At 36.2% G+C, this 288,358-nt stretch overlaps 8 protein-coding genes and 2 long non-coding RNA genes across 29 annotated transcripts in view; 4 read left to right on the top strand and 6 right to left on the bottom strand.

Annotated features, from left to right (window-relative positions):
• LOC101746722 (acetyl-coenzyme A synthetase) overlaps window positions 1-10,183 on the bottom strand; it is an 18,253-nt gene extending 8,070 nt beyond the window's left edge. Inside the window, exons 1-5 of one of the 2 annotated variants that reach the window (XM_004929860.5) lie at window positions 9,741-10,183; window positions 3,684-3,879; window positions 3,083-3,322; window positions 2,778-2,893; window positions 1,934-2,126 (exon numbers count right to left, since the gene is read on the bottom strand). In XM_004929860.5, coding sequence (XP_004929917.2) covers window positions 1,934-2,126; window positions 2,778-2,893; window positions 3,083-3,322; window positions 3,684-3,879; window positions 9,741-10,045 — 1,050 coding nt within the window. In that variant the 5' untranslated portion in view covers window positions 10,046-10,183. The remainder of the gene's footprint in view (window positions 1-1,933; window positions 2,127-2,777; window positions 2,894-3,082; window positions 3,323-3,683; window positions 3,880-9,740) is intronic. The other variant, XM_012693548.4, reaches the window with a different exon arrangement.
• A 2,851-nt stretch (window positions 10,184-13,034) lies between these two features.
• LOC101735340 (membrane-bound transcription factor site-1 protease) lies at window positions 13,035-45,385 on the bottom strand. Its single transcript, XM_038011048.2, has 20 exons — window positions 44,996-45,385; window positions 42,824-43,003; window positions 40,084-40,170; window positions 36,924-37,017; window positions 35,047-35,267; window positions 34,349-34,489; window positions 33,259-33,417; window positions 32,251-32,338; window positions 30,943-31,124; window positions 30,294-30,458; window positions 28,954-29,103; window positions 28,424-28,506; window positions 27,413-27,618; window positions 25,897-26,095; window positions 25,612-25,675; window positions 25,114-25,254; window positions 24,427-24,567; window positions 22,833-23,013; window positions 19,898-20,086; window positions 13,035-18,758 (listed from the first exon to the last, which is right to left on the bottom strand). Exons 1-20 carry the CDS (start codon window positions 45,227-45,229, stop codon window positions 18,535-18,537), a joined length of 3,129 nt encoding a protein of 1,042 aa, XP_037866976.1. The 5' UTR covers window positions 45,230-45,385; the 3' UTR covers window positions 13,035-18,534.
• Window positions 45,386-47,782: 2,397 nt separating this feature from the next.
• On the top strand, window positions 47,783-55,877 carry LOC101746581 (lysophospholipase-like protein 1). 3 transcript variants are annotated; one of them, XM_038011077.2, is made up of 5 exons: window positions 51,959-52,168; window positions 52,591-52,717; window positions 53,893-54,159; window positions 55,286-55,429; window positions 55,568-55,877. In XM_038011077.2, exons 2-5 carry the CDS (start codon window positions 52,708-52,710, stop codon window positions 55,762-55,764), a joined length of 618 nt encoding a protein of 205 aa, XP_037867005.1. In that variant the 5' UTR covers window positions 51,959-52,168; window positions 52,591-52,707; the 3' UTR covers window positions 55,765-55,877. The 3 variants fall into 3 exon arrangements, with proteins under 3 accessions (XP_037866984.1, XP_037866993.1, XP_037867005.1); XM_038011056.2 differs by lacking the exons at window positions 51,959-52,168; window positions 52,591-52,717 and adding an exon at window positions 47,783-48,719; XM_038011065.2 differs by lacking the exons at window positions 51,959-52,168; window positions 52,591-52,717 and adding an exon at window positions 50,904-51,407.
• LOC110386625 (uncharacterized) lies at window positions 49,663-50,761 on the bottom strand. Its single transcript, XR_002431734.3, has 2 exons — window positions 50,432-50,761; window positions 49,663-50,311 (listed from the first exon to the last, which is right to left on the bottom strand). It is a non-coding gene; the product is annotated as an uncharacterized LOC110386625 (long non-coding RNA).
• A 230-nt stretch (window positions 55,878-56,107) lies between the features above and the next one.
• Window positions 56,108-78,623, top strand: LOC101747134 (sperm-associated antigen 17). 2 transcript variants are annotated; one of them, XM_038013131.2, is made up of 7 exons: window positions 56,108-63,535; window positions 63,720-63,879; window positions 64,556-64,734; window positions 65,506-65,697; window positions 69,187-69,320; window positions 76,935-77,085; window positions 78,392-78,623. In XM_038013131.2, exons 1-7 carry the CDS (start codon window positions 59,178-59,180, stop codon window positions 78,564-78,566), a joined length of 5,349 nt encoding a protein of 1,782 aa, XP_037869059.1. In that variant the 5' UTR covers window positions 56,108-59,177; the 3' UTR covers window positions 78,567-78,623. The 2 variants fall into 2 exon arrangements, with proteins under 2 accessions (XP_037869059.1, XP_062525363.1); XM_062669379.1 differs by lacking the exons at window positions 76,935-77,085; window positions 78,392-78,623 and adding an exon at window positions 72,463-72,710.
• Window positions 78,624-81,999: 3,376 nt separating this feature from the next.
• LOC134199146 (uncharacterized) lies at window positions 82,000-82,657 on the bottom strand. Its single transcript, XR_009973504.1, has 2 exons — window positions 82,540-82,657; window positions 82,000-82,315 (listed from the first exon to the last, which is right to left on the bottom strand). It is a non-coding gene; the product is annotated as an uncharacterized LOC134199146 (long non-coding RNA).
• Window positions 82,658-108,286: 25,629 nt separating this feature from the next.
• Window positions 108,287-168,382, top strand: PH (polyhomeotic). 9 transcript variants are annotated; one of them, XM_062669796.1, is made up of 29 exons: window positions 108,311-108,584; window positions 108,821-108,857; window positions 116,701-117,373; window positions 117,547-117,801; window positions 123,000-123,092; window positions 131,267-131,407; window positions 134,184-134,309; window positions 136,219-136,331; window positions 138,943-139,072; window positions 140,763-140,853; window positions 142,746-142,891; window positions 144,085-144,234; window positions 146,096-146,297; window positions 146,710-146,873; window positions 147,294-147,403; window positions 148,303-148,414; window positions 149,646-149,730; window positions 150,451-150,539; window positions 151,473-151,580; window positions 153,036-153,125; window positions 155,431-155,550; window positions 156,346-156,547; window positions 157,650-157,804; window positions 158,223-158,355; window positions 158,949-159,040; window positions 159,560-159,635; window positions 160,785-160,978; window positions 161,775-161,994; window positions 162,734-168,382. In XM_062669796.1, exons 1-28 carry the CDS (start codon window positions 108,566-108,568, stop codon window positions 161,991-161,993), a joined length of 4,125 nt encoding a protein of 1,374 aa, XP_062525780.1. In that variant the 5' UTR covers window positions 108,311-108,565; the 3' UTR covers window position 161,994; window positions 162,734-168,382.
• On the bottom strand, window positions 167,518-175,945 carry LOC101746998 (fibrinogen C domain-containing protein 1). The gene is made up of 8 exons (XM_021350478.3): window positions 175,198-175,945; window positions 174,733-174,883; window positions 174,269-174,367; window positions 173,854-174,010; window positions 172,748-173,012; window positions 171,916-172,042; window positions 171,395-171,554; window positions 167,518-171,112 (listed from the first exon to the last, which is right to left on the bottom strand). Exons 1-8 carry the CDS (start codon window positions 175,682-175,684, stop codon window positions 170,960-170,962), a joined length of 1,599 nt encoding a protein of 532 aa, XP_021206153.2. The 5' UTR covers window positions 175,685-175,945; the 3' UTR covers window positions 167,518-170,959.
• Window positions 175,946-188,172: 12,227 nt separating this feature from the next.
• LOC732961 (3-hydroxyacyl-CoA dehydrogenase) lies at window positions 188,173-194,701 on the top strand (the record flags this gene model as incomplete). Its single annotated transcript, NM_001046959.1, is given in 6 exon segments — window positions 188,173-188,504; window positions 189,062-189,226; window positions 191,020-191,184; window positions 192,081-192,209; window positions 193,739-193,847; window positions 194,418-194,701. Coding segments are annotated over 6 exon segments (768 nt in total). The 5' UTR covers window positions 188,173-188,495.
• A 277-nt stretch (window positions 194,702-194,978) lies between these two features.
• Window positions 194,979-285,073, bottom strand: Ftz-f1 (nuclear hormone receptor FTZ-F1). Of its 8 annotated transcripts, XM_021350324.3 has the most exons (9): window positions 284,674-285,073; window positions 215,672-215,965; window positions 207,819-208,441; window positions 203,668-203,926; window positions 203,355-203,455; window positions 203,094-203,236; window positions 202,730-202,789; window positions 200,978-201,027; window positions 194,979-199,851 (listed from the first exon to the last, which is right to left on the bottom strand). In XM_021350324.3, the coding sequence occupies exons 1-8, from the start codon at window positions 284,849-284,851 to the stop codon at window positions 200,979-200,981; spliced, it is 1,707 nt and encodes a 568-aa protein (XP_021205999.1). In that variant the 5' UTR covers window positions 284,852-285,073; the 3' UTR covers window positions 194,979-199,851; window position 200,978.
• Window positions 285,074-288,358: the final 3,285 nt, after the last annotated feature.

Raw genomic sequence — 288,358 nt, 5'->3', positions numbered from 1 at the left:
CACGTTTTGTAATCTATACAGTCTAGGAGCCACTCCGAACCTGATATTTTTCAGAATTTTCAAACATCACATCAATCACCTTAAGCCTGATAACATCTCCACGAAACCTATTATGAGATTTAATGACGCGATAACACGAAAATGACATTCACTGCCATAATAAGAACGAAAACATTTGATACATGACCTGTTTTAGTTATGAATGAAAAGATAATGAATTATATGTTACATTTGCATATTCAATCCGTGATAATGGGCTGCCGCACATGTTATCTGTAATATAGATATGATGCACATTATTTTTACCGTGATATACACAGTCAAATATTGCCATATATGCATATTAAATTCATTCACACTCGACATTGCAAACGCGTTTTACCTAAATATTTTAAAAACGTTAGTAACATTTTTATTATCACAATATTTGTTTACGTTTACACATCTCTATAATAGTTCATAATCGAATATATCGTTATGGTTTGCAATTATACTGAGCTCGGTCCAGATATTTACGCAATTTAGCCCAGTATACATATGTGACTCGTCTATTATCAAAGGTAATAGACGAAGGTAAAGGCAATCTGTGCATTTGGACAAAAAAATGTTATTGATATGTCAATACAGATTGATTTGAATATAATCGTCTCCTTCAAAGAATACGGTTCAAAACCTGCGTTAAATAAAGGTTAATACTTAACCTGTTATTTATCTAAGATGTCGTTCAGAAGAGTTTTGTGACTGCCAATGGAATACAAAGTCAATAATTCGTTTTTCTGATTTACCAATAATTGTCCAAAAGTCACATTGCCGCCTTTGATAATAGTCGACTCATGTACACGTTTCGTGTGATACGACTATATGTGCCTTATGATTTTTCTAACAAATGTTCACAAATGGTTTCCTCTTCTGCCCATAATCTTAGTACCTACTTTTCCATGCACAAATTATATATATATATATATTGGTAAAACTAAAGATCTGTTATTTCCCTAATATGTAGAAAGCCATTGTTTTATTTGTGTCGATGCATTATCTGTTAATGATGTCAATGTTCGATCTATATATAACACCTAAACGAGAACATGGCGCACCTTTATCAGCTGCGACGATGCTATTTTAAGCTATTGCTTTGGTGTGTGGCTGCGGTTTTTTTTTTCTATTTATTACAAATCGATAACGATTTCATAAGTCATGAATAGGATTCCCAGACGGATCGCCCGGATTGCTCCCAGAATGTGAGGTCTCATACTCCAGATCCCTTAGCTTGCTTTATGATAGTATTTGAATTGAAAGTGAAATTCATTATTTTTTTATTAAAATATTTTTAAGCCGATCTAGACATCACCTGATATAGATCTAGTATAGATTTGAAATAAATAAATAATTAAACTCAATAGGATTTTGTTTCTAATCTATTAATTTCAGGCTACTGTAGATAAACATTGGAAAAAATGTTAATTTCACTTTTTGAAATTTAGCACCAGTATTTTGAAACTTAAAGATGACTTTCCCAATATTGATTTTATCCCTACCTATTCGCTGGTAGGCTAAGAGGTGATTCCAGTTACGCGCGGTCGTGTAGGTGAGCTCACGGGCTCAACCTGAGATAATTTACTAACACTAGCCCAAGCAAGAGCAGTGCTTCACAGAATCTACCACCGGTTCGGAATCGCGACCCACTGAGAAGATCCGGCGAAAACTCAGTGGGCCTGTGTCTATGGTTTAGTTCGCGTGTCGAACTCTTCTCGACGAGTTCGACGAGGACGGTGGCCGATGCCGGACCCTCAATTCTAAAAACACCGAGAGTGAATCCGGGGGATTCGTCAATACATGTTTCTTACTCCGTCGCGGTCGGAAAAGGTTTTTTTTTCTCAATAATCATCATCCGATGTTAGAACGTGTCATTAAATCCATTCGTTTCATTACTCACCATAACCGAGGTGGCAGCGTTGGCCAGCGGCGCGTACACAACGTATGTGTGTCCGGTGATCCAGCCGACGTCAGCGGTGCACCAATACACATCGCGCCTGTGGTAGTCGAACACGTATCGGAACGTGGCGGCTGCGTACATCAGGTACCCGGCGGTAGTGTGCACAACCCCTTTCGGCTTACCAGTGGAACCGCTTCACCGAAAGAATATTATATTTATTAACACGCTTTTATTAGCTTCAGACGTATGTATGTAACGGAATCTTTGAACATGATTTTGACCCCCTTCAAGACGTCGGATTAACTCAAAATTTGGTATACTTATTAAGGACCGATGACAATTCAATATTTAAAAAAAAGTTGAAAAAAAATATTGAAAAAATTGAAATTCAACTAAAAAATGAAAAATAAATAATAGTTTTAAAAAAACTAACAAAATACGCTTTTATACAAAATGCAACTAGAAAATTTAAAATAAATTAGATTAAAAATAGTGTAATAAAAAATGATTTTATTGTAAAAAAGGCGTGGGGTGCATGGTATCAGTAGTTATAAGCATTTTATGAACAGATAAGAGTAGAAGGGTTATTTTGATAATATCCTGAAAAGCACCCCACGATTTTTGCAATAAAATTATTTTTTCTTACACTATTTTTAATTCAAATTTTTTGGTTGGATTTTCTGTAAAAGCGTATTTTGTTAGTTTTTTTAAACTATTATTTATTTTATTACGAACATTTTCACACGTTCAATATTAATTTTCAATCCTTCACTAATAAAACTACGTTTAAGACCTCGTAGAAAATAATATAATAAGATTAAAATGATATATTAAAGATAAAAACCTTGTGTAGAGCACGAACAATGGATCCTCGGCGGCAACCCATTCCGGAGGGCAAATGTTAGATTCCCCCTCTAACACTTCGTGCCACCAGATATCTGTCTCCTCATTCCAATTATACTAAAAATAAAATGTTTTCTAGGATTACAGCAAAAAAAAGCATATCAATATATATTGCCAGTCGCAACCGCCATTCGAGAAGCTGAGGACCGGACGAGATGGAAACAGCTCACGAGACAGGCCACGGTCAAGTTTCAGGGACACGACCTTCAGCAATGAAGAAAGCGACGTAGAAGAAAGTGTACTCACGAGATCTTTGATTTCGCTTTTCAAACTACCACCAGGTGTAACTCTATCGAGGTGGTTTACGACCATACACATATCCACTCTGTGCTTGAAGAATGTTCTAGCCTTCTCTATGGCATCGTCGCAGGTTCTCTTGTACACGTACATGCGTTCGCCGCGCCAAGCACCGTCAGCGGTGACCAAAAGTTTAGCTTTAGCGTCGGAAAGGCGCTCCGCTAAAGCGTCCGATGAAAATCCTGCGAACTAAAATACCATTATGAGATTTTTTAATAGCTAAAAACGAATATTCATTTGTTAGTGTTGTATCAAAATGGGTATCGTATTTTTTTTTTCCCCTATAATTCGAAACTTTGTACAACTATTGTTGGTACTGTTGGCATTTAAGGCGTGGTCTTTGTAATGGTTATTGCTTCTTGTGTTGTGTATTTCATATAATTGACGATAGTAATAGCGAAGCGTGGTCGGGTTATATTAGTATCAAATGATAATCAAAATAATTACATAATATCTTAAGGAACAATACAACAAAAGAATCTACTTTTTTTTTTGCCAAAATAGTTATTATTAAATATGAATGTATTCTTAAATGCTGAATGATAAATACCACGACTGTGTGTACAGCACCAATTCTAGCGCAGGCTAACATGCAGATTACTGCCTCCAAGATCATGGGCATGTAGACTGCAACGCGATCTCCTTTACGGATTCCTTTGGCCAGCAAACCATTGGCAAACTGGCACACCAAGTCCAGCAGTTTCCGGTATGTAATGCGCGTATAATCATCCGGACTGTTCCCTTCCCTAAAATTGAAAAAGGCGCAAAAGAAAAAACAAAAGAAAAACGTTAGTTATTTATTTTATTTATCTAGGAAACTAAGAGTTTAATACATCCGCACAGCAAAACAGATTGAAAATAGGCAAGCAACCAAGCTCGCACTATTAAATACAAAAAAAAATTAAATAACTGACGTTAATGACATAAATATTCAAAGAAAATAAAAATACTACTCTTATAAATAGGAACTAAACCACATTACAAACAATTCCAAATTATGCAATTGATTAATAAAACATATCCATATTGAAGAAGTTCGTGTCATATACTCTACAATACTCTACATGATCTACGGATCAAAAATATACGATACGAATGTATTAAATTATAAGCATGATTTGTTCTATATAATATACATAATCTCAATATTCAAATACCGAAACGACTAGATTTTGGTATAGAATTAGTGAGTCATTTCACTATCAAACCCTATTCGAAAATTCTTAACTCTATACTAAACGTATGTATAAGTTTCATTTAAACACCCTTTACTGCCAGTATAAAATCACTGTACCTATGAGGAGAATCGGGACGTTAGCTTAGACCTAATCTTTGAACACAAGTTTAAAAAATAGAATTAAAGCAGTGATGATTGTTATGGCCTCAAGCGAATACAATCTCAGTCAACTCACTCTAAGTTTTTTTTATTTTATTGCTTAGATGTGTGGACGAACTCACAGCCCACCTGATGTTAAGTGGTTACTGGAGCCCATAGACATCTACAACGTAAATGCGCCACACACCTTGAGATATAGTTCTAAGGTCTCAGTATAGTCACAACGGCTGCCCCATCCTTCAAACCGAAACGCATTACTGCTTCACGGCAGAAATAGGCGGGGCGGTGATACCTACCCGTGCGGACTCACAAGAGGTCCTACCACCAGTAATTACGCAAATTATAATTTTGCGGGTTTCATTTTTATTACACGATGTTATTCCTTCACCGTGGAAGTCAATCGTGAACATTTGTTGAGTACGTATTTCATTAGAAAAATTGGTACCCGCCTGCGGGATTCGAACACCGGTGCATCGCTTCAACACGAATGCACCGGACGTCTTATCCGTTAGGCCACGACGACCTCAAAATGTCCTTACAGTTTAATTACAATTTATCAAGTGGGTTAGCTCTTTAAGTTAGCTATAAGCATACAATAATGAACTGTTTACTAAATAACAAAACAAAAAATCGGAAACTAGGTTTTAATTCAATCCAAATCCAAGATATAAATTTTTTCGCATTAGTTATCAAACATAAAATAAGATTTCAAAATGATAAAAACAAAAAATATATTAGCTTAGTAACTGGCTTAGCACAATACGTACGTAAGTAATACCTTGAAACAAACAGTTTAGGAAGGTCAACAATTACTTGAATATACTAGTCAGTTTGAAGTTTAATTTGTTGTACCGCTAGTTATTACATTTACCAATGACTGCACTATTCGTTATAATCATTATTTAAAAAAAACTCAATTATTTTTAGAATGTATTTTATGTTTTCTTAGCCGTAGATGGACAAGCTCACAGCCTACTTGGAGTTGTGTGATATTGTCGCTGTGAACCTTCAAACAGGAGTTTGAAATTAAATTGTCATAATATATATGATAGTTACACCTAAATCTACTAATCGGGTATTTTTTATAGGGTTGATTGATTATTCGTTCGTGTTGTATGCGTTCGCGCGTTTATATAATTGATTTGAAACTTAGCAGAGCTATTAGTGACTCTACAGAGCAGGTTTCGATATAGCACCATCAACGTATGATAAGTGACGCGTGAGTTGTTTGTGCAAGTGTTTGTCCATCAAATTATGAGCAATAATCATAGCCAGAATTTACTAGTATTTTATTCGGAAAGTATTTATGAAGATTAATAAATGATATAACTGAAAGAAATGATTCTAAAAAAATGTTTGCAATCCTTGTATTGTTTGGATTTATTTGAGTAAACGCCAAAAATATAATGAAATAATTGTAATTTTTCAGTTTCAATCTTGATACCTTAAGGCTTAAATTGATTTATAAATCTTATCTTATATTTTTAAACGAGCAATTCTTGTATATAAATATATATAATATAATCTGAATCTCGGAAACGGCTCCAACGATTTTCATAAAATTTTGTATACAGGGGATTTCGGGGGCGATAAATCAATCTAGCTACGATTTATTTTCAGAAAATGTTGTTTTATTCGTGTTTTGAATAATCAACTTTATCTATAATTTTGATTTTTTCTTTAAATAACCAGTTCAGTTTTTTTTATTCTGTCGGTAAGAGCGAAAAATATTATTCATATTTCATCATTTTATCAATATGTAATTCGTATTTAAATATGATTTCTAAAAAACAAAATCTATATAAAAATAAGAATACCATTATCTACTACATGTTTATAAGCCGCTCAAAGTTCTAAATTCATTTTCTTAAGATTTTTAGTTACGACACTTTAATTCTCAAGGTGCGGCGATATTCTTTTTTAAGTAGGAACTTATTATAATAGCATATTCCCCGAGAGTTCAAACTGAGACAAGACATAAGTCTTGTATCATTTTTTTAAAAGTTCTGGGCCTTAAATTTATGGCATATTTTAACATTAGCATTCTTTACAATGCTCCAGATACCTATGTGATTTCCTTTTGAGATCGCTGGTCACAAAGACATAAAATATCTTTGTGTTTTAACTTTGGCGTCTATCCATGTTTGTACTTCGCAGTACATTGTATAGCCTTTGTAATCTTTAAATTTTGTCGGTAAAATAGGTCCGGCGTACGTCTGGTGCAGTTGATACGGAATTTAATTTTGGTGGAAGGTTGGATCGCCTGATCATCACCCTATATGTCGGGCTGTGGGGTGAAATAAGGAATTCACACCCACGAAACAAACCTTCCGTTGCTTTTACACCCGAGCGCCCGATCTCTACGCCAAACAGAACTCGGAAATTGTTCAGAACTGAGTCGCGTAAAGCTATCTCGCGCAGATTAACCCTCTCCTCCACAGAAAGCCGTCGGCTACACGACTAATGAGCCAGGAATGCGAACTGAATACAGATCTATTAGAAAACCAGACCCGTGTACCGCACATCGATAGCATAAATTAAAGTAACCGACAATTTTAGTAAATGAAATTTGGCGTTGTTAAATATACGGTCACAGGTGTACAGATAGGTGAAGTTGTAAACTTTTAATACTTACAACTTAAGTAGTGTGGTTCTAAAATTTATTTGTGAATCTGAGACCTATGAGAATTTGGGAGTAACGCTAAAGGGAAGATCTTACACCGCGCAGATCAAATTGATCTGTAAGCCGGCTCCAGTGTTCTTTTTCGGAACTTGCTTTGTCTCAAACTTATCTTGAAAATGTCGTTAGCAAGATTCAGGCAGCTGTCAAATATTTTATGTTCTGTTATAGCTACCCGTTACAAGTACCATGGTTGTTTTTTCTTCCTACCTATGCTCAATATACCAGCCTTACCCTAGTGTGTAGGTGAGGTCTCGGGGCTCAAACCGGAGGTGTTGCTAACACTGGCTCTAGCAAGAGTAGTGCTTCGCAGAATCTACCACCAGATCGAAAACGCGACCTACTGAGAAGATCTGGCGAGAAGCTCAGTGGGCTGTTTCTATGGGTTCATTTACTCTCCGAGCCTTTCGTCGCAAGCGACGGGTTCGACGGGGACGCTGACCGGTGCTTGAGGTACCTAAAAGCACCGTTAATGGATCGGGAGGATCCGTGTTTAGGGCTACGTTGACTGTTTACAATCTTGGTGCGTTTAAAGCTTTTAATATTGTAGACACGTATGTTATACGGTTATTAAGATCGATCGAGAGAAACCACATTTATCGGGCGAAATCAAGATCTGAGTATTTTACATTTGAGTTGTGCCCGTGCTGAATGTGGACATGCATCGGGATGTCGTTGCAACTGATAAACAGCAGGAATTAGCACAAACCGACGATGTTAAGTATTTATGAAGTATTTCATGGCGCTCGGGCAGTTGTTAAAAACGTCTTTCCTTCTGGCTGAGCCCTCGACACGTTAAAAAAGAATTCTGTTGAGCGAATCGCTATCATATTATCAAAAAAAGGGTGCGTTCACAAGCTCCTCTACTGAGAGGAGGGAAAAGCCAACAAGATGCGGCAAATATTACATCTGTTAATTTGAGATGATGTGCAAGAGACGTAATAAAAAATAATTGTGACCTCTCTGAATCAAAAAATAATCATTCGTTGTAACTATTTGTAAATTAGGTTAGGCAGAATGAGCTGAATTCTCTCACGAAACCAGATCAGACTGTACTAAGTCCGTAGCTAAAGTATAATTCTAAAAATATATGGTTCCTAAGCGCATTTCTTGCAAATAAATTGAATCTATATCAGGTCATATTGATTTAAATATTCAATGAATACGTTACCCGTTACATTGATCTTTAACCCCTTTTTTTCGATTCAATGAACTTAAATTACCAAGAAATAAAAAGGATGCACTGTGTTTTTATCTCAAATGCAAAACATCTCTTAGATGGTTGCTTATAAGTTGTTTTCGTGATAAGATAAATATTCGTTTTGATGTAATAACTCTAGTCATTTGTATCATCATTTTTGTTTCATTTACGTCTAAGCAAACAGCATAATATTATGAGTTAGTAGCCAATTCACAATGTTTGTTTTAATTCAATACAAATGAAAATTTCAAGAGAATAATTTAAAAAATATGCCGCAAATACTTTCATAAACTAAGATTTCAATAAATTAAACCAAACACATTTATGTTTGCTTAATTAACAATCTAAAAGTTTAACTTGTTGTTGATTTAAATCAACCAAATTGCGAAAGTCTAATGTGACCGTGTAGTCAATGTTGTTATCGTACTTTCCATATGTTAATTTGAAATTCATTACTGCGAAATTTTATATTTCATTTAGCGTACATATTATTATGTTTGATGTTCGTTAATTTTTTTTAAATTATTAAATTTCCTTAATTTAACGTTCTGAATTGGTACCTACCTAATATCTTTGTGAGATAATTTCTTATTATTTAATTTTTTTTTAAATCCCTTTTAGGTACAATATAACATTGTGACAAAAATATAAATTCAAGTATTGTTTACAATATAGAATAAGAAAGTAAAATTTGAAAAATTTCTTACCTACATTTAGAACTGTGACATTTATTGTCAAGTATTAAGGTTTTTTTTTGCCAATGTTTGTAATTAATTTTTTTCTTTAAGGTATACGGTAAAGATTTTTTCTTACCATAAATAATATAATATGTTAGGTAACTGTTACTCAATATAAAAGTCCCGATACTTGAGATCTTTTATCGATCAATCGACTTATATCATAAAGCAAAATAATTTCCAATGTAAACCTTCTAATGAAACCAACGAAAGCTTCTTCAATACAATTTAAATATTAAAGTAGTAAATTATTTATGAGTGTGATTCTAATTTCTATTCAAATATTCCGATTAAAATATAAAAAAACAGCGGTGGTTGCATATTTTTCAGCAATACGTGTAAAGTACACATTACATACAAATAAAAATGGCAGACTGTGAGCTTTAAGCGTCAATTCGTACTGCGTATACGAATTGATCACTCGAAAAAGCTCCACGACGAAGACCTGCAACTAAAAACCTATAAAAGTTATTAAAGCTTTTGCAAACTCGCTGTGCGCAAACAATGACGGGAGCTGCATCGGTGCACATTATGTAATAATAGATACTGTTTGTATCAAAATCAATAGACCTGCGCATCTTGTCGTTGCATTCGCACAGCATACATACACATACACAATATATGTATAGATGAGTATTTTATTTAACACTTACCAGAAAAAGGCAATTTTATCCCCGAAACCATTCTTGACATTGCGATCGAGCAAATTGTAACACACATTCAGCTCGGCTTCCTCCATAAATTTTACAAAGACCCTTCCTTTGGTAATGTCAAAGTTGTATTTCATGAAGCCACCCGGCTTCGGTGCTACATGCCACTGAAATTCTTGGGCGACCTCGGTCCAGAACAGTTCCGATTCAGTGAGTGATCTTTCATACATTTCTTTGTATTTTTGGATCGATGGTAAATACGATTTCTTGATGACATGATCAGTGGGCTTGTACATGCGCGACGACATCGCGAACGCTGATTTTTAACGAATAGTGCTACCTCGACGATTCACGCGCGCTAACTGAGCGATAAAGCCGGCTAACTGACGGCTGTGGCAGTGAGTGAACGCTGGGCAACGATCGCTTGGGCGATGGCTTACGCATGTAGAGCGCGTGCGCGCCGACCTGGCCACCGTAGTACCGGACGCGATGCAGCAGGACTGCACCGACGCACCGCCATTGATTTTCATCCCCTTATGTAACATCACAGTATATTATGTGTCTGGATCTATTCCCTCAAGTCTCTTATAAATACATATGTGGGTAAATTACGTACTGCCTGCGTTCTTTCTATCAAAATGTATAGTTACTCTTTATTATTCTACATAATAATAATTATAAATCTAACAGCCTGTCAGTCCGGGAAATTTGGGACGTTTTTTAATAAGATGATTTTTTTTTTAATGTCTCACAATCTGAACGTAGCGTAGTGTAAAGGGTATGACAGGTTTAAGTCTTAAACGAATATTTATTTAATTCATAATCTGTATCGGTACTCTAAAGAAGCTACACATTGACTGGGTTATGTACACGATATTCTGCAACAGAATTCCTTGCCCGAACCGAAAGTTCGTTAGAGACATGTTTTTTTAACTATTACTCTGTTTGCGAAGTCAAGATTTTGTATAAATTGTATCACTTGTACGTCAAATACAATGGTACTAAATAGTACAACTCTCTTTTTCTTATATTGTTTTTTGGTGGGTGTAAGCATTTCGTCATTCATTCACTGAAGGTTTCCTGAATTTGTTTGTGTAGCGTAAATACTTGAGAACAGACAGTAAATTTATTTGAGAAGTACAAACAAATATTACAATCGCTTTTTATTATAATATAATGGACATGTTATTATTAGATTTTATTGCGATTGCAACAAATGTGCAACTTGAAAATGACCTCGTCGCCTTAGCGAGGCCTTTCGAAGCGTTTTGTAGTTCAAAGACGTCTACTCAAATGAGACATTAGCCATTACGCTGTTGAACAATATGAAAAAGATTATTAAAATAAAATTCGTCATTGCATTAATAATATATGGGCTTGAAGTTTTATTAAAGAGACAGTTTTTCACCGCCCGCCACCGGAGTAGAGTTCATCCATACTACCTGGAGCCCACTGCGTTCATCCACAGTGCGTTTCCAGAGGTATTTTTTGCCACGTACCATCTGGCTTTGGAATGAGCTCCCCTCTACGGTGTTTCCCGAGCGCTATGACTTGTCCTTCTTCAAACGAGGCTTGTGGAGAGTACTCAACGGGAGGCAGTGGCTTGGCTCGGCCCCTGGCATTGCTGAAGTCCATGGGCGACGGTAACCACTCACCATCAGGTGGGCCGTATTCTCGTCTGCCTACAAGGGCAATAAAAAAAAGAATCTATTTTGTCGAAAGGCTATGAAAACAAAGCGCGCTCTAACTGTTACTGAATAAAAAATCACTAAGTATCGCAATAGCCTCGACTGAAAACGAGGTCATTGGCAACTATTGACCTTAATACATTTCTCTTAATTAACAATGCGAAAATTAAAATTGAATTTTACAAATATACATTATTTTATACATGTCTTATGCGTTGTGGGAAATTTTAATAACAAAAGACGCCGCCCATAAACCATGTTCATTAAAATATTATTGTAAAATTTTGTAGCGCTGCAGGAAGCGATCTTGAAAGAAAATTGAATTTGCCGCTCGTGATTTGTGCGTTTTGATATGCGTTATGATAAAATATTAGCAGTTTCCATTGCACGCGCATGATCCAAAATACAAAATAAATTGGACACTATGAAGTTGCGCAAGTTTTAAACACGAATTATTACGGTAGCGCTAAATGCAAAAATGGTCGTTCAAAAACGAAGTTTTTGTTACCTAATAATCATTAATTACTATTAATATAATAATCAACATTACTAGTATAGACAAACCGATGATTGTTAAAAATGTTTATATTTTTTTACTAAATGATTGTTGATTTAAAAATTAAACTACATTTTAATGAAATTTCTATGTAACCAATCTGAAAGTATATTACTTTCCTAACTCTTAAAAGTTTCAACAAAAAGAATTTCTAAATCGATTTTGAAACTTTAATATGCTAAGTCAAGAAACATCAAAATACGAAATCAAAATGACAACGACGACGACATCAAAAACGAATTGAGAACCTCATCCTTTTTTGAAGTCTGTTAATAAACCGTACAAAGTCTAATATTCGCACAGTTGATATGCAATTGCATCGTTGCATACTTTATATTTATACGCGTAAGACTGCTTTTCGACTTTCACAGCTCTCGATTATTTGAGCACATTTGAATTGAGTCAATAAAGCGTAATAACGCCCCAAGCGAACACAATTGTTAGGGCTCGATTGAAGTCTGAATCTGTCGCATAGGAACCGTCTCGTTATTACGAAGCATTATTGTGTTCCACTTAAAATTCATACCAGCTTTATTGCGATATCCTTTTGAGATGCAATTTTAGTTCACATCGACATAAATCATTACAAAAAACGCAGTATGATAAACATTAGACGTTTTCAGTAATAGTAAAGAAACGTTTGTGGACGAATGGCTCCTACCGATAGCTCCAACTGTGCTGAAGTATAAATACAACAGTCAGATATTTATTTTTATTAACTTGGAAAAATTAATAGTTGTAGGTCACGTGGAAGGAAAGAGAAGTCGAGGAAGATTGCCAACCAGGTGGACGGACGTTGTCAAGGAGGCCACAAACACCAGCGTCTCGGGCGCCATTAAGCAGGCCGAATGCAGGCAACATTGGAGGAAGCTGGTGTAAAAACTGGACCAAGGCGGTCACGACCCTCAGTAATGAGGAAACGAGAAAGAAGAAGAAGAACATACTTAACACGTGTTTGCGAACGAATTCCACGATGAAGGAACATTAAGGAAAAACTTGATCAACCTATTATTGGCGATCTAAAAAGTAATAATTAATAAATAAATAAAAAACTTTAAGAATTTAAAAAAGACACGTAGACATAACTTTATTAATTTAATACATTAATTAAACAAAATTATATTGCACAATTCTAGTGATGACAATGTTAAAATTTATTTATTACGCGAGAAATAGTGATGTGTATGTTTTTTGATACATAAATTATTTAAAAAAAAATGAAAAAAAATTTTTTTTATTACAATATCTGTTTTTTGAAACAGTTCAGATGGAAGTGTTGACGAACCCTGATACAATAAGATTGTGCTACGAAAGTTTTTACAAATATTTTCGTTGGCGACGCGCGGTTTCCATAGTCACATCTTATGAAGAAGCACTTTTCTAAACGATTACATATTAATTTATGCTTAATTTGAAAACAAATAAGTGTTGTTGTTCGCTTAAGTTAGTAATTTATTAATATTTTCAATACGGAAGCGACCTCCTTATTTTGTCTTCAAATAATAGATTCAAAACTATTTTTGTGATATAAGTATGTATATGTGTGTTTTTTTTATATGTCCCAGTTTCATTCTAAAGGTGCGAATGTATTAAGCAATGTAATACTAAGTGTTTGATTTCGGAACGTCAAAATGTGAACGAGCGACGCCGCTATGACACTTTTTTAATACGCTTTTATTAGCTTCAGACGTATGTACGTATGTTTGTAACGGAATCTTTGAACATGATTTTGACCCCCTTCAAAACGTCAGATTAACTCGAAATTTGGTATACTTATTAAGGACTGATGACAATTCAACAGTAAAAAAAAAGTTAAAAAACAAATAATAGTTTAAGTAGATTTTTTAGTTGATTTATAAAAGCGTATTTTGTTAGTTTTTTTAAACTATTATCATTTCCTTTCAATTCTAGCCGCCAAGAGCAACGCATCGGTTTCATATTTCTGTTATATTCAATCTTTAAATTTTCATAAATATCTCAAAAGCAATAAATACAGTCCAAGCTTATTTACCACAACGCAACATGTGGTCCTTCTCCGGTGAAACAATCGGATCGACGACCTGCGAAAAATACAATTTGAAAACCGACGCTTGGCCGCCATCTTCAAATCGACGGCGCTTCATCGGCTGGTATTGATAGGGAATAAATAATAGTATAAAAAACTAACAAAATGCGCTTTTATAGATAATCAAAGTAAAAAAATAAAAAATAAATTTTAATAAATTTGAATTAAAAATAGTCGTGGAGTGCTTTTCAGGGTATTATCAAAATAACCCTTCCACTCATATCTGTTCATAAAATATTTATAACTAGTGATACCGTGCACCCCACGCTTTTTTTTTTACAACCAAATCATTTTTTCTTGCATTATTTTTAATTCAAATTTATTTTCTATTTTTTTATTGGATTTTTTATAAATGTGTATATTGTTAGTTTTTTTAATCTATTATTTATTTTTTAGTTCAATTTAAATTTTTTTCAATATTTTTACTATTGAATTGTCATCAGTCCTTAATAAGTATACCAAATTTCGAGTTAATCCGACGTTTTGAAGGGGGTCAAAATCATGTTCAAAGATTCCGTTACAAACATACATACATATTAGTTATGCCTGAAGCTAATAAAAGCGTATTAAAAAGTGTCATAGCGGACGTCGCTCGTTGACACTTTGATGTTCCGAAATCAAACACTAGGTACATATACCATTTCCTCACAGCTAAGTAGTATCGTCTTTAACATATTCTCAAAGCATTATAATTAATTAATTATAATTACATTTACAGCTTTTACACTAAGCATTTGAAAGCTTCAGACGCCTCTTTCTTTAAGTCACTAAATTATTACCGTTATCAATAAATACTACTAAACGTAAAGATGAAATGAGTCGACTATTATCAAAGCCGGCAATGTGACTTTTGGACAATTATTGGTAAATCAGAAAAACGAATTATTGACTTTGTATTCCATTGGCAGTCACAAAACTCTTCTGAACGACATCTTAGATAAATAACAGGTTAAGTATTAACCTTTATTTAATGCAGGTTTTGAACCGTATTCTTTGAAGGAGACGATTATATTCAAATCAATCTGTATTGACATATCAATAACATTTTTTTCTTCAAATGCACAGATTGCCACCTTTGATAATAGACGACTCAAATATAATAACGCTATTTGTTTATAAGTACATGTGATTACGTAACGTACAATGGCCGAAAATCTCTACAAGAACTTACGTGACAGCGTCATTTAAAAATTTTGATCGAGAATTTCATAAACATAATTTACCTAAATCAAACAACTTCAAAATAAGTTGTTGGATATGTTTACTTGTTACGTTACGTGAAAATGTTTATATCTTATTTATAACAAACTGGATCGGGGATAGGTTGAAAGAATTTTATGAATTAAATACTATCGAGTTATAAATATTGCATTAAAATTATATCTACTTATGTATATACTAGATTAATATGTAAGGTTATTTATTTTGTATGTAATTAATGACTAACACATTTAAGAATTTTTAATTAATGGAATGTTAAATTTATTTATGACATATGTATACCTATATTTTTGAATATATTTGAAATAATATTGTTCACTACACCTTAATAATATTATGCTCTCGATATCATGACCTTATAATAATCATTTATAAAACTAATAATATTCAAATAATAACTATCGCAATTAAATTACGTATTATTATTACACATTAAGTACTTACGAAGTATAGCATTTTAGGCAATATTTTATACAGTGAAAAACACGTAAGACCCTCCTACGAAAGCTCTTCGAAATAATACAACAATATAAGATGTATATGCCGCATCTTCCTGACGAGTTTTAATATATCGAGTGAAATTCAGTCCTTCCTTGATACGATTTTATTGTATTCATATCGCCTGCCAGCGCTCGAGTCCACACGGGTAGGTACCACCACCCTACCTATTTCTGCCGTGAAGCAGTAATGCGTTTCGGTTTGAAGGGTGGTGCAGCCGTTGTAACTATACTGAGACCTTAGAACTTATATCTCAAGATGGGTGTCGCATTTACGTTGCATATGTCTATGGGCACCAGTAACCACTTAACACCAGGTGGGCTGTGAGATCGTCCGCCCATTTAAGTAATAAAAAAGAAACCGAGCCGACAAATTGCAAATGAAACGTAAATATTTTCATCTAAAAGTGCACCTAAAATATTTTAATTACTATACTGTACATTATTATTAATTTATATTATGTTAAATAATTTAGTGTTATTTAAATATAATAATAAATACTAAATTTAAATATATAGTATAATGCCACTAACAAGGAACTCGAAGTAAATGAATGAGTTTTGTTCTGACAACGAACATTATTATATATTCTTATTGCGAATTCATACATCAATGCAGTTACTACCACTGTATTAACTTCTACGTAATTAACAGTAAAACCAAGATTACGATATTCCTTTCGATTTCTTAACTTCTGTTTCCAAAGTTTCTACAGCTTAAGGTGCATGGATAAACAAAAAAGTTGCCATGGTAACCGTTACTATGGTAACCTGTTAAAAACGTTTTTTCATTCGATACGTAGGTGAAAAATCCATTCCGCATTACTTCTCGATAAATGGTATTTCCATTATAATTTCATATTAATTATTATCGTAATAATCGTATTTCCTTTATATAATGCTCGGTGCGTGACTTAAATTATATTTTCCTAGACAGAATTCCATAGATAATTTATTTATTTATTACACTTCATGTAAAATTTACATTGGCGGACTTAATGCCTAAGGCATTCTCTACCAGTCAACCAAAGGTAGTGCAGAGTAAATAGTGGTAGGTAATAATACTAGACATAATAAAAATTTTTGGTCTATACTTTTTCGTATCATCCGATAGTGTGTTGTTGATCGCGATTTCGATTCGGTAGTAGATGCTAAGATAGATAGAGGCGCTAGGGGCAGCTGTTAGCAAATCCCACCCCTAAAGGCCTTACCCCCTCTGCCCCGGTGAAACTGGAAACTGGAACCAAAATATGAATACACATTCCCTTTCATTCGACGAGGTGTACTTTCTAATAGGCCAAGACGTACACTGACTTGAATAAAAAAGGGATATTCTTCATTCGAAACGTATTGTTTTAAGTACAGAGCGTTTGGTCTGATCACGATACTTTTTAAAACTTATGATTCCTTATCTCGCCTCGTTGTAAAATAGATGGTGTAAAATTATAAAATAAATATTTTATTCTTATTTGTCTTTGATACGTGGTTGAAATTTTCAAATTAGTCATGCATCTTGAAGTTGATCAAAGTTGCAATGAAATATTCCATTACACGTAGATGGATAAAGATGAAGCTAATAATTAAAAAAAAATGTTAAGAATACAGAGATGATTCGGATGAATCTGACCATGTTAATGTGGACTATATGAGTCGACTATTATCAAAGCCGGCAATGTGACTTTTGGACAATTATTGGTAAATCAGAAAAACGAATTATTGACTTTGTATTCCATTGACAGTCACAAAACTCTTCTGAACGACATCTTAGACAAATAACAGGTTAAGCATTAACCTTTATTTAATGCAGTTTTTGAACCGTATTCTTTGAAGGAGACGATTATATTCAAATCAATCTGTATTGACATATCAATAACATTTTTTTGTCCAAATGCACAGATTGCCCTTTGTTAATAGACGACTCATATATAGATAGCCCATTTGGACACGACAAAGATAAAAATATGATACACAGTGTGAAGATCTAGTGGACCCGTTACCTTGGATATATTAATTTGTATTTCTATAGTACAATTGAGATAATTATAATAGCTCAAGTAAATGGTCAAGGTTAGTTGTTTTGAAGTCGTGAGATAACATAGTCTAGATAAGAAATATGTAGTTTTTATTTTGTTTTCATTACCTGATATTGTTAGTTGTTTACTAAACTGATAAATATATAAAGATACAATATAGAGAATGGTTCGCTTAAGGAAAGCCTCAGCGCCCCTTTCAATTTCAATTTAATTTTTAACATGTCAAATTTAAACGTATTTTTCTCCACTAAAATGAATTTCATATCTTGGTCGGTCATTAATGCAAATAATATTAAAATATAACGTGATTACACACTAACTAAACAAAAAACACACACTCATTAATTATTTCAAAAAATAATAATTATTCATTTTAAGTAAATTTAAATAAATTATTTTAATATGAACACCGCATATTCCGTTACAATAAATATTGTAAAAGTATGTAAAAAAAGGCCATTTAATATTAATTAGGTAAATGTAAATATACAATTCGATTTTGGCATTTGCTACATTAATCACTGTTACAAGTACGTGGATACGTAACTCTATCTATATCATTATACAATAACACTTACTATCACATATCAATATGGGAATCGTGATGTGTTCGGCACCAGATTGTCACTGTGGCGAATAATGACGTCACTATACATTTATTTTGGCCCCGGTGATAGTCTCTGACGACTTCGTCAGGCGTGATTTCTCTGTTTGCCTTCAGCAGGCTTGGCCTTGTGCTAGGTGGCTAGAGAGATGATTCTGCGTCTCCGGATCCTGCGGCCCCACCGCTTCCACAGCTGAGCGACAGTGTATATAGCAGTTACGATCGCTAGTAGTGTGATAGCTCGGTTCGTTAGACTAGTGGGTGTCGTTTCCGACTGCGGGTGAACTCTGGAAGGCGCGGCGCCTGCTCCTCGCCACGCTCTGGGCGCTGGTTCGGTGCCTTCTATTTCTGGAGGACCTGCAAGTATTAGACTCCTGGGTAGTAGGTTACCTACAATCTCACGAATCTTACTGGTGGTAGGACCACTTGTGAGTCCGCGCGGATAGGTACCACCACCCCGTCTATTTCTGCCGTAAAGCAGTAATGCGTTTCGGTTTGAAGGGTGGGGCAGCCGTTGTAACTATAGTTGAGACCTTAGAACTTGTATCTCAAGGTGGGTGGCGCGTTTACGTTGTAGATGTCTATGGGCTCCAGTAACCACTTAACACCAGGTGGGCTGTGAGCTCGTCCATCCATCTAAGTAATAAAAAAAAATCTATTGCTATTTCAAAATTATTTCAAAATGAAAATATAAAGATATAATATGATCAAAGCAAAAAAAAAATCCGGACTAGTGACAAGTAACGCTTGTCAGAAGCATCTGGTTTCATACATCTTACGTTCATAATGATTTCAATATTGGCCCAACAAACACCATGGAACTTTTAATTCATTTCAAAATAGAACACTCAACGGTGACTTTAATTATTAAAAGTTTGACAAGCAGCGTTTTGGCGCGCAATTTCAAACTTTGTTGTATTGCATTGGCAGAATTTCAAAGAATAATATTATATATTTAAGAAGTGATGTCATGTTAACTTTGTGGTATACCATCTCTTTGACAACACAGTCATTGTGCGTAGACTAAAGCTTTATGAGTTAGTGTAGTGTGTGACAGTTGGAAATACTTAACTGAGTGCTTTTGTAACACACATATATAAACTATGTTACCTTCGAATTGTCAGAGAATAAACGAATACTGTTCTTGAAAGCCTTTTTAAAACGAAATACTTTCCTTTCAAGTTTACTAATAATAAGTCGTGACCTAGTGTTTTGTCTAACTAGAATAGATTGTTAGAAATATACCAATATCTATATTCGTTAAATTCAAACAAATCAAATAATATTATAATAATATGTAATGTTTACAAATATTATATGTAATGTTTACTGTATGCACTAGGTTTGTGTTCCTAATTCTTCTTTCATTTTGCGGGCCTACTGGAAGAGATTTCAACATGAAATAAGAAGTGCCCTTGTATTCTGTATCTTTATTGTCGTGTTTCTTCTAACAGCTGTGTGTACAAAATATATTAAATAATAAATAAAATACTCACCGATACTCTTAGGATCTGTAGGCTGATGTCTAGGAGCCAATGTCCTGGCAGATGGAGCAGCGTGTACTGGCTGGGACGGTAGCGGGGTGGGACTGAAGCATTCTGGTATTGGACGTGGTCCACTTCCATCGGGCGATAGGACGCGAGAGTAGACATGGAGACGTCCCCCTTCGGCACGTCGAGGCAGTTCTATGGATTTACGTTCATGCAACAATTACAGCGGGTACTCATTGCGTGCTTTGGACGCTTTTGGATTTAATCTATAAATAAATCTGTATCGAAGTGTTCGATCTTCATTATACACGTGCACCGTAAACGATAGCACGCGATCAAATGTACAGCAAAATGGCGGCGTATGTATCTACAAGCACGCAGCTGACGCCCGCGCAACGTGCGTTCTAATCAATTTCACAGAAGCGCGCGTTTCCATGTGTACACGTCAATAAATACTTTTGGATATTAAAACGCGCGTTAGTAAATCGCGCATTTTGAGATCCAAAAGTTCTTTCGCGTTCTCAGAAATTGGTTGGAACGTACGTTGCGCGGGCACCAGCTGCGCGCTTTTAGATACATGCGCCCCCATTTTGTTGTACATGTGATCGCGCGCTTTCGTATAGGTGCACGTGTATAATGGAGATCGAACACTTCAATACAGATTTATTTTTAGACTAGCCGTACGCGCCCGCTTCGCTGCGCATTTAAAATTGTATTATTTATTGTCATTATTATTAGAGAGTCCAACACTCATATAGATATTATTCTATCCATTATGTACATGTATTTTCTATGTGGATATCAAGTTTCAAGTCAATCGGATGCATGGTTCAGTAGTTATAACGGAACATCCGTAAAAACCACTGTAGATTTATATATTAGTATAGATGAAATCCTAAAGCGTCCGGCTATATGGGACATGCAAAGTCCAGATTATAAAAATAAAATATTAGTTAGTAGTATGAACACTTAGTAGTATGAACGCTCGTTTTAATGAGCGTTACCAAAGTATATGCATACATACAGCGCGCTTAGCACGTGCTAAGCACGTTCTTCAAGCGCGCGCCAAAACCAACTCCGAGCGCCTAATGTGTATGTACTCGGTCTTATTTATCCAATTTTATCGCTTTGATATACAAACGCCACGGCCTACTTGATGTGAAATGGTCAAAACATACACCGCGAATACAGACTTTAAAGCAAGAGTTCGAAATCACAATTTTCTTGTATGACTGTTATCTCAAATACCCAAATTAGGACACGTAGCTGATTCGCGACAGAAATGAATAAAATTATCTTGGTTTTTTTTAACTGACCGCTTTCACGCAGTTTACTGTTTAATTTAATTCACTATCCATTTACTTTATTGTCGAATAGATATGTGCGCGTTTCTATTAAAAAAACTTATCGAAACGAAATCTTCGCGATTAATATTAAGCTGGAGAAAGTTGATCTTTTGGTGTTCTTTTGGTTCCGATGCCAACACCAAAATGAAAGTCCTAGCTTAACGAGCTATATTGACTACTACACTTAGAATATTATAAGAGTACAATGATAGCAAGAGAAGACCTGGTCGCCCTGTACACACTTGGCATGCACTGCGGAGAGCGACATCTGCCGGTCTGATCTAGAGTAACGTAATGGAGCAAGCGCAAGACAGGGTGAAGTTGAGACAACTTGTGAGGGCCATATGTACCAGCGGGGTACTCTAGAAATACAACAACGACAGCAACAACAATGACGTCAGAGACGACGCAATCAATGCCACTATTAAGGCTTCGTCAAACAGAACGCGTACTTAGCGCCGCGTTTTAACGTCGCGCTCTTTTCATGTCACACCAATTGACTAGATGAGCCCAACGCTCCTTGATGCAACGTAACATCCGCCAAATCATAGTGCCTTTCTAGAGCAGTCTGAAAATGTAAAAGTACTAAGATGTCGAGTGATTCAGATGTGGCATTGTATAAGCATGGATATTTTTGAAGTGAAACTTCTTTAGGCGCATGAGGGTAAAATTTTTACAAATGTAACGTCACGCAGGTATGCAATGGAATTGTCGAAAAAGAGAAAGAGAGCGATCGAGACCGATTAAGAGAGAGTAAGACAGGGCGAACGTAGCATGAAGCAACTAGCCATGGAGTGAGAGTAGGGAGCAAGCAAGTGAGAAAGATCGAGAGAAAAAATAAGACACAATGCTCAGTTCCTATATACTTTAAAACATACGTATAAAGTATTTTATTTTTAATACAGCGTCATCTGTGAGATGTTTTAATACTAACGTGTGTATGAAACCTCTTGTAGTGAATTTTAATTTAGGATACACGTGAAGTTAAAATATCAATCCACAGAGGGCGCTACCTCATACTATAAAAGGTGATGTACAATTATTTACTAATGACAAAATTTTACTAATAATATACTTAGACATTTAGGATAATTGTATTTTAACTTTTGAAGGTTTCACTTCTAACATTTGTGAATTGCACACATGTAATTTTTTTTAACTAGTTCTATCAATTTTTCGGTCATTATCCAGTGTTCTAATACACATTCACTCGGACGAAAAAATAAAATTTGTAAAAAATTACAACGCCTGACGTCGAAGCGTCCTAACGCCGCGACAGAGCGTTGCGTATCGCTAGCGCTAGCACTCTGTTTGACAGTATATTAACATAGTAGTACAACACATTTCGGCGTCATAGCGCGCCGTCAGTTTAGCGCTCTGACGGGCTCTGAGTACGCGTTTTGTTTGACGAAGCCTTTACGTACAGATGCGATCTACCCATCGTAGACCGAATGATTGTTAAGGCGTCATTGGTTTCATGGCTACTAGGAGTACAAATCTGACAGTATTTTGTTACACAAGAAAGGTTTTTTCTTCTTGATCTCGTAGGATAATTAAACTTGGGTAAATAATGTGTCGAGTTTGAAGTTATGCACCTGAAGGGATTATATGCACATCTCTGACGCGTTTCTCTTGCGGCGTTGCGGCTTCTTTGAGAGCTGGAGGCACGTGACCCACTATTGCGTATTGTAAAGCGGCCAAAAGCAACCAGTGACAGTTCCGGGCAGTTCCACCTTCCAGACAAGATGAATCTCCGTAAACGACCAGACGGCCAGACTGCAATTTAAAAAATGAAACATTTCGTATAGATAAACCATCACTTCCGCCTAACGATAAATTTTTGAAATCCACTCTTCTATTAAATTAGTTTTTTTTTTGTCTATGGACATGATAAAAACTTTTTCAAACCCAAGCTCTCATGCGTTTAAAGCTCATCAATATTTATTTATTTATTTAAAAGAGTACAGCCACATCACAAACATTTAACATAGGAAAATAACCTAAACTATTTAATTCATGGCCTGATGCATGTGACAATAATGGCGTACATAACATTGGCAATTCATCAGCTCGAAGATGGAATACAATAATTAAAGAAATGAAGCATACCTAATGAAAATATAAATATATATGTCGACGCAAGTCCATGATAATTAACAAATGTAATTGTTCTGATTATGAAATCAATCATTGTGTCGAATAAATTGGTTGTCTTATGTGTTTTGCGTTAGAATAAAACCGAAAATGAATTGATGAAATTATTATGAGTTGTTTAACAGTTGAAACATTCGTCGCCATTTGTAGACCGGATGTTTCAACTTTGATTAAGATTTAAAAATTAATTCAATTGTTCATAATTACTTTCAAAATGTTTAATTAAGTTACGAATTATTTTTGTAATTAAAATTAATCATTTAGAGAAGTTGCAATTTAAATAGTGCGTTGACGTTTTGCCGCCCGACGCCATCTTTTAGTGTTTAATTTCGCTGGCGCACGAAACTACGATAGACGAATGTTAAAACACTTTTTTTTTTCGAGCGCCGGGCGGTGAAGACGTGGTCAGCTGGTGTATTATATCTTGTGAGTACCTACCTATTGTTTTATTATAATTGTGATTATAAAACTATTACTTTGAGAACCCTCTGGTGTCTTGTAAAATAAATTGTTTAGTGTGTTTCTGGTTGTTTTATTGTTTGCGATGAGTGCGCTGAATAGTGAAGGCAGTGACGTTAGCAATGCTGACGTCACTCCTTTTAAAAGTTCCTCTGGACCAAACCCCACGTCATATAAATATCTACTAAGCAAAGAGAAAATCGGTTAAAGAGGACGAAACGATAGTTAACTATTTTTGTCTGTGCCTAATTTTATATAGATATGTCAAGTCTTTTTCTATGGCCTTAAAGGCAGAAGACGGTCATGCCGGCTCATTGATTGGGAGGAGGCATCGTTCCCATAGGAGTAGCTGCGCTTTAATTCTGCCTGGCGCTTGATAGAACGTTCAGAGAACACACGGTTCAAAATCGATAACTGATAGTGACGGGAAATTAACTCCGAAATGTAAAGATGAAAATATTATAGAATTCTTTTTTATTTAAATACTATATTATTTTAGAGATTTAGGTTGTAAGTCGAACAGACTATAGTATCCCAAATTTTATGTTTAACCGTATTAGAATCAAATGTGTTTACCTTAGGTACTTTATCCACGGTATCGTTTGAATAGTCATGAATATCTCCATCAGTTTGTAGGAGACCTAGGATCGGGACTTGCAACGGTTGTGTGACTTCCGTTTTGCCGTTCGCGGCCCCCGGCTTTTCACCTGATATTATCTGAGAGAACAAAAAGTTTAATTTAAAAAAACACTGTACAGTGCCAGGCAATAAATATTGCACATCGATACTTAGAAAGAGACAGTCGTCTAATTTTGTTTTTGTTGTAGATCGTTACCTGTGTGCGACGAAACACTAACGATCCGGTATCTATAGAGACTAAATGTCAATTAAGTAATGTGCGACAGATATAATGCTCTACGAAGCAAAAATTAACCGTCTCTTTCCCATGGTCGATGTGCAATATTTATCGCCGGGTACTGTAACACGTTATGAAGTGATTTTTTTTATTGCCCTTGTAGGCAGACTAGCATACGGCCCACCTGATGGTGAGTGGTTACCATCGCCCATGGACTTCAGTAATGCCAGGGGCAGAGCCAAGCCGCTGCCTACCAATAATAAACTAGTCGGTATTAAGATATTCAAAACTGTCAAATCATCGATAAAATTGGTGAGGTTCAGCATATTATTATGTTATTGACCTACACGAGTTGCTCATTTATTATATATATCATCGTCCTATGTGACTGTATGTACTGCTCTTACCTGTTGCCCTTGATCGTTGAGAGGGGCCGTGATCAGTACACCGTGTTCAGGGAAGCTGTGTATGTGAGTTCCGCTCGCGTAATACATCGGGTGTCCGCCCAGTTTGAATGAACCTTCAAATACTCTATCGCCTAGCGCCACCTATTAGGTAAAAATACAAATTAACACAATTACTATACTGAGACCTTAGAACTCATATCTCAAAGTGGGTGGCGTCATTTACGTTGTATATGCCTATAGGCTCCAGTGAATACTTAACACCAGGTGGGCTGTGAGCTCGTCCACCCATCTATGCAATAAGAATAAATGTGGCGTGTGATGACCTAGACCGGCACCATCTATTCCCGTGGGTGTCACACAGGACACGGAATTCAACACTGATATCCTTCTCCAGAGCAGTAAGTATTATAATACTATGCATTCTGCCAAAGTACAGTGCCAACAGAACATTTTCTGTTTTATTGTTTTTATTGAAGATTTAGTTAATAGTTACCACACCTGATACATGCTGAGTAAATCGTTCAGAGCGGGAACGTTTGATCCTCCCGTCTCAGGAATCCACCTGAAAATAAATACAATAAAAATATATTACAAATCCTTAAAATGTTTGTGTTAGCTATCCTTAATAAAACCTCAATACATAATTATATATATCCTAAATCATTTTTTCAGGTCATAGTTTAACATTTGAAAGTAAATCATGATGATTTCTTGTAATAACTGTATTATAAACACATTAGATAGTTGTTTTTTGTCATGCTCAAATACATAGTAGGTACTGACCATTGCCTTGTGTTTTCGTCGTAAAACTTCACGTGCCGCAGAAGGGAAGCGTTGTACCAATCGGCGAAAACAATTAACGATAGTCCAGCGTCAACGGCTTTCTTCAATGTTGCCATCTCTTCGGGGAAATATTCATCTTCGGGGTCAACGAGTAACAGGGCGCCGTAGAGCGACGTGTCGATACATGTTAAGGGTGTACCTATTAAATCACAATTAAGGTCATGGCACACTGGAAGGGCACAGCTGCAGTACGGCTCTGTATTTGAATTTTGGCTACCGCTAGCTACCGTTGTTGGCTTTAAATATTGACTTTATGAACATATTTTAAGAGTAACGCCATCTATCGCCGAATAGTCGAACGAATATCGAAGGATCTAGTAGCACCTAGAACGCTCGAGAAGTACAACGCCATCTATTGTCAGATAGCGGAAACACAACACTAGAGATGTGTGGAATATTCTCGATAATTCTAGGGATGTGGTACCGACTATAAAAACGTTGCAGGGATGGCACGCACGCAGTCAGTAATCGGAACTACTCGAAGCAAAACAGCGAACGGATCACTTGAAGCGAAGCAGAAGAAGCGAATTGAGAATTTTAAAGTGTAGTGAAGTGTTTTAAATGTTCAGTGTTAACTTGTAATTCGGTAGAATTTTATTTATCCCGAACCCCAGCGCGTAACAATATTATACGACATACGATTTTAGGGTCAAATTCAAATGACAAGCTAATCGCTGGGTTGGAGCGGTGACGTGCTTGCATAACGTACCACGACCCTTAATCTTAAGTCGTCGTGGCTTAAAGGATAAGACGCTCGGTATACTCGTATCAGGCGATGCCACTGTGCCAGCGTTCGGATCCTACAGGCAGGTACCAATTTTTCTAATGAATTATGCACTAAGCACATTGTCTACGAATGATTTCCACGGTGAAAGAATATAAAATCGTATCGACAAAATTTTTAATTTGTTTAATAAGCATAGTAGGTACTAGCACTCTTTCTGGTGCTACCCATGCGTTTGAAGGGTGAGATAACCGTTATACTAAACAATTGAGATTTAGACCTCATGTTTTGAGGAGGGCGGTGGCATCCACTTTATTATGTCTATGGGCTAATCTACATATTAATACGTGAAGCAAAAACTTTGTATCCCTTTTTACGCAAATTGCGCGGACGGAGGAGTATAAAATTTCCCACACTTATAGAGAATATAGAGAAGGAGCGCATGTATATTATTTGTTTATTGTCAAACTTTTCTTATTGCCTACAGTCTGTAGTCAAATTGAGAATAGATTAAATATTGTTTGTTTGTGTTATTGTGTATTGCAATTAATATTTGTCTAAGTGTAGTCTTGGAGAAATCTGTCAATAAAAAAGTATAATAATAATCTTTGACAATAGAACCTTAATAATGTTCAAACTTATAATTTTAGTTAATTATAGTCGAATTTCGACCACCGCGGGATCGCTAGTACTCACTAATACTCCTTATTTATATCGCGGCCCAGTACTCACCCATGACTTCAACGTAGAATCCGTGTTCGCGCAATCTCCTGTACATGTCCCTAAAATTGGTGTGTATATGATCGGCGTGCCAGTCGAGGGGATCGTGTTTGGCTCGTAGATCGTCCCTAGGGAAGTAGCCGCCGGGGTAACGTAGACTGTGGAACTGGTCCCAGAGGAGACGCCGGGATCGCACCGGAACTGGGATCACTCGAGCTCTATGATGTAAACAAACATTGGCATTATGGTTTTTATTATTCCTTTTTTTTTATTATTTAAACTGAGAAATTTTCTACAGTGTCATTATCTTTAGCTAAGCGTTTAGAGTTCAATATCGGTATTCGAAGCATGTTCATTTGGCAGTTACGTCTTTTTCAATAAAATCGATTTTCTATTTACTACAATTAATTAATCTTATTTTAAAATAATGACATTTGATACCGTGTCGTCTATACATACTAGAAGAAGAAAGAAACGCTTTATCTGCAGTATTGACCACATCGATTGTCAGCGTCGAGTTTAAAATGTAATAAATTGGTACTTTATATTTTTTTGAAAATTATAAGTGCGTATAGACTCGAGTTCTATGATGAAAACAAACATGGTGGTTTTCTTAATTCATTTTTTTTTTAATATTATACCGAGAAATTTTCGATAGTGTAATTAATTATCTTCCACTAAGCGTTTAGAGTTCAATATCGCTAATCGAAGCGTGTTCATTTGGCAGTTACGTCATTTTCAACAAAACCAATTTTCTATTTACTACTTGACATTGATTGATTGTATGACATTTGAAACCGTGTCGTATAATATACTAGAAGAAAAAAGAAAGGCATCTACAGTACTGAACACATCGATTGCTACTTTTATTATTTTATTTTTAGGACGTATTGAAACAAACAAAGCATATATAGTTTAGTTCAAACACACGTAAATGTAGATAATTTTCAAGGCAAACATTTTTGAGATGTAATTAATTATATTAACTTATTATAATTATTAGAACACAGAGTGTGAACTCACCGTATCGGCAATGTGAGTGTGGCGTTCTTTATTGTTCTATCACCTGTATCGTCGTGACTTTCAATCGTTACGTTCACGTGACCCTGTTCGAACACAGTTACGATGATGATAAACAGATTTTGAAGACAACTAACTATACATGTACATTTTCGACACTAACACAAGACGATTAATAGATAATTTTGATACTTTAAGATTTAATCGAGAACAGACATTTCATCTATGGTTTTGCAGTCTGTTTTTTTAAAAATATGTAATGTTCTTTTGTACACTTTTTTTTATTGCCCTTGTGGGCAGACGAGCATACGGCCCACCTGATGGTGAGTGGTTACCGTCGCCCATGGACTTCAGCAATGCCAGGGGCAAAGCCAAGCCGCTGCGTACCAAATCACTGCCTACCACGTATCAAAGACCTATAACAACACAATATATTTATTACTTTAGCCTAATATCCTGACCGGGAGCGGTACGATATAAAGGCGGGTAGGCTTAATATTGGTTTTTTATATTATAGTTTTATATGTACATACCTCGATGATACCATCAAAGTTAGCCCCTTCTTCCCGGACTGTGAAGCTGAGGGCCAGCCAGCCAGACCAAGGCCAGAGGACATCGCTGTAATCTGAAGACACCGAGAGTAGAACGCCATGGGGCAGATGTGGATGCCACGAGACTTCTTTCTGATATACAAATGTACATTTTTTTTATTGTTTAGATGGGTGGACGAACGACGATAGACATCTACAACGTGAATTCCACCACCCACCTTGAGATATCAGTTCTAAGGTCTCAGTATACTTTCGTCTAAGGCAGGGTCTCCCAAACTTATTTTGTCTACTGCCCACTTTGAAAATAAACAATTTTTTAGCGCCCCCATTTTTTCAGCTACTCAAAAACCACTATAGCGAGAGCTCAGTCGGTGTCTAAGAGTCCTTCTAGATGAAATAACAAATCGCCGCCCAAGCCTCTACAAAACGCCCCCCTTTTTTTGGCTCTCTTACCGCCCCCCTTTAGGCCTACAGCGCCCACAAGGGGGCGTTATCGCCCACTTTGGGAAAGACTGGTCTAAGGTGAACTTCCTCGAGGATCTGGAGTGGCGAAAATGAAATCCGATCTCATGCAAAAAAAAATCGCAATGTCGGATTGCAATAAACTACCCGCCTTTCTATATTCGATATTCAGTCCAAACTTCAAAACAGAACCAAGCGGTTTTTTTCCCCTTCCTATGCTGATAGCCTTGAGAGGCTATTTCAGCTTCACCCTAACGTGTGTAGGTGAGCTCACGGGGCTCAAACCGGAGTGTTGCTAACACTGACCCTAGCAAGAGCAGTGCTTCGCAGAATCTACCACCGGATCGGAAACGCGACCCACTAAGAAGATTCGGCGAGAAACTCAGTGGGCTGTGTCTATGGGTTTTTTTTTTTTTTTTTTTTTTTTTTTTTTTTAAATAATAATAAATATTTACTAACAATCACGCCACGTTAACTGGTCCCGTGATAAGTTCGTAAAGAACTTGTGTTACAGGTACCAGATAACGGAAATAAATGTAAGATTTTTATTATACACATACATATATTTAATATACATCCATAACCCTGGAAAAGACATTCATATTTATCATACAAATATCTTCCCTTGGCGGGATTCGAACCCGCGACCCCCTTGTGTAGTGACCATGTCACTTACCACTACACCAGACGGCCGTTAAATCGCTCGTTAATTCGCTCATCGAGCCCTTCGTCGCAAGCGACGGGTTCGACGAGGACGGTGACCGGTGCTTGTGGTGCCTAAAAGCACCGTTAATGGATGCAAGCGGATAGTAATTTATCAGTCATTATACGGTTTTAAACGTAACATATTATAGGCTTACCACATTCCCAACGACGCTCAGTCCATTAATGACGGTCACGTTCGCGATCGTTGGCTGCGAGCTGTAATACAGCGGCTGAGTGCAGTACGGCCACATGTACTGACATTCAGTGAGGTCAATGTAATTCGGGCTTAATGTAGCTTGCGGCTCGTACTTCCTGAGGAACTGACCGAGAACAAAGGATAATTTTAATAAATAACACTCTGACATTTTGTTATGGTAACAAGTGTTCGCTGAACGATCGAAATTCGATCTTATTCATTGAAGCTTCAAGATTTAGATTCATTTATGTATTTTTTGCTTCACTGAAGTTACATTTTTATTAATAAAACGACCTAAGCGACCGGCTGGCTTGGCCAGTAAGCCCAAAAAAACTGGGTAGAATACAGATAAGAAAATAGTACGTTGCCGGAATTATCATATAATTAATGTCACTTATAGTATCAAGAAAAGTAAGTGAAGTAATAATATGTAGTATTTCACCTTCACCATCCACCGAATTAAGTAGGAAGGAGATAATGACGATGAACAGCGCCAAAATTTATATTCCCGGTCCAAAACTGACCAAGTCGACATTCTGGTTATTCTTATTGCAAGCCTTAAGGCAAAGGAGTTTGTTAAGGAACCCTATTAAGGAACCAGTTCATACCTGATAAGCGCTGATAAGGTCCAATTTCCCGTGTCCCTGTTCGAACATGTTAGGCCCTTGTAGTCTTAGCGCTGTGCTGCATAAGGCTTGTTTAACAGATGCCGGAGTTAAATTCTGACGTGGAACACCGCTCGCTAGTAACGCTATGGCGCCAGCTACAACCGGCGACGCTACCGATGTACCTGTTTTTTGGAAAGACTCTTTTTTTAACATAATTAAGCCGACAGATTTATTTACATATATCTATTAGTGGTATATATAGTAAAAGCTCTTTATTCTCGGGGTATATGTTCTGTAAATATGCCGCGTATGTAGAAATGAATATGGAAAAACGCGTTTACACAGGATATTCCAGCCCACTGAGTTTCTCGCCGGATCTTCTCAGTGGGTCGCGTTTCCGATCCGGTGGTAGATTCTGCGAAGCACTGCTCTTGCTAGGGTCAGTGTTAGCAACTCTCCGGTTGAGCCCCGCGAGCTCACCTACTAACGTTAGGGCGAAGCTGAAATAGCCTCTCAAGGCTATCAACATAGGTAGGAAAAAAAAAAAAAAAAAACAGGATATTCCGTTGGAGACTTTAGGAGACTCCAGTGTAAAAATGGATTGGGTGACATATAAATCGTGATGTATATGGTCTTTGGTAACTTCTTAACATCATGTGAGCCGCTAGTTTAATCTTTAACCTAGCATTATCTTGTTACATTATGTTCGAGTGACAATTTTTTCAGATATAGCGGTTTTTCCTTCTACGACGTTTATCATAATCATCTCAACCTGCCATTTTTTTATTTTATATTACATAAATGGATGGACGAGCTCACAGCTCACCTGGTGTTAAGTGGTTACCAGAGTCCATAGACATCTATAACGGAAATGCCATCACCCACCTTGGAATATGAGTTCTGAGGTCTCCGTATAATTACAATGGCTACCCCACCCTTCAAACAGAAACGCATTACCGCTTCGCGACAGGTGCCGGTGGTGGTACCTACCCTTGCGGATTCCCTCTTGTGAATCCCTATCACCACTGCTGAACATAGCCTCTCCAATTGAAGTCCAGTGCGGTAGGTCCGATGTCACCTGGATCTAACGTGACCCAGCGAATTTCACTGGATCTTCGGTCCATCTGGTACGTGGCCGTGCCATACTACGTTAATATTAATATATAAATCATTCTTAGGTACGCAGCGGCTTGGCTCTGCCCCTGGCATTCCTGAGGTCCATGTGCGACGGTAACCACTCACCATCAGGTGGGCCGTATGCTCTCGTCTGCCTACAAGAGCTATAAAAAAAATATATTAGGGTCATACCGCTAAGTGATTTACATCCACCATTCACGCTCGATCCACGGACTCCACTGCCGTACGTTACAATGTCGGGCTTCATACGACCGTAACCCTAAGACAAACAAAAAAACCTATGTTTTTAATTTATGTATATTTTAGAAAAGACTTCCCGCGCATATAGACGTGTGACTGACTCGCTCGTACAGTAATTAGTGCCCGACTGCTGGACCGATTCGATTGTCGTGAGTTCGATTCCCGCATTGCTTTTTCGTCTTAGCGATTATTATCTATATATATTTAGACGTATACAAGTGTGTTTATCAATCTCAGATTTCCATAGTATAGGGGATCCTAGTTTGAGGTCGGATGACCGTGCATGAGTTACCCCTCTATTATTATTATTATTATCCACTGACTTCAAGACTGTGGTTAATCAAACTTCGCCGTACATTAAGGGGGCTCCTGTAGACGATACACCTACGTTTATTTATGAATGTTTTTTAATTATTGCTTAGATGGGTGGGCGAGCTCACAGCCCAACTGCTGTTAAGTGGTTACTGAAGCTCATAGACATCTACAACGTTAATGCGCCACCTACCTTGAGATATAAGTTCTAAGGTTTCAAATATAGTTACAACGGCTGCCCCACCCTTCAAACCGAAACCCATTACTGCTTCACGGCAGAAATAGGCGGGGCGGTGGCACCTACCCGTGCGGACTCACAAGAGGTCCTACCGCCAGTAAGCACCAGTGGTGCAAGCATTACTGCCCCGAAAGCTGCAGAATGAGATTGGATGACCTGGAGAGATTTTATGTGCATGCAGTCAATGCGAGCGAATACTAACTAGTTATATAGGTAAAGACAAAACGTATGCAAGTTTTGTAGAGCATCACCCTGTTACAATGAGACAATTTGCATACTCGGAAATGTTGCACGGTAATCTACACTAGCTCTAAAGTGCTACAAAACGTTAACTATAAATTATTTATTTTTTCAAATCTTTTTTTTTTCTTTAATGACATTAAACTCACTTGTGGTAACTCCCATGTTGTCATTCCTCTCGACGAAAATTTCGCGATGCGGTCATCGAACCCTATACCGCCGACACCTATGACGTCCATCTGATCAGCGGGGTTGTTCAGTGTGCCGTACAGAGGACCGTCGTTACCGATCGCCGATACCATAATTACCTGGTATAAACAAATAAATAAGTCATTTACTTTTATTTTTTTCCTACCTAAGCTGAGAGCATTGAGAGGCTATTTCAGCGTAACCGTAACTAGTAGGTGAGCTCACGGAGCTCAAACCTGACGACGTTGCTAACACGAACCCTAGCAAGAGCAGTGCTTCGCAGAATCTACCACCGGATCGGAAACGCGACCCACTGAGAAGATCCGGCGAGAAACTCAGTGGGCTGTGTCTGTGGGTTTATTCGCTAGTCGAGCCCTTCGTCGCAAGCGACGGGTTCGACGAGAACGATGACCGGTGCTTGAGGTACCTAAAAGCACCAATCAATAACATAAAGCGTAGTAAACTTTATAAAAACGTTAACAAATTTTTGTTAACAGCATTTAGACAAAGACGAACATGGTGCGTCTTTGTCTTAACTAGCCCGTTCGATATCTGTTTGTGTTACTTGCATCTTGGTCACAATTTGCTTTGTGAGCGTCCGTTTCTCGGCCCCATATACCATCACAGGGAGAACTGGTGATAGGACCTCTTGTGAATCCGCACGGGTAGGTACCACCACCTTGCCTATTTCTGCCGTGTAGCAGTAATGCGTTTCGGTTTGAAAGGTGGGGTCTTTGTAACTATACTGACGGGTGGACGAGCTTACAGCCCACCTGGTGTTAAGTGGTTACTGGAACCCATAGACATCTACGACGTAAATGCGCAACCTACCTCGAGATATAAGTTCTAAGGTTTCAGTATAGTTACAACGGCTGCCCCACCCTTCAAACCGAAACGCAACACTGCTTCACGGCAGAAATAGGCAGGGTAGTGGTACCTACCCATGCGGACTCACAAGAGGTCCTACCACCTCTCATTACTATGATTTAACAACGTATGATAAATATGAATACGATTAAAAATTTTGAAGTATTCTTTGCTTCGAAATACCTTATTAGCACTGAGTTCCCAGACTTTGTCGACAAACGGATGATCCATAAAATCCGGTCCCCCGATGCTGAGATTGAGAACGTCTATTTTGCGCATTATTGCGTAGTTGAACGCGTCCAGGAACCACGAAGTGTATGAAACCTGTTGAGATTTATAAATAGCGATCTTTACGAAACAAAATTTAGGAAATCGATTTCGATTGTGGAATTCTCTGCTGGAAGCGGTGAGAAGTGCTCCAACTTTAAACTGTTTTAAAAGAATGGTGAAGGAACACTACTTATCTGTTTAGTGCTGTTTGTTTGCATCACCATTTATTATTTCCATACTGTTGATGCATTATGTGTATGTAAGTATATTAGTATGTATTGTATGTATGTATATTGGTATATATTTCACATTATATGTTAAGGATATATATTTTGTTTATTGTATGTATATATTTTCTATATTAATGTATTATCTATAGTACACCGCAACATACCTGCTACATATATTTTTATATTTTCCAGAATTTCTGAAATTAAGCGGTTGTCTGTAAGGGATCGCTTTTAGCGATAAGACCGCCTATTGTACAAATGTATCTGCTTTTTTGATTGTTTTTTAAATGTAAATTGTGTTTTTGTGTGCAATAAAGTGTATTCTCTCTCTCTCTCTCTAAAGCGTGCGCGTAAAAAAATAAATATTTCGTATTTAAATACCTGATTATCAGTGAATACTCGGAATATGTGCAAATCGGCGTCGGGAGCGAATCCCAAACAGTCGGCCTTCGAAGCTATTACTCCGGCAACGAACGTTCCGTGGCCTAAGGCGTCGTCCAATGTGTCTTCTCCCGTCCAGTCGGTACGTTCACGGATCCGCCCAAAGTGAGGATGGTTACGAGCTAAGCCGGTATCAAACACGGCGACCTTTATACCTTCACCTGTAATGGACATGTGGCGGAAAACAGAGTCAATATATTGCTAATAGTTGAAGCAAAAGTTACTCTGTAAAGTAGCATCTTCGTTTAAGTCAACACTCTACCTAAAAAAATATAATACGCGGGCCAATAGCAGTGTTTTTGGTGGTAGGACCTCTTGTGGTTCCGCGCGGATAGGTATCACCGCCCTGCCTATTTCTGCCGTGAAGCAGTAATGCGTTTCGGTTTGAAGGGTGGGGCAGCCGTTGTAACTATACTGAGATCTTAGAACTTATACCTCAAGGTGTGTGGCGCATTTGCGTTGTAGATGTCCATGGACTCCAGTAACAACTTAACACCAGGTGGGCTGTGAGCTCGTCCAGTCAGCTAAGCAATAAAAAAAAAGAGTAAATCATTCAATTTAAAAACATCTTTTAAGATCGAATCTCACAGTTGATTCCAATACTTGGCAGGCGGCCGTTCATAGTATCATCATTCATATAATTCATGTTATCGTGTAGTTGCAGGGTGCTAATGTAAGATGAAGGCAAAATGAGGTCTTCAAATTCGAACGCAAGCCGACAGTTTTGAACTGTCGGGACTTCAGGCTTATTGTTAGAACAAATAGATACTTTAAATTCAATTGTTATCTTTCTTTTAAAATATCATAATCTTCAAAAAAAATGATAAATAATATCGGAGCATAATTTTATAATCAAACCATTTTACATTTCCACGATGTGATTTAGTTGGTTGATATTTTAATTAGGGAAAGATTATTTTGTTTTAGCAAGTTTTTTAAATTATTTTTCTCGCAAACATCGCCTTGTGGCGAGAATACGAATATCACAACCGGAATTAGAAATTCAATAAATAAACATCTGAAAGGATCATGTATAAGAAACAATGTGTGAAATACTACACCTATTTATACGCAAAGGCGTTATTTAAAAAAAAATCATACCACGAAATCGATGGTGCAGATGCAATTTTTTTTTCGCAAGATGAAGATTATATTGGTCATTATGTAGAATTTCATCAATTATTTGAGTTTAATAAAGTTTTAAAGTTCTAGTGATACCTTTACATCATGCCTACTTTAACTGTTTGCTACATTAAATGCAGTACCTACTTAAGGTGATTAAATAAAAGTAGGTCGTGTGGTCGGTTGGTTTTAAAACCTGCTGAATAATGTGACCACGCTGCATAAATGAATATGAAATTTCTAAATATATATTGTATATATATTTCCGAAAACTTTTTTTTAATTTTTTAATGCGGATTAGTAGTACGCCTGACAAGTTTCTTACTAACCCATAGGGCCATGCGCTTGCACGCATCCCATTCCGCGTTGCGTCTGACCAAGTTTTGGTGTGTTTGTTGCCTTAAGATATAATTATACACAGTTCATATTTTATCTATACTAATATATAAATCTACAGTGGTTTTTACGGATTTTCCGTTATAACTACTGAACCATGCATCCGATTGACTTGAAACTTGGTATTCATGTAGAAACTACATGTACTTAATGGATAGGCTAATATTTATATGAGTGTTGGACTTCCTACTAATAATGACAATAAATAATAAGGTTAATTTTAAATGCCCAACGAAGCGGGCGATTATATACGGCTAGTTTCTAAATAAAATTAACTTAATACTAATAAACAATAGTACCTGTGACACCAAGAGACCAAAGAACGTCTGCTTTCAACACAGAGGTGATCTGGCGCGGGACAGTCCGTAATAGTTTGCGTGACGTGTATCCATTCTACAACAATATCAATTGACGTAAATTAACTGTAATCGTAGGCAATTGTACGAATACATCTGTAATGAAACCCAATCAATGATACATTTTAAAAGACTGCTATTCTGAAATTTTTAAAATCGATTGTAGACTTACTGGTGGTAGGACGTCTTGTAAGTCCGCACGGGTAGGTACTACCACCCTGCCTATTTCTGCCGTGAAGCAGTAATGCGTTTCGGTTTGAAGGGTAGGGCAGCCGTTGTAACTATACTGACACCTTAGAACTCATACCTCAAGGTGGGTGGCGGCGTTTACGTTGTAGATATTTTTATTGGTTAGATGGATGGACGAGATCACAGCCCACCTGGTGCTAAGCGGTTACTGGAGCCCGTAAACATATATAAAGTAGATACCGCTACCCACCTTGAGATATGAGTTCTAAGGTCTCGAATTAGTTACAACGGCTGCCCCACCCTTCAAACCGAAACGAATTACTGCTTCACGGTAGAAATAGGCATGGTGGTGGTACCTACCCGGGCGGACTCACGAGAGGTCCTATGGGCTCCGGTTTACCGGAGGCGTTACTCTGTATTTAGTCAAAAATTTTCAGAACATAGCCGCTCGCTGGAGAGATCACGAAGTTGAAAATGACTTTAGAATAACCTTCGATATCGTTTTGTGAAAGAAACGCGAAGTTCTCAGGAGGATGCTAAAATAAACAATAAGTCAATGGTCAGCCTACTGAGTGTCTGTCTCGTTGGATCTGCTCAGTGCATCGAGACTCCGATCCGGCGGTAGGTTCTGCGAAGAACTGCTCTTGCTAGGGCTAGTGTCAGCAATTTTGTCAGGTTGAGCCCGAAAGCTAACCTACCCGTCCGGACGTAGCTGGAAAAGCCCATTCGGCTACAAGATTGGGGATAACGTCAATGCTGGTGAGTTATTGATATCAAACGCGGCCCTAATGTAGCGTTGGCGATAAATGAATGACAAAAGCTTAGAATTAGCGGCGGGCCTTGAACGAAGTTTAATCATGGTAAAGCGTTCATAAGCCCCAATTATATTATTATGCGTGTACCAAACTTCGGAATGACGTAATTCATGAAACGTAAACGAATTTACAACTTCTCGGTATCATCGACCAGCGCGTATGGCGTATAAACCAAGAGTATAATAGCTATTATTTTTTTAACACATCTTTATTGGTCTGGTCTTATCAACGTAGCTATGTAAAGGAATACTTCATACGTAATTGATACAAATTTCAAGACGTTCGATTATGTTGAAAGTTTGCCACGTATCAAGGACCGTGGATAATAGAATAGGATAAAAAAAGTAATATATATCACTATATATTAGGAGTGGGTGATATAAATCGTATATAGATTCAATATCTATATATCGCAGCAATATCGTTGAATCCGATATCGCCCCGCACGAAATCTATATATCGATATCAGCCGATACACGATATTGCTCGATGTGATGCGCATCGCCATATCGGACCGATTCGTGAATCGAAATCTATATTTCGATATCAGCCGATACACGATATTGCTCGATGTGATGCGCATCGGCATATCGTACCGATTTGTTAATATCAGCAATATTCGTTTGGTTCGTATCGAATCGGCCAGAGTGAGTGAGCGCACGATAGGGATATCATGTGATGAATGAAACAGAAACAGGCATTATCCATACAATTGTAAACCTTATATTTAAGTCCATATGTCTGTAGATTATTCTTAGCGTATCAGCAGGATACAATTAAGGAAAGAAGTTTCAACTTTCGACCCTAACTTGAATGCAGTATAGCCTATTTGCATCGTTGAATTTAATTTCACGCGCTTTGACCTTGAACTAGAATTTTTGGACAAGTGTTTATAAATACTTAAAAGTTTTTTGTGTTTGATTTTTAAAGTACACATTTTTCTATTTTTAGTTGAATCCAAATAATTGAGTTTATTTCTTGTGTTTGTATTAAACTTTTGAAATCTACACTCTTTTGGTATATTTTGTAATTTTAAATTAAGACACAAAATACTAAAAACTGAAAATAATGTAGCCATTCCTAAGCCTGGTAAAAGCATGAAGGAAAGTTTTTTTGATATTTTTATTTTCATGTTCTTTTTATTACTTTAAGATGATATTATAAATTGATATCAGAAAACCAACCGTATAACGTTGACTTAAATCTATATCTACTACGATATTATATCAGCGTATCGTTTCAAATCTCAAATATCATGAATCGAGAAAATCTACTAGCATCCATCAATGTATAGATTCAGAAAATATATAGATTCAATATCCGATATTGATCCTCGATATATAGATACGATTCGATACGCGGCAAAACCGATATTACCCACTCCTACTATATATTACGATCATACTATGTGTGCCATGAAATCGATAAAATAAAATTTAGAATAGAATAGAATGGAAATAATAAGATTTGGATGGTCCTGGGTACAATAATAATGATGCCCTATATATTAATAACGTTGAAGTTATCTTGGCCTAAAGGATAAGACGCTTCGAGTAATCGTATCGAAGCAACTTGCCCGTGTTCGAATTCCACAGGCAGGTACATATTTTTATAGGCGAATAGGATATACAAATTTTAGCACGTGTCCACTAGAAAGAAATAACATCTTTTAAGAAAATTATAATCAGCATAGTTCATAAACTTGCGTAATCTCTCGAAGTAGCGCGCGTCAGCCCGCACGGGTAGGTACCACCCACCAGCCTATTTCTGTCACGAAGCAGACATGCGTTCCAGTTTGAACAGCCATTATACAATACAATTGAAACTACGATCTCATTTTAAAATGGATTAGTGGTAGGACCTCTTGTGAGTCCGCGCGGGTGAGTACCACCACCCTGCCTATTTCTGCCGTGAAGCAGTAATGCGTTTCGGTTTGAAGGGTGGGGCAGCCGTTGTAACTATACTTGAGACCCTTAGAACTTATATCTCAAGGTGGGTGGCGCATTTACGTTTTGTATGTCTATGGGCTCCAGTAACCAATTAACACCAGGTGGGCTGTGAGCTAGCCACTATAAGCAATAAATAAAGAAATTACTTACGTCACGAGTTTTTCGAAGAGAGTGCAGTCCTCTTCCGCGATAATTCCGCCACCCAGAATACAAACAGCCCCCTGATCCACACTCATCCTAAACAAAGAGAACATACAGTGTCATAGAAAGATTCCCAATCTGAGATGTCCTCGTGTATTTGCTGTGGAGAATTTTGTTAAATTGGTTAATAAATAATACTAAATCCCGCCAAAAGCTTTTTTCAACTTTTCAATTTGTATTTTATTACGAAATCAGATCTGTTATTCTAGTTTTTGTTATATATAATTCTATTTTTGAATTATATCGTCGACAGAAACAATGATATATTATGATGACTACTAAGATACTAAACAATGTTAGAAAACTTGTACTGTAATTGTAATATTTTTGGTGCAATGAAGTAGTTCTATTTGTAAGCCATGTATTAAAATTGAGATGCTTTCTTAAGAATAAACGTAATTTCCGTAATAAAGTAAGTGTCTTCGGATGAAATTCAAATTATTTATTTCAAATTTTTTTATCGCTTAAATGGATGGTCGAGCTCACGGCTCACCTGGTGTTAAATGGTTACCGGAGCCCATAGACGTTTACAACGTAAATGCCGCCACTCACCTTGCGACATGAGTTCTATAGTCGCAGTTTTTACAATATAACTTCTTCCCCGCTCTACAAATCGAAACGCATCACTTCACGGCAGAAATAGGCAGGATACGGTACCTACCCGTGCGGACTCAAAAGACGTTAATCAGTCTTTACCATCAGCAATTACGCAAATCACAATTTTGCGGTTTTAATTTTTATTACACGATGTTATTCCTTTCATCGTGGAAGTTAATCTTGAACATTTGTTAAGTACGCATTTTATTAGAAAAATTAGCACCTGTTTGAGTGATTCAAACATGATGCATACACCGAGCGTCTGATTCTTTAGGCCACGATGACTTCTCGGAAAAATATATTTGTTGAATTTCGAAACAAATAATCAGTTGAGTTTTTAATGTTACATGAAATTGTTTGTTTAATGCTGTTGATAAGTCATAATACTATTTACTGCTAGAGGCCAAACTGTATTGCTACTACAAAACAAATTTCAGTCATCTTCATTTTTAACACAACCTGCTATCGGAGCATAGTTTATCAATCTCTCCTGCCTGCAATCACTCTGCGTAAATCTAGTGTATTCGCAGATATAAATTTTAACCATGTACATGGTTTTCAAATGAACTTTCCACCGATTTTACTCTAGTACTCTGACATTTATGTACAAAAGTGACTCAAAAGGGTATTTGGTGGTTTGACGATGCCAACTGCATGGCACTGGTGATGTTCATAAGACATCAAATTACTATCCAGTGGCCTGTGTATTTGTCGTCTTCTTTAGCAATAGAAAATTTTGAATGAATCAAATGTAATTATAATTCATATCGTATAAACAATAAAGTAAATATTTGGATCTGGTTTGGGAAAAACATATCTAATAACAAATACTTAATGATAGATATTGCACAATTTTTTTTACAAATTAGCAAACTGTGACCAGAATGGACCAGGATTTTTCATTCATTCATTTATCACAGCCTGTCCACTGTCCACTTCTGAACATAAGCTGGAATTTGGTGAAGTCCATGGGCGACGGTAACCATCACCATCAGGAGGGCCGTATGCTCTTATGCCTACAAGGGCAATAAAAAAAAAATGCCTGTCCAAGTGATCTCGAGTGCCACAGTGTGGACAGTCCAATGCCAGTTGCATCCAACGTGATCCAGTAATTCTCACTATGTCATCGATTCATCTGGTACATTTAAAATCAATGCTATAAATAATATAAAGTCAACAAAATACTTTCATCTTGAAATTTAGTTTTATAAATTTTAAAGATGTTCATTGGAAATACATCGCACTAGCTTTTGCCCGCAACTTGGGCCGCGTGGAAGTTACTTTGGCATAACACTCAATTTTATCCGTCTCTGCAAATTACGTAGAAATTGAAAATATTTTGATGAATAATAGAATGTTAAAGAGCTCTATTCAAGGTACCAAATCACGCTTATTAACCAACTTCAAAAGAGGAAGTTATCAATTCGACCATAATTTTTTTATCTATGAATGTTCACCGATTTGTCGAAAATGCTTGAACCGATTGGGATAATTCTTTTTTTGTTCGAAAGGATAGACTTCCCAAATGGTCCTGTAATCATCAAGATCTGATGAACAGATCCTGGAGAAATCCAGAAAAATCTATAATGGCGTTCCTCAATAAATGGTTACCTAACAGTCCTAACACTGAAATAATTGTTCAAATTGGACAAGTAGTTCCTGAGATTAGCGCGTTCAAATAAACAACCTCTTCAGATTTATAATATTAGTATAGAGGTTGTGAGGTAAAATGTAGTGTGTCACACGAAGATACAATGTTGTTGTTGTTCATTGGTTGGATTCCAAGGTTTCATTCTATTTATAATACGTACTTTGCGTATATGCTGATAAAATTGTAAGAATTGTAAGGAAGTTAATTGAAGTAAGATTAAAATCAGCATACAGATATTTTTCAAACTATGTCCTGTGGCCATGGTTTTTTTCTCTAGAAATTTTGTATAAACAGTCTTACAAATGAAACTCACAACTCATGCACTATGAATCTAAATTTGGATAGTGATAAGCCAGTACAATCACTTTAACATATAAATTGCCCATGCAATAATAAATTAGTAAGTAAATATTTGCTTTATTTAGTCTATATTTGTCTTACCTCTTTAACATACTTTATGGACCGTGTGACTTGACGTTGGGCTGTGACCCGTCGAACTGCTGGGTGATCTTGCAGGGCTTCCAATGCTTTTCTTCCTGCATTTTCTAGGACAACAACATCAAAGTCACTAGGATATTCTTTGGCTGGATTGTTGCGTTTAATAATCTTCCAGTCTGTTATCTGTGAACAAAATATTGGGTAGTAAAATTAATGTATTTTTTTACAACAAACATTATTTTTGTTACAGCTCAGACCTGATACTTCTAGATTAAATCATCTGTTTTACATAATGCTTTATAAAATTTGTGTGATGTACATATAAAGCCAGCCCTAAGTTTCTCGCATATTCTGAATCGATGATGAAGCCACAATGATTTAAAAGCACAAGTTTAGAGCAATTAGAAAAGCCATAGTTTAGGATTATCAAAAATTTTAATAGGACTCCTTCTGTTTAGAGCATAATGGAAGTGTACTGTGGAGCTGGTACAGCTGATGGTTGAATTAAATTAAATTCAATATAGTTCATTTGGAGAGCCACTTCTCGACTATAGACACAGGTCTTGACCACTACATATGCTATTGCTCGACTATGAACATAGGATTCCTCTTTATATTATAAAATTTTATAAATCTAAAATAACTAAAACTACAATTTGGCATGGGTATTTAACAAATAAAAACATAATTTAAATGCGGAAGTTGATAGTGTCATATTACTATCTGTTCTTTGTATACACTGTAGTTTTTATTATTAATTACACTAAGACTGGCTGAATTAAATGATAAGAAATTGATAATAACAACACATAGATTCACACTAAATGTCAATAACACAATATCTCACTGCGAGATAAGCAGTCATATATTTTTTATTCATATTAATGATTTAAATTTGGAATACTGTTAGTTGGGTGGGATAGCAATAACATGTACTTATTATTTAAAAAATAATAATGACAGGTTAGACATTGAATATTTCTGACCTGGTTTCCTATCCCTCAAGCACTAACCACTGATTGAGAGCCACCAAGCTTCCCAAGCCTTTTTTAATATGATTGCAGTTAGGATTGTTAATTGTTTTTTAAATAGGTGTCCAATAGATCCGCCTCTACTATATATTAACCTTAGGACTTGTATAAATGCAATAGCTGTTTCATTTTAGTTCTGCTTTTATAGTGGCTATTTATTTATTTATGAAATATATTTGGCTATCTGTGTGTAGTTTTATACCATTTTCTCAATGAGTGTCGGTTCAGATTATAAAAAAATAAAATGGAACAAGAAAATCCTTATTTGTACATTTAAGGACATCAATTTAGGGCTCTACACAAATAATATCATTGTCATCCTAATGGGGTATAATTTTATCTTGATGTTACTATTGAGAGATTTAATTCTAAGAGATTTTATGGATGAGGCCGAAATTGCACTCAAATTACTCATAAAGTTATTGCATTAAGTCAAATGTGCAACTAATGCTCTTGGTTTTAGTAAGCAATTGATATATAAAACTGAATTAGATCATCCACCTTAAAAAGAATAAAGGGCCAAAGTCTGCTTAGTCCTACTCCTAGTCCTAGTTCTATAATTACAACATCAATAGTTGAAGATGTCTTTTAACTTCAGATCCTCTTGATCCACTATTGGTGCTTTAAGGTATTCCAACCAGCAGTTATAGTTCTTGTCGAACAAATCAAATGTGACGAATGGTTTACCCACTGAATTTACCGCCTGATCTTCTTAGTGAGTAGCGTTTTTGATAGTAGATTCAGCAAAGCACTGTCCTAGGCAAAGTTGCTAGGGTAAGCCTTGTACATGTCGGGTGAATATAGTGTAACCTCTCCAGGTTAGTAGCATAGGCAGGCAAAGAGAAGCAAAAAAGACTTTAGTTTTTGAGTAACTAAAATCTTTTCCAGGAGTAAGTTACTTGTTTTTTAAATATTAACTTTAGCTACAATACAATGCGTTTACTACAAGATGAAAGTAAAAAATGAAGTAAGTATTTAAAAATATTATTTCATGACGCAAGTAAAGTTTCATAAGAAGGCATATGTACAACAGAAGGATTGAAGTAATATAATTCTGAAAATTAAACGTATATTTAGATTTATTAAAATTTATAGCATTGTATTTTTATATTTTAAAAATTCATAATAATATTTGGATACTTACACCTGCACTGGTTAGAGCGGCATTTACATAATTTTCTCTTGTGCTCCTGGGATAGTATCCTTTAAATGTTATTATGTGCTGACTTTTAACAACATCGGTAGTGAACTCGTATTGAACACGTTCAGACTCAGTGGTATTGCAATTTTCATTTTTTTCACGCACTTCTTTAGAAGAAATTAATAAGATAGGGAGATAAAGCATTACACTTAGAAGAATTGTATGGGTGAACCCCATTTTATGTACTTATTTTAATCACATTGTTGCATGCTATGTTTAATTTACTTATTATATAAAAATATCTACATTGAAACATCTAGCATTGAAAAACTATTAAAATATTTTTTGTCAAATGTATCGTGTGGCGTAAACTGTGATAATCTGTGATTTGATGTGTGTTGCTGTGTATTTTTTTTAAATGATTTTGACCTGGTAACTAACATTTTTAGGTCAAATCTTATATTAATTTTAATGAAAACTTTTATGATAAATGATAATTATTATGAAATGAAATGAAGTTGATTAATATGAAACATGGCATGAAATGAAATGAAAATGAAATGAAAGGAAATGAGATGATATGAGATGAAATATAATCTCAGCAAAATGGTGATCATTTACTGCCACTTTTTAGTAGACTTTTTGGAGGATCCAGAGAAGTTATGTTCAGCGACTTTGTTTCGTTTTCCCACATTTACATGTACTTTCACAGATACTAAGCAGTTAATAAACCACCGTTAATACTCATTTAAATCTGAAAAAACATTACTCAGACAAAATAAAACAAATCCCACAACTTCACTTTTCGCGCTTCCGCCAAAAAGTAAACAGATTAAAATGAAAGATGTGGTGTCGTGGGACACCAGGTAGGAACAAAGTTCCTTCGGCTAATGTAGAATCGACACAATTTGCAAAAAAAAAATCGTGCTCAATTTTATGTAGGTTTTCTTGATTTTTCTCTTAAATTTTGCTGATTAGTTTTTATTTAAGTGCAGGAAAGTATGTAAAAGTAAAAGAAAAAGGGAGAAAGAGAAAGGTATTATACACTACTCGCTTGTGTATGCGACTGTCGCGCCTGCGCACGTCTCATTTAACGGTTTTATTCCACGCACTTTTTTCGACGGATTTTTTCTTACGGTTTTACTATCACATTTTTTTCAGTTCGGCCGCGCAGCAAAATCCCTATCCCCTCCAAGCCTGCCGTAAGGAACTAAGGAGGCCTACAAAATGTCGTCGTGTCTTCTTGTTGACCATCCCGCGATGCTTCAAAACAAAAGTTTTTAGCCAGTACAAAAACAAGATCCGTAAGAGAAGACCTATAAACCAAGTTCAGGTTTTACATATGTCCTGGTTGTGATACCTATGTCCAACAGTATAATAGATAATTGTGGGCTGTTCGTATTGATAGTACTGTTTGAAGATGGATGGATTAATAGTGTCTCGAAGGCCTTTACGAGTTTCTACAGGACAGATAGACGAGGTTACGGTCACCTCGAAGTGGTGGGATTTGTCAACAACCGCCCAATCGCCTCCGAAGGAAACCCGACATCTTGGGGCCAGCTACTTCGTGAATGCATCAAGTACCAGATCGGAATCGCAACCCATGAGGAGATCTGAGCGAACTGATGTTATATGCTAGTAGTATTGATAGTAGTATTATGTCGAATGCTTTAACGAGTTCGACGAGTACGGTTACCAAGAAGTCATTTTAGATTCTTCAGATCCACTATCGGTGCTTTTAGATCTCTCAAGCACTGGTCACCGTCCTCGTCGAACTCGTCGATTACGACGAGCGAACTAACCCATAGATACAGCCCGCTGAGTTTCTCGCCGAATCTTCTCAAGGGGTAGCGATTCCGTTCCGTTGGTAGATTCTGTGAAGCGCTGCTCTTGCTAGGGCTAGTGTTAGCAAATTCTCTCAGGTTGAACCCGTGAGCTCACCTCGCCGTCCGGGCGTAGCTGGAATAGCCCTTTAGGCTATCCAGCGAATAGGTAGGGAAAAGAAAAAGAAAAAAAAGAGATACTACATAAGTGCTAGGTACTACCATTTCTTTTTACATTAACCACTAACGCAGCAAAAATATGCTATTATTAGAATCATTTTGAAAAGAGAATTAAGAGTACAATCGATGACAATAGAAGTCAAATGTCCATTTATTGATTATAGTAAAATAGCTCCTAGGATATCTCAAAATAAACCAACACTGTTAGCGATCAAGAAGAGCGGGTCAATAGCCTGTGTTTTTTCATTTCAGCATATTTCTTGATTTTTTTATTTTTTTTTCTAATATATCATTATTACGGCAATCAAAAACCTTTATGTACAGCTACTGTGCCGACGTACAAATTAACTATGTAGTTATGAATCGCATTAACTTGGTTAGGGTAGTTTTCCAAATAAGTTCACATACTCGTATAGACAACAATCCAATAATCGTTCTACCACCGGCACACCGGCTCGGTAGCTCTTCCTTTTGTTGCTTACTCCATATCGAGGGGTGAAATACTATTTGGCATAAGCAACATTTTTGCAACATTACAAGAGCCATTTAAAGTTTGAAATCTGAATAAATATCATGACAATAAACTTCTTCAACTATTTGAATGGGGTTTCAATTCAAAACATCGAATTGCTGATGCTAATACCAAATATGACCCTTAATTACAAAATTAAATGTCGCGTATTAAACGAAATATCGCTTATAACAAATAGGCTTTCAGCCTACTTTCAGCCCTCGATCTAGTAAAAAGGTAACAGTCTCTCTCCTGCTAAAGTAAAACGCAACTTACAAAAATGACAGAGTCAAAATTACTGTTATTGATGTTGATTTACACTATTTACGTTTATTTATTTTTTATATTTTAGAATACTATGTATCTGCGAAAACTCTTTGATCATATCGAATTTCTTCATTCTGTTTAAATATTTAATTTCCTTGGTTGTCACCTAGACTACTTTTTCCACAAATGGCCTTCAACTTGGAAAGCCGGTTTCCTAAGGCCCCAAAATACGTTACACTTCTGGATCCTGGAGCTTATCAAATAAGTGATACTGATACTAAAAAATGGAACAAAATTGCATTTAATTCATCTACTCCGCGAAATATTCGCAATGAAAAGAAATTATGGACGCACGCCATTTATAATCCTGAATACAGGAAAAAAATACCAAATTGCCCAAGTATGATGTCACGACAGCCACGTTTTCCATATGAAAGCTATACCAAATTTGATTTGGTAGAAGAGTTTCTTTGCAACTGCGGAGTAGATAATGTCTGTACTTGTTCAATGAAAACAGAATTGGTCGACAGTGTAAAATGCCAAGGGAAAATTCCAAAACGTATATTTAAAGGCCTCACACTACAATCCGCAGTAAGTGCTGATTATCAATCAGAACCACCAGTATCAAAAAGTATCAATATTAATACTACTGGCTTCAATGGTTTTTCAACTGATTTTTATAGAGGATGGAAATGGAGTAAATGGACTTCTCCACGCTTAAAATACTCAATTGACCAGAGCCCTGGACCTGGATACTATGATATCGAAAAAGAACCAGATAAAACGAAACTTTGTGCTGAGCAGTGTAGATTTCACAAACGTAAAAAATCAAAACAACTTCGTTTTATCGAAATGATTCAGGAAAGAAATATAATTGAAGGGAGGCCAGGACCAACTGATTATGATCCAAAAGAAATTAAAGCGGGAGAACAAAATATAACATTTGGTAAGTGTGTTAGGTTTTGTAAATCAAGCACTGAAATAAGGCCTGGACCAGCAGATCACTCTTTGCGTAGAGATTTTGACTTGATTGAAAATAATGTTGTTTGTCATGCAAAACTTCCAAACCCAGCTCCTTTCAATGTTAGGGCTGATAGATTTAAGTCCCGAAAAGATGATGGCCCTTGTGCAGCCACTTATTCTCCAAAACCAATTTCGTGTAATTTTACAAAATGCACAGCTGTGCCATTTGGTTCCTCTGCAAGCAGATTCAAAGATCAATTTGAAAGTGATCAAGAAGACCAGTCAGCTATTGACGATGAAACAAATGAATTAAAGTCAAACGTCCCACAGCTCTCATCAAATTTCAAATCAAAGACTGTTCGATTTAAGCCATTGGTAAAAAAAAAGGATGAGCCCAGCCCAGCAGATTTAGGACCAGTAGTTAATAAAATGTTATATAGATCGTTGCCGCTGCAGCAAATGGCACCATTTTTTTCTTCAGAAGGCCGTTTTATGCCGTGGAGAAATTGGATATCGATATTTGGGAATGTTAAAACCCCAGGACCTGGATATTATGATGTAACAAATTATTCAAAAAAAAACATAGCAGTCCATCATGGTCCACTTTCTCGTAGCTTACGTTTCAAAGTACCTGTAGATCGAACACCTGCCCCTAATGCTTACATCGTTGGTGGTGGTATTGAAACTATATTAAGAAGCCATAATCATAGATTAAAAGAAAATACGACGTCACATCAGGCTTTATTTTCAAAAGAGCCTGCACCATTTCAGCTTTCATTAGAAGAACGTGAAACACTTCTAATAAATAAATCAATAAATTTACTTAGTGTTGACGATAATTTCCAAAACTGATGATAATCAGTATTACTATTCGGTTACCTTTCAAAAGCAATGAAAATGTATTGCAACAGTAAAAAGAGGGTGGCTTGTGGAATATAAGCTATTTATTGACTTCATTTTTTTGAATCTTATACAAATAAATTATATTCTTTGTATTAAGTGTGTGATATCAAATTACTTCATGCATACCATCTAAATACATAGTTTTAACATTGTTTTTAATTGGGTCGAGAACAACTACAGTATAAATAAACAGAGAGGACTAAGTAGAGATTCATCATATTATACGTAATCGAAATGCTCTCCTTATATTAATTAATCCGCCTTTACATTGAGACAGTTTAAGTTTAAGTTACATCCATTTATTTATCCCTAATACACTATTAGAAATAAAAATATAACGAGGTATTAGTAATAAACCGTATCTACTTGTATAAGAATTTAAGTTTTGAATTCGATCTCTGTTATTCCTCATTATGATGATACACATTTCTTGAAGTTTGAAAAAAATTACCGAAAAGTGACTCCCTTATTAAATATGACATGGAACAATTTACCGATAATAGGCATGTTACCGTTTACAGGTATTTGAACTGAACTACTTGTCCACGTAGGGTTCTAAAGGATTGTTTGAGTTGGTATCGTTTTATTCTTTTTAGCATTGCTCGTCCATAGTAAGTTTTCACGTTACTTTTTGCTCCACTCCATTTACCACCCATAATATATCTAACACACCTCCCTTTTTTTTTTTTTTTTATTTTTTTTATGATTGAAGGATTACTGGTGGCCCGGAGGCCTTTCCAGCTTCACCAGGACAGGTGGGCGAGCAAATGCTCAGCCAGGAGGGGAACACACCTCCCTGTTTTCTCCACAGCTGTATGAAATTTACTTTTTGAAAGAAAAGTTCTGGGCGGTATTCAGTAGTTTGACTGTGCCATCTCTATGCTGGTACCATAGAGTTAGTACTTTAACTTGTTAACTCCATGGCTGGGATCCACAAACGTAGAAGACAAAAGTAGTGTATTATTTTGACTATCGTTTCAATAGATATTTGCGATCACATTATTGCGTCGACAGCTTACCGTAAAGAGTGGTGCTTAGTTCGATCTCTGTAGCCAGCATAAAAACGTTTCTTACATTGCCATTTTTGTAAACAAGCGCATTGGAAAGCTTGCATATTGTCTGTAATCTATATTAGAAAATAATATTAATATTTTTGAAAATATGTACAACGTTCTCAGTATCCGCGTCTGTCTTACTCAACACATCACTACTGCTAATGAGTTGGGTAGACATAGAATTGGGTATAAATGACAATAATTGTCTAGGCGTAGGTATAGTAACTTTACTAAACTAGTCTGTGGTCTAAGCTTTCCTTAATCTATGCAATGTTTTTTAATCTAATATATTAAGTGTATAATCTATGTTTTTAATTTTAACTCTAAATAAATTAAGGCCTTATTATTTTTTAGTTTAAAAATATTTTAATAGACTAATCTTACTTTTTAAGTTTTATAGTGTATCAAACAATCAAAGTTCGGCGATTTAGCAGGAATTTAAGTTTTTATATCGTGATAAACTTTGATGAAATTGGATAGGTTATAGGAAGCCACTATACTCGTTTTATTTATTTATCCTACTTACAATTTAATCAAATACGACCAAAAAAAAGAACTATCTATTCCAAATTACATTTGATAAATACGTACATATTTACCTGAAACTTCAATAACCATCAATTTTAATAAAATGTCTAAGCTAGGAGCTCTTCACATAACCAAGCACAGTGGTGCCAAACAGACCGCTACAGTTATATTTTTTCACGGATCTGGTACGTTTCAAGTTTCTAAATTGCCTTTTAATCAGATATTTCTTAATAAAACATTTAAGAATGAAATGATTTGAACCTTTGGATGCAAATTTTTGTTTACTGTCAATTAAAAGTAATAATTTGCCTTTTCTACTGGCTCTTAAGATCATAATAATATACCTCAATTTGGTCAATTTGCTACAATGTCTTGAGTAACAAGTTAAACATCTCAGTGCCTAGACATAGTATCTTTATGAAATTTCTGAAAGTAGGTACCAAAAAATTTTGTGTTTATGAATCAATAAAAGTAAAATAATCATATAAATTTTTAACATTAAAAACAATCGTTACCAGAAAATATTTTTATTTTCTCCTACCTACGCCGAAAGTTAGGTTTTCATCCCGCTCTACCGGGAAGAAAGTGTAACTTTTCCTCCCGTTGTACAGGGAAGAAAGTGTAACTTTTTTGGGTACAAGTGCGCATGCGCGTTAGTTCTACGTTTGCTCTTACGCACCTAAAATTCTCCGCCATTGTTGTGCTCGGGTAATTTGCAATATTGTGTTTAGCGTAAAAGTGAAATAAACAAAAGGCAATAAAATTTTATAGTGAAGTATTAAACAAAGATGAGTTCAACAGACAGTTCTTATTCAATTAGTAGTATTTAAAAATTAAAAAACAGTTAAATTGCTTTTTTTATGAGTACGGGGGCTCCGCCCCCCCTACCCCCAGCCAGGGCATCGCCCCTAGACCCCGGCTCGGTACTCCACGAATGTTCGGCATGGTAGGAGAAAAAATAGTATGTGCACTGCGGGCGAAAATTTGGATTTTTCTCCAGCATGTTAGCCATTTACATGCGGAAGGAAATGTCCAACTTTTCTCCCTTAGTGCACAATATACTATTATAAGATTTGAAATTAATTTTGCAACTTTTTAATAAAAATTTAACTTAATTCCAAAAAAATGCTTACAAACTAACTATTCAAAGTATTGGCCATTACTAGCCACATCTTTTCCATCATCCTGGCAGAGATTGAATACTTTGAAATACAGTAATTCCCATATAACACGGTAGATTGGTTCCGCATCATAAGAGTATTTTCACATATCGCATAATTATATAGGGTCATACAAGCGTATGACCGTACTTATGACCGTATGACCGTAATTATATGGGGTCATACGCTTGTATGACTACTATGACAGATTACTATGAATGTGCTATGTACAAATATAATACAATATAACCAATGTTTTCACAATTCAACAACTAGGAACAAAAATTTTATAAATTAACTATTTTTTAACAACACAATTGACACAATGTGCAAAGGTATGTGAAATTGATTATAAATTTCACAATATAAAATTATGTATAACTTAAAATCCCTGTGTTATATTATGATGGAATACCCATGTTCGATGAGGGACTGAAATTGCATATTAATATGTGTTATAAAAGTACCGTGTTGTAAGTCTGATTTTTTTTTTGTTGCTTAGTTGGGTGGACGAGCTCACGGCCCACCTGGTGTTAAGTGGTTACTGAAACCCATAGACATCTTTTTTTAAATAAATAATAAATGAATAAATATTTACTAACAATCACGCCACGTTAACTGGTCCCGTGATAAGTTCGTAAAGAACTTGTGTTACAGGTACCAGATAACCGAAATAAATGTAAGATTTTTATTATACACATACATATATTTAATATACATCCATAACCCTGGAAAAGACATTTATATTTATCATACAATTATCTTTCCTTGACGGGATTCGAACCCGCGACCCCCCTGTGTAGTGACCATGTCACTTACCACTACACCAGACGGTCGTCTACGACGTAAATGCGCCACCCACCTTGAGATATAAGTTCTAAGGTCTCAGTATAGTTACAACGGCTGCTCCACCCTTCAAACAGCCTTACTGCTTCACGGAAGAAATAGGCAGGGTGGTGATACCTACCCTCGCGGACTCACAAGAGATCCTACCACCAGTAAACCGCTTACTGTAGTATTGTTTTTTTGAGGCTATCCATGAATTAAGCCATTATTCAATGTCTGCATTTGAGTGAAACTACTAGCCAAGCCCATGTGCCATCAAGTATAATAAATAAAAATTCATGCATGTGCAAGCATCATGCATGTGATCAATGCAGTGTATAAAGTTCAAACATGTGTTATGTCGTAGTTTTCTACGATTTCTATAATCTAATAATTGGACGGGTGACATTGATAGAAAGATGAAAGTAGTACCATGTCTTAAGTTAAAATTTCTTGAGGCAATAGTTCTGCTGTTATTGTGCTACTGATGTCAAAATCTTGAAAAGCGTTAAAATGTCAATTAATTACTAAAACTACACTGAGTATTTTAAAAATATTTAAATCGGTTATAGACCAATATAAATATTACCAAGAAACATTTTAAATAGTAACTGTTTTCAATTAATGCCATAAGGGTCAACATAAAACAAAATATAAATCTAAACAATGAATTTTCCTATTTCAGGATCCACAGGGGCTGATATCAAAGAATGGGTTAGATTAATGGTTGAACAGTTTTCTTTTCCACATGTGAAAGTTTTGTTTCCGACTGCACCCTTGCAGCCATACACGCCTGCCGGTGGTATGATGAGCAATGTTTGGTTTGATAGAGCTAATATTACACCAGATGTTCCTGAAAAACTGGACTCATTAGCCAGAATTGAAACTGAAGTAAAGAATCTTATAAAAACTGAAAATGATGCTGGAATACCCAGTGATAGGATTATAGTTGGTAAGTTTTTAGTATTAATACAACCCAATTGCTGATGTCCATGACTGACAGTACTTACCATCAGATGGGCTGTACGCTCATCTTCCTTCTGGGGCCAAGAAAGAGATAAACAAAACCTGCTTTGATTTTTATTTTATCCTAATATCATACAAAAATCCAATAAGGATACATATTTATACCACCAAAGGTAGGATTTTTTTTGTGTGATAGACATATAAAATGGTTTCATTAAAGCCATTCAAGCATGCTCACATGATCTACTCTAGTCATGTAAAATTATTACAATCTTGATTTTATTCAAATAATAATATTATTTTGTTTCTTTTTCATGAACGCAAGAGAAGTTTACTCTATAATTTGAGTTTAAAATAAAAATTAAAAGTACCTTAATAGTGAAGGCTTATTATATAGTTATGTGACAAACAAAACTGTAAGCTTAGAATATTGCTCCATACAACAACAATACTGAACAGATCCTTTGTCAATGTTTAAAGATAGACTTGTACTAGTTCCATTTATGCATAAAATAATGCAATTTGGAAACTTTTGGAAAAGAGCAAGAACTCAATTTCTTGTCTATTCTTCTTATTAGTGACACTTCATTGCCAATCGGTAGTAATATCATGAAAATCTGAAATTGCCCTTGATGGCCTTCTTGAATGAAAAACTTTTATTGAAACCCTTCAGGACAAATTTATGTAGTTCAGTCTCTGTGTTTCATATTTTGAGTCATCTTATTGAAATGTTTCCTTTTTTAAGTTCTCCATTACATTTTTACTTTCCAAAGTATTGTATAGTATGTTCTATCTTACATTTTAAATGCTAGGCAAGATATTGCCCAATATTATTGAAAGTTTTGTAAATTACAATCAAATTGTTTAGATGGTTTTCCAAAACACCACACACAAAATTATTTTTACTGTGTAACTGCATGATTCGAATACAGATCTAAAACCTCAGAAGCACATATTTAAAAAGACACAGAACATGAGCAGAGGCCCTTTACCATGCTATTTCTGCTGCAAGGCAGTAATGTAGTGGAGAAGAGTCAGTAATATATATAATTGGGATTTGACATATTTCAAAGTTTTTCCAGCTAGTTGTCATTTTATAATTTATGTTTCAGGTGGATTTTCCATGGGAGGTGCACTGGCTTTTCACACTGGCTACAGATGGGATAGAAAACTGGCTGGGGTGTTTGCATTCAGCTCCTTCTTAAATTATAATTCAGCCGTTTATGATGAATTGAAAAATAACACAGGTGTAACATGTAAGTAAAATTAAATTGAAAAGATCGAATAATTTTGTGTAGATAGCTGGAGGAACGGATTTGTTGCGACCTTTCGTCAATGACCCAGTGGGTGGTGCTGGTCCAAAATGTTTTAGTTGAAAAATTGTAAAATTTCAGATCCACCCTTGCTGCAAATTCATGGTAACCAGGACGATTTAGTACCCCTGAAATGGGGAGAGGAAACATATCAGAAGTTGAAAAGTCTTGGAATTCAGGGAAGTTTTTTCGTTCAAGAAAGATTGGGGCACTCGTTGAATAGACGAGGCATTAAGATTATTAAAGATTGGATCGATGAAAAGTTGCCTAATTCATAACATACTAATGTTCATAAAATTTTATGGTTGCCGTAGTGATTTTTAATATTATAATGTTGTTATTGAATAATTTGTAATTTCTCTATGTATAAATGTTTTATCAGTTCCTTAAAGGACTTTTTATCATTTATATTCCAGCACAAACTCACTCGCACCGTTACTGATGGCCTACAACGTACCGTTAGGATCCTATTGTGATAGCTGAAACTATTCAAAGACGAGCGTGCTAATTTGGCGATAGAGGTTACCGAAGCTAATTAACACCGAGAAAACCAGAGAGAGTTAGAATAGGGACAAATCAAGGATGTATTAATTTTTTGTTGAGTTGTTAGATTACCATGTACCACCACGCTGCCTATTTCAGCCGTGAAGCAGTAATTCATTTCGGTTTGAAGGGCGGAGCAGCCTTTTTACAATACTGAAATACCCTAGAACTCGTATCTCAAGGTAGGTGGCCGCATTTACGTTGTAGATGTCTATGGTTTCCGGTAACCACTTAACGCCAGGTGGGATGTGAGCTCGTCCAACCATCTATTCAATAAAATATAAATAAATAAAAATTGTTTATATCCCATAAAAGTGCGTTTTAAGTGGGTGATGGATGTACGAACTTAAAGTACGCGGTTCTTAAAATCGCGAACTTACCATTTTTTTGGTCCTACCTAAGCTGAGAGCTTTGAGAGGCTATTTCAGCGTAACCTCAACTAGTAGGCGAGCTCGCGGGGTTCAAACCTGACGACGTTGCTAACACGAGCCCTAGCAAGAGCCGTGCTTCGCAGAATCTACCACCGGATCGGAAACGCGACCCACTGAGAAGATCCGGCGAGAAACTCAGTGGGTTATGTCTGAGGGTTAATTTACTCGTCGAGCCCTTCGTCGCAAGCGACGGGTTCGACGAGAACGATTGCCGGAAACTTACCAAGCTCGACGTCGATGACACACGTGAAGCTTACTCTGTATTGCGATGACGTCGATAGAAGAAGCTTTGTGTTATTTAGGAATTATATCAGATTACATTTTAAAAACTAAAAAGAAAAGGCGAAGTCGAAAAGTGTAGGTGAACGGTCGGTTCGTTCTTTGTCGTCTATTTAGATATTTTAAGAAGTCATTGTAAAATGAATGAGCAGTACTGCCACGCGTACGAGCGATGGATTACGAGCAAATTTTCAAACTTGTGGATCGCCAACGAACTTACTCAGCGGTTTTAAAGTATGCGTACTTAAGGTGATACACAAGCGAAAAAGATCGTCGTCAAACGGAAAAGTTCGCGAACTTACTCGCACGTCTAACAACACTTTACTGGTGGTAGGACCTCTTTACTGGTGGTAGGACCTCTTGTGAGTCCGCACGGGTAGGTACCACCGCCCCGCCTATTTCTGCCGTGAAGCAGTAATGCGTTTCGGTTTGAAGGGTGGGGCAGCCGTTGTGACTATACTGAGACCTTAGAACTATATCTCAAGGTGTATGGCGCATTTACGTCGTAGATGTCTATGGGCTCCAGTAACCACTTTACACCAGGTGGGCTGTGAGCTCATCCACACATCTAAGCAATAAATAAAACCCACTTGAGATGATATAAACCACAGCACAAACTTCATCTAGATTATTGATTTCATAGGTGATTAAATTTCATATTTCTTGAAGAAGTAAGTAGTAGGTACAAAAAAAACCCGAGAATTGAAAATTTGCACGTGCTTTGCTGGATATTGTGCTGGACCTGTTAAGCTGATAGAAGGAAACATGAATCAATTCCAATACAAAAATATAGTGGAAGAAACAATGCTGAAGATTATTTGGTAAAAAACATCCACAATGGTTATTTGAACATTCCAGAAGTACAATGATCTAAAGTATCTACATGCGCTTTTAAGGAAGTTTTCACCTCTCAATCAGTTTCGGTTTGAGATTGGCCAGCTAAAATTGCAAATACAGAGAGACACCCAGGCATATAGAGCATCTTTGGTACAAAGGACAAAAAAAGTCAGTTTCAGGAACAACAAAATCCTATATTTTGCGAAATGTCAAAAATTTATAGTCATTTCCTCGCCGGTGTAAAACAGTAATTAAAAGCAGTGAACATGCTGCGATCTATTAATTTTAATATAAAATGAAGTTGTTTTTTTCTTTACGTACTTCACATAAGTGTGATCTTAGAATTTAAATTTATTTAATTTTCATACCAAAAACTCTACAGCAGCTTAATAAATCGTTTTTAATCATTTGTTCAGCTTTATTACTATCTGAATTTGTTACCTACTTTGGGTAGGTAACGAATAAAACATGCAAAAAAGTTTGCCATTTTATTCTATGATCTGGTTTGCGCTATTGATGTGGCTATTTCAAAACATAGCTGGTCACTTCTAAGAAATAAAATTAAAAATCTGGAACTTGAATCGTTATTAATTAAAATAATAATAATATAATTATACGAACACAAATGTACACGTACCTACGACACTGTTGTTTCAGGTAGTACCTAATTAAGCGCCTGTCTGCCTTGTTTTCTACGAACTGATTATACTTAGTGGTAATAATTAATCCTCTATAGTCGGATTTTTAATTAGACGAAGCCAGCTGACAGTAGCTAATGTCACTTTGTGAAATAATGTTGCTATATTTAAAGTAATAGTGATGCGTTCAGTTCTCGTTCAATCACATAAATGAACAATGAGTGTGAAGAGTTAATCATTAATTTCAAACTATAAAAGAATATTATTTATATTTTACAATAAAATTGTATTAAAGTGATCCAATATAATAATATGTTACTAGTAGTATGTAACTACAATCAGTTTTTTTTATTTTCATTACCTATGTACCTATAATTGTTATATTTTATACATCTATAGTTTCAACTATATGATGCATTGGAAATAGGACAGTCTTACAAGCTTCCTCGCAATGTTTTTCTTAATGTTTAAAACAGTCGGTATTCAGTACAGGTAGATACCATAGGAACATAATGTTTCGTCGAAAACTCGTTGGTATGTACAAAGCACGGCTAAAATTCGAACCCCGTGCCCGATATCGGCAGTTCGGCACACTAACTATTCACTAGACAATCGAGGCAATTTCAATAATTCAGGAGTTTTTTCAATCGTTCACATTGTCACAACACTATTTTTATTTCATCAAAAACTGACAACACAGTAAACGTCAGTTTACTTCGTCTAATAAAAAATCCGACTATATGTTCATTTCATAAATCAGTATACGAACGCTATGCTGTTACACATTAATTACATCCTGTTTACTAGTCTCTTAAAATAAATTGTCATTTTTACTGTATTAGCCAGTGTCTGACACACTGACAAACAATTTGAACCATATGTCTTAACTATGATATGAACAGTTTGAAACTGTATGTACCTTTTGCATATGCTCTGCTTTATCAAAAAAATTAGACCAATTCAATGGCACCTAAAAAATCGAAAGACGTTGCTGATGAAAACTATTGGCGTAGAAATATTGAGGACGCCAAATTAGATGAAGAAAACTGGAAAGTAAAAGTTACTATCCTTGAAGCTGCTGACAGTGATAACGCCAGAAACTATCTTAACAAGTTCGAAATTTTCGCTACGGAAGAAAAACGATTTGTAATAAAGAGCATATCCAAGACTGAAACAACATTTATGGTCAATCAACTTGGAGGTGAGAAAAAGAATAAAGAAGATGATAGTTGTCGTGTTTTTGAAGAAGGTCAACTTTACTTAAAAGAAAAGAAAGAGATGCCGGCTCACGTTCAAGCTCTTATCATAAAGCATCTTATTTTAAAAATGAAGGAAGAATATCTTCTTATAAAAAGAAGGAGACTAGAAGTAAAAGAAGGTATGCGCAGAGAATCTATTACGATGGTTGACCGAAGCGAGATAAGAGGAATCGTATCAGTCAAACCCCAAGAGCTACCTCCATCACCCCCGCCCGTCAAAAAAGGGAAAAAAAATGATGTCGATGCATCATTTTTGTTACCCGAACCGGCTGAAGACAAAAAATACAATACACAACTCAGGGTCAGAGGTGAGGAATGGCGTGACAAAGTATATGTTGACGATTTTCCAACGGATGGTCCTAATCTTTATGTAGCGATAACAGGTTTTGTTGAACCACTTTTGCCAGGTTGCCTTATTTCAATCGGCGTACCTATTACAGCGATAGTTCAAATAAGAATTAATCCAAGTCCAACAGCCGAAACTTCAGGACAATTTAAAGCTGCTAAAAGAGGTCAAAGTCAAACAGAACTACTTAAAGAAAAATCTTTTAAATTTTGGGACGATTTACAAAATTTACGGGTGCAAAAAGACACTGCGGATGTTTTTACTGATACCGCTTTTGTAGTTTTCTCTCCTCCGTATTGGGATAACGAAAAAATGTCCGGATCCCCTGATAAAATATATGACGAGGTTTGTTTTCTTCTTTATGATATTCAAGATTTAACTAGGCAACACGATCATTACCTAGATAGCATGGAAATTATAAATATTCCGTCTTATACAAATTATGAGAAGTACAAAAGAGAATACAATCAATTAATGAATGATTATCCAATGGAATGTATTACTTTATACACTTTATTAGATAACGTCCTTCAAATTGTGTGTAATCATGAAGAATTAGACAGCAAGAGTAGTAGATCTTCATTATCAACAGCTTTAACTATAATTCAATCGCCAAATAAAAATGAGAGCGACAAATTACAACGAGCAGAAAATTTAGTGAAAGATGTATTCAAATCTTTATGTAAAACTGAAGATACAAAAAAAACGTACCGGACTACACAAGGATATGAATATGAACATCAGAAAGATGCGATTATAATTAACTATGGCGATATTGCTCAGTACAGTACTTTCCAATTAGGAAATATAAATTTGGACAATATCGTTCGATCATCTTTACTTGGAATGCCCATTAACAGATTGTGGCATAATGTAAAAATACCCAATAATGAAATGGAAGCCAAAGCTAATTTTCATAAAAATGTTTTGCTGTCATGCTTTGAGAGAGATGATGTAGAGACATCGGAGTTACATAGATTGATCCATATATTAGCTTTCCGAAAGCTATACAATAATAGAAGTTCTTTAAAAAAAAGTGATGTAGTTTCAAAAACGATTTTTGACTTTAAAAAGAAGTATTTAAAGCGTAGCATACTCGCGGAACCTTTGTCAAATTCACCATCTTTAAAAAACTACAATTTTTCGGCACATTCTTTTCCTTCTATAAACAAAAGTGAAAATGGATCTGAGATGTCCTACAGCGGTGGATCAGAATCGAGAAGTATAAAATTTGTATTTGACTGTCCTGATATAAGTGAATTGGTCTCTGAAACTGAAATCGTTAACGAAAAACCATCTAGTCATTTAATCGATGATTTTGATTATTTTGAAGACTTCACTGGTATAAGTGCCTTCCAGATCATTCTAGAAGCGTTTAATACATTCAATTGCGTTGATTATAAATATTGCGAAGTCACAGATACATTTGTACTTATGTTTTTCAATAGTCATAACAAAGATGGTATAGCGTGTGAAGAATGGAGAAGCCATATACCAACACCATTATGCTTGCAAGACTTCTTTGATTATACTCTAGAAGAACACTACGAGTGGATACAAAAAGAAGAAAAAGCATATGATGAACATGTTATATTTAAAGTTCAATCACAGTTCACTGATCTGAATCAATATGATCCAAATTCATGCTTAGATAATGTAATTGGCGATGAACTACTGATTGAAGGTTCTCTTAAACATCGAGAAATTAAACAGAATGAAGTAATCAGTCCAGAGATAACAGAAGTGAAAACCAATTCTAAAAAAACGATAACATCGCCAACAACTGATACTGATTCCAAAACCACTAAAAAAACAAAATCCTCGACACCTAACACGCCAAAAAAGGTAAGAAGATCATTTATATTACCAGGAAACGATTCTGAGATTGTCATTATAAAAAAACCTTTTTTGGGATATGACTTAGGAAATAGACGGGTCGAAGTATTCGGGAGGGATGCTTCATTCTTTTCAAAGGATGGGACGAAATTGAAAAGTACATACACATTGTTTCTACCCACAAATTTAGAATATTTGACACTAAGTGTTACACCAGGAAACAGAGAAAATGTCTTCTGGTTTCATAGAGCACTGAGTGAGATGGTTTCAAATGATATATCGGATGTGTGCAATTCATTCAGAATTTCAACCAAAGATCAAGTGATGATAAATATAAAATGTCAATCACAACCAGGAGCAATACCTATTGCAATGTTTGGTTGCAATGAAGAGTCGAACTATAAGGAAGATAATTTAAAAACGAACATTCCAATAAGCTCTAGCACTCCTGTAGAACAAATGCTACTTTGCTTTTCCCTATATGTTACTTGGCCTAATGGACTTGTTACAGAAACAGTGCACGAAAAAGATTCCTCAAAAATATCTTATATTAAGCAATACTATGTTTGCTCTCTGAATACTGACGAAAGATTGCGCTGCGTAAACGTAAACGGTGAAGTTATCATATTTAAAAAATCTGGTCAAGTCGAAACGTTACGCCCTGATGGTTCTATTATAAAAATAATAAATTGTCAAAAAAGAAGTTATATCCATTTACCAGACGATTCCATAAGTGAAAATAGTTCTGAAAAAAGTAAAAAGGGTAAAGGAAAAGATAAAAGTAAAGACGCCAAAGATAAATCCAACAAAACCTCAGCAAAATCTTCTAAAAATTTGATATTAGAAGACGAGAACATTACAAACCCACAACAAATGGAACCAGAGTTAGTTATAGAAGAGTTTGATACGATTGATACAAATGGACTTCACGAAAAATATATTAAAGGCAATGTTTACAAAATGAAAAATATACTTATCCGAACAGCTACTGATTTTTGTCTAGGTGAGATTTTTTCTAGACGAACTGATGGAACTAACATATTGCTGAACAAAGATGGAGTACAAGTCGTAAGTTTTCCTGATGGCACCAGAATAATCACAAAATACGTTGAGGAAGCGGAAGAAATTTATCCTGAATGGTCCGAAGAAGAAATTATCTATTATGGATTATTTAATTCCAATAATATTGATTCAGAATCAACGAAATCTAAGGTATCCGCGTCTCAAAAAAGCGGCAGAAGCTCTTACCTTGAAACTAACAACACAGTTGATACTCTAAATATCTCTTACATTAAAAACAATGAGGAAATAGAAACGGACATAGAAAGAAATGATGGATACGTTTCCGTTAAAAACATATATACAATTGAACATAAAAATTTCACCACCATCACTGTTAATACCTTAAATGAAACGGTCTCTGTTGAATCACCAAATAAAACTAAAATTACTCTTGACAAATATAATCATTTTGAATTTGATCTAGACTCTGTGACTAAAGCTAGTTTTAATGGGGACACAGTCAACATAGATTATACTGCTTGTGTCGATTGCGAATCGAAAACTAAATGTGAAATTGAAATTAGAGCCGAAAAAGAGAAAATCGATCCAAAATCCCTACAAAATTGGTTAAAAATGAGGGATTCTTTTAATAAAAAAATTGTTGTTAATGAAGAAGGTGCTATCAATATAGAAGACCATCATTGTTCTTCAGAAAATATCAATTCTGGTATTTCTAAAAATGATATCGGAGCGGATGTTGTAAGCGACTATAACTTAGAAGGAGTTGAAGATGAAAAGTTTGAGGGCCCTAGTTTATCTCACGGAAAGTGCAGGGATGTTTATTTAGCAAAGACACTGCGTTTCTTTGTTTTAAAAAGGTGGGCTAACTTAGAACTTTTTTTATTTTACCTTAGTTCGTCCAAATTCCCACTATATTAACCCAATATTAAAAGAAACCCATCGGAATAGAGTAAAATCTAGCAGTTAGATAATGCGTCATAAACTAAATGGATAATACTCATTTGCATCTTCCGTGGCATTATAAAATGTATTACTCTACAGAACGTTAACCTGTTCGGAATTGGTGCATCGGGATTTGTTGGAGCAATACAAAGAAGCTTGTCGTTGGCAGCCATGGTGCTCAATCAACACATACGACGTATTTGGAGATCGGCGAACTCTACTCTCAATACTCACTCCAGTGCACCTCACAGAATCTGAGGTTGTTTATATTGAGCTTAAATAGACAATTAGTATTATAATATATCATATAAACTTAGAGCGATAAACTTAGAGCGGTTTATTTAAGGGTATGTTAGAATTGCACTTTGCTGGCAATACAGAAACCTGGATCACGTGAAACGTTCAATAAATTAAACAGCAGAAGTAGGTAGTAAATTAGTAAGTAGGGCTTTGCTTTTTGAACAAGAAGCTTCATATTAAATATTTCCATTCCCGATCCTGCGGACAGAATGGAAAGCAGTCGACGTCGCCCAAAACACGTCATCTCGGATCCTCCCGATCCACTAACGGTGCTTCTAGGTACTTCAAGCACCGGTCACCGTCCTCGTCGAACCCGTTGCTTGCGACGAAGGGCTCGACGAGTAAATTAACTCTCAGACACAGCCCACTGAGTTTCTCGCCCGATTTTCTCAGTGGGTCGCGATTCCGATCCGGTGGTAGATTCTGCGAAGCACGACTCTTGCCAGGGTTCGTGTTAGCATCGACGTCAGGTTTGAGCCCCGTGAACTCACCTACTTTTTACGGTTCCGCTTCCTACCAGCTTAGGTAGGAAAAAAAAAATTTAGTTTTTTTTTAAAATTAGTTGTATTAATTAACATCGTGTTTTTATGTGTTTACTTATCTATGTATTTTTAAATAATTTCTTGTCTTGTTAGAAATGGCTCATGGATTCTACGTTAGCGGACAAACCTAAGTATCTCACGTACAAAGATTTAAAGAAAGACAGCGGTAAAGGTTTCTACCACTGGATGCGACCTTACAATCGTTTTACTCCGAGACCGGCCAAACCTGAGAATGTTCTGCCACCCAGATTACCTAGAGCCTATATCTTGAGGTTAAAATGTTTAATAAGTTCAATATTTTCTTTGTCTTGTTACGCGTTGGGGTTCGGGAGAAATAAAATTCTACCGAAATACAAATTAAAAGCTGTATTGAACACTTAGAACACTTAAAACACTCACAAACACTTTAAAATTCTCTTCTACCGCTTCGCTTCGGGTGATCCATTCGCTGCTTCGCTTCGAGTAGTACCGATTACTAACTGACTGCGTGCCATCTCTGCAACGCTTTTATAGCCGATACCACATCCCTAGAATTATCGAGAATATTCTTCACATTTCGAGTACTGGTTTCCGCTATCTGACAATAGATGGCGTTGTACTTCTCGAGCGTTCTAGGTGCTGCTAGACCTTTCGATATTCGTTCGACTATTCGGCGATAGATGGCGTTACTCTTACCGGCGTAACACGATGTTAATTTCGTAGCTAGTAGACGTTTATTACATAGTAGAAAAGTCTCAAGTTAATTACAAGTCTCAAGAAGTTAAATGCGGTAAAAGCTTAGCGCTAGATTGGCGACTAGATCGGTTTCAAATCAACTAAAAACAGCATAGTTTGCCTAGGGTTACCTATACACAATTTTACATATTTCGCCTTATACACATATTCATGTTCATGTGTGCGCTGCCTATAAAGGGTACACGGTATTTTATAACTTTTATTCTCCTACCAGACCTCGTATTGTTTACTGGAAACATTAAAAAGCATTGTGTCGATAAATGAAAACCTCGTACTCGTTTTTAACCTAATTTAACGTTAATAAACAGGACATTAGAACAACAATGGTCCGATAAGGAACGTGAAACACTAAAAGGTGCTAAGGAGCTTTTGTTTGCTGTCCTTCGATATCGACAAGTGTTGGAAGATGACAGGCAAAGACTACTTGATATGTCCGTCCTCGATCAGAGAGCTGAGGACGAACGCCACATTGACGACATCATACAAGCTCTTGGATACAGGTTACAATGAGAATATTGATTTTGTTGAAACTCCCTATTCTCTATACCTACACACATAAGTCATATAATTGATAATATTTATTTATATATATGTTTTTATGTATACTAGCTGACCCGGCGGACTTCGTAGTGCCTCAATCGCTAAGTAAAAGACCTAAACTTTTGTATAAAATAAACTTAAAACAAACAAAAGGAATCCGTCCGACGGGGGATACAACAAAGGAAAAACAAAATTGTTATTTTTATTTAATTCCGAACATTTTTATTAATTTATTTACCTTTTAAACCTTCTCTGGACTTCCACAAATAATTCAAGACCAAAATTAACCAAATCGGTCCAGCCGTTCTCGAGTTACGCGCGAGACTAACGAACAGCATGTATTTATTTAAGTATGAGTATTTGTATCTATAAATATTATGTATGTCATATAAGTATACACATATGCTTAAGTAATATCACACTACACCTACCAAGGTTCATCTCTGCACCCCCCTAAGGTATACTGTTAGAGAATGCCTATGGCATTAAGTCCGCGTTTAAACTGTCTAGTATATAAAGTTATAAATAAATAAATACGTCTAACGGCTGTCTGGTGTAGTGGTAAGTGACATGGTCACTACACAAGGAGGTCGCGGGTTCGAATCCTGCCAAGGGAAGATATTTGTATGATAAATATAAAATGTATTTTCCAGGGTTATGGATTGGTGGGCAGGACCTCTCTTTGAGGGCTATCGTCGCCCGTATGGTAGAGGACCGGAGTTCGTGGGAGGCCATGGCTGGGTTCTGTGACTTGGTCATGGCGCTTCGTGAGGCTGAGGAGCGCGAAAGGGAATGGGATCCCTCTTCGGCTCCTCAGCGCAGAAGGCGGGGTGGACGGCGCGTGCGAGAGGCCGCCGCTCAGCCCTCGTAGGGACTATCGAGTGCCGGGTGCGGGGGCTCCCGGCACTCGACTGTTGGTCCGGTGGTGAAGCGGTGCAAGGTGGCTCCTGTGCGCCGCTCACGGTGTGTCGCCCGAGACGAGGTTCTACGGGATTTTCCCGGGGATGAAATCCCGTCTTAACATTGGTACGGGTACCGCCTAAGGCGAGACTTTCGGCGCGCATCGCGGTACCGTAAGTTTCGTGTAGTCGGTGTGGTGGAGCTCGATGGGGTTTAGTCGGTAGTCGTTCTGCGGGGCAAGTGCTTCGCGCGCCTTTTTCAAGGCGTAGTCTCCTGTGAGAAATTGGGGGAGGTGAAGGACCTCGGCCCTTCTCTTCTCCCCTTCTTCCTCTCAGGAGGCGCCGGAGTCCGACATAACCCGGTTCGTTACCCCCTCGACCGGGTATCCGTAAATGGATTCCCCAGCGTTAAAAAAAAAAAAAAAAAAAAAAAAGGGTTATGGATTGGTAGATAGATATATTAAATATATGTATGTGTATAATAAAAATCTTACATTTATTTCAGTTATCTGGTACCTGTAACACAAGTTCTTTACGAACTTAGCACGGGACCAGTTAACGTGGCGTGATTATTAGTAAATATTTATTTATTTATTATTATTATTTATACATACCTATATTGTATCTTGAAAATAAATACTCAAACGTGAACAGTGACGGCCGAAGTGGGTGATATTTTCGATAAGATTAATCAACAGAATCGTCCAATGAATTTCAGAACTTATTTTCATGCTGAGTATTCAATAGCTCCCGAAACAATGATAAGAGATGAATTCTGGGTACGAAAAGTAACATACAAAAAATTTATAATTCGAAGTCTTTTTTTTATTGCCGTATAGGCAGTCGAGGATGCGGTCCACCTGATGATGAGTGGTTACCGTCGCTTATGGATGTTAGCAATACCAGGGGCAGAGCCAAGCCGCTGCCTACCGCTTAATTCTCTGCACAAGCCTCATTTGAATAAGGACATGTCATAGCGCTCGGGAAACACCGTTGAGGGGAGCTCATTCCAAAGCTCGATGGTACGTGGCAAAAAATATGTCTGGAAACGCACTGTGGAGTAACGCAATGGGTCCAGGTAGTATGGATGAGCTCTACTCCGATGGTGGGTGGTGCGATGGTAAAAACAAGATAATGGTATTATCTCAAATAATTCCTCAGAGCACTCCTACTTTTTCATTTTGACAACGTTTTCTTGGGACTCCCTCATCCCCGAAAAGTAAGTATCAGAGGCCTTCAGAAAACATTATAGGAACATGATGTATGCACGCTTAGCTTATTTTTTTTGGTGTTTTCATAAATATGTCACCTTTAATAAAATGTTATTTGTTTATTTACAATTGACACCACTGTTCCGTGTTTTTTGATAGTATGGCAATTATTACTTACATATTAACCATATCACAACGTCTATGAGATGTCTATAGATTCTGGCAACCGCTTAACACCCAAGACACAGTTTGTCACTATCCTATTTTACACAATTCTATTTTATTGCGTGGTAAGTTTTTTTATGTAGATTGTAGATCAACATGTTTAATGAACGAACCCCCCCATTTGTAGGTAGTCGAGCATATGGACCACCCGATAGGTTAGTGATTACTGCCGCCAGGGACGTCTTAAACTAGGCTGGGGCCCTTGGGCACACAAGAATTTGAGGCCCTTTTGGAAAGTAAAAAAAGCGAATATAATAACATTTTTTTACTGAGTATGACCATTTATTATAGATAATCAAATACAGTATGATATAATAATATTAATTATATTAGAATGCTGCTGGTTTTTTGGTTACTATTACGATAATAGTTTCTTTCGGGATTTCTGTTGAGCAAAATATTCCATTATATCTTTAAAGTAAATTTTTTGAAGGATATCACTTTCTATGCCCATAATTGACAAATTACTCAGCCGTTCTTGTAACATTGTTGTTCGCAATTCATTTTTTATTCTCTTAAGCGAAAATGACCGCTCTCGACTACAATTGGTAACCAAATTGTCGGTCCTTCGGGGCCCCCTGAGAATGGGGGCCCTGGGCACGGGCCCCGTGTGCCCTTATGGTAAAGACGGTATTGACTGCCACTCATGGATTTTCTTCAATCTTTGTTTGAAGAAAGATCTCATTGCGCTCCAGAAACACTGGAGAGAAGTTCATTCAAAGTAAGATGGTACCTAGAAGAGTTTAGTTTATTCAGTAGGTAATATTAATAATATAATAGAACTAGTCGTACCTACTCGCCCGCTTCGCCGGGCATTTAAAATTAACATTATTATTTATTCTCATTATTATTAGGGAGTCGAACACTCATATAAATACATGTATTTTCCTATCCATTAAGTACATGTATTTTCTACATGGATACCAAGTTTCAAGTCAATCGGATGCATGGTCCAATAGTTATAATGGAACATCCGTAAAAACCACTATAGATTTATATATTATATAGATATAATAAGTACATATATTCTTAATAAATTATGAATATACATCCACTAGTGCCGATTTAAGACACATTTAAGTATTGCCCTTACTGTAGGTACATTATATTATAGAATTTATGAAGATCTTAAGACACGTTTGAGGGAAGATGTGCTCAGTCGAGCGGAAGCGACGATAACTACGGAGCCACGTCCAAAACCAGCGCCTGAAGACCTGTCTGCCGAGGGCGAGGCCGCGGAAGGCGAAGGTAATTTCGTTAGTGCTCGTGAAATAATCAGGAATCACGCTTAGCTGCGGAAAGAGTACTTCCGCGCGATCTTATTAGCGTAAATATACCTACCTACACGTTCACGCTTTTGATCAATAATTAATTGTGATGTTTGAGCAAAATACACATCGCTGTGCAGGCGCCTTTCGTGTTATCACTTAGGTACCTAGTACTGTGAATACGAGCATTTTAGTTGAATACAAACAACGTTTAAAAAAATATTAGTAGTAACAATATAAATAGCAAAAATTGGTACATATATACAAGATCTATACGGGATCTTGACGAACTGGTGACGATACGAAACTAGATTTTATTTATCTTCTATTTTATTAAAATCATTTGAAAAATGCCTTCGTAAGAATTAATTAAATTTCACATTGACCAAATATTCTGATCTTCAGAAACAACGACCTATTTATGGCAAGATAATAGTGCTGAAATGAACAAACTCAACAAATCTCTGTAAAATGATAAACGATGAAACAAGTTGAGAATGATTATTTTTTAATAAAAACACAAAATTAAGAAAACAGAAAGAAATGGGTAATATAAAGACAAACGTCAAAAGTGAAGTATATAAAAACTACATTAGTTATCAAAATAGCAAAGAGGTTCACAACATCCTCCCCCTCGTGCAGAAAAGCACAAACTGGTTATGCAAACCAAGGTCAGTCAAGGCCTTAGGTGGAGAGCCTAACCAGCTTTCGTACGGGTCGGCGTAGCATTCCCCCTGCTGTTGCAACGTCCACTACCCTTATCACGCCATCTTTCCCAGGGTACACTTTCGCAACACGTCCTCGTGGCCATATTCCGCGGGGCAAGTTGAAGTCAGCAATAATTACTACGTCACCCTCTTGAAGAGCTGTTGAACTGCGGTTGCCTCTTGACTGCTCACGTGGTTGTAGGGTCGGGAGAACCTCGCGCATCCAACGCGACCAAAAATGATCCGCTAGCCTCAATGCTTTCCTCCATTCGGAACGGCTGACCAAATCGTGATCGTTCAAGGCAGTAGGTAAGGTCTGCACGGACGAAGAACCGATTAAGAAATGAAATGGTGTGAGTGTTGTCGGGTCGTCAGGATCTGTAGATACATGAGTTAATGGACGTGAATTGACAATGGCTTCTGCCTCGGCTAGTAAAACGCTCAAGGTTTCTTCTTTTGGAGCTCGTTCGGTTAATGTTGCGTTCAGAGCTACCTTTACTGATCGCACCAAGCGCTCCCAACATCCTCCGAAATTAGGTGCCGCCGGTGGGATGAACTTCCAGAGTATTCCTTGAGTGCTTGTGAAATCTTCGACATTTTCTCCATAGAAACCTCTGAGAATGCGATTGGCACCAACAAAGCAGGTTCCGTTGTCCGAGAAAATAATGTTTGGACAGCCCCGTCTTGCAATGAATCTTCTAATAGCCATGATAGCAGAGTCAGTCGATAGACTATGTACCATTTCTAGGTGAAGGGCTCTGACAGTTAAACAGGTGAAAAGGGCTACATAACGTTTTTCATGCCTGCGCCCGATAGTGACGCTTACGGGGCCGAAGTAGTCCAGACCCGTAAAAGTAAAGGGCCGTCGATGGTGAGCTAATCTTTCAGGTGGCAGATCTCCTGTTTTCGGGTTCACCGGCAAGGACTTTCTAATTCTGCAGAGTGGACACTCTTTTGCTACTGTTCTCACTGTGTTCCTCAGTCTTAACAACCAGAATTTTTGTCTTAATTCGTTCACGACTAGTTCATAATTTGCGTGACCCGCTTTTCGATGATAAAATTGTACCAATAAACGTACAATTGGGTGACGACCGTCAAGAAGGATGGGGAAGCGTGTGTCAGGGTCAATGCCTTCTGCGGCTTTAATTCTTCCGGCTAACCGCAGCAACTTGTCCTCTCCCAAAGCGGGTGACAGTTTTCTGAGACGACTGTTCGGAGGAATAGGCTTCGAGTTCAGGATATGAAGAAATTCTATGGAAAAGCTCTCGACCTGTGTTCGTTGCATAATTTGCCTTTCGGCGGCCTTTATTAAATCTGCACTAAGAGGTGGCAGAGTAGTGGACGTTGAAGGATGGCGGGCACAAACAATTTCGCCTTTCAATTTAGAATTTCTAATGGAAGCCAAAATTACACCAAACTTTGCCGCAGCTTGAAGTACCCGGGCTGTGGCACGTAATAAGCGCTGCCAATTACTAAAATTAGCAAAAATGGCTGTGACCGGAGTCGGTAACTCTTCGACAAAGGAAGTTAGTCCGACCAACTCATAACTATTGGTCTTAAGTTCATCGGTGTTTGGTGAGGCAAACCTTGGCTCTGTAGGCCAGTCCTCAACGGATTTAAAAAGAAAAGATGGACCGCGAAACCATCTGTGGGTCGTGTCGAGGTTAATTGATCGCGTTCTGGTAGCGTCGTCGGCAACATTCAAGTCCGTTGGTATCCATCGCCAGTCTCTGACGCAAGAGTTTTCAATAATTTCGCCTAAACGATGGGCAACAAAAGGCTTAAAAGAGCGCGCGTCATTACGTAACCACTGAAGGACTGTCATAGAATCGGTCCAAAAGAAAGTATGTGCCGGTTGTTTTCTATGACTGTCCTTAATGGTGACCGCGAGACGAGAAGCTATTAAAGCGGCTTGGAGCTCTAAACGTGGGATAGAGATAGGTTTCAAGGGTGTAACTCTTGCCTTACTAGAGATGAGAGAAAGCTCGATGCTGCCGTCTGAGTACAAAAGGCGCCAATAAGCGACACATGCGTACGCGAGCTCACTTGCATCAGCAAAAATGTGGAACTCCCTCTGAGTTGGTTCAGAGTTTTTAGAGTTAGAATACCAACGCGGAATTTCCAAAGAAGTTACTTTTGACAACTCCTGAAACCAATCAGACCATCTTAATGCTTCCGTGGGTTGGAACTCGGTGTCCCAGTCGACATTAGACCTCCACGTTTGTTGAAATAAAATTCTACCCTTAACAACTATTGGAGCTAATAAGCCTAACGGGTCGTACACACGCATGAGGTGACAAAGAACTTTGCGTTTTGTGAGAGGGTTTGGAAATGTTTCACCTAAGCCTGAGCGGAACCCTAAATTATCTGTTATGGGATTCCACAATACTCCCAACGCTCTAATATTGTTTACAGAGCAGCTGCCAAGGTTGATTTCCAACGACGGTTGAGTGGCCCTAAGATCAGCAGGAATAAATTTTAGCGCTGATGGATCGTTGGAAATCCAGCCCCGCATCTCGAAGTAGGCATCATTGTGAACGGCAACAATATCCGCCGCTAGTTGTGCTGCCTCTTGAATGTCATCGAGAGAGTCAATATAATCGTCCATATAATGATTGTACAAAATAGCATGAGCTGCTTTAGGAAATAAACTTTCGTGCTCACGAGCGTTTTTATTTTTAATAAATTGCGCTATAAATGGACTGCAGCACGCACCGAAAATGATGGCTGTCATCCTAAACTCCTTTATAGGTTGGTCTCTGCTTGACCTCCAGAGAAACCGGAGGGCGTCCCTATCTTGCTCTCTGATCCTTACTTGAGGGAACATTTCCCGGATATCAGCAGTGAGAGCAATACGGCCCTCGCGAAACCGAAGTAAAATACCTAACAAGGACTGAAGCAGGTCTGGACCAGGTAGCAACAAAGAGTTTAGGCTGACGCCCGCATTCGTGGCTGCGGCGTCGTGAACTACACGAAGCTTACGTTTCTGAGGGTGATACACGCCAAAATGGGGTAAATAGAGCCTCATAAAAGAAGATTGTTTATCTTTAATGTGGTTGGCGTAGTATGACTCGGGAGCACATTCTTCTGCATAGCCTTTAGCGATCATGTTTGAAATGAACACGTCATATGCTTTTGCAAAGTCAGCATCTTTAGCCATGCGCCTTTCTAGACTTAAAAATCGTGACATGGCTTGAAGGTAGCTGTCGGGAATGCGTTGTATATCGTCACGCCACGGCAAACCCACCTCAAATCGACCAGAAGTGGGGAGACGTCTAGCAGTTTTTTCTAAAATCTCGACTGCACGTTTATCTGACTTAGAATGTAGAGTTTCTTTTTTAGAAATACCTAATGAATCAATTTTGTATTGTTCCTTAATAAAAGAGTCTAATTTCTCCTCATCGGAAGGTTCGATACACACACCGTGATTAACAAACTCCACTGATTTAGTTTTACTGGACGCGATTCCATAAAGCACCCAGCCTAAGGCAGTTAAACAGGCAACGGGTTCATTCTTACCACCACACCGTACCTCGCTGCTGATTGACAAATGCCAATGCTCTGCACCAATTAAAACTGTTGGTGTAGCATCTTCATAAGTTACGTTGCAAGGTAAATTCGCTAAATGTGCGAAAGAAGCAATAGTTTCCTGCCTAATCGTTTGAGGACGCAGAGACAAAGACTCCATAGCTCTCGCATTTTTCACTAAAAATGTGTCTCGTGTGTGCCTACCCTTAATGTGAAAATCTACATACGATATCGTAGCGTTTCTACTGAGACCGCCTATACCATTAACCGTTATTTTCTGGTGAGGCCCTGTCGCACCGATTTGAGTAGCAATACTTGAGTCAATGAGCGTAGCAGTGCTACCGTCATCGAGAAGTGCGTAAACATTGCAACTTCCTGAGGGACCAGAGACAGTAACGGGTAAGATTTTCAGAAATACACGTGGGCACAGAGTTAAGATGGAGCTGGGTTCTTGAACACCTGTAGAAGTGGTAGAAACTATTACCTTTTCGACAGATGCAGGTTCGTGGTGCTTAGTCGTATGATCATTTTCGGTGGATCGCGTGTCGAACATAGTATTGACAGAAGAGACAGGTTCTTTACCATGCATTAACGGGTGATGACGTATTAGACACCCATCAACACCACAAGGGTTAACTTTACATGTTTTCCACTGATGTGAACTACGCCTAAGACATCTATAACACGCTTTTACCTCACGCAGCCAGACCCACCTTTCATCAACAGATAAGGCTTTGAACTCAGAACATGACTTAATATTGTGATCTTTTTTGCAAAACGCGCATTCAAGCTTTTGTGTAGACGCCGCATTAGAATTTAGTTTAGAGTGTGTAACTATGTGAATATTTTCCCGTTTATACGGTTTGTTTAGATGAGTGTTTTCTGGTGAATGTTGGATCGAGCAAGATTCCGGTGATAAACCGAACCGAATAAGTTGATCTAACTCGCGCCTCAAAAAATCGGACATAATTTCTAATTTAGGACGTCCTGTAGTATCTTGCATAGCAAAGTCCGTCCATCTTACTTTAGTAACCGGGTTTAATTTTCCTAAGACGGCGTGAAATAGTTCTGGAGAATGCAAGTACTCAATTTTATTCAGTATTTTAAAAGAAGATATAGAATTACGTACCTTATTCGTTATCGTAATTAACTCTTTCAAGTCATTTCCCAAACGTGGTAGATTTTTAAGAGCGGAGACTTCCTTAAATACTATAATTTCCGGGCGAGCGAAGTTCTCCTCCAGAGCTCTTATAATGTCGTTCGGGTTGTCTGTAGCCAGCAACAGTGACGCGACTGCATCTCGGGCCGCGCCGCGAAGTGCATTTTGTAACCGACTAATATTTTCAATATTTGAAAAATTGTTTTTGGTTAAATCAAAAATACGTTTGAAATGTAGCCATGTTAAGGCGTCTCCGTCGAAAGGAAACAATTCGATCTTATGTTTATGACGGTGCGAAGTAGCAAGCGCCTTGGCCGCAGCTGCAGTGTCAGCAACAGCCTGAAGCAGACTACTCTGATCAACCTCCGTGGAAATGAGCGGTCGCGTAAGTACGGCCGCCTCGGACGCTTTAGTGACGTTTAAAAGTTGTTTCTGATGAACAAAACGGTTAACAGGGGATGCAGTTGACCCAGTGGCCGGCAGAGGTGCCTGGTGGCCGGGAGGCGGAACCACTACTTGCTCTCGCCCTACTGCGGGAATGCCTCTATTAACTGTATTTTCGCCAACGCAAACTGGCTGTTCTAAACTTTGTACCCATCTTTCTGTTCTTTCTACGCTTACCCTGGCAGAACCACTGCGACTGCTGTGACTTGCCGCGGCTTCCGCGTCGAGAGCGGCAAGTTCGGCCTTCAGTTCGCCCTCCTCTACCTGCTGACGGAGTGCTGCCAGTCGACTTTCACGTTGCCTCTCACGTTCAGCCAACTCCTGCTCGTGCTCAAGACGTCGGCGCAGGGCGAGGGCCTCTACGGCGGCCTTTTGAGCCTTAATTGTGGATGACGAGCGTGATGATTTTGACTTAGACGTCTCACTCGGAGCAATGCTGTCTACATGTTGGGAAGTACTAGGTTGTATAATATTAACTTGCAAACCAGTACTAGTCGCAGGGTTTGTCGGCATGATTTTACTTTTACTGCGGGTGATCATTAAGCGAGAAACAAAAATGAAATAAAGCAGTGAAAATTAAAACAAATACTACGAAATGAACGAATAACTAAAGCTACGTAATGAAAAATAGGTACGCTGGAAAATTACTGGTGAAGGACCAAAATGAAATGAACAAACTCAACAAATCTCTGTAAAATGATAAACGATGAAACAAGTTGAGAATGATTATTTTTTAATAAAAACACAAAATTAAGAAAACAGAAAGAAATGGGTAATATAAAGACAAACGTCAAAAGTGAAGTATATAAAAACTACATTAGTTATCAAAATAGCAAAGAGGTTCACAACAAGTGCGTTTAACTATTTTTTTATATATTTATGAAAAGCTGTTGTCGACCGGTCTGGTGCTAACAATGTGCTTAGTGCTTAGGTTTTTAACGTTCACGATAGCGTTAAAGTTAACTCAAAATTGTTTGCAGTTGAAACAGCGCCCCTAGCGGCAAACCTAGGCAAACGTTCCAACTCCATACAAATTTGAGTTAACTTTTACACCTTCGAGAACGTTAAAAAACTCGCACTCACTAAGCACATTGGTCACAGAAATCCGGAGACAGCAGAACAATGCGATGGTCCGCTTTGAGGCATAATTCAATCTTATTTCGCACAATTTCTGTCCATGCAAGCCTGAGAGCGCGTTTGCGTTTGCAAAAAAATACAGGATAGTTTTGCAACATTTACGAAATTTAAAAACAAGTTGGATCGTACGCCAAGTTTGTTTTACAAAAGTGCACCTCAGTACTAAAATATGAAACATTTTTGAGTTTTCTTTTCTAAGAAAATTTTAATAGTAGGTACTTTTTCTATATTAAGTACCTATGCCTTAGACAAAGATTGTCCTGTTTTCTAAAATCTGTGTTTGTAGTCAATGGCATAATACATTGTAGACCATCCTTCCGAGAATACCTTACTATAGTTCATATTGTATCAGCTCTCTGAACTATTAAGTATTAGTTCATCAGCATTCTCATTTTCCTTTACATTAAATATGGCTAGGTACCCAAACGAAATTCATACATATGCCCTCTTCCCCAATTTGCTAAAGTTTGGATGGCCGGTAGTACCTACCTTTGTCAATCTAGATACAGCCCTAACCATATGTAAGAACTGATTTAATCAACTTCATCAACAACTCGCACGACGCAAAAATATGAGTAGGTAAGATAATTTAGCGTCGATCTCTTTTTTTCTGGCTTAGAACGTACCAGTACTACCAGTGATCTGCTACTGTTCCAAGAAAACCGTAAACATTTATTGCAAGAATCGGAGGCTGCTGTAGGGACAAGTGAAAATTTGAAGAGGTACTGGCGTCGTCGTAATGAAGAATATAAAGAGGAACAATTTTATAGGTAAACAGGTTTGTCTCCCATAAGCGTTACTTTACTTTTGTGTTTAGACAACAACAAAAAAATTGCAATTAGAAGCTGTCTTATTACATCTAGGTCTCTGACACACCTGGCAAATTCGCGCTTGACCGCTAAAATTCGTGTCACCCACGTTTTACGAAATCTTTCGTGTCGTGCCGCCTTCTCAAAGTGGCGCATTAATGCCGACTAAATATACTTACTGATGGATTCAAGCTTCATGTCAGCATGGAGATCCACATTCCTCATGAACCACGGCTATCCTACAAAAGCGGGATTGAATTACTTGAAGGAGTTTAAAATTAGTGCGGGCCACTTGCTGGTGGTAGGACCTCTTGTGAACCCGCGCGGGTGGGTACCACCACCCTGCCTATTTCTGCCGTGAAGCAGTGATGCGTTTCGGTTTGAAGGGTGGGGCAGCCGTTGTAACTATACTTGAGACCTTAGAACTTAAATCTCAAAGTGGGTGGCGCATTTACGCTGTGGATGTCTATGGGCTCCAGTAACCACTTAACGCCCCGTGGGCTGTGAGCTCGTCCACCCATTTATGCAATAAAAAATAAATAAATAAAAACTTGCATAGGTCATGATCGGACGTATGTAACTTTTATAAAGTGTCACCATATTACGAAGGGACAATTTACCTCGCTTGCAAATCATCGGATATCGAATACCTCTACTTCCTGTTCACCAATCACGTTTTGCGTCACTTTTCATTTGAACATTATTGACAACTACATTGGCCATAGCCTTATTACAATATTTTCAGTTTACTTGCGTCGGTTTTTTTGTATTTTTTTATTTGGATAGTCAGAATAATATGGTCTCAAAAATTCATATTATTTATATGAGGCAATCTTCCGCAATCGTGAAAATATATTGGTAAAATTCACTTTTAGAAATTGAATAGAATAGAAATAAATCAAAACTAAAACACTTCTCATTGATTATTTTTTCTAATGGTGATTATTCGTTAAATGCGATCCAGTTGAATTGTGGCAACAATCTGAACGATTTCTTTCACCTACGAATGGTATAGAAGTACAAAATTAACAATCCGAGTTGTAACTATACTGAGATCTTAGAACTTATATCTCAAGGTGGGTGGCGCATTTACGTTGTAGATGTCTATGGGCTCCAGTAACCACTTAACACTGGGTGGGCTGTGAGCTCGTCCACTCATCTAAGCAATAAAAAAAAAAAAAAAAGTAAGAGGACAACCAAATTTTTGGTGAAATCTTCACGCTCATGTGCATTATCTACCAACATACCTACTGTTTATGTTTTTAAGGTATTTACTCAGAGAAGACAATGTACCTCCATACTTTCGAAACGTTCTCGGCGGTGCTATATGGTGGGAAATGAATAACACCGCTGGCGAGGCTGTCACAGAGGCCGAAAGGGCCAAGATGAACTGTGGATGCCGAGCACAGAGCTCGCGTAATGATGATAAACAATTTATTTAATAAAATTAACATTAATTTCCCTTTATTACTAGTATAATAAAAATATCGTTAATATGGCTTTCGTTTTTAAAAACCATTTTAACTTATGACTTTGCATGAAATTATATTAAAGCTAGCAAGCAGCTAGCGGCGTTGCTGGGGGCGGGGTGGTGAAGTCTGGTCTACACCAAGTAACACTGGGATGCACGTAAAATGAGCAAATGTTGCAATAGGTATCAAAAGCATTTTAAAAGTTTGAGAATACCTATAAAGATAATTTGGTTTCAGTTATGGAACTGTTACATGAACATGGACTATTTCTTAGCTACTTTACCCGGTCACCGCCCTTGCCGAACCCGTCGCTTGCGACGAAAGGCTCGGCGAGTAAATTACCTAACCCATAGACACATCCCACTGAGTTTCTCGCCAGATCTTCTCAGTGGGTCGCGTTTCCAATACGGTGGTAGATTTTGCGAAGCATTGCTCTTGCTAGGGCCAGTGTTAGCAACACTCCGGCTTGAGCCCCTTGAGCTCACCTACACGCCAAGGAGAAGCTAAAATAGCCTATCAAGGCTATCAACATAGGTAGGAAAAAACAGCTACTTCAGTACGTAAATAATTATTTATAAAGATTGTGTTCACTTTTATTCTGCTAGAAGAATAAGAAATGGGATCGACTCACGTTTCTCTGTCACATTTTAATGATACCTATGCTGTGTATGAATAATGTTAATGTTATCGGGTGAACTCGCCAAGCACGCTGTTAATGAAGCAAACAAAGCCGTCACGAAATACACAAGCTCCAAGTAATATCTTTCTTAATTCTTTAAACGAGTTCAAATGAAACTATAAGTCAGGGGTGGCCAACTTGATTAGAACCAAGATCTACTCTGTCTACTGACGAAACATTCTCCGATCTACGAATGACCTTTCTTGAGATTTAATGAAACAATGTAGTTCATTATACAAATACCTAAGTAGCATATATTCTTTTATTAAAAATATTAAAATAAACCTGAAATTATATAATAAAAGAGAAATATTATCTAGAAGAGAGAATAAATAATGTGACGTAATGGTCATTAACAAATGACACAAGATGAACATGATGCGTGCAGCAATTAATTGGTGATTACGTTCCGCAGTCTGGTCTATGTATGTATATTTTTTTGTCTTACCACGATCGACTGAACTAATAGCCACGATCGACCTGTCAATCGCGATCTACCGGCTGGCCACTCCTGCTAGGTATAAGTGATAAGTCTATAAAATACGAAGATTTCAAATAAGAGCGGTCGCTCGCTGGAGAGAACGGAGAAGTAGAAATTTAAGAATGTAGCCAGAGAGGTGCCTCCATAACGCTTTATGAAGGATACCGCCGGTTTTCTGGTGTTAGCAGCGTGTACCTTTACCTAATCAGGGTACTGCAATGAAGATGATAAATGAGCGATCTCAAAGAATTCACAGAGCACTCTCCATAAGACATAATAGTAGGTAGATACTTAAATAACTGAAACTGAGCAAAACACAAATGTTCCAATATCTTCTATACAAATACCTAATAGTAGATTTCGAGCTAAAGATTGGGTGTCAGGGCCTATTCCAAGAAAAGGCCGTACCTACGCTTTCTAGAGCACAAATCTATGACCTGGCGCAAAATATGTCTCTACGAGTCTAAAAATTAAAATAAAGAATACTTGGAATTGCGTCGCCATATCGAATGACTCCGTCTTACCTGTGCTGTATCATAGCCCTTACCTCTGGTGTTTTACAATTCTATTGTTTAGTCTAAGTAGGTGCGTTGGATATTATCGAGTGTTAAATAAACATTACATTGGTCAGCGTTAGATAACGCCGGCCAACAACCGATTTCATTTATTTTAATATACTTAGGTAGGTACCTACCTATATAGTGGGGCAGTCTCACACTAAGAGTATTAATCATTTCTCTGAGGTATTGAAAATATTTCGATTGGTATGTTTTTTTTTTTTTAATAAAGCCTCGCCGATTTTTACGTCTTAAGCTAAAGATTAGGTATATTGAAAATTAATTCAAATTGAAAATGTGTTTAAGATAAATTGTGTAGAAGAATAAAAACAATTTCATATAACAATATCGGATTATTTAGGTGCTCACCAAGTTAATATAACTATGAAATTTATTGACAGTAGTTTAGTTCATTTACGAGTTGCTTTATTAAGTTGAAAATCCTGGATTTAGAACGGAAAATATTTGAATATTTGATGCGAATTTATTCAAGTGTGAATACTCGTAAATATCACATAGTACTATATTTCCGCTCAAAATTGATAACGAGGATAGATTACGTAGGTATATCATGCCGTAAAACAAATGATAAATCCTCGATATATTTATCAATGTCGAGTTTGCTAATCTAGTAACCAGCATATCCAAGACGGAAAGAACATACCCAAACAAAAATGTAACACAAAACTATAAACAAAGTTACAATTTTGTGCTTGAACAAATAGGTCGTGTGTGGTCGTCAGATTTCCACACGTCGGTGTGAACTGCGAACTCGTTGTTGAGTTGTTATGCTTCGTGGAGTCTGGGACGGAAACGGTGGCCATTGCGATATGACTTGTACACCTAGTTGTGAATGCATAAAACCAACACGAGCCTGATAAAGAATAGTTAGCTGTATCCATATGCCTACGTGTTTCGCAGGCAGATAAAAATAATCAATCATTTGTACTGCGATGATTACAGATTTAGGTAAAACTAAATAGTAAATAAAATTAAACTTTAATCGGTTACAGCCGATTGGTGTCTTATATAGAGCGGTGTGGCTTCGCATGCCAATTTGTTGGTTAAACGAATGGCGGGAGAAGAGTCAGCATTCAGCTCTCTCTAGTGTAGGTGAATTCGATAGTATTTTCCCCACCGCTTTTTCCGTATGACGCTAACAGCCAGTGGTAAGAGAGTGCATCCGAGGCGGCGATTGGCCCGTGTGGCAGCCAATGTGCGGACCGGCCGCGCGTCAGCCCTAGGCACGAAAGGGATCGCCGAGGAACGATACTGTTCTCGTCTGAACGTAGAACAGTCCGTTCCGGGCCCTTGTGATCGCGAGCTCGATGACATTTGCATGTCTTGTGAATTGTTTATCGAGAAACGAGTGCAATTGTTCGACATGTGCCATATTATACGAAAATTGTGAACGCGTCACGTAAACACAAGACGGTCTTTTCACGTGAGTAGTAGTGGCTAATGGATTATTGTTTTAATGTCGATAAGAGATGGCGCTAGGTGTCATGTTACGCTCATGTCGTTGAACTGTTATATTGTGAATGACGACCTTTAGCCAGTGCATGAACTTTGTGGACTTCGATACGATACTGAATGAATTTATTAAAGTGCCATTACACCTGTACACGTGTCTTGGCTATTGATAATACGTTATACGTTTACAAAAATAAAAAAAAACACTAGATAACTTCCTGTATCAAGTGTATCTTACAATGCAGTCCATTCCTGTCAATTTCAATCTGACTCTATTAGATAAAAAAAATTTGGAACGGTCTTAGATAGGTCCATAAATACACATAAATATTAAATAAATATAGGCAACAGTATTTAATACTCACTCTTTTTTTTTTCCTCCAATTTTATGACGATTGCCATTCTAACCGAATTCAGATAACATAATATAAGTAGTACGCTTATCTAAGCCGGCAGACAAAGTGAAATTGTACTATAACGACTAAAAATAAAGATCAAATTTGCTTCATAACACTTTTTTCGTAAGTACCTATAATAAACAAAACGTGAATGAGTAAAAAAATCATAAGTGCTCATCGTACTTGGTAAAATGTGTACCTAGACACTAATAATATTCTTGTACAATGTACCATAGTTGGAAAAACTACGCCGTACTTCCTTATAAGAAATAGAATTGAATTTTTCTAGTCTTACAAAAAGTAGTTTATGCATGCTAGAAGCGGAACGGAATTTCATGGCGTCTACTAAGCTTACCTATGATTAAAATATCCGAAATATTGTCCCATTGTTGTAATACATTGACGTCTTATTACGATTCTACTTAGACTGCGTTGCATCAGGAGCAGCGTTGGAGCGTATCCTATTGGAATTGTTGACGTTAAATAATGGAGCATTGTTAGAATAACGACGCCTAAGTTTAATGGTGTCGCGACAAAACATCGCTCGGATTACAGTCCCAGGAAGGTATCAAACGCTTTAAAGTATCAACAATCGCATGAGCCTACGTCCAACATCGATAAGCCGCAAATTTGTTGAAAACTAGCAGCATTGTAAGCACGCCAGTATTTACTTGACGAAAAATTTGAAACCTTCGTTATTTAAAATTTTAAACAATCCGGTATTGTTTCTTCGTCTGTCATTCTGCTTTCATGCTAAAACCGGTTTTTTTTTCAAACAGTTACTATTGCCATTTACATAATACATCTAATCTTACTTATTCTTTAGGGGCTGAGCTAACAATTTTTCGACATTTCAACCCTTAGGAGCTTTTGTATCAATAATAAATATGCATAGATATGTACATAGCAATAGCATAGGATTAGGAACGGTTTGTGTATTCTGTGACGCGCCACAAAAAATGACGGCGAGATCTCTAAAGAATTTTATTATTTAAGTGAATAGTTGAAAAAATCTAATGCGCTTTTAAATTTACCCGAATATTGTAATTTTTGAGAAGGTTTGAATCAGTAATGATAAAAATAGAGATATGACCAAGATATGTTCCGTTATTACCTGAGAAACAGGATATTTCCGGTTACGGCGCTAATGGCAATAAGAAGTTAATAGTAAATTAATTCTCTTCTTATTTTTATTGTCAACGAAAGAAAACGTACTTATGGGCCAGTAGGTTCAGCATTTCTCGATGGTTCTCGCGAAGGACAATTCAGTCCAGAGACGGGTGACCGATTATAGAAAAGATCTCTTAAAATGCGGACGAAAGAAGCGATTCCAGATAACAGAGACGTACTCTGCTCTAGTGTTGAGTGGTACGATGGCGAAACGATAGAAACAAACTAATCAATTCTTAATATCATTCTCCATGAAACATGCGGTACAAAATACGGAGCGAACAAAGCAAAGTTTCTTTTTAGATCGGAAGATGCGACACGACTTCAGCAACCTTCACCGCCAAATTAACAGGCAAACACTTTATAGCAGCTATAATTACTAAGTAATCTTCTAATGTAACGATAGATTATTTTAGTAACAATAATTAATTATATAAACAAAAAAATCAATTGAGCTAAAATTATCTTATATTATATTATAAATATAAAACGGCCGTCTGGTGTAGTGGTAAGTGACATGGTCACTACACAAGGGGGTCGTGGGTTCGAATCCTGCCAAGGGAGGATATTTGTATGATAAATATAAATGTCTTTTCCAGGGCTATGGATGTATATTAAATATATGTACGTGTATAATAAAAATCTTACATTTATTTCCGTTAACTGGTACCTGTAACACAAGTTCTTTACGAACTTATCACGGGACCAGTTAACGTGGCGTGATTGTTAGTAAATGTGTATTTATTATTTTACCGAAAATATGCTAAACTAAAAATAGTCCTGTCCTGTCCTGTAGGTCCTGTATAGGTACCTAGTTCAAATAATTCTGTAATACGAACATTCGTAATTTAAATAACGAAGGTTTCAAAAAGCAATAAATCGAGAGCGATCGCTCAGTTTGTCCATTAGCGTCGGTAACCACTCCTCATCAAGTGAACTGTATGATCGTTTGCTAATAACCAAAATAAATAATAGCATTAAGGCGAATTGAGAGGTAGAATAATCACCCTCGCAGGTAGAATAATCATCATACCACGTCCATTTTTTATGGAAGGATCACATTTGATCCAGAGAACCCGAAGTCTCGGAAAGGAGGGCGGGGCTGCTGCAACTGTCCCAGTGCTCCCAGGGGCATGTCATGTCCTTCTTTAAAAGAGGCTTGTGGAGAGTATTAAACGGTAAGCAGCGGCTTGGCTCTGCCCCTGGCATTGCTGAAGTCCATGGGCGACGGTAACCACTCACCATCAGGTGGGCCGTATGCCCGTCTGCCTACAAGGGCAATAAAAAAAAGGGGGAAGCCTAAGCACTAAATAGCGACTGCTTTGCTTACATGACCACGGGATCACAAACGCAACTCGCTGGGAATATCCAGTGACAAACTCATCGGGTTAACGCCATGCATTAGACCAGTCTTTCTCAAAGTGGGCGATAACGCCCCCTGGGGGGCGTTTGAAACCTAAAGGGGGGCGTTAAGGGGCCCAGGAAAAAATGGGGGGCGTTGATGTGGGTTAGGGGGGCGCTGTAAAATTTGTAATTTCATTTACTTAATTTACCCATTACCGTCCAATGTCAAATAGTATTGTAAGCCTAAACAGCTCACTTATTGTAAACATTGTTTACTATTTTATTTCTATATAATAATAGGTTGGGGAAAAAGTTTCTTCGCATTGGTGGCACTCTACCGTCGGCTCGGCTCCGATCCGGTGCAACCATGCCCAATGAGTACCTGCGTGAGCCGGAAAGTGAGGCGTCCTCTGTCACGATTCACCCAATTCACAAGAACCGGGCGAATCGCCTCGACGGTCCTACGACCAGCCGAAGGATCGACCAGCCGCCTGGACCATGACTCCAGCACGGACCGCCGAGATTGGGCCCTCCGCGCTCTGACCACACCGGGGCTGGGACGCGCCACGCCCCGGGCACGAAGGTTAGCCCGCCACTGATAGTCAGCGGCGGGCGCCTCCGCCTCCAGGATCCAAGGCGGCGTCCCAGTACACACGCCGCCTCGAAAGAGATGGTGCGATAACCACGGATGATCCTGACCGCGATGGTGCGTTGCGGCCGTTGCAGCAACTTCGCTACCCCCACGGCCAGTGACTGGCCCCACGCGGGCGCCTCGTATAAGGCACGTCACCTGGTCAGGCCCCCCGATGTTGGGAAGAAGCCGGCTTAACACGCCGGCCACCCCCAACAAACGAGGGACCAGGTTCTGAAAGTGAACACGGAAGGTCCAACGACTGTCCAGAATGAGGCCGAGGTACTTCAACTGCACCCCGACCCGATACGGACGCCTCCAACAACGATATGGGCATCGACAGGTGGCACTCTCCGCGGCCTGTGGAACCACATGGCCTCGGTTTTACTGAGTGTCACGTCGAGGCCTAATCTCCTGATTTTGCCGATGACATGCGCCACCCCAGCGGTGGCAAGACGAGCAAACTCAGCAAAACTCCCCCCCGGGACATGACCAGCGTGTCGTCTGCGTAACAGATAACGCTTAGGCCCGGGAGGAGGGCACCTCTCAGTACCCAGTCATACCCGATATTCCACAAAAGGGGGCCGAGCACTGACCCCTGTGGAACACCGCGCACGACCGGGAACCTGTGCACGATCCCACCGTGCTCAGTACACGTGACCGATCTGTCCTCCAAGTAGGAAGCCACCAGTTGGCGAAGGTAGGGGGGCACTCCGTGTCTTACCAGGAACATTTTTTAAATAAAAGAACACTTATTGCGGCATAACTATAATAGTTAGACATATGCTGTCGCGACACTTTTTGTAAATACTAATGTTTTTTACAAATTCGTAGTACATTATTTTATTCTGTCATCAATAGTTTTCGTAGGGCACGCGACGTAAATAATATTTTAGGTAAATTTTTTTTTACACCTTGGGTTATTGGAGTTTTAGTAAGGATACCTAATTTTTTTCAAAAAAGAATATAGCCTATGTCACTCGGGAATAGTGAAGCTTCCAAAATGTGAAAGAATTTTTCAAATCGGTTTAGTAGTTTCGGAGCCCATTGAATACAAACAAACAAATCTTTTCTCTTTATTATATTAGTATAGATATTAATAATTACAAATAATAAAAACGCTGACTTAGGCGGCGGTTTTTACCCAGTTTGAACCAGTTCTAAATTATAAACTAAAATTCTATGAAAAATTACCCATATTTATCCATAATACGAAATGATATTAATTTATTTTTCGTAGTTTCCTTCCTTCTTGCGTCGATAATCCTCAGTGCTGAGGGTCGTGGCCTCCTCTAATAACTTTCTCCTGCATCATCTTGCGCCATTCCCGCCTGTCTCGGCTGTGTGGATAGCAACGTGGACTGAGGTATTGAGAGTGGAGCGTATTTGGTCCGACCAGCGCATTGGATTTCTGCCTCTGTGCCTTCTCCCGCATACCTTGCCTGTTACCAGCAGCTTTTCCAGATTGTCACCTCTCTTTCTGGCGATATGTCCAAAGATCTCGAAACTCCTCCGCGCGCATGTAGTGCGGAGGTGCATTGGAATCTTGAGCTCGGTAAGAATGGATTCGTTGGTTCTGTGTTCTGTCCAACGAATCCCGTTGGCGGTCGGCTTTCTTGAGGGTCCAAGTCTCTGCGCCGTAGAGAAAAATGCCACACAAACACGGTCCATTTGGGACATAGCTCTCTTTGCCATACTGATTCGCCTTCTGAGGTCCTTTTCGGAGGATCCATTACTAGCTATGACGGAGCCCAGATAAATGAAATCCTCTACGACTTCCAGGTTTAGCTTATTCGTAGTTTAATAAGTTATTATTGTTAGTAGTATTATTTATTAGTCGAAATATAAATTTTTAATTATCTTATGATGAGAATCTTATATTAATGAGAAAGATAATCAACAAAAATAGTTTCGTTCTAATAAATTAGCATAGTAATAGAGTGAACTAGCAATTTATTTTGGCAATTCTGAATTTAAACAAACATATTGATGAGAAGAATTCATTTTTACTTTGCAAATTTGTAAATACAGGCTCTGTAGCAATGTACGGACATATAATAATATGAAGAAACAATAATAGCATCTACAAATATATATGTACTACGTGGTACTACATTTACTAAAATTAATACAACATTTATAAATTAAATTAATGAAATTGTGGTTTTAAAGTTTTAGGGGTGTATAAAAAATGGGGGGCGCTGAAAAATAATTGATTTTCAAAGGGGGCGGTAAAAGAAATAAGTTTGATAATCACTGCATTAGACAATAGTGGCCTAGGCTTATCTTACGCGTTACGACCTTTAAAGACACAGGGCACAGCTGTTTTGAAATACATTCCAGATTTCGACCTCACGTTCCAAGGTTTTAATTTCCGAAACGTAGGTTGAAAACTTACCGATATTTAGTATATAATATTATTTTATTACTGTGCAAAAAGAAGGCGAGTATATTTAATACTTCGAAGAGAAAAACCTAGATCTTCTTTTATGGCCGTCCAAAAAAATAATCTCCGATCGATTTATCTAACCAGACCCCTCGAACAAGCGTAACACATATACCCACGTTAAATATAATAAGTTAACGGATACGAATATACAGATCTAAAAGCATCACAAAATAATTGCTTTAAAGCAAGTAAAAGCACTTCGTCGAGACGAGGGACGGAATGGCGTGATGGGTCGTGTCGCATGTAAAACTCCATTAGGTAATTGAACCTTCATCCATCGATTAAAACTTTTAACTAAACGTCCGGCGTTGTTGTTAGATGCACTCTGAACGTAAATTTTATTTGAGATCGCTGTTTTTTCTTTTATTTTAAGGACAGTGATTGCTTTTTGTTGTATAACGGCCGTCTGGTGTAGTGGTAAGTGACATAGTCACTACACAAGGGGGTCGCGGGTTCGAATCCCGTCAAGGCAAGATATTTTTATGGTAAATATAAATGTGTTTTCCAGGGTTATGGATGTATATTAAATATGTGTATGTGTATAATAAAAATCTTACATTTATTTCCGTTAACTGGTATCTGTAACACAAGTTCTTTACGAGCTTATCACGGGACCAGTTAACGTGGTGTGATTGTTAGTAAATATTTATATATTATTTTATATATATTTTGTCAGCACATTCAAGTACGTATCTATATTAAAGATAATGAATTAGATATTTGTTTTGATCGGCGAATGATTGTTGCAATGCTGCGGAAACAGATGTTAAGTCCCTTACGGCTCACAGTACTGAAATATTCTGGAAAGCATTTAGTAGCGTATACCTACAGTGTAGTGTGACAGTGATACGTAATGAAAAAGGGAAAAAACTACTATATATTTAAAAATTTGCACCTCACGATTTGTTCGAAGTCGCTATGATAAAAGAGTCCACACCTGAAATATGTTATAAACTATTCGAGAAAAGGCAACTCTAATGTTTGGTAGGTATTTCACAGCGCTATTCCACATGAATCTGCTTTTGAGATTTAAAAAAAAACACAAAGATATGACGCTCAATCTTAATTTTGTATTTATAAGTTCAAACGTACAATGATGTATTCTATAAAGTTACTCCTATGATTTCCAGTGACCACTCAATCAGGTGTACCCTAAGGTTCACCTGCTAACGAGGCTTCTTTCTTGTGGATATGTAAGATTGTCTTCTAGTGGTTATGCATTAGCTACTCAGCCGCTCCCGTAACCCATTTCTACTATCTTATTTAACTTACTAGTCAGACCATGATCGTTGATTCAAAATGTTACAAACACCAAAAAAAGAAGTCACATCGTTTTTTTTTCTTACTTATGCTGATAGCCTTGAGTGGCTATTTCAGCTTCGCCTTGACGTGTTGGTGAGCTCAAACCGGAGTGTTGCTAACACTGGTCCTAGTACGAGCCGTGCTTCGCAGAATCTACCACCGGATCGGATACGCAACCCACTAAGAAGATCCGGCGAGAAACTCAGTGGGCGTCAAACCGCAATAAACAAAACGGCAAACTTAATTCCATTTTTAAATTGTCTGTTACTGCACCTAACACCGATATTTAAATCAAAATATGTACATACCTATACTATTAAACGGCCGTCTGGTGTAGTGGTAAGTGACATAGTCACTACACAAGGGGGTTGCGGGTTCGAATCCCGCCAAGGGAAGATATTTTGTATGATAATTTATAAATGTCTTTTCCAGGGTTATGGATGTATATTAAAATATATGTATGTGTAGAATAAAAATCTTACATTTATATCCGTTATCTGGTACCTGTAACACAAGTTCTTTACGAACTTACCACGGGACCAGTTAACGTGCCGTGATTGTTAGTAAATATTTATTGATTATTGATTATATCATATGCACATATACATATATATCTTTCAACAGTACGTCTTCCCGAAGGAATAATTTCTTCCGTCTAACGAGAAAATTTTCCTAGTTCACTACCGTAGTCGGCACTCTCGGGCATAAATTGAATTTCACTTCAAAGGCAGACTCGGATTTCGTCGCCTTTTTAACGGGTAAAACGGAAGTAATTTCAGTCGTCGCGCCGGCACTCTGCTGGCTTTTTTTTATAATGCTGTTAACTTCGATCTTAATCGAAATTTCAAAATAATAATTTAAAAAGTTTCAAAAAGTATATTATTATACATAAAGAACACGCGTTTTGTTGGCTTGCCTGTTCATTCTACATGTTCACGTCTTTTTTCGGCCTTTTGAGTTTAATCTTTGTAAGTAGGTGGAGTTTTTGTTGGGCCTTCAATCAAAATACGATAGGTATGTGTTTTTGGTTGAAAACCGAGCTCATGTTTACAACGAGTTCCTCGATGAATTAATTTTCATTGTGTAACAAATAACAAATCTGAAAAAAAATGCGTTATCTTATTTAAAAATCTCTGTCGATTTATTTTAGCAAGTTCTGTTTGAATAGGAACTGTTCAGCATAGGTTACTTCATGTGTGCCGCGTTCTAAATTAACACCAGTCTGCAAGCCGTCGATGGATAGTGAAACGAGATTTCATATTAATTTTTATATTGAACCTTGAGAATTGAAATGGCTCACCCAAAAACTTTAAGAAAATGAGTTTTATACTTCAAACTACATACTTATAAATATGTATTCTATCCGTTTTTAAAATTAAACTGTCTCTTTTAGTCTAGCAAAGGACAATTACTCTTTCGATCTCTTTTCAATCAAGCGCATACCTTAAAGTATCAAAAATAAAAAATTACATTTCTTCAGTTACTTTTTGGTGTTTTTTTTTAATTGCCCTTGTAAGCAGCGAGCGCGCATACGGCCCACCTGATGGTGAGTGGTTACCGTCGCCCATGGACTTCAGCAATGCCAGGGGCAGAGCCAAGCCGCTGCGTACCTGCTTGCCAAAAAACAAGAATTTTGGATTCCACTTCAAATCTAAAGGCGCGATATTTTGCCTTTGATGTCTTGCTATAATATACCTAAGTCGTCCCCGAAACAACATATCGTCTGTTTACTCGGAGATGGTCTGTTTTATGTATGTATGTATTTATTTCATTGTGCATACCTACATGTTAATTTGAAAATATCTATTTTATAAATGCGGATCAACCGAATTGAATAATAAAAATTATTAATTGTAAATTATTATTAATCCTGTGAGTCTTTGTGTGTGATCATGGTCTTAATTAAATTGCAGATTTTACCAAAATCTGTAAAAACATTACAGCTTAGTTACTAGTTAATATCTCATGTTTAGATATTCACTAAGTTTTGAAATACTCTCAAAGTTTTTTTGGCACTAAAGGATTGCTTGATGCCCAATAGTTGCATTTCGAGGGCTGGGCAATCAAATACATTAGGACATTTCATGCCAAACAACACACGCTGAATGGTTCCGGAGACAACATAAACAGCCAAAGCTATAAATCTAATAACATCAGTCTGACCGCGATCTGCAATTAAGCTAGCTTTTATTAGCTTTATAAGTTCGTTTGTATGTAGTGGAATATTTAAAGCTCATTTTCACCAAGTTCAGGGCCTCCGATACTAGTGCTGACAGCAATCAAAGAACGGGTCAATTTACTCATCGAACTCACCAAAGAATTCAACGTTACACTGAGCCCATAGAATTAGCCCGATGTCGGATCTTTTCAGCGGATCGCGATACCGATCCAGTGATAGACGCACTCAAGAAGTATCAGCCATTAGGTTGGTATGTCACCTACCCGGCCGTAAAAATGTAACGTCGAGCAACGGGCGGCGGTCACTAACCCGAACTAGGGCTTCAGTAGCCAAGAGGAACTAAATCGCCTCTGGAATTTTGCTGTGGAAGGACGCGGGAATCCACCACTAGCAGCTTACCCAAGAAAACCTTTAAGTATGTATTCTGTAAAGGTTACGATCCTCAGCACTGAGGAACACGACGCACGGAGGAGGAAGCGGTGCCCGGTTGTACCCTCAGCTCGTAAGACCGCCGAGCCAATCGCAATCCTTCCATCCTAAACTAAATAACTCAAACCAGTGTCTAGTAGAAAATGTTCCGTAATTCCAATAAGTATTCTTGATCAAAAATCTTTCTCTTATCTTCGATAATGAAGTCATCGTGGCCTAAAGGATAAAGGTCCGGTGTATTCTTATCGAGCGATGCGCCTATGTCGGGTGTTCAAATCTCATTAGTAGGTACTAATTTTTCTAATGAAATACGTGCTTAACACATGTTAACGAATGACTTCCATGATGAACAAATAACAATCGTATTTGAATAATTATAATATAATTTAGACAACAGATCTCTGGTCTCTAGGTGATTGACGGCATTCACGTTGTGATGTCTACATGCTCAGGTAACAGCTTAACACCAGGTGGGCCATGAGCTCGTTATCCGTCTACACAAACAAAACAATTTTAATTTACCATTTTATAATCCCCAAAAGCAACAAAGAACAACATTCCGAAGCCATATACTTTATCCACTTGAATTATTTTTGTGCGACATCATAGGGCCTAATAAATAAAACCTAATGTAAATTTTCATATGCCCATTATCTAATGGTATGTAGAATACGCCGACCTTCCCAATTTCATCTGTACAATGCCGTTTTCGAGTAAAATAGAAGCGATTTAATATACGAATAGACGGATGTGACGAAGTTGTTGTCACATTGAAATTAACACTTCTATTGTTTGCCATCGAAATACGGAACCATATTTTTTTTAAATCATTAACACAATCTATAAAGATTTTGAAGATCATATTTTAAGTTTAGACAAGCTGTTCTATTTGGATAAGAAACGCAATAATATTAAAATTCACAGTTATTTTAATCGTGGTGCTTGTGAAAATTGTCTCCCAGAACGAGGTCGTTCGTATTCAAAAACACTTAATTTCCGGATACATACTTATTTTAATGGTTTTATTTACGTTTAAAAATACTAGCTTTGACGATCGCAATTCCACTACTTGATTTTGGGAAGCTGAACATATCCATTGACTTCTTTGAATCGCCAGAGATAAATTTGGAAATTGTCTGTTCATTAAAAAATATTGATAAACGAAGTTATCGTTCAAAAACGTAACAAAATATTTACAGTATACGACTTAAATACTAATAAAGCCTCATATGATTTTCGTATCAACTAACATTCTCATATTTACCCTGAATCTACGCTAGTATGGATAATTAATAATGTTTCCACAAATAAAAAAGATTGTTTACAAATTTCTGATGCGTCCATAATAGACGTCGCGTTGTATCGAAACCTTTCCTTCGTATAGAATTAATGCATTGATGACTCGTGTATCGTAATGTTAGTCCAGGGCGACGTTGCCGCTCTATCCACCCTTATAGCCAGTGACAGCGACGTTGCCAAATCGCATGAATTCGTGAGTGGCTAGACCTGGGATTAGTAAGAGTATAGGAGCGATCCCTTTTTTACCTGCCAAAAATGTTCCTTTTGTTGTTAGTTTTATGTAACTGGTTTTTTGTGTGGTTACTCTATTGTGTTTGTTGTAGCCGGGAGATAACTTTCGGTTCTCTCTAACCTAACTTGTGGCTAGGCAATGGCGATTGCTCTGTAAGTTTTTAATTGATTTGTTTATACTAGGTACCTATATACTAAGTATACCTATTATAAAACGCAAGTAGTATCCACGAATCGCGGCGTGCGCATGACCTCTTTGGGCAACCTTCGACCTGAGTATGCCAGTCTTAACTGTGCCGGCAGGTGGGTGACAGTATCAACGTCGTTATTCTTAGTGGATCGCGATTCCGATCCTGTGGTCGATTCTGCGAAGCACTGCTCTTGCTAGGGCCAACGTTATTAAGTATATTCTCTCAGATTGAACTCGGTGATCTCATTTACCAGTCACAACGTAACTGGAATAGCCCCTTAGCTACCAGCGAATAAGGGAAAACAAATCAACATTGCTAGTAAATCGACATAAAGCATGCTTTGGATTCTTCAGCCACCATAGCAGCATATGCTTATCCGAGCTCATTCATATAAACCATGCCGTCACTGATTTTGAAGCATCTCAATAACAATGTAATATAGGAACTTAGATTTGGCCAGCATTTAAGGCAATAAGTCATCAAAAATAAACTAGATGGCGTTGCTAGTGTCATAAATTAGGTACATGGTTTACCTATTAGTGAAAGCAAAGCGTAAAATTACTCGTATCGGTCATTATCTATATATTAATACGTGAAGCAAAAACTTTGTATCCCTTTTTACGAAAATTGCGCGGACGGAGGAGTAAGAAATTTTCCATACTTATAGAGAATATAGAGAAGAAGTGCATAATGTTATTTTTTTTTTAAATAATGCATAAAAGATACTTTAAATCAATAAAGAAAACATTACACACACTACATACCATATATTTGACGCACACACGCATGCATACTATTTATTGTCATACTTTTGTTCTTGACGTCTGCTGTCAAATTGAGAATAGATTAAATATTGTTTGCCTTTGTTAATATTTGTTATAGTGTAGTCTTGGCGAAATTTGTGATTATAGAAGTATAAAATACAACCATAATAGTGTACAAACTTACAATTCCAATTAATTATAGTCGAATTTCGACTACTGCGGGACCTCTAGTTACAATAAACATATAATCGTAATTGAAACAAGTGTGCAGTTCTAACAAAACGAAATCACTGGTGGTAGGACCTCTTGGGAGTCCGCACGGGTAGGTACAACCACCCCGCCTATTTCCGCCGTGAAGCAGTAATGCGTTTCGGTTCGAAGGGTGGGGTAGCCGTCGTAACTATACTGAGACCTTAGAACTTATATCTCGAGGTGGGTGGCGCATTTACGTTGTAGATGTCTATGGGCTCCAGTAACCACTTAACATCAGGTGGGCTGTGAGCTCGTCCATCCATCTAAGCAATAAAAAAAAAAAAATATATTATTTTATGCCCGCCGTTACAAGGTTACGATGTTGAATTTTGATGAATTGTCAAATGTTACCTATTAAAATGACCTCACAGTAGTGAGTAACGACCCGACATAAATCTAGTTATGTTTTGTATCTAACTTCTATTGATACATTATACGAGTATGTTTAAGTCCAAATAGGTAACATCACTGTCATCAACTTAAATCACAGCTGATATAATAATAGGTACGATAGCACAACTCAGTCTGTAGCAAAAAACACGTCATTACAGATCCTCCCGATCCATTAACGGTGCTTTTAGGTACCACAAGCATCGGTCACCGTTCTCGTCGAACCCGTTGCGACGAAGGGCTCGACGAGCGAATTAACCCACAGGCACAGCCCACTGAGTTTCTCGCCGGATCTTCTCAGTGGGTTGCGTTTCTGATCCGGTGGTAGATTCTGCGAAGCACGGCTCTGCAAGGGCCAGTGTTAGTAACACTCCGGTTTGAGCCCCGTGAGCTCACCTACACGTTAGGGTGAAGTTGAAATAGGAACCATAGGTAGGAAAAAAATATCAGTCTGTAGTAAAATAATACTAATTAGTAACATGCCATGAATAAAAGAGGGCGCTCATTATGATTCATATTTTTTACTGTCCATACGGTTTTGCATCTCGTTTACATTAAAACGCACGAATGCTTCGTTGCATAAATAAATATGAAGGTAGTACGTAACAGAGCTAGCTTATAATCTACTATCAATATTAGATACTACCTATTTACTTGCTAAGGTCGGCGTCTACTGGACCCAGGACGGATCCGCGGTATTGTAATAGACTACATTGGATATAGATAGGGTAAAGCCGAGATAGATGCCCCACTTTTTGAAATAGTCATGTAATTTTGAAAATATTAATTTTATACGAATAATTTCCATTAATATAGTTAGCTCAATCCTTTATGTTTAATTAGTATTAATTTTTTTAAACCTATCAAATACAGATTTTGCAGAAACTCGTTTTTCGTAGAACCTTTTTTTGGAGGATAGATGCCTACCTGTATGGATAGTTGCCCCACCAAGAAAATACTGAGTAGGATAGATGCCTGCAGTGCAGGATAGATGCCCTTTATACCGTGTAAACGAAAAAACCAATCCAAATATTAAGAAGTTCTATTCCTAACAGAGCAATTGTCTCCAAGAAACATGGGTCATAATAATAAAAAATATTTTGTATTTTTTAAGTCTTTCAATGTTTATAATTAAAAGATAATTCTCATATCACACAAATGATCATAATTAAATTTTTAAAGCGTTAAGTAAGGGTAAGCTAAACTACAATTTTTTTAGTTTCAACATGCATTATCCTATTTTTTTATTAAATTAAATTTTACAAATATTTATTTAACAAAAATATAACTTCTTAATTGTTTATAAAATATTCAGATTAAGTGTCAATGTGTACATTTCAAAATCATATTTTTTTAATTAAATTAACACAATAAAGATATCTTTATTATTTTGTCAAATTGAAGTTTAACTGGATAGTGCTTTCAATTTTCGGATTGCGACTTCGTATTTTTATAGTTTTCAAAACATTCAATGCAGATATATTTACATGCGTTTTAGGTTTATCCCTTAGATTTCTTTAGGGGCAAATCTATTGTTTTATTTCCTTTCATTTTATAGTTAAGTGGATTGTCTTCATATTCGCTGCTTGAACTGTAAATCATTTATTATTATTATTTTATTTGTGTTTTATGTTTTCGTGCCATATTTCAGCTATATTCTGAAATGGCAGAGTATAGAGGGATAGATGCACCTAAAGGCACCTATACCCCAAAAAATCAGGGCAACTATCCTTTTTGATAAGGGTAGATACCCAAATTTTTTGTAAATAAATTATAAACATAATAGCATTTATTTACACCTAGATGCAGACTCAATGAACCAATATATTCACGTAGTAAAAAATATAATGGAATTTTACACTAATTATAAAGTTATACCACGCTAAATATTAACCTTTAAATCTTTGACGTGTTCGTGAAATTCCGCGCGGAGAAAATTACATGCACGAGGAAAACACTTCGTCACCACGCGATTCTCAAATGGTATATAAGGTATATGGTGACTGTGGTTCCTACTTCTCCAATAATTTTTTTGTTATGAGTGCGGGAAGTTAGGTTTTTAGAACATGAGGCATCTATCCCGCTGCGGCATCTATCCAGGTTTTACCCTACTATAGACTGTACAGACACTACAAATAAAACCAATTCATGGTTAAATTACTGATCTCAAAAGTTCCTGTCTATATAGTAGATAGGCAAGATAATATCACTCATAAATACAACATTAATTGTCTCATGTACCTACCTACCTAAATCTTTGTTCAATTTACTAATACCTATGTAGGTACTTAAAAATAGCTGTAGAAAATAGAAATATAGATAGTAGAAATTTGTGCGATACTAATATTATTCTATACTATAATACACATAAAAATATAATAAACATAAGAAAAACTAGTTTTCCAATATCTATGGTTTCTTGCAGGCCCTCTAAGTACGGTACCACATTTCTTCCAGTACTACTTCAACACGAATGCGCACTACAATTTGAAACTAAGATAGCATATTATCATTATCATCTTTAGCCCAAATCCATTCCAAAATAGCCTTGCCGACGGTCATCGGCGATGAAATTAAAATACTAATAAAATATTCGCTTTTAGCTTCGTTAAATTCTGTTTTTTATTTTCGGTTTAACGAGTCGTAAAAATCATTAAAACTATTTTACGTTTTAATCTCGCGTTTTTTTACTGTTATCATATTATTATATCCATAGTCGTCCGTGACAACAAAAACTGTAAAACATCCTAAAACTGCTTTCAGACTACGCTAGTGTAAAGTAAAGTAAAGCAGTCTATAGGTACTTAGCCAATAATATATACTTACAGTACAGCGTGAACGTGTCCATAACAAAGTATGGTGTGCGATATTGTTGTGCTATGAGCTATATACCTACTATTATATTATAGCGTAGTCTGAAAGCGGCTTAAAGGTCAGAAATAATAGAATAATTGAAAGTAATTTTAAATATTTTTGTTATGTCCTTCCAAAAGGCAAATTAAATAAAATTGCTCTACAAGTTACACGATCATCTGACGCACTCCGAAAGTTGAAAACAAACTTGATCGGGCTCGGCGTCCTGACACGTGGGACGTACTCCTTGAAAACTTTCAAAGTCGCCTGATAAGCTCGGTCAATGTCCTTAATGTGACATAACAATCGTAAGTCCTCGTTTACGTAACGCAACCCCACGCCGAGGGTGAGCTCAGAGCTACTCATTGAAGGGGGCTTCTATCGTGCTACCCCACAATCGCGCCATCTTCCTTCTTGCCCTACAGACGAGAGGACGACAAAAATCAATACGGCTTAAGAGATGATGCATTATATATATCAGTCTTTGAAATATTTACCACAAATTGCTTAGCCGAACGTTTTATCTGAAAGCAAATCTATTTCAAATCTAAACAGATACTTGATACGTCATATTATTATCAGGTAGGTATAAGAACTATTGTATCGAATCTAATAAAATAACCTTTATTTATCTATTGCATAGATGGGTGGACGAGCTCACAGCCCACTTTGTGTTAACCTTTGTGGTTACCGGAGCCCATAGATATCTTCCTATAGTCACCTTGAGATATAAATTCTAAGGTCTGAAGTACAGCTACAACGGCTGCCAGGGTGGGGCAATTTCAAACCGAAACGCATTACTGTTTCACGGCAGAAACAGGCAGGGTGGTGGTACCAAACCATGCGGACTCACAAGATGTCCTACCACCAGTAAAAGCTGTATCTTTAAAAAGAAACGAAGTAAAAGACGCTTTAATATTAAATAACGTATTCATAAGACGAAAGTGCCAATGTGAATTTAAACAAGAAAGAAATAAATAATTGGGAATATGTAAACATAGAAAACACAACTTGGCACTCGGTTTGTTTACGTTTACAAATGGACTCGCACAACGTTTCTAAAATTAAGTAGCATCGTAAATTATAAATAGGTTTCGCAAAATCCTCGAAGTTCTGTTTTCCGAGAAACATATTTTAATTACAACTCAGGGGAAGCCCTTGCCAGATGTTTTATCTTGAAGGACTGGAAATGCATTGGAAACATACCCGATTTCCACAATGAAGGAGCAATAGCGTTGTGGAATAAAATGAAACCCGCCAAAATATTAGGGGTTAAAGTGTGAAATTTCCGATTTGTAGTGAAACATTCAAATTCTTTTTTTTAATTTATTTTACATATTTATTTAATCAAAATATCTACCATTATTATCTATACACTGCTGCTATCTAATAGTAAGGTTATTTATGCCTTTGCGATAGAACTCTCTGGTGATATAGATTCTACAAACTGTGTGAAAGCATTTTGTATTGTCTCCTGGGAAGAAAACTTCTTATCGTGTAAAAAGTTGTCCAAATCATGAAAAAAATGGTAGTTGGAGCAAGGTCTGGCGAATACGAAGGGTGACGAAAGGTTTCTAATTGTAGTTTCTGTAGAGTTAAAACGGTTTCTCGTGCTGTATGAGGTTTCGCGTTATCATGGAGCAATAATGGTGAAGGTCGATTCGTGAGTCGGGGCTGTTTCACTGCAAGTTTTGCTATCATTGTTCGGAGTTCGGCACAGTAGACATCTGCCATTATTGCTTGACCAGATCGGAGAAAGCTATAGTGAATAACACCATGCTGAGACCACCAAACAGTTACCATTACCTTTTTATTGGTAAGCTTTGCTTTAGGACACTGTTGCGGCGTTTGACCTGGGGTCAGCCATTACATTTTTCGCTTATGGTTATCTTAAAGAATCCATTTTTCATCACATGTCACAATTTGATCCAATTTTCCTTCATTTTTATATCGATTCAACAAGGCAACAAAGGTTTCAACACGCGTTTAGGTAGGTAGGTCTAGGTTCCCTTTAAAAAAAGTTTCACTCAAAAATCTCAAACCATGAAGGTTCCTGTTACAAGTAGTACAAGTACCTGGTAGAACTACCTATTACAATAAAACGGCAATTTCATACTTTAACCCCTGTTATTACCTGTAATAGTGGTGGTAGGGCGTCAAGTGAGCGCCGCCTCTTTCTGCCGTGAAGCAGTAATGTGTTTCGGGTTGAATGCTAGGACAGACGTTGTACTATAAAACTGAGACTTATCACTCATATCTCAGGACACCCAACTTGAGACATGATCGTATTTACGTTGTTGATATCTATAGCCTCCGATAATCACTTGATACCAGGTGGTCCATGATCTCATCCAACCATCTAACAATTAAAAAAAATAATCCATTATTGCAAAAAAATTATTTCGTATTGTAAACAAAAATAATATTACTAGAAAAATAATTTAAATAACTCTAACCATATGTATGTATCTAAGTAGTAACGTAAGCTATGTATACTAAGTTTTTTTTTTTTTTTTTCCTACCTTAGCTGATAGCCTTGTGAGGCTATGTCAGCGTAACCCTAACTTTAGTAGGTGAGCTCACGGGGCTCAACCTGACGATGTTGCTAACACGAACCCTAGCAAGAGCCGTGCTTCGCAGAATCTACCACCGGATCGGAAACGCGACCCACTAAGAAGATCCGGCGAGAAACTGAGTGGGCTGTGTCTGAGAGTTAATTTACTCGTCGAGCCCTTCGTCGCAAGCGACGGGGATACTAAGTAACCCACTTAATTACTTACTATAAATACAATATTCATAGCAACGCAACTAAGTACCTAAACGTTAAGTAGGAATTCCTAATAAGGAATCTAAATGGAACATCTCATTCCTTAATTTTAAATTAAAAACTACCCTTAAATAGTATCCAAAATATTTTTTTTTTCATTTAAAATTATTTTATCACATTATAATAATAATTTATTATATCATCATTTTACTCGAATTCAATTAAAATTTGCATTAGTACTAACGATAACTCAAAAACTACTGGTCAGATCTTGATAACATGTAAATGGGTGGTCCCGTGAGAACCACCAGTTTTTAAATAAGAAAATAATCATCGAAATCGAATCAAATTGAAAATATTTCTAACACACATATCGAGAAATTCTTTTTTTTTAAAGTTTATTACAAAGGATAGCAAATGAGTTGGGAAGACGAGTTCGCAGCTCAGCTTGTGTTGTGATTGTTAGTTCATATATTATGCTCTCTTTCTCTCTCTCATAGATGATATTACGTAAATTCTGCCATCCAAATTAAATAGAGAGGAAACTCAGTAATTTGGTACGTCGGCTGTCCTGCTGTCTTTGTGGGTCTTTCTCGGGAAAGTCAGCCTCCAACACGCGTTTGCAATTGCCTTGCCTGTATAGACAGGCTATAGCAACGTGCCTGTACCACCAGTACTCACTCAGTCAAACTAAGGTTTGACGGAAAATGGGAACTCCATTTACTATAATTATATAAAATCAATTTGGAAAGAGATGCTGATATTATTTTAATAAGTATTGCGCGTGGCTGACAAGGAAGTAACACTAACGTTTGAGGAGTTAACGCAACCTGTCGTCAGATTGCAAAAACGGGTATCGAAACAAATGAAAAATCTCTCGAATGTTCTAGAAACATTTCTTGAATGTTTTAGAATATTTACTCAGTATTCTAGTTGTATTAAGAGTTTTGTTGTGGCCCCGAGAACGTTCTCGACATGGGCAAGACGAGTTTCGAACGTTCTCGAATGTTCTAATTCTATAGGGAGTGTTCTGGAAAATTGTAGACAGTTGAAACGACAGTAAAAGATCGACAGAGGTGACATGAAGACAGTTCTATTCGAAACGAAGCGATGAACGAATTATCTCAAGGAATTGAAGAGTTGAATTGCGATAATAAATTTCTACCCTCAAATTGTCGTAAAAAATTTAGATTTAATTAGTATTCCTGTGAAGGGCGGCAGCTCGTATCAATAGTTTTCTACTAATATGGCTGGAACAAACGGACCTGCATAAATCACAAGGGTTCCGTTATTTCGTTCACGGGTGGCTTCGATGTTTGACACTTCGAGTGAGTACACAGTACCAGTAATTAGTCTCCGAGCGAAACAGCTGCGTTAGACACGTAATTTAGCTCCCGAATCGTACCGAGTCTCCGAGACCTCAGTTAACTCTGTTCTGTTGTGAAAATTAATCGTATGCTTAGTAAATTAAAAAGGGACCAATTTTATTCTACCGAAAGTTCCATACAGCTGTGTTGGTACGGTAAATTATTGGTACGGTAATACTCGTAGATAGTGTTGGGCTAGATCGGAGACGTAGAGGACTCAAGACAAAGTGGAAAGATATAGTGCTGAAGGACAAGAGGAAATACAATGTTTGTGAATCGAACCCGGAACTTGTGGTATGCTTGAACTGTAATAAGTTGTAGTCCGGCTCGCTGACCAACAGACCAGCGAGGTGGTGGTGGTCATGGTAACAAGCAAGTAATACGGCGTTTACCCAAATTAAGTTGGACCCCATCTTGCCCACGAATCGAAGGCTCACATGTGAATTCTTTTGAGACCTCACTTACTACGAGTATAGTTATAAGCTAAAAGTCCGTACTGCTAAATATATGTAGGTTTTACGTCCTAGTTAAAATACATATAATGTAATTGTATTCAATTGTAATTGTAATCAAACGTGAGTGTGAAGTTAACCCTGCACCCGCACTCGACGTCACAGCCTGTTTGTCTATCAAAGCAAATGACCTCGCCGATTCGAAACAAAGCCGAAATATCTGGTCACTTGCTGTCAAATGGCCACTGGAGCCTGTAGATACCTCTACGTGAATTTGGCAGCTGGAAAGATGAGGTGTAAGTTCCAACGGATAACGGCTTGATGTGTTTCATAATTATTAAATATAGATGCGTTTTAGAAGGGAGGCGGCGGCGTTCACGTTGTGTCTAGGAACTCTGGTCCACCCATCAGCACCAATACCAAGAAAAAAAAACTTCCTACTGAATATACCGCAACTTTATTACTCTGTGAAAATTACACTTCCAGTTGAGTGCTCTGAGGAATTGTTCGAGATGATACCGGCATCTCGTTTTTACCATCGCACCGCCCGCCACCGGAGTAGAGTTCATCCATACTACCTGGAGCCACTGTGGACATCCACAGTGCGTTTCCAGAGATCTTTTTTGCTACGTACCATCCGGCTATGGAATGAGCTCCCCTCCACGGTGTTTCCCGAGCGCTATGACATGTCCTTTTTCAAACGAGGCTTGTGGAGAGTATTAAGCGGTAGACAGCGGCTTGGCTCTGCCCCTGGCATTGCTGAAGTCCACTCACCATCAGGTGGGCCGTATGCTCGTCTGCCTACAAGGGCAATAAAAAAAAAAAAGAAAAAAAAAGATAAATAAAAAAGCAACACACAAAGTAATGAACGCATTAAATTTAATATTTTCAAATAACCGGAGATGTCTTGTTTCTTGAAATGAATGATTAAGTAAGATTATCTTAAAAACAAGTCGATGATGTGATTTAAATTTATTAATCTGCCAGGAAACTATGTTTGTCCTTTCTTAATTGTTTTTTAGCTGTGACAAGTTCAATGACCGATAGGTCTACACCCACGCCGTCGTTAGACAAAGATACAAAAGGGGGATGTAGTGTAACAGAATGAGATACAAGACATCTGCATGGAACATGGAATGGAACAAAAAGCGCTGGATGTTTAGAATATCAATAAGCAGTATAGTGCATAGTGCCCAGCACAACTTGTATTAAGTATTTAAATTTATTTAAATACATTGCATACGTACTTAAAATACTCACAATTAAACTCTCAAAATTAAATTATGAATTAATTAATTAAAATTTAAATTGTTTTGTAATTCTTTCACATTTCCTGATTAACGATGTATACTTCTTTAACTGCTGATCTGATATAGTACATGCCAAAAATATTACAAGATTTGTTTATGAACGAGTTATATCCTTAACCTACGGTTTATTGACTGACAATGTTTGAGCCATCTCAAGAAGGCAGCAAACCAGTATTGGAGCAAAAAACAACCTATCAGCCACGTTACGAGAATTTATAATACCTATACGAGTATTTTAAGAACACAACAAAAAAAAATTGTTGACGTCAAGCGTTTTATGACGTAATAAATATCAGGTCAAAAGAGAAGATCAGCCAACATTGAGATTCTATTGATAATTATAGTGCATTAGATAAAAATGACTTAGCTTTTAGCCCAGTCATAGATTACAAATATACAACAGCGACGAATACAAAGAATATTTATTTAAAAAAAAATTATTAGGTACATAAGTCTTGGATTAATGTAATTTACACTTAAAATCTCTTTGTATATATGTACATATATAAAACTGAATAGTGTGCTGCCCAATTTTAGAAACATTTTAAGCAGTGTATTAATTTATAGGTAAGAAAATGAGTTTTAAACTAATTCTTTTCTTTGTGTGCGGTGTAATATTGAAGTCTGTAAGAGTTTGGCGTGACAGAAAAAGGTTGAGAGCCACTTTTCTACATAGACACCTCATTTTCTATTGTCTGATTGCCGCGGTAATCGCTTTATAACACAGAGGGGTCGTGCTTTCCATTTGCGACAAGCACAACAACAAAAATCGATTTCTTGTCTACAACTGAATAATATAAATTAAAATGTATTTATCCTCCAACAGATAGGTATAATCCAATACGAAAACTTGGTAAAAGGATCATTTTTACTTGTTATTACGTTAAGAAACTGCTAATCAGTTTCAATTAGGTAGGGTAAAGCCGAGATAGATGCCCCACTTTTTGAAATAGTCATGTAATTTTGAAAATATTAATTTTATACGAATAATTTCCATTAATATAGTTAGCTCAATCCTTTATGTTTAATTAGTATTAATTTTTTTAAACCTATCAAATACAGATTTTGCAGAAACTCGTTTTTCGTAGAACCTTTTTTTGGAGGATAGATGCCTACCTGTATGGATAGTTGCCCCACCAAGAAAATACTGAGTAGGATAGATGCCTGCAGTGCAGGATAGATGCCCTTTATACCGTGTAAACGAAAAAACCAATCCAAATATTAAGAAGTTCTATTCCTAACAGAGCAATTGTCTCCAAGAAACATGGGTCATAATAATAAAAAATATTTTGTATTTTTTAAGTCTTTCAATGTTTATAATTAAAAGATAATTCTCATATCACACAAATGATCATAATTAAATTTTTAAAGCGTTAAGTAAGCGTAAGCTAAACTACAATTTTTTTAGTTTCAACATGCATTATCATATTTTTTTATTAAATTAAATTTTACAAATATTTATTTAACAAAAATATAACTTCTTAATTGTTTATAAAATATTCACATTAAGTGTCAATGTGTACATTGCAAAATCATATTTTTTTAATTAAATTAACACAATAAAGATATCTTTATTATTTTGTCAAATTGAAGTTTAACTGGATAGTGCTTTCAATTTTCGGATTGCGACTTCGTATTTTTATAGTTTTCAAAACATTCAATGCAGATATATTTACATGCGTTTTAGGTTTATCCCTTAGATTTCTTTAGGGGCAAATCTATTGTTTTATTTCCTTTCATTTTATAGTTAAGTGGATTGTCTTCATATTCGCTGCTTGAACTGTAAATCATTTATTATTATTATTTTATTTGTGTTTTATGTTTTCGTGCCATATTTCAGCTATATTCTGAAATGGCAGAGTATAGAGGGATAGATGCCCCTAAAGGCACCTATACCCCAAAAAATCAGGGCAACTATCCTTTTTGATAAGGATAGATACCCAAATTTTTTGTAAATAAATTATAAACATAATAGCATTTATTTACACCTAGATGCAGACTCAATGAACCAATATATTCACGTAGTAAAAAATATAATGGAATTTTACACTTATTATAAAGTTATACCACGCTAAATATTAACCTTTAAATCTTTAACGTGTTCGTGAAATTCCGCGCGGAGAAAATTACATGCACAAGGAAAACACTTCGTCACCACGCGATTCTCAAATGGTATATAAGGTATATGGTGACTGTGGTTCCTACTTCTTCAATAATTTTTTTGTTATGAGTGCGGGAAGTTAGGTTTTTAGAACATGAGGCATCTATCCCGCTGCGGCATCTATCCAGGTTTTACCCTATATTAGATCTAAGCCCCAACATGATCCTCTAGTTAAGTATTGTGTACTTAGTGTGAAAATTTTGTATACCTAAAAATAATCATTTACATGATTTCAGTGTGTTTCAATTTTGCTTTCATTATTTCCTCTTTCCGATAAGTGTCACAAAAAAAATACCAACGACCATATTTTTTTCAGAACCTGGCAACTTTAGAAGTTTTATTTTCGAGTGTTCTAGAGAACCAATTGCTTGAAATAATTTTATCATCTCTGGAGCAAAGTTAATCACTGTCTTAATCCGAAGTGAATTCTGGAGATCATTTTTCCAGTCGAAAATCCGGCTCTGGAATAAAATTTCCTCTTCGACGCTTGCCGAGCGTTATGACAAGTATTTCATAAAAAAATGGAAGTGAGTTCTGAGTGGTAGGAATTGACCGGGCTCACTGATGTTCATGTGCGACTAGAATCACATACCAACATCCTACACTTTACTGCATCGCAAGGCTATAAGAACTTCTTTAAGCAACGCTACAAAATAAACTGTGACGCTAAGAAGACACAACGTAGCAATGCCTATATTTGTGAACGACGGTGACTGAGTGACATTTAGGTATAACCAGGTGAGCTGAAGCTTGCCTCCCTACGATAGCTTAAAACATGTAATGTAGTAGTAGTAAGTAAAATTCACTTAAAAATAGTGAATTCTTGTTAGGTAGATACTTCAATGACAGTAATTTCTATTCGCTTTCAAAAGCATTTAAAAATAGAGGTACATAATATACGACAAGTGGGCCTGTTCGGTTGTTTATAATTCATTCTATCATTTTAAATGAATTTTCGGCGAGTTTAAAAATTAGAGTTCACACCCAATGATCGATACTCAACAATAATCGGGGACATCCATAGACTAAGATTCGTTTTAAATTTTCGGTCGGCTCGGTTCATTCGTTATTTATATTTCGGAAAAACAATCAATTTAGTTTTCTATTATTAGTAAATATTAAAACTTGTCAACGAAGTAGTAAAGAAACAAAAAGAAAACCATAAACAGAGGACAGATTGGTCCTAAGCTGCTCTAAGCTCCATGAATTTTTCACCCGATTTTCTCATAGGGTCGTGATGCCGATTCGGTAGTAGATGCGTTCGCAAAACAACTCACAAAAAAACTCTTTTGTGTTTTATGATAGAAAACTAAGCTATCAATTTACTAACTTTTATAGATGGCAGGCATTAAAAGTTACAAAAGCAAATAAACAAAAAAAAAACGTTCTCGATAGCGTTAAAGTTAACTCAATTTTGTACAGCGCTCCTATCGGCAAACGCAGGCGAACGATCCCATTCCATACAGATATAAGCTAACTTTTACGCTATCGAGAACGTTAAAAAACTCTCACTAAGCACACTTGTCTATGTTACGTTTGCCTATTTGTATACTTGGATTTCATTATATTTCATTAGGACAGTTCGTGGAAGGACCTCTATGCGTATTCATGAAATGAATACTTATTCTGAAATCGTTGCCACTTTCGTTCACACTTCAATCGTAATGTTGCGTTTGCAGAATTTACTACAAAAGTTTCAAATAGTTGAGTAGAGATGGCGCTAAAGCAAATTTTTGCTTATACCATACCCACATACCACCCATATTATACATACCCACATACTTTGCACCTACCCATGATTTGCAAAGAAATAAGTTACGTTACCTATTCATAATAAAACATATTTTCAGAATGATTCAAATGCATCGAAAGATAGCTAAATGGTATTAGGTTTTTAATAGAAATAATGAAAAATATTTCAAACGATTCGATTAACTAAAAAATGGGTACCTACATAATTTAGTTCAATAACAATAATAAAACCTCTTAATACTAGTGCTAGACTTAAGTACTTTGACTTAATGTAATCTAGATTTATCTATTATATATTTGTACAATTTTTGTAGCGCAAATAATTATAAGAAGTTAAACAAACATCATCAGTTTTAATGTTTTTATTTCTTAAGTACCTATTTACCTATGTAAGTAGGTATTTATTTATATCTTAAACTATAAAAATAAATTTACACGACATAAATAAAATAATTGTGAATCTTTCGTGTATAGGTACTAAACATTAATGAGGCTTTTTGTACATGATTAAACTATTAATAAATAGACTACATTAACATAATGTTTATAAATACTCCAACATTATTGTAGCCACACAAAATGATCTGCCTTCAAAGCACGCTCCGTCAGACAGAGAAGGAAGCAATAGAAATAATAATAATAGTGGTTGCTAATTTCGTCCCTCGCGCCCTTCGCGCCGTTCTTGGCAACCAGTTTTGTTTGTAGAACAGCCGTAAAACGGTATGACCAATGAGAGCGCCGGATTCGTAGCAGGCGTTCTATTGGCGACAGATGATAGAGAGCGTTACGGCCGGGGTAGTGCGGGGCATGGGTGCGGCGGCGTGCCGGTAGCTCGCTCAAGTCTAACTACACAGTCGTGTTTCGCCACTCGAAAAGAAGGTTATTGTTACAATGACACGGGCGCCGGACTATCGATAAAGTGTGTTTGTATGTCGTTTTCGTCGATAATAAGTGTTGTGTTTACTTTCACTCGTGCGAATGTTTCGATCCTTACCTTTTTGTTTGTTTTTTATTTCAATCATTGCCGCATGGGACGGCTTTTACGTTTCAGTTAACCTTTTATTTTGAAACGATGGAACGTTGTTCTTATGGTTTTTACACCAAAAGGTATTTTATGTTATTTTTTTACTTTTCGATTGCGATCTGGTGTGGGTGAGTGCGCCGCGTGTGGCTATACATGGCAAGCTAAGGTATTGATTCGTCACCATAGATCAAATAACAACTACAATTAAAAAATATACCCACATTGTAGTACCAACTTTTTTACCATACAAATAAGTTTGTTGACTTTTACTTTGTTGACTCGACAGGTATCACTCTAGATACTGTTTTGAATGTTTAAGGTAAAGACACCCCAAGGACAACAAAATTTAGGGATCGGTTAGTATTATTATTGCAACGCTTCGGGGAAAAGCCGACAATGTGAGGCCCTCGCACCCGAGGGTCGACAGCCGAGGGGAGGGAGGGCACCGCAGTCTGTCTGGCCTGCACACATGCAGAACCGGTTCGCGCTTAACTCCCCTAGTGGGTCTTGTTTGTCTCTTTCTTACTCGTGCCACACGTGTTCGCATGTAACAATCTCCCGCTCTCTTTCGCACGTTTTCATTATTTTTTTGCTTCCCCTTGTGAAATAATGCCAGTCGGATTGTTTTTACCATAGCATCGATTCCTGCATAGGTCGATAGCGTCATTTTACCCACACTTTAAGCCATAGAAGTATTTCTATGATAGGGACAATCAAACCACGAAAAATAACTAGGTACTATTCATTTAATTTCTGTAAAAAAGAAAGAAATAAGCAGTACTTATCTAATAATTAATCATCGAAAGCCATATTTAAATTTATATTTTTGCCTCTTATTTTATATTGTGATAAAGAATCCAAGTTTTACGATACCTATACCAATTAACTAACACATAGGTATCTACAATACTAAAATAAACCAAAATAGTCATCTTTATTTTCTTTTAAAACATTCCTGCGAATTTTTTGGAGAAATCACGTCACGGAATCATGTCACTGCAAATATGAATGTAATAAACCAGGCTTAACATATTTTCTGGATAAGTTTAAAGTTTTAAACAAAAATTTCAACGTTGCAAAAATAAGAATGTGCAAATAACTTTGAATACCTTTGTTTAAATACAAAACAATTACTTAACCTTTGTTTTGTAGACTCAATATAACAATTTCAAAGCTTCCTGAGGTTTGCTACTATAATTAATAAATAATAGTATGTACCTAGTTCAATTTTATGAACATTAATTAATTTCTTTAAAAGCTTTTCATTTACATACAACCTCTTGGATTATTTATTTATTTTTTAGTTAATCGAAAGTTTACTTCTTAGAACCAAATTCTATAATATGGTCATAGTTGGCAGGCTTTCTATTACGAAGGATTTTACTTTCGTTTTCATAGGTATTTATTATCACCCTGAGTACGAGAATTTACTTAAATGTAATAAAAATACTTCTTAGTGTAACAACAGCCGCTTTTTAGGACTTCCGTGTTATTTACTCGAGTCAGGTAAAAAGATCTATATTGTTATATGCAATTTTAGCGGATTATTTTGCTTGAAGACAAAACCTCATATTTAATTAAGTGTAGGTACGTACAGATTGGGGGGAATACAGACTAGAGTTAGAATAGGGACAAAATTCTGGGATGTCACAATACTTTTGTTGAGTTATTAGATTTAACTTTGTTGAACTGAAAATGACTTTTATTTAGTGTATAAGATTAATAAATAGGTTAATTTAGTCATCAAAGTTTTGTAAATCATTAAAGAAATTTAAAAAAAAAATTAGATACCTACCTAAAGTTAGGTACCTACCTAACAACTACATAGTGCCAGCCCTATCGAAAAACTATTGTTCCCATACGTAACCTGATTCACCCCAAAGCCAAGGTGAATCGAATCAAGCTATTTTTTTCATTTTTGGGTATACATATTTTGTAATGTATAATAATGCATCATATATAAAAATTGAAGCCTTCGGATTTTAAATTCCAAAATTTTTAAAACCATTGAAAATATATGTTGGATTTGGAAAGCGTCCCGATTCCGCCAATCTACGGTACCACGTTTTAAAATACGCTTTAAAATATCTATAATAAATTCAACAACCCCGCTTAAACAAATGCAATGATTATTTTGCAAGCTCTAGGTACCTACTACGTAAATACAAGATTAAGGAATCTTATTAAGCAGTAGGATATAAAAATCCGAGATGAATTGAATAAAATAACTAGCTAAATAATAATGAATATTATATCACTTCCGATCGACAATATTAGATGAACGTAGATATTATCTGTACCCGTTGAAAACAAAACGCCTCACATGTTTTCTTGTCCGTCAATAATCAGTAATTCGTATTGATTATGTACATGGTTCATACAGTAAGTCGATATCAAAATATAATTAAGAATTGTAAAGGTAAATTAACATATCTTATACCTTTAAACGAGCAATTCTTGTATATTAATATATATATATAATCTGAATCTCGGAAACGGCTCCAACGATTTTCATAAAATTTAGTATACAGGGGATTTCGGGGGCGATAAATCGATCTAGCTACAATTTATTTTTAGAAAATGATGTTTTCATCGTATTTTCAATAATCAACTCTTCCCGACATCTATTGGCGAATAATAATACTATTCTTTCTTCTTAATTGAGGGCAACTAACCGCTTTAAAGACACAACAAGATGGCGTTATCAAAAAAAAAACCGAGCGTGTTACTTTGCTCTATCGGTGCTCATTGTTTTGAACGCCGTCAGTTTGGTTATTAAATTTCAATACTTTTGATTTTATTAAGTAGACAAATGATATATAAAATATAATTATGTTAAGTTTCAAAAGTTACATTGTAACTAGGTATGTTTGTAATCGTAATAAATCATACGTCATGGCTGTATTCGAAATCAGTGCTGCCACTACTTGAGGCGTAACACAAAATGTTGCCATTTTATTATTTTTCAATAATTAATGTTTATTGTCATGAGGGTAACTGTTTCCAAAAACAAAAAGGTATTATGGTTTTGGTTGATCATAAACGGAAAACAACATTTAATTTGTTGAGATAAACCTATATTTCACCTATACCATTAGTGCGCCTTATTTCAAGCTGAAGAACCACCTGAGATCAAGTGTACCTAATATAGAAACCTCAATGTAAAAACCGTCACTAACTACGAAATATAAAGTAGAAATCACAATGGTTTACTTATAACAGGTGTCACACCTTACAAACTGGAATAAATTTTAACTTCGCAGCAGAAATAGGCAAGATTGAAAATTGACAAATGTTCACGATTGACTTCCACGGTGAAGGAATAACATCGTGTAGTAAAAATCAAACCCGCAAAATTATAATTTGCGTAATTAGTGGTGGCAGAACCTCTTGAGTTGGCACTGGTAGGTACCAGCACCCTGCCTATTTCTGCAGTGAAACAGTAATGCGTTTCGGTTTGAAGAGTGGGGCAGTCGTTGTAACTATACTGAAACCAAAAACTTATATCTCAAGGTGGGTAGCGCATTTACGTTGTAGATGTCTATGGGCTCCAGTAACCACTTAACACCAGGCGGGCTGTGAGCTCATCCACCCATCTATGCAATAAAAAAAAGATTGTCGTATCAAATAGGCTGTGCGAAAAGCACAAAATATATTTAAAAAAATGCTTAGTACAATTTGATATTCTTAATTTTCCTATTTCGGTGAAGATAGTGTATTCACCGTAATCTAGACAAAATAATATTAATATTGATTAATTCTACATTTTTACTCTGCTCAACAATATTTTCTTTGTCTCCCACATAGCGACCTCCTCAACATTAAAATTACTTTGAGTCACTTTTGGTAATATTGGTTTTGGTTATGGTGCAACGTTGACAACACTACTTTCTCTCTACACTTCCTTAGACAAATTTTAAACATTAATGACTCATTTTTGTCATCCTGTAGCATAGATAATACATTGTCCTTTAGAAGATTAAACGAAATTCAGTTAAATTTAGAATGTGTACTTGGAAGTGAATTGCTCGCCTTTCATCATCAGCCTGCGGGAGTCCACTGCTGGACATAGGCCTCGCTTTGGATGCATCGAATTATTTTGAGCAGATCATCAAAAGTGGTTGTTGGTGGACTCTGCTCTCGGAACACAAGGTTCGACACTCTTTACCACAATTTTTATCTTGCATAACATCAACGGCATACTGATGGCATAAGAAATACATAATAAACTTACATTAGGTATTCTTTCATATTATGAAAATAGAGCCGATCAAAACTTGTGTGCATAGTGGATAGCTCTCGGGGATCGTTATCCGAAAGGCATAAATACAGCTTAATGCAATTCAAACTCACAAAGGAGGCACCACCTTCGCTGCCAAAAAACCATTTGTCTTGGCACCGCAATTTGAAGAAGTATCTCTGAAACTTTCTGTATTTTTGGGGTCGACATTTCGAGTAGTGTTGAATACTGGAGTCACATGAAAGGTAAAGCCATGTTGTCATCTAAAATGTTGAGAGTCCTCAATTGACCGAAGCAATACTTCCTGTACGGACGAAAACTTGTGCTTAATAAAGAAGAAGTCTGACCTCGCGTGAAGTACTACTTCTGGTACAGGACTGAAGCTCCAAAACATTAGCTACTATCTTTTGCCTCCTATAATACCTAAAGAGGATGCTTGAGATTTTCGATTATATTTATAAAAAATATCTTTAGTATTGCTTACATTTGTGAACGACGGGACGGAGCTACATTTAGAATTGCCTAACTTCCTTAAATGTCATAAAAATTAGATTTAGCTAGGTAGGCAGTGACTTTATTGTACCTTTTACATTAATGATTTCCATGAGCGAAAGTGGATCAACATTAGGTTGGTAATAGGGTGTGCCTAACTTCGAAGAATTTAATAGAAAGTAGCTTGTCTGAAGTGTACGAAGAAGCGCAATCTTATTTTTCTGATTATGTGAACTTGCGTATACAATTGGACCAGTTTGTTCATCTAAAAAGTAGATTATAAATTAAAGGCTGACCGGTGTACCGAGTGATGCGACTGTACATATGCAGGCAGGTAGCAAAAAAGTAAATACGTAATTAAAACGTGCTCATAAAGGACATCCACAGTAACATAGTTAGTAGAGTAAAACTATACCGGCCAAAATTTATAAAACATTTGTTCAAATTAAATTTTTGGTGGAATTAGGAAGTACTAGGAACTTGTACAGGTAAATTCCTGTTTTAGGCCTATTACTGCTGTGAAGCGTCCATTTGTTCCGGCTTAAAAGGTAGAACTGTCGCTATACAGTACGCATTCATTCAATGGCGATTAGGTTGTTAATACTTAACACCGTGTTAGCCTTGAATTTGCCGCCCATTTGCAGTAAAAAACTTAATGCTTATTAGTTAGGAAAATTTATGAAACTCTAGACCACGAAACCAGTTCTTTATAGACTCCCTCATCTTAAATTTTTGTTTGAGTAACTCATATCCCGGGCAAAGAGAACATAGCCCACACAACCAAAGCTTTTGTAAAGAAGGCCGACTCCATTTAAATAGTATGAAAAGTTAGATATAAGTGATGATTTTTATTAAAAAGAAATTGATTATGAAATGAAAATAAAATAAATACGATGAGACAACGCCATAGAAACCAGAGAAGTCCTGTCCAGAGATTTTAATTTACCTAATTGTGCACTTTTACAGAGGTCTATGCCATAGTTAAATCAGCAAAAACATTAGATTAAGAAACTAATAAATTTTTATAGATGGCTGTACATATTATTCGCTAAAAATACCATCCTGAATAGGTAGTTACTATGGCTTTTTTTTTATTGCCTTTGTAGGCAGACGAGCATACGGCCCACCTGATGGTGAGTGGTTACCGTCGCCCATGGACTTCAGTAATGCCAGGGGCAGAGCCAAGCCGCTGCCTACCGCAAACTAGGGGCTAATAACACTCGGGGACGAAATATGTAAAGTAGATTTGTTAGCATACATTTTCGTTTCATGAGTTTATGATGTTGTTCAAAGTACTGCTTCTCTTTCGTTGAATGTTGAAGTCGCCGTGGCCTAAAGGATAAGACGTCCGGCGCATTCGTGTTGAGCAATGCACCGGTGTTCGAATCTCAGGCGGGCACCAATTTTTCTAATGAAATACGTACTCGACAAATGTTCCCGATTGACTTCCGCGGTGAAGGAATAGCATCGTGTAATAAAAATGAAACCCGCAAAATTATAATTTGCGTAATTACTGGTGGTAGGACCTCTTGTGAGTCCGCGCGGGTGGGTACCACCATCCTGCCTATTTCTACCGTGAACCAGTAATGCGTTTCGGTTTGAACGGTGGGGCAGCCGTTGTAAATATAGGTACTTGAGACCTTAGAACTTATATCTCAAGGTGGGTGGCACTTTTACGTAGTGGATGTCTATGGGCTCCAGTAACCACTTAACCAGGTGGGCTGTGAGGTCGTCCACCCATCTAAACAATAAAAATAAAATAAAAACTTTTTGCGTCTTTTGCCCATCGTTTATGATGAAATTTAATTCATCAATAATTATTTATAAATATGCTTTTACAATTATTTTATTCTACGGAAGATAAAACACAACATTTTATAGTAATCAAAATGTAATTTAAGAAAGAAAGCATCTGTTATGTTGAAAGCACCCGTGGCTTAATAGGTAAGTTACCCGATGTGCTCGTAGCTATACAAGTATTCCGTGGTTCGAATCCAGAGGCATATAACAATTTTCATAACTTAACACCTACTTACTTAATATGCAATCATCTTGCCTCCGGACGGTCATTACTACTATTTAATTTTAATGTCAACTTTATGTCTCATGACTTTCAAAACCATCGAACACCACGTGTCGCGTGAATGGAATTGCACATTTACGAACAAACAAAGGACTTTTAATTAATACTCAATAGGTAACCAGTTCCAATTACACGCAGATAACATCCTATTCTATTACAGAATAATAAATAAATTAAACTTTAGTACTACTATAATTGAAAACCTAAATTTATAGTAAAATAAAGTTTATTCGGAGATGTCAAAATTCGTATAGATGTTTACAGTCTGGTAACACTGTATATTTGTATAACACTGTTTCATAAAACATTGCTCACAACATTAATTATTATTCAGTTAAGTCGTGATTGTTAGGCAGTTCAGATACCGCTGTGTCAAATATGAAACGACATGGAATATAAATATAGATTATTAAAGATAATTATTAATAGATTGTTTTAAATAAAAACGGAGTGTAAAAATGGACTATTAATACATAATTGTAACTAAATAACTATGTGTTTATTTTTAAATTAAATGTATATTATTTAGTGCTGTTACAACCGCTTCAAACTTTTAACAGGTAAATCATAATGTAGGAACATTAACCTAAAAAATTTCAACTGCAAATAATTCATATTTAATCCAATAATTATGGCAATGCTGAGATTACCTTACCTACTTACATAATATGTTCATATATATGTTCTATTTTCTTCTATATTCTATTTTAATAATAAAAAGATAGCCTGTTAATATAGCCAAAAATAATAGAAACTTTATTGAGAGAAAAATTGCGAGGTTTTTTTATCACAATTTACAACAATTTTACTAGACGTAAAACATCCATCTTACGTGAGTTTGCTTTGTTTAAAATAGGCAAATCTCCGATATTTACTTTACATAAAATAACTTATAAATTTCGAATTTATTTAAACAATAATATAAAGTGTCTTGACCATTCTGTTAATAAAACTGTATTATTAATAATATAAAATAAAAAAGTAAAGTTGCTTTGCTGAAAACTGGTGGTGGAGGCTTGCTATCAATGCTTATCATTCTGACCACATTCTGTTTATCTAAATTTTAGTTCGCTTCCAAAAATATTCTGATAAAAATTGACCTCTTGAGATGTGAGAATGATAATCAAACATCTTCAAGAGCATAAAATGTTCTTCTGAATGTTGAATGCATTTATTTATCAAAACGGTATGCTCAACTCGCTCATGGACTAACATGATTTTCCATTATTCTTATCATTTTGTTTTTGTTCTTTTTAATTAACCCAATGCATTGTTTTAATTATATTTTTGTCATCACTTTAATAAATTAATTTCATTCATTATTCCATTAATATTATGTTATATTGGCTAACTTAATTCATCCTAACCGGATTAAATCTTTCAGGTCTGAAATCTTAGACAACACGCAAAAAAAGAAAGAACAAGATAAAGAATCCCAGAATTCAAATTACCAACAGCAAATTGTTAAATCAAATGATAAGTCATTACACAGTACAGAACTCCACAATGTTAACGTACCTGTAACTCAGCATGTACCAGCACAACAGTTATTGTCTCCGACACACAGCTCAAATCAGTCTGTGCAATCCAAAGAGGACCAAAAAGATAAAACAATAAAGGTTGCTAATTCAACTACAATAACCTTGATAGAGAACAGTACCTTGAATGGTGATAAAGACAAGGACAGTAATTATCATAAAAACTACTTTACTCTTGAACCCAAAGTGCATGACAAGAAAGATGAGTGTAATAAAAACAGTATTACTATAACTAAGACTGTGCCAAAACAATCTCCAGGGGGTAATAGTCAATTTGATAAATCTAAAACTCAAATAAAACCCACAAAGAGACCATTACAGTGTTTGGAAACACTAGCTGAAAAGGCAGGTATAACTTTTGAAGATAAATATGAAGCAGCAAATACTTTGTTGGCTTTAGACAAACAGAATCTAAACAGAAAACCTGAATTAAAGCAGCCAAAATCTGAACCGGATAATCACAATCAACAAGAAGAATACAGATACCGGAATCAGAAAGAAGAAGATGATAAATTACAGGTTTGTCAATTGTTTCTGTAGTATATTTTGTATATTATTAATTAAATATAATTTTCTTTTTTCTTTAAAATATAATAATAATCATATTAATTATTATTCTTTATCATATTATAAAAATGATTTAATGTTTAACAGGAAAATTAATAATTTTGATAAAATTTTAATGAGAGCAGATCCAGCAGCAGATAATACAACAACAACAACAGCAGCAACAACAACAACAACAACAACAACAGCAGCAGCAACAACAACAACAGCAACAACAACAACAACAGCAGCAGCAGCAGCAACTGCAACAGTTGCAGCAACAGCAACTGCAACAGTTGCAACATCAGCAACTGCAGCAATTACAACAACAAGCTCTACAAAGACAACACCAACAAGCTATACAACAGCATTTAAAAAATCAACAAGATCAGCAGGAATTGGTGAGTTTTAGAAATCTATTTAAGCTAAAATTATTATAGATAGTTAAAAATGAAGAGGTTCACAGGAGAAAAATGGTACATATATAGCCTGAATTGCGAATTGCGTGATTACAGTGATATTGGCCAAGATACATGACTTGTAGAACAGATGGGGCCAAAAAGCTCTTTGTTGGTGACTGCTGATAATGCAGAAATAGTCAATGTGGTGGGCTTTTTTTTTTGTCGCGAATCAGGTTCGCTGGATATAGATCAAGTAGTGGATTTTTTTCTTAATCCTCCGCTGTGGAACATCTGGTATTAATAATGCTGAGAAGCGCTCTTTTTCCCGAACTCCACATGATTGGATATTGAGACGGGATGCTGGTCGTGGCTCTCGAAAGATTTCGATAAATCTCCCTATCTTGTTACGGCTGGAGTGACACTCGGTAATCCTAGTAGGTTTGTAGACCTCTGATAGCGCCACCGGTCGATACTTACATCACTGTTAAATGTATCCGCAAGGGGAGCTCCCGCTTGGGACCAGCCCTAACGTAAGAATGGTGAAGATGCTACAGCGGCCACTGCGAGCCTTCGCGGTCAGAACAGTGTTGGAGATTATCGGACCATGTCCTTTGAGTCAGCACACCACTAGGCGAGTACACCGCCCTGGATCCTGTTAGCGGATTCACTCCAATGCTGATTAAGATTCGAGGACTTATCACCTCAACGCTAGTACGGGTGTTGACTCACCACGGTTGCAGTGCTGAGCAACGTGGCAGGGGTGCTCGATCTGCAGCTAACCAATCTTATAGAGGTAGGCGGCGTGACGGCAGAGAGATCTCTCTCTATCGTCATCAAGCCGGGAGCTGGATTAGTGATCTCGCACGAATCCTGCTTTCCTAAGTCTATGCTGCTTAAATATATGCTGGAATTCAATAAGCTTAAGTTCGAAATACCTATGAAATGTTATTCTACGCATATTTTTTGAATTTTCGATTCAACGTTCTGACCACATGCGACAATGATTATTTTTTTTTATCTATTAGCAATTTCGCCCTACTACTACTATTTCCCCATATTATTATCTCCAATCCCAGGCCTTCAAATTGCAATGCGGGTTGATGTTGTATACGTGCCAACCTCGCATAAGAATATAGACAAGATAATTTATCTTAGTACTATAATCGCTAGTACTGAGTTAATATAGAAAACAAAAAATAACAATAAAAAAAAAATTAGTTAGAAGAAAAAACCATCATTAAAAACAAGCGTACCAACAAAACAGTCGTGGTATTTTTGTACGTAACTGGCGTATACTGGCGATAGGGCGAGCTGCGTTCACTTGAGTGGCCACTACGGTCCAGGCTGTTTCCGCTGCCAACTCATACGGAGGTCCGGTTTGAAAGGAAAGACCCGTACCGACTGCATGTCGCGTGGCGTCAGCATTTAAATGTAATAAAGTCCATTTACATTCACATTAGGTAAAGGTACGACCTACGATATCACTTCATGTTTTGGCACCTCGCATGAATACTTTTTTTTATGTTAATGCAAAGACGATGCAACTATATAGTCGTATTTAGTGCCCACACGTTTGTTAGACCAGTCATTCATAATGTATTGTACTAAGCGTTCCTCAGCGCATGTACACATTCCTAGTGTGTAGCCAATAGTACCTAATCAAAGGCGATCAGATTTGTCATAAAGTTGACAGTTTAATATAATAATAGTTGATTTAAATTGTGCATACTGTCTTTGACATTTATATAGGAGTACATAATATATTAATCCTGGATGGTTGCATATAGTGCAAGAGGTGGATGAGGATAGCCGAAGACCGAACTCAGTAGTGTAGTTTGGTAGAGGCCTATGTCCAGCAGTAAACGACTCTGGGCTGATGATGATGGTGATATAGTGTAAAATGTAGTCAGTCACTAACAAACTAGAGTTTTCGTTGCTTAGAAAAAAATGTCCCTTGCTTATTTTTAAATTCGATCTCCCCCATGTGCGTTTTTTGTCGATATTGCGCTCATGTTCTTTGTGTTACACGGGTATTTCATACTCATGGGGTAGCCCTAGGAGTAACGCATACAAACCGTTACGTAGTCAGTGATTTCAATCGAGCCACGCATCGCCATAGTAACAACTATGGTTTCTTTTTTTTTAGTGAGATTCACTTTTAATTAAAGTAAATGTAAGGTAATAAAAACATTGAGTTTAGTAAGTACACAATTCGCCTGCAATCTGTGTGCCTGATGCGAGTTTTTTAACGTTTTCGATAGCGTAAAAGTTACCTACCTGAAATTTGTATGCTCTTGGAACAGTGCCCCTAGCGGCAAACATAGGCAAACTTTTCATCTCCATACAAATTTGATTTAACTTTTACGCTAACGAGAACGTTAAAAACTCGCACTACTCGCACACTGATGTACTTTGGCATTATTATGAAGTAACCTCAGAAGTGCCGAACATTACGGTACAAAATTTCAACTGGAATCGGATAAACGGCGCACGATTACATAAAACACGAGCGCCCAAACAAAACCACTGACAATTAGTAATTTTATAAAAGTAATTAGATTTCTGTTTGTTTAGTAACAGTGACGTAAAGCTGTTTTAAGAAAGCTTCTTTGTTGCCCTGTTAGCAACAGCGGCATCTGTAATTATTGATTGGCGAAAGGAAAGCGCGCAAGTTCGGGTGTGTTTGTTGGAATTAATTAATGTTCTTTGGACAATGGCGTAACGGATTAGAAACTCTTAAAATGCCTTATTAATAAACTTCGCTGACCATTTAAAACGAAAGACCTGATGCTTTCGTGTACTATGAAAGTTAACGCATGACTTTTTCGCGGTAGAATCAGACAGAGTGGTAGTGAACTTAATACACCATAAAGCCAGTTATCTTCTTCATTTGTGACAGGTAAACCACGAAGATATGAGTCTAGAATTAAAACCAATTTACGGCTTAATTTCGAATTTACGAACACTGTTTTGTAATATCCGACATTTGGAACACTACAGTTTTCGTAATCAGGTGTTGTTAATCAATATTTTATTATTTAACTATCATCTAATATATTGTTATTATCATTATCCTCTATGTACAACTAACTAACTAGCATGAGTAGTATTTTATAGAAACTAGATAAAATAGACATTATAACTTTAGATAAGTTCCAAATATCTTCTCATAAATCTAACGTTTCCTTTAGAGTGTTTGTATTTTGTCAATCGTATAAAATCTTTGACGCCCAATGTCTAGAGAATATTGTAAATGACGTATCAAAGCTATTATCGTTTTCAACGAACGTAAACATTGTAAAAATAGGTATATACCTACAAAATATAGAAATATATACGTATCATAATACTAAATTCAAACCGGGCTTACAAAGTTATGCAAAATTCCCACAAACAATAATAATCAAAGACAAAATATATGTTCGTTATTATTTTAATTCTCGACCGTATATAAACGCAGACTAGATTCGAATTTTACGATGATAACGTATATAAGTAAAACCCGTAGGCCGCGCATTCTTCAATGTTGCCAACGGTCGTTTAGATTTACCGCACTAAACAACCAGTTTCCTAACTGCTTCGGTATATAGCGCATCGTTATTTTACTTTATAATTTCTGAGCAACGAACCGATTGAATCGAAGTTTATGTTGGATCTAAGTTTGTTTCTACCTGCGGATGGTGTTAAGCGTCGGCCGGAGCTCATGGACATCGCAGTGTCAATTTTCTCAACCCGCGTTCTGATCTCTATTGAACTAACTGACACTTAATTATGTCATTATATCGAAATATTGCTAGCTTCATTAATATCAACCACAGGATAATCAGTGTTTATACTCAGCAGCCACGAGAGACAAAAATAACTTACTTATATCTCCAGGCAAATAAACTGACTCTTTTATTACCAAATATTATTTAATTTTAAATGCACGGCGTGAAGACGATGTTGAATAGTGTTGTTCAGTTTCCATTCGCAGTGTCTTTCCAAGGGACACAACATCATCAGTTATTGCTTTTAAAATATATATTTCACTCAAACAGACAGTGACGTAATTACGAATACACTCTAACTCGTTAAAACCAATCGTAAACAGTAAGTACGAGATGGAGGTTCATAATGTAATATCGAACTTCTTTCAAGATTTCTGACACTGCAGCCATATCTATAAAATGTCATTTTTATGCTTGCAGTACGTGTTGTAGCGTTGTGATGTGGAAATTACTGTCGATGTGTCGATCAATTAAACCCTCCAGTCTATTTATTAATTGGAGGAAAGAGGGAGGAGGGGGAATCATAAGCTGAAACAAAAAAAATATTCCATAATTTATCCACGAACACTATCAGAAATTTCAGACAGATTCCAAAACTTCTATTCGCGGACTAACTTCATTATTTATACATACATAGCACTACATAGAATAAAACAAAGTCGCTTTCTCTGTCCCTATATCCCTACGTATGCTTAAATCTTTAAAACTACGCAACGGATTTTGATGCGGTTTTTTTTAATAGATAGAGTGATTGAAGACGAAGGTTTATATGTATAATAACATCCATTAAATAGTGGAGAAATCAATAATAAATTACAGTTTCCGAAGCGAAGCGAACACGGGTCGCTAGTATATATATATAAAGCTTAGAGTAGTTACCGATTACTGTTTGCAGCATACGATATATAGCACAGGTGGTCCTGCTCTTTGCGCGACCCTTTCGGTAGATTTTACTGAACTAACGCGGCTCTCACACCTTGCCAGCACCGCACCCCTAACCGTGTATACGGTTACGCCAATGTCGCACCTCTCGCTCTCCCAACAGAGCTCAAATTACTTATAGGGTATGATTGAAGCTTAACTTAAACCAAACCGCACTAAAGCGTAGGAAACAATATTGTTGTACAACGATGCCTCGTAATTAAGAAATTTTAGGCTCTAAACGACTCTGCAGCTGCTATATTTTTTTACGTATACTAAGTCTATGTAAAGTGAATTGTAAGTAATATAACAGCATCAACGTTTGTGATCGTGAACTATTAAAAAATAAATTAAACTAATGTTACTTAATATAAGAATTTAATTCATTTGATGACGAGATTATACTAACTTAAAATATTTTGATCAGTATTTATTAAGTTAATATTCAAAAGTTACCGTGTCTCGTGCTGTAATGATTCCGGACGTTACCCCTAAATTTGCTAATAGTTACAGAAGCAGTATCAACAACAGTCTCAACAACAGAAACAAGAATTACTGCAAATAACTCAACAATCGGAACATCAACAGAAATTCTTGCAGGTACAATGTTACGTGAATTTTACTAATAACATCCATTAAAATTACTAACATTGTTCAACGTTTTTATAACTAGATCCGATATCTTCGAAGACATGTAAAATAAAGCATGCGATCGTTCTAAATAAATAATCGCTACGATTTGTACATTTACAAACGTATTCAGATTGTTGGCACGATTATTAATCATCATTAGATCCATTATTTAACCCACTAAATCATTTTAACACTAACTGCATTTAATTCAAAGCTCAATTAATATGTCGTTCCCGATCTGTCCATGTAATTCAATTTTCGTAAAGAAATTTCTCACCTGTATACACGTTGTAAATTGTATATAATATTAAAACGAAAACAGTCTTTATTGAGACGGTTGAATACGGGTGTTTCCTTTTTTTATTTTATTACATTCCGCACATCGCAGTAAAAGCAACGATCGCATTTTATTTATTTCGATACCTTACAAATGTTACCGAATGATTTGCAGAACTTCAAACGAAGGTAACGCCATCAAACCAATTACTTACTGTAAATACGCGGCTACAAATACTTTGTCAAAGACGAATCCTTTTTAAGTATTTTGTCAAACCCATTGAATACATCTGAGTCAGTGAGCGAGCTGTACTCGTTTAATGCGATATTTGTGATGTTCGGTGATTATTACAATATATGATCGATAAATATAAATCTACAGTGTTTTTTACGGATGTTCCGTTATAACTACTAAACCATTCATCCGATTGACTTGAAACTTGGTATCCATGTAGAAAATATATGTACTTAATGGATAGGCTAATATTTTAATGAGTGTTGGACTCCCTAATAATAATGACAATAAATAATAATGCTAATTTTTAATGCTCAGCGAAGCGGACGATTATGGCTAGTACCATATAAGTTTAAAACATGATCGGTTTATGCAAGATCTCTAAAAACGACCTGTTGTATTATTTACTTTCGTTTGTATTTCAAAGATTCGTTTGTCTTTAGTTTTCGGAAGCTAGTCCTTTGCACTTGCGGTACCTACCTACTAACCTAAAATTTGTTCACGAGGGGTCACGGTTGACAGTAAGCATGCATCGACGTAATTAATGCAAAGGTGACGGACGACGGTTAAGATAAAACGATTCCGTTAGCTAAATAAACCTATGAATTCAAATACGGGCCTTCATTGAACTTTTTTTTTTACAAAAACTTTTATGTAATATGAAACTTGAAAAAAAATCAGAAGAAAATCTTCTCATTCCAAATATAGTGTCCACGACGAAAGTCTGACCAGTGTGTACTGCCAGTGAGACATTCAGACGCTAACAATGGGCCTTATCAGAAGGCACAAAGCTACTCAAAGAGCAATGGTGAGGACTATTCTCGTGAGGTTTCCTGCGAAATCGAATCAGTAATGAGGAGAGTTGCAATAGAACCAAGGTGACTGACATATCCCGATGGATGTTAAGGTTGCAGAGGCAATGTGAAAAGCACTTTGCTCGTAGAATAGATGGCCGCTGGAGCCGAAAACGTCTCGAGTGGCGACCCGCGGTGTAGGTAGACTAGGCCCACGAGGTGGACGGAAGACCGACAAGAAGGTCGCGACAATCCGCTGGATGCAGGCTGCGAAGGACCGGTTATTGGGAGGCCTGTGTCCAACAGCAGGGGTCTAGCTAGTTCGGGTACCAGCTAAGGCGGGACTTTCGGCGCGCACTGCGGTACCGTAAGTTTCGTGTGGTCGGTGTGGTGGAGCTGGATGGGGTTTTGGGGGAGGTGAAGGACCTCGGTCCTTCTCTTCTCCCCTTCTTCCTCTCAGAGAAGCCCGACATAGCCCGGTCCGTTACCCCCCTCGACCGGGTATCCGTAAATAGATTCCCCAGCGTTAAAAAAAAAGATGTCTATGAGCTGAAAAAAATACACACACGCTTTATATCCGTTCAGATGTAACTAAAGAAACCTTTAGACAAGCTTAATGGGTTTGTGTTAAATAATAAAATAAACTGCATGTTCATGATCCAATTGTACAATATTAATTGCTACTTCAGTAATAACTTGCACCAAAAAACTGTTTCTGATTTAATTTTGCGAAAAAAATAATAATACATATATCCTTTACATAACTTTGCTCGATTGATCAGATACAAGATATATCCGTAGGTATCTATTAAATCTGTTTCAATTATTCAAAATTATTACGAATAAATGACCTTTGCTTAATGCACACAAACCGTATAATTATAGATAGAGCTATTAACTACAGGTCTACCGCCTAACTAATACTACCCCTTAGGTAAAGTGAATCGAGGAAGGGGCTTAGAACCGGACACATGATATTTGCAACATAAAACGCGTGCTTCGATTAAGAATTATTAACTCAGAATTAAAACTGACATTGTATTGAAACATGAAGAGTCACGGTGTGTTTTCGTATAATTATACTGTAGGACACATTCACTTTACTTTCACCGTACCTACTTTTTACATTTACATTAAGAATGAAAAGTTATGATTAGAAAAAACTGTGGATAAATTGAAAATATTAGAAATTTTACAATGAACGTTGCTCAATGTTATTTAAGGCGCTTTCTATTGTTAAAACAAAAAGTGATGTTGCAGAATATCTGCAATTGTTACACTTCAATAGTCGTTAATTTCGCAACCCACACTCTTTGAGGAATCCTAGTTATACCTCAATATTAAGGCGTTCAAATTTTAACTTCGTTTAATCTGTAAAAAATAATAGATTTTACGTAACGTGTTTAATTCTAATATAATGCTACCACTCTCCTCTAAGTCGTTTCGGCCATGGCGACCACTTCAAGCTCCGTTTCTAATTGTCACGGTATGCTCGTGTGTGGATAACATAACCGATCTTATTCCTAAAGGTTCGTACACATTGCGGACAGGTTATGATAGTTGTAAGAGATAACACAAGGCGGGCGTGCTTTCAGTTCATTGCGTCGAGCATCTGTTTCAGAGCAGCTTTTCTAATATGCTTTAACCCTTTGACTGCCGCGTAGGTCACCGGTGCCCTACGTGGCGCACTGAAGTAATTGTGTCGATTTCTCCTTTCGATCTTCATACTAAGGCGGCGCTAGAATATCTAGTATAAACGCTAGGAAAAGATGAATCCAAAGATACTAAACATGAATCTATTTCTAGGAGATCTAAAAGACTACAATATATATACGAGTACATAACATAACAAATGAAAGCAAAGCTTGGCAATCCAGGCGAGTAGTAACAGAAGTGGACATAATTACTTCAGTGCGCCACGTAGGGCACCGGTGACCTACACGAGAGTTAAAGGGTTAAATCTCTTTTTTTTTTTTTTATTGCTTAGATGTGTGGACGAGCTCACAGCCTACCTGGTGTTAAGTGGTTACTGGAGTCCATAGACATCTACAACGTAAATGCGCCACCCACCTTGAGATATAAGTTCTAAGGTCTCAGTATAGTTACAACGGCTGATGTTAGTATTCCTCGCTTAGGTCATTTAGTATATGCATTGCCATTCTGTTTCAGATATAATTGAAAGGATGAAAAGAAGGTACCTACTCGCGCTTACAACACAATTAAACCCGCGTTTTAATGATGAATTCAGTTCATTTAGTTAGAAGAAACAAACTTCTTCCTTAAAGTAATACCTAATTGAGGGAAACAGAGACCTAACAGTCTATTACTTCGTGAGCGTCGGAAAATACACTGGGTGCTAGAAAACCGATAGTACTAATGATGAACCATATTTGATGATGGGACGGAAAAAAAACCGATACATATTTAAAAAAAAAACCATAGTTTTAAAACGTTTTATTAGCATTATTTACTTTCCATCATGTTAGTACAGATAAATGAAACGATAGTTTCATAAAAAATACATAACTTTACTTTTAAAAAAATCAGCAATGAATATTTTTTTTTCGTCCCGTCATCAAAGGTGTCATTAGTACTATCGTCTGTCTTCGTTTTCGGAAGCTGTCTCCTAACACCCAGTATAGGTAAAATATATTACATATATGTATATATGGCGATTGCATGCAGCAGAGATGCGAATGTTGCGATGGATGTATGGAGTAACAAGAATACGGAATGAATGTGTTAGAGGAAGTCTGAAAATGGCACCTGTGACAGAGAAACTGAGAAGTGCACGTTTGGGATAGTATGGACATGTGATGAGGCGAAATGAAAGTTGGTAAGAAAGTGTTAACTTTGAATGTGAAAGGATATAGAGGAAGAGGTTGACCTAAGAAGAAATGGATGGATTGCGTAAAAGACGATATGGGTAAAAAGGGAGTGAGCGAAGAAATCGTAGGTATATGATAGAAGAGTATGGAAGGAGAAAACATGCTGCGCCGACCACAGGTGACTGGGAGAAGGGCAGGAGAATGATGATGATGATGATGGGTATAAATAGATAGATCATCGTTGATGTAATGGAACATACCTAGACCTAGATTCGGTCTATTCTACATTGTTATCTATCTAAAATTAGCTATGTCTATAAAGTGTGTTGTTCTTTTTATTAAAAAAAAGGAGCTCAATGTAGATTCGGCATTAAATTAATAAAAGAAATTAACAGAAATATTAAAATAATGTTGAAAAGGAACGGAGCCAGCGATTTCTTTCAATTATTCGTTTATTTAAAAAATTCTATAAATTACAGTATTGTTGATAAACAAAAAAATTTACAAACCAAGAATGAAGTTTCTCGCAGACCTTAAAACTGACAAGTCATCTGTAAATCCATTCAAGTATTGTCATGAGAATATGGGCCTCTCTAAAGAGTGATTGTTATAATGGTTTTTTAATATTTCTTTATATAACTTGTAGGCTTAATGTCGGCCATTACAACACCGGGACCCATACGATACAAACAAAAGTCTGCCACCATTAAATTTGCCTTTATTGTGTTTTGAAAGAATTCGCAAAAAATTTCAATACACAATAAATAATTTCAATGTTCATTTTCGTAAAAATACTCGTTGCAGCACCAATTTATTTACTGATTTTTATGGACATCATTCTACTGTATGGTTAGAAGAAGGGGACATTGTTTGTTTGTCTATATATGAGGATATAATTGTGATTTCGAACGTAAGTTTCAATGCGGGTACCATTACGGCTCACCAGACTGAAAGTAGGCCTACTGAGTTTCCCGCTAGATCTTCTCATTTAGTGGCGATTCCGATCCGGTGGTAGATTCTGCTAAGCACTGGTCTTGATAGGGCCAATGTTAGCAAATTCACTCAGGTTGAGCCCGTGAGCTCACCTACCCGTCCGGGCGTAGCTGGAATAGCCTCTTAGGTTACCAGCGAATAGGTAGGGAAAAAGAACGAAAAATACATAGTTTTTCTTTATGCATGCGTTGCTTGATGCTTAATCCTGCGGACAGAATGGAAAGCAGTCGACGTCGCCCAAAACACGTCATTTCGGATCCTCCCGACCCACTAACGGTGCTTTTAGGTACCTCAAACACCGGTCATCGTTCTCGTCGAACCCGTCGCTTGCGACGAAGGGCTCGACGAGTAAATTAACCCACAGACACAGCCCACAGAGTTTCTCGCCAGATCTTCTCAGTGGTTCGCGTTTCCGATCCGGTGGTAGATTCCGCGAAGCACGGCTCTTGCCGGGGTTCGTGTTAGCAACGTCGTCAGGTTTGAGCCCCGTGAGCTCACCTATTAGTTAAGGTTACGCTGAAATAGCCTCTCAAGGCTATCCGCTTAGGTAGTAAAAAAAAACTTAATGTCTGTGCTGTCTTGAAGCTCGAGAGTTCGATCTTAAGGATCGCTATTAACTACCCGAGCGCTCCCGAAAAAGGCCTAACATCTTAAGGGCCGCTACTACGTACGCATTCAGGTACCGCTGGGTCGGTAAGGCAAATCGTTGAATGTCCTCCTAAAACTTAACGGACCGATGTGATAGCTTAGACGTTACGTCTTCTTCAACGAGTGCGGTGATATGTGCTTTGTTTGTTAGAGAGGGGGTCAGGTGGTACCAGGTGGGTTCAGGGCGTTGTTGGTGGCTGGCTGTTTCGTAAGTCTGGGCCGTAGTTAGTGGCGGTTACGATAAAGGGGTTATCATGTCGCTATGCTGTCATTTAGAAGCGCTCCGATGCCGCCTTCACATACGTATAGATTGGTTCGAAATCGAACCACGTTCGATATGTGTTAAAAAAACATATTGTAGTTCTGTACTGTGTTTTTTTTTGTTGTTTTTGTTTATCGTAAATTTATTTCAATTGTCTGGAAAAGGTAACTAAGTCAACTAGTTGTACGTAAAACTTAAGTATATGTCAGGGTTCGGAACAGAGTTAGACTAATGAAGAACGTGACTAAATTCTGATAATATTGACTACGGCAACGCGTTAACAGTGCAAGTGGCATTCTCACGGCTGGCGGGCTACCATTCACAATCACAATAAGCTGATTTCATACTTAGAAGAATGAGAATGTATGTAACTGCATGTTTTGATTGTTTAATATACTGAAGTTATTATAAAATTATAAATTATTGCGAAAAGTTGCATAATATAGCTCTGAGTTTTAGTCGGAATATACGACTGGCATCACTAGATGCAACAGTTTGAGATGAAATTTTGGTCTCCTGTCCGAGGAATCGGAAGTCGAGGGGCGTTCATAAAACTTATATTTAAATAAAGTAATTTTATTGGTTATTACCAAAACAATGAGTGTTTTTTTTCATTCTTTATTGGAACCATACTAAGGTGTGGTTAAAAGTACAAAATTAAAAGTACTGCATTTTTCATTCCTTTGATAATATTAACGTGAAAGTGTCATTGTAATGTGTCACTAGTTAATGGTTGCGGTGATCCATACTTTACAAATGTATTGAGCACTTTTACAATATGTAAGGCGAAAACCTTAGCAAAAATGGCAAACAATTGCCCATTTACCAAGCTTGAACACTTCTTTTAAATTATTTTAAGTTATGTTCAATTATAAGTTAATTTGTAAAAACGCAATGAACATCTACCTAATTTAGGGGTCAACAACCGCATTCAATCAATCTCGGGTTGCTGGTGGCTATTTAATGGTAATTCAGCAAATGTTTCATTTGTTACATTGCTCTATTTAAAAATAAAGCATGTAGTTTTTAAGGATAGAGGATATTTTTGATATTAACGCGGCACGAATGCTCACCAATCATTATACCAGCTGTTTGTGTTTTCGAGGAGAATTCTCTTACACCCAGTATGCTACCAAAATTTAAAAGTTAATTTTAATACCATTTGACATTTTGAAAACAAATAATTGTCATTTTTACAAATGGCAACTCTACATTTTCTCATGAATTCATTATCGTGGTAAAGTGTAATGTTCCCTATTCCACGTAAAATCTATACATAAGTATGCCATATGAAACAATCACTCCCATATTGCTGTTTTAAATTATTATTTTTTTGTGATAGGATAAATAAATCAATTAATTACATAAAATGTTGCTTTATAAGCTTGTTCAGTTAGCATACACTTCGCGTTATAATAATTTTAACATCAATGTTATGTGAACGTAAAAATAAATATAAATATTTCGATTGGCATTTTTCTAAAGATCGCACTTTGTTCGATTGGTCAGATCTGTGTTTTTTAAGGTAAATCCTAGAATTATAAGGTTCTAAACACAGAGTATCATTAAAATAGGTTTTATTAATTATTTTTTGTAAATATGCAGACAGATACAAAAGGAAAAAATATTCTGACGAGAAATAATTACTGATTTGAAATCAGGTGTAGTCACTATTACTACTAAACACGCATTTTTTTACAACACATTTGTTTATTAATACCTAAACGTAGATGTAGGAAAATCGAAATCGCGTGATGACCGAATTTCATTAAAACATCACATCTTCAGTCTTATCAGAATAAACAAAAGTCAGCAAAAAAAAGCGCTCAAATTTCTCATTGTACCTATAGCATAACGCGTGGTCTGCATAAGTCACGGGAACTGCAAGACTGCAAAAAAAGTAATATTATTTAGTTGTGTACGAACAAGATCATTTTATAACTCGTTCTCGTGAAAGCATATCGTGCTTGGTGACTAGTTGTTTACTTAAAAAAAAAAATACCCTTGATACGTGTTCGATAATATATTTTTTTTTTAAATCAATAACGTAATTATTTCAATTGAAAATGGATTTTGGATGCAGAGCGTATCGTTTTCTTTATCAGCCGGTGCACACGCAGCAGTTCAACGTACCAGGAATAGGAGAGATCAATCTAAGTTTCTTGGCGTCACCACAGAGCAACGTGAACCTGCTTTACGACAAGAACCACAAGCCCGGCATGAGCGGCGAAATCAAACCGCAACAAGTCAGTTACATACATTATATACATATATTTCATTCATATTCATAGAAATAAGACGTTTTATATTATCATCATCGCTTGCTATCGTGTATTGCAATTTTTTTTACACTGTCATACCTACCTATAACCTGATAAGAGTTCACGCATCGTCTTAAATTTTCGTTATTATTGCATATTAAAAATGATAACATGCGATGATGCGAATAAAAAACTGACCAGTGAATGCGATCCACGTGGATGTGTGATGAAATATTTTTGTCCAAGCCACATCCAGTATCAATTTAATTCCTTCCTTTTGCATTCTCGACCTCGCGACAGAGAATGTGCTGCCCGAGGTGTGAATATCTTTTACTGTTTGAAGCATAGCAGTCGCAAAGTATCTGATATTATTCTTACCTTCTGCGAATCTTACCGGTTGATTCGTTACGTTACGCCTTTTGTAAACACTTCGGGTTCTTGAAGAGCATACTTCCTTAGTTGCGTTGTAATTGAAAATTCGAAGAAATCGAAATGTTAATAATTTACATTAATACAGTCGTCACATATACATCTATATAATTTAACCTGTGAGAGAACGAGACAGAATATCTTTGATGATTCTATTTCCACCACGTCTAGACTGAACAACCTATTTTTATTGACCTAATGACTATATCGGTAGGCCTTGGTTTAGCTGTGTCCATTACCTTATCCACGAACGGCGATCATTACTTATGAACGTGGTGGACGTTTGCTCATATTCGAAAGCAATGCTTGACCGTCGTCTCGTTGGTCAAGTGGTCAGTGACTGTGTAACATGTGGTCATAGGTCTTTCCAAATCGCTGCTCGAAAAATTTTCAGATTCTATTTAAATTTAGTATTGGTATTATTGTGTGAACTTGGGCACCCAAGACATACGAATGAATTCCTAGCTTAGTGCCACTAAATATAAAAATAATAATTAAAAACAATATTTATTTATGAGACTTACGCTCCTCCGATAGCGGCGTCAAAAGATATTACGGAAAACGGTAACTTATCAGCACATCCCGGAGGCGCTTTCCGGTATTACTTTCGTTTCGTGTTTTGACCTTCGTTCAACGATCAGAGGAATATAAACAAAAATTAGGTATAGTAAATTAAGTGCATCTCTACGTCTTGCATTCAATTGTATCGAACTGGTCAAAGGTTAAATGACAATCAGTGCTTTAACTTCAGCATATTATAGCATCAATCATCTCGAGTACCCTAACAACGGTCTGGGCAATATAATTCATTTCACGAACGTTAAATTGGCAACTCTGCCTATTCGCATAGTCCAGCATCAAAGTTTGACTTTGTCGATACTAAAAATTATAATCGCGTGATAAGATCGTTGGAGAGATCACGTTACAGAAAAACATTGTTGCCTACGGCTAAAGGCAACAGCTGTCGTAAAAGTAACCAGTTTAATTATTTAACGACCAAAGGTAGTAGTCGTTCGTTTATTATTTGAGAAAATTTTCGTACCCTTTAATTTCGAGTCTTTTTTTTATTTGTAGAATCTTTTAGACCGAGGTAGGACATGGAAAAATGGATGGGGCCGTTGTAATTATACTGAGACCTTAGAAATCATATATCAAGGTGGGTGCGGCATTTACGTTGTAGATGTCTATGAGCTTCAGTAACCACTCAACACCAGGTGGGCTGTGAGCTCGTCCACCTATTTAAGCAATAAAATAATAAATAGTTTATCGCTGATCTCGCAGAGACACGAACCTTACGACATTCCGAAGTGTGGTGTATCAACTATATTCACGTATAACACCAGAGGGTAAACGTCGCCTCGTTTTCAATTTCAAATATAAATAAGATGCCCGATACTTCGAAACGTGTGCCGAGATTCAGAACGATTAAATTTTCATCTCTCCGAGAGTAACCAACCGGAGAGGACGTAAAAATTCGTGTGATTGAATATATTATTATAACGTGTTTTCTTGTGTACACATTCAATTCAAACTACTACATCAACAGTTAAAGTTCTTTGGACGTCTTCAAGAAGTTAAATATACACGATTTAATTTGAAGGTGTCTAGGTTGTTAGGTCCCGAGGGAAATAGCCACACGGCACGCAATTTGTAACGCTACAGTAAACGTGTTGAGTTCGACCCAGCAGCGGAAATTGTATTGCTTATAGTGTAAACTCGCCTGAGCATAAATTCAATATAGTTAACTAAACCTAGGTATGTAACCATATAAAATTATCATTCAAAATTTATTTCAATATGATGTATTCCCGTGGAATTGTTCGAGAGCCTCGTCACATTTTACCCTCGCGTATCATTTATCAAGCGTCAGTTCGTACTCCTTTTAAAAGTAATATTTATCTTATATCTTTAAACGAGCAATTCTTGTATATAAATATATATTATATATAATTTGAATCTCGGAAACGGCTCCAACGATTTTCATAAAATTTAGTATACAGGGGATTTCGGGGGCGATAAATCGATTTAGCTACGATTTATTTTCAGAAAATGTTGTTTTATTCGTGCTTTCAATAATCAACTTTATCGATAATTTTGATTTTTTCTTTTAATAACCAGTCAATTTTTTTCTATAATTGTTTCGTTAACATCGAAAGATATTAATCACATTTCATCATTTTATCAATATGTAATTCGTATTTAAATATCATTTCTAAAAAAACAAAATTTATAAATAAAAAAAAAAACCGAGCACTAGTGTTGTTAATAAGACGCGTGTATATCATCGCGGTTATCGCCGAAGCGGTAGAGTTATAAATGACTTTAATTATAGATAGTAGAGGGTCAACCGCAAGTAGTGCAGCACCAGCTGAGCATGGCGCAACACGAGCCATCGCAGCAACACCACCAGACTGTCACCGTCGTGTCCTCGATGCCCAGCAACATGGCCTCGCACCAGGTAACTGAACCACTTCAAAATTAATGAACTGTGCAACATAGCGTTTCTTTTGTATTGTGTGTGGCTAGCTTTTACTGGTGGTAGGACCACTTGTGAGTCCGCGCGGGTAGGTACACAAAGCCTATTTCTGCCGTGAAGCAGTAATGCATTTCGGTTTGAAGGCCGTTGTTACTATACTTGAGACCTTAGAACTTATATGGGTGGGTGGCGCATTTGCGTTATAGATGTCTATGGGCTCCAGTAACCACTTAACACCAGATGGGCTGTGAGCTCGTCGTTAGATGGATAAGCAATAAAAAAAATAGTACGAGTTCTTTAGCGCTCTCGATATAGTAAAAGTTAGCTCATATTTGTATGGAATGGGATCGTCTGCCTACGTTTGCCGCTAGGGGCGCTGTTCCAACTGCATACAAAATTGGGTTAACTTTTACGCTATCGAGAACGTTAAAAAACTCGCACTACGCACACTGTTTCGTGTTTGTATAATCCGTTTAGAATGATTCCAATAATGTCTAATGTTTTTGGACGTCACACATCATAGCATATTAAAATCACATTAAATACGTAATTACTTAATATCATATTTGGTTATAAAATCGGAAATTGTGCTTGTTTCTAACCGAGTATAAGTCGACACATCTATTTTTGGGACAGATTTTATTTTATTAATTTACCTAAAAATAGTAGTACAGAGATCGAAACACCGAGAAACAAAACTACAGACGATTCTAGAAAAAAATCGACTGTCGATGTAGCGACAGAAAGAGAACGCGTATACTCCGACTGCATTATCTAAATTGTCGTGCTATACAATCTGAAACTTTAATGAGCTACGTCTGAGAAATTTCATTCAATGTGTAATCACAAAAGTAGCTCCCGATCCGATATACTTTGAATAAAATACTTCCTGCATCTTGCTTTAATAAGTAACATTAATTATTTAAATTAAAAATTTGCTCCGATTCTTTATTAATAAATAAATATTTACTAACAATCACGCCACGTTAACTGGTCCCGTGCTAAGTTCGTAAAGAACTTGTATTACAGGTACCAGATAACGTAAACAAATGTAAGATTTTTATTATACATATACATATATTTAATAAACATCCATAACCCTGGAAAAGACATTTTATGTTTATCATACAAATATCTTCTCTTGGCGGGATTCGAACCCGCGACCCCCGTGTGTAGTGACCATGTCACTTACCACTACACCAGACGGCCGGCCAGTCTTTACGATCAAACTTACTTTTACGGCATAGAATCAGGCTTATTGTTGTATTCTGCACTGCAATTGAAATCGTTCTTCCGATATCTGTTTCTACATATATGTAGTTTTATACTTTTCTTTAATTCAATTGAAAATGCTTCACGATTAAGTAATAAAACTGATTATTTAGAATTAGCTTAAAATAAAATAAAAAGGTGTTACAATCGATGATTCGACCTTAGTTATGAAGGTCAACTGATTGAATCCACAGTTTGACGATATAGAAGTTTGAAACTTTGTATTAATGATAGTTTCTTTCTTTCTTATTAAATATTTCTAAGTCGATAATATTGAATATTGAATTTTAACTGGTGGTAGGACCTCTTAGGAGTCCGCACGGGTAGGTACCACCGCCCTGTCTATTTAAGCCGCGAAGCAGTAATGCGTTTCGGTTTGAAGGGTGGGGTAGCCGTTGTAACTATGTAACTAGTTAACTATAATGAGACCTTAGAACTTATGTCTCAAGGTGTGGCGCATTTAAGTTGTAGATGTCTCTCCAGTAACCACTTAACATCATGTGGGCTGTGAGCTCGTCCACCCATCTAAGCAATAAATACAAATTACTTGTGGTTTGTAGGTAGGTACCTACGTCACCGTTCTATGAGTTCAATTAAAGTCGGTTTCCGATAACTTTAGGTACAACAACAACAGACCGGCGGAGGTATTCAGCAGCAATCTAACGCTGGAATAACGACGATGCCGCCCCTACAAAGTTTGCCTTCGAACGCTCAACATCCCCAGCAACTTAGGTGAGTCACTCGCCGTTCAAACACCACCCTAAAACTTTGTCGATGTTATTAACTGTGTACCGAGAGCGAAGTTACGCGCGGAACCCGTCTAGGAATCTGTTATACTCGATGTTTCTAGAACGTTCTTGTTAGCGCTACGTAATAGTTTTGCGTATAATTTTGAAGTAGCAACCGACTAGAGTTAGGACTTTGTTAAGGTAAGTTTGTACGTAAAATACTGAACATGTTTCCTTGTAGCACGATTGATAGTTTGCGGATAGTTTGGAGCTAATTAATAAGCCGTCGTCTTCTAGTTTAGGGTTCCGTTTGACAAAAAGAAAAATAATAAAACCCATGTAGTATCACTGCCATACTTGAGATCGTAGAGATTCTTACACGAAATTTTAGAGATACTAAATATTCGTAGAGAATAGTAGAGATACCAAATGTTCCGATGAAAGGAAATTCTATACCCATAGGTATTTTGTTACTAAATAATTTAAATTTTAGTACTTTACTTTCAAATTTTGTTTTGATTCTTGACTTCACTGAATACTATTGATAAATAGTATTCTCAGGCCTCAACACCATAAGCGTGCTAGTTATTTTGTACATATTTCTTTCTGTACTCGAGCATTTCTTTCCAGAATCTCTTGTAATTTGTATATTTTTCTTCTGTTTAAATTGTATAAGAGTATAATTTATATATTTTGTATTGTGTGTCTGTATTCATCTCAGTAAATTAAGCCCTAAAGTACTTATACATATGGTTTAAAATAGGGCATAAATCAGACTTTGAAACGATACTTAAATAATAATATGAACAAATTTTATAAATAAAAAAATATAAATACGTTTCGTTGATATTTTGTAACAATAGTTCACTGGGATATAAATTAACTTTTAAGGAATTCGAGAAGTATCCTAATTTAATATTCGAATATTACATTTTTAATTTTGACTCGAGATCACTAGTCGCCATAATACAATATAAATAAACATAAAAATACCTAACATCGCTGGACAACAATAATAAACTGCCCATTCAGATAAACACAATAGAAAATATTCTTAGAATTTTGAAAAGAAAGGAATAGGTTTTTGCTGGAAACGTACAGAATAATATTTTTTGTTTTGAATGTAAATGTATAATAATCATTGTGGCATACTAATAATTGGGTGTTTATGAACAAAAGTGGGAAAGGCCAACAACTCCTAGCCTACTTCTCTAAAGAGTCCATGTTGTAACTATTCTGAGACCTTAGATCTCATATTTAAAGGTGGATGGCTTTATCACTACATCGTATAAAACAAAGTCGCTTTCTCTGTCCCTATATCCCTTTAATCTTTATAACTACGCAACGGATTTTGATGCGGTTTTTTTTAATAGATAGAGTGATTGAAGAGGAAGGTTTATATGTATAATAACATCCATTAAATAGTGGAGAAATCAATAATAAATTACAGTTTCCGAAGCGAAGCGAGGGCGGGTCGCTAATTTACGCTAATATAAATATCTATGGGCTCCGGTAACCACATAACACCAGGTGGGCAGTGAGATTGTCCACCCACCAATGCAAAAAAACTATTTTCATACTTCTCCAAAGAACCCTTGGAGCCCGAACATTCTTCCACTTATCCGATTATTTGGTAGTGCGATGCGCCCACTGAGTTTCTCGCCGGATCTTCTCAGTGGGTCGCGTCTCCGATTCGGTGGTAGATTCTGCAAAGCACTGCTCTTGCTAGAACCAGTGTTAGCAACACTCCCGGTTTGAGCGCCGTGAGCTCACCTACTCGCCCGGTTACCCTGACATAGCCTCTCAAAGCTTAGGTAGGAAAAAAAAAGCGATGCTTTTTATGTCTGGAAATTAAAAATACCAAAAACATATTGAAAATGTTACTGTCCATCTATTGTACTAAAGTTAACCAAAAGAACTAATGAAAAAAGTCCCCAGTTTTATTTTATTTTATGGAAGTGTCATTTTATTTTGAATACTTTCGGTTTTCCCTAATGATCTTTTACTGAACCGCGGTAAATTTGTTATTCAGATGAAATATAACGCGTTTCTTACATCCTGGATATATAGTTAATTGCGTCATTCTCTTTTCCATAAACTTCAATTACCATGGCATATGCGTTCTTGGAAAGTGATCGTTTCGCGAGAATTACTGATAAGGGAGTCTCGTATATGTATAAAATATAGATTGGATTTTGCTATGACAGAATCATACTCTTGATCCTATCCATATTAATATATAAATCTACAATGGTCTTTACGGATGTTCTGTTATAGCTACTGAACTATTGATCCGATTGACTTGAAAGTCTTGAAACTTTGTATCCATGTAGAAAATACATGTACTTAATGGATAAGCTAATATTTATATGAGTGTTGGACTCCCTAGTAATAATGACAATAAATAATAATGTTAATTTTAAAAGCCCAGCGAGCGGGCGGCTAGTCTATATATAAGGCTTTTAACACAAGATTATATGTATATTTTTGAATGTTGTGACTTCATTGAGTACCTTATAAATAGGCTCTGTTGTATCTGGGATGTCTTCCTAGGTAGCATTAAGTTAGATACATTGCAAAACATTGTAACTCATCAGTGCGGAATGGGGTCACAGCCGGGTCCAGGTGATTCAGCAGCCCCTGCCGAACAATGCGTACCTCCAGCAGCTGTACAACACCCAGGGACCGCTACTCATGCCCGGGAACATAGCCTTGCATCCCGGTATCAATTCGCAACAGATTCAGGTTTGTATGAAGGGTCACTTAGTGATTTCTCGTTTTAATAATTTTGGTTTATTACAGCAGCCGAGTTTACCGTCAGCATTGTAATTAAATGGTTATTAAAGCCTTATTGTATAATATAATGTTGCCGCACACTTTCAGGACATAGTTTCAATTATATTATGCGGCTAATAATGGCTGTCGATTCCGGAAAGCATGAATGCTAAGCTATAATAACAGACAAAGTACCGCTCTCTATCTATCAATAAAGAGCGCGGCTCAGAGTTTGCATTCATGACTCTAGAATCGAAAAGTAACGTCTTCGTAAATGAGCATGTACTGCTCTGTGCAATTCTAATAAAATGTTCCAAGTTTCATGAAAGTAATTACTGCGGCACTCCTACTCACGTCCCCAAAGTTTCCGATTATATATTCTTTTCTGTTCTCAATTATTACGAATAAAGACGTAACATGGCTTTAGTTTGTCAATGATCATGTCGTCGCACGAAATAGTGCGTTTCTTGTGTACCGTGAAGCTAAGTGCTTATGTTACTATACAGTCTCGTTGATTATCGATATTTATGCTTATTTTTTCAATGAGACAATTACATCAGTCAACATGACTGATGGGCCTAGCTCATAGACATAGACCAATGAGTTTTTCGCCGGATCTTCTCAGTGGGTCGCGATTCCGATCCGGTAGTAGATTCAGCAAAGCACTGCTCTTGCTAGAGCTAGTGTTAGCAATTCTCTCAAGTTGAGCCTTTGAGTACACTTACCGGTCCGCGTGAAGTTGAAATAGCCCCTTAGGCTACCATTGATTAGATTGAAAAAAAAAACGAATGAAAAGACTACTTTTTAGTTAATAACAATATTGTGTAAGTAACCGTTGTGTGTAGCAAATAATGTTATTTCATTACGTTATTTACTGAGTACAAGGTACAAATAATAAATTTCGTCAGAGCTTTCATATTGAGTTACGCCCACGTGATGTTTTGAAAATATCTTTTGTATATGATTACTTCGCTAATTGGATCGACGGCAATGAACATTCACTGAAGGTTCCGTTGAATTTCTGTTAAATAAAGACAAGTTTATAAATAGTCTCGTAAATTTGTGATTTTATATATTTAGGGATTAATTTATTTGTACATTTAAAAAGAATTGTCTGGTAGATTCTTCAAAAAATTATTTATTTATTTTTTATTTACGTTGTAGGCAGACGAGCATACAGCCCACCTGATGGTGAGTGGTTACCGTCGCCCATGGACTTCAGCAATGCCAGGGGCAGAGCCAAGCCGCTGCCTACCTATGTATGATATGATACCTATGTATCATCATACGCTATGTATGATTAATTTATATTTCATTTTATTCATCCGATAAGCCTAAAAGGATAAGCTCAATATGAATACATTATTTTTATTTTCGCGGTTATCTACATTACCTATATACGGAATTCTTATCATAATTTTTAGTTTTAATGAGTTCCCGCTAAAACGATGATACTCTTTGACGTGTAGACGGGGGGGGGGGGGGGGGGTCGCTGGCTATCGAGAACTAATTACATCTAAAAATCACAATAAGAACCGGCCGACTTTTTTTAAATACTTGATATTCAATTCACGTTCTTAGTACTCGCATTTAAAATTATTTAAATCTATTATTATAATTAAAAGGAATTTTACGTGTAACAAGTTCGATATATTTTTAGGTAATAGCTGCGGGAAAGCCTTTTCAAGGCAACCAGCTCGGTCCGCACATGTTAACGACGCAGGGCAAACAAGTACTACAGGGCCAAGCAGGTGAGTTCGAATCTTTATTAATACCTAACAATTGTTATGTTTAATAACATATATAAATAAATTTAGATCTCAAAAAAAAAAAGTTTTTTTTAAGTAGATAACAAATATCTAATTAACTTTGTTACATTACAAAACTAGAATTAGAAATTAAATTAAACTCATCAATGTTTATTATTTTAATATCGACGCTTGAAAGGCAAACGTGACTGAGCGACAATAACTGTTTTGTACATAAATGATAGGCAATAACCATATTCGATGCGCAAAAATTTTCTGGGTCTATTAAAATCATTTCAATCCTACAGCTAGATTCGTTAAAATATTTTTTTTTTCAGGTATTTCTCATGTATATTTTAAATTAATTTCAACTTTAAATTAGTCTACTGTAAAGTTCACGCATTGTCGCTTAGTCACGTTTGCCTTTCAAGGGTCGATATTAAAGTAAAATATCGAAATTTCGTATACAATAAAAATAAATAGTAGGCAAGATTTTTTCACTTTTTTGGTGGGATATACACACGTTACAGTAAAATCGTGTAGTTGAGAACATTAAAACGGCAAAAGGTTAGTGCTCGCAAAATAAAACATCTTCCCGTGTATGAAATACCAGTATATCCTTTTCAGGTGTGTGTGTGAGCAGCTTGCAAATATATATTTTTTACGTCTTCATACTCCATCCACACGACCACCATGCTTTAAACACGACCGAACGTTTACAGCTTAGCTTTATTTACTTACACCTTTAATAGGAATCTTTAACTGGAACTTTGACAAGTTTCAGATATGATTAAAACCACCGTTAATTTTCGCTTTTATTGTGCTCATTTTATAATAATTTCTGAAGAAAAATAAAGGTGAATATAGAATTTTACCTCGATGATATTATTATTTTTTTAATCACCATTGACACATAAAAGCTTGTCACGATTTATTTATATACGACTTCGCTAAATAAAAGGCTTCGTCTATTGTAGAAGAGCAGTTAAGAAGCTATATCGAGTCGGAATAAAACCTTATCATAAGTTACGATTAAATAATCGCAACGTTCTGGTTATTCTAGGATATACACGGAGTTGACGTAAATCGGTCCTCGGGGCCTTAAATTTTATTTTTCTGTTGAATATTTTTCATACATTTCATTTAACGTGTTCACGTTTTCAGTCATGTTTCCAACTTTTCCTAGTGTGTTTTTTGTTTCACTACTATCTTTGCCCATTTTTACGTAAACTGTATCTACGTATTTTTTTGTTTTCGTATAAGAACTTCCACACTATTTAGTTTTACAGTAAATTTTACAGGTCTTACGGCATATCAGGAACAAGGTTTATGAATACTTTTAAAACTTACCCTTTCTTTTTGGTCTCGTGGTATGTCTGGCGTTTTTAAAAAGTCACGATAATGAATGAGGGACATTGTTTTAGGTTAAGCATAATATTATTAGTTTCGGCGGGTAGTAGTTATGTATTATTATTATTTCTCAGCTTTTTTTCGAACACGTACAAATTTTTTATAGCGATAAATTTCAATCATACTTTTAGGCCGCAGCTTTTATCATTTTGTTTCGATCGATTGCGGACAAAGCTTTTCGTTCTTTAGCTTCATAAAAATAATACATTTTTTTTATTTTTTGCTCGTAATAATGTAAATACAACTAGGAATAACATTAATTGTTGATTTTGATCAATAATTACGTAATAATAAACTTCGTCGTCGGGAGTCATCTATCGAAAAATTCGATGAAACACAAAAAGACAAATCAGAATACATTTGGTTGCGTATGTTAGTTAGGTTACACATATTGATTGCAAGTATAGTCTTGTGTTAGAGCTTTTGTGACGTCATCGTTGCTGTTTATTGGCCGTGCAATTGATCAAGACAATTCGATTATTCAGCGCCCTTCCCCGGGTATACTACAATACCCGCGATCCCGACGACGCAGAATCAAACGTTCGTCTTCAGTTCGAACATACTGCCGGCGCACTCGCAGCCCACCGTGTCCGGAATAACTCAGCAGCAGAAACAATCCGACATGCATAAGGTAAACATCGAATATTCTAGAATAGTTTTTTTTTTTGTTTCTTTTATATACATATATATTCGACCTAATACTTGCTGTTTGTTTTCCTAACATCAATCAATAAACATTGTTTACAACAACAAAAAATACGTCTAGTTATTTGTTTTTCGAGAAATTTTCCTAATGTTTTTTCTGGGTTGACTTAAAATACGATTGATAGTTGTTTTTTTTTAATTCGAAAATGTATTCTGTTTTATTCCACAACAAAATCAAAACACCTGGGTCAGTTGTATCGGATATTTTATTAATATTTAACATAGCATTAACAATAGCATTTAAATAAACAAAAACTATTGGATTGTTTTAACTTGAGTTTGAATTGAGGCCTGTTACGTGTGTAAAAGAATAATTGAATAAATAATATTTCAGTCGTAGCGTAAATATACCGATTCGACTTCTTACTTAATATTTTGGAGTGTTTTTCAAATCGCTTAAAATTTAGATAAATCATTCAAATTCGCGACCCGATTGTTGAAATTTCCTGTCTGGGGCTATTTTTAACTTTAAGAGAGAAAAAAGTCATGATAAATTCAATGTCGCTTGATACGGTCAAGGCTAGGGAACTTTTCTAGAACGACGTTTTTAGGTTTTATCTCATTGTCGTCATCGATACGTATCGACCATGATGTACGTTGTCTGTAAGGTAGTCTAGAAATATTCAGTATCGATTTGATCCGATTGATATTATCAGTAGTGATTGATTCCTATAGTGATACACATGTCAGCTAAACTGCTATAACGACTATCAAACGGGTAGTAAACTTGTAAAGTCGTTAACGAACCTTAATCAGTGCAAAAATAAAAGCAATTTTTTATACGAACATTTGGTTAGTAAACGATTATAGTAGTCGCAATATTAACATATGGAAAAGTACACCATCGAGGGGTGAAATACGCGACATTTGTTTTTGTAATTAAAGATTCGATTTATTTGCATCAACAATTCGATATGTTTTCGTTTTGACGTCACTTATATTTACCTCATTCCCAATAGCTGAAGAAGTTTTTTTTGTTATGAATTTTTTTAACTAAAATTGTTTGGAAAGTAGTCCTTTAAATCAAACAGCCTGCGATCCCTTGGCCTAATTTTGGTTCGAGAACGAAGACATGCAATTCGGGATTCGAATTTACAACAAAATATTAATGTTCTGTAGTGCGGCGGTAAGGTGACCGGCGGGAAGGTCGCCAACGCTAATGCTGGCGGGAATCAGACTGTTCCCGTTCAAGCTCAGTGCGTCCAGGTGTCGCAGCCGGTACTCAGTGCTCAACAACCTGCGCAGGCGCAGATCATCGGGCCCCTGCAGGTGAGATACATTAACAGACCCCACCACTATTAAACTACTGATCGAATTTAATAAAGTTAAAATTCCGATGCTTAACGCTTTTGAGTATGATTTTTTTTTTGGTATTCGATTACATTAGAACTTTATTTAATTCAATGAGTAACTTCAATAAATAAATGTACAGGTAAAAAATTTATTCCTTCAATTTCAAAAAAGGAGAATCCGTTTGAAACTTTCAGTCGAGAACGATTCTCCTTTTTCGAATTGCAATATTAGCAGCCGGACACCTTTCAAAATTTGCCGCGTAAAATATAAAAAGCAGCTAAACACAACTTCGTTATGCGTGACGTCATTCGTGGCCAAAATAAACCACGATCTAACGGTAAAACGATTATGCATTCCACGCTGATCGAAATACCGATCCGAATATTATATATTAATTTATTGGATGGTCGTTTCGATTCAGTTAAAATAACAAATATATTTATTATTATTTTTACAAAAAAAATGTCTCGTTGCTGTGTCCGGTTGCCTAATTTCGTACAATTTGTAGATACGAAAGTGCCTACAGGTATTCACATTGTTTATATTTTGAATATACATATGTATATTTTTTTTTGCGAAAATCTTATTTATGTCAGTGCAATGCGAAATACTTTTCGTACCTACTGATCGTTGAATTGTGTTGTGATGTCTTTTTTTTTTGGGTTATGTTTGTAACAGGTGCCTTATTTGTTTTAATTATCGAACACTATTTCGTGCTCGATCTACATCTGTGAGTATATTTTCAATTTTAGATCCACCTTAGCTTGAAGTGAATTTTTAACCGACTTCAAATCAAACGAAACGGCTTCACGATTCAGAAACTACGATTTTTTTGGATTCCGATAGTGTTTCATTGTTTTCGATAATCCAAATTACTCGCCCGTTTCGCTGGGCATTTAAAATAAAACATTAATATTATTGTCATTACTATTAGGGAGTCCAACACTCATATAAATATTAGCCTATCCATTAAGTACATGTATTTTCTACATGGATACCAAGTTTCAAGTCAATCGGATACATGGTTCAGTAGTTATAACGGAACATCCGTAAAAACTACTGCAGATTTATATATTACTATAGATTGTGTCGATATATAAAAGAGAAAAAATGTAGCAGTGCCATCCCTGTTGTCGAGAAAACGAACAATCGAATAATCTCCGGAACTCGGTCGCTATTAATTTAAGCGGAATCCGTGTTGCGCGTTCCCCGTCCGACCGCAAAACAATATTCGGTCTGCAACTTGAACAGTAAATAAAACTAAAAGGGGGTCGTCGCTCGAGTCAAAGGTCGGATTAATCAATTTAAGCGCGCGGGTGTGTAGTGCGAGCGAGCGATTAGTTTTTCTTTTTGACGTGACAACGTCTTATAATTCGATGGAGCCGGCTGCACGCACGAAAAAACATGACTCATTGAGGCGTTCCATTTAAGGCTTGAAGTGCAAGCGAGAGCGCGCAACGAGCGACAAAGAGGCACAATCGGCCTCCGCGTTCGGCAGCGTTCGACATCTGTCTCTCTCCTACTTGAGTGAGCGATGCATCCGCGTGGACAGCTGCTATACAACAATACATTTACATGTTTTCGTCAAGTATGAAGTTCGGTGAAAAGTGAATGTGGTGTCAATTGTCCATACAAAATATCTATCAAACAAATAAAAATAAAATTTTCTTTTGAAAAATGAAACCATTCCATCAGTATTTTCTTATGACGTTGTCACGTTCAACTATCGTCAGTAAGCCGACTTTACAGACAACCGATTTTTTTTTGGAGTTTATGGCCTGGTAGCTAGACCTTTAGGCCAGTCGAGCGATGAGTAATGTGTATCGGTGTTCCTCAGACCGGTGGACAGACGATGCAGTTCGCGCCGTGGCAGATCTCCGGAGCTCTGCCGCAAGTGTGGGCGGGGGGGCTCCAGGCTGGCACTCTGCCGGCGGGGGGCCTGCTCACCCCCAACCCTATATTCATAAGGGGAACTCAACCGGACGCGCCCCCCTCCATGTTCATACAGCACTCGCCGCAGAACACTGTCCACCACAACAGTTAGTATGGTTTACATTACAAGGCCTGATTTACACGGAACCTTCTCGAACACGACCGGCCGAGAATATCGTACGTGATGCCGCGATGAAAGAGTGTACTAAACTCGTAACGATATATTGATAATATTCTTCTCTTATATTCTCGTTAGCTCGTATGCGAGAAAACTGTATTTGTGTAAATCAGTTTTAACATATATATATTTTGTAACGGTGTCGGTTCGTGTTTTTAACAATGCGAAATGCTATGCGACATTTGAACTTATTGTATAACGAAAGCTATGCACGATCGTGTACTGTGTTTGCTAACGCACTTAACGTACTAAAACATTTAGTTGTTATTCTGTACAGAATACGTTTGTCAGTACATGTATGTAATTGAGATAAACGATTTTTTTGTATATATTTATTACAGGCGTGAGCGTAGCGTGTGCGACGCCCACTACAGCAAAGCCGCGTGCTTCTGCCGATGGGATTTCGAAGGCTCCCCGTCCGCTATCGAACATCCTGCCCTCTGGTGGGATCAGACCTAACTCAAATGTCTCCACGCAAACGAACGCTAATCAAGCTCAGAACCAGGTACGCTGCCGTCAAATCTTGGACATTGCTTCTTCTTCTTCATAGTCGCATACTTCATTGCTAAAGGTCGTCTCCCTGAAAGCCCTTCGTGGCTCTTTGTACCATCAGCTTCCATTTCCTTCGGTTTTCGGCTTCTCTCAGGGCGGTCTCAACAGAGAGTCCAGTGAGCGCAGTTATCTGATCTGACCAACGGCTTGATGGCCGGCCGGCGGGTCTTTCCCCTTCTACCCTGCTCACCACAGTCAATTTTTCAAGGCTGTCTGGTGACCGCCGAGCAATGTGACTAAAGTAACCAAGAACCTTCTGGTAGCAAATCGTCGACAGTCTCGTTTCTATGCGAAGTTGCTTAGCAATCAACAAAGTATATTTTCCAACGGCAATACAATTAGCGGGAATAAAATACGATGCTTGAACACGCAGGCAAAGCAGCGCGGCAAGCCAGGCGTGAGGTCTCCAGCTCCAGCTAATAAACAGGATGCGGCCAATCAGACGAACAAAATGCAGCATCAGATCCAACAGCCGAAACAACAGTGAGAAATGAAATTATAAGACACGTTAATTTTCAACAGCGCGAGTCAGTAGTTTCCTCGCGTCCCGGATAGATGTCGCTACATATCGACGATCGCCTTATCACGATTTCAATACACCACTAAAATAGATGCAGCCATTTTGGAGTTCTACAGAAAGTATTAGATATTCGGTATAGGTTTTTTTTTGTTTTAACGTTGGCCTGATATTAAACACTTACCGGGAATAATCAACAAAACCATTTAAAAGTCGCAATCAACTATGACACAATAATACTTTTCTACCCTCAAAAACCTCGAACATCGCTTCCATGATGAATTAAGAACAATTATGGACAAATAACTAGATAACTTTGAAGTTTCATGTATTTCATTATCAAGTAACTCCACGCGGTTACAAAAATCAGACCAATTTAAATGTAATCAGTGCGATTTTAGCAGCCTTGAAATCCCCTACTAATTTTTATATTGTACTTTCTACTAATTTCTCTAATGTAAAACGTACTCAACACATGTCCACGAATTACTTCCACGATGACGGAATATAATCGTGTAAAATATAATCCAAAAACCGCAAAATTATAATTTGCGTAATCACTTAAGGGTAGGTAGTACTGTTCTTCCTGAATCTGTCACAAAGAAGTTCCGTTTCAAAGCCGGGACGGCCTGGGACAATACAATTAAAAATTTTGACCTCATGTCTCATGTGAATGGCTGCGTTCACGTTGTGACGTATACATCATAATATAATCATAACAATAATTAAGTTATTATACGAAGGGAAATGCCAACAATGTAGATCGAATAACCAACGCGCGAGATTTATCATCAAAAGAACACGATACGCCAATAGCGACCGCTAATTTTTGTTCATTGAACATTAATTGATTCCTTGATTTCAGATTGTTAGTGATGAACTCGTCCGGTCAGATGGCGCAGATAACGAGCGTGCAAGACAAACAGGCTCTGAACAAGAACCTCCAGCAGCAGGCTTTACTCCAACAACAGATACAAGTAACTAATTAGTAAAATTTAATTGGAGCCTATAATAAACATTTGAATTATATAATTTACTAAATTTTAGAGCAGGGGTTCCCAAACTTTTTTTGTCTACTACCCACTTTAAAAATAAATTATTTATCAGCGCCCCCATTTTTTCACCTACTTAAAAATCACTATAGCGAGAGCTCAGTCGGTGTCTAAATCCGGTCATCGTCCCGTCGCTTGTGACGAAGGGACAAGTAAATTAACTCTCAGACACAACCCACTGAGTTTCTCGCCGGATCTTCTCAGTGGGTCGCGTTTCCGATCCGGTGATAGATACTGCGAAGCACGACTCTTGCTAGGGTTCGTGTTAGTAACGTCGTCAGATTTGAGCCCCGTGAGCTCACCTACTAGTTAAGGTTACGCTGATATAGCCTCTCAAGGCTTTCAGCTTAGGTAGGAAAAAAAGGGTGTCTAAGAGTCCTCCGAGATGAAATTACAAATCACGTCCCAAGCCTCAACACAACGACCCCTTTTTTTCTGGGTCTCTTACCGCCCATCCTTTAAGCCTGCAGCGCTTACAAAGGGACGTTATCGCCCACTTTGAGAAATGCTGTTTTAGAGGGTATATATTATAAAATATGGAATGCGAATTTGAATTACTTAGGGAAAGCTTTGTTAGCCCGCACTACCTAACCGCTGTGACGGATAAGATGACCGTGTAATTAGTTCATTTGAGATTTTGAGATCCTCGTCTCTCGCGGTAATAGTCGACATTCACGTCGCATCAGCTATGGTAACCACTTCATACTAAGTAAGCCTTGATCTAGTCTAGCAGAAACAAACAATATAAATGAATAATTTCAATAAATGAATGTATTTTTTTATAACGATAGCTAGAACAAAACGTTTGCTACTCAGTCCTTTGACTATTTGTATATAACTAAGGGAATTGCTCATTTCATTCCAACCATTAATGACAAAAGTGGTGGGACTACATTACATAGATCTACGATTTGTTATACCACAAAGTGTTAAATATTTTTAGCTAGAGCTTAAGTCTAGGATAAACTACACTGATTTCTCTACACATAATATTGATCTCCTGGGTGGAACATATGCTATTCGAGGGGTATCCTGCTTAAGATGCTATAGCTACACAGTATGTGAATAGGTTTATTTCCCCTCACAACCCGCAAACCCACTCAGTTGGTCTTTAACAGACAAAAAATGATAACTTTTATTCTGTCTCATTCGATAGCAACAGCAGCAGTCATCGGTTCAACAACAACAGCTGTTGCATCAACAACAAACTCAGCAAATGGTGCAACATTATCAACAGCAAGGTGAATTTTTATTTTGATTGATTATCCACATATGATAACCGCCCTCAACGCTTTGCTGAGACATATTTTCTAATCTCAAATTGGTTTCGTTTGTAACTGAAGTTCACGATATTAATAAGTTAATATTATTGAATAGAATAGACCACATATCAAAAATCGTGTAAGTGTATTATTAAGTGTAAGTCGTGGTGGTCTAAAGGATAAGACGTCCGGTGTATACGTATCTAGCGATGCACCGGTGTTCGAAACAAATTTTCTAATGAAATACGTACTTAACAATTGTTCACGATTGACTTCCACGGTGAAGGAATAACATCGTGTAATAAAAATCAAACCCGCAAAATTGTAATTTGCGTAATCACTGGTGGTAGGACCTCTTATGAGTCCGCACGGGTAGGTACCACCACCCCGCCTATTTCTGCCGTGAAGCAGTGATGTGTTTCGGTTTGAAGGGTGGGGCAGCCGTTGTAACTATACTGAAGCCTTAGAGCTTACATCTCAAGGTGGGTGACGCATTTACGTTGTAGATATCTATGGACTCCAGTAACCACTTAACACCAGGTGGGCTGTGAGCTCGTCCATGCATCTAAGCAATAAAAATAATAATTACGAAATCAAATTTCGAAAGGATATCTATTTGAATAAGAATAAGATTAATATAATTTGTAACAGACATTTGCATGTTGTATCAAACGTAACAAAGTTGCGCTTTGAACGCAGGAATGACGCTGGGCATGCAACAAGGTACTCAGACTCTGCCCATCGCTGGGATGCCACAAACCATATCAATGGTGCAACAAATACATCCTGTAAGTAAAATAATCATGACCAAAATCTATATATATATAAAAATGAATTGCTGTTCGTTAGTCTCGCTAAAACTCGAAAACGGCTGGACCGATTTGGCTAATTTTGGTCTTGAATTATTTGTGGAGGTCCAGGGAAGGTTTAAAAGGTAGATAAATATGAAAATGCTCGGAATTAAATAAAAATAACAATTTTGTTTTCCCTTTGATGTGTCCCCCGTCGGACGGATTTTTTTTGTTTGTTTTAAGTTTATTTTATAAAAAAGTTTAGATCTTTTATTTATCAATTGAGGCACTACGAAGTCTACCGGGTCAGCTAGTAAAAACCAAAAATATGTACAATATAAAATTTAATTACAACGCCATCTGTTTGTCAATTTCTATTAAATAACGGAATGCATGTTCAAGTAAACATACATCTGTTTTATTTTTGTTAATAATATAATTATTGATTAATTTTCATCACCAAATTGTAATTGCTAGTGGTCCCACAGTAGTCGAAATTCGACTATAATTAATTGAAATTATAAGTTTGAACATTGTTGCGGTTCTATTGTCAGAGACTGTTTATTATATGTGCTTCCATAATCAAAGATTTCGCCAAGACTATAGACAAATAATTTTAAAGATAAACATTATTAACCTATACTCAATTTGATCGCAGACTTTAAGCAATAACAAAAGATTGACAGTAAATAAAGAATATATAGGTATATATGTGTGTGTGTGTGTCAAATACGGTTGTTTGTGTAATGTTTTTTTTATTGATTTTATGTATTATTAATGCATAATTAAAAAAAAAAAATTAGCATTCTGCACACCTTCTCTATATTCTCTATAAGTGTGAGAAATTTCATACTGCTTCGTCCGCGCAATTTTTGTAAAAAGGTATATTAAGGGTGTAGAAGAAATAATATTTCTGTGAAATTCTGCCAGCTTGGAGCCATGGGTCAAGCCGGTACAATAGTCGGGCAGCTGAACACAACACAGACCGCGCAAAACACTCAGATGACACAAGTTCAAACACTCCAGCAACAACCGCAGGTGAGCCAAAATAACATACCCTGTCCTGTACCCGATCCTATAGACCGAATGGTAAACAGTCGACGTCGCCCAAAGCACGTCAATACGGATCCTCCCGATCCATTAACGGTGCTTTTAGGTACCACAAGCATCGGTTACCGTTCTCGTCGAACCCATCGCTTGCGACGAAGGGCTCGACGAGCGAATTAACCCACACACACACACAGCCCACTCAGCCCACTGAGTTTCTCGTCGGATCTTCTTATTGGGTTGCGTTTCCGATCCGGTGGTAGATTCTGCGAAGCACGGCTCTTGCGGTCAGTGCTAGCAACACTCCGGTTTGAGCCCCGTGAGCTCACCTACACGTTAGGGTGAAGCTGATATAGCCTCTCACGGCTATCAGCATAGGTAGGATAAAAAAAACCAAAATATTTGATCATAAACGATTTGGTTTTATGATTCTAGAAAAATTACGTTTAGAGATTTGTCTTTGAATGTTTGTTGACGTAATCACGGACGAATCGACGAAAAGTATGTAACTGGTGAGAAAGTATCTCTTGTGAATCCGCACGGGTAGTTACCACCACCCTGTCTATTTCAGCCGTGAAGCAGTAATGCGCTTCGGTTTGAAGGGCCGCAGTGAGCAGCCGTTGTAACTATACTGAGACCTTAGAACTCATATCTCAAAGTGGATGGCGGCATTTACGTTGTAAATGTCTATGGGCTCCAGTAACCACTTAACACCAAGTGGGCTGTGAGCTCGGTAAAAAAAAAGCAGTTATTGCCTTCTAACTAACCGCGACTGGAATTAAAAATCACCAACAAAGTTTATTAGGCAATATTTTGTTCAGTATACAAAGCATAACGGTGTGACAATTGTATATATTTTATAACATACCAGAATAAACCATTCCATGGTTATATTATAAACATAAAAAGAATTTTCATTAAAATTTGGCGTAATCACTGTCACTTCAAGATTAATTTAATGTATTTCATTTTCTCATTCGTTTTGTTAATAACATTAAATTTATTCTTGTAAAGGCGGAAGGGGAAAAGTGACAGAGAACATGAATGTACTCGTGTCCCAAACAAATATAGAGCGATAGATATTGTTAGGTGGGACATTGATGCAATTATTCAATATTGTGAACATTTTATTCGATCTGTCTCCAATCATATTACGGGCGTGCTAACGACTTGTTCAAACTATTCGGTTTTGAGGTTTTTACTATTTATGAACAACGAACGTAATCGATAGTCAAATGAAATGTTATAGTACTGCAGTTTTTGCTAAGTTAGTTAGAGTACCTTCATGAAATGTAATTTAACTAACATGATATGAACTCAATGTTTTAAACTTCGAATGTACATCATTTTATGGTAGTTTCTAGAGGAAAGTCCTCTAGGAAACTTATTTAAAAATGGAATTGTATAATTCATGAGTTCTAAACTAAAGCTGTGACGTACTTGCAGACCCTCGTTGGCAATGGATTGGTCCAGACATCTGTCGGGATGGCGGTGCAGCAACAAACCACGCTCAGCCACGCTACCCCCATGCAAGCGGTAAGATATTTTACTATCAGCCGACCACAAATAAATAGTAAATGTTATAATGGACCAATAATTGATCAAACGCTTTGACCGAAACTAATGATAGTACTGTTGAAGACACATACAAAATAGCAATTCGTCAACCATAGCATAGATAGTGCTATATATAGCTTGCAAAATTCGCTTAAATGGGTTAACCTGTGTTCGGGACTTGTGAGCAGTATAGGTTAGTCTGAGTGTGCGCAATATAAGTGAACTTAGTTCAGTAACTGTATTATTGTGATCAAACGCATGTCGAGGTGACATTCTGTTTACAAAGTAATGCATTAAATTGTTTCGACTATAATTTATTGAAATTACAAGTTTATAAACTATTATGATTCTATTGTCAAAGATTATTATACTTCTATAATCACAAATTTCGCTAAGACTACTTACTACTCTTTAGGCAAATATTAATAAAGACAAACAATATTTAATCTATTCTCAATTTGACCACAGACTATATAAGCGATAAGAAAAGTTTGACATTAAACAGATAGTATGCATACGTGTGTGTATCAAATATGATAGTGTGTAATGTTTTTTTTAAACAGCACTCTGCACTCTTCTATATTCTGGATAAGTATGGGAAATTTCGTACTCCTCCGTCCCCGCAATTTTCGTAAAAAAAGGTGTACAAAGTCTTCGGTTCACGTATTAATATATAGATAATATATGTACATCGGTTGTATATTGGTAACACTTCGACGCTGAGTGTTGGTAACGTTGGCAGCCGGCGATCACGTTAGAGGGCGCCTCGCTGCTGTCCGCTCCCCTCGTTCAAGTTTCACCGGCAATCTTACAACACGAGGTAGTAGTAATAAACAAGTCGAAATCATCAATTTCGCATCATCACAAAAAAATCTCGAAATTTCTTTTTCAGTTCGTTTCATGTTCGTTGTCAATAGAGGTTTTATTAGATTTTGTCCCAAAGATAATATATTATCGCATGTAATACGCATGAGTTCCGTTCATGAAACCATTAAATTTATTGTTAATGTTAACATACTGAATTTTGTTATGTGATGCTTACGTAGACTGAACTACAGAGAGCAAATTAATTATTTAAATACATATTTTTTTATTTACTGTCGCCACCTACTAAACATACAGCAATAAGGAAAGTCTTGACCCATGTCGAATGTCCACTCAAATCATTTCGCAATGGGTCAAGCGATTTTATTTTTCATTAAAAGATACCTTAACGATTTCATCTTATTATGTAGTTTATTCGATATTAAAGTAACTACTGTCGCTAAGGAATATCTTACAAAATTAAACGTACAAAGCTTATAAATCTCGTAATTAATATGAATTATAATTCAAACGTCACATATTATATAAATGCACAAATATTTTATATATTATTATGTATATATCAGAATGCTATAATGATAATAAATATATCTTGCAACTAATAGGGAAAAGTTCCGTATTTTTGTCTTTGATAGCTATGATTATTTTATTAATGGCTTTTTAGTGTGGTAATTAAACATTAATTTATACATACGTTATGTTTTGAAAGAATGGCTTACATTAGATTTCTTTAAAGAGTAGACTAGTAAACACTAGGCTTACTAGTTTAGCAACAAATATATATTTGAAACAAACTCTTTAAACCTCTTTAAACTTGTATTTTTTTATATATAATATATATTTGTAAATATGTGTATGATAGAAGTTTATATATTTTATAGAATTTAGTTTTGATATGTCTGTCCGTAGAAAAATAATATCCTTAAGGTTTATTATAGAAATAAGCAATGCACTCCATATGATATATCATGGCGTAGGTGGTATAGGTTTACCTACTGAACTTAACTATTTTGTGTAAACAGTGGTATCATAGTTATTTTCCAAGATAGAAACAATGCGCAAAAGGCTGTCATATAAAAACAATAAATGAGACGAACTCAAATTATCTATATATATATATATATATATATAAAAATGAATTGCTGTTCGTTAGTCTCGCTAAAACTCGAGAACGGCTGGACCGATTTGGCTAATTTTGGTCTTGAATTATTTGTGGAAGTCCAGGGAAGGTTTAAAAGGTAGATAAATATGAAAACGCTCGGAATTAATAAAAAAAAACAATTTTATTTTTCCTTTGATGTGTCCCCCGTCGGACGGATTTCTTTTGTTTGTTTTAAGTTTATTTTATACAAAAATTTAGGTCTTTTATTTATCGATTGAGGCACTACGAAGTCTGCCGGGTCAGCTAGTAAATTCATAAATATCGAAATATTGTAGACTAATTGTCTGATTTGTTCAGGGTGCGGTTGGACTTATCGCTGCACCGGTCCAAGGGTCAGTGATGCCGATGCAGACATCGACCGCCATGGTGGCCCACGTCAAGACCGAAGATGATAAATCTCAACAGGCTGCTACACCGGTAAGAGGAGTAAAGTACAAGCCATAAAAATGTCAGTAACTCCACAAAAAATGTATATAATTTAAAAATAAACGCTTTAATAGCGAGCATAATAAATAAATAAATAAAAGTTTCCAATCCTGGTAATCTTGATCAGACTATTAGGTTAAAATACTTAAAATACTGTAGTGTCATCGATCCTTGGTACACGTCCAAACTTTCTGAAAGATGCATTTACATAGATAAATATATAATAGATATATAAAACAATAAACTTAATTTGTAAATTTTGTGGAACCGTAGTTCAATATTAAACATGCTCTCACATCACTATTACATATTATATGTATCGTCTGTGGTTATTATCGAGTATCTCTATTTAAGATGGACGTTACTTTTTTTTAAATAAAAGTGTTCTACACGCTCTATAAAAATAACAATTTAGTTTAGCAAAATATACAATTAAACCGAGAAACATGTATTAATTTAGAAAGGCTTTAGAAGAAATAAACAATTTAGTTCATACTCGTTTCTTAGTAGAACTGTGAGAGAGCTCTTTCTTTCTGCCGTAAAGCAGTAATGCGTTTCGGTTTAAAGGGTGGGACAGCCGTTGTAAGTATACCTGAGATCTTAGAACTTATATCTCAAGGTGGGTGGCGCATTTGCGTGATGTCTATGGGCTCCGGTAACGACTCTTAACTCCAGGTGTGCTGTGAGCTCGTCCACACATCTAAGCAATAAAAAAAAAGGTATACTAACAACTAATCCTAAAAAGAACGCACACGAAATTTAATCGATACATTGTCTCTCCATTAGGTCCGATTTCATTCGAATACGTATGTACAGGCGCCCGTGCAGCAGATCGCTCCGCAACAGCAGATGGTCGCCGAGTCGACAACGGATGCGGCCGTATCCGCGACGCCAATCATAAGCTCGGCCGCCTCCGTTCCGAACAACACCGCCGCGGTCACGACCGTCACTACGGCCGACGCGTCTATCTCCACCAGCACATGTATGGGTGAGTGACTTCTAATATACATATATCTTTTTCCTTCTTCTTCTTCTTTGTCGCTTTCTTCATTGCTGAAGGTCGTGTCCCTGAAACTTGACCGTGGCCTGTCTCGTGAACTGTTTCCATCTCGGCCGGTCCTCGGCTTCTCGAATGGCGGTTGCGACTGTATCTTTATATATTATTATATATCTTTATATATATTTTTCCTAATAAATACAAAGTTAGGCGGTTATTGCGGCCGTGAAAGCGTGGGATATTAATGATAGTACCTCTTGATATTTTTCTAAGTAAATACGTACTTAACATGTGCCGGATTCTCTATTAATAAAAACTAGTGGTCCCGCAGTAGTCGAAATTCGACTATAATTAATTGAAATTATAAGTTTGAACATTATTATGGTTATATTGTCAAACACTATTATACTTCTATAATCACAGACTTCGCCAAGACTACACTATAGACAAATAATATTAAAGATAAACAATATTAACCTATTTTCAATTTGACCACAGACTTTAAGCATTAAGTAAAGTTTGACAATAAACAAATATTATGCATGCGTGTGTGTCAAATACATGGCAATGTGTGTAATGTTTTCTTTATAGATTTAATGCATTATTTATAGATTTAATAGATTTATATGCATTATTTTAAAAAATAGTAGCATTGTGCACTCTTTCTCTATATTCTCTATAAGTGTGGGAAACTTCATACTCCTCCGTCCGCGCAATTTTCGTAAAAGGGGGTACAAAGTGTTTGCTTCACGTATTCATATATAGATTGTAAAATACGTTAGTAAATGTTTACGGTTGCCAAAACGGTTTATTTAAATAAATCTTTATACTGTCATGACTTCATGACTGATTTTGAATGCAGTTTTACGACTAGTAAACAAGAAACTCACAACACAGCTTGCTTTCATCCAAATACGTCACGCAGAAAAATTACAAATTATAATTGAATCGATTCATATAATGAGGATAACTTTATTTATGAGAAACAACAGGTCTACACTAACCAAAGATCTGTGTATTCATTGTGCCCATTTAAAAGTACGCACTTTCGTGATTCCTCAGTGTATATAAGTAATTATTGTGAATTATCTAGGGCCACCGCCGCCACCAGACGCGAAGCCGATTTTGTCGAAGAAGGAGATCGTTTCGGTGGCTGACTCAACTCCCTCCTCGGTATCTCCAAGTGTGTCAAACAACTCCACTTCTGTGGCGAGCAGTGCGCAGCAAACGACCCCTATTCTACCGCAGGTTTGTTCTTAGCTTGTAAGTCCTGACGTCTAGAAACGAACAGTGTACGTATTGAGGTCTATGGACAGATTCGACTTTCAAATTGAATAACCAATTCGAAAATATCAAGCTAGATTTCATGGAAATGTCTTTAAATATTAAGAAGTCGAGTTGCCTAATTATTTTTGAGGTTTCTGTGGTTTATTTTTTTGTTAAGGAAACCCATTTATTTTCATTTAAAAAGTGATTATGTAATATATATATACTGATAGATATAGTTGTTTTATACATTTGGAGTCAAAATGTCCTATCATATTGAAGCTCTTTTATTTTGACGATTTCAGTTGATAAATCTTATTCAATACATCTACATCAATACCATGTTTCTTATATACTTAACTAAAATAAGGAAAAACTTTAATACGTGAATGATGTACAGCTGGTGACAACGTCTTCTGTGTCTGCATCCACAATGACTTCGGTGACCACAGCGTCCGTAGCTTCCGGTACATCAACTATGTTCAAGAGCACGCAATGTACTCCGCGTCATATCAGCCAAGCCGCTGCACACGGTAAGACTTGTTTATTGAGTCATTTAGTCATTGCGTCATTTTACTGGTGGTAGGATCTCTTGTGAGTCCGAACGGGTAGGTACCACCACCCCGCCCATTTCTACCGTGAAGCAGTAATGCGTTTCGGTTTGAAGGGTGCCGTTGTAACTATACTGAGACCTTAGAATTTATATCTCAAGGTGAGTGGCGCATTTAAGTTGTAGATGTCTATGGGCTCCAGTAACCACTTAAAACCAGGTAGGTTGTGAGCTCGTCCACGCATCTAAGAAAGAAAAAAAATTTGAACTTATTGAGTAGCAAAACAGGGTCTAAATGTATTGTTCTTGAAATCGTAAACAGTTTGTAGTGCGCGACAGTAAATGTTTTAAGCAACGGCATGCTATACTTAATAGGTAGTTTTGTACACTTAGCCTTGCGCGTTCAATACCAATATGTTTGGTATTCATATTTTTGTACCGGTTTCAGCTTCGGGTGATAGATATTTTCTGAATCCATCTTCTCAAATGGATATTTAAAATAGAAACTTGCATAACACGTTTTGGTCGATGTTAGTATCCTTACACTAAATCTTATGACTTTTGTTGTGGTTACAGACAAAGGGCTCCCCAAAGCTATGGTGAAGCCGAACATACTGACGCACGTGATAGAAGGATATGTCATCCAGGAGGCGGGAGAACCATTCGCGGTATTCTATATTGGTGTTATTAAACAAATTTGACAAAATAACTAGGAACTAGGAACTTACTGGTGGTAGGACCTCTTGTGAGTCCGCGCGGGTGGGTACCACCACCCTGACTATTTCTGCCGTGAAGCAGTAATGCGTTTCGGTTTGAAGGGCGGGGCAGCCGTTGTAACTAAACTTGAGACCTTAGAACCTATATCTCAAGGTGGGTGGCGCATTTGCGTTGTGGAGGTCTATGGGCTCCAGTAACCACTTAACACCAGGTGGGCTGTGAGCTCGTCCACCGACCTAAGCAATAAAAAAGAAAGAACACCGTCGGTCCTATCCGTTTTAATATTTAACGAATAGAGTGACAAACGAATTAAGAATGATTTTAGAACTAGCATTAGCGCTAGAACAGACATATTTAATAAAATAATATTGTCAAATTTAAGTTTAAATAAGTAACGGAGTGTCTTACATATCAATGATAATAAATTTTAAAAACAACTTCTAAATTAGTAATATCATGTAAAATTTCAGGTGAACCGACCTCTACGCGAATGGGCTGACAAAGAAGACAAAGAAAACAAACTGCCCAGTTCGGACGAGCCTCCACGTTAGTTGAATACACGTTTAACATACTCGCTTTTTTTTTTCTTACCTATGCTGATAGGCGAGGCTATATCAGCTTCACCCTAACGTGTGTAGGTGAGCTCTCCCGGGGCTCAAACCGGAGTGTTGCTAGCACTGGCCCTAGCAAGAGCCGTGCTTCGCAGAATCTACCACCGGATCGGAAACGCAACCCACTGAGAAGATCCGGCGAGAAACTCAGTGGGCTGCGTCTGTGGGTTAAAATATTCGCACTGCAACAAACACAATGCTACCCCGCTTTAATGCCTATCAGTGGTCGCATTGTGATCACGCACGGCTTTGTATGCAAATTATTCGCATTTCATACGCCAACCACTAATGCTTAATCACACAATAAATACAATGGGGTCTCCATTCCTATCTTTGACATTTCGTTTTTTTTGCATTAAAAGTGTACAATTTCCAAAAATATTCGAAATTGAATTAAAATGCGAAATCAATTGGTATTTTTCTCATAAATACTGTCAAAAGAGCGTAGTTTCGTTTTTTTTTTCCTGTATTTTGACTACTATTAACAAAATTAATACATAATTTTATTTTACTTTCAAAGACAGATGATGTAACTAATAAAAAATAAATGTTGCAAAAATGATTAATATTAAAAAATTACCACATTTTTTAAACCTTTAAAACACTCTCCTGTAAAATTAGTAAGTTTTGAGATTATACAGTTTTAACGCGAGAAGACGATTTGTTCTATGTTCCACGCAAGTAGCATTGACAAAATGATTTTTTTTGAAGTGAAAACTTCTTTAGAATCGTTGTGATTTCAAACCGGATGCAACGGAAAAAACGACAGGTAAGAGACACAAATACAAAAATGTGTAGGATGAAGCCAGCAAAGAATGAGACAGAAATATACATACTATTTAATACAGCGCCATCTGTGAGATTTTTTAATACTAACGTGTGTATGAAAGCGTTTGTAGTGAATTTTAATTTAGGATTATACGTGAAATTAAAATATCAATTCACAGAAGGCGCTACCTTACAATTATTTACTAATGACAAAATTTTACATATACTTATGACGTTTAGGATAATTGTATTTTAATTTTGGAAGGTTTCACTTCTACCACGTGTGAATTGCACACATTATTTTTTTTTGATACAGGTAAAAAGCAGATGCTGGAAGGCGGCGCCAGTTTGCCCCGTATAAGTTCTAGTAACGATAACCACGTCAGCGAATCTTCAACACAAAACGCCAATGTGAAGGCCGAGGCCTCATCTAACGTTGAGATGGCCGACTCTCAACCTACGAGTGCCGACTCTGCACAAGCTAAGATACCTAACGCTAACAAATGGACGGTAAGGAATACTATTATTTTTTTAATTTTCGAAAAGCGACTTACTGAGAGTCACTGTACCCGCAAATCAAAATTTCACGCCAGACACTACGCAATGGAAAACAAACTAGAAATGTCTTGTTGTCTATTCTGTATCTTACTCGAATTCCATTTTTAAATTTATTATATCTATTAGTGAACAAAGTTCGATATCAACACATGTCTATTTCGGTTGTTATATATTTGTGTTCGAAGTCGTTCTCCTAATGCCACTAAAGCGCTCCGCAAACTATTAAATTGTTTGTAAAATTTTACGTGGTTGTCAAATTATGTGACACTATGCAACTTTGTTTGACGCGTTTGTCAAACAGTGTACGTGTTTGACGTGTTTGATGGAAATCGTGATAGACGCTTGCTTGACAAACAAGTTTGAACGTGTACGGGGTATTTGTCAAACAAGATCTCAGTCGTCTCGATCTCGACACGACGTCTCATCTTTGGTTTGATCGTTTAATGAAATGATTGTTGATTTTTTGATGAAAACGAAAAGTTTGACAAACAAATTTAATCGTATCCTCCTCCTCCTCCTCTTCTTCGTCACTTCCTCATTACTGAGGGTCATGACCACCCTGGTCTAGTTTTTGCACCAGTTTCCTCCAATGTTGGATCGTATACAGGGCGCTTAAGACAAGGTGCTAAAGTGTCATTCGCGGCTTCACGTTATGGTGTCTACGGACTTCGTTAACCGTCTAAAAGATGAGCTCCGAAGTCATGTGCTAATTAATTAGTTCAAATAATGAAACTTAATTGTTGTCCAGGTGGCCGAAGTGTGCGAGTTCATCCGCAACATCCCCGGATGCGCCGGTTACGCTGACGAGTTCCTGATGCAGGAGGTCGACGGTGAGGCGTTACTCCTCATCAAGCCGGAGCACCTCGTTATGGCGCTATCCATGAAGCTCGGACCGGCGCTCAAGATAGTCGCCTGCATCGATTCCCTGCGGCCGGAAAGCGAACAAAACTTACACGATCACGACTAAGGTAATTATTAAAATTATTAAGCTGTTTTACTTTGTTTTAAAATACAATAATCGCAATATGTCATTTTATTTTATTTTTAACATTACCAATTTTGAAACAGTGAGTCCTTCGAGTATAATTGCTTGTTTATCTATACATGTAAATAAAATTAGAGTGTCTGTTTGTAATATTGATATAACCGCTCTTTACTACATGCATATGAATATATATACGGTACATACACCAAAATAACATTTTTTACAATTTTTGTCTGTCTGTCTGTTTGTTTGTTCCTTCGGCTGGACCGATTTTGATAAGACTCACTAATAGGTAGCTGATGATATAAGGAGTAACTTAGGCTACTTTTTTTAGACTAGCTTCGCCCCGCGGCGTCACCCGCACTTATTGTCGTACCGCGCGCAACATGGCGGGCTTCGTCTATCAATAATAAAAGTTAATGTTTCCGAAGCGAAGCGAGGGCGGGTCGCTAGTTATTAATAAATAAATATCACCTGTTGTTGTTGTAGTCCTAGAGTACCCCGCTGGTACATAGGGACCTCACAAGTTGTCTCCGCTTGACCCTGTCTAGGCTTGCTCCTTGACATCACTCCAGGTCACCTTGGCAGTCCTCATCTACAGGTAGGCCAAGTATGTACAGGGCGACCAGGCCGTAGAGTGTGTCCCTAGATATCACCTTAGATAGTGTTAATCCTATCAATTCACTGGGAACATTATTCATTAAACTTTATATTATTTTCAGTACGGCCACGATACCGGAACAACTAATGAAGCCTCCGAGAATCTAAAGTGTTCATCGTTTTATATTATTAATATTATTATTATTATTATTCTTAATCTAATAGCGTTCTGATGGCGTAGTACTTTAAAAAATATTTTTTATTATCGTTGTTATTTAAAATCATACAGTAGACGTGGGCTGTGTTACAGAAAATCGAGCTAAAAATACAATACCACAATAATATTATGATTTCTCAGTTCGTACTAATATGCTATTATAAAATAGTATATTAATTTTGCTTAAATGCTATTTAAATAATTCCGAAAGCGAACTAGAATGTTGATCTGGCAACATTTAATCAGCTATAAATATGTGTTGATTTCAATACAATACGTGTCTACTTATTTTAAGAGGTCTTCAAGAATGGTGAGCATATTTCTCATATTTAAATTAAAATGTTTATACGCTTCGTCCCGTTAGTAAAGAAAATTCGAATCACAATAGGCAAGTTGACTGATAATTTTTATTTTCTCACGGATAAGCTAAACGGAACATAAAAGCAGATAGACGGTCGTCGAAAGTTTATATTTAAATTAACCTTAGAATTGAAGTGGGTTAACTAAAAAATTTTAAAAAATGAGTTAGATACTTTAAGGGACTTATAAAAATGTATTCTATCAGTTTATAAAATTAAAATTTAATTAGAAAAAAAAGCAAAGTACACTTTCCATCATTTTAAATAAATTTTCAATCAATTACCTTAAAATTTAAGGTACTATGCATGTGCTTTAAGGCTTAAAGTATTAAAATAAAAACTGAAAAATAATAATTCTTCCATTACATTTTTGGGGTTTACAAAAAAAAAAAAACAAAATTTGGATTAAGCTACTTCAATTCTAAATTGTAATAAGTCCAGATGCGTGAAAATTGCTACTACTGCACTAGCTAATCGTGACGCTATAAGTTCGCTTGTGTAAACACTAACTCTGCGCGAAAGGGACAACCTTCGCGTGTCCCTACAAAAACATTTCATAGTACTTCGTTGTTCACTCTAAAATTACCCTTATTGCTCCAATGAATACGACGTCAGTCAACTGCCCTATTATTGCATACCATTACCGTACACTGCTTTGTTAACTCTGTTCAACAAAATCATCATTTTGTATAATATCACATCGTCACTACATACAACCCGTTCTTAAATGCTTGTTAAAATATCCAATTATTTATTGAAAATAAACGAAAAATCAATAGTAAATTTTCATGAAAAACAATTAAGTAGATAAGTTTTTTTTTTTTATTTTCGATTTACTTGATGTTCATTTATTTTAAGTCTACGTAAACTGTACTTGTTTATGTGAGGTATTCGTCATTCTTACATTAATGTGTTGGTTATTTATTTGGAATAATGGGCATGTTTAATATGGGGACAATGTCGTATGATCCGCCTACTTAGGTATAAGCTGCAATATAACTTGCATGTATTATATAAACAACTTGTCTCTCTCTTACTATCTATCTATCTCATTCGTTTATTTAAATAGTCCTATACGTTGGATAGGGACGCTGTTGTGTTCCTGGTTGCGTCTTAATTCGTAGTAGATTAGTTAATATAGGTAAACAACATTTATGAACATTTTTAGTTAATTGCTGAGTTGCATTTATGTAATATAAATAATTTACTCAGTGGTGCTGAAATTTTAAGGGAAGTTTTTTACATAAATTTTCATCCTACGATGCGCTAAAATTTACTATCAGTACTGGTGTTTGACGTAATAGGATTCCGTACTGTATTATGCAAATATTGTTTGTCATTTTTCATTTTGCCAATGGGAACCGGTGCCAAGCACTTCACTTACATGGAAATGTAATTTTAGTTCTATATCATTGCAGGCAATGAAATTGCTTTTCATCGTTTGTATGTATTTTTTTAATTTCCACAATATTATAAAAGTTATGATAACCTCCACTGTAACTGACTTGTTTCGAAGATCATTTTTATCTGTAAATTTTTTTTTTTCGTATTTAGTAAATCTAAAATCGAATCGCATATAATGATATGCAAACAACTCGGTTCAGTGGACGTCGTCTCGGAAGTCTCCAAATTAGAGACACAAAATTGAATCTGCTCATGCAAATATCGCTTTGAAACTGCTTCGTGTAAAACCTTTTTTTATCGTCTTTGGATTGGCATACCAATAAACATACAAATAATTTTTAGATCCATTATTAAATGAGTTCTAATTTAAAAAGATGTACATACGAAATTATATAATTAAAACTTTTTGTTTAGTTGACTTGCTTTGATTCTTATCAATGATCATGATGATCAATATTATTAAGGCGATGATGATTTCATTTTCCACATTCGCATTTAAGATTAAAGTCGATTTGACTCCATCGCACGACAAGAAGTGATCAGGAAAAATTCCTTTTTTTACCTTTCCCTTCAGACGACACTGCTGTTTAACTAATTAAGTATATAAATATAACTATCGCCCATTTACTACCAACGTATAAATAAAGGTTCAACCTAAATTATACTGAAACAGTGTTAACAGGTTTCCAAACGTAAGCCCTCGTGAGAACCATTCGCGATACGTACAATTATGACTTTCACAAATGCTGAATACTTAAGGTACCTACGCTCCTAGTCTCTAGGCATGTGTGGTCATGTTGGGCCACGAGAATTTTATTAAAATGAACATAATTTTTTTTTAAATAATATTGAATTCCTGTTGCATTTATACTAATCACAATTAAACACTCGGCCAATATATGATTCGTTTGTCACATAATAGTAAATTTTTTTTTAATCGAAATTACATACATAAAAGTCATTGTTAATGTGACAGATTGTGCGAGAATATGAATGAATTGATTAATCAGAGTGACTGTGTAAAATACACGAAAAACTGATCCTGATAGCTTAAAAACTAAATTCGTTTTAATTTTTATACGGAAATGATAAGATCACACATTTTGGTAGTAGAAAAATAGTAGTACCTGTGTAACGCCGTTCTTGTAAGATGTCTTTTTCAAAAGCTTATCTATCTTCTACCATTATTTAAACTCTATAATAATTTTCCAGTCAATAAAACTGGATTTCACCAATGAACGTTACTCTGGGGTAATTCGTGTTGAAAATTAGACGGCGTCCTCGTTTCATTGACTGACAAATGAGAAATAAAGGACTGTAGAATAAACACTGGCGGGAAAATAATATATTAAAAAAATTAAAATAAAATGGCGTCATGTTAACGCAACAGCTGTTTGATTTTTGTTTCGTAAATCGTTCTAAGACTGTATTATAAGAAAAAAATCTATCACCGTGTCGAAGTGTTTGCATTATTCATCTTAGGAAATTCATGGTGATTATTTATGTTTGAATGAAAACTTTGATAATGGAGCGAAACAAATCAACATGCAAATGACGTATGTAATGTAACTACGACAGATAAAAAATACTAAAACCTCTTTGAATACTTCGCATACCAAAATCACTTTATTATTTGACGATAATTAAGACTCATGTTCTCAGAATACAAGACTACTTCGCACATACGGTACTATAAAGTCACTTATGCAATTTTTATTAACACTGAACTGAGTATGAGAAAATACATTTTTTAATAGTTATTAGTGAGACGAGAGAGATGTTTGCTTTTACTGATGAAGTTTGTAGTTCATTTTATTTCTATAGCCTAGCAAAACTATAATAATATAAGAATTATATAATAATTGAATTTTCCAACGTTTCTCCTGGAAAATTAAACAATTTGCATAAGTGACGTTATCGCAACCGTATTTGCGACATATTCCAGTTATTCATGACGAAACTTAAAACGAAATAAAAAGAATTATAATTTTTTTCTTAAGTTCATTTATATTTGGTGAAATCCGGTATAAGTGTAGAAGAATACTCAACCACGTCTTTTTGTTAAAGTCCTCTAAAATAATATAAATATAATTAATAATATAGTTTAACAATATTTGCTCACGTATGCAATAATAAAATATAAACGTTGCAATATATTTTAAGACTGGATTATTGAAATTCTTTACAACACCCTAAAATTAATAGTTCGCCTCAAAGTCGTGATGACGACTACATGTTTAAATCATTTCTAGAATTAACAGCAACTGTACATTCGTTGTACATTCATTAGTTTTATATTATTTAATTTAAACATTGTATTTTACTTGTAAATATATCGTGCCAATAGAAAAATTCATTGAAAATGGTGGCTTGTATAATACGTTCACTGATTGATTGTACCCTTTTAGTCTGAGTGAAGAGAGTTTCCGGAAGAAAGAGAGAAAAAACCCGACTGCCGCCATTTTCGGTCAGTTTATCAATTGGCCCGAGTTGCGTATATGTTTTATTACAATTTATGCGCCATTCGTGTTGAATGTGTACCTGCAATTTGATTTCGTTTTGATTTAGAACAACCAGTCTAATCGATTGTGAAGACACTGCTGTTACCGATGGAAAGTATCAAAATTATGACACATTTACTTTTAAATTTTAATTATGTTAAAAGTAAATAAAATCAACACACTTTGTCTATTTTAAATGCCTATCATTATTAATTTAACTCAAATCGATTATTTGAATTCGGATCACATTCAACACTATTCGATATTTAATATTAAAACTTGTAAATGTTCGGTGCTAATTAGTTAAATTCGTATATAATTTCATTTTAAAACTACATTTGTAACGTACATTTTTTCTTTTCTTTTTTTTATGTTGTAAATAACCACAACATTACTAACTGCGATAGCATAATTTCAAGCAGTACTTTTTAAATATTCCTTGGGCTATGTATAATTACTTACTAGAATATATTATAATCGACGTTGTGTAAGTTAATCATGTAATCCACTAAGATATCTAATTGTCCTAGGCTTCTAATTAGTTGCATCTAAAATTTAATTTCTTTAGATCTGTACTGAAGGTTGCAGAATACGAAACGATCGATATTGTAATTTTTAGTGGTACTTTTATCACGTTCATTATACACGATTTAAATGTAAATATTAAAAATTAAAAATAAGTAGTTATTGTATCTTAAAATTGTTGTTCAATGTATAAAATAATATGTTACACTATCTTAATTACCTAAATCACCAAAAACAGGTATATACTATATCATTCTATAGATGATTACAAACAATTAAATATTTTAGTAATTAGGTATGTCTCGGAGATGTTTTGTAACATAATTTTCACTATGATCATAAGTTAAGCGAATATTTACAGGTATAATATTCGTTTAGTATAGGTACGTTTCCAAGGAAGGTTTTTTTAACGTATTCAATGGTCACATTGTGGAACATATTTATATACTTACGATACTTTCCACTTGTAGATGTTAGGTTTGTTTAATTAATAAGTACGTGTAGGTGTGTATCAGTTGACAATAGACTTTAATAAATAGGTTGAGCTTGAGCACTGCCATGAGATCATGTTTTTAATGCGACCACACTGTGATTATTATATTGAAACCGTGCGTTTTTGCATGTTAATGTGTTGTGTTCGTAGCTTGTGTGGTCGTATATTACGAAATAGGAATATAACGAAATTTGTCACACTTTGCTCAAATCGGTACAGAAGCATACACTATTCAATCATTAAATTAGCAAAATAAAAATAATGGAGACTGATTTGTTTTGTTGTTTTATTTCATTTAAACTTTCAACAGAACCTTCGTTTACAATAGATGATATATATATTCACGAAATACTATCAAATATGAATTATACTAACATCTGAATAGATTATTTGACTATGTAGTACAATGTGTAGAGTGTTTCCGAAAAGTAAGTCTGAAAACGCGTATGCTAAATGTTAACAGAATCAGAAATCAGTATTCTTCAGATATCTTGCGCATTTTTTTAGATGCCTTTTTTGAAATGATTAATATACGCGACATTTACTAACTATCGAAATTATTCCCATAGCCGAAACTAGAATAAAATACTAGATCGAACTAAAACATTCGTATAGTAGTTATAAATAACTTGTAAGTTCATATATTTTCATGAGCCTACAGCTAAATTATGTGAGGACGACTGGCTGCCTCCCCCGCTATCTCTTGTGACAGCAGATTCAATTCATGACAAATTATGGGGTCTTTATTAGCCCTTTCTAAAAAAACATCAAATCTATCTATCTATATCAATGTGGAGTGTACAGTTAATAACTCAGTAACACACTCAGTAATGACAGTGTCAATCGAAAAGTGATCAATTAAAATGGCAGCTCCACAGCAAATGGTGTAATTTAAAAGATAGCGACAGAAGTTGTTATAATTTTTCGATACAGCACACTTCCCTCCTTTTAGAACTGCTACATTTATATAATACTGCTTGCTACACTAGCCCTATTTTGATGGCTTTTGAGTTATAATTTGATGCTGACAATACGGGGTACTTTTTCAACTTGTCTCCCAAATTAGACTGTTCTCCTTAACTCTATCCATAAATATCACAATTACTTGCTAATCTCGGAATTAAAACGCCGATATATTTCAATTCATATTAAAAACCATATCAGTTTACATTTCGGTGTTTTTCATGACCATGATTTTTAGTGTGATCTTATCAAGTGTCACCTACATAGATTTATTTATAACCTTTGTGCGGCTTCAAAATTATTTCTAGTCATCCCGTATAAATAAATGTGCAAAATATGTATGTAATAATTTTAATATAAAATTAATTATTACCCAAATACAATGCATTGAATTTTTTTGTAATGCTGTCATTTTTATAACTAACTATTTCCCAATTAAACATTTATTAGGCTTTTTTTACAATTATATACTTTGACATATAATTCAAATTATGTATAGTAACCGGCAAACTTCTTGAGCAAATGACCTTGACTGCGCAGAACCGAATTTTAGATCACTTTGGTGGTGAGGGTGAGGCGCGACGACAGGGGAAATCGTATCGAGCGCGTTATTGGTAGATCAGTCGAACCTTTCGTCCCGCACCGCGCCCTCGTTCCGCTTGCTCCCAAAAGTACGCTTGCGTACAGTGAAAAGTCTATCGTTATTAATCGTTATTTGTTATAATTGTTTGTTGACTTTGTTGCCATTGCTATTTGTTGAGTGTTTGTTGATGTTTTATAAAAAAATACACTATGCCGCGACAAACTGGTGTAGTATTCAAAAGAAAGGGTAGAAAAATTGTGTACGACGTATATTGCTTCATTATAAAACAGGGGAAGAATGATATGGAAAAATTAAAACAGACTTCGGAAGCAACAAAAACATCCGTGAGTACTGTTAGGTGCACTATTAACGAAGCTAAAGGCTCTGGCTTGCTCGCCGTGTTTCGGACTCCGGGTAAGAAAAGATCAGGGAAGAAGAAATTTACCGGAATGGATAGTTTCGTTCAATCTGTAATAATAAGATGTAATCATAATAACTACATAACAAGCAGCGAAACTCCGTACCGTAGAAAGGCTTCGAAAAATTTAAAGAAGATATAAATTTTAATGGCTCGGTATGAAGTTTACGACGAATTATGAAAGAGCTAGGCTTCAGATGGAAAAAAAACAGAAAATAATCGGAAGCTGGTAATTGAAAAAAGTTACATTCGATTACTACGAATCGAATATCTTCAAAAAATAATTAATTATAGACAAAAAAGTAGACCGAACCGACCGAGTTGTAAACTACACCGATGATCCCTATGTCGACTCATCACGATGATAGCAACTCGGGTGATAAAAACAGTGATGATGATGGTCAAGATTATGATAACGAAAAAAAAAATTACAAATACCAGCTTCGCTTCAACTGAACCAAGACCTGGCAACAGCTCTAGTTTTGACTTAATAGAAGGAATATCTATTTTACCCCAAGATTAAATTATTACAATTATTAACCTATATTTTTTGTTGATGTTCTCACAAATATATAAATAAATACATATGTTGATTTTAATAATTTAATTGCATTATGACGCAGAGTAAATAATGTTTTTGCACGTGAGTGTACCATGCGCAAACTTACCCCCACTACGTCGACAAATGTTCAAGAAGTTTGCCGGCTATTATACATGCCTTCATTAGCTTGCTTCACAATTAATATTAGCTATTCACTATCGTCAGAAACATATTTAAGGACAACAACAACTATATAGTTTAGATTTTGATCTTTAGATCTAAAAATGTCAGTTTTATGTAATTATAGTTGTTGTCTATGGACTTGTTGCTTTTGGCGCGTGATTTCAGGCGTAATTAGGGAAGAACGCGTCACTGTGCGTGTGTTCGTCGTAACGATACATGGGATGATTGTGCTTCACGTCATATTTAGTCTTCATATCTTTGACCCGAGATTGTTTCTCGGGAAGAGGTTTCTTTTTGGAACCATCTGAAATTTTCTGTAAAAACAATTTTGTTCATTCTTCAATATGTAAACAGACTTCTTGTCAAATAGCAAACTGCATGAAAACACTGATTAATATAATATCTACTGTACTCATTCTTATGTTGTACCTGCGCAAATGTTTGCAGTACAAACAACACGGAAAATTTTACGTTGGGGACGCTGAGTCTTAAGAAAATTCTACAACATTGTATAATATTTTAATGCGCAAATTGAAAATGAAAGGTTAAACAGTTTACACTTATTCGATTAACAATAGGAGTATGTATTATATTACCCTACTATTGTCAATAAAGTCGGTCGGTCTTTTCGCTGGCAGCGGCCTGATCATCATCTTCGTCTTTGACAGGGGATAATTCGGAACCTTAAAGGATATCCAATAGATGGATTGTCCTTTGTTTTCTTCAGTTGTAGTCGAATATTTTCCATTCAAATTGCTGTGCAGAAATTATTACTTATAAATAAATTAGCTTTTACCCGAAGCTTCACCCGCATTCTCAACTAAAAGTGTTAATGTAGTTTCTCGTGGGAATTATATATTTTTAGAAATACAATACAATAATACTATTAAATAATAGTATTAGTATGCATTTACAGATAATATAATATGTGATACGTGCTGTATAATTGAAATATTTTTAATTAACAACCATAATGTTAACTATCACTATTTTTTTGTGTTAACGTTTTGTATTTCTTTTCCATACATAATCGATGATAGCCTAAGGGGCTATTCCAGCCACTCAAGGACTGGTAGGCTGAACCCTAAAGAATTCAGTTGCATTCGTAGTTTCGTACCTCTTGTCGCATTCTTTGTACCACCAAGCTCCGCCGTGCTCCTGAGCGCAAGAGCCATCTTTCCATTCGTCGTTGTCCACATCAAAGGTAGAAAACTTTTGACCAGCGTGATATGACAGTGAATCTCCTGTAATGGCGTTTATTTATAATAATATTTTATTAAGGTAGGTATTACAAGGAGAAAACGGTAACCTATTACTTAATATTATAATTTGTGACAATACATTAGGAATATTTCCCGCCAAGATAGTGTTTTTTTTTATTGCTTAGATGGGTGGACGAGCTCACAGCCCACCTGGTGTTAAGTGGTTACTGGAGCCCATAGACATCCACAACGTAGACGCGCCACCCACCTGGAGATACAAGTTCTAAAGTCTCAGTATAGTTACAACGGCTGCCCCACCCTTCAACCCGAAACGCATTACTGCTTCACGGCAGAAATAGGCAGGGCGGTGGTAGCTATCCGCGCGGACTCACAAGTGGTCCTACCACCAGTAATTACGCAAATTATAATTTTGCGGGTTTGATTTTAATTACACAATGTTATTCCTTCACCGTGAAAGTCAATCGTGAACATTTTTTGAGTACGTATTTCATTAGAAAAATTGGTACCCGCCTGCGGGATTCGAACATCGGTGCATCGCTACATAGAATGCACTATTTTACTATAAAAATATAGTGACAAAGGTTAAAAAATAGAAGAAAACAAGACCAGCCAATTAATACTCTGTTTGGTCATTGAAGATGTTTTTGTTCGAACTTTAGCAGAAAGAAAAATTCATATGTCAGAATTCACGCATTGAGGCTTCAAGGCCCACATTGATATCTATACCTGCTGTTCCATAGTATGTTCCAAGTGTGCTAATCCGGTAGCCTTCCTCTTCAGGTCCCACAGTAAAAACAGAATAACTTGCAAACACTTCTGGTCCGTTTTGAGCTTCTAATTCTATTCGTAGTTCATACAGTTTTTGGTTCGTCAGAAAACTGACCTTTTCTAGTCCAAGCCAAAATTCCCCGGCTAAGTTACCGAAACCGTTCACATAATCTGACCATCCTTTGTAGAAATCTTGTGATCCATCGAAACGATTTTGGAACACCTAAAATGGTGTTGACTGATTAAAATCTTGGTAGTGAATACGTTGATGAATTTATATGATTAAGGGTCAAGGGCACATATTGTTTATTGGCATCACCTCACAGCTACCGCGCGCACTGCGGCGCTTCAGCCCACTGAGTTTCTCGCCGGATCTTCTCAGTGGGTCGCGTTTCCGATCCGGTGGTAGATTCTGCGAAGCACTGCTCTTGCTAGGGTCAGTGTTAGCACCACTTCGGTTTGAGCCCCGTGAGCTCACCTACTAGTAATGGTTACGCTGAAATAGCCTCTCAAGGCTATCAGCTTAGGTAGGGAAAAAAAAGCGGCGCTTCCTTCTACAATATATCGTCGCCTTAGTCCAACCTTCACCCGGTTTTACTCTTGCACACCGTTAAAGGTGAAGAAGCGACGTTGTTCGCAAAAAAAGGTGTAAGAAGAACCGAATAAAAATAAATATACAATTCACACGCGATAGAAGTGCTACTTCTTAAATTATTATATCTCATTTTCTCGCAGAGCTGAAATATGTTTTTCATTAGATATGTCTCTTTTTAAAATTCGAATGATTAATAAAAAGAAGAAGTGTTAAAGAAGTTTTAATTTCGAAATATCGCGGGTACCGGAGCCTGTTGAAACTCCAATTTGAATATGCTGTTCATCTCAAAGCATCAAGTTCCACATTTCTCCCGACCAATCTAACTCTTGTGAGACACCGCAACCAGCCCTAGTTGGCGCCACGAACACTGGGCCGTTCGGTTGGTGGGCTATCCGAACGGTGTCTCTAACTTGTATGTACCCTCCTAATACATAAGAAAAAGAGCAGTTTCAACCTTGACCATACTTACTGTCCAACCTCCGCCAGCAGTCGAAAGGTCACAAAGTACATAAAATGAGTCCATATCATCCGGTTTTATTTTATAAATTCCGGAAACATTAAATCCTTGCATTTGTATCTCGAAGCAATCTGTTGGATACCTTTCTGATCGATCCACTCGTTCAGACCTGCGTGTGAGGATTTTTAATAAAAATCGATCAATCTCTGAGACTCTGATGCTTCGTGTGTATGTGTAAACAAACATAAATAAGAAAGAACTTGATCAGATAGATTTAATTTTACTTTTCTATAGTTTAGTAATTTGTTCGAATGGTTCAAAATGGATCGTGGTACCAATCACCTAATTAATTTATCACATAACGAAGTTTACATATGTACTATTATTTTTGTTAGGCTACAAACCCGATATAATAAATTTCACTAACCTACAATCACACTTCCTTGTTTTATGTTCACGCAGACTTTTCCTGAATTCGCTTATAATTGATATTGCCTCTCGTGAACTAGGATGTACCATATCAGATCTGTGAACAGTACTAAATGTATTTATTTGCGTAATTGAAAAATGTTTCTTGTAAACAACAACGAAACGTTCACAAATTGCATATTATTGCTAAAGCTTATTGCTAAGTCGTAAATGAAATGAAAATCACTCAATTTTACTGGGGATACGGGTACTTAACCTATATTTAGGAACGGCTTTCAGGGTGAAGAAGAAATATCGTTGGTTAAATATGTATGAAGTAACAACAGTAACTGGCATATTGTTAGCTCACACGTCTAGCTGCCACAAGCCTATTTCTCCTATTTCTACCAAAAAAAGAGACATTCGTTCTTATTTTAATGGTGGGAAAGTTAATATAATCGAGTCTCGATGACATCAACTTACCTGGCCAATGGCTTAGTATACTGACGATTCTTCACCTCCGAAATTACCGTCAATATTGATTCAACGCCAGACAATATGCTTTTCGTGTTACTTTCCAAAACGGATAATTTTGTATCTAAGGACGGATCTGTTTGGTACTCAGTACCTGAAACTATAAAAAAGTCGTGAATTTTGTCTGTAAAACATTGCCCAAAACTGCATATTAAAACAAAGTAATTCTATGTCTATGTAGCGATGACGACCCTGACTAATGCGCCACATCGTTCGGGTTCTAGGTATACCCGACAAAAGTATCTTCGTAGATACTTTTTTAATATTCAGTTTGGAATTACTAGATAGTACCTCGTATACATATATATTTATAGTTTCAAATACCCATAAGACAACAGATAATGCTGGCTCGAGACCGTTCAAATGATAATTAATTTAGCAATAGATTTAAATTGTTACTTTGTAACATTTTACCAGCGTTGTTCGACCGCGGAGTCATCTGAAGACTGTATTTTATTTGACTCACGTCCGATTTTATCGTTTCCAAAATAGTTTCAAACTTATCCCCGTAGGCGTCGGAGTTGACGGCTTTCATAATTTCGCCCAACTGTTTAGCGATACTGTTCGTTTTTTCGTGAATTTCTATATCAAGTCTATTAAGTCTAAAATCTATGCTTTCAACTTTTTTAAAATACTTTTCGCTCGATGTGATCGTTTCCATAAGCTTCTCAATGACGGCTTCGTTATCACCTATTCCTGGAGATTGTGGAACTCGCGTCACATTATCACGTCTACGTGACGAGAGCATGGCGTCTGTTAATTCTTTTTCGTATTCTTCTTTCCACAATGTTTTATCCTCGTGATTGTTTTTTCGTCTTCCTCTCTTATCTCTGTTCACCTCCAGATGAGCACAGGTTAGAGTTAAAAGAACAATATAAAGCAGTATAAGAGAACGGTTCATTTTTGTACAGATATTATAATATACAAGAAGGTGTTTTACACAAGTTGATTGCACGACAACTGTCTCTGGATTTGGTCACGATATCTCAGTCGTATAAGTTTACAAAACTGAAAAATAACTAAACAAAAACATCGGTGGCATACTTCTGTCGTGAATCGGTCTTCGTGGGTGATTCGCACAGATATTTCTCGCGGTTCAATAAACAATGGACAGTTTTATAAATCAACTTTAATAATATTTATAAACAATTATTGAATAGCCTCCAATCACATTTAAATTAGCCCGTCTGTGTATCGTAAAGGTCAGAGAGTTTTCTACTATGACAATGTTAAGAAAATTCATGATATAAGTTAATAATGTAAAAGTCATAAGAATAACTGTGAACGAAAATCGGATGCATTGAATTTGAAATTTAAAAAATCGTAAGCGTTTGTGTTATTATTTTATTTACCAAAAACTTAAAGCCAAATCAAGTACAATTGACTTTTTATATACGTAGAACATAAAGAAATGAAAATTTGTGCATTATCTTATAAAAAATCTGCCCAAGAAAATGCCATCAAAATTTTAATTTGATACGTGGGTGGGTGTACCGTGTACTGGTAATGACCTAAATTTAAAACAAAGCTTAGTGAAATTTTACTGGTGATAGTACGTGGGTCCGTACGACTAGGTACCACCACCACTCAGCCTATTTCTACCATTTCTACCGTGAAGCAGTAATGCGATTCGGTTTAAAGGATGCCCGTTGTACTGTAAAAACTGAAATTTATGGTATGGTATTTAAATGATTAATGTCTATCGGCTTTGGTATTCACTTTAACAGCAGGTGGGCCGTAAGCTCATTCACTCATCTAATCAAAAAAAGTAATCCCGAACATATGCACATTTTGAAGATAAAAAAAGACTAGAATGTTCCTTAAAAAGTTATCTAGGTAACAGAATCCCAAATAAGCCTTTCAATTCAATCCTCTCCTCCTTGCGTCTGTTTCCTCATTACTGAGGGTCCTGGTCATGGCCTTGAAACAGTTTGTTTTTTATAATGCACCGCCATCTGTTCCTATCTGCAGCTGAGTGCAGAGCATTGTGCATTGTGGTATCAAGGGCTGCACAAATCTGGTCCGTCCAATGGGTCGGGTTCCTGCCTCTAGGTCGCTTGCCCTCGACCTTTCCAGTGACCACCAATTTCTCCAAGTTGTTATTGTCTTTCCTTGCAATATGGCCAAAGTATTCAAGAATTCTTCGCAGGCAAATGGTGGAGAATCTAGTCCGGATCTTGAGCTGAGCTAGGATGGATACGTAGGTGCGGCGTTTGGTCTAGGGAATACCCAACATCCTCCTCCAGCACCACATTTCGAAGGCATCAATCCCATTGCGGTCAGCTTTCTTTATAGTCCATGTCTCTACTCCGTATATGAATATTGAAAACACTAGTGTGCGGACTAGGTTGCTCTTGGTGTTGATAGATATATTTTTGTCCTTTCATATTTTGACCAGCTGAGACATGGCACCTTTTGCCATCCCAATCCGTCTGCGAATTCACAAGAGCCATTGTTGCTGATGTTGGAGACCAGGTAAACAAAGTTGTCCGTTACTTCTAAATTAAGTGTACCACTGAGCTCTGTCTGCCTCTGCGATCAACGATCATGACCTTTGTTTTAGATCTGTTTATCGCGAGTCCGAGGTCTTTGCTAATGCGCTCCATCCTGTCCAAAAACCTGCCCATCTCGATTTCGCTGGCTGCCAAGAGAGTGGTGTCGTCAGCGTAGCGTAAGTTGGAGATTTTACAACCTCCGACGGTAATGCCACCATCCCAACCATCGCATGTTTTCGTGACGATGTATTCGCCGTAAATATTGAACAGGATGCAGCCCTGCCGCACGCCCTTGTGAAATTTGAACGAGTCAGCCGCAGTCCTATCGACTATTATAATTATTGCTTCCTAACAATAATAATAAGGCGACCCGACTATTTCGGAAATTTGAAGTTCGACATCCCCGGTCAAAGGTACAGGGGAAGCCCCAAGACAAGGTGGTGAGATGTAATGTTGAAGGACAAGAAGGAACGATTCACTGGATGAACGAAGGTCCACTGTTACTGACGTGTAAGACAAAGTTAAATTGGAGGAGAAAAATGAAGAAAACTGACTTCATCACTACTTGGGATGAATAGCTAGGAAGAGAGAGAGAGAGAGAGAGAGAGAGATCACTGATTCCTAATGCCGTTCGATCCAAAAGGAAAACGATCCAAAACAGGACAAGATCCAAAATAGAAAATGGCTGCTCAGATTGTTCTCGAGTTTTATCTCTCTTGGGCTGTTGAATCTTCTAGATCAGTGATCGGAAACTCGCAGCTCATGAGGCGCATGCGGCTCTTTGATTCCTCGGCTATGACTTTTCCAATAAATTCTTATTTCAGATACAAAATATTATGTTACTCATTATCTTGCCTTGTAAGAGACGAGTAGGTAAACCTTTTTGTCACACAAGGCCGTAAATGTTAAAAAAAATGGATCTCAATAAATTTCTACCGTGTATTTGGCTCTTTTGGTTAACCCACAGACACAGACCACTGAGTTTCCGATCCGATGTTATATTCTGCGAGGCACGGCTCTTGCTAGGTTTCGTCTTAGCAACAACGTCAGGTTTGAGCCCCGTGAGCTCACCTACTCGCCCGGCGACGCTGATATGGTCTCTCAAGAAGTCAAGAGCCTCAGTTTAGGTAGGCAAAAAAAATGCTGACAAGAGCGGTTGGTGTATCGCGTCTGGACCGGATAGGCTGATTCTGACCCAACGAGGTTTCCCGGGACACCAGCGGCACTGCCTGAGTGGCATGACAAGCAGTACGGATGTAAATAATGTTCCAGAGCTTTCGTTTCGCCGTTCCGTCAGCCGGACAGCCTTGAGGTAAGCCGCGCGTCTGGTTGCAGTGTTAATCGCGGTAACTCCTTACCACGACAGAATTTTGACCTTGGGGGGGATCGGACGTTTGAACGAAAATGTAGGAGAGTCTTTTGGGAGTTATCGTCGTGGGTAGAGTCATAAATAACAATTTTGAGCCCGCGATCCGCCCCCAACATCTGCGAACTTTTCAGTCCCACATACCCAGCGCGCCTCCTAACGCGGCGAAATTGCAAAAAAACCGGCCCCGACCCAGAAAAACAAAGGGCAGTAAAATAAAAAAATGAATACTGAAATGTAAAAATCTATCGTTTAAAAAATTCATAAAAGATTCACAACATCACGCGCGAACGGCTGGATCGATTGCGCTAATTCTTTTTTTGTTGTGTTTTTTACTGCCACGAGAAGGTTCTTATGAAAGAAAAAAATAAGAAAATTGTGTGGGAAATTATGAATTCAGAATTTCACAGTTCACGGAAAATCGTTGCTATTGGACCAATAAACGTTGTGTGCCAATATTGCAAGACATTTGAATATAAAAATGATAGAAGCTCCTGGATAGCGTTATGCGAGCGTTCAAGTCATATTGACGCAATTGGCACCGCCACCGGAGCCACTACATTCATTGGTTTGGAAATGGACATTCATTGGAAATGGACCAGATTCTAAACATTTTTGACTCATGCAGCAATACAATAATTGATTTTAAATGACGTCATTTGGAGCTACAAAAGCTATTCAAGACAATGCCAATTTTCAAGATAAGTAAGTATATTGAAAAACAATGAACTGTTACCAGCACCTGTCTGTAGCAAAATAGTTGTCAGGCTTTAATTGAAATGGTGTATCAATTGAAAGGGCGTAAAGTACATTTGTAGCTCTACAAATTGCCAGAAGCAGCCAGAAATTACTTGGCAACAGATAGAGGATAGGGGAATGGTAGTGTTGACAAAGTATTTTCAGAGCCACGTGGTAGAACCTAATGGTGGTACTACAAATAATCCGCTATACAATATCCTATAATACATCATTTTCAGGATCAGATTTGTATAAAAGAAAATTCAATAAAATCAATAATCCCCGAAGAGAAGCGAGGGCGAGTCGCTAGTAATTAATAATCTATAACTTAACTATAAAATATCTATATATTATTTTCAACCTTTTCTGCTTATTCGCTCGTAATTATTGTAGAAAATCCACTTATATGACCTATTAACGTTAAATGTCAACATCTCCATCTCCATCTATACCACAGTCCCAACTCGTACTGTAGAAAAGATAATTTCCTATTATTTTGAACGAATTCATTTTCGTATAGTGTATTTTGCGAGATCCTTTCATAGTTGAACCAAACCGAAAACGGTGGAACGAGAGATCAGATCCCAAGCGCTATTAAATGTCAAACTCGAAATGAAATGAATGATTAAGAAGAGTATTGATATTTATGTATAGTAGAAATAAATATATCTAAATACTTATTTAGTATATTTAAAATGTATGTACATAAATCTTACCGCGCATCACTGTGTTATCTTCAAGTCGTTGACGCATAGTTTTCTTTAACTTTTCCAAATCGAATTTTAGATTTTTAAGTGAGTCTTCTATGAAATGTACAGATGTCGTTTTTGTAGCTTTTAAAATCTCAGAAAGAGATTTATTAATACCCTTCATTCTTTCATTTATAGTAGTATCCAAATGATTCAGCTTTCGCTCTATGGTTTCTATCATTTTTAAATACTTTTCGCTAGCCATGAGAGTTTCCACAAATTTCTCGACAACCGCATCGGTGATGGCTGTTCTGCCGGTAGTAGAAGGGAAATGATCCCGAAAATTTATTTTATTAAAATCATATATTTCGTTCTCGGCTTGAATTCGTTGTAATTTTTGGATGTTTTCTTTTTTGGCGAATGTTGGGTACAAAAGAGTAAAAAAGATTAAAATGTATTGAGATATCATCATGCCAACAGTATCTTGACACGACTGTAATGTTTCATAAAGAACTATTATAATATGTACTTTTTACACCCTCAAGACAATTTAATAAAACATTAAAGTCCATTGTGAATTAACAATGCATGTTTTAAGTACACATAGCCAACCTTTCAATGAATAAAATTTTAAATATTGCTCTTATTATACTAGTACATGACACAGCTCTCATCATGACCTCGTGTGTCAGTGAGTACTTGTGCCATTTAGTTTCGTTAACACTAATTTTTTAAGTGTACATAAAAAGCGTATTGAAAATATTTTTAGGTGGGTAATACGAATATATTGTGTTTAAACTATGATAAAATCACGAAGTCGATATAATCGTGAAACTAGACTAGGTTACATTTAAATTTGGTCTAGTAATTATTATATCTATTATGTCTTCGCCTGGGGGCACCTTGCTGTGTTCAGCATCACTGCCAGTGTGGCAACATTGTCGACCGCTTTGGTTACCTTTTTTTTATGATTGAAAGATTACTGGTAGCCCGGAGGCCTTTCCAGTTTCACCAAGACATGTGGGTGAGCAAAGGCTCAGCCAGGAGGGGTGGGATTTGCTAACAACTACCCGAGCGCCTCCAAAGGAGACCTAACAACTCAGTAGCAATTGCTTCGCGAATGAATCTACTACCGGATCGGAATCGCGACCCACTGAGAAGATCCGGCGCGAAACTCAGTAGGCTGATGCATGGGTTAGGTTGCACGTCGACCTCTTTGTCGAGTTCGACGAGTACGGTTACCGGGGTCCCAAAGCCTGCATAACATTGCTGTGCTTTTCGCTGGGTTGATGTCTATGCGCCATTTTCTGAACCATTGTCCGAGGGTTAGCGCTGCGCTCTGGAGCTTACTCGCGATTAGGGACTTTTTTCTACTTGAGTAGTAAACGGTTGTGTCGTCAGCAAATAAGGCTAGCTGGGTCAGCGGCGACCGGGGAATATCGTTAATAAATAAACTAAATAGGAGCGGATCTTTGGTTACCACGGGCTCTCATGTGCGAAAAACGCTGGCAGAATATCCCGCCACGCCAGCATAAATGACATCATCCGTCGGGCCCTTGTCAGCGCCGGCGTACCAGCCATTCTAGAACCGAAGGGTTTGGTGCGAGGCAATGGTAAGAGACCAGACGGTATGTCGATTATTCCCTGGAAGATGGGTCGGTCGCTCGTTTGGGATACGACTTGTGTAGATACCATGGCACCGACACATCTTCCTGCGACTAATTCTAACGCTGGCAGCGCAGCTTCAAAGGCTGAAGGCCTCAAACGGCGGAAATATGAAAATCTTTCTAAAGATTTCATTTTTGTTCCATTTTGGGGTAGAAACTATGGGCCCCTGGGGTTCATCTGCTAAAAGCTTTTTTAAGGACCTTAAAAAAACTATTTGAAGCCTCGGGAGACCAGAAGGCCGGTACCTACGTATTTTGCTCAAAGAATTAGCTTTGCTATCCAGCGTGGAAATGCTGCCAGCCTTCTGGGAACGCTGCCAACTGGTGGTGAGCTAACACAGATTTTCTATTTACAAGTAAGTAGCTTTATCTACCGTTTAAAACCTTCTTTATAATTTAAATGTATCTAAAAAGAATAATAGACCGCTATTACAAATTGGTTTTTGTCAAGTTGCAATTCGCACTTACTAGCTTACATAAGTTCTCTCTATGTACTCTATTGCACTTTCGCATATTCTTAAAAACGCAGCGCACAAACATTGTTTTTTGAAACTTTCTCGCCGGTTTCCCAGTTAACGTAGAAAAAACCGAAGCATTAACGATGATGCATAACGAAATATGCTCCTCCTTTTTGTCGGACAGTGGCCCTGATACGAGCTGTCTGCGTCTAGGTGGCGCGAACGCTACATACGATTTTACGGTCTGCAGGTGTTGTGAGCAGTTCGCGGGCACATGGGTGTTTTATGGCCCTTCCCACCAAACGAATTCCCTTGCACTCTCTAACTCGACGCCGCGCCGGCTTCTACGGTACGGCGGTCCTACCATGCCGCAGAGGCGATGCCGCTGGTGTTCCGGGATACCCTGCTGGGCCAGAAACAACCTGTCGGGTCGGAACACGATACACCGCCGACCGGGTTTGTCTTCCACAGTATGCTCGGCGACGACAGCGATGACGACAATGCGGACCGCACCGCAGGCCGCAGTCGCCGACGTGTCGTCCCATCCTCGTGGTGACAGCGTGCTAGAGTGACAGTATCGTGCGGCGCAGCCTCAAACCCTTAGGTCGTCCCGTGACCATCACCGGGAGGAGACTGCCTCCTCACAGGGCAGGAGTTGGACCGAGCATCATGCCGAGCGTCACGACGGTCGGAAGCGACAAGTCCTATTTTTGCAATAAGGATGGTCAGGATGTGGCGCTAAAGCGGGGCAGTATGTGAGCGGGTGCTCCGCCGTGTCCTCGTTGCAGCCACTGCAATGGTTGCACTTCAGCGTTGGCTCCCTCCAGGCGATATACCTAATACCTACGTTTATTAAATTAACTAAACTTAACTCTTTTATCTATTTCTAGGCCTTCCAACCAAACATAAGCCATCTCTACCATTTATGTCTCAAAAATGCTAATTTCATTGGAAAATGCGTTCTTAAAATTTTAATGCACTTGACTTGTTATGCCGTGAAACGTATTAATCACTTTATAGTTATATAAGAAAACTCGGAGCCAGATGTTCACTTTGACAGGGTTTTCGAACAAATTGTATCATCAACCTAGGGAAGAATTCTAGTAGGTATATATACTAGTGAATATAGTGATGATAATAAATATGAAGATGATTTAGGTTAAACACCATTGTGTTAGTAATAAAAAAATGTGAGCCTTCACGGGACGCCTCGCAGATGTGAAACATCGACATTATTTTGTAAAAGTAATATGCAGAAAAGAACAGATTGTGATAGGAACTAAATATGTCATAATGATAAAATAAAATATTACGAAACAATAATTTGTTTTCAAGTAAAACACAGGTTATGTGTACTGTAGTAAACAACACTGTATACACTACGGAGTATACACTATAGGTATCCGAGCTCAGTGTAGCGAGAGAAACGGCTTAACGCCGGATCGAGTGGGAGAGAATCGCACAGTCGATTGCGCATGGCGACGCGTCGCCACACCGTACACACTACTACATAATTATAGACTGTATATATATCATCATATAGCGTGGCCACGGCATGCGTCGCCACGCCAGAAATTGGTTTTACGAGCGGCTATAGATGTTTCACATCAAAAACTTAAAATTATTATTACTCATTTCAATTCACCCTAAGAGCTCACTCACATTAATGATTTCGATTCGCTCTTACATATTTACCGTTAAATAAGACTGATTGATCGATTATAAATTGAGATGAGTTGAAATTATCGTCGTTGGATGGTTTTCCTAATCTTAATGATGTCATTAATTTAATAAAAAAATGTATTGTTGTCAATAATCAGACCACAGAGATAAACAATGCAACCATCGATTCCAAGTTCCGTATAGCGACGACGATCCAAAAGGTTCGTTAATGACTATTACTACCACAGAAATAATACATTACTGCGCACACAATCCCTGTTTTCCAAATACAGCACAAGAGCGCATTATGCGGCATAATGCTCAACGTTGAATGTTTCAACTACAGCAACGCTTCGCACAATCGAGTCGGTATCGATTGCGAGTATCACGCGAGAGCATTACTTTTGAGAGTGCTCGATATTAGATAGCTCGATATATAGACGCATAATGCGCTCTTGTGCTGTAATTGGAAAACAGGGTACCTATGTTCCTCATCCTTTACTAAATCTATCAAAATTATCATCCTAAATTTGACAGTCTGACCCAATGAAGTAGGAAACCTATGGAAATGAAACGTCAACCAAAATTTCGTGCCACTGTGACGTCATCTGGCCACAAAACATGGCGGCTTTAGTGCTGTACAAAAGATTTCAATGTTATCAGGTTTTATCGATAAACGTTCTTGGCTTATTTTATTTTAAATATTGTTGAGTATTATTTATTTGTAGAATTTATACTTTAATGGGAAGTATTTAGGTATATTGTTATGTGCAAATATGATATGATTTAGATGGGTGAAATCTAAGACAAGTTCGTTCTTCGAATTTGCCAAGTAAACGATATGATGATTTTTAAAAGTTGCTACACTGATTTTATAAAGTTGTCGTTTGTCGCAAAACATAAAGATATGGCGTAGTTCAAAGCCATCAGCCCATTTCTAGCATGCTAAATGTTATCGTATTTTGAGTACGTGTTTTTCTTAGACTGTAACAATCTATTTTAATTGTTTTGCTGACTCTAAAGTCCGTAACATACTACCGCAGCGCACCCCAAGGAAGGTGCGCCGCAACATTTGAATCACTTTCGCTTGAGAGTGATTAAAATTTTAAACTTATCAAGGGACCGCGTGAAAAAAAAACACCTACAGAACATTTATTCATTAATTACAAACGTCATTCCTTGTGACTTCCTCTCTAAAATCACTTAATTATTAAATATTTAACAAATTTACAATATTGTTTTACTCACTGCGGAATAAAACTATTTTATTTAAATAGTTCCGAAGAGATTTTGTCGGTAGCCTTTTTCCCGAAATATCTAAACAGAATGTCTAAATATGTTTTGATGACATATTTTAAAGTGGTATTTATGATTAGTGTCATGATCAATAGATTCCGACCGAAAAATGGATTTTTCGGATGAGGGCTCCATAATGAATTTAAATACATATAGATAATAGTTTTAGGGCATTGACTTTCTTGAGATCCTATAAAATACGTTTTAATTATTATTTTTGTATGTTTTAAGCATGATAAATTATGAAATTTTAAATAATCAATCATATTAAATCGATATCAAAGTCAATAAATAATGTACAACCCAAAACAGACGGCCGAACTGACGTGACAATGACATTTGGCGGGCTAAACATGGCGGATTTTCGGCCTCATTAGACGGAGACGGAGATATTTACGTATATTCATGTTTCATTTTATGTACGCACTGAAATACTGTTATATTGTTTTCCTGCGAGTTAAAGTGCTGAGTAAGAACGAGATAGATATATGTTTATGTATGTGCCTTCAAAATGGGTGCTATTTATATAAGCAATTGTACGTATAGAACAATATGTCGTGTCCCTACTATATAGGTCTATGGTCTGACCATTATCTTTTTGTCTATGGTGTAGTTTAAAACCATAGAGTTACTATTCTAACTGGAGTGCTTACTTCGTTTGACATAAAAACTAAAAATATACTTTATGTCTATGGCTTAAAGTTTATTTTTAAATAGCAAAAGATGTAAGGAAAAACGGTCTGAAAAGAGAATGATTATTAAGTGGTGGTGTCCCTCTCGCACATTTTACAAACAAAAAGCAGTGTTGCTAGCTTAGCGGATTTTCCATAAAATCTCGGAATTTGGACCCCCGTCTTAGTTATCAAAAATGGCTTTTAGTGGTTAGTGGATTTTTTAGTAGCTTGGGCGTTGTTGAAAATTATCGAAAAGGTTAAAATCAATCCACTTTACAGGATTTTAAACATTTTATGACAATAATATATCTAAATACATATTATTTAAACGATGTGACTTAAACTTAACTAGAAAATGTTGCGAGAATTTAGAATTTCCATCAACGTCAAAAATTAAATTGGTTCAAAATAAACGTACAAAGTTATGGTGAAATTAGTTTCGGATGATGACAATTTATTAAAATAAATTATATAAGAAGTATTGATTATATGATATATATTGATTTTTAATAGAACATCATATATTAATAAAACTTATTAACAAAAAAATTATTGTTCTATATTAATAAGAACTCTGTTTAATGGAAAATTTAATGGTAGGTACGTAGATTTCTGATGGTTTTCATGTTGAATTTGGTGGGAAGCCAGATTAATTGTTGGCATCACCGAAAAAGAGCTATGAATGGATTAAAAGAAAAATGGCGTCTATTTACGTTTGTAGTGCGAAGTTAAAATGGCACTGATACAGCTTGTGGCTTGTTTTTTTTCGAAAATCGTGAAAGTTTCCGTGTAATCATGGTGAACACTTTTAATGTAAGTGGTTTTAAGCGAGAATCCTCTCCAGTTTGTGGAATATCCTTCCATATGTCAGATTCATTGATAAATTTTTACTAGTGTGAGCATATATTTTTAAAATGTGAGATATTTTGTCTCATTATAATATTTAATACCATTTGTCTTGTAAATTGTACTTAATCTATGTCATATACTAAATTTGAAAAAACAATCGTGAAAACTATAATTTTGCAATGTATTTTTCATATTATAAGAGCCATCACGTGGTATTTTTTGAACTTTTTTTATTGTATTGAATAGCGTCGCACGCAAGCATGTATATCATTTGCCTGACGTTAAGCGAACGAGGAGGATCTTCTAGTAAATATGACGTTGGAATTTCTGGAAAATGTCCTATATAAAGGTCAAACAAGAACAATCAAGTACTCAAACGCAAGAAATAAAAAATACCCCGAGAAAAGCAAAATTACGACAAGATGTTAAGGTATTGAAACAAAAACTTAAAAGTCGCGAAATAGTGATTGTAAATATAAAGTCGATTTTAGATTTATTAGAGAAAAATGGCGATTTTTAATTGAATTGAAATTTAAATTGCGAAATTTTAATGATACTGATGGTCCACTTAGATATTGATTAAAATAAATTATGTATTTCGTTGAAAAAAAAGAATTTACTTAAAATAGAGGAAATGTTATATTATAAGACTACAGAAAATTAACTGAACTTAATAATAATAATATGTATAACAAATATTTTGTAAATAGAGATCAAGTACTATGTGTATCGTGTTATGTGTATTGACTTGTCATTTAAGAGTTATTTAATTGTCTACATATAACAAATAAATGAATTTCAGTTCATTTCATTTTATTACCCATTGTGTTTTATTTCCTAAAATGTAACTAGTAGACCTAATATACACGTGTCATGAAAATAGCACAGAAGTAAAAATACAAGCAATTTTAAATCAATTAAAGATGTGAATGTAGGAAAAGAGCACCCGATATGCGCAGACCATGTCTGTTCAGTGTCTCACTCAGTGTGTCAAATATTAATTTGCACGGCCCACTTAGCCAGTACATTAAAGTAGGAATTGCGTAATTAAGTTCAACATAATATATTATTTAAGTCGCGGTTGAGTATTCGGACGTTAAACATGAGTTTGTGGAAGTTTAAGTAATAGAACTGAGGTAATGATGTTTATAATAAAACTCAGTGCTAGATTTTCGACAACGCAGCAATTTCCAAAAAAAACCGTCGAAAAAAATCACCATGACGACGAAGCAATGTTTAGAATTGAATTTACATAAATAAAAGGTTGCAAGCACGTGTTTTGTATTTACATAGGGTTACACAGAATTACTTAAGGTAAATTCAAAACTGATGCATGTGTATAATTTTGTCCTATAATTAAATTATATATGGTCACCACATTAGACAAGGACACCGCGACCAAAAAGTATTCTCTTTCGAGACCGATTTCTCGGCATTAGACAGCACTCCAGTTGTAGGTACATATTAACTCCATGTTTAAAACTGACTTAAAAATGGAAGAGCACAGATAATAAAATTGTGAAAACAAAAATTAATTTATAATTTTAAACATTAGAGAAGCACTACGTAGAAAATAAAACATACTTTTAAATACAGATACAGTTCTAAATTGTAAGACCATTTCATTTAAAATTTAATGGTTAATTCTGAATTAATAATAAGTATTTCTAAAAATCTTATGTTATCAGTTAACTCAAATAAAATTTTTAAATCATTGATAATACACGTACTTAAAATCTACATAAGTGAATCTTTGACCATAGTCCGAAGGTCGTGACAAGTCTTAAATTTGATCATATTATTATTTAAGTCGGAAAAATGTTTAAGGTTAGTGTGAAATTGTTAATTTTTATATTTTAAACCATTTGCTTCACGTTTGAGTATATACAAAGAGACATCTATTGACATTGTTACATTTCTGCAAAGTAAGAAATCAGGGCTAAACTGGTACTAAGGAATATTTATAAGCTTAAAATTGATAACAAATAGCATTAATTTCGTAGCTTTTTTAATATTATACTTAAACTCTTTCCTACTAAACAAACAAACTTAAAAATGACAGATATGTAAATACGCATTACTGACAGATCTGTGGTAATAATTAAATTTGTGTTTATAGGTGATTGGAATATTTTTGTAAAAGTATTTGGAGCCATAGTACAGTACCCCAAAAACTTTTATGATATTTCAGAAAGTTAGCAAATATGTATACCCAATATAGGTTACTACGTGTGATTACGATGCCTGTTACTACGTATTTTTCTGAGATTGTTATTTAAAGTTAACAATAGTTTTCTTCTGTCCTTTGGGTTTTTAACGATCTATAAAGAAGTAGGAATAAGTAAAAACATTGTTAGATTGCTGTAATTATTTTTATGTCACAGGGCCTAGTAGCTTTGGTGACTGGAGGGTCATCAGGATTAGGAAAAGCTACTGCTGAGCTGTTAGTAAAACAAGGGGGCAGAGTTGTTATCTGTGACTTACCCTCAACCAAAGGCCAAAATACTGCTAAAAGCCTTGGCGAGAATGCAGTGTTTGCACCTGTTGATGTGAGTATATTTATTCTTTTTAAGCAAATTATTAAGTACTTTTTAATTATTAAATGTACTGGGAGCAAGGTATATATTGAGTTTGCACTAATCTGTCCTTTTCTGATTTGAAGCATCATTGCATTCTGGTTTGAAGAGGGATAGGAGAAGCACTTGTTAATAATACAATAGAAACTGTCTTCGTTCTCACTGCAATGTCTATGCACTGCAGTAACTACTCATCACCAGATTGGTCACTACTATCATTGGCGACTACTATTGGTACAAAAAAATTAGTATTGTAGATTAAGTTAAAAAAGCGGTGTATGGCGATTACAAGAACCGCAGTGGACAGTCTGAAGAGATATGGAAGAACAGAAGCTTCACCAAAGCTACAAAGATCGGGCTCATGCGAACTCTTGTTTTCCCCATATATTTATATGCTGGGAAGATGTGGACTTGGCAGCAAGTCCAGAAAAAGATGGTGGATGGTATGTGGTGCTGGAGACGAATGCTTGTTATTTCATGGACCGAACTTAGCACCAACGTCTCCATTCTTCAAGAAGTCGGCATTAAGCAGGCTCTTTCGCTGCTTGTGCATGGGCTCATACTATCATTTTTTTTACATATTTCCCGGCGCGGAAATGACTCCCTAGAGCACCTTGTTGTTCAGAGCAATGTGGAGCAAGTCAAGTTGGCAGTTGGCGGTTGTTAGCTTCAGTGTACCGGGCTCACCACAAACTGGGAGAAGTGGCGATTGTTTGTGAGGCGCATAACATCTGCCCACAGTAATAATATTGAATGACGACCATGACCGCTCTGACTACAGTGATATGACAAAGGAGATTGTGGATTGTGTTTAATAATTAGCAGTACAAACACTCAACATTTTCTTGTGCTTTAATTTTTCAAACCTAGACCATTCATTTAAGCTAGCTAGTTAGTTTTTAATTTTTCAAACCTAGACCATTCATTTAAGCTTTTTAGTTTATTTTAAACGATTCTTCTTGTTTTACTCTGCTTTTATACAACAACTTATGGGGTTTTTACTTTAATTCATAAGTGATATCTACTGATCATATTTAAAAATATTAACACACTTACAAAAATAAATGGTTCATATTTCATAACAACAGTTATCAACAGTCTTATCAATAAAAAACATGCTTACATCATAGTAATTGTAAAATATTATGTCAAATAATTGTTTACCTTCAATAATCTTGTACCTTTAAACGAGCAATTCTTGTATATACTTATATAATCTGAATCTCGGAAAAGGCTCCAATGATTTTCATAAAATTTATTATACAGTGGATTTCGGGGGCGATAAATCGATTTGGCTACGATTTATTTTCTGAAAATGTTGTTTTATTCGTGTTTTCAATAATCAACTCTTCCCGACATCTATTGGCGAATAATAATACTATTTTTCTTAATTGAGGGTAACTAACCGCTTTAAAGACACAACAAGTTATCAAAAAAAAAACCGAGCAAAGCTCGGTCATCATCTTGTTAATTTATTAAGAGATGAAATACTTGTTTATCAATAAGGTTGTGATATAGTCAAAACAGACGAAAGTGTGTTGTTCAAATGCAACTCATACTTTTAAGAGTATAACCCATTTTACTGACATTAATGTTGTGATATCTATAATAACCACTGAATGCTAGGTCGATCGTTACCTACCAGTCTACTGGTAGGTACCAGGTCTGTTGCGTTTGTAGAGATGGTTACACTGGTAAACAAATTTCACCCAAGATATATACTCAGTCTCGATGATTATCATTGTAATTTTTTATTTGGTTCAAAGGTAACTTCGGAAGATGATGTGAAGGAGGCTCTACAGATAACTTTAGACAAGTTTGGTCGATTGGATGCTCTTATAAACTGTGCAGGCGTTGCGAGTGCATCAAGAGTTTATAATTTCAAAAAGGAACAACCATTTGATTTGAACATCTTTCAAAACACTATTCAGGTACAACTTTGTACTTGTATACAAACACTTTGATAAAGAGGCATCACCTCAATAAAGCGACACGACACGAGAACCCTCACATCGTGGCCACCAGTAACTACATTCCTGATCCTGCGGACAGAATGGAAAGCAGTCGACATCGCCCCAAACACGTCATTTCGGATCCTCCCGATCTACTAACGGTGCTTTTAGGTAACCCGTCGCTTGCGACGAAGGGCTCGACGAGTAAATTAACCCTCAGACACAGCCCACTGAGTTTCTCGCTGGATCTTCTCAGTGGGTCGCGTTTGCGATCCGGTGATAGATTCTGCGAAGCATGGCTCTTGCTAGGGTTCGTGTTAGCAACGTCATCAGGTTTGAGCTCCGTGAGCTCACCTACTAGTTAAGGCTACGCTGATATAGCCTCTCAAGGCTCTCAGCTTAGGTAGGAAAAAAAATGTGTGCGTGTACTAGTGTACACACGTAAGAAGTGAAACTTATTTTTCGAAAAATGATCTACATGCAACTTTCTAGAAATTGGTTAAATAAAGTTAAATTAGATAAAGTTTAAACAAAAGGATTTTATTATCATAGACATGAATACAAAAAAGATGGCGCGTAACGGAAAAATGTGACGCGTAACCGAAAAATGTGACGGTAAATTTTTTTCCAACGCCGATAAAGAAGTTTCACTTCAAAAAAAAGTATACAATTTTTTATATTTTCCTTGACTGTCTCTCTGGTAATATTCTTATTTTTCTGTACAGATTTGACTAGTTTAGTGCTCAATGTTTTTAAATAATTGCATTTTAACTTCTAATTTCAAATACTAAGCATAAGAAAGTTTAAAATAGTAAAACTATGATTTGAAAATTACCAAAAATAACTTATAAATGAAGTATTAAAATAATTTACAGGTAAATTTGATAGGAACATTCAATGTTATTCGCTTAGCAGTGGGGCTAATCGGGAAAAATGCACCAGACGCTGACGGACAACGCGGAGTCGTTATCAACACGGCCAGTGTCGCTGCATTTGATGGACAGGTAAAAAACCCACCAAAATTAATTTTGTCAGTGTCATTTATTTTTCTAAAGGCGAGGAATGGTAGATCTATTACTAAAATAAATAATAGTTTCAAAAAACGAACAAAATACGCTTTTATAGAAAATCCAACAAAAAAATAGAAAATAAATTTGAATCAACCTGACGTTTTGAAGGGGATCAAAATCATGTTCAAAGATTCCGTTACAAACATGCATACGTCTGAAGCCAATAAAAGCGTATTAAAAAATACTATTATTATTTCCAAAATAAAATTTTTGGTAGCTAAAAAACGTCTATAAACAAAAAAAAAAGAAACTTAATTGATAAACAGAAGCGGCTGCATTTACGTGGTTATTGTCTAGGAGCTCCGGTAAACTCAACACCGGGTGGGCCGTGAGCTCGTATTACCAATAAAAAATTAGGGAATGTAGCTTAAAAAAATATATTATACCTAGTCAGGTCATAAGTATTGTCACACAGTAAAAACTTTTCTTTTAGAATGCTGGCCACAAAAAAGTTTATTGAATTCGAATTTCGAATTGTTCATGAAAATAAAAATGTATACTTTTAGAATTTTACTCATTTTTAAATATGGAGTGGACGCTTAAAGAAGACCGTGTTGCAGTTATTGCGTTGCATCGTTGCGGCTATGCGCCAATTCAAATTTTTAACATACTGAAAATTTTGAATATAACCAAAAGATTCGTTTATCGTACCATCAAACGATACAATGAAGACTCTAGTGTAGATGACAGGTCAAGAAGTGGTCGCCCTCGGTCTGTTAGGGCTCCAGCAGTGATAAAAGCTGTGAAGGCGCGAATTCAAAGAAATCCCAAACGTAAGCAGAAACTGTTGGCCCTTCAGATGGGATTAAGCAGAACCACGGTGAAAAGGGTGTTAAATGAAGACTTAGGGCTTCGAGCATATCGAAGAAAAACAGGACATCGTTTGAATGCTCGTCTAATGGACCTGAGACTGAAGAGATGCCGCGCTTTGTTGAAGCGGTACGCGGGAAAAAAATATCGGGAAATTTGGAGGAAAAGGCGTGCTCAAAGCCTCATCCCAATTTGGAGTCACTCAAGACATCCTTGATTAAGGCAGCCGCCGCTATTGACATGGACCTCGTTCGTGCTGCGATAGACGACTGGCCGCGCAGATTGAAGGCCTGTATTCAAAATCACGGAGGTCATTTTGAATAAACTTTAGTGTCATAAGAATCTATGTTTTGTTAAGTTCATTTTGGTATAGGAATGGTTACATAATGAATAAACTTGTTTCAATTATTTTACATTAAACATGTGACAGAATTTATGACCTGACTAGGTACATTGATATTAATAATCAAAGAGTGAATTTCTACATGAATTTCTATGAAAATCCTGCTATCAGCTATTCTGAAGCTATGCGGGTTTTTTTAAATTCTTTATTAGAGCCATACACCTATTAGGTTAAATCGGCTACTATGCGGGTTTGAATTTTGTTAATGGATTTAATAGTATTAATTTGCAAACGTAAATGTAATTTTCAGATCGGACAGGCAGCTTATTCTGCTTCCAAAGCGGGCGTGGTAGGCATGACATTGCCTCTTGCAAGGGACATGGCCAAACAAGGAATCAGAGTCGTCACTATTGCACCAGGTATACATATTTAATCTGATATATAGTTTGTTATAGTTAGTGTTCAGTTTCCTTCTATGGCGAAGCAGCTATGCGTTGGTTAAAAAGTAGGATATAATACAATTGAAGCTTCCTCATTTTCAAGGTGGGTTGCGAAATGTACATTATGATCACTGTGGGCTCCAGTCACCACTTATCGTTCTGAGGACTGTAATATAAGATCTAAATTTCAAATGTATTGTATAACGGGTGTTCCAACTCTTCAACTGGACCGCATGATTACTTCGCTGCAGAAACAGAGTATCTTTACCACCCTCAGACACAGTCTGCTGAGTTTCTCGCCAGATCTTCTCAGTGGGTCGCGTTTCCGATCCGGTGGTAGATTCTGCGAAGCACGGCTCTTGCTAGGGTTCGTGTTAGCAACGTCGTCAGGTTTGAGCCCCGCGAGCTCACCTACTAGTTAAGGTTACGCTGAAATAGCCTCTCAAGGCTCTCAGCTTGTTAGGAAACAAAAAAACAAAAAAAAGATACTTACCCATGAAGAATTACAGTATGCTCGATCAAAATAATAAGCAATCTTTATTTTCAAAGGATTATTCCGTACACCTATGATGGAACAATTGCCAGAGCCGGCGATCAAAAGCCTGGAAGCGTCGGTGCCATTCCCTTCTAGACTTGGGCATCCTCAAGAGTTTGCATTGCTCGTTCAGAGCATCATTCAGAACCCGATGCTAAACGGCGAAACTATACGATTAGACGGCTCCCTCAGGATGCAGCCTTAAATTTTAAGACTGTGAGTAAGATGTAGAAATTATGTAGTTACAAATTTTTGTTAGTAAATGTTGAAATAAATTTTATACAAAGTTTGACATAGACTATTTGTTTTAATGTAGTTAGTGGTATGTCTCCCTTGGTTTATTGTTGTTTGTAAGACCTTGTAAGATTAAATATCGTAATTTTTCATTGATTGATCCTTATATGTAACTAACTAAGGTTTTATTAACCTTATTTATTGTTTGTGAGATTAAAAGTACTATTCGCTGTAAATCAGATCGGACTTTATAAGTATTTCGAAGTAGGTAATGGGAATTACTGTATTGTAATTAGTACTGGAATTAGTGGTTCTTTTTTTTTTTTAAAGCAAAGACACAATTATTTAAACGAAAATATCATTTATTTCTACAAAAACGTGCGACGGTGCGAACGCATGTCCGTCACCGCGCGCCGGCGTGTACGTGCGTCTCACAATATTTATTGATCACCATCAAATGAATACACTTGCGTTACACACCGCCATACATGTATCTATGATGCAATCTAAAGATAGATCATTGTGTTTACTGTTTTAAACTTAATGACACCTCTAAACGATACATTAAAAATAACTTTAAAGATTTAGCGACAACAATAACTTCACTAATAATTATATTGTATAAAAGACAATGTGAGGTAATGACATGGTACAAATGTGGCCGTGGTATTTTATTTATGGTTGCTCCATTCCAACTGAACTGGTGGACACAGCATAATTCGATTATACAAATGAAGAGACGCGTAATAAATAAATTCTGTAGAGAATGATTCTTAGTGATGTGTCAAGTGATGTGGTGTTTCATATAAACAGCTATAAAATATTTTTTTGGTTCAGTTACGAGAGGAGCAGCCTCATTTTAGTAGCCTTCGTGGCTGAACCGTCGTGGTGAACAAGATATTCCTATACAGGTCGGCCAGGGACCGAGACGCAAGGGTAGAGTTTCGATCGTGGCGCAGAAGGTGCTCAGAGCTATTCCCATCTACCCGCATATTCTAATGTTTTGTACTATGTTCACAATACAAGAATATTAAACCGTGACACGTGAATATTAAACCACCCCGCCTCCCGAGTCGTGTACCCACCACTATCTACAAAATAACATAAATAGCCGTAACATCTATGGTATCAGATTAATATTAAAAATTTCAACATCAAATGCTATATTGCATCGGTAATTAATTGCCAGTCCCACATTTTAGATTCAACGATAACCATTTAAAAAGACCGAATTTAAATTCTGTATACCTCGCCCTAACTATATGTACAATTTATCGAATATAACTAACACGGCTCGCGAAATAAAGTTAGGTGCAACGGAAATTATATAATAAAGGTACTTAAAAATTTACAGCTATTGTGAAACCCTCCAGGCTGAGACCTGTCCATTCGCTCAAATTCACGCCCTCACATAAACTTAACCAAGGGAATACTATACACAGACTAACGTTAACAACATCGATTGAGATTAAAACTAACTTACAGTTAATGAACAACAAAGTGGTTAACATACAAGTAGCGAGGGTATAAGTCGAGGCGCGTCACGTTTCGAATACGTTTTGCGGTTATGGTTATTTTGGAATGTGTGCGACGCGTACGTATTCTTCGACTGTGCTTCGGGTGTAGCGAGGGCCGATGACGTAATGGCCGCTACCACGCGTGCTACCCGCGCGCAACCGAACCTCAGCGGAACGACAGCGCCCTAACTCGTCCATCGCTGCTCGACTGCGCGCCTACTTTACCACTACACGTAACTTATACAACTAGTTGAACTCAAAATGTACAATTTTACATTAGAACACTCGTCGTCGAACATAGAGCCTTAAACATTAAAAATACTTATCGTTTTAAAATCATAAATATAGAAAGTTATGCTTACGTAAAATTTAAAAATACAATACACGTTACAACCTAACCTTAGCCGTACGTAAATGGATTTCGGTTTAAAATGAATCGATTAGATATAAGAGTGAATTCATGAAAACATAAATGAAAAATACATTTACCGATTTAATAACTAATGATAATTATTATAAATTATTGAACACTGGCACCTAACTTACAGAGGGTCATCATCGGTGTGCTATAGTGCCAACAAAAGCTTTGTAGTTTACAATTGCGGGGGGTAAATCAAGTCACATCTGAGCTAACGCTGACCCTATTCATTTTACTTCAATTAATGGCACTCGATTTTTGAACTATACCACATCGTTGAAATACTGAAAACGATATCATCATAGAATCTACATATTGTACGTCTACAAAACTTTTGGAAGATTTGCGAAAGCAATACAACGATAAAGATGAAGCGGGAATACTTAAATTATCAAAATAATACATTTTAACGGTAGGTAGTAAAAATATTGCAAAGTTTACAGTTGATAAAAAATAAAAAAAACTAAATTAAGATTGTGATTGTTGTACGAATTAGGAAGAAAAGGCAGTGTCGCGGATAAAGTTTAGCATTGTTTTGCATCAAATTTATACGGAAGTAGCTTCCGATCAAAAACAGAAATCCTAGTCGCTACATTGGGTTCACTATGAGGCCGGTCTTTTATTGTTTTTTACTGCGGCCACGTCACGGCCGTCTAGTACAGGTTTATAACTGAGTAGAACTGATGAAGTTTGTTAAAGAACGAACACAGCCTAACTAACTACGTCACACCATCACAGATCAGCTTTGCTATAATTGGTAAAGCGTTTAAACGCGCAAAGGGACAAACATTAAAAACATTTATTATTATTATTATTATTATTACAAACAAATTCTATCTACATGTCGATGTCACATAAGCACGAATAGCTTTCAGTAAATATACAATAGTTTTATAGCTGTATTCGTAATCAAATGAAAATAATTAATTCGATCTATTTAATTTGTTACATTTACTGTTATTGATAACCTTATTGTTAGCTGCACCGTGCACGGTTAGTAGTAAATATTTAGTTTATTTTTAAACATACTGTTTAAGAAAAAAACGGATGTTAATACTATGTGGAAATCCTTTTTTTTTGTGTTGATTTTCGTTCGCGGCATCTACTTAATATGTACGGTACGGTACTTTTTTTAACATTTACACTACTTTGTTCAACATTCAAGCGAAATTTATAAATATGGACACTAAAAATAAAATGTTATATATATCACTCGTATCACATTTATTAAAACTCTATAAAATACTATTATTTTTAATCAAAATAATTCATTACATATTTTAAAAAGGTATCTTAAAAACTCTGTGAGGAACTTCATTTTAAAATTTGATAGTAGCTTGAAAATGTTTACATACAATGGGTAACTACGTCCTTTTGTATATTATTTATTCATTGTAAATCATTCCGATCCGCGTTAAAGCAAAATTATGTCGCTGATTATATATAATTATAATGTATTTTTTTATAAGCAAAAGCAAACAGATTTTCTTAATCGTGTCAAAACTAAGACAACTGTGTTCACTGGACGGTATTTAGAATTAACGTGGTGCCATATAATTTGTACATTGATTGTAGAGCTAGTTGAGGAATACTAAATTAAATTTAAAATTCATCACTCGTTAACTAGTCGTTGACGCCTACGTTCGTTTCGCACTTAGTGCGGCCTAATATGACCAAAACAAGTTTTAGATTCACATGAAACACAAAACGACAATCACATAATTTGTTTAACTAAAATAATGAACAGGACACGTGATGTGCACTCTCCTAGCCTATTGCAAAAAGCACACCCTATACTCTGGCTTCTTTAGAACCTATCGTATATCACAAAATGCCGAATACTCTATGTTGCATTGTTTCAATATGATCAAGAGTAAGAGATGTAATCTGTGCAATAGACTTGCTCTACGAGAAAATTGACGACAAAATATTACAAAAATAAAACGTTCTCAAATTAAATTTGCAACGTCCTTCTGAGAATTCTGTACAATGATAACATTAATTATTATGTAAAATTAGTTCCACTTTAAAAGCAGAAAATATTACACTTCTTTCCCATAATAATATGCTATTATAATTAATTGTTAGAAAAATACGAAATTATGTACTTTCAAGTTAACATATTATATATGTTAATAAAGAACAATATGTTTAATATAAAAATACATCATCTCCGTCGGCCGTAAGCCGGTAGACGCTAGTACCCATATATTTAAAAATCTATGATTTTTAAGGCTCTTGCATGTAAATAGAGAAATATTTTACATGATTACAGTATAAGTAGAATTAATCACTGTAAAATGTGCTAAATATGTTATTTACAAGGATAACTTCATTTGTACTGGTACGGCCGATTAATTTTTGATAAAATATTTATGTAACACTCAGATATTTTGAATACATATTTAAGAATTTTTTCATATTTAAAATTTGATTCACTTTTCTAACATTCACTTTTCAAATCTCTTAACACATAATATAATAAATATATAATACATATCTTTAGATATTTCCTAAAATTTAAAAATATGAACCCTCGCTAGAGTTATTATTTATAGTAAAATTAATACGATTTATTAAAGCGAAACCTTTCACTCGTGCTATGTTAACTGTCACACATCTATTCATTCATCAATGTACTATCACATGCATCGCAAATACATGCAAGCTTTAGAACACAACTCGTAAAATTTATCTGTAAAGACATTTATATTTATCGTAACTATGGTGCTCAGATTTTTTTTTTTATATAGAAGTAGTTCAATAATTATAATGAATAATATAATGCGCACGAATGAAATTATACTAACATTTATCGTATAATATTACACATAGTTATCTCTTCTACTAATATTAAAAACTGTTCATCAAATTTCTTCTTTTATAATCACAGACGCTTTCCTAAAATATGTATATGTTACTCTCTGAAGCGAACTAAAGAACAACAGAGAATGTAGTTTACAGAGTGCACTTATACAATTCTGGAGTAATACGACATTGACTGCTAAATAAATTAACAAAGCTACACAAGACTGGTGTAATATATTGCATATTATGTTATAGGTAGATAAATATTTGTTTAATCTGTATTGGGACTAGGCACGCGCGGCAACGCCGGCCGGCGCTCGGCTCAATAACTTATTTAATTTAATCACACACCAAGCTAGTAACTAAAACTAATTAATAAGTAATAATTAATTATGTTCTATTTGTTGTGGTGTCGTCTGCGCTTGGCGCTTCTCAGCTCTTCAACTTTATTCGTCACTGGTACTTCAAGATCTGGAAACAATTTAACTCATATAATACATTGTGTATTACAATATTTTTAATGACACTTTGCGTATGAAATGTTCATTAAATATAATAGCAATAGTGTGCTCTAATATTTTTGATACGCGTCTGTCATACACGTCTGTTTAGAATCGTGCTACGAACCGAGTTCAATTAAACATTTATAATTTTATTTTACATTAAATTTAATCATTTCATCGTCATCATATATATATAAGAAACTTGATAATAGTTGTATATATATTAATACATATTTGTAATGAAAATGTTTTACGCGTCAAAACGTATTTTTCAAATAGCAATTCACATTAAGTAATTGTATGTATAAGTATTTATAAGTATTTTAAAATATAAACTTCTTTTAACCATAAAATAGTTAAAAAATTCCATAAAAACGTTGTTAATAGCACATAAATATATAAAAAGCTTTATAATGCCAGGATGTATACAGAGACCCGTGATTATGTTTGTTGCCTTTTAAATTTAATTTGAATATAATCCTAGTATTGAAATTATAATATAATTTTATATATCGATTCTATCTATTCAATTGATACTTTTATGCAAAAAATATTTATTTAGTTAATATATTATTATTCTTAACCCATGAAGATGAAATTTGAATGAGAAAAACAGCATACTGCAACTGATTTGCAAATAAAACATAACACAACTTCTTTCGTTTAAAAAAAAAAGCTGATAATGTTCTCAACTGCAAGTATTTAAAACACGTTAAAACTATCTATGGTAATCGTACGTTTACCATAGCGATAACACGGTACATAGCCAATAAACATTATGAATTGGTTAGCCACATTCTCCTTTATAATTGTATTGTAAGAATTACATACACAGATCCATAACGCCACCTCGCTTCGTATATCAAAGAATTATTTACAGTTTTCATTGTTTTTTATTTAGCACAAGTGGAAGAGATAAGTGATGCGTGCTATAAGTACATGAGAGAGTGCGAGAGGCGTGCTTTTCGTGAGTTTTAAGATCACACCGAGCGCACTGGATGAACAGCAGCTATGATATTCTTTAGACATAGCTTTTGGCCATTCTTTAAGTCCCGTTAGCTCAATGTCACATCAAATAAGACCTTAATGCTTACTCTATATCGGAGAATGCGGCTCAATCGTGTCGCTTGGCTGGAAACTGCACCTGACACAAAGAGCATTATATTGTCGGTAATCTTAAAGTTACGTCTTGTGCTGAATTAATGCTTTTTATAGTGAATTAAAGTAACCATTCCAAAATTTAAAACATAATGCTAGGTATGTGATTCTTTAGAAGACGTAGCAAGAGAATGTAAGCACACATCATTCTTGAACATATATTGAAAACTATTTTCTTTAGAACAGAATCAAACATTATGTGATTCATTATATTTAATAGATATCTTCAGGACAGAATATGAATGAAGTTGACTCGTATTCATTTAAGATATTTTACACTTTTATTTTATTAAATGATGCGTTTTGTTCTCACAACAAGTAATGAAAATATTTACAGGAGTGCGAACATAATATTCTTCTATAGTTTGTAAGCCTTCAGAAATATCAGATTTTCTAACTACACGCGCTAATTTTTCTAAGGTATTAAAGAATATATTTGGATAGATCTATTTTGTATATAGTGCAGTCCGCGTTGATATATTCTCAACTCAACTTGTTTGCAGTTACAAAGATGAAACATAGCTAAATTCATTGGGTGCCAATTAAGGCAATTGGTTACAGAACTCGCTCTTGCGGTTCAGGAGATTGTTACATTGTTACCCGTCATGCATGAGGTCGCATGTCCAAGACTGGGCACGTATCACTGTTTGTGCGAAGACGGTAGACAATATTAACAATATATATGCAAAGTTAACGGTGTTCTGATTTATAATCTCACAGAACCTTTCTTTACTTTTGAAAGTAAAAAAGTGTTTATTTCCAAGAGTGTATATACATGCAAGCTCTTCCTCCAATTAAGCTATAGCAAAGTCAAATTGCGCGTTCTATATCAATAGTGTAATTGGAACAACTGGAATCGTTTCTTATTAAATTGGGCTGCATAAAAAATTAATATAATACATAAAAATCTGAAAACGTCTCGTAAGCTTCCGATGCTGAAGCGATGAAATGATTTGATGAGAGAATCGAGAGATGGAATGCTTCGTCCCTTTCCAACAAAACTAGGTTTGAATAATTTTTTGCGCATATAAGAAGTAACCTCAGGACAACCTACATGCAATAAAACTTTCGTATTTTGCGAAGATACTTTATTAGATGGATAAATAGGAAATAGATCCTTTTCGATGGTCTAGATTGTCTTTTTTTATAAGTCTAAAAAAAACAACAACCATCGACAACTGGGCAACTGAACTTTGATTATGAGTGACAACGACGTATGTAACTCATGGTAGAAGCGTGGGGAAGCATATAGAGTAATAATGTATTTTTAGTAAGTGTGATATGTTATACAATATTAGATATAATATATTATTTTTTGGTATATAATGCGCTACACCAATTTACGTTATATAAAAGCGTGCCGTGAATGTGTTAATTGTTATATTTGAAATCCAGAGACGCCAAACTTGTTAAATTTGTATATTTTTTTTGTTAGATATTTTATAAGTGTAAGCTGAAAACATAAATATTTATATTTCAATTAAAATAAAACGTTAATTTTAATAATGTTAATAGTTAAGTAGAGAAATATCCATCAGTACTTAAACTTTTTTTTATCACTTTGACTGGCAACTCTGTTTTTCAGTTCCATAAATATGTTATAACTTATGACGACATAAATAATTACAAATAAATACAATAAATAAATAATTAATTTAATAAAATACAATAGTTATAGGGTAACATACAATCTGTCTAGAGTTGGTGTGTGCTCTGCACTCCGGTTTACCATTTCGCCTCCGTTCGGCCTAGAATAAGACACAACCGATATTCTCAAATGTTATGAGAATTCAAAGGAAAAACTACAACCATTTCAAAAAAAAAAAAAAACGAGTTATCATTAACGTTTCTGTTATTAAAATTTATTTCGAACCTAAATTTATAATGGTCCTAAAATGATGTCTCATTTTATTTATATAAAATACATAGAAATCTGTCAAGTCTTTTTTATGAAGTGCTGCTCAAGGACTTTTAAGAAACAAAACAACACGTTTCTTTATTTAAAAGTAGTCTTGTTCAGATGATGATTTTACAAACACAACTGACACTCACTTGCGTTTTGCGTGCAGCATTTCCATGAGAAGAGTCTGGGTAGGTGCCTGGCCTGCACAATGCCGCTGGTACAGGTGCTCTTCTCCCCGAGCCGCTAAAGCGTGTATCTCTGGCACTACCATTACAAGTTTTCCAAACTTATCCTGAAACGGAACACCGTAATCGTTTTACAGAGCGAAAATGAAATGTGTCCTATGTGATTCGAAAATCTACCTTGAGACCGTAGCGTTACAGTTAGTTTTATAAGATTGCATTACTGACCTGTATCGTTGGATAGCAGGTAAGAGTGTAGTCAAGAAGGGCGGCTTGTACTGTTTGGTAACCTTCACGAACGCACTTCACGTTTACGATACCCCTAACCTCTGAAATAGGATATAACTCTTCAAACAAATTAAAGATGAACAATTTTTTTTTTATAAAAGCTTAGTTTTTAAACACAACACAAAAAAAATAAAACGCGAAGAAATAAAAATAAACAACATTCGCTTAGGAGCCGACAAAAAAATAACGGAAATGTGCAATCATAATTACATATATCTTAAAGTAGAAAAGTATTTGAATACAACATACTAACCGGGATTGAGAAGAAGCATGAATTTAACGCATATGTAATCTGGAACGTCGAATTTCAATTCTGCTAGTTTATTCTGTAATTCATTGAAGTGGTCGGCTAATGAAGGAACTCCAAGTAGCCCCAAACACAGCAGGTCAAACTTCTGCCCGTTGTGGAGTGTGGTCTCGTCTGGCAGACCATTGTGCATTCTCTGGTGTAAATGATCCAAAACCAGCATAACAGACCATGAGTCCTGTAGAAGTTTCATTTGGTCATCAACCTGCAACAGTAGTCAACCGCATTGCTATTTGTGCAAAATGCAACTTAAAATTAGTTTGAAGTTAAAAGGTAAAAGAAAAGTAAGCTATGTTATAGCAATTTGATTACAAAGTTTCTCTTATACCTGATGGCGTATTACTGGGTGCTGAACAAGAGAGGGTGGAACCGATACTTCCTAATTCTAAAATAATGGAATAACTCGTTTCATCGAATCACTAGAGGTTTACTGTTGTTTTCGCCATCATGTGTTCGACCTTGTCTAATGTATTTTCAAGCATAATATGAAAACATAGTTTGTCATTTAAAGTCCTTGTCTCTTAACTTTTAGAGGGAATCAATCCACAATATTTATAGAGTGAGTGATCCGATTGGAGGGGTGTACAATATTTGCACTGTAGTTTAAAAAATTGTTACGTTTTTTTTATTGATGTATAAACGTTTTTTTTTGTTGTTAATTAAAAAAATACAATTCTCAACTAATATTTTTCGAAAATGTAGACGTCAATCTTACTACTTGAAACTTGAAACTTCAATACTTTACTGAAATACACGAGTCCTTAGTTCTAAATGTCGTTTCATAAAGAAACACCGAGTTAAAAATGAACCATCCACAGGTGATAAAAATTTAAAAGTAAAACATCGTAATAAACAAATCACTTTTCAACTGGGAAATAATATGCAGATATAATCCGTGGCCGTGAAGATATGTCATCCAGTTTTGCAAAAGAAGTAAACTAAATTCAGTATCCAAGTAAATATATTTTAAGAGTCCAAAAATAAACACGCCAGCATGTGGTCACCAGAATTTTACAAGTAACGAGTCAATGTTGGTGCTATAGTTTGTTATACTTGGTACATTTCAGTACCTACTCGCATAATTATTTGCATTTAGAAACTAATAAAGAGGTGTGTTCAAATAAATGTTAAAATTTGATTTGTTTCTTGGAAGCTTAAATGTTTATATGGATTTTTTTATTATTTTCAAAAAAACAGTCATGGCATTCATTTGTGTGAGTATTTTGAAGGAATGGGTATCTGCAAGTTCAGTTTTCATATCCACAAAAAAGATTACTTAGTGTTTAAATATATCCAAATTACCGTTTGTTTACTTTTGTCGATTTTGGTTTTATGTTTGTATGTTCGTTCGAGTATCAATTACATAGTACCATCGACGCACAATAGGTGGCGCGATTCAACAAATCAGTAAGTGGATAGCGGAACGTGGCTGAATCGGACTCACTCAAAATAAAAATTAAAGAGTCATCAGTCAGATGAATCGTATTTTTTGTGCTTTTAACGTATTATGAAAAACTTATTATCTACTATACATAACAATAATATGTACGGGACAGCCGGTATTAGTACTAGACACGCTAGCATTTATCTTTTAGAATAGATCGGTTTCAATTTTCTTAGTGGGAAGTCTGAAGTTTAGATGTGACTAGATGTTATTTTAGATGTATTGAAAGATTAGATGTGTATACATTCAACAATAAAACATAAATACAATTCCTTTTTAAGAGTGCAAGAACAGTTGTGAACACAGCATCGAGCACTTGAGTAGTTACTCAATTTAAATACGAAAATTATTTCTTAACTTTAAAATTCTTAATTTTCAAATAAAAATACTGGCACACAATAGTTTTTTTTTAATACGCCGTTAATTGTTTTTGTGTGTTTCGGTACCCTATTTTTATAAAATTACGTGAGAAAAAATGGATAGTGTGCGAGCCCGTCAAATTTGTCGTTTACGAAATGTGTTACAACTAAATTTTAGATCTCGAAGGTGTTGCTACATCGTGCACTGCTTGCTCAACGCGATGGATCGATCCGATGTAATCAAGTTGTTCAATCGGTAAGCGAACTCAATCATTTCTCAAAGATTATGGCAATATTTTGACATTTAGTACGGTAGAGAATTGTAAAGTACTTTGCGAATATAAAAACAAAAAAAAATATTATTCAAAACTGGCAAATCTAGGAAATATTAAAATTAAAGGAAATTGTTATCGAAAGTTTTAGTTTAGATATTACTATTGTAACGCTTTAGAGGTATTATTTAATGTTGCCATAGTGTGACTAGCATCCGAGTTCCAAAAATTAAATGTTACAGGTTATGTTACATTTGAATCGATAATTGAAATTTAAGGTTTGTGGAGCGTAAATTTAGTCGCTCTAATGACTGGTCTCACTCAGTTATTAGTAATGTCGAAATCAAGGCTTGACTAATATCTAGACTACAGGAGAATGACGCGATCACGAAAGTGAAAGGCGAAATGGTAAATTTTATCATTGAAATTGTGTCACAATAAAACATGACTGTTGAAAAACAATTTTACCTCTAGAAAATGTATGTGAATCGCGATGTATATTTAAATTGGGGTTTGGTTTAATGGATTTTTTAAATTTAATGTTGATACTGATTACGAGATACGAAAATAGAATGAGGTTAATTTACATATTTAAAATCCCTAAAATTACCGTGGAAAAATAATCAAATTATTACTTGAAAAGTCGTTCTTCTATTCAAGTTCACGGCTTTGTTATATGATCAAACGTAATTTGTAAGACATTATGTAAGAGAAAGCGAAGAAAGGCCACGCAACTCGTTACGTTTCCGTAGCTATCGGTTACACTATGTGGTAAAAAGTGCTTTCTCGCGGCAAGTCGGCCACGGGCACTGTGTCAAGTGCGACGACGAAAGTGCAGCGTTGCCGCCCCGCATGCCTGCATCGTTACATCACGTTTGTCTGGAGAAAGCTTAGGTCATCAACATCTTCCCCCTTGAATTATTAAATTCGTTATGACCCCATTTTCACCGGCAACGCTTGGTATCATTTCAATATCTTTTGGAATGTGAAATTGACCTATATATATATAGTTTATATGGGTTGCAAAGGAAAACATCGAATTTCCGTAAACGCATGTAAATAGCACTTAGTTCCGTCGTCGTCTCGATTCTGAGAAAGATCGTAAATAAGACGCGTCATTTTAGCACAAACAAAAATTACTAGTTGAAGAGTTTATATCTGCTAGAAAGAGACGAGAATATTTGCTCAGACCGGCAACGTCGCCCTCCCACGTGATAGAACTGCGGCTCTTGCGTAAGCGTACGACGACCAGTGTGGCTGCCATTGCCACCACTGTTCTGTTTCTTCGTCGATTGACATCTACTACTGATTGATTGAACTCATTTATGACACCTCATAAATTGATTGTCCCCACTTAGACTTACAAACTTATTGTGCCATAGAACGAATTTAATATTTTTTATTCAGTTATTTCTGATTTCGGTGATGGTTCATTTTTTTCTCACTAAATATTCTATAGTAGCGCAAGAAACGTTGGTACTACAGAAATACCAAGCTTTCGAAGTTTAATTTGAGAAATATATCATTCTAATTTTGTAAACATGTTTGAAGTTCGGAAAAGAAAAGTAAGGGAGTATGTATTAGAAGGCGGCACCGCGGCACGCTTGTCGTGGGAACTTGACCCAGTTGGTGCGGCGTGGCGCGGACAGCGCGGTGTATCGATTGCGAGAGGTACCGCGTCGCCCACTGCGTCACACGCGCCCCTTACTCACACAGTCACCCAGTAATGAGCGCAAACTATTAGACAAATTGTTATAAACATTCGCAGAGCTAATCAATAAATCAAACAAACTTATAGCACAGCATCGCAAAGCTACATATTCGCCAGCAATTTGGTGTACACCAGGATATGGTTTAAGGATTTGGGTTAGGATAATTCATACTTATCTGCATGTTTACTGTTGATCAGGCTCTCATTGCGTCCGGAGGTCTTGATTTGGTCTTTGGATAACGGATTCCCTACTATCAGGTGGTCTCAATCTTCACCTGTTTGTGTAAAAAGTAATAATAAAAATAATTCACCTTTAAATACTTAAAGAACACTGTGTTTCTTGCCCAATCCACTTGAGAGAATAAATTTTGGTCCAGCACTTTGCACATTAACTCGAAGAGATCTACTTCGCACTGGTTATATGTTTGGCTTTGTAAGAGTCCGAACAGTGCATTCTGCCACTCGCGGTCATCGACGGTTTGTACGAATTCTCTGATCATTGGAGAAACTCGTAAAGTTTCAGTGCTAGTAGCTTCGGCTGTGCTGGATGGTGTAGCGGCGGTGTTCGATTGTGTATCGAACGTGAAAGCATCCGGCGACGCCGAGTGTGGTGAGTGGGCTTCCCACTTGTCGTGAGTTGGTGGTGGAGGTGGCTGCGGCGGCTGTGGCTGAGCCCCAAGGAGCGCTGGTCCCGGCGACGACTCAGGCGAGGACGTCAATGATGATACTTGCGGAATCTGTATCTCTTGTTTAACGGATACAGCTGTGTACGGAGAACCAAAACCAAGGACTAATCCACCATCCCCTAGAGAACCGCGCAGAGTCTGAACGGCGATTTGTCGCTGACGCATCATTTGTAGTTTACGGGCACGGTCTCGTTTGTACATAGGGCCAAATTTATTGCGACCACCGCGCATACGATCTGCTCGAACCGCTGAAAATCATAAAAAGATAACACATATAGTGATTGTAGTAAAGTTTGTGATATTTTATCAGTTCCGTTAAATATTAAGTGATTGATTCGGGACACGTTAACAAAACGAAATCATGGCATTTTTTTTAACAAATCATTGTGTCTTGAATTTAATCTCGTAATTTAATTAAATAAATCAAACTGTGCTAACTTTCTGAGATATTTCCCAAATACAAAATAATTTAGTACCTAGTCATCGGTTATTATATTTGTGCCCTGTGCACAATTAATCAAAATATTTCAGCTTTATTGTGAAAGCGTTACTACAGAATTACTACCTAAAGAACCTAAAGAATTACTACATACATACTACATTATAAAATGCAAGTATAGACTTGAACAGCATTGAACCTGGAAGCGAAGGGGCTTTCAGTGAATAGCAGAATCGTCCAACCCACGAGTTAAAAATAACAACCAGTTTTTATTGTAAGAGTGGCTAACGCGCATAGTGCGATAAGGATAGATTGTAGGGCTTCTTTAAAGGTTAAACAGAGATGGAATGTGTAACGGATTTAAAGCATTGCTATGTGCGATTCAGCCAGCCGGCTTTGTACTGCAAACCAGACTCTCATGTAGGTATTGAGATTCTAATTAGTTTTTGAATAAATCTTGTTGGATTTTTCACTAACAGAAATAAACTTTACATTTGCCAGTTAGTCTATGTTAAAAACAATAATGATTGAAAATGTACTATAATAATTCGTTTTGAGACCGATAACATTTACTAAGAGATAATAAAAATTGCTTCTATGAGTGTGGAATGTTTGTGAGTTTATGTTTTATATGTTAAACATTTCTTGAATGATAAATTATATTTAAATGCTTACTTATGTTATGAGTATTAGGATTAAGGTTTGACAAAATGCAATTTCGTACGATATGTAGGGGTTCCAATATTTTGTAAATCAATATATTTGCAATGCATAAGTTAGTATAACTTAATTAATGTGTATAAATAAACTCATAGTACTGTATTTCAATATGGTCACAGAAATTACTTTCAATCTAAATCAGATTTTTTCAATTTCCATGGGACAAAAATAATGTTTGGTCTTGAATGAATGTTATTTAGTTATAATAAACCAACTTAACTTAACAGAGATTCAGAGTTCCAGTAAGGTAAATTTCTGTTGAACTCATTGTTTATTTATACAGACTAATTAAATTGAAGTGGCAAAATTAAGTTGCGATGTAATAATTTAAAAAAAAGTATTCTTAATTATTAAGGATTACACAAAAAGTAAACATCCGTAATACTCCCACCACCAATCAATAATTTTCGTTTTAATGTTATGTTTTTATCATTTTACTAATTACCACTTGTTAAGAAGAATAGTGTGCAATTTATTATGGCAATGTCAAAAATGAACAAAATCGTAATGGGTATTTTGCGGTTAAATAGTAACATGTAAATTTTAAAACTATTTATTTTTAATTTAAAACACGTTAACAACGAACCACAAATTATTGGTAAGCATAAAATACGTTTAAATGCAACAACATTTATTTTTGTAGTCAGTAAAAAAGAGTCAATATGCATCGCGGTGTTTTAGTACGTTGTTCATAAACTTACAAATGTTTTTAAAACATTAATAAAAAACCTATTAATAGGTCTTCATTATTCGTTTAACGCAAATCTGCATTGGTCGTTTCTCGTATCATAGACACAGCTGAGAGTTTATTGATATGTAGTAGTATTTTATTAATAACTCATAATATTGTAAACGAATGAATATACTATGATAGTCGATAATGCGGTAAACGAGGTCAGTCATTTATTACTAAGCTAAACTAGATCAAGGTCAAGGTCATTTTTACAAATCAAAAACATACGTCTCTGTGACAAATAGACTTCGGGCCGAAATAGACACATACGTTTGTGTTCACCTCGCATTCTGATGTTATTTGTGGCCTGTAGCCCAATTGTCAGAGATGGGTCAAGGTCTATCTTGGGAACGAGGTCACGCAAAATCGAACGGTATCCTTGCCTCTTTTACAGCCAAAACTTTATAATGGGTGTTTAATTTAAACAATCTCAGAAATTTTAGGCTGCATGATCATCAATATGACCTTGGCATACGCGTCAGGGCCGTCAAATGAAGTAATCGTGTCAACGAGATAAAAAATAGTATGTACTGAAAGGACGGGAAGAGGTGGGGATCGCTCCTTGTACCGACGAGCCGGTGAAACTTGGTCAAGGCTGGCGGAGTGCTCACCCCGCACTCCGCGCCTCACCGTACGAATGAAGCCGGTGATGGCCGATTATTGCCGAACACCCGCACGCATACGATCGCGCGTTGAGATACCTACGTCGACGATCATTACACCATTACACAACACTGTTAAATCATCAACCGTGATGATCCGCCCAACTATGTCAAGATCTTTCATATAATACGATTGGAATTTTTAACTAGGTCTTATTAGAGTCCAAGTGGATCTTTGCCACTAACAGTATTTAAAGATTTTGCATTTGATTACTCCATGTATACACAATATATTGAACGTATTGGAGATTTTGTTAAAAACTAAAAACCCTACAATGACACATTTTATGTTAAACATAGGGAAACTGGTTTATTTCTGCTATTACAAACGGTTTTGAAGCGCAACAAAAATCCTTCTAAGATGGCGGCACTCGTAGAAATGTCGTAATAATACGACAGGTAATGCCTAAAAAATAGAAAGGCCCGGTGTGCGAGGCCGCTCTGTCGAAACACTCTATTCAGGTCAAGGCAGCGCGCCGAAATAGTCGGCTGGCGCGCGCGTTTTTATTGTGACTTAACATCTGTCCTAGCTCTGAACGCGTGACCCCTACAGTACTAGATTCACAATCGTATCGTTTAGATACCTTGCATAATAATACCATTATAAACATTAGTGGCCTTATTTAATAAGCGCGGTGGAAACTTAGGAATGGTTACGGCACGTTGTCTTCTGCATTGAAAGTCGGCTTCAAACACGATCGAAAGAGACAAAAGACGGTGTAAGCTGGAATTAGTTGCATCGCATTTGTATAACAAAGCCCTACGCCCTACGCCAAAGAGCGTTAAAATTAATTTAATCAAGTCCTTCATTCTATATCTTAAATGGGTTTAATTATTGTTGTTAGTTGTTCACGTTATGTAGGTACGAGTTCGTGAATACATAATTCATGTTTTAAGTATCTGAATTTCCGAACAGTAGTTGCAATAATTTATATCATAATAACTTTGAGTTACGTAAAACTCTGTCCACACTGCGGTCAGCGGTCCATGTAAAAACCGTCATTATTCTTCGCCATTCTACTTGCCCTACCCGGCTCGGCTTTGTTGCGCAGTGGAACAAATAGCAATATATTGAGTACACATGTGTAGGCAAGTTTTTGTTCATCACTATGTACTCTAATATTATTTTATTTGGGTTCTCTAAATTTAAATTTTGAAGTAACCATTACAATATTAATAAATGCTGAATTTAAGGCTGACGTTAACTTGGATGTGTTAATTTTCAGTAGTGATGTGACGAATTGTAAGCCCGCACGGCTTAGGTATCAGCCTTCTGTTTTCTGATGCGCAATGGATTCTTCATATATCAAACATACACGTTATGATATCTATGGGTCCCATACGCACTAACTAACCACTAAACAAACACTAAATGAAAACAATTGAAATTATGAACTTTTAAAGAAAACAATTACATTTACATACATACATATCTAAACTACCTAGGCACCTACGATAATATTATTCTCATTTCTTATTTTACAACATAAAAACACACTCTCATTTCATTAACTATAAAATTAAATAAGTTGTGTGTGTAATTAATAATTAATTTGAAAATACTAATAATATAAAGGAAATCTGGATAGATGGTTCCATTAGCATCGAATACCCATTATTATTATTTAAAGTGACTGAATAGTTTTACCAACGACTAACAATAATAATACAAAGTATCACTGAACAAAGCAATATAAAGTATCACTTAATATTTCTACATACAAAAGTGACGTAAAGGTACGCTAATTTGCGTGTTTGACTTCTATTTTACATTTTTTTTAAATGTATTCCTCTAAAAAAGACAGTGTTGATAATTTATTTCGGTTTTGGTTGCATGAGAGTAATAAGTTTAATTTAAAAACATAGATAATCACCATTACTTTGGGGCGACCTATAATAGTTTTCTCTTTAGTTCAGTGAAACGTTGTTGCAATTCAGTGGTTGTGGGAAAATTCAATCATCAAGTGCAACTAAATTCGATATTGATAGGTACAGTTGGTATCTTCATGATGTTAAATGGTCTTATTATTGGCCTTATAATTAAAATCCGATCAAATTTATAATAAAATTATTACGTACTTCTTAGATGACTAACTCACATTTCATTCTTTTAAAAATGTCTCCATCGGGCACTGAAAGTTCGACCAGAATCAGCTCAGTCGTTTCATAGATAAGCCTGAACTAACATACATGACGGACAAAAATATGGGTATTTTGGTATTAGTAAACTATTACCAACGATGTGGGCTTAAACTGATTTTATTCTGGAAACACGGACAGATTAGTACTACATATTTATTTGTGAGTAAAAATATGTGGTTACCATTTTTACAGATCTACATGGCGTTTGTCATGTTTGAAACCGACTGTCAATGCAAAAGATAATAAAACGGTGTAACGATGATACCATTTTCAATAATTACACGATTCAATTAATGCATCTGTGGTACTGCTAGAAAACAATAACACGAATCGGAGAAGAGAAGGTGGCTGTTTAATGCTGGGCCGATTTGGCATCCTCTACTGTCAGGTAACGCGATACGTGTTCAGGTCACATTTGGGTAGTCCATTGCGACAGGGCGACTGAGCGTCTTGTGAAACGACGCTTGCGCAGCGCACCCCACCGACAACGGCGCTCGATTGTGTCGAAACGACACGATACAGTCGCTGCTGTGAGACTGATCATCAACCCTGATCGCTTTTATAATTTACGGAATTTTTGAAATCTTCTCCATGTTATGTTAAGAAAGCAAAGATTTAGTCTTTCTAACGAATTTAGTTAGAATATTGACAAATATCATAAAGTTAATACACCTTAAATTCATAGATGCTATATAATTTCGAAATTTCCATAAATGTAAGGTTTTATTGTCCACAAAAACAGCTACTAACTAACATGCTATAAAAATTTAAAGGTAAAACCGTGGAAACTTGGTAAACAGCAAAAAAGTTGGTATTATTCTTTGATGACAAATTTTATTTGTTTACGCAATTCAAATTCGTTTGTAGTCACGTACTGTAATTTATTTCTATTGTATGTCTTGAGTTTTCTAATTAATTATTTCGTCTCAAAGAGATTATTAAAATAAATAAATACACCATATACGGATTAGAACTGCCGCTAAAGTCTGTTCTGTCTAACCACCATCATTAAGGAAGTGTAATAAACGATTAAATACAGAGATGTTCAAAATATTTGAAGCAAAAATATAGATTCAGGTCAATATGCTTCTAGAGTTTTAAGCGAGTGCTTTCGTTGTGGCATTGCACAAGCCTTGCTACGGGTCGGGCAGGCGGTACGAGGCTCTCGCAACCGCCGCTATTCGGGTCAGGCAACGATTTGTGTGAATTGTGTCATCTGTCATATGCTTGCGATAAATGTTACTTGTTTATTTTTGTTTTTACTTTTAATTCAATTAATATACTTTGACTTGGTTTCGACACAGTACATGAGAAAGTTATCTTAGAAAGAATTAGGTATACTAGCTGCATACCTTCAATGTAATTAAATATTTTTCCGAGAACTCATAGATTATTTAGTCCTGTGTGTCGTTTACCATTAATTGAAAATATGCAATCCCTGATGGAAACATAACCATTGCAAATTATCATCCTAAATTTGCATTGGTACTGAGTGTTGCAAACATCATCTGGCGAAACAGAATGGCGAGCGGCTCACGCACACCACAGCAATTGCACGTAGTGTACATGCACGCACAATCAAGCGGCGCGCGCGCCGCATCGCGGCCCCGCTTGCAAGTAGGTCAGGGAGCTCTGCGGCCGCGCGCGTTTTAAATTTAGAACGATCCGCACTTCAAGCTCCGCCCCACACGATCACCGACTAGATATTAATGATTTGCCTACAAAGTAATCACCTCTAACCGCACCCTTATTTTTATCAGTTATGTAAGATTAAATAAAAAAAAAAAAAAAAAAAAAACATTACCAATGACAAATAAATTTTAAATAAACGGATAGTAGAACACGAATTTAGAGGTAGTCAATAAAAATAATGATATTATAATAGGTTTCGGTTTCAATGAATCGTGACCTAGGTGAATTTCTTGTTAGATTGTCAGTCTTAACAATTAACAATTTTCCTTTTGCCTTCTGGCAAAGAATATCTCTAAATCAAATCGTATTTGCAGAGTTACACAATTATAATTTTTCCTCATTTTTTAGAACGGGGTACTATAACGGAATAATTACAAACACATTTTTACAAGTATGAAATGATTATGTGTACGTTTATGGTGGCAAATAACAAGCTACGTTGCTTGATACATTTTAGAACATCTTGCTATAAGTAATAATTTACGTTTGGCCTGAAATGTGTTACAAATGATGTATTAAGTGTTTTAGAGACTAATAATTTATTAAATTTTTGTAGTGCGAAAACGTGATGTTACTTGGAAAATGTAAAATGAAACTACATACTGAACGTACCTATGTATATATAATTCATGACAGTTTGAATGTTTCGAAAATAAGAAGAATATTCGAGATTCTACTAACAAGCATTCGTAGGTGGGAATCGAACAATACTGTTGTCAAACAATAATTTGCCTAGTTACGTGGATGAACATGAAGAAGTTATGATACATGAAACATTAGGAAATGTGTAGTGAATTTTGTAAACGTTGAGCTAAATAGATAACGGTGAAGAATGTGTGTATTTGGGAAGTGGGTTGCACCGCACCCCAGTGTGGGTGGCGTTACTCAGAAAGCTGGCACAGTAAGTTGGAGCTAGATGATATTCGGAATTGGGTAAAGGTCGACGGAAATGCACGGTTTTGAGGTTCTCTACCAAGTTTGATATGTAATCTATGCTGTAATTTTCTCTATGTAGAGCTATACTTTCGGGCATAAAACTGACAAATATGTAGTTAGAAAATAAGAACAGGATACAGTGATAAAACCTTACCTTCAAGTTTCATGCCCACATCAAGACATTTCTGGAAACGGCAAAAGGGACAGCGTTTCCGTTGAGTTTTGTCTATGTGGCAGGCTCTTTCGGCGACGCATGTATAAACCTTCTTGTTCTGAACGGTTCTTTTGAAGAAACCTTTGCAGGATTCGCACGTCAGCAATCCATAGTGGTAGCCGCTGACTTTGTCTCCACAGACGGGACACAATTCTTCTATTACATCCTTGGTATCAGTTTGGTCGCAAACTGTTCCTGCTGTCGGCAGATACGCTCCTGGTTCACCTCCAGTGCCTGTCGGAAATAGATATGAAGCATCCAGATTGGCATATCCAAATGATTGTTGTTCAGGGGGGCATTGGTATGCTGCGCCTTGAGGCACATATTGTTGGGAAGCACTGGAAGGTCCACCACCCGAAGCCGATCCTTCTGGACCAGGACTTAAATCAAATGGGGACATATTAAGGGACATGAGGCTTGTTTGCTGGTCCATCGTCATGCTCAGCCGCACGATGCGGCCGTTTTTATTGTAAATCCTGAGCGGCTTTCAACCGCAAAAACGTTCACACAGTCACCGAGTTCACTAGCGGTCTGGCCGCAACACTAGCTGCCGCTTGCGAGCTGCACCTGTTCAAGCACTAAAGTAGGCACGGAAATCCAGCACATTTTGTCCTATAACAATTGTGTGAAAATAATAGCGCTTCGCGCTAATATCAGTCACTATTGGAACTATAACGACCTATCGCACAAGTCTTCAACTGTGCGCGGGGTTAGTTACGATCGCGACGAGCAGATTTGACTGACGGTAGCACGCGTACCTCACAGTAGACGTACCACGATCGACTGGTGGCCGGCCGGCGACAACGACGCGCGTGCCGGCGCCTCCCGCATGCGCGCCCCGCCGTCACCCGCGAGCCCCCGCCCGCTCACACAATGGAAAACGATTAGGAACCCATGTAATAAGTGAAAGTGAGTCGGTGACCTACTTTCCCGCGATCCAGGTCTATGTTAGTGCGCGTTCGCGCTGTTGCGCCACCGCTCGGGTGGAGGGCGGTGCGGGGGGCGGCCCGGTGACCCAGTTGCGCGTAGTGCCGCAGCAGGGCAGGGTTGCCTCCTACAACTCGTGTCTACATTCGAAATATTCGCACACGGCTTTACTTACGCTAATTTGTCAACAGAAAATAAATTAGCTCTACCAACGTGGTCGCTCACATCGTTTGTCAAAATAGAGTTTAAATTGCCGGAAAAATCTAGATTGAGGTCTCAGTACCCTTATACACAAAATTTTAAATGACATTCTTATCATACCCATAGACAACGCTTGTTACGAAGTCGTACAAAAAATAAAGACCTATAAAGCATTCTTAAATACAGAGCTTTAAGTAATTAAAATTAAATAAAGTTCTTGACCTACTTTATTCTTAAAATCATTCGACAGGTCACGAACAAGTGACTGTAATAGCCTTGTGTATGCAGTGTAAAAAAATTCGATGCGTTTACACTTAACACTCTACAATCGTACGAAAATTAAGAAAATATCCTAAATTACAAGAGTACCGATAAAGAAACGTATCAAACATATAACTACAAAATTTCATGGTAAACTCAATTATTAAATTATAGATTAAACGGATTGAGTGAGAGTCTGTATATCAAACTGTTTATACTGAATATAGATCTAATCCAAAGAAACAACATATTTGCATGACTCTCCCTACCAATATTAAGTTTCAATATGTTTGAAATGTTAAAGAAAAAATTATATTCCGTTGATTGTTTAGGAATCAGAACAAACATTTCGATAGGATACACAACTAACTCAGAAATTCAGTCTCACTGAATTATTGTAGAGCGATGTTAAAAATAATTAAAAGTACTTCTTACATTTAATCTCTGTTGTTAATTATCTTGAGCAAACCGTTTATATTGTACCCTATACTATCACTAATTTTCGGTGAACTAAAATTGTGTAATTAATTAATTAAAATAAAAGTTTTTATAAAACGTTCAAGAATACTGGTTGAAACGTATCATAAGTTAGGGCAACCAAATGTTTATATTTACAATGAAATAATGCCATTTAGGCATCAAGACAACGAGCTTTTGACGCAGCAAATACTATAAGTTAAATTCCTCATCTCATGTTTCAATAACATGGTTATGCTGAGTACGATTAGTACTAGACGTAACGTTGCAAAAAAATATGATGTTTGTTGCTTAAATAGTGCGACACGTTTATTTTCATTTTATTTAACCCTCATAAACGTCTACAAAGCAATCATACGTAGTAAACCATAGTGTGCATCGGTAGGCAGCGGCTTGGCTCTGCCCCTGGCATTGCTGAAGTCTATGGGCGACGGTAACCACTCACCATCAGGTGAGCCGTATGCTCGTCTGCCTACAAGGGCAATAAAAAAAACCTAAACATGCATAATAAACTTAAATGACTCTATAGTTTAAGTTTCATAATCAAGACCTGAATACCGGATAAAGTGCGCAAGGCGGGCATACCCGAGGTATGTCGTTTTCGCTATCATGCAGACGCTTCGGCCTCTGATGAAAGCAAGAGTGCTCGCAGAGTCGCACGCGCAGTTTGCTTTCTTCGCAACGACGTCATACTTTCTCCGTGCTCGATGACGCGCTTTGATGTAACGTAACGTAATACGCGCGTATGTGACTAGCGCTCGTTTTATAATAATAACATTATCGCATGCTGTTTGCGGTGCTATCGATAGACACGATGTGTGATCGTACGTTTATTTTAACTAGATAATGACCGAGCTTTTCTCGGTCTTTTTTTTTTGATAACGCCATCTTGTTGTGTCTTTAAAGCGGTTAGTTGCCCTCAATTAAGAAAAATAGTATTATTATTCGCCAATAGATGTCGGGAAGAGTTGATTATTGAAAACACGAATAAAACAACATTTTCTGAAAATAAATCGTAGCTAGATCGATTTATCGCCCCCGAAATCCCCTGTATACTAAATTTTATGAAAATCGTTGGAGCCGTTTCCGAGATTCAGATTATATATATATACAAGAATTGCTCGTTTAAAGGTATAAGATTTATTTATACATTTTATTTTACCTTAAGCCGGAGTAGCTTTATAAAAACAACATTATAAAAAAATAATTATTATATCATTATCATCTAATAATAGATCCTTTTCATCCCTTGGGATACATAAAATTATTACTCACAAAATATATAAGGAAACGGATAACCGAATTAATTTAATACATACGTTATGTTGCGTAGTACATGGATATCGTTGTAGCTACATACATATTTTTGAATGCTCAGCTCTAAGATGGAACGTGTTTATAAATATCAGGAAGTAAATCAAGATCTTGTTTGTGTGCTAGCTGTGTGTGTGTGAGACGGCGCCTCTCCGCTGGTAGGAGTCGGGCGGGCGGCCGACGCTAGGGAGGATTTTGGGTGCCGGAGCCAAGTGCAATGGGTCAGTAGGTCAATGATAATCTCTCGTCTAGGTTTCACGATCGATGATGCTCTTTGTTGAGAAATTACGTTTAATACAGGCTTCTTGAATTTTCAACATTAAAAGTATACGTTAATATTCGTAGCCTAAACCTTTCGATAAAAAAAATACGTAAGTACGTACGCATTTTTTGTTCTTGTTTTAATAACGAAACTGTAACGAAAATTGTAAAAGAAACTGATTGCCTGTATGTAGGTAGAGTATAAAATTAACAATTTTTAAACAACAAGTCAAAACAACAACTATTAAATTCAGCGTTCATCTCACGTCTCATCATCACATTACTAAAAACTATGAAGAAATAACAACGTGCTTCAATACTACAAACATTAGTATCAATAGTATAATTCTATCGACATAGCCATTTGCTAAGTATAATAAATGATCAGTTTGCAATGCAGGACGGATGATAGCGAGATAAACAAACGTTAGTTTAATAAAATTGCAAAATTGAAAAATCGCGGAGAAACGAATATCTTGACGATTTTAAGTCTCGCTAAAGAATCGTGGCTTATATGCCTCGTAATTATTTATTCTATTCTAGAATGATATGTTCTAAGCTGATATGAAACTACGTAGAAGGCATATTTAGAAAGCTCAAATAATTATACATATCTATTAACTTGGGTTACAAAATACAGAAACGTTTGTAGAAGTGAACTCTGTTAGTCTGCATGAATGGATCGATGTCTTTGATTCAGGTCATAAGAATTGCTTACCTTGTTTTTTAATCAATAAAGCACTAAAGAAGCGAAAAGGAAATATTAAACTTTACTTCCCATTCGTTTATATATATAAAAATAATGTGATATAGGCATACATATAGCTTATAATCAAAATATTTCCATTAGTAAATCATTTTTTTATCTATGCAGAGCTTCCCATGTCCAACATAATTGTCGTCACGTGGACTTTTTGATGATGTATCTCATGGTCCGAGCGCGGTGCAGCAAGCTTCGTTCTAACCTTGACGATATTATACATTTTTACATTCTATCTTTGAGTGTTAGGTAGTTAGCATCTCAATACTTTATGTACGTAGCGGAATTTATTTGTTTTCATTTATTTCATCTAAGTAGGGAGAACGTCGAAATTATAAATACGACAAAAAACGAGTTCAAACCGCAAGAAGTAGGTATCTTCTTGTTTCATTTATTTTTGACTACATTGTTAATGTATGTACACTTTTTGAATTGAATTGTTAAAGCTAGTACTTTTTCCTTAGCGACCGTTGTCTCTTTCGACTCTGTAATGGTGCCTATGTAAGAAGTAAAATATGGTAAAATAAATTTTTATATATCGTCTGATCTTCATTCCATAAAAAAAAATTTCCTACCTAATCTGATGGTCTAGAGAGACGTTGAAGACTTCTAAATTACATTTCTAATTTGGCACGCGGCCCATTGGTTTGTTTTTGGTTTCAGATATACTTACAGTAAGGATATAACTGGTTTATACAACAGGTCTTTTAATTTAAAATATTGTGTCGTATTGTAAGTATCATACTTTATAATAACGAAAATCTCCTCAGCTTGATAAAAAAAGAGCTCATTGTCTATTTGACAGCTTTCCGTTCATTTATGGCCCACTTAATATTAACATCTCACCAAATTTGCATTTATGATATGTGTTGTTTAGCTTTCTTTCAGTTTGTGTTTTCAAATTTAACGATTCACTAAGATCAAAAGAGCCGCTATGTATAGAAAAAAACATAAAGGATGGAACGCTAAAAGTGAAACATTTACCAGACATTAAAATTTACTTTAAAGTTACTGTGTGCAAAAAATTCATTTCTTTGAAAGTAACCGGACATTTATTGCTGATGAATAACTAGCGTAGTTAATTTTCTAAAATGCAGTCATGATATTTATTTAATATTATATAACTGCATATGTATTTATCTATATATTATTATGTGAAGCAAAAACTTTGTACCCCTTTTTAAGAAAATTGCGCGTTCGGAGGAGAATGAAATTTACCACACTTATAGAGAATATAAAGAAGGAGTGCACAATACTAATATTTTTTTAAAATAATGCATAAAAGATACATTCCATCAATAAAGAAAACATTACACACACTGCCATGTATTTGATACACACATATGTATATAATTATTCTCTTTGTACTCTTGACTCTACGTTGTTACTCTTTGTTTATTGTCAAACTTTAGTTAATGCTTAAAGTCTGTGGTCAAATTGAAAATAGGTTAATATTGTTTATCTTTAATATTATTTGTCTATAGTGTAGTCTTAGCGAAATCTGTGATTATAGAAGTATAATAGTCTTTGACAATATAGCCATAATAATGTTCAAACTTATAATTTCAATTAATTATAGTCGAATTTCGACTACTGCGGGACCATTAGTTTTCATAATTTAATGAACACTAGTTGAAATGTGGGTGTTACTTGCCAACAATGGCAATGGCCTTTCGATCCGCCAGATGGAAAGTGGTTATCACTGTCCATAGGCATTGAGAATGACAGAGGCACCATGTCGCCATGTACCTGGGAACTACAATACTCTTTTAAAACTTCTTTTGCGGACATATCATACATAGCCCCCGAGGGACCTTGCAGCTACTGATATATATTAAATATCTTTAGCTTTTATTCTACATAATGATGTACACGGTCAATATCGTGCCTCTGATGTAATTTAATTTTCATATGGAATTTCTATCTCATTTAGTTAAAACATCGCGTCAGATGCTTAATCGGATCAAGATGTTAAAGCATATCGCAACTCGTAAACATTATCCGATTTGAGCTACCTAATCTCATTCGGTACGCTGCGCTAAAACAACAATTTTTGTCTAAAAATTATTCCTAACTGTATCTTACATCTATTGGTTAGCATTAGATTTAAGCCACTGAAGTCACTGATGCTGTACTGATAAACTTAAGATTTAATCCATTTTGGAATGACAGCTAATCAACCTTTCAAAACCGGAAGGCTTATTAGTTCAAGCCAAATAAAAAATGTTGATGTTGCCATAAAAAATAGAATTTTCTTTTAATATGCAATTATTATTTTTACATTATCCATAAATTGCTTTAAAACATTTCTGTATAAGAAGCATTATACTAATATTACAATTTTAAGCTTTCACGATTAGTGAAAATCGTTAATTCGATCGTAAATTATCATTACTATTTAGATCTCAAGGTCTCCTCGCACCCAAAACAACAGTCTCTTCAGCCCTTTTTTTCTTATAGTGTGCTACTATTGTTTGCTTCGGACAAAAAAGGGGATACGAAAAGCACTCAATAATTCGCGATACCTACTAAAAGTGTATTACTAGTTTCGTCATTTAGTTTCTCCCTACTTACGTAATATACGAGAACTCCTCCTTGTGCCCCTCCTATACTTATAACTTCATATGTATCAAAACAAAGTAATTGGTCATAATTTATTTCGTTAATGCCCTCAACCAAGATTTATTTAATAAATATAATTTTTGTTCATCTCAGCGTGTCGTCGTCTTAATTTCGTATCCTTGAAGCTTATTCTTCAATGATAAATCGACTTGAAACATCCCGATCCAATTCACTGGATTGTTTCCCTAACCTACAATCGTAAATTGCTGATAATATCTATGCAATTTAGAACTAGAAATACGGGTACGACTTCTGTTACCATTTATTACGTGTCTCCGAGAAGGTTATGTAAATTAGGTACTATTGATATTTTGCGATCTAATTGAGACTTCGACCACATGTTACAAGATGAGTGGTGTTATTGACGTTATGACGTCTGTGGTCTGCCATCAATACCTCGATGACCTATTTATTCTATCCATCAATAATAAAAAACGCATATAGTAATTTGCGAGTTAAACTTACTTTTTCTTTATTTTAAAAATATGTATTTGAAGCTTCACTTGCTGTTTTTAAATTTAATCATATTTAATGTTTCATGATATAGAGAACCAAGATTATTATGACCACAGTCCCGTTTCCCCGTACCAGCAGTCAGGCGTTGTAAATTAAATTAAAATAATTGCAATTTCGGTTTTGTGATAGTTCGCGGCATTTACAGTATCTATATGGGCATCAGTAACGCCTTAGCAACGTGCTACATCACGCTCATGCACGTATGAATGTCACAATATAAAAAAGAAATAGGTGATGTATTAATTTTTCACTGCAGCTTTGTATGTATAATGCATCGCAAGTATGTATCGATACAATGCCCCCGAACACAATCATACAGCAGCATGCATTAGCATAAATCCATCAGAAACGATGCGCATATCTTGGCACAACGTGAAACATAATTAGGCGTTGACCCAGTTTTTTTATCAAAGCTCGCGTCGATACGTTACTCGTGCGCATGTGGCAAGGCACACCCACTGCACACAATGCGGCTTGTTCACCGTGCAAGCCGTACTTCTGTTACGTGCGAACGACTGCAGTGATAAGTAATATTTGTTTCGATTTTTAAAAATAACATTTATCATTTTCTTTAATGAAACAATCTAAGATGATTCAAATTATATTATTATGAGTTTACACGTGGAATTTCCGCGAGTGCTATCTTTTAAAATAGGTTTATATTCCAAATGTATTTAATTAAACATTAAATTTAAATAAATAAGTTTGGATAAATTTAATTATGTACTAATTTAATAATTTCACACAGTCTGTATTGCAAGTTTTATTGATATTTCACTTTAGATAGTGATGTATTATCGATTATAATCACTGACACCGTACACAATAAAAAAATTATTTAGGTATACTATATTGTTCACACTTTTACGTAATGGTTATGGAATTTCGAAAAACTAAAATTTGATACTTTCAAAAAATATATATGAATGATAACATTAATGTTCATCAACACTAACGAACAAAAAAAAAGAAAAACAATTTACAAAAAGGAGAAAATGGCACTAGACAGTTTGTTTCTGTTTTATTTATATGTATATATGCGTTATAAAAACCAATAACATAATATTATACTTAGTCTGGACATAAATACTGTTAAAATTAAAAATAAACAAAATATTACATTTGAATTTGGAATCTGTCATTTTTATATGATTGCTCATTGAGTTTTCTCATTTTGGCGCCAATCAGAGCTGAAGACTGGCCGTCGTCTAGTCCCGATCTTAATCCGCTGGATTATGATTTACGGTCAGTTTAAGAGAGTACGGCTTGCTCTACACGCCATGATAATTTGGAGTCCCTAAAACAATCCATACGATTGGCAGTGAAAAATTTTCCCATGGAAAGAGTGCGTGCTTCTATTGATAACTGGCCTCAACATTTAAAGGACTGTATTGCAGCCAATAGATACCACTTCGAATAAGCTTTTTATACTATAAATTGTTTTATATTTATGTATTAAACTAACACACTGTAAAAGTAATAAATGTTATTTGCCATAGATTTTTTTTGTTTTTCTTTGTAACAGTATTTATGGCCAGACTAAGTATAATGTTATAAGAGAAGTTAATTAAATTAAAACGATTGCCCCGCCGTTTTTATTGATTCCAAATGACGTCATATACAATGAAGTTCCATTCAGCTGAGTTTAGGATTGATTGCGCGGCAATGTTTAAAATAATAACTGGTACGGTTGTTTATTGTGAGGTATGTAGTTGTAAAAAAAATATTAAATTTTTAAACCGATAAACCTCACCCGCTAGCCATTTCGGTTAACCAAATTGCCTGGATTCCAGAAGCTAGGCTTGCATAAGTTATCGAACTTTTAAATTTCTATTGAATTCATCTTAAATGTCCGCACGGGTAGGTACCACCGCCCCGCCTATTTCTGCCGTGAAGCAGTAATGCGTTTCGGTTTGAAGGGTGGGGCAGCCGTTGTGACTATACTGAGACCTTAGAACTATATCTCAAGGTGTGTGGAGCATTTACGTTGTAGATGTCTATGGGCTCCAGTAACCACTTTACACCAGGTGGGCTGTGAGCTCGTCCACACATCTAAGCAATAAAAATAAAAAAAACCTACTAACAATTTTTAATTCTACATTGTCGTAAATTATAAACGTGAGTTGATTTGTTTGTTCAATTCACGGCCAAACTGGTTAACTAATTCATTGGAAGTTGTCAAAGATACAGCTGTACTTCATATTATTTTATTATATTCATATTATATTATTACCCTTTAATTAGGTGGCGTTTGTTAATTTTTTATAAAAGGAAAATTCATAATGTAATAATCTTAAGAGATTAAACAATAATAATACCGCTTATTAAATGGTCAATAATCGAACAATTTAATACTTAAACTAGCTGAGTCCCGCAGTTTCACTAGCAAATAGAGCCGTATAGTGAAGTATTTTTTGTGTTGAGTAACCGCCCAACTATAATTATTGTAGCCCTAACTATTGTATGAAAGGATGTTGAACAATATTTTTTATGACTTCAATGGAAGCACTTTATAAAGCTGCGAAACCATTGGAGATCCAAGAGACCACGCGAGATTCATCAAATTAATCTCTAGAGCCATTAGATATTATTAAATATTAATTATACTTACTAATCATAAGTTGGGAGCAACAAACTAGTTTGCGTCGACTGTTAAGCCCTATGTGTACCGTGCTTTTGTCTCAGTACTTCTCTTCAATTGAAGCGATACCACATAAGAAGTGACGATAACACAATTTAGTTTTAAGTAAAATAGTATAAGTGCTCATTGCTTCAGAAACTCCGCATATTTTAGGTTTGTTTAAGTTAAACAGTCTTCAGATTTTTTACTAAACTTGTAATAATTGTTCCAATATTTATAAAGGTTTATGCGTAGCAACAGAAGTATTATTGCATTTTGATTCATAAGTACATTGGTGTTATGTTTTATTAACCTTGCTCTAGTAAGTCAGCAGACAAGAACCCCATTGAAAACACGTGTGCTGACCAAATGAGCGATCGCCAGTCATCACAGCTAAGCAGTAATATTGATCGATCTAGAGAACGTCACGACACTATCACACAAGGGCACGCGTTATTCTGCTTACAGAGCATATGGCATGAGACAGAGCATGAGGTATACCAACTAATTTCAGTAAAACTTGGACAAATATGTGGCAATAAGTTGTTTTAAATAAGTCGTGATGTAAACTTACAAATTACAATACCTACTTAAATAACTCATCTTATGCTACAGATGTAACAAAAGTCAACGAAGGTAATAAAATAAAAGCATCATCTCAATATACTTTTCCTTGAAAGTCCATAGATAGTGGGAGCCCCATACAGAATTTTCGGTATAAGTAAACCATTGTAATATATAGTGGGAATGAATTTCTCACGTACATGTAAATAAGGTAAGCCTTGGCCTAGTTACCACGATTTTAGCGGTATTACAAAATACACGAGTGATGCGGCGCCAGCGCACCGATGTTCCACCACGCACAGAATTTCCAACTAGCGACAGACAAAATACGGGTTGTTTCATCATAGGCAGTTTGTTTTTATTTTAAGCAATATTTATTTAGCCACTTCGGTATATCATACTACATTTTATTCATCTAACGGTAGTGTTTAATTATTTGCAACAGACATCCGCGGACAGATTTCTTTCTTTCGTAAAAAAGTTTTCTTCACATAAAGTGCGACCATGGCTAAGTTTTCAAAATTACATTAGTAGTCCTCGAGAATTTAACAGTTAGTTTCAGCTTTTTAATTTTGTCAGTATTTTTTTTAGTGGTTAAAAACGATCAAAATTTTCCTATTTTACATAACGTCTGAATAGTATTACTTCGGTAAATGGGTGTCGGTCGGGGTAACTGAAAAATGGCTAAAATAATTTCGCTTTTAGTAAAAGGAACAATTTTAGATTTCCTTGATTTACATGACGAAATTACACAAATGAAAGCAATAAAATACTGTGGGCGGTAAAAAATAATAATTAAATAGAATAAATACAAAAAAGAACATTAGATAACTCATTAAATTTTTTTTTAATTCATCTACTTAAACGTTCAGTTATTATTTTGTTTTGTTACGAATTAAATTCACATTTTTAATTTAATATGATTTCAGATATCACGTGATCGTATAAAATAATTTATGGAGTTTTATTGTTTTAAAATTACAAACGAATGCAATAAATGCCCTCACACCACCTCAAATAGAATATCAATATCTCTGTGAAAAACTCGTTTCATACCGATTGTAGAAACAGCTTTTCAGTAAACTGATAAGACGCAACAAAGACAACATTTTTTGTTTATATTTAATTTTTTCATAGTCAAAATACTATAATAAAATATACTTATTTATTTCTCTACAACTCTGTATATAAAATATTCAATGTAAATCACAAAGTTTTTACTGGTGGTAGGTCCTCTTGTGAGTCCGCACCTGTAGGTGCACCGCACCACCGCCCTGCCTACTCCTGCCGTGAAGCAGTAATGCGTTTCGGTTTTGACGGGTGGGGTAGCCGTTGTAACTATACTGAGACTTAAGAACTTATATCTCAATGTGGGTGGTGCATTTACATTGTAGATGTCTATGGGCTCCAGTAACCACTTAACACCAGGTGGGCTCTGAGCTCGTCCACTCATCTAAGCAATAAAAAAAGTTAATGCCGTCATCCATCTTGAGACAACACCGAAGTCTCAATTACATTGTAAAAGTCAGTTCCACTGTGCCTACATATTACACGGCTGCTTCGTAGGAGGATATTGGATGGATAATAAAACATTGCATACAATTTATTCATTTTGAGACGTACCTACTTACAACAGATCGATAATATGTATGTTGATTAATACGAAATGTGCAGGCAGACGCACAAATATACAACACATGTGGAAGTGGCACAAGGCTGTTTGGAGAAACGGTGCCGAGCTGTTAAGAAAACAATCGAAAGTGCCGAATTACCTGGCGACAAATACGTTTTCATAGTGTTAATTTTAAGACGTAAAGACATATCATGAAAGAATTACCTCACGTGTTGTCACACTATGTAATAGACGAAATGGTAGTTAATTTGCCATTCCTATATATCTACTCGAAATGCGTGGGTATAAATGAATGCTCCCTAGACTTAATCACAAGAAAATTGTCAGTACGTAAGGAGAAAACATTGCGACTGAAATTACCGATCACGTTTCAAGTTTTATTACTAAGCAACTAACTTACTCATATAGCAATGATAATAAGATTTGATATTTAAATCTCAAAAAAAATATTTGAAGCCCATTATATGTACACGTAAAATTATAGAATCGATTTTGCAATTTATTTATTTTATTTATTTCATTTACTTCAGATTTTGCATCCATATTACACTTCATTACCACTGCATTAACATTTCATTTATACTAGAATTAAATAAAAATAATAACTACAATCTAGGACTAAAACAAAAGCAATAATAATAATAATAAAAATAAAAAATTTTTACAAATATTTACAGAAAAAATACAAATAATTAAATTTTAAAAATGATAAAAACAAAAAGAGAAAGTGTAAAGTTGGATGCAAAAATGAAAATAAAGAATTTAAAGAAAACTGCAATGTGACACGTCCATGTCGACGACAACTGCATTAAGGAAAAACCCAAGTCGACAGTGTAGACAGGTGACCTGTGGCGCACAAAGAACATCACCATGTATTCCGTCGTGTTCGTCGGATGGCTCTCCAAGTCCGACGAGAATTGAAAGTTTATCCAGCGACGAAACACAGCCGTCCCCTGCGCCGCCAAGACCTGTGCGCCGGGGCCGCCCACCATTGGCACGCTTGGGATCAACGAGGCGAAATGCCCCGTCTACGGTCCCCGCTACCAGTGGTGTAGTGCGCTCTCGCATGCGTTGGAACGAAAATATAAATATGAATGTCATGCGAGCGTACTATGAGGCTACGGAGGGAGAAACCAACCTTTCTGCGTATCGCTCAAAAATGTTTTCTGTGTTTCAGACATTGTGCCCGACCGTGAATGTTTCGACACAACGACTGTCAGATCAGGTGAGGGCTATCCAGCGGCTTAGGCTGTTGGACCAGTCTCTTCTTGATCGACTACGCTACGAAGCGCTACCTGTTCCCATCGAACCACAAGAAAACCAAGTGGTAACTGACACCGTCGCCCCAATAATACAACACGATGAGGAAATTCAAGAACAGGTTTGTGCAAGTAACCAGGACTATGAGCGTTTGAGTAGTGCTTTGGAGGATTCTATTCAAGAATATAGGTTAGTCTCCGCCTGCTCTAGACCACGATTACCACGTTTGCCTATGCATAGACGTAATGTTTCGCTTGTAGGGGCCCTGGACTCTATTCTAAAACCCTATTTAGAATCAAGTACAGATCTAATTGATACGCACTCACTTCTATACTGCGGTGCGGTAGCGGTTTGTCGTGTAGCTGAGGTTAAGTCTCCAAACTTAACCCAGACAGCCTATCGACCCCCTACTAAACCACAATGGCAGTGCAGAATTGAGAAGCGAATTGATAGGGCCAGGATTCTTATAGCAAAGCTTATGTGCTTCCAGAAAGGAAATACTCGTCCACGGGTTATGTGTTTCGTCGATCAGGCCTTTGCCGGAACTGGAATAAGCTCAAACGAATACATGACCTGTATTATTGAGCGCATAGACTTCTGGAAGCAAAAAGTTTATGCTTGGGCAAGCCGTATTCGTCGGTATCGTCTAAGATCTGAGCGATACCATTTGAATAGAGTTTTCCAAAGAGATCAAAGAAGTGTATACAGAAACTGGGAGTCGTCTCAATCCCAAGTGACCGATGAGCCATACAATGTCAACGAAGAGGACATGTCAACATTTTGGAATAATATTTGGTCGATACCCATTGGTCACTCTGAAGGGGAATGGATACAAACTGTCAGGCGGGAATGTGAATCGTATAAAGAGATGGATTCAATAACAATTTCCGCCGTTGATGTTTCTCGTGCAGTACGTTCGATGCCAAATTGGAAAAGTCCGGGACCGGACGGACTGCACAGTTACTGGATCAAGTGGATCCGAAGTTCACATGAACGCCTGGCAGCTCAATTCCAACAGGCCCTTGAGTTGGGATCACTCCCAGATTTCATGACATCTGGTATCACTTATTTGATTTATAAATCTGGCAATACCTCGGATCCCAAGAATTACAGACCAATTACATGCTTACCTACTATCTATAAGCTACTTACATCCATTTTGAGAATCAAAATTCAAAATCACATTTTTAATAATAACATTTTATCACCTAATCAGAATGGATGTAAGGCAGGGTCTCGAGGTACAAAAGATTTGCTACTCATTGACATGACCATTACTCAACAAGTTCGGCGGAGTAAGAGGAACGTTCATATGGCTTGGATTGATTATAAGAAAGCGTATGACTCTGTGCCTCATACATGGCTAATGAGAGTTTTAGAGCTATATAAAATAAATCCCATACTATGCTCCTTTCTTAGCTCATGCATGGGTCAATGGTCTACGTTTCTTAGTCAACCAGGTCAGATGACTTCTTCTGCTGCCCCGAATTTAATAAGGATTAAGCGGGGTATCTTTCAGGGCGACAGTCTGAGTCCTTTGTGGTTTTGTTTGGCGCTTAATCCTTTAAGTACATTACTTAAAGATTCAACGCTAGGCTACCGACTTCGCAGAGGAGCTGAGGCTATATCACATCTCTTGTTCATGGATGATCTCAAATTATTTGCTTCCAAAAAACCAGACTTAATGAGTTTACTTAAAATAACCGACAATTTTAGTAAAGCCATTGGGATGGAATTTGGTGTTGATAAATGTGCGTTCATAGATGTACAGAGAGGTAAAGTTGTAAGCTCAGATTGCTTACTACTTAACCATAGTGTGGTCCTCAAGTCTCTTTGTGAATCGGAAACTTACAAGTACCTTGGTATGTTTGAAGTGCTGAATATTGTTGACGCAGATATGAAACAATCGTTTAGAGATCGGTTTTTTGGTCGTCTTATAAAGGTCTTAAAAAGCCATTTATCAGGCGGAAACAAAATCCGAGCGTTTAATGGTTGGGTCATGCCTATGTTAACATATTCCTTTGGCATACTAAGGTGGACGCAATCAGAGCTGGACGTACTGGACAGAAAAGTCAGACGATTGTTAACGGCATACAGAATGCATCATCCACGTTCGTCTGTAATGAGGTTGTATATTCCTCGGAAATGTGGGGGTCGTGGTATTTTGAATGCCAAGGATCTACATAACCGAGAGATATACAACCTTAGGGAATATTTCCTTAAGATGAACGTGAATATGTATCGGGATGTCGTTGCAGTCGATAAGGGGCTAACTCCGCTATCCTTAGCTAACGGGAATTGGAAGAGGCTGAAGGTAGAGAGTATTTCAGATCGCATAACTGTATGGAGGAGCAAGGAGTTACACGGTAGGTTCTACCGGGCTCTCACAGGGCCTGATGTAGACCAATTAGCTTCCGTAGCCTGGTTACGATTCAGTAACCTCTTTGGGGAAACTGAAGGTTTTATCTTTGCAATTATGGACGAAGTTATCATGACGAACAACTACCGGAAATATATACTAAAGGATGGGACGGTCGACATTTGTCGGGCATGCCACCGTCCGGGAGAGTCTATTAGACATATTGTTTCTGGCTGTTCTCGGTTTGCTAACGGCGAGTACTTGCATAGACATAACCAAGTGGCTAGGATTATCCATCAACAACTTGCTCTGAAATATGGTTATCTTGATTCTGCTGTACCTTATTACCAATACCAACCTCAACCAGTTCTTGATAATGGTCATGTTACGCTCTACTGGGACCGATCTATTATCACGGATAGGTATATTGTTGCCAATAAACCTGATATTGTGATAATAGATCGATCTGCGCGTCGAGCAGTGTTGGTTGATGTCACCATTCCTCATGACGAGAACCTCGTGAAGGCAGAAAAGGACAAATTAATAAAATATTTAGACCTGGCCCACGAGACTACCGCCATGTGGCATGTTGATTCAACCATCATTGTTCCAATAGTTGTATCGGTACACGGCTTGATAGCGAAAAGTTTCGATCAACATCTTAAGAAACTTTCGTTATCCAGCTGGGTTAAGGGCCTAATACAGAAAGCAGTTATCCTTGATACTGCACGCATTGTGAGGAGGTTTCTCAATCTGGAGTCCTAACCACTGGTGGCTTGTGTCGTAGACACCGCCATCAGCGGCAATCTATTTTTATATAGTGTTTTTTAAAAATTGTATTTTTAATATCTTTTTTAAAAAATATTATGTAATTAATAAGATTTTAAATAAATATAAATAAATAATAATAATAAAAACAAAAAATCTAATAATAATAATAAACCAAAAATTAATTACATTATACCATGGAAAGATTCATATATAATGTAATTACTGATCTGCGACAAAATAAAGTTCTAGCTTTAAATATACATAGATGCTAAAGTTTTATACTCTAAACGAATTCACTGGATTGTTAAAAATCGATACTTTCACTGTTTCGTAGCAGTGTTGCAATAAGTAAGGCCAGAGGGTGTTGCCGCGACACCAAATGCACAACTTCGTATGTATTAATAATTTTCTTCCTTTGATAATGTATTCGGAACGGCAAACGTAAAAGGAATAATAAACAAGCTACCTTGTAACTATTAGTTGATCTGTGGCAACATTGCCTAATTCTAACAAGGTCGCATGAAATGTTTAGGTAACGAGTAAGCTACGAGCTTTAATATTTATAACAATATCCTGAGCAGCGACCTTAGTTTTATTTTACAAAATTAAATTATATATCAAGAAAATTCAAAATTTATCAGTATATTTGTATTAAAATATATTTTGAATTGAAAACAATTTTTACATTGTTGGCATCGAGTTTCGAATCATTCTAGATGTCAGCTTTTCAAATTATCTATATATTAATACGTGAAGCAAAAACTTTGTATCCCTTTTTACGAAAATTGCGCGGACGGAGTAGTATGAAATTTTCTACACTTATAGAGAATATAGAGAAGAAGTGCACAATGCTAATATTTTTTTAAAATAATGCATAAAAGATACATTAAATCAATAAAGAAAACATTACACACACTACATACCATGTATTTGACGCACACATGCATGCATACTATTTATTGTCAAACTTTTGTTCTTGACGTCTGTGGTCAAATTGAGAATAGATTAAATATTGTTTGTCTTTATTAATATTTTTTTATAGTGTAGTCTTGGCGAAATTTGTGATTATAGAAGTACAACCATAATAGTGTACAAACTTACAATTCCAATTAATTATAGTCGAATTTCGACTACTGCGGGACCTCTAGTTATTCTAAATTACCAATCTTGTGACAATTTTTATTTTTTGAAACGCGTAGAGGTTCTTATTTCTAAATAATTTAATTACTTAATAATTGTTAACAATCGAACCTTAAAATTGCAAATATTAATTATCAACGAAGCAGCTGAAATGGGAATGACGTTGGTACTGGTCCGGATATCCGCGCGTATTCACACACCACTACAAAACATTTATGTTTACATTTCCTTTTTGCAATACCAACGTGTATTTATTATAATAATAACGTAAAACTTGAACTGCATTATACACGATGATATATAGAAATAAAAAACCCACAAGGATCTGTACACTTTACATAAGCCATATGATGTCTCTGTGAAACACGTTCATTGGTACGTGTATTGCAACACGCGCGAGTGCCGTGTCCTACTTACCAAGATAAATTGAAATTCAATTTCGCCAAAGGGCAACTTCGAATGTGTACACTCTGAATACTAAACGGTTAAGAAGAATAATGTAGTTCTGGAAAATACTAAACACTGAATTTAAATAGTGACGCCATATTCGGATCTTAAAAATGAAAGTTGAAAATGAAGCAATACGCGTGATTTATGGACTATACAGATGATTTTTCGAAAGAATAAAGTTCCTTCTTCATCTTAATTTAATAATAAATTAAATGTGTACATAATAATTATGTAGGTACATTTTGTAAGAAGTAGATATTTATTTATGTTGGGCTTCAAAAACGTGTTGCTGATGCACGGTGCGAACAAAATCCTTTGTTCTTAAAAAAATTGGTCACAGATCCGACTCTCGAATGTTGCACAACTGACAACCTTCGAAATGGGAAAGATACGCAAACGCAGCCCACGATGTTCGCCATTTTGGAAAGAACAAGTCGTGGATTTTTTTCAGAATTACATATTTACTTTAAATTACGAGTAAATTTTTAAAGCAAACCATTCATTACGAACGTATGAATGAAAGGGAAAGTAAACAATTGAAATATGTTTCGTAGTGTTTATGAATATATGTGTTTTAAACGAAAGCTCACTTATTACTTAATTTTTTTTAGAAACGGTAGTTCCCTAGTAATTTCTTCGAACGCACGTACTTTATCCAAATTGTACATCATTACAACGGGACCCATTCTAAATCCTTGAATATAATAAATTTACATAGCTCTCGTTGAGAATAACGACACTTTAAAAAATAAAATATTAAAAGTAATGCATATATTTATTGTGAGTTGTGTGAGATGGGGAAATAAAATTTAAGTACCTAAGCACATTGCACTATGAAAAAACACGATCAATACGAAACTGCAGTAGGTGGTTCTCATTCTAAATAAATTATTACGTGCTGCCATGCGAGGAAAAGCATTTGTCACCATGTTTGACCTGTACTTCGTTACCACTAAAAGCCACTTACTGTATTATTCATTGCATATTTAGCAAATGCCTTTATTAAATACTAGAGACACGCGCCCCGGCTTCACACGGGTGAATCTTGATATTGTGCTGAAAGTAGATTATAGTAATTAAATATGTATTCTTTATAATACCATTCTCAGCATTTTTTATACAAAAAGCTTAATTATCGAATTCAATGCTTCTTTAAAAGTGATGATCTTTCTATCCCTAATTCACCCTCTTATGGTTAAAGTTGATAGAATCTCTAATATAGGTAGGTTTACATTTAGCTTCAATTATGCTACTTCGAATATGACGAACTTTCAACCAATAAATATTATTTTAACTTCTCGGGGGTGAATTTTCCATAAATTTTTCTTTAGTGGAAGCTTACGACATAAAAGGTACCAATTATCTGCCAAAATTTCAAGTTTGTAGCCCTAGCATTTTAAGCTTTGTGTTAACAAATCAGACAGTCACAACAAGTAATTCGGTGTATATAAATCTAAGGACTATGCTTCAACCTCGTAATGTTTTGAAACTAGTACAAAACACTGGAAACTAGAACGGATTCCCTACGAATGTAAAGTGAAAATTCGTGAATTGAATACAAATTTAAGGCAAACCTATTGCTTCATACAATCAAAACAATTTCAATAATGTCCAATTAGGACATCAGATTTGAAGGATACACTTTAATGTGGCAAGAAGAAGCTGGGTTACTGTCGTTATCTCGTCAGTGTGTCTCTAACAATTTGGGTTATTTCTGAATCCCTTTTGTTTCTACTCGTACAAATCAACTCTAAATTTAGCCACAATTTAGCGACAACGCACATTGGTGCCCGTTCCTAAATTAAACAAGGAAAACATGTATATCGCACACATTTCTAGTTCCTAAATCAAATATTTTATTACAAAAATTTATTCTAGCAACAATTTGAATGTGAAACTTAAGCAAGTTCATATTAATAATACTACAGATGTTTAGTGTAAACAAAAACTAACTAAGTAAGTAAGTAACAATAAATACCCTTTCTGATGTATTTTTTTAAGTCAGAGATCTGAATAAGTTACATGTCTATTAATCATAAGATCAAATATGCTTCGTCGACTTGTTGTTGAGTTATTATTTTTCTATCATCGCCCAGAATGGTGAAATTGCAATTGTGACAGCGATTAAGACTTCAAACTTAAGATCAGATGTGTCGTTAACTCGTCGTTCTGCCATAATACTAACACGAAAGTTTCTCGGTAACACACATATGATTGTTAAACATACTCAGTAGAAATTTCTGTTGATAAAAACAATAAATTATCATAACAACGTTATTTATAGAAATAAATTTGAATACAGTAAATAAATATATTTTAAAAGAATGGAATTAAGAGGAATATGGAATTTAAAACGTGGTCTCGAAATTAGGTGAAAAAGGCACCATGTATGAAAAGTTCAGAAATTTTGCTCACATCCTTATTTAATTTCTCCTATATGATGCTGTTAACTGAGGAACCTATATGTGACGTACACACAAAAGCATCAGAAGTTCGGGTGAATTTGCACAATACTGTTTCTCGGGAATTTATAGTCGCGATGTGTCATGCGAAAACGATTATCGTTTTGTATCGCCCAGAAAATAATTATTCTCAAAACAATAGGGATATCGGTAAAACATCTACATATAATTGAATTCTTGTTCAAATTGGATGTATAAAATGTGTAAATAAATAATAAAAGTAATATTAGTATTTTATTTAAAGAACAAACCATGCGTAAGTACTCATTACAAAGATAAAAATTCTGCAAGGCAATAAGTAAATGATTTAAATTGATGTGGCCATGATCGGTAGTAGAGTCGGAGGCGACACAAGATATCTCTACAAACAATAATGGATATATCGTCGGCTTATTGCAAGAAGTCATTAAGTGACATATTCAATATTTTGGGAAAACGGCATTTTAGTTGGAATTAGTTAGTGGTTATGTTGATTAGCCCATATTATCCTTCATACATAATTACTGTAAGAAAAATTGAATGTTTTGGATTACTTAATATGTATATTAATTAAAACAAGTGAGAGTCGGTAGTTATATAACATTATATATTATTTATAAACTAAAACTAAAAGTTAATGACTTCTAGCTACTGTAAGTCGGTTTTATATGTGAATTAATTATTTCTTAAATTAAAATAAAACAACAAAATACTTATCAAACCTTATTGAAATAAACAAAAACGAATAATAACAAAATAATCAAAAACATTTTTTTCATAACAGTTGACGTAAGAACTTGCAATAGCTAATATTGCCAAGTACTCACTACAACTTCGCAGTCTCAAAAGTTTTACATAATATTATTTTTATTTTATTGCTCAGATGGGTGTACGAGTTCACAGCCCACCTGGTGTGGTCACTGGAGCCCATAGACATCTACAACGTAAATGCGCCACCCACCTTGAGATATAAGTTCTAAGGTATCAGTATGGTCACAACGGCTGCCCCACCCTTGAAACCGAAACGTATTACTGCTTCTCGACCGAAATAGGCGGGGTTGTGGTACCCACCCGTACGGACTCACTAGAGGTGTTACCACCAGTAATTACGCAAATTATAATTATGCGAGTTTGATTTTTATTACACGATATTATTCCTTCACCGTGGAAGTAGATCGTAAACATATTTTGTTAAGAACGTATTTCATCAGAAAAATTGGTACCCGCCTGCTGGATTCGAACACCGGTGCATCGCTAGATACGAATGCATCGGACGTCTTATTTTAGGCCAGGATGACTTCAATAATAAACTAAAAATTATTTTCTTCTCCCTGTTAGTCAATCACTCATGTATTCATTCAATCATGTATTTTTTAATGAAAATTAGGAACTGAGCTTAAACACCATACAAAAACATAAAACAAATTAAAAAAAGAGCTAGGTTAAAAAAACTGTATCAGAGGTTTCTTCTTCATTAAGATAATTTGGACCTTCTTTATCAGGTATATTATAAATTATTATACCAATGGTGTAGCTCTGCAGGCTAGGTCCTTAAAATTGGAAACGTAGTCATACCTATATTGAACAATGTTAGGCCGGTTTGACTTATTATACATTAATTTGTTTCTCAACTCTTTTAGGTTCAAGATATCAGAGTGGCTCATAGGTTCATACGGCTTCTTTGCTGTTTTTTTCTTGTTTAGCTTTCTGTTCGATCTAGTCAATCTTAAAACATTACAGAGGTCTATCATAGAAAAAATTGGCATAAGACGCATTTGATTCTCGATAGAACTATGCATATTATCGACCTCCATATTATGTGTATGGCCCAATTCTAAATACTTATGTTCAATCACCTCAAGGTGGGTAACTTGAACTAAGTATAGCATTAAGCATAACAGAAACTGATTACGTTTTTGCATCAGCTCGCTGAGTTTCTCGCCGGGTCTTCTCAGCGGGTGGAGATTCCGATCCGGTAGTAGATTCATTCGCAAAGCAGCTGTTCTTGAGTTGTTAGGTCTTTTTCGGAGGCGCACGGACAGCTGTTAGCAAATCCCACCCCTCTTGGCTGGGCCTTTGATAGCCCACATGTCCTGGTGAATCTGGAAAGGCCTCCGGGCCACCAGTAATCCTTCAATCCTAAAAAAATATAAAAAAGCCTGTCTGGTGTTACAGTGATGACTGTAGCTCATAGAGATCTCAACGTGAATGCCACCACCCATATTGAGACCCGAAATCTAAATCTAAATTGTTCCGTATGCTGCTTCGCTTCGATGGTGGTACCAACTTGTACGGGCTTTCCATACGCCATACCAACCATCCTATCAGTAAATACAAGTTGGCAATCGTAGTCCACTGGTATGATTCTCAGATAACGATGTTGCCCGTTCTCCAGTGTATCATTTAACGTCTTCTACACTCGTGGAAAGAATGATGCTATTGTAGGTCAGGTGTTTGCTTGCTAGGTTTTTTATTTATTGCTTAGATGTGTGGATGGCCTTGCTGCCCACCTGGTGTTAAGTGGTTACTGGAGCCCATAGACATCTACAACGTAAATGCGCCACACACCTTGAGATACAAGTTCTAAGGTCTCAGTATAGTCACAACGGCTGTCCCACCCTTCAAACCGAAACGCATTACTGCTTCACGGCAGAAATAGGCGGGGCGGTGGTACCTACCCGTGCGGACTCACAAGAGGTCCTACCACCAGTAATAGGTTGTCCGAAGGTTGTTCAGAACTTCAATTGCTCCTACATCTTGCTTCCTCGTCCTTGTTTGAAACATTTATTTCGTTGCATTTTGTCAGTAATCATTAACTTCTATAACAGGTGTGGTAATCAACGTATCGCGCCGCAAACTGAGCGAGCGAGGCAGTACTCTTTCGTCCCGCGTAAACCCACCCTCACCCGCGTTCGTCGGGTTCGTCTTATGCCCCGTGTTCCCTAGACAAGCTGTTTTGTCGCATTTCACCAAACCCTATATAACTCACTAAACTACAACCGAGGTACCACTTAGCCTGCAAGAAGTTACTATGTTCTTTTAATCGATGTTAACTTATTAAAATCATGCCATCAACAAAATGGAAAAAATAATGGAAAATAATAAATGATTTTATGGAAATCTTAATATTATGATTTATATTATATTAATATCGATAAAAATCATTAAGATTACTTATTGTGCATTTCTGATGAAATGATTCATTACAGAAACTAACTAAATGTAAATAATGAATTTTATCGAAATACAATTTTAAGTTATATAATACTACATTGTTTTGATAAAATTAATTAGATGCTGAAAATGAGTTCTGTAATGTAATGTATGCTGTTTTCAAATAATTATCCATTTAATAAAAATAACTAGTGCTGCTTAGTGAATCTTTGTAAATGCCTGACTTCCAAAGTTGCAATTATCAATTTTCTACCAAAGACGTAACGGCTAAAATTGGCCAGCTAGAAATTAGCGTGTTTTTGCATTTTGTAGAATATGCAAAAATGAGCCCATTATAGATAAAAACGCATTTAGTGATTTTTTGCAGTTAATGAGTTCTTGCAATAAGCCGACGATATTATGGTTTTTATACGTTAACGAAGGCAATCGGCCGGCTTGCCAATGGAAAGTGATCGTTGTGTAGGGCACAAGGTTAACAAAGAATACCACAATATACATCATCGTTACGATAGCAATCGTAAACACTGTTTTACTATATGATTATATCAAGTATTATAGAACGTTTGATTTTATCACAGTAATATTATTATTGTATTATGATATGTAATAATAATTAGCTTTACAAATGGCTTTCTTGGCAATTTTTAAGTTTAGTTCGTTTTTAAAAAACGTAATAATGTGAAATCCAATTTCAGAAAAATAAAACTATTTATTATGACAGTTTATGAACAAATACATACAAAACTTTTCAACAATTGACAATGAATTTTTTTCAACAATCGTAATTAAAGCCCATTGAAGCGTAAGACAAAAAAAAATTTCCATCTTGTTTAGAAAATTTCTATATTTGTCAAATGAAAACAGCTGCAGTCTCTCAGGACCTTGGTGCGACAGGAGGGGGGGCGGTGGGTGTCGGGGCAGGGGACATGGTCGCGGATGACGCGCGCCCTACTGGCCCACTGACACACTTACCTAGTGACAGTGGTACTGCTTTTGGTCGACGAGGTCGACGCGATGCGTTCTACCTACTAGTCACAATATGTATGATAAACGCAATATCAACTCGGTTACGTCTAAACAATATGACTAATTAAGCTCCTAAGCATGCCGTCCGATCCATTCAAGCAGAAAATTGTTTAAATCGTTTCATTTCTTCGAACTAAATTTATCAGCGTGATTGCGTGATGAGCTCACCTGATGTTAAGTGTTTATCAGTGGCACCTACGATATGGATTAGGGGATTCAGCAGAGAAAATATTCTGAGGATGTGATTACTATAATTACTACAGATGAATAATGAGAAAGTAATACTTAAGATTTGGAGACTTCTATCTTGTCTGAACCTCGAAACCTAAATACCTATCATAATTCTAAACAAAAAAGAGTCTACTAGATTAACCAAAACAAAAACCTTACTTTTAGTCGTTCAGTTATTTTAGTTACAATTTTAAACGAGGTAGAATCACGTTCGTGACCGATTGAATGTGTGAATAGATTTCCGAACGTTTGTAAAAAAAAATTACGGACGACAGAGATTGAGAAATATTTATTTAAAAAACCCCATCATAAATGTAAAATATTCATATACCATATCAAACCATTAAACATGTTTAATAAACCAACCGAAAAACTCAATTTAAAGTAATCGACGAAACATTCTGTGTCAAGGTTTTACATATTGCACAGATTAAGAGGTCTACATAGCTAATTCAACCTTGCTGAATATGTATACAGCAATTAGTTTTAAATAAATAATTTATTTGTTTATGTAATAACGAAACCACCCTATATAACGTGAAGTTGGTTGCTTTAATATGTAGAACACATTATATGATTTAAAGAAAAATAAGAATAAAGAATAATTTAGTTTCCATTTAAATTTTAAATAAACCCTTCAATACTGCGAACAACATACAAACTACTAACATATTATTCATATTGTAAACGAAGCATAGTCACAGAGAATTTCTAGTATTCAGAAAACTTTTCTCTTTATTGACTAAGCTTTTAGAAAGAAGTAACAATTCGTATTTCATACAAATTACGCATATTGACGTAATACACATTCGTGTAAATGTTATTAATTCAATGACTCAATCTCATAGAAATATACTATATTTGAGATGATATACACGCTCACAAGTTGTAAACAAACATTTCCAATTGATATCTAAATGAAATGTATTTTATAACCACAATAAATTATTAATTATCCACCTTATCTCTATGTTTATTAAATTTCAGTCTCCAGTTAATAATAAGTAACAAAACAACACAATTGTCGTTATTGATAATCTCGCTGATACCAGTTTAATTAATACATAACAAAACTGGTACATTAAACTCTGTTTATTTATGACATAATATTATGCACATTTATTTATCTAAATTACGAGTTATGCACCCAAAAGCGATAGTAATTGGCGGTATGACGTGTATGAATTTTAAAATGTTATTTGGACGACGTCCCGACTTTGGATTAAAAAAATCTTCTGGATCGTAGGGAGTTAATTCTAAAATTTAATTCCATTTACATGCGGCATAAATCTTAAGTAGAAGATCGTGAATGACCTACTTCTAAGCTAGTCAGTCAACCGTTCGCCATTTCACACCGCTACCCGCTTTGAGAGACGAAGGGGAAATTGGCAATACTAAAAATATACTTCAAACCAGAATACTGCAGTGTTTTAAAATTATAGATGTGGATTAAGACGACAAATTATGTGTATTAAATGTAAAAATATAAATAATAATAAACATGAATGAACATGTATTGATTCGCATCGGACTTCTTAAAACTAATACTGTAGCACGCTTATCATGCGGAATAGAACACCATAATATGCTGGGATATGTAAGATATTATCTAGAGACAAAATTTTTAGTTAATTACTTGGAAGAGGTCATAAACTAAATATTTGAATTTTCTGTTGCACTGCCTTCGTATTGTGTTGCAATTTGAACATTGCGATTAGTTAAGTAAAGTTGACAGTTTTAGGACTGGCAGTACTATTTTCATTTATCAGGGAAAAACTACCGCGTGCAAGCTATGCACACACACACCCCTACACCACCAACAAAATATACGGGTAAATTTTAAACACAATGTTGTTGCTCCATTGTTAAAGTTGTTCATGAATTATTTATGCTCTTAAAAATCGATCGCGCCATACCCAGGATTTTAATTGATTAACTAGCAATTGTTTAATTCAGTGAGACATATACATATAAACGTTAAAGGAAAAAAGAGGTTTGAAAGAATGTGTTTCTATTTCCTGAACAACATACCCTTAATTTATGATTATCCTGTTTCTCTAAGGATATACCAAACATAACTACCTTAGTGGCCGTTTCGTAGAATGTCCACGCAATATAAATTCCCATGAGTAAATCCTTTCTCGATTAACCTTGACACGCGCTATATTGCGGAAAGTTCTCAAAATAACAGTATAATTCTGTAATAAATTTAATATCGGATCTAGCCATGGATGCTTGTTAGTGATTACAAGATTACATGGTCCAAGCGAGACAATCATGATGATAATTCATTCTGTTAGACAGACTCGTCGATATTAGTTTCAATACCACTTCATTTCGATTTATGTATCCCACATTTTGAAAATTTGAGACTGAGTTGTACATGTTACCTAAATATCCAAAATAAAATAAGGAAAACCGACCAACAGGCGTCTAATGGAAAAAACCGCAACGCCGCTTTAGAAATCAATGGTTTATTATATCGTATTTATCTTTAAAGATGGTACTTTATTAGAACGTTTTAATATTTCCCAATTTGATGCTTTTTTTTTCATTGGCAACTTTACGAATCACAAAGTAGGTTACATGCAATTTTATTCGAACCTTTATGATAAATTTTTCATAAGGTATCAAAGAAAATCTACAATCGATTCAGTTCAGTGTCATGTTGCAGTACAGTTTGAAATATATATTCTGATAGAAGAACATCGATCCGTTTTCAAGAACGCAGTGACCTCGACATAGTTAGTTTTTAGCGCAGCAAGTCGGCTTACTACATATTTGATGAAATTTTCTCCGTTGGCTAACATAAACGTATGTATTTACTTTATGTTCAAAAGTCGATTTGAAAGGTCTTCTCCGAAAGGCCTGAGTAAGTAAAATGTATAAAAACTTTTCTTACTGTATCGCGAAGTGAAATTTCCTTACTAAGAATGGCGTTTTATAACTGATTCCAGTGTGTCAAGGCCTCGTCCGGTTTCATTATCCATAAAACAATTAATTAAATAGTCTCAATCTTAAATGCTTAATTTAACTATTGTTTCTTGGACGACCTTATGAAGTAAGGTTGAATTGTTTTTTGCATTAACATAACAAAATAAATACAATAAAGACTTAGAATAGCTTTGTAAGCTGCAAACATCGTAGAAGAAAATCTAGATTATATAAAAGTAATTAATTGACGCGAATTTAGGTCAGAAGGATTTAAATATTTAAAAAGTGAATTAGTCATTGGGATCATCTTCGAATATAACTAAACTTCATCAAGGCATATTTTGATGGATATGTGGTGATTAGGGAATATTGAAGTCAATAACACGTAGCAATACAATACGCAGCAGCACAGCCAAGCTACTGCATACCAAATTAAAAATGTTAATTTTCTTAATTTATCGCCACATATATGTCATGAACTACAATAACATCATTTTTACGACGGTAACAATAAAATACGTCCTCTTTAAATTGCATGCGAATCCCCTGACATTTAAACTGTGTCATATGACGTATGTGGGCGTAGGAAATGGGTCATGACCAAGCTAAAAGTGGGTCAGAGGGATTGGTACTCGGGCCTCCCCTCACCAAATCAGGAGTATGAGGTTGCGCCCTTGTTCACTCATCAATTCTGTGTCGTGATTCTTATACATATCTAACTAGAGGTTATTTTTTATATAAAATTTAATAATACGCATTAAAGAAATGCAGCACAAATAGCGAATTTAAAAAGCAAAGGGGAATGCCCATTTCAGGCCCAAAGTAGAAAATAGATTATATAATAATTAAAATAATAATAATATAGAAAAAATACTTTGTGCATTTATGTTGGCATAAATAAATATGCATTTACTTTGTTCCAAATGAGCGCCACTACAATATACAATAAGTAGTTTTAAAAAAAGTAGCTCTATTGAAAAAACAAGATATTTTAAGTATTATCATTAATCAATCGATTTAAACAATTAAAATAACATCAACGACATACCAATTGGTCTTTACTGGTATTGTTATTTAAAAACAACTAAAATAAAACTTCTATAAAATAAAAACCAATGTGTACTCGTATAAAAGGGATAAGAAAAATGAATCATTCATCAGTTATTTAAAAAGGGAATCGAATTATCGATTTAATGCTATTATTTTTCCTTACACTGACAACACTGAATTTAATCTGACTGTCGCTTCGCTTGCTGATTACGCTCAAAATAAATATGTTTTGATTTTTCTTCGATTTCTTTTATTGCGACCTGGCTTTATTTTATGGACTTGATTCGGATTTTTACCTACGGCTACAGCTTTATTTGAGTCGTCTATTATCAAAGGTGGCAATCTGTGCATTTGGACAAAAAAATGTTATTGATATGGCGATACAGATTGATTTAAATATAATCGTCTCCTTCAAAGAATACGGTTCAAAACCTACATTAAATAAAGTATTAACTTATCGAAGTTATGTTATTTATCGAAGATGTCGCTCAGAAGAGTTTTGTGACTGCCAATGGAATACAAAGTCAATAATTCGTTTTTCTGATTTACCAATAATTGTCCAAAAGTCACATTGCCGGCTTTTATAATAGTCGACTCATTTTATGGATTTTATTCTCCCATCAACGACGAATTTGGCTCAGGAGTCAAGGATCACGGCTACGTTCGATCTATAACGTTTCATACGATTGAAGAACATTATGTGAATTGTGGTTTTAACCTGACCGATATTCAAAAACAAACCTCCGAATTCGAAGAAATAAGCCTGATAAAGCAGTGAGTTGTACATCAACACACACAGCAGGTAAATACACAAACTATAAAATGACTTGGTTATTGCCTAAATCGTCTTCCAATTATTTACTGATAATAATATTGTTTTAGGTGTCAAGAGATAATCTTGTGTGTCACAACTGCTGGTCGGTAGTAGTAGCTTTGCTCCTCAACAATAACCAGAAGGATATGTATGTCACAATAGCTGCATTAATTGTGGACGGTCTGTGAGATGGATAAGAAGTCACTTATTAAAACCAGATACAGATAGAAAGTCTCATTAGAAATATTGGAAAATGCGCAGGTTGTTGTACGTATATTATGTCTGTGCTTTGGTATATAGAGTGGGCAAGATATCAACCAACATTCAACATCCGATTATCGAGTTTCAGTTGTTTTTGCAATGCAATGGCTGACCCCAGGTCAAACGCCGCAACAGTGTCCTAAAACAAAGCTTACCAATAAAATGGTAATGGTAACTGTTTAGTGGTCTCCGCATGGTGTTATTCACTGTTTTCTCCGATCTGGTCAAGCAATAACCGCTAATGTCTACTGTGACGAACTCCGAACAATGATAGCAAAACTTGCAGTAAAACAGCCCCGACTCATGGATCGATCTTCACAATTATTCCTCCATGATAACGCGAGACCTCATACAGCACAAGAAACCGTTTTAACTCTACAGGAACTGCAATTAGAAACCATTTGTCATCCTCAGTATTCGCGAGACCTTGCTAAAACGGACTACCGTTTTTTTCGTGATTTGGACAATTTTCTACGTAATAAAAAGTTTTCTTCCCAGAAGGCAGTACAAAATGCTTTTACATAGTTTCTAGAATCTAGATCACCAGAGTTCTATCGCAAAGGCATAAATGACCGACCTATTAGATGGAATCAATGTATAGATAGTAATGGTAGATATTTTGATTAAATAAATGTTAAATGAAGAAAAAAAACGAATTTTAATTTTTCAGTACAAATAGGCAATTTCTTATTTTAACCCCGTAGTATATATTATAAATTCTATACGGTCTTCTGATCGGAATTTTCTTACAGGTCTTTTGGGCAGACCTTCACTTTCCAAGGCAATGTCGTTAGCATTTCCCGAAATATGGACTTAAGCTCTTGATAGTAATTACACGCCATATCATTCTGCTTGCAAAGTCCGCCAAGAAGTTGCAGTAACCTGACTTAGCGTTTGTTATCAAACGTTCCTCCGAAGTTTGGTACCTACTCTTGCGGGCTTGTACTTTCTACTACCAAAGTAGTTGCAATTTTATTAAGTGAACGGTTCGTAAATGCATCTTAAGAACATAATTAGTTGGCTAAAATTAATATTTAAAAAGTTTGACCTGTATTTGAATAGAATCGCTGTAATAGTAATATCGACATTTGTTTTAGTTAAATTATACGGTATTGACAATTTTTTACTTAACACTTATACATATAAGAAAAGGTTTTATGAAGATAAACATTTTAATTTATAATTGAGAATGTACAATTTACAATTTCCAGATTCGCTCTAGACAGACTAGCTCTTTAAGAATTACATATGGTATAATCTAGATTCAGTTTATTAAGGGTAAACCTTTTTAAATTCAATACACGACATTTGAATTGCATTATTCAGGTGCTTTACCCTTGATGCAACCGTGAATGCAATGCGTGCAGCATATGACACTGCACGCAAAACATTCACACACGCATACTATAGTAGGACAGTTTCTGTTTGGTAGTATCGACGCACATACTGTTTATATAATTTACACATCCATAAATTGCGACAAGTGGGTCAAGTTTATTAAATCCAGGACAGAGGATATTTTTATAGGTATTTCATAACACGCATACAGAATGATTAAATATTTTATTATTACTTTAATTTGATTTTTATTGTAATTCAAGGGTGATCACAGCGCAAATGTGGCCTCGCGCGTATCCTATATTCCCCTACGTGTAACATATGTACATTACATACTAAAATTGTACATGATATATAGAAATTTTTATTTACGACGTACATTACATATTTTATTGTCAAAGTTCGTATTTCTGCAGGTTTGCGCTAGTAACGGGCATTTCCTTTGAAATTATTTGAAATTAGAACTGAAGTGAAATTAAATTGAGTTAAATGGAAAACTAATCAGAATTAATCGATTAAACACTGTAAATTCTATAATACACAAATTGATTAATGTATATATTAATAAAATACTAATCATAATAGATTTTATTTTAACATATTTTTAGTTTGTAAAATTGCGCGATATGTATGTAACCTTTTCTGTTCGTTTTCATTATTGAGCGTCTATAATGAGTGCCTTGTGTTGTTGTGTGCAGTATCAGTTAATTTGTATACGTGGGCCGTACATACCAGCATTGCAGTATGGTCTTGTGAAATACATCTATCATTAATTGTTAAGTAACTTTTATTTATTTACTTGATTCAATTAATTGTTACACCTTTGTGTTAACAAACAGCGACTTCTTTGTTGAAAGATTGAATATATTTTGACCGCGATTCCAATAGAAATGTAGTCTTTTCGTGCCATATTTTATATCATTTTTCTTTTTCTTTAGTGGTTATTTGATTTTACTTAACCGTGTGAAATGACTGACCCGTTCGAATAACGCAGCGATAAAACTAAAAGTATTCACTACGTCGAACGTTGAAATCTAATCCATGTACATATATAAAAATGAATTGCTGTTCGTTAGTCTCGCTAAAACTCGAGAATGGCTGGACCGATTTGGCTAATCTTGGTCTTGAATTATTTCTGGAAGTCCAGAGAAAGTTTAAAAGCTAGATATATATGAAAATGCTCGGAATTAAATAAAAATAACAATTTTGTTTTTCCTTTGATGTGTCCCCCGTCGGACGGATTCCTCTTGTTTGTGTTAAAGTTATTTTATACAAAAGTTTAGGTCTTTTACTAATCGATTGAGGCACTACGAAGTCTGCCGGATCAGCTAGTTTAAAATAAATACAGTGAATAATTTTTCAATGATCATCATAACTCTAGACGAACATCTTTTTTATTGGCTGTGTAAAGTCAAACGACCATATGACCCATCTAATGCTAAAAAATCACCGTTGCTCACGGTTATCAGCAATGGCAGAGGCGCAGCCTAGCTGCTGCCTACCAGCCACGTATACAAATTAACAAGCCAGTAGTACCTTCAGCTATTTCAATGTATTAGAGGTTATGAGATAACCGTTTCGGCAATCTAAATATGTAGTAATACAGCTTCCACAGAATCAAAATGCATAAAATGAATCTGGCTGACCACTTCCAAAGTTACACGAGAGTCCACTTTTTTCGTTATCTATATAATTTTTAGTAGTCTAAGGAGCTATTCCAATCATGCGCGAACTGATAGGTGAACTCGCGACCTCAAACTGGAAGAACTTGCTAGCACTAGTCTTAGTAACAGCAGTACTTCGCAGAATCCACCACTGGATCGAGATCGCCAGCCACTGAGAAGTTCCGGCGAGAAACTAAGTGGGTTGTATCTAAGGAATAGTGACCAGTGCTTGAAATACCTAAACGCATCGAGATTGGATCGAGAGGATCCGATAGGAAACGTTTAGGTTGACGGCGGCTTTGCGTTGCACTGTCGCCCTGGTCAGTGATATAATTCGAAGCAATCACAATAATAGAGTTATCGTACGCGCGGGTTTGTAGAAGAAGCGTTCTCGAGAGCACCGCCTTTTGGATTTGGATTTTTTTTTTTTTTTTTTTTTTTTTTATTGCCCTTGTAGGCAGACGAGCATACGGCCCACCTGATGGTGAGTGGTTACCGTCGCCCATGGACTTCAGCAATGCCAGGGGCAGAGCCAAGCCGCTGCCTACCGATAAAATATCACCGATACCGATTAAATATCATTGCTAAAATTACTAACACGATGATGCGCCTTCATTTTCTGGAATGTTTCTACGTTGTATATGTATTTATATTCAAATTGTGTGTGTGGCTGTTGTATCGTTTTTACTTATAATATTATGGCCAATGCTCTTATTACTACATATTTCTATCACATATTAAAGCACATATGAACTTGTCGGATACCTAATATCATAATATAATACAATAATCTACAATGTTAAAATCCTCGATAGCATAATAGTCATGGCATCCTCCGATTTCTGATTTTAAAGTGTTTGGCGTATTTTTGTTCAGTTCGCTCTCTTCATCATAAATAATTACGTAGATAAATATAAGTATTAATTGATCGAGGATATTATAATCTATTCGAGTTTAATACCTATTTTCATCGTTTACTTTAAAGTTTTCGTGGTCACCGAAGATTAAGGCTTGTTCCTCGATAATTGATTATTGTCCTGTCTAGTTGTTACATATTTATGTTTTTTTGCGCACAGAAAGAACGAATAACGTCTTGACTGACTTGATGAACTTGTATCTTTCTATTGAAGTGCTTTTGCAAGCGAAGCAATTATACATCCTGTATTTTAATCAGATTTGCCTTTTCATGCGTGAATTATAACAACAACATTGTCCTCTTTTTAATAATAAAAATATCAGTAGGTTTGTAAAATAGATGAGTAGAGTGCTCAACGCAAACAAGTTATATTTGTTTTTCAAAAGTATACTTTATAATGACCCGAATGAAAAAGCTGATACGTATTATTTCAAAACGAAGTTAAATATTTATCATTTCCAGTAGAAACAGATGACTAATCCATACGAAATTGTACCACTAACCTAATTCCGTTTTAACAAAATTCAATTAAAATACTTTTAAGTAATTGCAATCTAAACAATTTACCTCGACATTCTGATATCAGAAAACACGTTTTATTTACGAAACGACGCATTTGTTTTCATTATTGCTAGTTAAAATTATTGTTTCTAAAAAATAGTAAACTTTTCAAAATATTAGTCGAGAGATAATTTTCGATTGGGTAATACAGATAGTCACAAATACCTAAATATTTTCTTAGAATAAACCATTTTCTATTTCCGAAAGTTATTTTCCAATAATAATACAGAAAAGTTGAAAAAATTTAGCCGCGTTGATGATATATGTATGTGATTGTTTTGTAATAGAGCTAATGGTAATAGTTACAAAAGAGTGAGAGAGACAAATATAATGTTTTGAAAAGATTCGCCGAGTGGCTCGATTCGAACGAACGAATAAGTAGGCGAAGGTCAGGCGCCATTGTAGTCAGCGTTAGCAGTGACGTAGCCTAAACCAAGAAACTAGAGATAAGCTGTAACTGCGTGAGCACCAAGTCTTAAGACTAGTGGTAGATATTATTGCGACATCGTCTCTATAATGAAGTACACGAAATTGTAATAAATAATAGGGGTTAAAGTATGAAATTGCCGTTTTATTGTAATAAGTACTTCGAATTGACATAGAACCTTCACGGTTTGAGATTTTTGAGTGAAACTTTTTTCTAATGGTAGCTATTAGGTTCTTCTTTTTAAAAATGTACATTTGATTATCGACTTTCAGTTGTTTTTTTTTATTCAGCTTAGACAAGAAAGATGGATACTTCGAAAATTCGATTGATTTTTGGATACGAGTTCTGACGCGGAACTAACGCTGCAGAAACAAACAGCTCGCAATATCGTAAATTATCCCATAGACACAGCCCACTGAGTTTTTCGCCGGATCTTCTCAGTGGGTCGCGTTTCCAATCCGATGGTAGATTCTGCGAAGCACTGCTCTTGCTAGGGCCAGTGTTAACAACACTCTCGGTTTGACCCCGTGAGCTCGCTCACCTGCTAGTTCAATAAATTTAGAATAACCCCTCAAGGTTAGTAAAATAGTTAGGAAAAAAAAACAATATTGCGTTTGGAGAGGGGACTGCTAATGAACGCACCGTGCGATTTTGGTTAAAAGCTTTGGTGACGGAAATTTTGATTTGAAGAACTTACCACGTGAAAAACACACATGTGAATTACAATGAATTGAAAGATATTATGGAAGCCGATCCGAGCCCAACTATCCAGAAATTAGCGGCATGGTTTAACGTTACCTTACCACAATATTGAGTAATTTGCGTCAAAACAATAAAAAAAAAAAAAAAAAATACATTAAAAGGGTGCCTCATGTTTTGACTGATATGCAGAAAAAAACGCGTGTTGAAACTTGGGTTACTTTGTTGAATCGATACAGAAATGAAGGAAAATTGGATCAAATTGTGACATGTGATGAAAAGTGGATTCTTTACGATAACCGTAAGCGAAAAATGCAATGGCTGACCCCAGGTCAAACACCGCAACAGTGTCCTAAAGCAAAGCTTACCAATAAAAAGGTAATGGTAACTGTTTGGTGGTCTCAGCATGGTGTTATTCACTATAGCTTTCTCCGATCTGGTCAAGCAATAATGGCTGATGTCTACTGTGCCGAACTCCGAACAATGATAGCAAAACTTGCAGTGAAACAGCCCTGACTCATGAATCGATCTTCACCATTATTGCTCCATGATAACGCGAGACCTCATACAGCACGAGAAACCGTTTTAACTCTACAGAAACTACAATTAGAAACCTTTCGTCACCCTCCGTATTCGCCGAAACTTGCTCCAACAGAATACCATTTCTTTCGTGATTTAGACAATTTTCTACGTGTTAAAAAGTTTTCTTCCCAGGAGGCAGTACAAAATCCTTCACACAGTTTGTAGAATCTAAATCACCAGAGTTCTATCGCAAAGGGATACGATCCTCCTATTAGATGGCATCAATGAATAGATAATAATAGTAGATATTTTGATTAAGTAAATATGTTAAATGAAAAAACTAATTTCAATTTTTCAGTACAAATCGGAAATTTCGTACTTTAACCCCTAATATCTGCTTTTATAAATCCCTTTTTGTTTTCGAAATACTGTTTCTTATAACTTCTACCCATACCTATAAAATTAACATGTAATTTAATATGACATAATGAGGTTCAATTCAGATACACTATATACTCACAAAGCTAGCCGCACTCGCCCGCTTCACTGTGTATTTAAAATTAACATTATTATTTATTGTCATTATTATTAGAGAGTCCAACACTCATATAAATACATGTATTTTCTACATGGATACCAAGTTTCAAGTCAATCGGATGCATGGTTCAGTAGTTAAAAACCACTGTGGATTTATATATTAGTATAGATATAGATATGTTAGTTTGGTATTATAAACCTGTGGTAAACTAGGTACGAGAAAGGTCTTTTTTTCTTCCCTTTACTCCGATTTCCCTCTGACGATTTTTATTGCCTACTAGTCTGATCTTTCTACTGTTCGCGTTTCCGTAATTCATAATTTTCCAATACTTTATATGGTTTTAATGTCGAAGGGCAGAAGGGATGTGAGTCCTCCTGGCAGTGGGTGCACAATGTCGCTCCTGAACATTATCAGTTCTAGAAGCACAGCCAAGCGCTACCTATTATTACAAAATATTAATGATATCATTAATTTGGATGCAAAATTATAGGTAAAAATTCAGCATGAATTTAATATTACACAATTGATTATCAGAAAGAAAAACCATCAGTGATTTCTCGATGTGACATAAGGGCAAGTCGAGTCGCCAACTGATACCCTTATATGGAGTCCAAATGGCATATTACGCAGTCAACATGCAGTATTACCGAAAGCTTACAATGAAACACATCACAACTTACATGCGATTGAATACTAATCGAAATGACCAGTCTAATTAGTAATTCTACACACATATAGTTCAGGGTTTTCTAATTTCATGATGTTTTGAAACAAGGCGAGACACTGCATAATTTTGAATATAACGCTGGAATTGTGAGGCTGAACAAGATTTACTTTAACCGTTGTAGGTACAGAAAAACGGTCACAATGACAGTCCTTTTGAAGAAATATTTAATTAGAATTCAAAGAAGTTAAACAATATACGTTCTGAAAAAAACAACCGTATTTCACACAAATTTTTTTTTCAAGGCCGTCAATGCGGGTTTCTTCCAACTTATAAATTTTCAACTCCCATTTTTTATGAAAATTTTATATACACAACACACACTCACACACAAAATGCACTGTGATTTAGTCCTGTACCAAAATGCCGTTGCAGTATGATCTGACCGCCTCTGTAGTAAAGCGTGCACATAGTCGTCTTTAATTCATGTAAAAAATCCTTCGTACGTATTCATCTAAGCACCAGAGCCTTGTATTTACATCATTTTCAAGCAAATGAATGCATTAGTTCAATCACTCAATTACTCGTCCACGTGTACATATGATATTCGAGACTAATACTCGAAACTATCAATTACCGAACGTTCTTCTTTTTTTTCGAACCTTTGCATGAAAACGCACGCATGTTACTACTGATTCGTGTAAGTCTGGTATTTATTTTTGGCTATTATTGCTTAGACAGGTGAACGAGCTCACGATGTTAAGTGGTTACCGGAGCCCATAGACATCAAAGACTTACTTATCTTAAAACATTACTTCTAATTCTTAATTCTATAGTACAACGGCTGCCCCACCCTTCGAACTGGAATGCATTGCTGTTTCGCGGCAGGAACGGACAGGTGGCACCTACCTTTACGGTCTCACGGACGCCCAACCACTAATAGTAAATTTATTTTTCTCATATTTACTTCCTATAGTCAGCTACACGAAAATGATCTTCACGAGAAACCTTCATCCGTCCCTGTTCTCAGTCAGTGCATCATGTTCTTGGAATCCGACATATTTTCTAAATTTATTTCTTCAAAAAATAATTTACAAGTTAAAATATTAGTTCGGTTCTGTCGGTCGGTAAACTATAAGTTGGTATCGCAGGCTCACCCCCTTTTAATTTAAATTAATTGGCTTATGAACTCCATACTTGAATTTGTAATGTCACCAAATGCACGTTGGCGGTACTTGGTTGTGAAAAATGTATCTGATTCTCTTGTCCCATCATTACAAATATATATTTTCCAATTCTGGAGTCTAATCCTAAGTTATATAGCACAAAATTTCATCGAAATCGGTCCAGTTTTTAGTTCCGTAACGCTTGAATAAAAAATTGTAGTCTGGCGAGTGGGACTGCAGTTTGTCTTTTTCTCTTTTGGCTTCTGGTTCCAGAAATCCTTTGCTAGACTGGTGATTTTGGACAGACGTATCAGAATTACTGTCTTGTAACGCTGTGGTAGTTTCAAGTTGGGAAATGTTTCCCAGTGACGAGCTTCTAGTTCTCATGAACAGACTAGGATGGAAGGCCTGTTGAATACGAGTATAGCTTTGCAGTAGCATTCAGTGGAACAGATGCTGGTGGATACCCGCTCCTGCACAGTCTTCGGCAGCAGATTTCACACCATAAAGCCCGGGTACCTCATGACGCCATGAGTAAGCCGGATCGCATATCAAGTCGCATTTTTTCCATTATTCCATAAAAAAAAAGAGTGGGAGATAAGTAGCAGTTCTTTTTGAGGGTATTTAGTCACTCGTGGCGCATTTTAGTTAGTGCTATAGTCGTAACAAAACATTTAAAAAAAGCAAAAATAATTACATGTAAATGTATACTAGACACATAAAACTTCATTGGTGTCTCCATTTTACATTTAAATACGGTTGAAACTGTATAAATCGCAAGCGGTTAAGAGTAAGTACCGAAAATTTTGACAAATGAAAGATTAAACTAGATTGATTTTTGCGTATTTTTATTTTTGGTACCTTGAATGGTAAGGTCATACAAACGTGGAGATGTGAACAGACATTGTGAATATAATAAGTATGCAATGGACGCCTAACCACAATATTCACCGCCACCAAAATTTGCGTGTGTTTACTCATTATTACGATTATTTCAGATTTGGTTTAATGTAATACCGTCTTAATGTGAAATGGTTGTTCTTTCACCACGTTGAACGGGCAATGGACATCGAGCAATAAATGAGCTCACTTATTTAATCGTGTTATGACACTGACATCGTAGTAGTTCTCCTCGACCTAGTCTGCTGCTGAGCCATCTAAGGAGAGCTATCGAGAGCAGGGCCGCCGAGTTGTTAAGGGGACATTGTTAGTTTTGCCTCTATTTATTTACGTTCAAAATTTTTTGACATTTATGGTAAGATATTACATAACGTTTTCAAAATGAAGCTTTAAAAAATTTTCATAGATAGAATACTACCATATTAGTTCCACTTATTCTTATTATGATAGATTTTTTAAAGAGGCATGTAAATAGCGTAATGCTAAAATTCCTAGCTTTTATTGAAACTATAGGCGTAACAGGTTACGCCTGGAAAACATTGCCAGTTTATTCTATTAACAAATATGTATCTCACTGTTTCAATTCATTATTAGATATGATTTAATTTGAAAGTTTTTGCTCACAGTGAATTTCAAATTTGCTTTCTTGAGTTGTGACACATAGACTGTGACTGAAATAACATTCAGGATTGTAATAAAATCCAGCGACGAAGCGCGACTAAGTTTTAAACAAGATGTACAAAAGAGTTAAAAAAGAGTACGAAAACAGACACGAGATAACTGGAAAAAGTAATCATAATATCAATATTTTAAATGTAATGAATGAAATTGGTTCAAGACAGACTTCCTCTTATTGCCCGTAGAACTGATTGAGCATGTCTCTCTGATGTCATGAGTATAGCATAATTATATTGTATTGGCACAATACGACATCAGGTGGTTAGCTATCATAGTGTGTATTATACATTCAGAGAGGTTGCTCTGCGTGATTAAAACAAATTTCTATGGTCGTTTATAAAATTACAAATAATGTTTTAAATGCACGAAAACCACGAGTATCGTTGGTTGCGACACTGAATCAAATTAATTACCTCGCAACCGGGCGTAGTATTAAAAAAACGGTATGCGCAAGAGTCGATCCGCACCTTGACACAGATAGCGCTCAAACTGTCGTTTTGAATACACAAAAACCGGACGCTGCCTCCACTATTTTAAAGTTGCTTATATACCTACACAAAAGTTTTATTACTTTATTATCATTTATACAAAGATGAAATTATTGATGGTTTGATGGATGAAATTTTATTATTACTAGTGGTCCCGCAATAGCAAATTCGACTATAATTACTTGAAACTTTGTGTTTAACCATTATTAAGGTTCTATTGTCAAAGACTATTATTATACTTCTATAATCATAGATTTCGCCAAAACTACACTTTAGGCAAATATTAATAAAGACAAACAATATTTATCTATTCTCAATTTGACCACAGACTTTAAACAAACATAAGTTTGACAATTCACAATAAACAAAGAGTATATTATTATATTAAGTATGTGTTATGTCAAATACATGGTAATGCTACATGTGTACTGCTTTTTTTATTGATTTTATGTATTTTTTATGCAGAATTAAAACATATATTAACATTCTGAACTTCTTCTCTATATTCTCTATAAGTGTGGGAAATTTCATTCTCCTCCGTCCGTGCAATTTTCGTAAAAAGGGGTACAAAGTTTTTGCTTCACGTATTAATATATAAATTACCAAACTTTTCCAAACTTTCATTTTCCGTTTTATTTTAATAATTAAATTTGAAGTAATTACGTATGTGTTTGAATATGAACAGTTTTATACTTATGCATAATATGAAATATTGTATTTCTAGTAAAAAACAAAACTTAGCTTTTGATTTTTTTTATTTAAAGTATTCGAATTAAATTTATTCTTTAAATAGGTCCAAACATTCGTTCAACATAACATTTTTGCTGTTAGTCAAAATATTAATGTCATGGAAAGTGCCACAATATTGGGAAGGGTTAAATCAATTTCAAATTGTCCACCTATCTGTATTTTATTTTCAGTTTCTTAACTGCCATAAAACAATTTATAATACTTTAATGAAGTAATCTTATAACTAGTCAGGTCATAAGTATTGTCACACAGTAAAAACTTTTCTTTTAGAATGCTGGCCACAAAAAAGTTTATTGAATTCGAATTTCGAATTTTTCATGAAAATAAAAATGTATACTTTTAGAATTTTACTCATTTTTAAATATGGAGTGGACGCTTAAAGAAGACCGTGTTGCAGTTATTGCGTTGCATCGTTGCGGTTACGCGCCAATTCAAATTTTTAACATACTGAAAAATTTGAATATAACCAAAAGATTCGTTTATCGTACCATCAAACGATACAATGAAGACTCTAGTGTAGATGACAGGTCAAGAAGTGGTCGCCCTCGGTCTGTTAGGACTCCAGCAGTGATAAAAGCTGTGAAGGCGCGAATTCAAAGAAATCCCAAACGTAAGCACAAACTGTTGGCCCTTCAGATGGGGTTAAGCAGAACCACGGTGAAAAGGGTGTTAAATGAAGACTTAGGGCTTCGGGCATATCGAAGAAAAACAGGACATCGTTTGAATGCTCGTCTAATGGACCTGAGACTGAAGAGATGCCGCGCTTTGTTGAAGCGGTACGCGGGAAAAAAATATCGGGAAATTCTTTTTTCGGATGAAAAATTTTTTACCGTAGAAGAGAGCTACAACAAACAAAATGATAAGGTGTACGCACACAGTAGTGAAGAAGCGAGCAACCGTATTCCGCGTGTCCAACGAGGTCATTTTCCATCCTCGCTCATGGTATGGTTGGGAGTTTCTTATTGGGGCTTAACAGAGGTACATTTTTGTGAGAAAGGTGTAAAAACGAATGCAGTTGTGTGCAGACGAACCTTGTGGTACCTGTTTCTCATACCATGTTCAATAACAGGCAGTGGGTATTCCAACAAGATTCGGTGCCAGCTCATAGAGCGAAGAGCACACAAGACTGGCTGGCGGCGCGTGAAATCGACTTCATCCGGCACGAAGACTGGCCCTCCTCCAGTCCAGATTTGAATCCGTTAGATTACAAGATATGGCAACACTTGGAGGAAAAGGCGTGCTCAAAGCCTCATCCCAATTTGGAGTCACTCAAGACATCCTTGATTAAGGCAGCCGCCGATATTGACATGGACCTCGTTCGTGCTGTGATAGACGACTGGCCGCGCAGATTGAAGGCCTGTATTCAAAATCACGGAGGTCATTTTGAATAAACTTTAGTGTCATAAGATACTATGTTTTGTTAAGTTCATTTCGGTATATGAATGGTTACATAATGAATAAACTTGTTTCAATTATTTTACATTAAACATGACAGAATTTATAACCTGACTAGGTATTACAAGAGTAAAATGATCATCACAGAAAACATCGCTATCATAACAATGATCCTGCATATTTTTTAAGCTAATCAACAGGTACTAGCAGTATGGTTAGATTTTATTGTAAAGCATACACATGTTGAAGTCGTCGTGGCCTAAAGGATAAGAAGTCCGGTGCATTCGTATCGAGCGATGCAAAGGTGTTCGTATCCCGCAGGCGGGTAGCCCACCGAGTTTCTCGCCGGATCTTCTCAGTGGGTCGAAAACGCGATCCAGCGGTAGATTCAACGAAATACTGCTCTTGCTAGGGCTAGTTTTAGCAACGCCTTCAGGTTAGAGCCCCGCGTAGGAAAAAAAAAGCAGACAGGTACAAAGTTTTCTAATGAAATTCTTACTTAACAATGTTCTCGATTGACTTGCACGGTGAAAAAATAGCATCATGTAATAAAAATCAAACGCGCAAACTTATAATTTGCATAATTAAAAGTAGGACCTCTTAGGTACCACCAGCCTGCCTATTTCTGCCGTGAAGCAGTAATTCGTTTCGGTTTGAAGGGTGGGCCGGCCGTTGTAACTTAATGAGACCTTAGAACTCATATCTCAAGGTGGGGGGCGGCATCTACGTTGTAGATGTTTATGGGCTTCAGTAGCCACTTAGCACCTGGTGGGCTGTGAGCTCGTCCATCCATATGCAATAAAAAAAAACCAAAACTATTACCTATTTCCTTTATTACATCGGCTGCAATGCAACCCCATGTTATTCATTATTTCTAATATTTACATTATTATAACCAGAAATCCTGATCAAATCTTTAATACTCGTTTTAACTTAATTCACTTTTCGTGTAGTAATTTTTTTAACATAAAAAAATTATTATATCAAATTATTAACATTAAACCACTGTATGTACTTCCCATATATCTTAACTGAGGGAGACAATTGCCATTGATTTAAAAAGAAGAATGCGATCTCGGGTCGGGTTTAAATAAAAATTCAACAACAAAAATTCCGGAGAACCAACTGCCCTAACCGAGTTTTAGTACCAGTTTATCAATTTAAATACGACAATTTCCCGACACAATTATTAGCAATGCACCTGCAGCGTATTGTTATTGACCAATGTGAGCAAGTGTACGCGACGACATGGGTGATATTTACTGCAGGTTGATCACATGATGGTTTTAAGTAACAAGATCTTAAAAATTACGCATTATCTTTTTTAATATCGCAACAGTGAATTTTGTGTTATACTAAAAATAAATATCTAAAATACACTTCTTCAGATACATATCTCTTGAAGATGCTTTATAAGTCACGTTTACATCGATTCAGTCCTTAGAGTTAATTCGTTTTACTCAGAATTGTAACAACAAAGTGGGTTCCAGAGAGTATTTCTCTCACGACTAGCGGGCTGTATAATGACAAGCTGCTTACCAAGACTCTTCACTCGTTCTTGTCGAACCGTTCGTTTCGGTATCGAGTAGAGAGAACTCTCTCTCGCCCCCGTCATGTGACGGCCGGAGTCCCGCAAGGCTCCGCGCTCTCCCCATTATTATTTAGTTTGTATATCAACGATATACCCAGGTCTCCAGAGACCCATCTAGTGCTCTTCGCCGATGACACGACTATCTATTACTCGTGTAGAAAGAAGTCGTTATTGCATCGACGTCTCCAGATCGCGCAGGCACCATGGGACAGTGGTTCCGAAAGTGGCACATTGAAATCAACTCGACGAAAAGCACAGCGGTGCTTTTAAAAAGGGCTCGCCCTCCGAATACCACTTCGAGCAGCCCACTCCCTAATAAAAGCGTTAACACCTTCGCCATTCACCCCATCACTCTTTTTGGCCAGCCCATACCGTGGGCCTCTAAGGTCAAGTATCTAAGCGTCACCCTTGATAGAGGTATGACATTCCGGCCCCACATAAAATGGTATGCCACCGTGCCACTTTCATACTAGGACGCCTCTATCCGATGATTTGCAAGCGAAGTAAATTGTCCCTTCGTAACAAGGTAACACTTTACAAAACATGCATAAGCCCGGTCATGATCTATGCAAGATCATTGCCGATCCTGCGAACCGAATCATTCACTCCCGATCCACTAACGGTGCTTTTAGGTACCCCAAGCATCGTTCTCGTCGAACCCGCCGCATGCGACGAAGGATTCGGCGAGTAAACTAACCCGTAGACACAGCTCACTGAGTTTCCAGCCTTTTCTTTTCCAGAATAAGCTTCGAAATAGTTGAACTGATTTAATCTTTTTGCGCACATATTCGCTGGCAGCCTAAGAGGTTATTCCAGCTACGCACGGGAAGTCGATACGGACGGATAGTAGAGCTCGCGGGCTCAACCTGAGAGAATTTTCTAACACTAACCATTGCAATAGCAGTGCTTCGCAGAATCTACCACCGCATCGGAATCACGACCCACTGAGAAGACGCGGCGAGAAACTCAGCAGGCTTGAACTGATTTTGGCAGAAGTATATACCTATATAGAGAGAAATCGTTACTCAAAAAATAACTTGGGCCACTTGCTATCCCGGAAATATTCAAAGTTCCTGCGTAAGATTTGGGAAATCTCTTTTTCGATTGATTCATTATTGACTTACTCATGGACATATTTAGAAGAACACAATAACATCTTTAATTTCTCTTTTAATTAACTAGTCAGGTCATAAGTATTGTCACACAGTAAAAACTTTTCTTTTAGAATGCTGGCCACAAAAAAGTTTATTGAATTCGAATTTCGAATTGTTCATGAAAATAAAAATGTATACTTTTTAGAATTTTACTCATTTTTAAATATGGAGTGGACGCTTAAAGAAGACCGTGTTGCAGTTATTGCGTTGCATCGTTGCGGTTACGCGCCAATTCAAATTTTTAACATACTGAAAAATTTGAATATAACCAAAAGATTCGTTTATCGTACCATCAAACGATACAATGAAGACTCTAGTGTAGATGACAGGTCAAGAAGTGGTCGCCCTCGGTCTGTTAGGACTCCAGCAGTGATAAAAGCTGTGAAGGCGCGAATTCAAAGAAATCCGAAACGTAAGCAGAAACTGTTGGCCCTTCAGATGGGGTTAAGCAGAACCACGGTGAAAAGGGTGTTAAATGAAGACTTAGGGCTTCGGGCATATCGAAGAAAAACAGGACATCGTTTGAATGCTCGTCTAATGGACCTGAGACTGAAGAGATGCCGCGCTTTGTTGAAGCGGTACGCGGGAAAAAAATATCGGGAAATTCTTTTTTCGGATGAAAAAATTTTTACCGTAGAAGAGAGCTACAACAGACAAAATGATAAGGTGTACGCACACAGTAGTGAAGAAGCGAGCAACCGTATTCCGCGTGTCCAACGAGGTCATTTTCCATCCTCGCTCATGGTATGGTGAGAGTTTCTTATTGGGGCTTAACAGAGGTACATTTTTGTGAGAAAGGTGTAAAAACGAATGCAGTTGTGTATCAAAATACAGTCCTGACGAACCTTGTGGAACCTGTTTCTCATACCATGTTCAATAACAGGCACTGGGTATTCCAACAAGATTCGTCACCAACTCATAGAGCGAAGAGCACACAAGACTGGCTGGCGGCGCGTGAAATCGACTTCATCCGGCACGAAGACTGGCCCTCCTCCAGTCCAGATTTGAATCCGTTAGATTACAAGATATGGCAACACTTGGAGGAAAAGGCGTGCTCAAAGCCTCATCCCAATTTGGAGTCACTCAAGACATCCTTGATTAAGGCAGCCGCCGATATTGACATGGACCTCGTTCGTGCTGCGATAGACGACTGGCCGCGCAGATTGAAGGCCTGTATTCAAAATCACGGGGGTCATTTTGAATAAACTTTAGTGTCATAAGAATCTATGTTTTGTTAAGTTCATTTTGGTATATGAATGTTTACATAATGAATTAACTTGTTTCAATTATTTTACATTAAACATGTGACAGAATTTATGACCTGACTAGGTATCGAGCGTACTGGACACAAAAAAAGCTCCTATTAAGATTTAATTAAGAATGTCGTGTTATAATTTGTTTTTATTAAATATTAATTTATTACATTTTGCATACTTTCATAGTGCGTTTTTTTATTCACTGTTGTATTTGACTTTTGGGAATTAGGACACAAATGAAAGCAAAAATGAATGAAACTAATGAATTTTTTTTGAAAATTCACCGGAATTTTTTCATAAAATTAGTGGTAGTTACGTGGAGCATAAACGATGTTGACTAATTTTTAATATTAAGGGTTTAACACATACTTTACCCAGGGGGAACATAACACTGACTACTCTTTGGCTGTGTAGTGTCGACGTAGCATAGAACCACTTTATCTTTTGCCGTATATGCCGTGGTTAAGACGTCTAAAAGATTTACCGAAGTATCAGAAGAAGTTGTTCATAATTATATTTCTAACATACTGTAATTCCTAACCCGCATTTACTAGTAGTGGTAAGATATACTGTGTGACCGCACTTACATTATATTTATACTTATTTATTATAATAGGACCCTGGCTCTTATCTCACATGCAAGTAAAATCCTACTGCATATTATCAATTCCAGAATCCGATACTTTCTGGATTGGCAAATCCCACAGGAACAGGCTGGCTTTGTCATAGGCAGAGGTACTCGTGAGCAGATCCTAAACATCCGACAATTAGTAGAAAGATGCTACGAATTCGATACACCTGTTATCCTATGCTTCGTTAAGCAAGGCGTTTGACTGCGTTGGCTAGAATTGCTTATGGCGGGTCCTACAAGAACTCAGAGTACCCATGCACCTTATAGCTCTTCTCTAATCCCTGTACTATGGCAGTCAGGACACTGTAAGGATCAACAGCACTATGTCAAACCATTTAAATTTCAGAAGAGGAGTTCGCCAGGGGTGTATTCATCACCCATTCTATTTAATATATACGGCGAATACATCATGCGTAAGACCCTAGAAAACTGGGATGGAGGCATGACTATAGGTGGTGTCAGAGTGACGAACTTGCGCTATGCAAGTGACACAACTCTGCTTGCCACAACAGAAGCAGAGATGACAGAGCTTTTAAACAGAATGGAGCACATAGGGTTGGAGATGGGACTCGCCATCAACAGATCCAAAACTAAAATCATGGTCGTTGATCGCACAAAAAAGTTGGACCTTAGTGGAACACTAAACCTTGAGCTTGTTGACAACTTTATTTACATAGGCTCCAACATTATACCGGATCCAACGAACCTGAAATATGACGGCGTATCGGAATGGTAAAGGGAGCCATGACCCAGCTCGGTAAAATCTGAAAGGACCGTAATATTACCCAGAAAACAAAGATAAAACTGGTGCTCACTCTGGTCTTTTCCATTTTTCTGTACGGAGCGGAGACCTGGACCCTTAAAGCGGCTGATCGCAAACGCGTGGATGCTTTTGAGATGTGATGCTGGAGAAGAATGCTCCGGATACCTTGGATAGCGAAGAGAAGCAATCTGTCTATCTTAGATCAACTGCAGATCAAGACAAGACTGTCCACACTCTGCCTTCGCCTCGCACTCGAGTACTTTGGTGATATTGCTCGAAAAACACCGGATAGCTTAGAGAGACTATTCGTGACAGGAAAGATCGAAGGAAAGAGACCGCGCGGGCGCAGTCCGACAAGGTGGTTCGACCAAATCCGCACCACACTAGAGATCCCATTCCACGACGCCCTTCATGCGGCCAATGATCGGAGGTGCTGGCGGGACATTACAAGGAGTAAAATCATGTGGAAGTATAATGGTCACGACCCTCAGCAGTGAGGAAACGAAGCGAGGATCCCTCCTCGAGGATTATTATAGGGGTTAAAGTATGAAATTGCCGTTTTATTGTAATAGATACTCCGAATTGACGTAGGACCTTTACGATTTGAATTTTGAGTGAAAGTTTTTCAAATTATACCTATGAGTCTTTTTTTTTAAAATGTGCTACATTCGATTATCGAGTTTCAGTTGTTTTTTTTTATTCAGTTTAGGCAAGAAAGATGGATACTTCGAAAATTCGAGTAGTTTTTGAATAAGAGTTCCGACGCGGAACTAGCGCTGCAGAAACAGCTCGTAATATTAATGTTGCGTTTGAAGAGAGGACTGCGATGACTGAGGTGCGATTTTGGTATAAACGCTTTCGTGATGAAAATTTTAATTTGAAGAACGAACCATGTGGAAGACCGCCCACACATGTGAATAACAATGAATTGAAAGAGATGGTGGAAGCCGATCCAAGGCAAACTACCCAGGAATTAGCGGCATGGTATAACGTTACGTTACCAATAATATTGACTCATTTGCGACAAATCGATAAAATATAAAAATATGAAAAATGGGTGCCTCATGATTTTACTAGTCTGCAGATAGAAACGCGTGTTGAAACTTGTGTTGCCTTGATGAATCGATACAGAAATGAAGGAATATTGGATCGAACTGTGACATGTGACATGTCATGAAAAGTAGATTCTTTACGATAACCGTAATAAATTGCTTTGTTTTTCCAATTCGGAAACTTTTCTGTGCAAGTTTTATTTTTGTTTTTTTCTATAATATTTCTTGTAAATTGTTTCATGCTTAATACAAATTTACAGATATAGAAAAAAAAAAGTTGTCCATCGTTATTAAAATGCTCTCGGAAACCTAACTTCAACGTCGTTTCAATTATATAACATTGAAACTAAGAGTAAAGACCAAGGTCAAATAGAAACGCATGACAGAACGTCAAATAATATTGTGTTTGGTTTGTAGCTCATTTACAACCGTTTACTTAATAGATACATAGTAAATTAAAATAATTTTGTTCTATTATTACGTATTTTTTTATATTGGAAGAGTATTTTATACATCATTTAGTCTTTTCTAAGGTATAGGTTAGGTAGGTATTGTGAGTTGCAAACGTTATAAAAATGGCTTAAGTGATTACCATTATTATCTATACATTGCTGCCATCTAATGGGAAGGTGATTTATGCCTTTGTGATAGATCTTTGGTGATCTAGATTCTACAAACAGTGTGAAAGCATTTTGTGCTGCCTCCTCGGAAGAAAACTTTTTATCACGTAGAAAATTGTCCAAATCACGAATAAAAATGGTAGTCTGTTCAAGCAAGGTCTGGCGAATATTGAGGGTGACAAATGGTTTCTAATTGCAGTTCCTGTAGAGTTAAAATAGTTTCTCGTGCTGTATGAGGTCTCGCGTTATCATGGAGCAGTAATGGTGAAGGTTGATTCATGAGTCGGGGCTGTTTCACTGCAAGTTTTGCTATCATTGTTCGGAGTTCGGCACAGTAGACATCAGCCATTATTGCTTGACCAAATCGGAGAAAGCTATAGCGAATAACACCATGCTGAGACCACCAAACAGTTACCATTACCTTTTTATTGGTAAGATTTGCACCGTACACTATACTGTAGGTACTTAGTACACTGTTGCGGCGGTAACACAAGTTTCAACACGCGTTTCTTTCTGCAGATCAGTCAAATCATGAGACACCCGTTTTTAATATTTTTATATTTCATTGATTGGACGCAAATGAGTCAATATTGTTGTTAAGGTAACGTTAAACCATGCCGCTAATTCCTGGGTAGTTTGGCTCGGATCGGCTTCCACCATTTCATTCAGTTCATTTTTATTTACATATGTGGGAGGTCGCCTTCCACGTGGTTCGTTCATCAAATCAAAATTTCCATCGCGAAAGCGTTTAAACCAAAATCTCACGGTGCATTCATTAGTAGTCCCCTGTCCAAACGCAACAGTGATATTGGGAGCTGTTTCTGCAGCGTTAGTTCCGCGTCAGAAAAAATCACACAAATTTTTGAAGTATCCATCTTCCTTGTCTAAGATGAAAACAAAAACAACTGAAAGTCGATTATAATAGAATGTTGCGCATTTTTTAAAAGAAGAACCTTGTAGGTACCATTTGAAAAAAGTTTCACAACAAAAATGTATTGTAATAGACAGTAAAACGCCAATTTCATACTTTAACCCCTATTAATTATTGTCGGACCGATGGACAGTAGGAAATCAACGGACAGATAACGTTTGAAAAATATGTTTGTTAATCTTGTTGCCAAAGCCTAAAAGTTATAATTTTTTGATGTGGTCTTCAAAAGCTTCATCTCAGCCGACCTGGTTTTAAAAACGACAGTGGGTTTAACTTTCCTTCTTGTATCACCACACAGCTCCAACAAGTGGGATGAAGATATAGCAATATCTTCATCCCACTTGTTGCATGAAGCAATACAACTGCCACCACAATATGTACTTTTAATTTGAGGGCTTGCTAGTCTTCTTTAAAGGTCGGTGAGTTAAGGTAAACAGAGACTAAACGCGCTGATTATTTGTACACAAAACATTTGTTCTCCGGCTAAGAGCCAACAAACATGAAACATTGGAACTGACATGATCTTTTCTTGTTGTTTCTTTCGCTTACAAATTGAATTTCATCAAACATTGTAAGATTGTCTTAAATTGTGTGACTAAAAGCAGATGCTTTAATTCGTCTTCCACTTAGTAGCTACCTCTGGAAAAGTCTGAATTGAACGAAAGACCTGTTGTTGTTACGAAATACTAAGGACATGAGCTCTCAATTACAGAAGCCATAGGTACTTAATTGTTACGTAGTTAATAATCGTTAACCGTTATGTTAAGGCGCGGACGAATTTATCACCAATAGAATAGAATTACAAGCAATTGGTATACTGGTATTTAGAACATTTAACTTTACCGGTACCCTTGATTATATCATACTCAATCATGATGCAGGCTCCCCCAAGGCACCGGGCCTTCGTTTAGTTGCTTCATCCTGCATATCAATGATACTGCAATTCCCGGCTGTAAATTGCTCTGCGGATGTCAACACAGGTGACTGGGTTCACACGTTAAAGCAAGGAGGGAAGGGTCTTCAATTATTAAAAGAGGCCGGCATTGACCCACTACTATAATAATAATATTAAAAATAAATAACATACACAATGCAAAATTTCAAAGCTCTATTCACATACTGAAATAGTAAAAGTGAAATACTAGCAATGGATTATTCAGTGAAACATTTTTTTTTTACATGTGTTAAATAAGTTTTAGTAAATTAATATTTTCTACATAGATGTATACAGTTGTCATTAGGTTTAAGGAACTAACGTTTGGTGCCCATATTTATATATTTAAAACAAAATAATCCGACTTATAGCCCTTCTATTTTTCGTACCAGAGACGACTAAATATAGGCAATGTTTTAGAATCAATCTAAATGGTTCGTATACATACACTCGAAAAGTAATACTCTTTTCCGGAGGTAGTACTATGGGAAGAGGAAGTTTACTTTGGTTTGATATTTTAATAAGATATTGAGATTTAATAAAAGTTAAAACTCTGGCTGTTTGAAACTTTATGTGTTCATTACCCATAGCTAAATAAAAAAGTGCATATTATAAGAAAGAAAAAATATACCTATACATCTTGGCTCTTCCTATACATCTTCTGGGATAAATGGAATAGTATCATGATGCAAATTTTATATTAAAATATATCGACAAAAATGGAGTCCATGGGATAAACTCACGGAGTCCCCGAATCGACGTATATTGAAATTAAATAAAAAAGAGACAAGATTTTATCGTTACTTTACACGTTCTTTGTTTTTTCTTATTTTGAGACATATACACATATCTAATCGATATAGGGAGTTCTTTTCTGATGTGAAATAAGAAATCTTATATTTTGTCGAAAGACAAAATTCATTATGTGTATTATTAATAGACCAAAAAATACATTTGATAAATGTGATTTACCCTTAACGAACGGTCTTAACTTACAAGTTTCTGATGAAATGAACACGGAAACAACAGTCCTGTAGCCCTGAAAATGTGGAAACCGCCGAAAAGGTCCCTGTAGCTAAATAACTTTCAAGAAATTGTGCCACATACGGCATAAACTGTTTGAGAAATCAGTACGAGTAGTTTCGTAACGCTGCAATGACAATCTTGAATTGTTGTGTGTTGAGAAAAACTAAGACGTTGCGTAATTCTACTTTACTTGCTGCTATTTTGCATATTTTTTCTTTATTAGATTTTAGTCTTTAGAATAGTTTTGGGATCGAGAGTTTCAATGTTCAACGAACATTTCTTGAGTATAAAATAAATAATAATATGCATAGCCACAGTGAAAACTATTCACTGCTCTCTCTTCTTTGAATTTCTTTTTATAAAACACAAGAAATCAATATTTTTCATATTTTGTCGTGGGTAATCATGTTTCAATTGTTTTCTTTCAATTTGTAGCAGGAAAGATTATTGTGTGGAAGAAGCTCCGTCAGGATATTTCTTTCTTCCTTGCAAGTGGGATCTGTCTGCAAGATCTTACCTTAAGATAAAATAACACATAACGCACTAATGCATCGGGAACATGGCAAGCAAGATTAATTTTTCTCCTACCTACGCCGAAAGTTCGGTTTTCGTCCCGCTGTACAGGGAAGAAAGTGTAACTTTTCCTCCCGCTATACAGGGATGAAAGTGTAACTTTTTCTTCCTGGGTACAAGTGCGCATGCGCGTTAGAGTCTATGTCTGCTCTCATGCACCTAAAATTCTCCGCCATTGTTGTGCTCGGGTAATTTGCAATATTGTGTTTAGTTTAAAAGTGAAATAAACAAATGGCAATAAAATTTAATAGTGAAGTATTAAACAAAGATGAGTTCATCAGACAGTTCTTATTCAATTAGTAGGAGTTTATTTAAAAATTAAAAAACAATCAAATTGTTATTTTAAGGAGTAGGCCAGGGCTTTGCCCCTGGACCCCGGCTCGGTACTCCACGAATTTTCGGCCTGGTAAGAGAAAAATAGTATGTGCACCTCGGGAGAAAAGTTGGACTTTTTCTCCAGCATATTTGCCATTGCAATTTTACACGCGGGAGAAAATGTCCAACTTTTTTCCCTTGGTGCACAATGTACTATTTATTTGCTTGTGAATATGTGGAGGCTCGTGACCCAACCCATACACAGCCTGGATTCTCGCACCATGCGAATTAATTATTTTCTTAATGATTTTACAATAATGTAGAACAGAAAAACGAATATAATGTGATATTTTTATCTTTTGGGTATTCGAAAATCCACATTTTAGTGTGAATGTTTTAAATAATAAAATGCAAATCATAGAATTAAAAACTGATTATAGAAAAATAACCGGCCGGATAAAGTTCATCCTTATCTTCTTAGTCTTGCCATAAATACTGAGACAAAGGAAAAAAAAATCTATTGCCAATAACATTCATTACTTTTACAGTGTGTTAGTTTAATACATACATACAATATAAAACAATTTAAAGTATAAAAAGCTTATTCGAAGTGGTCTCCATTGGCTGCGATACAGTCCTTTAAACGTTGAGGCCAGTTATCAATAGAAGCACGCACTCTCTCCATGGGAAAATTTTTCACTCCCAATCGTACGGATTGTTTTAGGGACTCCAAATTATCATGGCGTTTAGAGCAAGCCGTACTCTCTAAAACTGACCATAAATCATAATCCAGCGGTTTAAGATCAGGACTAAACGACGGCCAGTCTTCAGCTCTGATGAAGTCCGAAACGGTCGTTTCCAACCAAGACTGAGTAGACCGAGCTTTATGACCTGGCGCGGAGTCTTGCTGGAGGGACCATTCTTGATTATTGAACATGGTGTTGTTAAGGGGCTTCATTACCTTCTCAAGAATGGTATCTTGATACACTTGTGCCGATGTTTTGATACCTTTTTAATAAGCTAAGCTAAGCTAATACCCCACCAAACCATCACTGAAGTCGGTTAGTGCCCACGTTGCACTCTGTCGACTAATTGGGAAGCTTCCTTAGAGCTTTGAGCACAAATACGGTCATTTTGTTTGTTAAAATGTTGCTCAATTGTAAAAAAAATCTCATCCGTAAATAAAATTTTTCTATGACCTCCCTTTGCGTACCGCTTCAGTAGTTGTTTCGATTTTACCACCCTATTCTCTTTTAAATTATCAGTTAAGAAATGACCAGTATGTATCTTATAGGCTGCAAGTCCTAAGTCATCTTTTAAAATACGCGACATGGTTCTGGGTGCTATCTTCATCTCCCGAAATACAATCTTTTGCTTTCGGACAGGATTTCTTCGAATTCTTTCCCTTGCTGCTTTGACCACCTTTTTCGTACGAACACTACGTGGACGGCCAGACCTTTTTCTGTCACAAACAAATAAGGTCTCATTGCACCTATTAATAGCCATAGTACACAAACATTTTACTAATACCAAGCGTATGGAGAGTTTTAAAAATTGCATTTGGCTCCATACCTTTGTGTAATGCAATCACAGCGATTCGGTTCTCTTTATTACTCCACTCCATTTTAATATCGCAAAATATTGTACAATGTATTGGCGCCAAAATGAGAAAACTCAATGAGCAATCATATAAAAATGACAGATTCCAAATTCAAATGTAATATTATGTTTATTTTTAATTGTAACAGTATTTATGGCCAGACTAAGTATTATAATTATTGGACATTTAACCCAATGATGGTTGACGCCATGCAAGCGGCTGATCGTAAAGCTCAAATCCCTGTGCCAAATGATAAGAGGCTGCGCCGATCTCACAAAATGTGGGATAAGGGCAGAAATAAGAAAAAAATCAAAGATTCTGTTACAGCTTTTATCCATCATGAGGCCGGAAGAGGCCGTGACAGCTTTCAAAAATAACTTGTAAAAGTATACATTATGTAGTTAATTCTTATATTTTCAAAAATGTTTTAGACGAATGAAAAAGTGTTACAATGAAGAAAATTTATATCCATAAATTATAATTATAAATTATTTTATTTTTGAGTTACGTAAAACCAAGAGTGTACATTCCACAGGAAGTATACTATTGCTGGAATTGAACTTTTAACAAAAACTATGTACTATGTCAACTTAAACGATTTGTGACAGAAGTCTATGTATGGTAGGAATAAAGATTCCCTCTTCTTTCATTATATAATTGAAACTAGTGATCTTACAGCTAAACACATTGGCATTTAGTCAGTGTGTGCGAAAAAGACAGCAATGCTGATTTAAATATTTTTTCATTTATTCGCTGAAGTATGTTGTACGAGTATATAATGTTTTAATCGAGACAATTATAGTTTGAAATGTAAGAATGAAATTCGAATTATAAGGCTCGTATGATTTTTCGGAGCCATATTTTTAGTGAAGTTTTTGCATTATATACAGTTTTTTTTTTGAAGATTATGAAAAAACTGCAAGTGTCATCGTTATTTAACACATTTTTATTATATTTCGGATTAATTAGGAAATTTCAGCTTGAAAAGTATGTCACAGTTGCCGGCGGCTGGCGCCAACTGATGTGTGCCAGGTCACGGGGGCTCGGCGTCATCCGAATTATTTTTATTGGCCCATCGGAGCGTAGCCTGACTAAAATAACTCTTATTGCTAATATACTTTAATATTTTTATTCTAAAGCGTTTTATCAAAAGACTAAACACATTAATTTACCCCATGAGAGCTATATACCTACATACATACCTACATTTCATTTAATGAACAATCGCCCTAGTGATACTCAGTCTACCGGTGAGATAGCAGCAGCTTTCAACGTTAGCAACAAAATAATATGCTTATAGACGAAGAAACGAAAGGATTTTGAATGTTATTGTCACTTGCAATGAAAAATGGATTATTTATGATAATAGTAAATAAATCGTAAAAATAAATACCCGTGATGCAGTACAAAATGCCTTTGTTGGCGGGAGTACACATGAATTCTTCAAGAAAGGCATTGGAATATTACCACTATGCTGGCAGAGATGCATCGATACCATGAGTGCCTATTGTGATTGATAGAAATAAAATATATTAAAAAAAAAAACTTTAATTTCTGTATACTAAAAAGCAATTTCGTGGTTAAAGACCTGATTTTAACAGGAGCTTGGTGGTGCTCTTAGCACTGTGCACCCTTTCAAGTGAGCTGTGTACTCGTAAATCCCTAGTCCAGCCATAAGTTATGTTACAAATGCATTTTTTTTAATAAAGTAATATAATATTATTAAAATTTATACAAATTTATTAGTCTCAGCAAAAAAATAAGAAAATATTCTATTCGAAATGGCTATCTTTGGTTTTTATACAGGCCTTTAATCTGTTCGGCTACCAATCTACATATTTACGCACTGTTTCCTAGGGAAATTTCGCCACTGCTTGCTCCAAAGATTTTTGAAGAGACTCAATGTCACTGTGTCGTTTAGAGCAGGGCATGTCCTCTAAAACTGACTATAATTTGAAGTCTAATAGGTTGAGATCTGGGCTAGATGAGGGCCAGTATTTAACTCTTATAAAGTCGAGAGCTTTGGTTTCAACCAGGCTTGGGTAGTTCGTGCCTTGTGGCCAGGCGCAGTATCCTGCTGGAAAGTCCACGGTATATGTTTAAAAAATGTATTGCTGAGGGGTTTCTCAACATGATCCAAGACTGTATTTTGATACACTTTAGCTGAAGTTTTCACTCCTTTTCACAAAAATGTAGTTTTGTGGCTCCTCGATAAGACATGCCCCACCAAACTATCAATGACGCAGGATGATGACCACGTTGTACATTTCCGACCACTTGAGCAGTTTCTTTAGAACTGTGAGCGTACACTTTATCATTTTGCTTATTTTAGTGTTCTTCTATCATGAAATTTTTTTCATCGGTAAAGAGGATTTCTGTGCCTTCCACCTGCGTATCGCGACAGAAGGCGTTTTGATCGATCTACTCTTTTTATTTGTAAAGATTGATTTAAGGCATGCTCTGCATTTCGACGATAAGCACCAAGCTTCGGGTCTTGTTTCATAACACGCGACAGAGTCCTAGCGGGAATCTTCATTTCTCGCGATAACATTTTTTGCTTGCTAATGGGGTTTCGACGAATTCTGTCTTAACAGCATTAACAGTCTTTGTAGTTTTAACAGCACGCGGCCGCCCCAATCTTTTCTGGTCTTCGACAGACGAAGTGTTGTTGTATCTGTTGGTAGTACGATATACGAACATACGGCTAATACCAAGCTTTTGATATGTCTGGAATGTGATCAACGGCTCCATACCCACTATGTGAAAAGCGATCACTGCAATGCTTTTTTCTTTAACATCCCATTCCATATTGTAATTTGTTAATGAACACGAAAAAATATGTGAAATGGCGCAATCACGGTGGCAATGGTTCGGAATCACTGAAGGCTTACGATGAATCGACTTCATCAAAAATACGTACTTATGAGTGGTACAAAGCTTTTAAAAGCCGTCGAAATGTGATGGAAGATTTCTTTTGCTTTGGTAGGCCATAACGTCAGCAACTGAAGTTAAAATTGCAAAAGCGAAGGACAGTGATAAAGTCCTCACTCAAGTTTAAGAGAGAGAGCCGTCGAACTTTCTGTGTCTCATGAGTCGTACGTACCGTTTTAAATACTCACATATGTATGAAACATGTTGCCACTCGGCTAGTCCCAAAAGACCTCAATTTTCTCCAAAAATTCGATCGCATAAAGGTTGCTAAGGACATGCCAGAACGAGTCAATTACGACCCAACGTTCATGAAATACATTGTTACTGGTGAAGAGACGTGAGTTTACGAGATTGACATGCAAACTAGTCAACCAGCTCGGAGTGGCGCCTTCCAACTGAACCGAAACTAAAAAAAATCACGGCAAAGTCGATTAAAAGTCAAAGTCCTGTTGCCTGTTTTTTTGACTATCATAGTATTGTGTACTCAAAATTCTTGCCGAAAGGTCAAACGGTAAATAAATAATATTATTTGAGCGTTATGCGGCGTTTAAAGAAAATTCAACGAATAAGACCATATTTGTGGATAGAAAATTTTTGGGTTTTACATCACCCATTCCCACAAGGCCATCGTTGTGAGAGAGTTTTTGACCAAATAGCCAACAAATACCATCGAGAAACCACCCTTTTCACCAGATATGACTCTAGCCGATTTCTTTTGATTTTTAAAAATTCAAATTACCACTTCGTGGCCCCCGTTTTCATTTGGTAAAAAACAGAAAAGAGAACTCGTAGCGAACTGAACTAAATTCCGAGAAAGCGGTTAAAAAATGTTTTGACGATTGAATTATTAAGTATAATGTTTCTGAAGGAGCATACTTTGAAGATAATAAAATAAATTTGAATGAATAACTAGTTTTTGGTGTATTACTGATCTTTTCCTGGTACTTTCTTGACAGAGGATTATTTCAATGATTTTTTAGTTTCTTGATGTAACTGCTATCCTACCTATGTTGAGCCGTAAATATTGCAATCATCTAGTTATATCCTCGATCAGGAAATTTATAGTTCCCCAAGTACTTGAGTACTTAAGTACAAACGTTTCAGAAAAACATCACATAAGTTATTTTTCTAAGCTCACTTGAAGTCGGAGGTACTATTGATAGAATTTAGTGGTATGACGCAACAACAAAACGGCTCCTGACATACATTTTCCGAAGATCAATAATTTCAGTTGACGACGAATAGCATAACTGTTAAATCTGCAACGATGTTAAATCATATACCAACTATCAAATAACTTATCTGGCTACACTATCTCCGGTAGTAGTAATATTTAATACGGCTGCTTTACAATGTACAGTATTTTCTACAGTTTTCTAGTCTACAGTGTTTTCTAAGTTTTTAAAATTATTTTTGGTGAACAAGCTCACAGGCCACCTGGCGTTAAGTGATTATCGGAGCCCATAGTCATTATAATGTAAATGCTGCCACCCAACTTGACACCTGAGAACTAGGTCTTAATTGTAAAGTATAGCGACTGCCTAACCTTCTGACTGCTTTGCAGCAAAAATTGCGAAATGGTGGTTACTTTCCTTGCGGGCTCATATCATAATACATCATAATACACCCTACCACCAATAATTTCGCAAATATTTTTGCGGGTTTGATCTTTATTACACGGTGATATTCCTTCAGCGTGGAAGTTATTAGTGAACTTTTTTTTTTAATAACAAACGGTAATGATCATAAGAATTAATGACCGTTGGGCGTATTCAGAGACCGCACAAATAGAATCATTAATCCAACTGCTTTTGCCGCGAATCAGTCCGCTTCAATTTAAAGGGCGGAACATAATAAACTGCGCTTCCGTTCTCGTGCATCAGTGGGTGACATTATTCATGTGCATATATGGTAATGTCTACTGAAACTTTTTGCAATACTTATCATCAATGTACCTACGACACGTGGCGTGTGGATCGTTTCAACAAATAAGTCTTTTTCATATAAGGTGGATGTTCATTCGGAGTTATTAATAATGAAATAATGTCTCGTAGCTAACGGAGCACAAGAGTGGCATGCAATAATCGAAAACAAAGACGTGAATAGAATCTCGTGAATATCCACCTGAACTAAACCACTGTAGCAAGTTAAAGAGCTCGTGATTTAAAAAAAAATGTTATTACATCCTCTTCAGCTTTCAGTTAATAAAGCAACAGATAATTTAGCTTAGCTTCGCATTATTTATTTCACTAAAAACGAATCTCAGAGGAACCTTTAGTGTTCTTAAAACGTGAAATATGAAACTCATCACATTCGCAATATGGAAGACTTGTCTCCATTCCTATTTTATTATTCAGCTGTGTAGACCCTTACTTATAAGATAATAATCCTTGCCCCTATTATCCATTTAGATCCTTTGTGCTGTCGTCACCAAGGCCGATACGTGTCAATCATGGTTATGATATTGTTCAGATAAATGTGTTCCAAGTGAAATGTGTTATATTTTTCGTACATTAATTCATAACAAACGAAAATGAGGATATTTCAGTTACATATACATTACTTATATATTACTTATATTGTACATAATATTGTCCAATATTATCGTACGTTTCAATGGATGACTGCATGTGTGTGCGTGTGTGTGTGCATGTACGAACAAATACGAAGTATGTTTTTATGGACGATACAGCGATTACTACTCTGCCGCGCAACTGGGTCAGTAGGTCACAGACGAGGTCTGCTGATAGTAAAGAACTGTTGTTTCCCAAAGTATAATTTATTTTTCTAGAAATATAAACAATACGCTTGACGAGGTTTACAGATTTGTAATAAAAATCTGACGTTATCATGGCCCATAGCTCTGTATTTTTCCACAAGCCATCGTCGTGTATATTTTTTTTAGAACAATACGATACACAAGGTTTGTACAGAACAATATCTTTATAATCATTACATTGTGTTAAGTGTTTTCAATTCAAACGCGTTATGCTCGAAGTTGTGCGGGGTCGCACTTGCTCGGTCAACTAGGTGATCGTGCTTTCGAGGTATAATGCTGTGTCAGATTTTCATTTTCTGCTAAACTACTCATGATTCCACTATTACTAGTGCATATTTCTTTGTATGTGATTATCGTTAAATTAGCAGCCCGTTTGAAGGATCTTCGAACTCATTTTTCGAGTTGGGTGGCGATATTCATATCGTGGTGTTTACGCACCTGACAAGACATATAGACTGGGTAATTAATCACTTGTTCCTTTACCTTAAAAATATATCCATCTAATTGTAGTATCAATGACAAAATATAAGTAATCAGCTCGAATTTAACATCAAAAAACTGTGATCAGTTAAGTAGCAGTTTTTTTTTTTAAATATAATAGGCGATTATTATTAAAAGGATTATTATATATATATATATATCATGTAAATAGATTGTGTTTACGTAGCTTTCATTAAAACACATGGTTGCGAATCTATGCTACTGATAAAACTGAACAATATTCTGAGACATAATCAAACGCAAAGGAACTGACTGTCGAAAGCTCTGCGTGTGTACTTGAAGAGAATACATTTTATTTAAAAAATAATTAAAAAGAGCAATTTAAGTGTAACTCGGACACGGTGCACATTGAAGCGTGCGTGTCTCAAGTTATTTGTTCTATTTTAATGTTAGTCGAACGCTCCAACCTTGCTCTACATTCAAGATTACAATTAAATAAAAAAATTGTTAAGTGCGAGTCGGGTTTTGATGATGAAATTTGTAATCAAAATTATTCATTTAATTTTTTACATATTGTACAATCTTATACCTTTTTTGCTCAATATCAGTATTGATTGGCTTGAGGTCAGAGTACAACTTTTTTATTAGAAATTAAGTTGTTTTTTTTTTAAATTTAAAACCGTATATAACTATCGCATTTGGTCTCATGAATAGATATTATTATGGTCACAACCCGTGAGGAGCACGATTGAAGGAAGGAATATCACAGCGCAAATCTAATGTAACAACATGAATACGTATTGGGTATTATTAAAACAAAATTTATGCGATCTTGACCAGTATTTGCATTCAATTATATTATATTTGCTCTGAGCAGCATTGCCCCACCCCACCTTCGCCGCACCCACCACCTATACGCAGAGATAGAAAAGGCGCTTAGACGACCCGAGCTGCCTATCAACAGGGACCTAGCCAACTTCAAACCGACGAGATTGAAGTCACGAAACCCACCGGCATTACAGACACACCAACCACACTCCAATTGGAACACAAACGAGGCCTGGGTTAAAGAATGGTCAGCCAGATGTATCCCACCTGAACTGTTCGAGCTGAATCCACACTCCCGCCCACCTGGTTTCAAAGAAAAACGCCCAATCTGGTGCATGCTTAACCACCTGAGAAAGGGAGTTGGTCACTGTAACCAACTGCGGCAGAGATGGGGCTGGACGGAAAACGAAAGCTGTGAATGTGGATGCCCAGAGCAAACTATACGCCACATTGTCATGGAATGCCCACTAACGAGATTCGCAGGCCAAGTGGAAGATCTCAAAAATGTAACAGAAGAAGCTATCGATTATTTCACAAACTGTTAATTTAAATTATAACCACGCAGTGTAAACGAATGCCATACGATAAATAAATAAATAATTCAAATTCTAAGAAATTGCCAAAGAATATTATTTATCGTAGATAAGTTTGTATGTAGTTGCAATTTTAATTATTTTCATTTCTCGAAGAATATTTCATATCAACAGAGTAATTGAGTAAAAATAGTTAAGACAGTGTTTATCGCTTTGTTGCTGCACAATGCATTACTCGTATGTTAAATACGTGTTTATTTAACATAAATGTAACACTTCCACTTGTGGTTTTGTGTTGAATAAAATTTTATTGTGATCGCGTATTACCACGAGGAAAGTAATGAGATTGAAGTTAATTGTATCGTTTCTCAGTATCCTGCACTCTTTATTCGGTCAGGAAACCATCATTACTCGTGACATTTATGGTTTTTCTAAAAATTTTCTAAAATTGAAGTCGTCGTGGCCTAAAAGATAAGACGTCCGGTGCATTCGTGTTAAAGCGATGCACCGGTGTTCGAATCTCGCAGGCGGGTACCAATTTTTCTATTGAAATACGTACTCAACAAATGTTCACGATTGACTTCCACGGTGAAGGAATAACATCGTGTAATAAAAGTGAAACCCGCAAAAATTATAATTTGCGTAATTACTGGTGGTAGGACCTGTTGTGAGTCCGCGCGGGTAGGTACCACCGCCCTGCCTATTTCTGCCGTGAAGCAGTAATGCGTTTCGGTTTGAAGGGTGGGGCAGCCGTTGTAACTATACTGAGACCATACAACTTATATCTCAAGGTGGGTGGCGCATTTACGTTGTAGATATCTATGGGCTCCAGTAACCACTTAACACCAGGTGGGCTCTGAGCTCGTCCAACCATCTAAGTAATAAAAATAAAAATAAAAAATATTTTTATTTCATATATTAAAATGGTGTTTTGGGGCTAAATTTGTTAGTTTTCTATGCGTTTGCTCGTCATTTATTTGATATTGAATTGAATCTTTTGAACTTGTTCGCTCTTTAGGGACGCTTTCTGGCTGGAACGTTTAAAATGTTAAATTCCGAGATAGAACAGATGATTATTTATTCTGATATGGTTGCAGATAGTAGTACTACAAGCGCATGCCAGAAATGCGAGTAGTTTCAATTAATGGTTATTCAGCTAATTCACTAATACGTTGTATTAAAGAAAATACGTAAATATATTTTATAAAAATTACACACATAGTTAATGCAAATAATATCAATAACTACAAGTATGATGATTCATTAATTATTTCGAAAGATCAGCATATTACCGTATATATAAACATATCTATTGACTTACAATTAATAATTTTGTAATGTTTATCAATACGACATCGACGAACGACCATATTATAAAACGCATGTAGTCTATTAAGGAATCTCTTGATACATATACAACGTTAAGAATTCTTTAACAAAGTACTGAAGCGTATCCTTTTTTAGTCATAAAATATGATATTTTCAACGCATGCATGCTCCTGTCTTCCACGGTTATACGAAATTATGAGCAAACAATATCTGTATTTGTGTTGGACTCCGTGTCAATTACAAAACTTACCCTGGCGTAGAAATAACAAAATGATTTTTAAATTATTAATGCGGAACGAAGGTACTTTACAATAATTGTAACTATTAAATCTTGTTTATCGACTTACGCTAGGAGACTAACATAGAAAAAGTATCGTAGCGTATGTGTAACATTTTATGCTTATAAAATGGGTTGGAGAGGGAGGACGTTGTCAAATTTATTGGTAAACTATTTTCCAAAGGACATAAATTAGTCTGCAAAACTGCGGTTGTTGAAATTGTTTCAAGAAGATCTAACTGACTAATTGGCAACGACAAAAAATCATTTGATGGGATCGTTCTATCTCTGGAGAAAAGCGTTCTCTGCCTAAAGATGAGAAAACTCTGGAGAACCCTCAAAAACTGATCCCAACCCAATGCTGAATCAAAAGAAGTTTGAGATATGTGTAGACTAGACCTGTTTTAGTAGACCTAGTGTTCTTCATCAGACGTTCTTGTAAACAAACTATTACGGTGCGTGGTCAGCGATGATGAAAAATCACATCATTCAATAACTGAGACACGTCTGTGGCTCTAAGCCACTATTACAGGATAACGCTCGACATCACCATGTACGATATCAATGCGCCAAATTAAAGAAGCTGCGACTAGAAACTATATACCTTGTTTCTACTGATTAGATAATCATCCTTCCTTATAAATCCTTCTGGGAGTCTTTACTTGTTATTAAAAAAAAACACTTCAGATTCGATGAAACAGTCAAAATTGCCTTAAAATAGTGATTGCCTTTACGATCCTGTTTTTTAATCTTCGTAACTTTCTGCCTTTGTAAACAGACATGCTTACGGACTGGAACTGGCAGTATGTGGTTAACGAAGCTTATGGACGTCAGCGTGCTTCGGTTATTTCTTTTCGTTGCAGCTGTGGTTTGTGTCGTTGCTGCGACGATACTTACGCTTAGAAATATTTTCTAACCTTGATTTTAAACTGACAGAAAAAGTTCCATAATTAAATGAAGAAGTAGTAATGAAAGAATAGGATACCTACTCTTTGGAATTGCGGCGCGCTAAGGAGTTCTGCGCAATGAACGTATACTCACTGAGTTTCTCGCCGGATCCTCTCAGTGGATCCAGATTTTGATCCGGTGGTAGTTTCTGTGAAGCACTGCTCTTGCTAGGGCTAGTGTTAGCAAATTATCATAATTATTATAATCAGGTTGAGCCCGTGAACTCTTCGACCTGTCCGTGCGTATCTGGAAAATATTCTTGAGCTACCAACGAATAGGTAGGAGAAAACATGAATGAACAACTGTTCCTGCATCAATGAATTGAATGGAACCAATTTCAATTGACCTATTCAAAGAACGGGCCCAAAAGAGATCTCCACTTTAAACACGAGTTTTGATCGTGTCCTAAAATCATGCGCTGAAATACACTCTGATGATTGGTAAACTGTATCATCCAGACGCATCCCATCCCAGGACAGAATATCATTGATATGCCTGATGAAAAGCATGAGAAAGAACACCGTACCTTATTATATAATGGCAGTTCTATCGATTATGGTGTGGAACGGTAGGCATCAACGGTCACTTGGGTTCCATGTCCAAAAGCCAGACCGTCATCATCAGTGGCGGTAGATTGGATCGTCCAAAGTTGCTCTCGGCAGCCTTGGCGTGGGACCAGAAAGCGCGACTTTCAGATTGTTAGATTTGTAACCGCCCGCCAATTTCGGTAACGTGGTCAGATTTCGTCTTGGCAAAAGCCCTCTAGTGAAATCTGAACACAGAGTTAAGATTCCACATTTAGTCAGAGATGCTAGGATTCCGCTTAAGTAGTCTGAATGAAGTTTCTTGAGATTGTTCCAGTACTTAGTCGCGATTCATCATTACTTTACCGACTGTCTTATATCGGCGTGGGATTTAAAAAGGTCACTTAGCACTGTTTTTTTTGGAGTTTACTCCTTTAGAATCGATTTACATATATAGGCCCGGGGTATGAAAATTATGGGGACCAAAATCGTACTAGCATGTCACACGAAATGCGTTATGCGCCTGATTGGCTCCTGATTGCGTGATGCGTGCGCGCGCCAATCAAAATCGTACTAGCATGTCACACGAAATGCGTTATGCGCCTGATTGGCTCCTGATTGCGTGATGCGTGCGCGCGCCAATCAGGAGACAACGCGCGGCCGCGTTATTGCAGGTGACGCCGGGCTGCTGCGCCGGCAGTCCGCCACAAAGCCTCGTACTGATCGCGCGTTTCTCTCATTATTGTATTTTCATATATTTGTTAGTCGTTTGTTTTGTGTCTCGTTAATTTGTTAATAATCTGTAGTGTATCGTGTTGTCGTAATATAGAACTATTTCTCGTATTGTTTCGTTTAATTTTTTATATCCAGTAAACTCCAGTCGTGCGTCGGAGCGGACACACACACTTTTTTTTTTAATTTACAGTCTTGTGTTTTTCACAGACCGCTGGCGCCAAGTGTTTCCAATTCGACGATTATCACTTTCAAGTCCGATATGTTTTAAAAAAAAACTACGTAGCGCTAACTAGTTTAGGGTTTAAAAATGTTGAATAAGAAGGCGAATACACAACAATTGCGCTGATTTGTATTTCAATAGTGAGCAGAACATGATAAAGAACGTATTTATAACTTGCACCTCATCTCAGCATCGCTTTCCGTATTAGAAACTCCGAAGTGTAATACAACAACGACCACAAGACAATAACAAAGTAACGTTTCAGCTAAGCTAAAACAGCTAAGCACCAAGTAGCGACTGATAATTACGATTTTCTTGTCTACGATCCCAACGAGAAATCATTCAATTTATATGTAGTGTTTCATGTCTCTTTATTTAGAGCCACCTAAATACTTAAAAGCGATATCAACATTGATTTTAGTATCGATACTTTAAATAGATAGGTGATAATGTGGTATGATTAATCATGAAAGATACGATTTCATAGCTTCAAAATTTTTATGTGTACCCAAAACCTACTCCTACTCATCTTTGATCTACGGTTTTTGATAACAAAATATCAATGTAGCGTAAAGCTTAGTGTTTATATTGTATATTGAATGTCGGCGCAATATGTACATTATTACATGATAATGAAATTGCAAATAGATTCTCTATCGGTGCACTTGTCGTGAACTTTGTAAGCCGTTCGTTGGCTCGGGCCTTGAGGGAGGTCTGACAGTGTTCGTCTTTAAGCTAATTATGTGCACTTGTGGACACTAATCACTACATTATATTTGAGTTGTCTATTATCAAAGGTGGCAATCTGTGCATTTGGACAAAAACTTTTTATTGATATGTCAATACAGATTGATTTGAATATAATAGTCTCCTTTAAAGAATACGGTTCAAAACTTGCATTAAATAAAGGTTAATAGTTAACCTGTTATTTATCTAAGATGTCGTTCAGAAGAGTTTTGTGACTGCCAATGGAATACAAAGTCAATAATTCGTTTTTCTGATTTACCAATAATTGTCCAAAAGTCACATTGCCGGCTTTGATAATAGTAGACTCATTTATAGAGTTTTTAGTAACCGCTTGAACTCAACATGAGCTGTTAGATTCAAACAAGTCTGTTGACAATCAATTAAGTTCTGTTTGTTCCTTTAAAACTCATACGAAATTGTGAGCATGCGATTGTCTAAATCTCATTATTAGTTCATTAGCTCTTTTTCGTTCCTCAGATTCAGAATACATTGAAAAAAAAAGCAGTTTAAAATGGTTTCATTCAGAAACCGAACGTACCAATTTATTCAAGCTTGACGTACCTATATAACCGGGTTTAATCTTTCTACAACATACTATTACTTCGATTTCCTTAGAGCTTTATCAAATATTTAATGAGTATAGGTGACTCTGTCTGTTTAGGTGTCTATTAAGTCAATGTTGACCAGCAAGTATTCGAAGATCTTTGATTGATGTAATTCACGAAGCCATTACTGACATCTGTACTGACAGAATCAAGCAAACGTGCCCTACTGACACCGAACGAAACCAAAATGCGTGGACGCACCGTCCATTGCATACAAAACGTTCAACATCACTATTTGACAATATTCACCGCAATGTGGAAGCTAATTATACATTCATACTATTCTTAAAACACGTTCCGTGAGCCACTGTTATTCAGTAACTACTTATTAAAACTCTGTTCCACACAGCTAACTCTATCGCAGGATAACGCAAAAAACAAATGCGACGTTGCCACACCGTGCAGCCGAGCGTACGAGCAGGTAGCCTCTACAATGCATACAACACATTGTATCTACATACATATATATGTATGCGTTATTATACAACACTTGTCTTGAATGATAAAATATTTGAGTTTTGGTCCAGGCCTCATATCCCTATAACTTTTAGCGGAATCCAATTTAAATGTTCACTAAAAGCAATATGTTCACAAAATGTGACGCATAAATTTATTTTTCTCATACCTATTAAAATTTTAAGTTCTAATAAGGGTAAGACAGTAGATATAAGCTTTCAATTAGAAAATGTTTACGAAAGTCATTAAAAGTGCATGCTTCATTAGACGGATATAAGACTGAATGACTGAATTTCCGCTATATCCGCCTTTGCTACAGACTGGTACGAAAAGATAGAATTGATAATTCTAGAATGCGATGAAAACTTACCAGTTGTAGGATCTACGTAGGTAATTTTCAACTCCACGTTGGTTGTTTCGATAGATTTTGTCTCCATAGAGCTCATGGCGAATTCCAGGGGAATTTCTGTAACGATATCACCTTTTGGCTGGCTCGTGGAGGCGGCCAGACTTTGCGCTATACTCATTTTTGGAGCGTCTTCGTGCATTATACACGAATAATCTGACGAGGCGACCGTATTTTATCGCCTACAAATTCTACGATATATATTAGGTGTCTAGGGAAATATTCTATTTAAAAAATCGTCCATAAAGCGATTTTACGTTTCAAAAACAAAATGTAGGTCTCTAGGCCACTTCACTTACACTTTGATATTCCGACCGACATAACTCTGATTCAATGGAGCTACTGTACTGATGACTGACATTGAAATAAGTCGGTAAAGGGCAGCGAGAAATTAACCTAATTTGAAATAAATATGTGTCATAGCCCGTTTTAGGGATAAATAATTGCTTTAAAATATTATTTATGAAATATAATATTATAAACGATATAATGTGTATTAATATCATCAATTATAACAAATTTCAATTTGAATGTGCTTAATATATTTATTTCTGAAAAAACTACAAGCGCAATTATAAATGAAAATAATATTAAATGAATACGTATGCTTATGAATACACTCTGTTGTGTAATAAATGACCGTTTCTATTGCACAATCCTTTCACAAGGGCTCCAAATGTAGGTCAATTTTTATGAGTTTGACTGCACGAATCACTTTATTTAAAAATACGATTTTAGTTTCCGTTGGTTAAACTATTAATATTTCTTAAAGAAATTTTCGTTGATATTTTTTTAATACTGAATAATATATTCAAATTATAAAATATAAAGATGAATAAAAGAACAGTATCAGTGTTGCACATTCCGGAAACAAGTAGCGCACTCTTCAAGAAAAACACTCGAAGCAGTACGTTAGTTAGAACCTATTTTTCACAGATGGCGTTGTTCACCGTAACAATTCAAGGTTAAAGCTTTTTTACTTTTTTTTAAAACTAAACATTTTAAGTATTAATATTTTATAAATGGAATGAGCTTGTTAAAATATTAATGGATTTTCGCATCGAAAATTGTTTTTTTGCTCAACCAACCAAACACCTTAACTGAGTACGCCATCTATTGACATTGTTTAAAAAATACAATGCGTGCAACTGACCCAATTCATTTGAAGCTGTTGCAATGGTGATGTTGTAAATACAAATTAAATTATTGTCAATGACAAATTTAATTTAGCAGAATATAAATCCAATCGTCTATAAACTCTAAAATTACTTATGGCTTGTTACCTATAAAACAATTCTTCAGTACATATGAAAAGTATGTTAACATCAGACCCTTATCATCATTACAGAAGAAAGAGCAACAAAAAAATGAAGTTAGGTACCTATTTCAATAAGATTTAGTTTTACTTTTAGAAAGAGTAGCTTGTTTTAAGATATCTGCTGACCTCAACGTTAATTCAGAAACTTACCAGTGTTTTGGTTTTTCAACTGGAAACATATTTGTTGACCAATTCTTCTTGCATCAAACCGAAAGTAAAATAAGAGACTAATTTTCTAACCTAAGCATAAATTCTTGTCGTTTTAGTAAGTTTATATTTCTTGAACCCGTAATTCATTATAAAAAGCAAACACACAATAACATAAAATAAAAGTCAATTTTGTAAAATCTGTCCCTAAATCAAATATTTCAAATAATTATCATATTAGACATTTTCTTAACTCTGCGGGTTTAATTAATGACGCGTTGCTGCGTCCTGTGAATATTTGGTGAACGAATTAGACACATAATTACTTAAAATATGTAGTTTATAAACTTAAAAACACGCTTACCTAAATAGCAATTAGTTTGCTATTTACGCTAAGTAACAATTAATTTCACCTCTTTTTTAATGTTGTAACTATTCAGGCCGTATGTATAACGTAGGTATATAAGTATTATCGTCGGTCCTTGATTCGTCCCATTCCGACAGGAGCCCTCTTCTTCGATATAGCGAAGGCGTTCGACAAAGTCTGGCACAACGGTTTGATATACAAACTGTATAACATGGGAGTGCCAGACAGACTCGTGCTCATCATACGAGACTACTTGTCGAACCGTTCGTTCCGATATCGAGTCGAGGGAACGCGTTCCCGGCCCCGTCACGTCACAGCCGGAGTCCCGCAAGGCTCCGCCCTCTCCCTGTTACTATTTAGTTTGTATATCAATGATATACCCCGGTCTCCGGAGACCCATCTGGCGCTCTTCGCCGATGACACCGCCATCTACTACTCGTGTAGGAAGAAGGCGTTGCTTCATCGACGACTTCAGACCGCAGCTACCACCATGGGACAGTGGTTCCGGAAGTGGCGCATCGACATCAACCCCACGAAAAGCACAGCGGTGCTCTTCAAAAGGGGTCGCCCTCCGAACACCACGCTGAGCATCCCTCTCCCGACTAGGCGCGTCAACACCTCCGCTCCCGCCATTCGCCCAATCACGATGTTCGACCAGCCCATACCGTGGGCCCCGAAGGTCAAATATTTAGGCGTCACCCTCGACAGTAGGATGACATTCCGCCCTCACATCAAGACGGTACGCGACCGTGCCGCCTTCATTCTAGGACGTCTCTACCCGATGATATGTAGGCGAAGTAAAATGTCCCTTAGAAATAAGGTGACACTCTACAAAACTTGCATACGCCCCGTCATGACCTATGCAAGTGTGGTGTTCGCTCACGCGGCCCGCACTCACTTAAAATCATTCCAAATTATTCAATCCCGTTTTTGCAGGATAGCCGTCGGAGCCCCGTGGTTCGTCAGGAACGTCGACCTCCATGACGACCTGGACTTAGAGTCCATCAGTAAGTATCTACAGTCGGCGTCGATGCGCCACTTCGATAAAGCGGCACGACACGAGAACCCTCATCGTGGCCGCCGGTAACTACATTCCCGATCCTGCGGACAGAATGGAAAGCAGTCGACGTCGCCCAAAACACGTCATCTCGGATCCTCCCGATCCACTAACGGTGCTTTTAGGTACTTCAAGCACCGATCACCGTTCTCGTCGAACCCGTCGCTTGCGACGAAGGGCTCGACGAGTAAATTAACTCTCAGACACAGCCCACTGAGTTTCTCGCCGTATCTTCTCAGTGGGTCGCGTTTCCGATCCGGTGGTAGATTCTGCGAAGCACGGCTCTTGCTAGGGTTCGTGTTAGCAACGTCATCAGGTTTGAGCCCCGTGAGCTCACCTACAAACGTTAGGGTTACGCTGAAATAGCCTCTCAAGGCTCTCAGAACAGGTAGGAAAAAAAAAAAAAAATCTTGATTCGTGTGCAAATTTTAAAGTTATTTGGAAATGTTGAAGCCGATGAAAATTATGTTCAATGATTCCTTTACATGAAACTAAACACACTAAGATACATACATACAAAGCTAATAAAAGCGTGCTAAAAATAGTACCTACCCACAAGACAACAAAATTTGTACCCAAAGATCGAACACAGCACAATCGTATGACTACGAATTCTTGGCGTCTTTTCTGTAACATTATGGTCCCTCCAGATTTGCACTAAGGAGGTAAGTTTACTTCAATCCAAAAAATATATATTTTATTTTAAAACTATAAATATAATGCTTCTTTGTAAGTAATAACTGACTTATGCAATACGAAA

Source organism: Bombyx mori, chromosome 1 (genome assembly GCF_030269925.1).
Source record: "Bombyx mori chromosome 1, ASM3026992v2".
Classification (NCBI taxonomy): Eukaryota; Metazoa; Arthropoda; class Insecta; order Lepidoptera; family Bombycidae; genus Bombyx; species Bombyx mori.
The sequence above is the reverse complement of the archived record's forward strand: the minus strand, read 5'-3'. Positions and strand labels throughout refer to the sequence as shown.

Bases quoted from the DNA above. Each gene is read 5' to 3' on its own strand.
- LOC101735340 (XM_038011048.2), bottom strand. From the start codon at position 45,229: ATGGGGTTCACCCATACAATTCTTCTAAGTGTAATGCTTTATCTCCCT. The intron at 27,619-28,423 runs GTGAGTTCACAC...TTTACATCATAG, and splicing joins ACACTCACATTGCCGATACG to AGCTCGAGTGATCCCAGTTC. The intron at 26,096-27,412 runs GTGAGTACTGGG...GTGATTTAATAG, and splicing joins ATTCTACGTTGAAGTCATGG to GTACACCCTTAACATGTATC.
- PH (XM_062669770.1), top strand. The intron at 134,310-136,218 runs GTAACTGAACCA...CGATAACTTTAG, and splicing joins GCAACATGGCCTCGCACCAG to GTACAACAACAACAGACCGG. The intron at 158,356-158,948 runs GTAAGACTTGTT...TTGTGGTTACAG, and splicing joins CAGCCAAGCCGCTGCACACG to ACAAAGGGCTCCCCAAAGCT.
- Ftz-f1 (XM_021350322.3), bottom strand. From the start codon at position 216,170: ATGACGATGGACCAGCAAACAAGCCTCATGTCCCTTAATATGTCCCCA. The intron at 208,442-215,671 runs GTAAGGTTTTAT...TATGATTTTCAG, and splicing joins TGTGGGCATGAAACTTGAAG to CGGTTCGAGCAGATCGTATG. The intron at 201,028-202,729 runs GTATGTTACCCT...TCTTTGTGTCAG, and splicing joins ACACCAACTCTAGACAGATT to GTGCAGTTTCCAGCCAAGCG.
- LOC101746581 (XM_038011056.2), top strand. From the start codon at position 47,960: ATGGCCTTCAACTTGGAAAGCCGGTTTCCTAAGGCCCCAAAATACGTT. The intron at 54,160-55,285 runs GTAAGTTTTTAG...TTTATGTTTCAG, and splicing joins CAGTGATAGGATTATAGTTG to GTGGATTTTCCATGGGAGGT. The intron at 55,430-55,567 runs GTAAGTAAAATT...GTAAAATTTCAG, and splicing joins AAATAACACAGGTGTAACAT to ATCCACCCTTGCTGCAAATT.
- LOC101746998 (XM_021350478.3), bottom strand. From the start codon at position 175,684: ATGAACCGTTCTCTTATACTGCTTTATATTGTTCTTTTAACTCTAACC. The intron at 172,043-172,747 runs GTATAGATATCA...ACGCCATTACAG, and splicing joins AACATACTATGGAACAGCAG to GAGATTCACTGTCATATCAC. The intron at 171,555-171,915 runs GTACGAAACTAC...ATTTCTGCACAG, and splicing joins TACAAAGAATGCGACAAGAG to CAATTTGAATGGAAAATATT.
- LOC101747134 (XM_038013131.2), top strand. From the start codon at position 59,178: ATGGCACCTAAAAAATCGAAAGACGTTGCTGATGAAAACTATTGGCGT. The intron at 65,698-69,186 runs GTTACAATGAGA...ATTATATTATAG, and splicing joins ATACAAGCTCTTGGATACAG to AATTTATGAAGATCTTAAGA. The intron at 69,321-76,934 runs GTAATTTCGTTA...TTTCTGGCTTAG, and splicing joins CGAGGCCGCGGAAGGCGAAG to AACGTACCAGTACTACCAGT.